A 288,358-nucleotide genomic window follows, 5' to 3' on the forward strand; every position below is an offset into this window, starting at 1 on the left:
CTCTCTATGTGTAAAAATAAAATTTGTGAATGTTGTAGAATTGCCTGTTTTGCTCGCTATTTGTGATTTTACACACACTGAGTAATTAAATGTGTGATTTATTGTTACCAATAAAATAAAGAAATATGGTAATATTTATTGCAAGGAGTTCTAATTTTTAATATTATGTTGTCAACTTTTCAGAATTTAATATATAGACAATATTACAAGCAAAAATAAATAAAATAAAATATTGAGTGGCATTTTATTGTTCAGGTGTCCATGTATAATTTGGCGTCCAAAAACCAGGAAGTTTTTTTTGTGTCCACAAAAGAAAGGCTCAGTCTATATGAAGTTAGTGTTCTTTCATATGACTGATCAGTGCCTGTAGTGTTTAGTGTCCTTTCCAAGCTGAGGATGAAAGCCACTGCTGACTCATACATACACAATGTACATAAATGACAGTGATGTGTTACATAAGTGTGTGAAAACTTTTGACATACCACGTTCATTAAGGAAATTTATTTTACAGACAAAGCAAATGTACGAAGACTATTAAAAATGACCATTTGTAAAGAAAAGTGTTACAATGCCAGTACTAAGTAATTCCACCCATATTATGTATAAATTTACTTCAGATGAATATCTTAATAGGCCTCTGACAATATACACAGTTGAGCACTCAGAACAGGAGTCAAAATCATCATACAAAGAAATGTGTTTACATACACTGTATTGTAACAATGCCAGGAAAAGCCCACAAAAGAATATTTGATGTCTAAAGTGTTTTGAAGCTGGCTTAGTAATACATAGAGAACAGTTAAGGCAATAGTTTTAATTCTTGTGGTGTTTTAAATAGTCCCCCATCCTTGAGTACATCCTGTCAAGGAAACCCTTCTTTTTGGGATATTGTTCAACTTGTGCATCACATTCGCACCTTCTCCTGTCTTGGCAAACTATCTGAGACCCATTCTATACTTTGGTCATTTTTAATAAGGATTCAAAGTGTGCAGAACAAACTTTGCACACACTTTTCTCTTCTTCAGAACATTCTAGAGAATGTCTGAACACTGGATTTAGAGTTGTTGTACCTTTGAGATTTGTGACACAACAGTATTGACACACTATGGTCACACGTCCCCTACTTAACCCTTTTGCAGGCACATTTTTTGTAGCAACTCAGTGAATATAATTTTTTTCCCCTATAAGAAATGTGATCAACTGACTATATTTATCTTTTGATAATTTTATTTTTGTGATTTAGGACCAAAAACTGTGGTGGCGCATATATCTTTGTGCGGTATTAAAACTGGCGGTAAACATATTTCCCACAGTCCTTTTGCATGCTGTTATGTATTGCCCTTACACATAAAAAAAATAAAATAAAATAAAATAAAAAATAAACAGTGTTTTCTGCTTTTATTTTATGTTTCCTTTTACTTTATTTAAAAATACTTGTTACCACTGTTAAAGCTTACTTACCACAATGTGAAAACAATCATCAAAACTTTATCATGCAATAAAGGTATGAGCTGATACAGGTCACAATAATGTATATCGCAGAAGTGAAGCAACGTGTTCTGCCAACAGTAGTGATCCCATGACAAACAGAAACTGATTGTTGTAGCAGTTTTCATATACCTGGTGCAGTGTATTACTGCAAGATGTCAGACATAGATGGAGGCATTAATGCATGCCCAAAAGCTTTGGGATAGTCCTAAGTTGGTGGTAAGTATGCTTCCCGGGGATGACAAATGACAAATTAATTTTGTGGTAATTATACTTCCTAAGCACCCTCCATAAACCACATTGGTGGTGACCATACTTCCCAATAACCATTAAAACACCATTGCTTGATCGGATATATACTTCCTACAGTCCTGAAGGCTATATTTTACAACAAAAAGAAACTACAGCTGGTGCAGTGGACTGCCACCAGATGCCAGGAGCGTACAGAAGTGGTAACACATTTCCCTCAGACACTTTAGTGGGATGTATACCCCAATGGCTCACGAAAGGGTTAACACTGATCGCTCAGCACTGACTGGTCGAATGCCGTCAAGTCATACAGTCACCTCAAAACAGAATCAGTCATGTAAGTTGTAAACTGTGGAACTGCAGATGTTGACTGCATAAAAATGAAGAAACTATCCAGAAATTTGTTGTAATAATAAGGAGACAGACAGGATGGCCACTACAGTTTCTGTGGTGAAATTGCATATATGCCAAGAATAAAATAAGCCTCAGCACTTTTTGAGTGAACAGTATACGTCCTGTGAAATTATAGGACTAAAGTCTCAGTACCTCTCTCTCTCTCTCTCTCTCTCTCTCTCTCTCACACACACACACACACACACACAGTTGAACAGCACTCCTTGCCGGATGGCTGCAGTATTTTTACTGCAGAGCTGGTGGCCATATTGCGCGCTCTTGAGCATATGCGTTCCTGCTCAGGTACGTCCATCGTCATCTGCAGTGACTCCCTGAGCAGCCTCCAGGCCATCGACCGCTGCTATCCCTCTTCTCCTCTGGTATCCTCTCTTCGGGAGTCTGTTTCCACCATTACCCACTCTGGTCGTTCGGTGGTCTTTGTTTGGACGCCAGGTCACGTTGGCATCCCGGGGAACGAACGTGTCGACAGGCTGGCCAAAGGGGCGATCGACGCCCCAGCTTTGGAGATCGGCCTCCCGGCTCGAGATCAGCAGTTGGTGTTGCGCCGTAAGGTGCTTGGGATGTGGGCTGATGAGTGGTGTGGCCTGACATCCCCGAATAAACTGCGGGCTGTTAAGGAGACGACCGATGTGTGGTGGTCCTCCCTGCGGGCTTCTCGCAGGGACTCTGTAATCCTGTGTCGGCTGCGCATCGGCCATACCTACCTGACGCATGGCCATCTTTTGTGTCAGGAGGATCCCCCCATGTGTCGGTGTGGGTCCTGGCTGACGGTCACCCACATTTTGTTGGAGTGTCCCCGACTGCGCACCCTCCAGCAGTCTTTTAATCTCCCGGGCACTTTGCCTTTGGTTTTATGTGACGATGCCTCCATGGGTGACGACGTTTTAAATTTTATCTGTGGTAGTCCTTTTTATGGTTCCATTTAGGGAGGTCCTGCACCTTTCCATTTCTGTGTCTCTTGTCCTCGAGTCTCTCATATTTGGTTGCAGATTTTAGTGTGTAGTAAGATGGTTGACTCTTTCCCTTTTTTTGTTCTCGTGGTCAGTCAACCAGTCTCCGGCCATCTTCTTTTCTTCTGTTTCTTTCTGTCTGGTGTTCATCTGTACTCTTCTTGTCTGTAGTGTTCGTTGCCTAATTTGTGTTCTTTCAGTGCCTGGGGGGGGGGGGGGGGGAGTCTCCTTCCCCTTGGGGTTTTACCTGCTCCGCGAATTTATGTCTCGCCTGTTTTTGGAATGGGGGACTGATGACCTTAGCTGTTTAGTCCCCCTTAAACATCCCAACAACCAACACACACACACACACACACACACACACACACACACACACCACCACCACCTATCTGATATTGATGAGATGTACCCCACAACAGAGGCAGAAAAAGACCTGTCTAGAAAAACTATTTCAACCAGTTCCAGAAAAAATAAGAAAATTGCATCCTTTCTATGCTGCATATGTTATGATACTCCATGGCATCACCAATTGGTCACAATATAATACTCTCCTCATCACTACTTACCATCCATGCTCTTAACAGACTGACGAAGTACTTCAGATGAATTCCATAATTAATGCACTACCCTGACATATACATTATCAAAAAACTTTATCAATGGCTCTACACCAGCCGGACCTGTTCTTTGTTGCACAGTTAGTTTTGGCTTAAAAGGAGATTTTTGAGTGTTTACTTAGAGCAAGGTGCCACGGTAGTATAATTATGCAATGTGGGACTGTCACTGTTTTCAGCATATTTGTGGTTGTGGTATCACACTATGCTCTTTTATCTGATGTCTGGTTCTTAAGTAGTTGCCCCTTTTGGTCGTACCTCCACCACTGATTCATGTGCATTGCTCCACTCATGTTACCTCAGTCCAGTCATGGAAATTTCATTCCACATTATCTGCCCTAGGTCATACAGTCACCTCAAAACAGAATTAGTCACATAAGTTGTAAACTGTGGAGATGCAGATGTTGACTGTATAAAAATGAAGATACTATCCAGAAATTTGTCAAATTAGAAAGGAGGCAGATAGGCTTGTCAATACTTTCAGGAGATACAAATTCTACTCCAACTGATACAAAAACTTGCCTGTTAAAACTACAGGTAGGGAAAGAGGCAAGTCACTCAGATTCCACAGTAACAGGAACTTACAGATAGTGGAGGCAGTGTGGGCCTGCAATGAACCAAAATTTTTAGAAAATATTTATCAGATTCAAAATGCATTACCAAAGGAGCTCCTCGAGATAGCATTACTGTTCCTGATGTGCACAGTCCATCCAGAGACTAATTTTATTCTTGGTGTATAAGCAACTTCAGTGCAATAACTACATTGGCAGCTTGAACAAACAACTTTAAACAACAGATGTGCAATCTAGCAGTCAGTTGTGAGCAGGAAGTGTTAAGTAGTGAATATATAGCTGTAATGTATCAAATTTGTTGTGTCACAGATTGCAATCAAGTAATACCTATAAATATAGTGCTCAAAACATTTTCCAGAATGAAGAGAAACGTGAGTGTAAAGTTTGTCTCCCACATCTTGACTCCTGAACAAAAACAGTTCATCATAAGTGAAAAAAAATTGATTTTATCAATACAAACCTACCACAAAATGACAGTGCAGAAACTAGCATGAAGGGTCAGCATTTTGAAAACAACTAGCATTCGAGCTGTGATGCACGAGTTGAGCAACATTTAAAAGAATGAGATTTCTGACAGTTTTGCATGTTTTTATGAACGATCTGTTTGTTGAGTGGAGGAGACCATGAAGAACACCTGAAGCATTAAAACTATCACCTCAACTTTTCTCTATTTCTTATTATTCCATTCTCAAAACATTTTGGACTGAATGGTTACATCAGTGACTTTCCAGATAATGTAGGGTACAGGCAGAAAAATTCTGTTTGCAGAGGGCAGCAACAATATAATCCATCAGATACTACACAGTTTTCCTCCAATATTGCCCTACAGTGTTTACCCATACTTACCAATCCCTGATGTCATGTACATTCCTTTTCCTCCTCCCTGGCAACATCCCATCCCAAATGGACCCCTGCTCCATTTATCTACATCAGTGCAGAAAAGTATCATATCCCCAGCTAAAACACAGGCCCACATCCTTTTCCTTAAATGCTTCCTGAGCCTTCAGATTCTACCAATCCATATCCCTCATTCACTGTTACTGCACAACCCCAACTATATACACCTTTTCTCATCACTTGAAACCCATGTTCTCTAACATCTGGAAGTGCACTACAAACATCATCTCCAAAAGTTTTCCAATTTATTGACATTTTACTCCCACCTTGGAGTGCCACTACCCATCGATACGTATCCTATACCCCACTGAATGCCCTTGTCAACCCCTCACAGCACCCAAACCCCTCCTTGCTATGTGCACAAAACTCGCAACATTCCTCAAAAGCCAGAACCTAAACAAAATCAAAACACTTTTGTTGACCTATCGCCCGAAACCTCAATCATACAAAAATTTCAGTCTTATCCAAAGGCCTCACCTAGCCCTACAGCGAAGTTCAATCATGCTGGACTCATCAAATACCTTTTCTCGCTCTATCAATTCATACAGTAGAAACACTTTTTGCCGCCAATATCTCCAAACAAATCCCAACATTGAACTTTGCCTCTCCCACTTCATACAATCATCCATCTGTGACCTTCCTCCACTCCCACCTAACCACCCCATGATTACCTTAAGGAATTCTTTACCTCCAACTGGGCCTCACCTTCCTTTCCCAGGAATCAGGAACACAAACCTCTCAAAGGAAGAAAGAACAACCATCCACAACTTTAGGATTTAATCATTCTGCCTATAGTTAAAGGCTCCACCTCTGTTATAAAATGCAATGATTACCTGACAGAAGGCACTTGCCAACTGTCTGATTACTGCACCTATGATCCCAGCTATAGTGACCCCATACCAGAAGTCCAGCATGACCTTCAATCCTTACTCACATCCTTAGCCTGATTCTAGAATGTCTCACCTGATATATCTCTCTCCTCATCCTAATAACCCCCTTCACATCCACCTTCTGCATGCTTCCCAAAATCTATAAACCAGACAGTCCTGGAGGCTTGTTGTAGCTGGTTACTGTGAGCTCACTGAGAGAATCTTGGCTCTCGTTGACCAACACCTCCAACCAAATACCCCCAGCCTAACTTCCCATATTAAAGACACAAGCTACATTCTTCACATTGCCAACTAGAGACCCACTTGTCGCTGTTGATGCCACCTTCTTGTACACCAACGTCCTCCATGCCCATAGCCTCTCCACTATTGAACACTACCTCTCCCCTCATCCTGAACACTCTAAATATGCCAACTGATTCCTTATACATCTAACTAACTACATCCTCACACAGCTGCTGCACATGCGGAGCACATCTTAGAGGCCATACACAGCAGACTGCAGCCTGGATTATTTCTCCGCATGCTCTGCTCGAGTGTCCACACGAGCAGTTTTTTCATGCGGTGTCCTGCCAGTCACACACTCCTGACCAGAACCTTTCAGTGTTCATGTGTAACATTACGTGAACAGTGAGCTGTTAATTCTAGAGTTACAAAAATACCTATGTATTTACAATATGAGTCTAGACCATAAAAACAGGAGCATGGAGGCAGAGTTGTGGCTAGTAATTACCATAGCACTTATTGGGGGAGGGTGGGAGAAAATGGTACAGGAAGAAAGGAATAAAGCTGATAGATACAAAAACTATAAAAAATGTTTTATTTTTTATTTCACCTAAATTTATAGGGAAGCTGTTGTTCATATTTCTGTTAGGGCAGTCACTTAAGATTAATTCCTTAAGGCTGTTTAGCCAAGGCACTGATCCATGAATAGAACATAAAAAGTCTGCAGATTGGTCCCTGACAAATTTTTCACTTGTGTTGCCTCTAGTTCTGCATGCAGACATACTTGTCATGGACATGTCACTTTCTCCTCAAAGTTGTAACTGTCAACAATCCTCACATAATTGTGCAATACACAACATGTTATAATTATGCCAACAGATTCAAAACTCACATCTATCAGCCAGTGCAAAATCCACCCTTTACAAGCTAAAATGCCATATGTACAAAATGCCTTTCTTTTGATAATCTTTATTTTTTTACCTTAGGCATTAAGGTTTTTTTTCTGGAAATTGTTTTAAGATATTTTCATGTAGAGCAAATGACTCATCAACCACAAATACATGTGAAATGGGTATGTTGGTAGGATAGTTTTCAAAAGGTTTCAAGACAAATTTAATGTGTGTGTGTGTGTGTGTAAATTTTTACTCCAGATTAGTTGCTTTGAACAAATTTGAATCTCCTTCCTGGCCGTAGCCTCCCATCTGCCACACCTAAGAGTACAATCAAGAAAAAAATTTCCTGATGCCTCTATTTGTATTATAGATAAGTTTTTAGTATTAATTAACAGGCATTCGATACTACTCAAAAAATAAATTGGGATACTCCTTCAGTTCCTAATGTAGAAGAACAAACTTTCCCTTTATTGACTTACCATTAGGATAGGGCGGATTAACTATTTCCTCTGCTGTCTTCGACTTCAAGGACAATCAGCATGTAATAGACAGTGCGAAAACTGAATTGCTACCCAATAAAACACTGTCCATTGCTGGTATTGACAAGTTTTTTCTCATGTGTACGTACTTGGCAATCTCACTGCCAATGCCCAGCAGTTTTTTTCCACCTGTGTGTGGCTGTGTGTGTGCTGTGTGTGTGCTGAATTCCTGCTGCATTTTTTCCAGCTTGAATCCCAATGGAAAAATCACACATGTGCCTGTAGCCTTAAGGTCAAAATTATACAGATGGTAGAGGAGCCTAGATCAGTATTTTGAGTTAAGGAACTAATGGTCATAAATGAATACTTAGGATTTTTTTTCAGCATAAACAATTTATACCGTATAATAGTAAATTAAGCTCATAGCAGTTGTGCAAATTGGTGATTGATAATCTCAATGCATGTGTTAAACGACACAAAGTTTTGCCACAGTCTCTCAAATATCCTTGTTTGTTATACAATGAGACATGTAGTTAGCACCCTATCAACCACTTCACTTTCACTTTCTATTTGGGTTTCATTTACCGACAACTTTACGTGACCCTTGAGGGAAAAATCTATACAAAAGAAATCTGGCAATCGCCCGGGCCACAGGACCTGTGCTTCTAATCCAATAATGAGAGTATATCTTGTTCAGGTACCCATGGCACTAATACTGAAATGAGATGATGCACCATTATATGTTGAAACCACATCCTCTCACAGACACTAATAGCTACAGTCTCCAATAATTGTGGCAGCACATCTAGAACTAACATCAGGTAAAGTGCAACATCCAAACTGGTTGTAAGTAAATGAGATCCTGTTATAATCTTGTAAAATTACAGCTGTATTTTGCTTAGTAATAAATTGACAGAACTGAGCTCTGAGTTCACAATCGTTTGGCACCACTGTTTGCACACACTGTCTATGACAGCAATGTAATTTGGGCTCCATCATTACTCTCAAGACTATTTTTTTTTTTTTTTTTAAATTGCATTTCGCAGGAAAGTTGACAGGTGCTTACTGATGAATCAACTCCCATGTGATCCAACGTCACTTTCTCAAATTTTGTTGTGCAGCCAATTCCTTCTCTGTGGCTTGAGTGACTGAATTCCTTTAAAATTTCTATCCACAGTGATAAAATTCTTACAATTAGGATTACATCTGCTGCAAAATTTTTCTCTGCTATTTGTTCAGCTTTCTGTACATTATATTCTACTGCATATATTAAATGTTCCAGTAATGAGTTATGCTCTATTTTTGACACCAATTCATGAGCTGAAAATTAATGTAGTGCCATTAACATAAATGTGATAGGCCATTGTTTCTTATGAAACATTAGAAGTTTACAAACAATCCACACATTACTCGACAAGGCAAAGTGGTTTTCTAACCATGTGATCATGTGATGAGGTCATGAGGTACAGTCACATTCCAGTTCAATGTAGTGCATATTGTTACCTAGGAGTGCTAGCCCAAAAAGTGATAGTGGAAAACACCTTCACAGGAAGCTGTGACAACATACGGTTCATGTTAAACTTTTGGTGAGAAAGAGAAAGTTGTTGTAGAGCTGACAGACATGGAGACAGAAGGTGTAAGCAAATAATGTTAACAAGCAAAAGTTAAGTAACTCAATGGTATGCAAATTATGAGAGGAGAGACATGCTACTGAGTGGAGCAGGAGACAGATCTCCGGGCCAGAGCAGTGTTAGTAAAATGCAAACAATAAATATTTCATTGATGATATGGATAAATGTGTTATTAGATAGCAATTTCTGCATTATTATGTGCAATACACAGCTTTTGTCATGAAAGAACATTCTGGCATAAAAAGCATAGCACATTAGGTTTTTTACAGAAAATGAAGCATTGGGATTAAAGTGCTGAGTAGCTTAGTTAGATGAACTGTAGATTCATACACGCTATTGTGATTAAATGTTGCATAGAGTATTGTCAAACAACAGTGCCAGTCAACTTTTCATTGTTGTGAATGCAGAGTTTTGTTTCATGTTCTGTTCTCCTCCATAGCTATAACAGGAAAATGGCAGGCTATCATGTATAAATAGAGAGAAAAAAGTTAAAGATACATAGCAACTAGGAAAACTAAATGTTTGAGATTAATGAAGGAATAATAAAATTAGAAGGAAGGTCAGCAATGGCCATAATTTTGATGATTTATTAACAGCAAAATCGATTTTCTATCACATAATGATCATCTTCAGTGCTTTAGCATACAAATTAAAGCTCATAGGTACTGGTGTCTAGTTATTAGCAGTAACAGAAGCTATGAAACGATCACAATAACTCAAAATTATGGCCAACGCTAACCTTCCTTCTAATTTTATTAATCCAATGGTCGTTGTGCATGCAGCACTCTATGGAGTCGCCAATCAGTCAATGAAGGAGTACCAACCCTCTCCTATTTATACGACTGACAAAATTTTGCAAGAAAATGGTTCCCTTCCTGCTTCCCCTATATAGTCTCGACCTAAATCTTATAGAACTGATCTGGACTCTTGCAAAGAGTTAAGATCGGTAAGCATAATTAATCAAGCATTTCACTCTCTAACCCCAAAAAAATAAAGGCCGATGCATTTGTTACTAATAAATTAATGTCATGTGTTGTTATCTAGTGTGGTACAAGCCTTTAGAGTAAACTGATACCTTGGCGACTTTCACGTCAGTTTTGCCGCTTTTATATTTGAGCAGCTTTTCAGTTGGCATCACAAGGCTGAGAGAACCTCCTTTGAGACCTTTCCACGACAGAAAAAATTAAGGTGGTCACTGGGAATCAAAACCACGACCTTTTATTGTTGTGACATCAGGTTTTAGTGCTATGACATTAGAAAACCAGAAGGTCTGTGTAGCATGCAAAGAAAGGCATGTGATGATTAGGGGAAAAGAAATTCTTTGACAGATGAGAAAACTGAAAATGCAAAAAAATAAGTGGCATAGATTCTAACAAAGAGTTGGCATTATCATCTGTGACTGAAACAGGACAATGAATCGACATACAGACCATTGGAAAGAAGCAACATCACAGGGGAAAGTAGTTTTATGGATACTCCCTGGGAAGTGTCATGAGCAGTCAGAGTAATATATACTGTATGTCCCTTATCTGTTCTAAATGGGCATTTCATTCAGTGGTACATACAATGTGGTCGCACTCCACCTGTAAGAGTACTGAAATGTATGTTGATACTGTCTTCCCTCCCTGCTTCTCAGATGTAAACATGACGGTGTTGCCACCCTGACCACATAATCAGTTCACCTTGCCAGGTAATACATTGCTAATTTGAAATACTGTATTGTCTGAAGCCTTCATTTCAAGGTATTCGTTCATTCTCTCAAAATACTCAGTTTATGCTTGTCTTCTACATGTAGAATTTTGACCCTCCAGGTTTTGAACATACTGTATATTGACTTATTGAAATATTTATGGTGATCATATAAGTTCTACGTGTAAATAGGAATGTGAAAGGCAGAATATGTAGGGATACAGTTTACAGTATTCTGATGTATGACTTTCACTGAATTATATCCCTGCAACAGAGAACTTTTTCGACAGCATTTTGATTCCATTACTTACCTTCTCATAATGTTAATTTCTTACAGTTTGTTTATCCATGTTTATCTGCAATAGCCTCTTCCTTGTTTTTTCACCACTTTTATGTCTCTTCCAGTTTGTAACACTTGTTTCTTTCCCTAATTTCCTTCTATCACTAATATAAAAGCCAACTGCTCATAGTGTTCCCTCCTTGTTCATTCCACTATCTGCTCTTATTTTTTGACTAGTTTTATTCACAATGAATTAATAATGTACTAAAGAATTTGGGACATGTGCAGTCTGATGGATATCATGATCAATTAATCCATGCAGAACACATTTGGTTGAAAGCTTTCCGATATACAAATTTCTGCCACAGAGTGTATTGAGGCAAGATTTCTAGGTTCTTTGTAACCAGAAATACTTCCCACCAACAACATCCTGAAATGTCACTTCACTACTTATTATAAATTAAAGGCTCCAGCCACATTTTTCTGGCTGCATGTGAAGGCTAATATTAGGAACAACTGCACTGATTTTGATACAGTTTTCACTGACAGACAGACTGATGTGAAGGATGGTTTTTATAGATAATTTATTACTGCTACCCTGTAGATACTTGTTGCCACCTGTGTAAAGATATGGTGGGTCGTTAGTTCAGGGTGGTGCACAAAAAACTGGCCTAAGTACAGGCTGCTCGCCACTTATGCATGAACTGTTGCCCGCCGTGAGCAGATACAACAGCATTAGGTTATTTGTTATTTAACTGTTACTTGATAATTACATGTTCATGTATTTTTTCTTGTATCTGCTCATAATAGGCAACAATTCATGTGTAACTGGCAAGCACTCTGTACTCAGGGCCAGTTTTTCATGCACCACCCTGTATTTCCTATGTCAATGTTGTTTCCAAATGCCCACACTGATATGTTGTTATTTTCAGCATATGCAACACTAGGTTCATACACATCTAGCAGAGCACCAAAAATGTTTATCTAACATCAACTTGTTTATAGTAAAAATAGCACAAAAGTTCTTACACAACTGGTATGTGTAAGTCATACAAACACACACACACACACACACACACACACACACACACACACAGAGGGGGGGGGGGGGAATCAAGTGGGTTATTTAGGAGAATAGCTGTCATGCTAAAATAGAATTCATGTGCCACCATTCATTACGAACCAGTCAAATTTTAATATAAAATTCAACAGTATAAAACAAAAAAACAAAAATACAATTCACTTGCTAACTCACATAAAATATTAAAAAACTTTACTATAATCATATACAACACTTAATCTTTCTCTTCTTTGGTATTCATTTTCAGTTCATTCGTGGGTGTCTACATGATATACTCCATTGGGGGCACCAGTTCAACATAGCTAGGTGGTGTCTGATCCCGCTGATGTATTTTTAGGACTACATACATGCCATTTGAGAATACTCTCTCAAATGGGTCTGGATCCCCATGAAACAATTTTGGGCAAACAGGATTCCAAGGCAATTTCTCCTCCACTGTATCCCAAATTTCTAGGATGCTGCATCCTGCCCTGGTAACAGAAAGAATACTAATAAGCAAATGTCAGAACACTACAACATGAGTGCAACAACACCAGATGTCTGAAAAGTTTGGCAAATGTATCTCTGTTGGTATGTTTTCTACAAATTTAATAGCACAATAAATAATCTCTGTCAGTGGTAGTTAATACAGAAATTACATCTGAAATAGTTTCTAAATTATCACGTATTTGGTCCCTTGTGAAGAAACAAAGACGAGTGGCTGCTGCAATTTACGTCTCAAAAATGATCATTTCCAAACACAGAATGTCAATCAGTGCGATGACTATTGTCTCCACAGTACCTTAGTTTTGATACCAATGACAGATTATGAACATCAGCAAGAAAAATGTACATCAGAACATACTGACAATCTATTAGTGAAGTAAAAACTAGCAGAAAGCTTCACTGTATTAGAAAACATGGATGCTACTGCTGGCAATGAAAAAGGAAGATAACATCAGCACCAAAATTGGTTTGCAAAAGAAAGAGCAATCTGCATAATTCTATTAAATGTATCATCAAGGAGGTACAAATTCACTGACACATGCAAATTATAAAGGAAGAATAGGAGAGCATTAATATCTTAATCACACTAACTACCATGACCAAACAGAGGATGCTGCACGAGTCCAAAATGATACTTTTCAACGCATGATGTGGAAATACCACATTTGAATCGGGATTTGACAAAGGGGCAGTAAAGTTTGTTATTGAAATTGCCAAGCTGGGGCTCGAGTAAGCAACATGTATTAAGCATGAAAACAAAACAGTGTAACTGAGCTAATGAATGAGTGATCTGTTGTTACACATAACATACTGGGATAAAAAAAGTAAACATGCCAGAATGGTGCTGGTGGGTACAATTTCACTGAATACATAGTGTGGTTGTTGAGTGTGAGGTGCCAGCCATGTATCAGTGTTCATGCCGGTAGCTTAAGGAAGGTGCAGATGTTCATCAGACTGCTTCCAGGTGGCAGCAAGATGTAGACTGAGGTCTTAAGTGCTGTATCTGATGAACAACTGTTGTTGCCTACATGCATAAGGAACACAAATTATGACCAATTTTGCACAGCATCTGCTAGAACCATCCAGGAATAGTTCATTTGAAGGGATGTGCTATGAGGTAGAGTGTTCTGAAATACAAAACTGCAGTGATGAGTGTCATACTGTGTTTAGGGAGAAGAGAAGGATTTGTCTTTATGTCTGTGATAGTTGCTTCTAACAATAAGTGTGGTCCTGACTAGAAGCCCAATGAAATAACCACTTGCAAGAATGGACAACAAGACCAAGTAGTAAAATCACCCAGGATACCAGGGCACAGACTGCAGTGTAGAATTAGAGGGAAATCAATGTCCAGTGATAGTAACAGGTTGGATTTCAAAACCTGTGAAGCTAAAAGTAAATTTACACTTGCAAAATCAGAAATAACAATACTGGGTGAGAAAAAAGAAACCAAATTAATAGCCTGGTGAAGGAGATCCACAGCCACTCAGCTGTTTGGTTATCAATGATCCTTACAAAATATTTTGAAATAAATGCACTTGAAATGTCTAAAATCTACACTCAAAAAGATAACATCCATAATGAAAATCTCATCAACAACTGTTTTCATTTACGTGGAGTGTGTACTCTAATTACACCCTCATCAAGATGGAAAACAAGAGTTATAGAATTAAGAAATACAAATTACAGAACCACACACACACACACACACACACACACACACACACACACAAAAAGAGTTACTGTATACCGTCACTCAGGCTCAAGGGGCCCAAGCGGCTCTGTGTGTGTGTGTGTGTGTGTGTGTGTGTGTGTGTGTGTGTGGACTTCTTTGTCTAAAAATGTCTAAAAACTAAATGTTTAGCAGTCTTTTCATTGTGTCTGTCTGTGTCTCAACACCTCCTCTATGTGGTGAGTAGCAATTTATCTTTTTCATATTGCTGTTATTCCACCCTGGACTTTCCATTGCTTGAAAATCTATATCAGTAACATGGCAGGGAGAAGGACAAATAGAATCAATGAAATAACAACACTATTATTTGATTCTGACAATGCTCTGATATTTTAAATCATTTAAAAAATATTATTTTCCAAGAAAACATTAGCAACTGACAAGAAAATTGTCTTTTGTATTAGTCTGATCAATTAATTTCACAGTATTAACACAAATACCTTCATTACTCAAGTTGTTCATTCACTAGGAAGTGCATTAGTAAACCAAAAACCAAGTCAAAGCTATAATTAAATTTAGGCAACCACAAACATGAACAAATTATGGTCCCTTCATCACACAAGAAGAAATAAATAAGCAAATTTATACTATCAGCATGACATGATTCTAAATTGAGAAAAGCACAACTTACTGTGTTAGTAATGGCATTGTAGTGAGAGTTGCATGTATTGAATGTGGGGAAACTGAACCTTAATGTGGCATCAACACTTTTAATTATTTTAGTGAAAAATTACTTACTGAAGTATAATAATTTAGTTTTAATAGTTTGTAGTTTTTCAAGAAATAAGATGTTATGCCCAACAAGCAATTAAGTTAATGGAAAGCAGTATCTATTTTCTTCCTTGGAATGACATACGAAACTTAAAAAAACTGAAAATATGTTTGAGAATAATTTTCTTTCCTGCTACTGCATAGATCCATCAAGGTTTTGATATTTACTACTGTGGAGCAAATATATTGTACTAGTAACAGCTTTCATACAATACAAAAACTTTAACCAACCTGCTTTTTGGTAAACACCAGGCCTCTTCTAGGACAACAAAGTCCACGCCCATGTCGGAAAGAACTTCAAACACTTGCCAAGCTGGTCTTCGGCCAAATATCATGTACACCTTCTTTGTACGTTCCCTGAGAAAGATAATGAACGTTTACCTTAGCAAGCCCTAAAGTGTAACATACCTTCATTTCAGTAAACATGAGGAAACTAGTGTAAACAATATCTGAAGAACAATACGTAGCATCACTATTATGCAGACACTGTAACGTGGCAGTTTTACATAGGGGTGTTTTGAACTAAGGTTCTGTAAGATACCAGTACAGGTCAAGACAGAATTACCATGTTTATGACACTGCCTGCCTCAGCAAACAACTGTGCTGCAGGCTTTACTGAATGCTTTGTGTCTTCCGCTTTGCTTTGCTTTGTGTTGTGTTTTGCATTCCTTGTTGTTTTTGTTTCTTATTTTATTTTGAAATGAGTGAAGAGACTAATCTGGGTCTTTGATGGGATTTGAGGATGACCCTAACAACATGAGAAGAGATCGGTGATCTTTACAACCATTACTTCAGTTCTGCTTTCATAGGAGCATAGAACGCAGATGTAAACTGCCAGCCCTGCTGCTAGAGAGCTTGTTCCCCCACTCCATTCCTCTCCCCTTGGGTGTTATAAGTTCTTGTTTGGTTATACTCACAATGACTGCCACATTATAGTTTCTGCAATGTAATGTATTGCGCTAATTACTGACCTGCATTAATATCACCATAATGCAACTGTTACACAGAAGGGCAATGGTCAAGGAAAAATAGTAATTAACAATGTAAAGCCCGTTCTGCTACATGTGGTCAATGGCTAATAAAGAATCTGAAAAATCTGAATCTGGTCTACAGGTAATCAAGCCACTAACATATAACACATTAAACAATAGAATGTATATAGAAAATCTAAATCTGATGACAGAGCTACAACAGTCACTCATGCCAATACAAATTACATCTTCCTATTATCTACCTAATTCCATTTAGTTAATACTGGAGAGCTGAACAACAGACCTGGCTTCTATATCCTCATAATGTGGATGATTCACAATAGGTCTCTTTGTTGATAGTGCAACATTTGCCATCACTGACATGGGGCCAGCAAACACTGCAGACTCAGATGCATGTGTATCTATCCACATCATTAACTGTTCCATTGGTATGTTGCTGTATTCGCCTAAACTCACATAAAATATGATAATGCAATTAATAATGATAATATAATATACAGAAGGAGACAATTTGTAAGAATGTTTGTTAAACTGTTGTGTCAAATTATTGTGAAGCTTTGCGAAAGTCCTGTCATTTCAAATTTATAAATTTGCAACAAAAGAGAAATTATATAACAATGTCGAATGCTATATAAAATAAAAGTAATATGTACAAGTACTAAATTATTGTGCTGAAGTTGTGAAAGATGTCATTGTTGACTGAAACAGGAAAATTACATTCACTTAACCACAGATTACAATATTTATAATGTTAACCACAGTCAACAATATATGTCTGTTTGTGATAAAATATTGTACTACTCTTTAACACAGTTCAATTACGGTGATGGAAATTTTAAGTCATGGTTTAAAAAAAATAATTTTGTAATGCTAAGCAACAATCTCCTAGTTTCTACAGGGGTGGGCAAAAATACAGAAACACTGTGAGAAATGCAAACTTGAACATAAATGCAAATGCTAGCCAAGTCAGCAGGTTGCACTGTTGTATTTGACCACAAATGGCATCTGTGCAATGTCCTCAATATATTGCAAGTGTCGATCATGGTTAGAACAGTGTTCTGTGTAATTGTGAGTGCATTATGTCAGAGCTCAGTGCATTCAAACATGTCATATGGTGGGTGCTTTTTGAACCAAGGTGGCCAAAGTGTTTGTGACACAGGAGATGATGTTTTTTCACTTTCCCTGTATCCAGTATAAATATTCGATACAATACCTGTTGAAACACCAATCAGGATGTAAGTGTTTTACCACTCATCCCTGATGCAAATGCCTGTAACAGGAAAATATGGTGTTGAAGTCATAAAACCTGGGCTACGGAGCAACGGAAGAAAGTCATTCGGCCCAATGAGTCTTGTCGAGTTTACGTTCCAAGAGTAATGCATGGTAGGGGTTCAGAAATGATTTGGGCAGCCATGTTGTGGTACTCAATGGGCCCCATGGCTACTCTGTAAGGATTCTGTGACCATTTTGGCTGATCAGGTCCACCTCATGGTATAATGTTTGCTCTCCAATGGTGATGCTGTGTTCCAAGATGATAGGGCACCTGTTTGCACAGCTCACATTGTCTGGGACTGGTTTTTTGAGCACAAGGCCAAACTACCACACCTCCCCTGGGAACTATAGTCACCATCAGATCTCAATGTTATTGAGCCTTTATGATCTACCTTAGAGAGAAGTGTGAGTGTGTGTGTGTGTGTGTGTGTGTGTGTGTGTGTGTGAGAGAGAGAGAGAGAGAGAGAGAGAGAGAGAGAGAGAGAGAGATTGCTGTTCACATCCATCATCATTATCTGAACTTGCCATTATTTTGCAGGAAGAATGGTATAAGATACCATTGAAAACCATACAGAACCTGTATTTATCAATTCTGGGATGCGTGGAAGCTGTTTTGAATGTCAATGGCTTTCCTATACTGTGTTAGGCATTGTAATGCATTGTGTTTTTGGTGTCTCTTCATATTTTTGTGCATCCCTTGTATGTGTCATCTACTGTGCTTGACTGTGTACAAAGGTAGAGAGCTGAACTTTCACCTCAACCATTGTTTATATTTCACATAGGGCAAGAGTGTACTAGTTTTCATTTATGTATATGTGAGTAGATTATGGGAAAGACATTAAGGAAGCCATAACAAAAAGCATCCCGAATGCTGCAAAAATCAACATATGAACAAGACAGGAACAGAGCCTTTAAAACAAGCAGCAATAATAAAATATAAAAATCAAGATATGAACTTGTGAGTAGTTAGTACATGCTCACGACAATGGTTTAGTAAAACATTACAAATAATGACAAAACAAATAAAGAACCACGAGCAATGTTTGGGTTCAAATAAAGTAGAAATAACTACAGAAAAAACTGAGGAAATAAAAAGGTGCTAAATAGACAACTGAACTGTTAGCATTCCACCTTTACATGCAGCTGCCCTCAGTCAAATTATTTGCATTTACTTCTCTGCAAAACTTACAGCTCCTTCAGTCGAATTTTTGAATGGAACTTCCACACTCATCCCCTTACATCATGAGTCGCATATATGATACCACAGGTGTGCACACATTGGTCAAAACAATTAAGGTGCAGATAAGATAGCCTAATCAACATAAATTAAGCTTTCAATTTACTCTTAGATGAAAGATAAGAGCATATACTTTTAAAGATAGTATTATTTACTCCATAAAGTGATGTGTATTGCAATTCGAATCTATATATTTAAGATGACTGCAGCAGCAAAATAACTCGAAAACTGGTGAAGCAATAATGCATACTGTCTTCTGACATAGCGTGTACTCACAAACATAAATAATTTTAATCTAGCTCAAAAAATGATTGATTCAAAAGCTAGTGAAGTTTACTGCCTTTTTTGTGTGCCTGTCAACAATGCCTCCAAGCTTTTAGTATCTGGTGAATTGTTGCCTTTACTCTTAAATTATTTGCATAGTATGTAGCAACTGTGAATCAAAGAACAGAAGAAAATTTGGGGCTTAATGTCTTACTGACACTGGGTTTATTAGAAGCCCAAGTACTAATCCAGTTGCAAACAAGAAAAGAGATAAAGTTGCTGACCATCACCTTATTGAATAAATCGATACAGTAAAAGTGATTTTGGCAAATCATGAAGACATTATTTAGGATGACTACGCAAGAAGTTTAAACCTATTCTCCCTGAATACAGGTGGTGTTTTGTCTCACCTGCTGGTCCACATGAATGGCACTACTATCGATATGTGAGGTATGAATTCAATGTGCTTATACAACACGATTTAGTGCAAGTTTCCAAAAACTAAACAGTGTGTTATAAGCGGTGGCCTGCTAAACATTTGGGATAGGGTACTTAGGGACTGGAAGACCAAATTAAGAATATACAACTCCCTCAACACTGTTGTTCAGAAGTAATGTACGAAATATTTAGTCAGCTAAATTTCTTGTTCCGCCTGGACTTACAGACATTTACTTGTCCTCCTTAGGTGATGTGTAAATGCCCAATCTCAGGATCCTCCACCACTTTTAAGAGAGCAAGGTGGAACCACCTTACTTGTTCTTATACCACCCCTGACACCAATATTATTTTTTCCCTGTTTGACATATGTTCATTAGTAGTAGATATACGACAGTTACACAAAATAGCTAATTTCTTATACATGCTGTATTTCATTAAAATTTATTATTCACCAGATAGTTTGCAGACTACTGATAATAACAGTACATTTGACTCTAATGGAAACATTTTCATTAAAGGAATATTAGTGATTAATTATACATGCAAATGTGATGAAGGTGAAATTTTCTATGAGCAAATAGTCATTTCTTTCTAAACTGATAATAGTTCATTTGAAGGTCTTCATTCTCCTCTTTCCAAGAAATGTCTTAACTTTTTCCTAAAACTTCATCTTTCAAAAGACATCAGTATTCAAAATTTTCATGTTCCAGAATTTTCCAATCTTAAAATGTATAAGGGGTGTTCAAAAAGAAACAAGCCAGTGGCATAATTACAGAAACCAGTACCTGTATGTTAGAAGTATTGACCCTGGCTGTTGAGACACTTGTCCCACTGTGACACAAGGTGGTGAATGGTTGTCTCGTAAATTCCCGGGGCTGCAATGTTAACCAGTTCCGCACATACAGTTGGACGTCGTCGTCCGAGGCGAATTGTTTGCCCCCTCAGAGCCTTTTTAAGGGAATCAAAAATGGCATAATCACTGGGAGAGAGGTGCAAACTGTATGGAGGGTGGCTGCGAACCTCCCATTTGAATTTCTGCAGGAGTGCTGCAACTGTGTTGGTCATATGAGGCTTTGCATTGTCGTTTTGATCGCTTGGCGAAGCATGATCAAGGTTTGTGAGTAACACTGGGCATTCACTGTTGTCCCATGCTGCAGGAAGTGAATCCGAAGAGGGCCATCTTGGTCAAAGAAGAACATCAGCATAACCTTTCCTGCACTTGTGAGGATGGCCTTGGCTGTTTTTGGTGGTGGAGACACTGGATGCTTCCACTGGAGACTTTGTCGTTTTGATTCTGGTTTGAAGTGATGAACCATGACTAATCTCCAGCAACCACTCGTGCCAGGAACACATTCCCTTCCCGAGCATAGCACTGCAGATGAGCAAGACAGTGGGCCATTCGACATGGTTCCTGGTGTGGTTGAAGACTGTGGGGCACCCATTGGGCTCACAATTTCCACATGTGCAGTCATTCCGTCATGATGGTGTGAACACTTTCGATGCTCAATCCGACCACGGTGGCTATGGCTTTCACTGTCACTCGGCAGTCCTGGGTAATGAGTGCATTCACCAGCTGGACGATGTCATCAGTAATGCAGTGTGGTGCTCCAGACTGTGCATCAACGGCTAACGACATCCTTCCTTCCCTGATGCGCTTGTGCCATGCCTTGACCCTTGCAAGGGGCATGCAGTGTTTGTTGTACACTTGTGACATTTGTCGATGAATTTCTGTCCCTCCTACTCCTTCCGCTGTCAGAAAATGAATAACACCTCTTTGCTCTTCTGTTGACACCTCCATGTCACTGTTTGCAATGCGACTGGCAGCGTTGGACGATTGATGCATAGTCACAATTGATGCATAGTCATGTGACATACACGCATGCACTTTAGCAATGGGCTGTGAACTTCCATGCTCTGGTCGGAATCACACCTCATTACACATGCCACAATATTACCCTCCTGTCACCTGTTTTGCACATTCCAGACTCTGGCTCATTTCTTTTTGAATGCCCCTTATACTTCTTTTCAATATTCAGTACCACAGTTCCATAGCTTTGATTTCTCTGATTCCAAAAGTGCCTGCTTACATTAAAATAACTTATTAGTTTGCTGATTATTCAAATCAGAAAATTTCACTTCCTCAAGATTTTACTAGAAAACTAAGGGAATCCCCTTTTTGTTAATATTGCTCTCCCACAAAACAGTACTGCTACTTTGGCAATTTCCTAATTATACAGCTATTAGTTTAACAAATATATGGCACTATTGTATCTTTATCTCTTTTCATCTTTCTGCTTTTTATGTTATTATTTAACATGTAATAAGCATTATTTTACCATTTTGTGATTCCTGTATTATGCATGCCTATAAATAGGAGCCGCACACAAAGTCTTAGTTTGTGTTCAGCAATCATTACATTAATATCATGTAGTCAGCCAATACCCAACAGTCAATTTGTAACTATCAGTACACACCAAGCTATTAGAATGCACAGTTACTAAGTCAGTGCCTGGGAGAGAAAACATAAACATCATGTAAAATTCAGTACAGTCGCATAAAGTAATGTGTTAGTCTACCACCAGAGAATTTGGTGATATGGTGCTAATTGGTGTAACTTAATATCTGGTTCGAATTTGGAGACTCTTGCATATTACAAAGCTGATCATCACATAAGGAATGTTGTGTGCAAATAACATTATGACAACAAAAATCTATTGCTGGAGTGTGGTACACTTTATTTAACATGTTCAACAAATACATTAATAGCAGGAGGACATTCCATAAGTGTTATGTTGGTAAGCTTACACTGATCACTTAGTAACCTTTATTGTTTACATTTGGAAATTCCTCTTGCTATGTTTTGTTTAGACATTTTGCCAATACTGTATTCTGTTGGTCACACAGTGGCTGAGTTTGATGAAGAGTGCTGTTACATTTTGCATAGGATCCCACCACAAGATAGACAGACTTTACTCCATAAATCCAATGATGCCAGTGGTTACTTCAGCAGCTTGTTGTGTAGACACATTTCCTCTACTTTGAACTATTTATGGCTGAGACTTCATTTACTCACAAAGGTATTACAAACAGCAGGATTAGCCATGTATGGGATCAGCAGAACCCTAACATGTCATATAATATTATAACATTCTGAGCTCAAACCTAATGAGATATCATAAACAGAATGGCCTCCTCCAAGCTAACCAGCACAAATTCAAAAAAAATCTATCATGCCTAATGCAAGTTTCACTTTACTCAGATGTCATCCTGAAAGCGATGGACCAAGGCAATAGAAAAGATGGAATATTTCTTGACTGTCAAAAAGTGTGACTATGAACCATATCAACACTTATTAACATAAGTAAAATCCTATGGGATGTCAAACGAACTTTGTGATTATACTGGTAATTTCTTGGTAAGGAGAATGCAGCATGCTATCTTCGATGGAGATACAGAAGTAACTTTGTTCATGTCTGATGGAAGTACGTTGGGACACTTGTTCATGTTGTATACTGATAACCTAGCAAACAATATTACCAGCAACATTAGATTTTTTGCAGATAATAAAGTTATCTAGGAAAAAACTGCACAAATATTCAGTCAGGTCTTCTAAAATTTCATAGTTGTGCTAAGATAAACAACTTGCTACGTTTTGTTTAGACATTTTGCCAATACTGTATTCTGTTGGTCACACAGTGGCTGAGTTTGATGAAGAGTACTGTTACATTTTGCATAGGATCCCACCACAAGATAGACCAGACTTTACTCCATAAATCCAATGATGCCAGTGGTTACTTCAGCAGCTTGTTGTGTAGACACATTTCCTCTACTAAAAGAAGGAAAGAAGATTGGGGTTAAAGTCCCATCGACAGCAAGGTCATTACAAATGGAGCACAAGCTTGGATTATTTTTGTTAAGAATAGAGAAGGACATCAACTGCACCCTTCCAAAGGAATCATTTTGGTATTTGCCTGAACTGATATAGGGAAATTACAGAAAACCTAAATCTGGACAGTTGGAGGCAGATTTGAACCACCATCCTCCCAAATGAGAGCGCAGTATGCTAACTACTGCACAAACTTGTTCTTTATAAAATGTAGAAACATAAGTATTCCATGACTAGGATATCAGCGAGTCACAACTGGAATCAGTCAACCCATACAAACATCTAGATGTAAAAAATTGGAAGTTATGATGGAATTATCACACAGACTCAACCAGAGGTAAAGCAATGCAAGTGGAAAACTTTTATTCACTAGTAGGATATTGGGAAAAAGTATACAAAGGAGATTGCTTACAAAATATTCATACACCACATCCTAGAATATTGCTCAAGTATGTGGCAACCACATCAATCAGGTCATACAAGGGGTAATGAACATGTATAAAGAAGGGCAGCACTTAATGGTAATCGGTTTCATTGACTCATGGAAGAGCATCACAGAAATGCTGAAAAACCTGACTGGAAAGATGCTTGAAGATTGACACCAACTATTGTGCACAAAATCTACTTACAAAATTTCAGTACCCACATTTAAATGAGGAATCTAGGGCTATAAAAAAGCCCTCTATGTACCATTCCCATGGGGACTCCAAAGACAAGATTAGACTAATTACAGCATGCACAAGGGAAATTAAATAATCATTCTTTATGAGCTCCTGACGCAAATGAAAGGGAAAGAAACCTTAATGTGTGATACTATGGGAAGCATCCTCTGCCAAACACCTCACAGTGGCCGGCTGCGGTGGCTGTGCGGTTCTGGGCACTACAGTCCGGACCCGCGGGACTGCTAAGGTCGCAGGTTCGAATCCTGCCTCGGGCATGGATGTGTGTGATGTCCTTAGGTTAGTTAGGTTTAAGTAGTTCTAAGTTCTAGGGGACTGATGAAGTAAGATGTTAAGTCCCATAGTGCTCAGAGCCATTTGAACCATTTGAACCTCACAGTGGTTTGCAGAGTATGGATGTATATGCAGATAATTCTATCACATGACCAAGCACACTTTATTGTAAATGTCTACAGTGACATTGTATACAACCATCTTATTGAACCTTGTTTTCCACGTCATTGCTTGTATAGTAATGTCAGTCAGTTATTGCAAAATGTTTTAGCTGAGTTGTCACAAGATATATCTTTAGTTGTCTGTGAGAGGATTTGGTTCCAGCACAATAAAGAACTACCTCATGTCAGTGAGGAAGTTCACAGCCGTCTTAGCACAACACTTTTTCATTTACTATATAGAATTCTAATATCATTTATTTGAGACCCCAGTGGATACAGGTAGGTACTTAGTTGACAGGAGTGTTGCTGCCTGTGATGTTATTCAGTATATACTGTTGCAATTTTGAAACAGGCCAGCAGAATATGATATGCTGATGTTGGGCATGCACTGAGATTGGTGGCCATCATTTTGAACAGCTTTTCTAAGCAGTGCAGTAACTGCTAAGAACAATACAACTAATTTACACTGGAAAGTTGAACCTGATTGTTGTATTACAGTGGTGTAAAGTGTAGGTTACTGTAAAGAACATGTACAGTACATTAACATAAATAAAATGTAAACAATAGCAGGGGAACATATATAAATGTTATCAGTCCTACTAGTTTTTGAAATGTATGCATCAATAATGCGATATAAAGAATCAGTGACGCTAGCTGATTCCGGCCATAGCAGAGATTTGTACCACCACCTGGTGTGATTCAATTTAGCTCTACCGTACCAGTTTAGAGCAGAACAAAGGGCCAGAGACTCTTGGCTGTATAACTTTGAAGTGTTAAAAACAATCTGAATCACATGAAGGTCTGTATATCCTACATGCTCAGTACTGACCACACTATCAGGTTCACTACCCCAATATGAGAATACTTTATAAGCAAATGTGGAGTAATTTCACACCCTTTCTCCATAGAAAAACACTTTCACCTTCACAAACAAACCTAAGTTGCAAATTGCCAGAAAACTAAATACGGCTTGATTCTGTGCAGCCATATCTGCAAACTCTCCTCCAACCAATGCATTTTTACACCTTCAATGGTGTGTCTCCTCAACAAAATATCATGAGCCTCTGTGAATAGCAGATATCCTAAAGGAGACAATTTGGATTGATATTATGCAGCCTGTTATTGTTTACAAGGATCGAGACAATTGTGTTGCATTCTGCTGCCTATTACAAAAGGTTGTGAAGAACAGATAACAAACCTGTCTGGCTTTAGTTTCTCATGGATGTGATTGCTCTCTCCTGTGAGTACTCCTAGTTATATGAAATGAGACCATGGTCACAAAACTACACTCCAGGGCACTCAGTGGCATTTGTTACCTAATGGGTCAACAAGTCAGGTTCTACCTTGCTAGTGATGTGTCTGCTGAACTGCAGTTTCAGTGTTGTGTGTTCACTTGGCATAATGTAGCTGCTGTGTGTTTATGTATGTGTATTCTAGCTCATTAAAGGATTCATTTGAAAGCTAACAAAGTCTTCACGCTTCCTTGTGCCTCTACTCTTGTGCTTCTACTATTCAATGAGTTGTCTCCTCTGCCCCTAGTTCTGCTACAATTTTCCTTAGCATGTTACGGACAAAAATTGGTTCTCCAAACTGTACCTTTTCAATGCACCTTGGCTTAAATTACAGTAACTCATTACACGTTACTTCTTCTTATTCTTTTTTGTTTCTTTTTCAGCCTCTCGGAGTATTACATTCAATATAGCTCCCATTGTACTTTATGTTTGTACCTTAATTCTAATTTATTCTCTGTATATTGAATTCCTGCACACATTAAAGTTGGTTAAGAAAAAAACTAAAGTAGGAATAATTGCAAGAATCACATTTACCTCTGATACCTCTCTGGTGTTCCATGTTTGAGACTCCTTTAATGCTCATTAGCCCAACAGCTAGTGCAATAAGAGCACAATGAACTTCTATCCTCAAAGAAGAGAAATACTGAAAATGAAATACATCATTCACATCAAAAATTCATATACAATTACATTATTACATTAAAGAAGATGATTATTATAAGTCACAATTTTCTTCTCGTTATCCTCCAATTTCTGGTCATTTAAGCAGATTTTATAGTGAAGTCCTCCACTAGAAAATTTGACATTCAGATCCAATTGATGAAAATATCACCAATGACACCCACAGCCAAATTCATTCTGTCCCAACCTTGTACTGGAAGAAGAAGGAAAAAACTGAACACTGGATTATCCAGTTGTTTCACTCACAAATTTGTGAGCACTTTGCATACAACTAGTTTCTTTTACATGAACATAATCATGAATTCAGTATTTTGGCCCTCTCTCTGTCATCCTCTGTTTTGGTGCCAGTATGATCGGCGAGTGACTGTACAGAGGATTTTGATGCTCAAGGACTCGTGATGCATGCACACTTCGACATCCCACTGCTGAGACACAATCAATGCCTCCAGGGCCTGCCACCACTTATAAAAGACATGTGCCTGGGGCCGAGTGACGCTGCAGGCCGCCTCATCCCACCAGCCACAACTTTATGTCCTGAGAGTAAGAAATCCTGATGCCTCGCATCCGGTATTCTAAAGTTGAGAAGTATAAAATGGGTGCAGACTCAAAGACCTTGAAAGGCAGGAGAAAAGGGACATGTTTTCAGATGAAGGGATAGAGGAGACAACTGGGTGCCTGCACAGGACATGGGAAGTCAATGTGAAATGGATGATATACAGTTTGCTAAGGGAAAGAACACATGCTTGCTATGCATGCATTCCTTTTATCACCCATGTTTGCTCTCCTGCTGACAGTATAGTGGAAAGAATAGTATAACTGTTGTGACTTGCCGATCTTCCAAAGTGCCGCCGCGCAGTTACGCGTGTCCTCTACATGCGGCGCTGTCTGCCAGCCATGCAGCAGCAGCGCCACCTAAGCGGCCAGCCAGCCAGCGGCCGCTAGACTCGGACTCAGTGATGATTTGACTGTTAAAGTGACACACGTCTTACTCTGTTTACTAGATATGTGACATTCATGTATTGCGTCGTCCTTGAAATATATTTGTTCAACTTGAAGTTATAACAATTGGCGACGAGGTAGTGAATTTTTCTTTTTCATCGTTGACCCACGTGTTTCCCTGGCTACTTTAGAGCAACTATTGCAAGGTCTCATAGAACAGCAAATGCTTCTCACAAATGCGATTCATGATTTCGTCGCGACATCCAATGTGGGGCATCTCTCGTCGTCGTCTCTACCTCCTTTTCCTCCTTACGACGAAACGACGGAAGACTGGCCTGATTACAAAAAACGTCTTCAACAGTACTTCTTGGCATTTCATGTCACAGACGACCAAACATGTAAGTCTCTATTCCTTTCATGGATTTTGCCTCAAATGTATTGGTTGTTGTCGCAATTGGCTCCTTTAAACGATCCTGCGTCTTTGTCCTTTGCTGAAATGTGCTCACTTCTGTCCGTTTATTTTCAAAAGCATATGCATGTGGCAGGCTCTCGTGTTGCCTATTATCGTTGTTAAAAACTACCAAATCAATCCTATCGTGCTTGGGCTGCTGAACTTCACGGCCTCAGTAGAAAGTGTCAATTTCTTACTGACATTCACAAAGAATCCTACGCCGATTCCATGGTACGGGATGCTATTATCCGGTTGGGGTCCGACAAAGAAGTTAGGCAACGTGCCCTTCAGTTGGCAAATCCGACTCTAGATGAAGTCCTATCCATCGCTCAGTCTTTCGAAATTTCTCGCACCGCTGGAGCGCAAATAGAGGCATGGGGTGACGTCGGGGAAATACAACCTCTGTGCGCTGTTGACAAAGCGTGTGGTGTGTCCTCGCTAGCCGACGTGGCTGTAGTACGCTACCAAGCGCAGCCTCGGCATAACCATAAACAAACCTCTAAGAAACTGCAGCAAAACTCAAGGCAACTTCCTTCATGTCCGCGGTGTTTTATGCAACATTCATGAGAGGATTGTCCACAGCGTTGGGCCGTGTGTCACAAATGCAAAAAAAAAGGGTCATGTGTCATCCGTTTGCAAAGCCGACCGCATACATGATGTTCATGAACATGGCGCTGATTCTGATTCTGTGTTGTCTGTCAATTGTACTTCTTCCCTTTCAGGGAAGTTATTCCTCACTGTCCAAATACTTGGTCGAGATGTTCGCATGCAGGTGGATACTGGTTCTGCTGCCACTATCATCAATTCTCAGACGTATCTTCAGTTGGGTTCTCCAACCCTGTCACCTGTCACTATGCAATTACGGACATACAATAAACAGAAGATTTCTCTCTTGGGACAATTTGATGCTGAGGTATCTTACAAATCTGTCGTTCGCATTGTTTCCATATTTGTGGTCGACCATAGTAACGTGGAGAATCTTTTTGGTTTCAATGCCTTTCGCGTTTTTGGGTTCTCCATAGATGACCCTGTCAATATTGTCTCTGATGCTATTCCTTATGCTCAATTGGATTTCTCGTCGACGACATTTTCGTCCCTTTTTTCTCCTCGGTTAGGCCGTGCAAACGACTTTGAAGCTCATATCACTCTCAAACCCACTGATTGGCCTAAGTTTTTTCGGGCTCGGCCCATTCCTGTGGCCCTTCGTGATCATGTCAAACGGGAGCTGGATCGTCGCACTGCTTCAGGGGTCTTGCTTCCTGTCACTTCCAGTGAGTGGCCCTCTCCTGTCATTGTCGTTGCTAAGCCAAATGGTGATACTCGTCTCTGTGGCAATTTCAAAGCCACTGTAAATGCTCAATGCCTTATCGACACTTACCCTATGCCTTGACCTGAAGAATTGTTCACTAAACTTGCTGGAGGCCAGTATTTTTCTAAACCTGACCTGTCAGAAGCTTATCATCAACTTCCTCTCGATGCTGCTTCCTAGCAGTTTCTGGTCCTTAACACACCTTTCGGCCTCTGCTCCAACACTGAAGAACATCTTCAGAATCTCCGCACACTTTTTCATGTCTTACAGACTGCCGGTCTTAAGTATAATCTTCAGAAATCAAAATTTTTTCAGGCATCTATCATGTACTTGGGGTTTCAACTCTCTCGGGATGGTATTCGTCCGCTTCAGCAAACTGTCACAGTGATCGATGCCCTTCCTCACCCTACATCCGATAAGGAACTGCAGGCCTTCTTGGGGAAAATAACATACTATCACAGGTTTTTACCGTCTGCTGCTTCGGTGGCTCAGCCATTGCATTGCCTGTTGCATAAAAATGTGCCTTTTCACAGGTCCGCGTCATGCGATGCGGCTTTCCAGACATTGAAGATTATGCTGAAACAGGCCCCATGCCTGGCTACTTATCGACCTGGCCAACATCTTGTTCTTGCCACGGACGCCTCTCAATACGGGGTTGGTGCAGTCCTTGCGCACCGTTTTTCTGACAGTTCTGAAAAACCCATTGCTTATGCCTCCAAAACACTCATGGATGCCCAACAAAAGTATTCTCAAATTGAAAAAGAAGCTTTGGCCATTATTTATGCTCTTCATAAGGTCGGTGATTTTCTCTATGGATCCAAATTTCATCTTGTTACGGATCACAAACCACTTGTTTCCTTGTTCCATCCATCAACGTCACTTCCCAACAAGGCTGCACATCGCTTCCAGCGTTGGGCTCTTTACTTGTCTCGTTTCAATTATGAGATTCATTTACGGCCGACGGCTCAAGATGTGAATGCTGATGCACTGTCTCGCCTTCCCATGGGTCCTGATCTGGCATTCGATAGGGATGAACTTTTGTGTTTCCACCTGGATGTTGCCGAGCAGTGGGTTGTGGACGGGTTCCCCATCACTGGGACCGGCTGGCGGCTGCTACGGGTTCTGACGCTACCCTCTCCCGGGTTTTACGCTGTATTCAGAAGGGTTGGCCAGATCATCTGTCCGCTAAGACTTCTGATCCGTTGTGGAACTACTACACTTTGCGTAACCGCCTCACAGCTAGGGATGGTGTTATCCTCCTTTGCACCGAAAATGCTTCGCCGCTTGTTGTGGTACCTGCGTCTTTGCGTGCTTCGGTCTTGTGCCTCTTTCACCTTGGCACTGGGGTGTCTCTCGCACAAAATTTCTGGCGCACCGTCATGTGTACTGGCCCGGCATCGATTCTGAAATCGCACACATGGTCACTGCCTGCAGCCCTTGTGAGTCACAGGCCGCCGCTCCGAAGTCATCTTTGTCACCGTGACCTTTGCCTGAGAAGCCCTGGGAGTGTATTCATGCTGACTTCGCAGGATCTTTTTTAGGTACTTATTGGCTTCTCGTTATTGACGCCTACTCAAACTTTCCTTTCATTCTCCGTTGCACGTCGGCTACCACCGCCGCAACCACCAATGCTCTAGCTCGCATTTTCTCTTTGGAAGGCCTTCCCTCTACTCTTGTTACTGATAATGGTCCGCAATTTGCCTCTTCCGATTTTACGGATTTTTGTGCCCGTCACGGCGTCATGCATGTCACGGCCCCTCTGTTACATCCACAGTCAAACGGTGAGGCTGAACGACTGGTCCGCACATTTAAGGCTCAGATGAGGAAACTCCTGACTTCTTCTGCTGCTGACGATGCGCTTCACCAATTTCTTGCTTCTTACCGTTTCACCCCCATGGGTGACCACAGCCCGGCTGAGCTCTTACACAGCCGACAGCCCCGCACGCTACTTCATCCTCTGCGGCCTTCCACCTCACGGCCGCGGGTGCCTTCACTTGGCCGGTTCACCGCCGCCGACCTTGTATGTGTAAGGGGATATGGCAGGCGGCCAAAATGGAGTCCTGGCCGCATCTTACAACACTGTGGCTGACACCTGTATGAAATCCAGACGGACACGGGAGTTGCAGTGAATCATTCGGACCAGCTTCGGCCTCGTGTGCCGGCAACACCTGTTCTCGATGCCGCTACACCACCTTCGGCTCTACCTGATGTTCGGGATCCTGGAATCTCCCATTACTCACAACGCAGTCCTCTCACCATCATATCGGTGCCAGCACAAGAACTGACGCCAACAGGAGACGTGCCCATGCAGGAACTAGATGACCACCAAACTGTTGGAGCAACTCTACTCGCCTCCTTCTCCTACGGACACGGACACATCGCCCATGTCTCCTGTTATAACAACCGGACTTGCCGCAATGGGCAGATTGTTGCATGGGGCCCCAGCAGATTCGACCCCCACGTCTCCTGTCATCTCAACCCGTTATCATCAGGGACACTTCCGTCCGTACGGGAAGCCTCCTCCTCGAGACTTTAAGGCCAGTCAAACAACACCTATGGACGTTAGCAACCTACAGGCCACTTCCATCAAGACCTGTGCAAAAACTTCAAAGGGGGGAAAAGTGTTGTGACTCGCTGATCTTTCAAAGTGCCACCGCGCAGTTACGCGCGTCCTCAAAATGCGGCGCTATCTGCCAGCCATGCAGCAGCAGCGCCACCTAAGCGGCCAGCCAGCCAGCGGTCGCCAGAGTCGGACTCAGTGATGATTTGAATGTTAAAGTGACACACGTCTTACTCTGTTTACTAGATCTGTGACTTTCATGTATTGTGTCGTCCTGAGGTCATCCAGCCATGGGAATCACAGGCTGTACACAATGTTTAACAAGAATGGTGAACAATAATTTGATTGACCAGAAGAGGAACATAAGCTAGCCAGTGAGATGTATGGCCATGCCCAGTGTGATGGTTCTGGAAAATGCAAATAGATTGCTCTGGAGAGGACTTGTTAGAAATACAGGAAAGAGGACACCTGTCATCCTGATGGAAAAGGGGATGCTTCCTGCCGAGAGTCGAGAGATGACACTTGGCTGAAGAGTGTCTTCTGTCGTATCGACAATGTGGTACATCAGATGGAAAAGGGGATGCTTCCTGCCGAGAGTCGAGAGATGACACTTGGCTGAAGAGTGTCTTCTGTCGCATCGACAATGTGGTACATCAGTGCCAGACACACCTTGCCCATTGACTCCATGCCACTACACAGACATGTCACCAGCCATCTGCAGTGCATCTTCTGTCATACTAAAAACAGCCCGACCATCGCCTGACAAAAATGCGTGACAGTACTCTCATCAAAGACTGCCTGCCAGTTCTGTTTGTCTCATAGCAACCATCATTTAAACACTCTGGTAATGACCCCGAGAATCTTGTAATTGATAATGAGTAAATTACTGTCTCATTTTTCATGAGTAAAAGTAATTTGTAAATTGTATTTGAATAACCATGATCCAAAGGCACTTTTATTTCTAAAAATAAATATTTATGACTAATCTCCTTACATTCTTGCAGCTGGAGCTCCTTATTCTTTTACACAATTTGGAAAGGACATCTGCAAGTGCAATTTAAGATACTGCGACCCCTTTTACTTAATATGTGAATGCTGCACTCAGCAGCAGTTTAACATATTTTAATTGCCTAAAACTTTGACCACTACAGACATTACTTCTTACATGCTGTCATTACATTTCACTTTTGAATTACTTCAATGCTTCTAGTATTGCTCATCCTATTCTCATTTTGGCTTCATTCTGCTTTGTTTCCCAACAATGCTTTGATTTCACTTAAATCATTCATTTTAATAACTGTAGTCACTGATGTTGTAACAGCCTTATGGTCACCGATCTGCGTCCCTGCATTAATTGAATCAAAAAGTTTGTCTCTCTTAGTTACTAGGAGATCTAAGCTGTCACCTTCATTAGTTGGTTCTCTAATTAGTCAAGATAATTTTCAGAAAATAAACTGTGAACAGTTTTGCATAAATCCCTTTTTCTGGCACCTGTTTTAATCAAGCGACTTTCACGCTCTATAGCCCATAAGCTGAACTCTTCCCCATCACAACATATTCAGAACATTTAGCCACAATATTCTACAGGTTTTCTCTGCAGACTTCCACCACTATAAATCCTGAGGCATGAAGTCTACAAAATCATATGATTACCATATTTGACCACCTTTGAGGTTTACCTTCACCATGATTATTTCACATTCAGGAGCTCACTAGATACTATAGAGTTCTTTACAGCAAGAACAGTACACCACAGATGTTGGTGTCCAGCCCATTCTTGCAATATAGATTCCAATCTGAATTTCAGATTTTACTATATTCAGTTCTGGTTTATGCCTGCTTCCTGCACCTAGTACTATGTGGACATTAACTGATGATAAGGGACAGTTAACTAACACCACATTAACATTTTCTCTTTTTGGTCTCCAAGAAGAATGAAACTCAAGCTTATCTGGAGTCCTATCAATAGTTGTTCTTGTCACACATCATTTGTAATACAAATACAGAAAAGGAGTAAATCATAGTGGTATCAAAATTTACCTCAACCACACGATAAAAGGTGGCTTGTACAGTGTAGAAGTAGATTGTGAAAATGGTTAAAAGTGCTTAAATGTACTGCTGTCTCTTTTCCCTGGGGGCAAAATATCATAATCTGCGATAAGATATTCTATATCAAATGAAATAATTTTGCTATGGCTTAGGCAGAATCTGTTTTTATAAGGATGAAAGTGTTGGAAGCCTTAGAAATGATTATTACCTCTAATTGTGATTTAATTCAAATCAAAAGATGTACAATTCTCTTAATGTGTAGACCAGGAATAAATTACAGAAAGACAGGCAGCTGACTTAATGAAAAACATAAAATACATACTGATGATGGAAAAGGGTAGTTTCATTGCCTTTCACAATAGCGATATTGGAAAAGCCACTCTTGTTAATTGATGTTAAACAGAGAGGAACACATCCACGGAAAATATATGTTTTCCGATTTTGACAGGATGTACTGAGTTACTACAAATGTTAATCACCTGTTCTGCTTAACAAAGAGAGATGAGATGGTACACAAAGTATCATGCTACAGTGTGGTGGCATATTTTTAAGGGCAATATAACAACAATGTCTTCAGCGCCCCTCTAAACTATTGTGGGATGAATGTGATTAAAATTCATAAAACACACACACACACACACACACACACACACACACACACACACACACACACCATTAAATCAGTCATGTTTTAAAACTCTTCCTCGAAGAAGAAAGCTAAAACATTATATAAGGCAAAGAAAAACATGATGATAAAGTCCAAACACAGTTGTGGACATCAAATCAAACAAAACATGTTGGAAAAGCACCACTGTGGAGCCACAGTCACAAAACCATTGACAGATCAGTGATGAGTGCTTGGAAGTTTGTCCAGAAGCAAAAGTGTTTGGATGTATCCTAGCAGTTCGATTATGTCTGCCTGAGTTGCTGATCATGTGTTGCAGAAAATATGATTTGAGAAAAAGTGTATTTATTTTAATTTTTGTTTTCTTTCTGTCTTAGTTCACACTTTCTCGTCTATCATATGAGGGTGAGCTGAAAAATAATGCCTCCGAATTTTTAATTCTGTTGTCAATATTGGTTGAGGTATTACTTGTCACACATATTACTTCATTGACTTTCCTGCTTTGCTGAAGCAAGATGCAACCCTCTGCCAATAGGGGGCACTGAATTGTACCATGTAACATGGCAGCATGTAACATAACTATGTCGGTGCGTGAGAAACAGCATGCTGTAATCAAGTTTCTAACCAAAGAAAATGTGCCTACAACTGAAATCCGTAGAAGATTGAAAGCTGTGTATGGTGGTGATTTTATTGATAGCAGTAATATGTGACATTGGGTTGTTTGTGCTCATAATGAAGGAAATAATAGTTCTAACCTCAATGTGTGTGACAGAGCTCTGAGCAGACAACTGCGCATGGTAGCGGATGAGACTCATTGGAAACGAGCTGATGAATTCATCAGACAAAACTGTTGGAAAACAGGCCATCATTGCAGAACTGCAGTACAGAAATCTGTGTGCATATCAGGTGACTATAATGCTCACCCCTGACATGAAACAGAGGAGGCTATATACCTATGAACAATTTCTTTTGTGTTTTGAGCATGAGGGTGATGGGTTTCTTAATAACATTGTGACAGGTGATGAAAGCTAGGTTCACCATTTTGATCGCAAAAACAAGACAGAATCAATGCAGTTCCACCACAAAAGATAACCAACATCAAACAAGTTCAACACCATGCCATCAGCAGGGAAAGTCATATTCATACTGTCTTGAATGTTCAAGATGTGGCGCATTTGGAATTCATGCCTAAAGGCACCACCATAAACTCTGGAGGTACTGCGACACCCTCAGGAAACTGAAAGCATAAATTCAAAGAGTTCGTCCACCGTGTTGATCAACATGATGATGTCACACCTCAAAGTCAAACAATTTACAGTGATGGTATCAACAAACTGGTCTCTCACTGGAAGAAATGTTTTCGTTGCAAAGGTGATTAGGTTGAGAAATAAATTTGTAGAGATTAAGAATAAACACGTAGGATGTTAATAAAGCTTGTTTTATTTAAAAAGCTTTAAGGGTTGTTCAAATAAAAGTTCATTCATGTTCTCTACACATTAGCAAAAATTAAAACTTCTCCCATACAGCTTCATATCTCAATGCATTAATAAAATGATGGTATTTTTAGTGTAAGTGATTTAGTCAAGATTCATGCAGTAAACATCACAGAAAATTTGTGTCTACTATGACTAGCCTGGAACAGGAATTTAATGTTTGCCTTCTTTGACTGCTCAGAGGAAATCATTGGGTACTACAGGTAGTAGCTGAGGCAAGTTAATCTAAATGCGCATACTTCAGTGACCTTGTGGCTGATAAGCTGTTGTTTTATAGCCATAGCTCCACAATGGCACATTTCTGACCTATGATTGCCTGAAAAATTTTGTTCCATTCAGTGTACCCTACCTGTTCTGATCTTATTACCAAGCTAAGACCGCAGTTTTTTGTGGCAAAATTCTGAATAAATTGGTTTCTTTGTTACCTGTCAGCATCATGTCCATTTCCAATGCCACTAAGGGTGTAGCCACTGTCTCAGTTAAATTTATTGTAACATATTATTCAGAGCTCAATGGCTTCTTTGACGGCAGAATCCCAGTAGGTAGACACATGTGATTTTAGTTTTATCAAACATAATAGTATGTTTAACAACAATGGAAATTCCTGGATGGATCAATGCACAAAATAAAGGAAAGGTAACCATTCACCTATACTGTATCAATGCATGGAGCACAGAAACATGTAAAAAAACTGCATTACACCAGCTTTTGAGCACTAGCTCTTTTTCTAGCATAAGAACACACATTCCCACACCACAACAACACAGACACCCAAGAGCACACTCTCATGGCCATACATAATAGTATGTTTAACAACAATGGAAATTCCTGGATGGATCAATGCACAAAATAAAGGAAAGGTAACCATTCACCTATACTGTATCAATGCATGGAGCACAGAAACGTGTAAAAAAAACTGCATTACACCAGCTTTTGAGCACTAGCTCTTTTTCTAGCATAAGAACACACATTCCCACACCACAACAACACAGACACCCAAGAGCACACTCTCATGGCCATGGCAAGACTAATTATTGATACCGCAGTATTGAAAGTAGTTGCCTGAGGTGATGGGAGGTGTGGAGGGGGTAGGGAGGGATGCAAGGAGAGGGTTGGGAAGGATGCAAGGAAGGGGTAGCAGGAAAGAGGCAGGTCTTTGTATGGATGAGTCTGTGGCTGCACAACAAGACAAAAAGAGGGCAGTATCATTTTCGTCTCATGCGGCCATGTGTGTGTGTGTGTGTGTGTGTGTGTGTGTGTGTGTGAATGCACGCACATGTGTTTTCCATTTCAGAAGAAGGACTTTTTGTCTGATATCTTAAATGTTTAGCAGTCTTTTCATTGTGCCTGTCTGCAACTCTAATGTCCCCTCTATGTGGTGTGTAGCAATCTATCCTTTTAATTATTTTTATGAATTTTAATCAGATTTGTCTCATAATGGTTTAAAGAGATACTGGAGACATTGGTTTCATGTTCCCTCTAAAAATAGACCAACACTACATTGTGACATGATACATAGGTGTCTCAAACTCATCTATCTCAGGAAAGAAGATACTTTATCAAGTTGTACTTTACTATGATTGATACCTTCCCTTGACAGTAATAAAAACCTATGGTGGCATCCACACTGGGTTGAAAAAAGGAATGGCTCAGCTCACACCTCCACTTTTCTACCTGTCTTGGGTTCACTGACTCTAGATGTGGCAAGAATTAAGCAGCATTCAAATGTGAAAAATGTGTTGGTTTCATGAGTAGCTGGGAATGGCTTTTAACATACCAAGTGGTTATAATTAAGGTGCAGCTACTCCATGGAGTGAAACTTGGCAGATATGCTAATGCATTATTGCGGAACTGATAGATGCTAGTAAAAGAATTAGTTCCAGTGCAGGCGCAAATCTGGAGCTCTACAGAATTTTGTCAATGTGTCCGGTACTCATATTGAACAAATTGTGTAAGCGGCGGTTAATAATAAAATCAACATTATGCCATTTGTCCTTTTCTGCCCACATCACATTCCTAATCTATTAGATATGGAAACATGTCTATATGTCTTCCTTGCATTCACAGTTCCAGATTTTCATCCAGTGTCCAAAATTGGAATTAATATTTTTCCATTGTAACTCACTTCTGCACTAACACATTAGAATATCTACCAAGTTCCATGGCCATTTGATAATTACAATCCACACTGGAGCTCTACGAGTACCTGCACTTTAATTATAACCACCCAGTAAATGACCAGATTCAGTCAAGTATGTTTCAAGAGATTTAATTCAATCAAAATCCAGTATACATTCCAGACTTCCTACATTTATGAATGATATGTCTCGACACTATCTTCTCATCACTCTGCCTACCTTGAAGTTCAGATAATTCCTCAGTAGGCAATGAAATCAAGATCTTTACAATTTGCAACAAAGAATGTCCCAATGTTGTCCCCACACTGGAGACTGGTTCATGCTTGGAGTTTATGGCATTAGGCACTTCTAGTGCTCAACAGATTTCATAAAATTTCCTGAAGATGTCCACAAATCAGCAACAACCAGAACACACCTGTAGTTTGAAGAATGCAGTGGATGCAACAAATATTAACCCCATCCCCACACACAGACACACATCATGACTTGAAGGAAACACGAGTCTTACATGCGACTTATAGTAACCAGAATCAGACATGGCCAGGACACACTGGCCGACTGGCCCGAGGGCACCGAAATGGTGAGTTGCTGAAAACCACATAATAAGGACGAACAATGAAGACAACATGACAGAATGACAAGTCTGGAGAGTGAACTAAATCAACAGCCTAGACGTAGCAAAATCAGGAACAAAGCAATGCTAAGTACACTGAACAATACGAGAGCATAACCTGAACACAACTGACATCTGGGCCCCTGTGCTGCTAGCTTTATATTTGGGTTGTTTGGGGGAAGAGACCAAACAGCGAGGTCATCGGTCTCATCGGATTAGGGAAGGATGGGAAAGGAAGTTGGCCGTGCCCTTTCAAAGGAACCATCCCCGCATTTGCCTGGAGCGATTTATGGAAATCACGGAAAACCTAAATCAGGATGGCTGGATGCAGGATTGAACCGTCGTCCTCTCGAATGCAAGTCCAGTGTGCTAACCACTGTGCCACCTCGTTCGGTGCTAGCTTTATAGTGCAGCTGTGAGCACCGATAGGCTGGCATGGGGGATGTGACCTGTGCCTAGCATTGAGGTGGTGACAGCAGTGCTCACAAATATTAGGAGTGCTGCTTAGCAGCTGTCATCATGGTCCACACATGTACAACAGTATTATGGGATGGCCATTAGAAATAATACAAAGGATTTGTTGAAAATGAAGCAGACAGTATAGGCTACCTTCTTCCACAGACTGTCACTGAAAAACCAGTACACCACCTTTGCCCTCCTGGACCTGATTCATGGTGCAATTACCGCAATGTTCCATACTCAAACAGTTCATACAGCCACAAACATTCCATCCCAGCAGCAGTCATAGATATCATAAAACCTATTTACAGAGGCCTGACAAATCCTGAATTACTGAAGAAGTGTCTGCATGGTCCGACTCAAAATCCTAATGAGTCATTCAATAATCTTATCTGGGCTGGGACACCAGACAACTTCTGATTTCAAGTAGTGGGCAGAGATGACATATGTAATATCTGTGATAAAACTCCTCACTTCCACAACATGTATGATGAATTACACACAAGTACTTCATTATTTGGATCCCTAAATACCACAAGATTGATTTAGCTGGGAATGAGTGATGGCTGTATAGATTTAAAACAAGCAGAACTGAGTTGCAAACTAGGTCAAGCCATAGGTATAACGATGGTACTGGAGCCTGCAGAGTTCTCCCCCTTACAATTTCATAAAAGAGGCAGCAAAAACATCATACACATTAACAGTTAACATTCACACATAAATGTTTCTTGGGGAAAGGTATAAACACTACAGTTTCTACTCAATTTGTCCCTATTTTCAGAGTGAGATGCATGCTGATGAAATTTTATAAGCAGACAAGATTTAAAGTAAGTGCCCACTAGAGACTGCTCTTTTGGGTATTTAAAGGCAATAATGTACTGTCAATTCAGTATAATAAATAACATTTTTCATTGAAGGATCACATTGCTATTTGTTAAGTTGATTGATAACTTAACATTTCCACGTATTAAGTAATAATCAATGCCCATACAGTTATTATCTTGTAGTAGGATAACTACCTAAGTCAGCATAATCTTTCTTCAGCCTTCACAGGGAATGATGTCCTTTCTCCATAAGTAGGAATACCTTACCTTGTATAGAATTTTGTTTAAATGTGTGAGAAGGCATTCTTTCTAATGAAATAACAGTTATAGCTGTCATTTACTTTATCAGAATATTGCACCATGTCACAAGCCAGATTAACAACAAGAAACACCACAAACCACCAAGAACATGGCCTCAAGTAAGTTTGATCTTACAGGTGCCCTGACCATACCAATGGCAAGAAACAAACATAACAAAAATCCTGAAGACACAAAAGTTTCATCTAGAAAACAGAAGTGTATGACAACTTTTTGTGGTTCAGAATTTTCCCACTTCCTCTACTTTCTCATTTCAGTAACAAGATCATCAATCACTCTCCTAGTAACTCTTGGGACCCTACATCTATGGGATGCCTGTCTTCGCTGAAGAAAGTCAGTGTGTGGCTTAAGCAAAAAAGAGTCATCTAAGTTCCCAGACCTGAGGGAAAATAAGATGTGGCAATATATATTTGCCTTTATGCAACAAGTGCCATTTTCCATGTCCTCAATTAATTTTATGCTCTTATTTAAATCTTGACAACCTTTTCGCATATTGGAGCACATCTTTCCAAATGTGCTTCTTTTGTTTCTGAAACAAGATGTGTATTATTAACAACTTAAGGGGAGTTAGAATGGAAATTTTTTTTCACATTTTGGGATTTTTTTGCTTTGACATTGAGCAGTACATACACTCACATGGGAAGTATTTTATTTTTTTTTTTTTAAATAATCTACACTGGTTGAAAATGTTAAATTTTTCATGTGAATAACTTCAAGATCTAATAAAATTTGTAATTTTTTATATAGATTCCTGAGTTATAAAGGTCATGTCCAGAAGAGGATGGGCACCAGGTTGAGGAAGTTGAAACAAAGTTTGAGAGACAAGAAACATTCTGATGGTAAAACCGTAAGAGGCAGGCTGACAGACAAAATGTACAGCAGTATTATGGGATGGCCATTAGAAATAATACAAAGGATTTGTTGAAAATGAAGCAGACAGTATAGGCTACCTTCTTCCACAGACTGTCACTGAAAAACCAGTACACCACCTTTGCCCTCCTGGACCTGATTCATGGTGCAATTACCGCAATGTTCCGTACTCAAACAGTTCATACAGCCACAAACATTCCACCCCAGCAGCAGTCATAGATATCATAAAACCTATTTACAGAGGCCTGACAAATCCTGAATTACTGAAGAAGTGTCTGCATGGTCCGACTCAAAATCCTAATGAGTCATTCAATAATCTTATATGAACTCTCTTACCAAAAAATGTTTTTGTTGGAATGAAGACACTAAAGTGGGGGTTCAGTGATGCTGTCATTGCTTTTAAAGATGGCAACATTGGTAGGGTGAAAGTGCTACAGCATATGGGAATTAACCCTGGAGCAAACTGCATCAGAGAACTTGAACAGATGGACAAGGTTCACATTGATAAAGCAGAGTGTAAAGCACAGTTGGCCACTAAGGAGTCCAGAAATAAGAAAAGAAGAAAATCAAGAGGATGACATACAGTATGGTGCAGGGTGCTTCTGAGTGATGAAAAATAAAACACTAAGCATATATTAAGTGAGTTACAGTCTTTTGAAACTTTAGAAGCCATTCCTGAAAATGTATATTTTCTGTTGAATTTTTCCCTAAATCTCAGAAACCACTTCGAGTAGAGTATTCAAATTTTCAGGGAGTAATAACATACATATCCTGAGTAGACTGAACTAAAAGAAGAACATAGTGTTATGTATAATTAAAATTATTTAGGATAACATACAAAAAAGTACACAAAATTTTAACCATGTAATTAAAAAATTGCATTTCCGAAAGCTGTTTCTGAAATGCAATTATTGTAGTTCAGTAGACTCAGAAAATACAGTTTAATGTCCTGTAAAGTTTCATGTCAATGGCTACAGTGGTTCCTGAAATACAGGGAAACCAAGTCACTAAATTTATCATTGTTGGGATAGGGCATTCCAACTCTCCTTCAGTTGCCCTGTCATTTTTATTATCTTTAATTTTTAGTAATTCAGGGAAGAGTATATTTCAATACACTCAATAATTTCGGCACTTTCTTCCCCCATAAACTTATAACGCTTGAAGGTTCATTGGATTATTGAAAGCAGGTCTTCTGGAGTGTAACTTGCCCATCTAAAATGCATACAACATTCCCAGTTATATCAGTCACATGATTAAAACTACCCATTTCATGGTAGGGTAGTTGTGAGGAGAAAATTGCAAAATGTCATGCACTCAAGTAATGACACAAATAACACTGACACCCATCACCATCACCACCACCACCATCCAGCAATCAGTTGTCATGAAGGCCAACAGCTGACTTAACAAGGTTCCCCAACCTTCTTCGATCTAGCATCTCATCCTTCCAGTCTCCTAAAGCACACAGCTAGGTTAGATAATTTGACAGCTCATCAGTTGATACAATCTTATCCCACAGAAGGGATGCATTGTCTGTGGTTTTTCCATCCATCACAACTCTGGGCAGTGATCTTTCAAATATCCTTGTCACAGGATCCCTCTGGATCAACTTGCTTCTCATAATATTTGTAATCAGATGTGCACTGTGTCAATCACTCTACATTTACTGAGCAAGATGGCGCAGTGGTTAGCATTGTACTGGACTCATGTCCGGGAGGACGATGGTTCAAACCCACATCCAGCCATCCTGATTCAGGTTTTCCGTGAGTTCCCTAAATCACTTCAGGCAAATGTTGGGATGGTTCCTTTGTAAGGGCATGGCTGCCTTCCTTCTCCATCCTTCCCTAATCTGATGAAACCGATGACCTTGTTTGGTCCCCCCACCCCCCGCAATCAACTAACCAACCACTCTATGTTTAATAGGTCTGCAAATCCTTTAAACATTATTTTATAGAAAATGTAAAATTTCTTTCTATCCATATCACCTACTATCAATTTTTTGGAGGCATAAAGTAAACTGAGTAAATGACAGTGTTGTAGAATGTGATCTTTGTTCTGCATGGCAGGTATCAGATCTGGCATATGTTGCCAGTTGACTGTTTGTTACAAAAGCCTGCCTTATTCACAAAATTTTCTGTCTAGACTACACTTTTATTTCTTCTAACTACACGTTTCAGCAGTCTGCAATCATCAGATATGAGCCTCATTGCAAGTTTTCTACCTCTGCAGCCATGACTGTCCAATTATGTCAAAGGATTCATTTACACATTGTAAAAAGCATCCTCAACATACAAGGGGCGTTTAATAAGCAATGCAACACATGTTTTTCTGAAAGGAGGTTGGTTTCATTCAGGATTCATATACACCCCATTATTCTCTGCTCTTTTGGATTCAAAACTCTATTTTTCAACATAATCTCTGTTCACTGCAACAGTCTTATGTCATCTTACGAGGAGGGCTTGTACACCTGCATGGTACTGCTCTACTGCTCAATGTCAAAGCAAACATCTGACTGCATAAATAACTTCCCCATCACCCACGTACTGCTTCCAGTGGAGTACATCCTTCATTGGGACAAAGAGATGGAAGTCGAAAGGTGTGATATCCGGGCCGTAGGGTGGATGAGCAAGAACGGTACAATGGAGTTTTGTAAGCTACTTTCAGGTGCACAGAATTGTGTCAGGCTTTACATTGTCATGGAGAAGGAGATGTTCATTTGCATTTTTGTGGTGATGCATAAGAGTGTCCACACTTTCCAACACTGCAAGAGAGACAGCTGTGTGTGGCTGGCATGCAGGAGATTGAAGAGGTTTGTGCGAACTTGTTGCTATGATGAAAGATGCCTCGCCCAATGATTCGGTATGCTTTTGTTCACTGCCAGGTCTTCATAGCCATTCTGTGATGCTCCGGTTTTCCTACAAAAGAAACTCAATGATGCCTCTCTCCTTGGGATTCACCTCCACTACAATCATTATTGAAGGTTACATGTAGCACTGCCACCTATCGGAAGTCATGAAACTATATGGCTGAAGCAGGACTGTTCCACAATGTCCCACAACAAATGCCATTTTTTTTTAACCGCAACTTGCCAAGAGAAAAAATGTGTTTAATTACTTACTGAACGTCCCTTGTAGTTGGACAGTCATTACTGCGAAGGTATCAAAAGCATGCAATGAGGCTCAGAGCTGATGATGGCAGTCTGCTGAAATGCATAATTAGAAGAAATAAAGGATGATCTAGACAGAAAATTTTGTATATAGGAGAATTATAGTTGCAGGTATCTATAAAGACTTTCTGTCTTCCATTAAAAAGCCTGTCTGATCTTCCTCAAGATGTGCTCTGGAGATTTTTCAAGGCTTGTTGACAAAATCATTTAAAATGTCATAGATATGGTGTTGAGGAGGTACAGGCTTTGGTAGCTGTTGCAGTGTATCCTTTCAACCATTTTTGTGAACTGGACATATAAAAACTTCTTTATGTTCTTTAAAAATTTTGTTGTGTTTCATATCATATTCCAGGTGGAACCACCAGCACCACCCTAATACAGGGTGATGATATACTGTTTTATTCAGTCTAGTGCAAGAATGGATCATCTGCCAAGCTTATAAATGAAAATGGGATGGTGCAGAACTTAACACACATCATCAGTGGTTAACATGGAAATGGGGATGAGATAGTGGTGGTAAATAAAGACAAAGAAAAGATGAAAATGTGGCAGAAGGCATCTGCCAGCAGGCAGATCATGAAATGTAATACTTAACCCATGGTGATGTCAAGGATGCAGGTACAACTACAGGTGCATTATGATCAGTGGAGAATTTCAAATAGCTAGAATATTGGTTTGGGGCACACACACACACACACACACACACACACACACACGCTAACACTGAACAGATTCAGCAATGTGTCAAAAGGTACAGTACCTCTCAGAGAACTACATAAGGCCGGTATTACACTATCAAATTTCTTTGTCCAATATCTTTGTCAAAGATATTTGATAGTGTAATAGGGACTTTGTCAAATGTCGTCCAATATTTGATCAAATCTAGGGCCTCGCTGTATATTTGATCAAAGAAACCGCTTGTCTTCTGTTCACTGCAATGTGACATGTTACCACATGGAGCGCTAGCATCGCTGCAGCGTTCTGTCGTCTGTAGTGTTTTTATAAACATTGCCGGTAAATACAATTGGTGTGTGCCGACAACTACAAAATTAATAGAGATGTCTGAAGCTGATGAGGCGCTTTGCAACATGAGGCACCCTGAATACAAAAATAGATTAAGAAGATTGGAGACCTAACCTGACCTAACATAACCTAACATAACCCTCTCCTGTAGCAAGGAATCGGAGTGTTATAGTGAGCCTGTCTTCTGAAGATGTAGCAGTTCTTAAGTGAATATTGTGCTTTGTGGTATGAGGATACACTTCATTGAGCACATACAGAAATGTATGCTCATCCATTCTTAAGTAATTGATGTACGACTTGACGTCTTCCACTGTAAGCTTACGTAACAAGTTTTGTTGAATGCTTTTATCGTGTCATCGTAAAACCCACGGCTTCACCCAGATTAGATTAGTTTTTCGTTCCATAGATCCGTGCTGAGGAGATCCTCGTGGATGTGGAACATGTCGATTTTTTTTAAGCTGAAATAACAATACTAATAGTATGAATAAATACAATACATCATTTGTTTCTATTAAAAATTTCGCCAATGGAGTAGAAGGAGTTGGCCAGTAGTAAGTCTTTCGGGCTCCTTTTAAACTGATCTTTATTTCTAACTAAATTTTTTGTTTCCTGGCAAATTATTGAAGATGAGTGTTCCTGAGTAGTGGACCCCTTTTTGAACTAAAGTAAGTGCTTTTAAGTCCTTGTGCAGATCATTTTTGTTCCTGGTATTGTATGTATGAACTGAGTTGTTTGTTGGAAAAAGAGATATATTATTTACGACAAATTTCATTAAGAAGTAAATATACTGAGAGGCAGTAGTTAGTATAACCAGTTCTTTGAAGAGGTTTCTGCAGGAGGTCCGTGAATTTACTCCACAAATAATACGTATTACACGCTTTTGGACATTGAAAACTTTTGTTTGAATTCAAGATTTACCCCAAAATATTATCCCATATGACATTATGGAATGAAAGTATGCAAGCTTTTTCATTTTTATGTTGCCTATGTCTGCTAACACTCGAATTGCAAATACAGATTTGTTAAGGCCTTTCTGCAGTTCTGTGGTGTGCTCCTCCCAACTGAATTTATTATCAAGTTGTAATCCCAGGACTTTTAATACTGTCAACCTCGTATGTATGGTTCCATTTTTTCCCCCCACTTCTTTTCCGCATGTGCACACAATGCAATTGGAGTACGTAGAACTGCTGCGGTTAATAACAAGTTGTTGTCAGCCATCTTGAACTTTGACGAAAAATTTGATGACAGTGTAATACCCCTTGTAGCGCTACGTCAAAGATCTTTGACAAATATATTGGACGGAATATTGGATCACATCTTTGATCAAATCTTTGACAAAGAAATTTGATAGTGTAATATCGGCCTAAGCTATAAAAAAGACTAGTCAATGAAATAAATGAAGTAGATAGTGCCACGTTTTTGAGGAAACAGATAGATAACAATCTTAACTGGAACATACATGCCTTAGAATTAATCAGTCACTTTAGTTCAGCTACATTTGCAATATGAATGGTTTGTTACAGCTGATTTAAAAATATAGAAATTAGTTTATTCTGCATATTTACATCCACTAATGTGTTTTGGAATAATTTCTTCAGTGGAAACTCAATGCACAAGTATAGCAAAGGGGTTGGACAGAAATATGGAAATACCACAAGAAATGCATCCTTGAACATAAATGCAGATGCTAGCCAACCTGCAGGTTACGCTGTTGTATCTGACTACAAACGGCACCAGTACAATATCCTCAATAAGTTGCAAGTGTTAGTCATGGTCAGAACAGTGTTCTGTATATTTGTGAGAGCATTATGTTGGGGATGAGTGTCTGTGTCTCAAGAGGATGTATCGATGATTTATATCACATACAGGGAAAGCAGAAAAACATCATCCACTAAGTCACAACATAGACAAAAGTGTGTGTTGAATGACTGTGACAGGCAATCACTGGAGAGGATTTTGACAAAAAATTATGGTATGACAGATGCAAAAGTCACTGCAGAACTGAATGTTGCATTCATGAACCCTGTCAGCACCAAAACAACATGAAGGAAGCTCCAGAAGCAGGAAATTACAGCGTAAGTTGGAATTCTAAAACCACTACTCAGTGACACAAGTGCCGCACAAGGAAAGCCATAAACCTGAGCTATGGACCAATGGAAGAAAGTCATTTGGTCAGATGAGTCTTGCTTCACACTGTTTTCAACTTCTGACCAAGTTCATGTTCCAAGAGTGAAACATGACGGGGTTCGGTGATGATTTGGGCACTCATATCACAGTATTCCATGGTCTCCATTACTACTCTACAAGGTAGCATTACTGTCAAGGATTATGTGACCATTTCGGCTGATCAGGTCCATCAGTGTTGATTCCCCAATGGTGATGCTATGTTCCACTACAATAGGGAACCTGTTTACACAGCTTGCATCATCCAGGATCAGTTTTGTGTGCAGAAGGATGAATTGTCACATCTCCCCTGGACATCACAGTCACTAGATCTCAGTGCTACTGAGCCTCTTTACAGTCTACTTTGGAGAGGAGGGTACATGATCACTATCCATTTCCATCATTGTTAGCTGAAATTGCCACTATATTGCATTAAGAATGGTGTAAGAACCATACAGGATGTGTATTTATCCATTCCAAGCTGAATCGAAGCTGTTTTGAATGTTAACATATTTCCCAGACTGTACTAGGCATGTTAGCGGGTTGTATTTATCATGTTTGCATATTTTATCCACCCTCTGTATTTTAAGAATACTGAAGCACATTATGTGAATTCTATCTGGTGTTGTTCTAGAACAACCTGAGAGATCTCTTCACAAAACTTGGTATTTTTAACAACAGTTTTGCAATACTTATATATTTTAATGTGCTCTGTTGCTATAAAAAAGACAGTACAGAGCATGAGTAAATATTACGACTTAACAACAGTAAAGAATTGGAATGAGGTACAAGTGTACTCATCAACCTGCCACCAGAGCATATTCATGTTTTATGAATAGATGGTGGAGGTTGGAACTGAATTCAAGAAATATGAAGTGCAACTTCCTTTACTCCTATAAAAAGAACTACTATCACAGAAACTCTTGGAATTAATGTTTTAGGCCCTTTTATAATTAATGTTAGCACTTAAACATAATAACATTAAATAATGTTTCATTCTACTGCACTTACATAAAATGAACATCCTTGAGTTGTTTCCAAATCACAGATATCTCTCACTGTAGGATAGAAAGTGATTAATGTAATGTAACCACCATTGCCTGAACACTGTTACCTCTACAAGTGACTATGAAAAAACTGTATGTTTCTTATGCATATTAGATTAGATTATTATTGCCCTTAAAAATATAAGAGTGGCACTTCCAAATGTAGGATTAATCCTGCTCTAGCTGCACAAAAGAAATCACAAAATTTGCAAAAACCATGTTCTTGCTGCAAAATGGCCACATAACAAATTTTGCAATTTCATCAACAGTGAAAGCAACCTGTAATCTAGAAGCAATCTGAGGCGAAGAGAAAATGAACGCGACGTTGAACAACACAATTTTAGTAACACAACACATTGAAACTCCGAAGAAATCGTTTCTCACAAGCAGAAATAGATTACAACAGCTACAAAACCTAGCAGCAATAACAGTAAAATTAACAGAATTAAACGAAATGACAATTCTGCATAGAGAAAAGAAAGGGAGAAAACTTGATGTCTTGGAAGAACTTGAAATTTTCAGGCACACACCAAATAAAGATGACATGTTGAATGAACAAGTACAGTTGAAAAATAGAAATTTCTTTAATGCTTTTAAACCAGTGCTCTCAGTTTTATGATACTTATAATCCACGTTCTCTCCTCCTTTTCAGAAACATTATTACCTCTGTTAAGTTACACTCATTACCAAATGACCTCTGTACCCTAGTTATGCAAGCTTTCTTTTCAAATTTTGTCATATAATGAACTGATGTTCTTCATTACGTATGTAATTCCAGTTGTATTTAACTCTGGTTCTACCTATGCTGCGTAAAACGTAGCGGACTTTGTACTATTTTATCCCGTTTGAAGCTCATTTATAAATGTTACTCAATAATTTGTAAAATTAATTTTTGTTAAAAGCTATATTGGCTATACGTATGATTTACTTCAGAAAATGTGTAACATACAAAATTGTTTTGCTCACATTACTAGTGGCCCGCTTGTGGTGCGCCCTACATTACGTTTACTTGGCAGCGTGACTAGTTGCCACACAGTCAGTCTCCTCACACCACACCGGTGTTACTTATGTTTTAATTTTTGACCTATTGAAGAACATTATGTTTTATGTTTTAATGTATGACTTGAGCAACTCAGCTCTTAAACCACTGTACATCTTTGACAATATGTTCTTCATGTAAGTACTATTTGTTTTACACTCATTTACATTAATGTAACTTTTATTAGGTAAGATATTTAATCCAACATATTAATTTTAGGTAATTACCTTACCTTCTGATGAAGTCACCCTTAGAGGTGACGAAACCTGGTCAAGGTATATAGAAAACCTATGCAACTGGTTGGCTGACTTTTACATATTTTTCAAAAAAGTAAATTTATTATTTTTATTATTATTATTATTATTATTATTATTAGTAGTAGTAGTAGTAGTAGTAGTAGCAGTAGTAGTAGTAATAGTAGAAATTTTTATGGTGGAGGAATGTCTACACTTGGCATAAAGGGTAACATTCAGTGTAACACAAAAAAATTGATTATTTTGTTATTGTCATGTTTTTAGATGCAAAATACCTTTCTTGAAGCAAGTAGTGATGCTGCAATACACAGGTGAGGTGTGAGGAACAGTTTCAGTCTCATTACTAAAACAGCCATAACACCAAATGCTGCCAGCTGGATAAAGGTGTAAACGACATCAGCATCCAAAACACTGACCATCTCATGCCACCTTCTGTAACATTATTTTTAAGGTTTTTTCAAAACTTATACTTGTATTAATTACAGTACCAGTAAATTTACTAAATGATAATCATGATTAAGAAACACAACTACAATTAGAGATTCATCTTACTTTTTGGGTTCTGAATTAGATTTTTCATTCCACTGACTGTACCAACTCCAACATGCAGTTCCTACTGCAATAATAGCTGCAGGTAACAACAGTGTCTGGGACAGATTTTTTATAACTTCTATGGGCATAAAATCAAATTCAGCAGCACAGGTATACAACATTGTGTGAAAATCCTTGTAGGCTGTGAACTTTGCCCTGAAGATGTTAAATACATGAGCCTGAAATTGAAGTAAGTGATTTATGTTATTGTGTACAATAATCAAAAATAAATATCATATGTGTATGAAAAACATCTGTGGAATGAGATTATACAACAGATCACTGTTATAGCTACATTTTAAAACTGAAAGTGAAAAAAAAAAAAAAATCACACAACACTGACAAATTTCTACTCAAATAAGAATAATAGGGCTGAGGGTTGAAGGAACTTTGGGCACAGAGGAAAGGAGGCAGAGGATGAGGAGAGGGGCTGCCTGTGGGAGAGTACAAGGTGAGAAGGGCATAAGGGGTGAAGGGTGCTGGAGGAGAAGGGTGCAGGAGGAGGAGAGCACATGCAAGGTAGAGTGCTGGGGCAGTAGGTTTCTAGGGGTTAGGGTGTTGTGGGGGTTAGCCTGCAAGGGGGGTGGGGTAGGGGAGCAGGATGCAGAGGGGGGATTAGGGCATGTGAGATGAGGGCGTGGGGGGGGGGGGGGATGAGGGCATAAGGGCGCAGAGGAGAAGGGAGTGGGGGAGAAGGGCATGGAGGGGAGAAGAGACAGGGAAGGTGGACATAAGGGAAGATGAAGATATAAGGAAGAGGGATGTATGGTGGGAAGAACAGATGAAGGAAGGATATACGAGGAGGTGGAAGAAGAGACAGGGGGATGAAGAATTTAAGGGGGGGAAGAAGAGCCTCTGGCAGAGTTTCCTCCTTCTGTCAGAACGATGACTTATAATGATGCTGTGCTTCCTTCCCTAAATAATTGGCATTTGCCTGAAGGGTCTTATTAAGCACCAAATGCTGGAGAGCTCTCAATGACCAGCATTCTCTTCTGGCTTGTCTGGATTTTGAAGAAATATTGGCAATGGTCCAAACAGATGATATATCCTATAAGTGTCCAGATGAATTCACAGCAGTGGGCAACATGTACGCAATACTACTGCCATCTGTATATGTGCCTAGCATATCCCATGACTTTTGTCACCTCAATGTAATGCACATTTTTGTGTGATCAATGTTAGTTTATTGCATGTTGATCAACTGTGATCATCTTTTAAAGTTCAATTTGCTTTCTCTACCAGAGTATCATGTAAATGTGTGATTTTAAGTTTCCAAAGGGTATGATTTGGAACTATTCACTCGTCTGTCCTCACTCGAGTGTAACTGGCAGACAGTGGTGGATTCACATACCTCTAGGCAGAAGGCGAATGTTGGAAATGACTGCACAGCTGCCCACTTATGCCTATGCAACAGGTATGCAATATCTGTTTCACTAGAGGCCGATTACCCTGTCAAGCCCAGAAAACACAAGAAGATGAGTACATTTGCTCATATGGAGATGGAAATAACATGCAGATTGGGAAAGAAGGCCAGTGTGCATACAGTATGCTTGTCAAGACATGGAGGAGGTTCTGTTGGCATGTATTGAATACATCCAGCTGCAAATTGCTGTTCATCTCAGCATGAATGACTCTTGTACACGGGTTTCGAGGCAATTCTTTCTTCATTAGATAGCTGGCTGAATTGGCCAAGACAGGCCCACACATGAGGTGGAAGCAAAGTCTTCTATTTACAGCACTGTACCCAGTGTCAATTATGGTTCTCTGGTTTGAAGCTAATTAGTAAGTCTTAACCAGAGGCTCAGATAATTCTTATTCAATCTTTGATGTGAATTTTTCAACCTCTGCTATTGAGTGGAGAAATTTAGGGCCCACCTCAATAGGTCAGGTATATACTACAAAAAGGAAGTGGCTATGTGGCCACCAGGATGTGTGTGGCATGCATGTGCAGCATTCATGATAAGGTTCTAGAATCTTTACTAAAGGTAATAATGCCCACTCTGAAACTGAAAGTGAATATCAGTGAAATCTTAAATACATATTACATATTGTACAGACAGGCTGCATGCCAACAGTTGTGGTATATCGACTGCCATAAGAACTCGATAATATCTAGTGAGGTCATTACAGAATGCTAATGTGAAATAATCTGGGTGAGGATAGGCAATAAAGGCTGATCAAACATGGTAATCTTATGCATTTAAAGACAATATTGGCAGAGTACTTCAGAGAAAACTTAGGGAATACCTCCAGTATGTTTTCCATTATAATATTGCAACAGGGGGAGACTTGGTTTTCCAATTATAGAAATACCCAACATGGTTCAAGAGCAGTGTTTGGAAGTTACTACAAAAGCAAAGAGAGCTGCATACTATTTTGTCAAATACTGACATTTTTATAAAATCGTGGCTGAGTATTCACAATGTAAAGCACACCTTAAATTGCGGCCAGTTCCTGCTGCACTACAGATTTATGCTAAGTCGAAGTGTAGTTGGCAAATAACAGCTGAAAAAATGTACACTGTACATCTGTTCAATAATTTCAGGAATGCCAAAATGACAGATATTGAGATAAGTGATTGTGGAAAAGAAAATCAACTAAAATTGCTAACTAATGGAGAGAATTTGGATTGGATACAATACCTGTTAGATTCCACAGAGATTATGTGAAAGAACATGGTCTTCCCTTCTAGTAGTTGTCTATTATAAATCACTGGAGTGCAAATGTTACCGAGCAATTGGGGAAAAAGTGGTGGTCAACCACATTTTCAAGAAGCTTCATTGGACAGACACAGGTAAAAGTAGGATTACATTGCTGACATCAATCAGTTGTAGAATTATGGAACATATTCTATAGTCACAAATTATGATTTTTTTGGGACTCTCCACTACAAAAACCAATATGGATTCCATAAACTGACATCATGCGAAATTCAGCTCACTCTGTTTATCTGTGAAACCCAGAGCACCACAGACAAATGCACTCAGGTTGATGCAGAGTCAATTGACTTCTGGAAGAAATTATATATAGTTTTTCATTGTCACATTGTAAGTAAAATACAAGCTAAGTATCATACCAGATTTGTAACACGATTCAGAACTTCCTGGCACATAGAATACGACATATCAAATCGACAGATATCAGGAGTTACGAGGGAGTGTTATAAAGCCACTACCGTTTACAATATGTACAAATAACTCAACTTTTCCCTTGGTTTTGCCTGCATATGTGTTCGACACATATACTGAACACACCCTATCCTCCTCCTCTCCTATTCCACCTCATTCTCCTGCCTCTACCCGTCTAACTCCCCTTCCCCATTCTTTATGTCTCTGAATATTCTCCTCCACCTCTCTTTGTCTATTTCCTCCACTCCCTTTCTCTGACCACATCTTCCTGCTCCCTCCCTCTTTCCTTCTCTGACTCCCCCTCTTCCTTTCCCACCCACCCACTACTCCTCTACACCTTCCAGATGCCTCATGCATCTCCCCCAATTCCCTCCGCTCTGTCCATTTTCTCCTCTCCCTTGTTTTGTCAATCCCCTTCTGTATACATCTCAACCCGTCCCCTCCTATGCTCATCAGCATATGTACCCTTTGCAATACAGTTTAATAAAGTAGGCCGATACTACTCCCACAAAACACCTGTAACACAGGGCAGGCTACACATCAGTGGCTTTAACATCATTTATTTGCCCCAGATGTAGGCCGCCACGCAAAAAAGGTTGATGAATCAGCCCAATACTACTCCAACACAACACGCCTGTAATTCAGGGCAGCCTACATGTTGGGGCCTGGAGAGCCATTTCTTGTCCCCGTTGTCCTGCAAAGCAGGTTGATTTGGCAGGCCGATACCGTTCCCACACAACATTTCTATCATGCAGGGCAGGCTATTCACCAGAAGCTGGAAAAAAAAACACATTTTTGCCTGTATCTCCACTCCTATTGGAGCTAGGCGCTTATAAACCCCACTGTTCTGATACTTGTGAGGTCTGCTGTTCCTGTACGATATTTGACATTGTTGTTGTCTGTAGGATGATTGAAACAACAGAAGACAGTAGCAAAATAGAAGAACATCTATGGAAGGTCAATGATTGGTGCTAGGACTGACATTTGAGCCTGAACGTAAATAAATGTCCCATATTGGGCATAAACAGGCAAAGAGATCCAGTACAGTTTAATTACGCTATTGGTGATAAATCATTAGAAACCCTAACTTGCGTAAAATGCCTGGGAGTAACCAAACAGACTGACCTAAAGTGGAACAATCGCTTATTATCAATTGTACGAAGAGCAGACGCCCGACTGAAATTCACTGTAAAAATATTCGCGAATTAAATTCGTCCATGAAAGAAGTATCTTTCACAACACTTGTAAAATTGATTCTTGAGCACTACTCTCCAGTCTGGGACCCTTACCAGGTGGGAGTAATAGAATAAGTAACGCAAATCCAATGAAGAGTTGAACGTTTCCTCACAGGATTATTTAGTAAGTGTGAAAGTGTTACAGAGACGTTCAACAAACTCCAGTAGCAGGTGCTAAAATACAGGCATTGTGCATCACAGAGAAGGTTATTGTTGAAATTCTGTGAGCATATGTTCCAATAACAGTTGAGTAACATCTTACTTCCTCACACGTCCATCTCACAAAATGAACACAATTTCTAAATCAGATAAATTAAAGTGCATATCGAGCTTCATCAACAGCCTTTCTTCCCACAGACCATTTGCAAATGGAAACGGGGAGGACGAAATTATAGTGATACCAGAAACACTGTCTGCCACAGACCATAGGGTGCCTTGTTAAGTTATTATCATGATGTTCTCCAAACCCAACAAGCCTCCATCTGATGCCTCTTCCTATTGTCCTATCTGTCTCACATAGGTGTTCAGCAAGCTCTTGGAATCCATTCTTTCCCGGCGCATCCATCACCACCTCCGCCAAAACCACCTCCTCCCCAACACCCCCAACACCCATTGTGGCTTTCGACCTTCCTTCTCTGCCACCGACCAACTCCTCCGCCTCACTCATCTCCTCTCCCTCCAGCTCAACTCCCGTCGCTCCCCCATTTTTGTCTCCCTCGACCTCGAAAAGGCCTAAGACCATGTCTGGCATCCTGGTCTCCTGTTTAAACTCCAAACCTACGCCCTTCCTGTCAACTACATCCGTTTGATGGCCTCCTTCCTCTCCCACCGCCCCTCCTATGTTACCATCCATAATGCCAATTCCCATACCTTCTACCCTTCTGCAGGTGTGCCCCAGGGCCCTGTCCTCTCCCCTACCTCCTGTACACGGCAGATATGCCCCAACCCCCCCTCCAGTACACCTCTTCCAATATGCCGATGACACCGCATTCCTTGCCCTTGCTCCTACCCTCCAACAGTCCCAACTCCTTCTCCAGAATCACCTTGACCTTTTTGCTGCCTGGTGTAACCAGTGGCTCCTGAAACTCAATCCTTCAAAGACCCAGGCAATCATTGTAGGTTGTACCACTCGCTCCTTCTGGCTCCTGGATTTCTCCCTTACCACCTGCGCCCGTCCTGTCCGCCTCACCCCCACCCTCACCTACCTTGGCCTCACCATTGACCGTCACCTCACCTGGATCCCTCTGGATCTCCGCTCCATCCAATCCAAAGCCCACAACTGCCTCCTCAAACTCCTCTCTGGCCGGACATGGGGGTTGCACACCTCTACCATCCTCCACAACTACAAATCCTTAATCCGTCCCATCATCTGTTATGCCAGTCCTGCCTGGATATCTGCCCCCCCCCCCTCAAATTCTATAAGTCCCTCCAGATCCTTGAGCGTCATGCACTCCGCCTCGCCTTCCGTATACGCCTCCCGTCCCCCACGTGGATCCTCTATGACCTCATTCCTTTCCTCCATCTGCTCCTGTTCCTCGAACATATCCGCATACTCTACACCTCCCGCCGCCTTGATTCCCCTCAGTCCCTGGTTGCTCCTCTCCTCTCCCGTCCCCTGCCACGCCTTCACTGTTGTGTCCCCCCCTACCCCCCATCTCGACACCCTTCATCTCCTTTCCCAAGGTGGTTCCATCAACTCCCCCTCCCAGATGATGCCCTCTCTCCCTCCATCTCTCCCTCCAATCAACTCTGATCCCCACCCCCCCTTTCCTTTCCTCTGTCCTTTCCCTGGGCTCCCTCTTCCCCCCCCTTCCATCCCGTTTTCTCACCCACCAAACCTCTCCCTACCTCCCTTCTCCCCCCCCTTTTGTCCTTTTGTATTCCCCTCCTCTATCTTCCCCACTCCCTGTCGCGTCTGCCCAGCAACCCCCACCCCTCTTATGGGTCCTCATCCTCCATCGGCTACTTTCCCGCCTCCCCCCCCTTCGCTTTTCCTCTCCTTCCCCCCTTTTTTATTTTCCCTTCATCTGTCCAGTTTCCCCTCACCTGTTCTCGGCTGTCGTATGTCACATTTGCCAACTTTTTAGTGCAGTGTTCCAGTGACTGTTCAGTGTTGTTCGTCTTTCTCGTGTTGCAAACAGAAACCAAGCTGTCGCTAGGTGTGAATTTTATGTCTTTTACAAACAGAAACCAGACTGTCGCCGTGTTTTTTTAATTGTCTGTCTATTGTTTTACCTGTCTGCTTCGTATGTATTTTATTAGCATCATCCCTCTGTTCTTTGTTTTAAGTTCCACGATTTTTTTCGCCATGTTACTCTTTAAGTCTCCGATTTTATCGCCTCGTCGTGCAGCCGCGCGTGCAGCAGCATCGAAGATCACACAGAGAGCATGCCTCGCTATAGGAGGAGATTTAGGCGTTCGCGCCTTCCTGTTTATAAAGCAATAGATGATATTGAAATTACTACTACGTCAGGTCTTGGAGGTCAAGTGATCCTTCAGGGCTCGTCTACGTTTTGTGGAGGTGTTTTGAACTTTACTGTTACCAAAAGTACAGCACCACAGCATGGTAATGGCTGGATAACTGTTGCTATTGTACGGTACGATGGTAGTACCATTAAAGGTGTTTCTGGATTGGAGGCTTTCAATAACAGAGATGTTATTGCTTTCGCACATTTCAAGTTTGTGAGGGTTTTAATAGGGACATTGGAACTTCATATTTTACTAGTAACATGGCTTTTGTTTTGAGGACTCGGAATCATCGCAAAATAAATGAACAAGAGGGTGTTTGTCTTTGGGTCAAAGGATCCGGAACTTGTTATGAAATAAAAGTTGTTGGTGATATTGTTTATTATTATAAACATTAAATAAAGTGTGTGTCCTAGAACCTTTTTCCATCAAAAAAAAAGAAAGAAAAAAAAGAAACTACACATAGATCTCGCCAAAAGCCGAGAAGCGATTCTTCTTGGTGTTGTAGCACTCAGGGGCACTGTGGGATGCGGCGTGCCAAATTGACGCGTGCAGCATGTACAGGCAACGGGCGGGCCAAACCCCGGCCTGTCACACGGCGTTGCTCGGTCCTGGTCGAAAGTAACGCACAACGCCACGACGCTTCATTAAGCCTTGCGATGCGCCATTTTTCGGCCGCTAAAACTATCTTGAGTTCGGCGGAATCGCACTGTCAGCGCTGTTTAACTTTCCCAATTTGTTCACGGTGTGAAGGACGTTTACAAATCCTGTGGCTGTTCGCACGAAAACAGGCAGCTAACGAGCGATCTTCGCAATCCTTTAAAACGTAGGAATGACAGAAGAAAGGGATGAGAAGTCTCAGTTCACATAAGTGATAGATACTACATATTCGCTATGAAACAAGATTACAATATCATGGAGAAAGAATTTAGAGATTTAGTTGACAATGAAAGAGCAAAATGTTACAACGACTGGCAGATGGGATTCATTGTTCTGTATATCAAAAATCACTAGTGCCACGTTTGCCGGCCTGTAGCACGGAAGAAATTGGTCGTGCAGATGGATAACGAAGTCGCACGCATTATTCCATTGTCAGATGCAACAGTTTTCAGTGGAACAGAACGAAGGGTATGGATACCTTATACATTACTACAAAGCATGTTGGATAAGTCAGGGGGCATACCTGGAACGGTTTTTAGATTTAAAACTGACTATTGACTAATATATTAAGGTCAAAGGAGAGCAAGAACGAAAATTAGAACATCCACAATGGAGTGTACTCGCATTTTAAGCGGACTTGACTGCACACTGCCCACGGCAAGGTAACTTCTTTCTGATTTCAAAAAAAAAAATCGCATTGTGGAAGGGACGCACTCTGACAAAAGACAGTCCAGTTCCATAAGCTCACTGGCGTTAAAGAAAACGCGGCGTTTGAAGAATTCATTGTGACCTTGAAAGAATTACAAGGATAGTTTTACAAAGATTTTGAACACAGTGTCAATCTCACATCTGTTTCCGAGCTGTTTTTGAGACAGTTCGCCGTTTCAGTTGAAAGTGCCACCGTACATGTGCAGATGTAACTGACTGACCTGCAAGGCAATTCCAGTTTTAACGACACTTCTTTTTACGTTCAAACGTCTACATTGCTTTCCTCATGTAGAGTTTCCAAGTCTCCATAATGAGGTTGTAAAAGTGCTACAATATTTCGAACGACATATTTGCGTGAAATACTTTTATTTTCAATTATGAAACTAAAGAAGTCACGATTACGTGGCAACTTGAGTGAAAAACTGTGTGAAATTGTCTGTGTCTGTCCGTATGACGACAGTTTGTACCAGATAAAAAGTACATTATGTCTTCAGTGTGATAAAAATAATTAACTAATACTAAAAATTTGTTTTGTTTGTGAACCTATGTTGTCGCAAGATATAAAACCAAATAGTATGCAGTGCAACTGTATTCCATGTAAATACGGCGCGTTCGCAATTTTCCCCTCTTCCTCATCCTCGCGCTCAGTCTGGCTTGGCGTTGGGGAAATACGAAGCAAGACCGAGCGCCTTGGCACTCGATCCCGGGCGTAGCCCGCGAGCCGAAATCTTGGGCGTCCCTGTGGTAAATGTTTCACAAAAATTTAACTTTAATTGTGGTATGGCCTGGGTGACACACTCCCCTCCCCCAATTTTCTTGCTAACTGCTCACTGCTGCTCGTACTCCCACACAGTGGCGTGACATCACATGCTTTGAATAACCGAGTGAAATTGCCTGTTGTTGGTTGCTCTCGTCCATTGTTGCCAATATCCCATAGTGGAAGAACAGTACACATCATCTTCAGCACGGGGATACAGCTATCGTTAAATTTCCTACTGTAATTGCTGGGGTGTTGAACAATCTCTATTGTCTCTCTGTATAGCCTTTCATGGTATCCGCTTGTGGCTACCAGTGCTTGAGTCCTATCAAAATGAATATGGTGGATTCCTGTCTACAAAACATGTTCCACGCCAACGGCCTCGCCGTAGTGGTAACACCGGTTCCCGTCAGATCACCGAAGTTAAGCGCTTTCGGGCTGGATGGGTGACCATCGGATCTGCCGAGCGCAATTGGCAAGCGGGGTACACTCAGCCCTTGTGAGGCAAACTGAGGAGCTACTTGATTGATAAGTAGCGTCTCCGGTATCGTAAACTGACACATGGTCGGGAGAGCGGTGTGCTGACCACATGTCCCTCCATATCTGCATCCAGTGACGCCTGTGGGCTGAAGATGGCACGCCGCCCGGTTGGTATCGTTGGGCCTTCCAAGGCACTGTTTGGACAGAGTTAGTTAGTTAAAAACATGTTCCATGACAGCTGATCTCTCAATCTCTCCCTTTCTAAAATCGCCCTCGTGCTCTTCTAGTCGTCATCTGACTGTTCTTTTTGTAGTATCCACATACCCTTTCCCACAACTACATGGAAACCTATACATTTCTGCTTTTTCCAGCGGTTTGTGAGTATCCTTGGCCAATTTTAGGTGATTCTGTATCTTCCAGGTGGGTTTCTAGAGTATCGCAATGTTCCATTTTGTTAAGATTTTTCGTACGTGGTCAGTAATATCCTTAACGAAGGGCCAAGGATGCTCACAAACTGCTGGTAAAAGCAGGAATTTATAGGATTCCATGCAGCTGTGGGGAGGTGTACACGGGTACTACAAAAAGAACGATCAAAAATCGAATAGATGAGCACAGGGACAACTGCAGAAGGGGAGAAACTGACAGATAAGCTGTTGTGGAACATGCTGTGCAGGGGGCAGAAGACCACCACATTCATTTTGATAGGAGACAAATACAGGCAGCCACAAGACGCTACAATGAAAGGCTACACACAGAAGTCATAGAGATTGTTAAACACCCCAGAAATTTCAATAGGAAGGACGATGACTTGAAATTGAATGACATTTGGATCCTGGTGCTAAAAGTGCGTACTAGTTTTCCACCAAGGGGTGATAACAACAGTTGACAACGGCAACCGACAGTGGTCAATTTTGCTCGAGTATTGAAAGCATGTTACGCCGTGCCACTGCAAGGGTGCACATGGAGACAAAATTTTGCAGCAGCCAGTAGCGAGTCAGGGTATCAATCAGACACTCAAAGAAACTGTGATCCCCCTTGGAAATGTCCTCCACAGATGGGAACAAAACATTGGCTTGATAACGGTATAGTAGCCCAGAACATTTTATGAACTGTGCTGCTACATTGTTACTATTATGGATAGAGAGTTACAGTTCAGTCAAAATGTCTGTCTTCTGTGATTTTTGACACCATTTCACTGTAGTACTGAAAAAGACTTATTTACAAACTTTACTAGTTCTTTTGTTTTTCCCTGTATCCTTTTTTCTACAATATTAGGCCACTTTTCTTGTCTTTTGAGCATTAAGTGTTATCATTTGATGACTCTTTTGTGACAAGCCAAGACAGGTGAGATGGTGTGGAGAAGTACTGGAAAGTGGAGAGTATAGGGAAAAGGAGATGGAATGGCAAGGTAATGGAGAGGAGAAGGGAAGTGGAGAGGGGCAGGGAAGTGGAGAGGAGAGGGCAGTGTGAGACAAGCTAGGTAGTTGTTGATAACAATATGGGCAAACCAAAGTAGACCATATAGCATCCACAGTTCTTTCTTCACTCTTTACTTAGATCCCATATGGACAGCTAAAATATTTAATTAACAGTAGACAACTGTAGCACAAAATTAAACTAAACTCTGGCTGAAGAGGCCATGAAGGCCAAACGGTACAGACCGGCCGCCGTGTCATCCTCACCCAACAGGCATCACTGCATGTGGATATGTAATTAAGACTAAAACTGATGCAAATAATAACAAATCCCCTTAACTGAAGGTACTACGTTTCTCTATCCAGCAAATAATCTGCAAAACAAATATATATATATATATATATATATATATATATATATATATATATATATATATATATATATATATAACATTGTATGGAGCTAATTGTAAAACAAATAAGGGTATTCTATAAAGCTCATGCAACATGGATCTCATTAATGTTCCCTACGGCACAAGAATATCCTCAAAAAACTCCAAACAATTACCAGTAAAACCAGTTCTCGAATACGATGGAATGCATAATACACAAAATTGCATGCTTTTATCATCTAATTTTCTTTGCTGGTGTAACTGAAACATTTATAAGAGGGTCGTCCACAAAGTACGTTCCGTTTCTATTTCCATCCGCGGCATCGCTACGATCGCAGTTCCGAGCATGCGCGGCAGTTACTCTGACTCAACGAGAAGAGATGTACGCCATTTTCAGGTCGCTGCTGCTGACATGTGCTTTTTTTAGTGCTTCTTTATAATGTCAGCCGTAATTGAAAATTCCGCCGCGTGTTGAATCAGATCTGTGATTCGTTTTCTAAATGCAAAGAAAGTTAAACCAAAGGAATTTCATCCGCAAATCTGCAAGGTTTACAGGCAAAATGCTACGAGTGATTCAATAGTTAGAAGATGGGTCAGACTGTTCAATGAAGGACGTGATCAAGTGCACGATGAAGAACGAAGTGGACGCCCGTCTGTGGTTACGGATGAACTGGTTCACACAAGTGAAGATAAGATTAAGCACAACCGTAAGTTTACACTTAGTGCCCTTACTTTGGAAGTTCCGCAAATATCGCGATCACTAATTCATGAAAATGTTACTAAAAACTGAAATCTCGAAAACTTTGCTCACGTTGGGTACCCAAAATTCTTACTGAACAACACAAAAAACAACGGACGAGCAGTGCACTTCAGTTTTTCACACACTACAATGAAGAAGGCGATGGTTTTCTTTCTCGGATAGTAACGGGGGATGAAACTTGGGTATCGTACGACACCCCTGAAACAAAACGGCAATCAATGGAATGGAGGCACACTTCATCCCCAACGAAGGTTAAGCCCAAGCAAATCTTGACACCTCGTAAAGTCATGTGCACCGTTTTTTTGGGACATAAAAGGCATTTTGCTGATTGATTTCTTTCCACAAGGCCAAACAATCAATTTACATGGTTACTGCGAGACCATTAAGAAATTGCGCCGCGTAATACAGAACAAACGCCGAGGATTACTGTCAAAAGGTGTTGTTTTTTTCCACGATAATGCCCGACCTCACACTGCAAATGTGACCAAACTCTTACGGGAATTTTATTGGGACGCGTTTGATCATCCTCCGTACAACCCGGACCTCGCTCCTAGCGACTTTCATCTCTTCTTACATCTAAACTCTGTCCTTTGTGGTCAACACTTGAACGATGATGACGAACTGAAAGAACATGTTACCACATGACTGAATACACAGTCGGCAACCTTCTATGGAGAAGGCATACAAAAACTTGTGCCATGCTATGACAAGTGCCTACAAAATTTCAGAAGGTATGTAGAAAAGTAGTTTAACAGTTGTAGATTTTTGTACAATAAATATTTTTTCTGTATCTGTACACGTTCGTTTTATATAACCAAATGGAACTTACTTTGTGGACATAGCTCGTATATGAGGTTATTGAACTTTGTAAATAAAAATAAGCTATTATTGACTGAACAAAACAGTTTCAACGACAACAGATAAACTGAAACACCTGTTTCTCACTTCCTGAAGCAAGCCTTCAGTGCCATAGATCTTAGTAGGTTAAGCTGTGAGCTGTTTCTAGATGGAACTAATTCTTATGAGGTAATAAACTGTGTTCCTTTCCTTACGAAATTAAACCATTATGATTTTCATGGAAATGCCTGCAACTGATTTCTGGAAAGCAAGAAGTTATGTCATAAAAACAGAATAGTTTCTCTTCATACAGGAAACTCAGCTGTGGAATACCACCAAGTCTCTGGATTGGGCTTTTTTGTTTTTATTAACGATTTTCTACAGTATTTGTCAGTATCAGAGGCTGATACCAGCCAAGGACAAAGTCAAAGTATTTCACAGTGAAAATAAATAATAATGGCAAGAAAACCAGCTGAAAGATGGTTTAGTTAAAACAGTAGGAAATAATTATTTGTGTTGTACCACTACAAGTCACTTCATATTTATGTATTACACTATAATTTGAGATAATTACTTCAAAATGGCTCTGAGCACTATGGAACTTAACATCTGTGGTCATCAGTCCTAATTACTTCAAAGCAGTTGTGATATCTACAGGGTGTAAGGCGCCAAAATTATACAGATGGCACATCTCGCAATGCTTGACAAACAAGTGAAGTAACATGTTTGCGTATTTCCTATGGTTGTCCCAGAAAAAAAACAGTTCGTCTCAGGATAATGGTTTTGGAAAAGTAGATACTTAGCTGTGCACGTACGTAAGCAATCGGTTCCTGTTATTGCCCGCTGCGCGTATTGACATCGCTAGCGTAAATCGTAAACACATAGGCAACTGCGGCCTGAGTGGCTGCGTCATTGTAATACACCGAGCGACGACAGTAGGCGAGTAACCTGTGCAGATGTTATTGCAACTCTGTTAACTGTTAGGATGGAAAGGAGATTTACTATAGCTGAACTACGCGATATGCGCTTAATTTATAGCGAGGAAAAAGGTGTTGCGAGGGCAGCTGTACGAATTTATCGAGAACGCTTCCCACAACGACGACTTCCTGCACGAAAGACAATTGCTGCTGTGCACCAAAGGTTTGTGTCATTGTAATTCTGTACTTGTATGCGATTATTATGCATTTACATCTTAATAAAGCACAGTAGTTATCTGCACCTTTGTAAATTTTCGTCCGTATGCGAAACGTATCTTCTGTTCTGATATGCTTTCCGTTTTTGTTACATCATTACAAAATACAACTGACAAGTACGTATTTAATTTCCTTAGATTGAGAGATACTGGCTCTTTACTGTCCCGCGCAGAAGGCAGAGGCCCACAACGCGCCGATCGTACATTGGAAGCTGAGGAAATAATTCTGGACCGCATCCAGGAGGATCCTTCTCGGAGTACTAGAAGCATCGCCCGCCACGTGGGTATATCGCACACTGTCCGTTCATCGCACTGTGCAAGAGGTCGTCTGCGGCCTTACCACTTTTAACGCGTACAAGCATTGGAAGAACAAGATTTCCCTCCACGACGTGAATTCTCAGAGTGGTTTTTGTTACACAGTACGCAGCATGATTTTGTCAACAAAATCCTCGTCACAGATGACGCGTGTTTCACTCGCGACGGAATAACTAATTTCCATAACATGCACACATGGTGTGTAGACAATCCTCGCCATGTAGTGGCAACACATTTTCAGTGACGATTTTCCGTAAATGTGTGGGCGGGTATGCTCGATAATTACATTATTGGGCCCTATGTTTTACCTGCACGTTTGACTGGTAACTATTACCGAACGTTCCTAGAGGAAACATTGTTACCAACGTTGTTAGAAGACATTCCGTTAGGCATACGTCATAACATGTGGTTCCTCCACGATGGTGCTCCACCCTACATTGGTCACAGAGTACGCAGATTTTTGGATAGTCGATGTCCAGGACGATGGATCGGTCGTTCGGGTCCACGTCGATGGCCAGCATGCAGCCCTGATTTAAATCCACTGGATTTTTATTTTTGGGGCCATATAAAGGAACTTGTTTATGCTGAGCCAATAAATAATGTGGACGAATTGACGCAGAAGATTTTAGATGCTGTCAATACCATAAAGGACAATGTGCATGTGTGTGAACGAGTGCGACGAAACTGGGTTCGCCGTAATGAAGCATGTGTAGAAGTGAATGGTGGTCATTTCGAACATTTATTGTAGTATTGGTGTAAGAGGAAACGAAGTAATGGGTTTTCTTTTCGTTTCGATGTTGTTGTTCAGAAGGGAAATAATGTGAATTTAGTATTCGCTATGGCATTGCCGTAAAAAAGTGAAACAGTTGATTGTAATTAATGCACAACTATCTAATTGGTGATTGATTGAATCTGTACTAATGGAAATACATTGTGTTTGATATTAGCTTGTCATTACTAGTACGACCTTCGTTATCGACTTGTTGCGAAACAGACTGGTTGTATTCAATTCACGTAAAGCGAATTACACATTTTTGACAACCCAAAAACCGTTTACATTCCTTTTTTCGGTACCACCTGATTATAACACCACGTCGTTGTACACGTCTAATGATTTCAATCCTCTGGCCGCCCCGTCATTATAGGCAATAAGCTCGGTACGCCGTGTACTGTCGGTTGACTACGTAAACAGAAATGCGTATACTATCTATCCTACGAACATTAGGTTTTAATAATACAAAAATAAAGTACATGATACAAGAAAATGTCATTAGACTCTTTTGTCAACCGCACCGAGATGTACTATCTGTATAATTTTGGCGCCTTATACCGTTTCCACCCTGTATATTGAGCCAATCTTCTCTTCATTAGCAAACACTGTGACTACGCTTGAGGCGTTGCTACCTTTGTGAATCACTACGAGGTGATGATACACGAAGCCTGCGGCATGGACCAGGAGGCGAGTTTGCAGGGTGAGTGAGTTGGCGAGTGCCTTGTGGATGAGCGACTAAAGCTACTCTGGGTAGTGAGCACTTATTGACTACGTTAGAGGCAAGAGCTAGTGTGAGGCTCTGCGACTTGGTTCTGTTTAATGGACTGTCAGTTACCATGTGTGGTCGACGATGCATCTTGCAAAGATATAGCCGTGACAGCTGTAGTGTTTGTTGGCAAATACAGCCCAGTCATACTGATGTTATTTGTATGGCCGATTGGTGCAACTGACGGAGCTGACAGGCCCTTCATTGACTAGCTGCCTGTGGTGGATGCTTCTGATACATGGATGATGGAGTTTAATGCCGAAAATTGATCAAAACTTCGATGCATGAAATGGTGATTTGGTATCCACTTGTAAAGAGATTGAAATTGCATATGAACCAGTGCCTCACTAGTTCGAATGAAACTGTGGTAGATAACTGTCATTTTTAGATTTCCTAGATTTCGAGGACTGGAGGCATCTACTTGTTTAGTAAACTTGTCTATAGGTTAATCTGCTCCTTCAGTGCAATATTTTAGGTTGTTCATGTGTTGGCTCACATCCTTAGTTGATGACAACTTATTCGGTAACTGTGCCTTTAGAGTGATTAAAGCTAAATAGCTTTGATTGGCTTCCATTCAGAGTTTTGGGTAAGCCAAGGATGAGAGTTACATTTTTAATATATATATTGTGTAACTCTAGTCCTTTCCGATTTATGTGAAAGAACATTCCTTATAATTTTTTCTGGTTAAACATTTTTAAATGTTCTTAAAGATTAGGTGCTTCTAGCCACTGTGAGATTTATATGATATTGTTGGTCATTTTTAAGTTCAATTAAGTTTTTTTTAATTGTGGCAATATTCACAGAGCAATTTACTTCCTTAAAATTTTGCTAGTTAAACATTTGAAATTCCTATAGCAGATGGGGCTCTTCTAGCCATTGAGTGCCCCATACTCAGCAGTCGTCCATCATCACTGTGGAAGACACGAGCCATGCCTGGGCATGGGCGTCCATCATCAATCATCAGAGTCATTCTCTGATGATGAGTCATTATTAAATTAATAATTGAAGTACTGAACCATAGCAACACTCGCCGAGCAAGTCTGTTCTTACTAACTGTTATCTCCTTTTAATACTGAAGTGCGACTGATGGCTTTTTTTGTTAGCACCATATGTGTAATTATTTTAAAATGTGTGTCTTAGATTTTCACTGAGGCTTGTTTGTCAATGTTTTTGCGAAGGCAGCTGACAGGAAGACTGTAAGGCACCATTCAGTTGTGAAGGCCACACCATCCTCTATACTAACTACACCAGTGTAATATGAATTTGTTCTTAATAGTGTAATCCAGCATCTGCTGTACATTGTACCTATTTTTGGATTATTGCAATTATTGTTTAAATAAATATGTGTTATTTCTTGTATTGCCTCTCGATTTGTGTCCACGATCCTTCCTATGTTTGAACTAAGTGTAGGTAGCTCATATACTTGGCCACTATGCTCACGATTAATAATCTGAAATGTACAACTGTAAATGAGAAGATAACAGCTTAAGAAACATTCCAATCAAATACAATAACTTTGTAATTGACAGACTGCAGAGATGGAGAAGGGAGGGAGGGGCAGGGTTGTTAGCATGCAACCAATCCTGCTTGACTGACTAGGCACTGCATGTACCTATAAAACAGGAAAAACACAAAGCATGAGACACTCAAGAATGAACAACCACTTGGCTCTCCGAAATTGAGAATATGTTGTTATTGTAGGGCCTGGCTGGCTGAAAGGGGGGGGGGGGGCTGAGTGGTGGGCCGGTGGGGCTAGGGACAGACAAGTAGTTGAAAAGACACTTTATTGCTTTTAATTATAACTTTTCTCCATAATCAATGAGATGGATGGTAGTTGCACTGGTGCCCAGCAATGCTGACGTCAGACCTGGGAAGCAAGCCGGCAGCCTGTCAGTAAGCCAAAGCTCGGACATCAACAGTGCACTCCTTCTTCTTGTTGCATTGACCCTCTGATGATGAACACCCATGCTCAGGGACAGCTCGTGTCTTCCACAGTGATGAGGGAAGACTGCTGTGCACAGGGAATGACGCGCTGCTTCCTGGCAGGAGTCTGGCAGTGGCTGGCATAGAAGGTACGTCTGCTGTGCTATTGTGCCAAGCCCCCAAGGTGGGCTTAGTGCAAGAGGTTGCTGCCCCATCCCCATCTCAAACCCACTAATGCAGCTAGAGGCTTTCAGGTGTATTGTCGTCTCGCGTAGCCCTGGCATCGTGGTAGTACTGCTGGGCACCAAATGCCTCTGCCTCAAAATTCACAGCAATTTATACTACTCTGGGGTGCATCTGTTGCACTGTTGCCTGGCTCCCACTCACATAGCTCATAAAAAAGTACTTGCCCTAGTGTGGTGACACAGTCCTGCCCACTCTGGCCATTACCACTGTGTGGTGCAGGTTTTGCAGAGCAAAGCTAGCCCATCTTGCAATCATTTCACTTCTTACATAGTTGGCTTTGCCCCCTTCACAGGAAAGAGCCAGCCCCTCGGGTGCTGCTCAGAACTGGCTCCCCATCGTGAACTACTACCACCATCAAATTACAAAACAAGTTACACGCTCCCAAGATTATACTATGCTATCAATCTTAAATACTATAAATTTCTTACACTACATTAAATTTCTTGGTTGCTACCTTGTAATTCCTTTAGCACATTCATTCCTTTCTGTATCTGTGTCCGCTACACATTCTCATTACTGTCTCTTTTACAAAAAATATTCTCCATCTCATGTACAGGGGATCCAGTCGACTGGGACCTGGATTACCCGTGGATCTGGTTGCTGGTCAGGTCTCTATCTCAAGTAAATAAAAGCTATGCAAAACAAAATCATAGTCACTATGGTGCTAGGAACTGCAACACTCAAGGCCACTGTCACCCATTGTCTACTGTCCTGGTAGTGTTCAATGTGCTGTATTAGTTACTATGCAGTGATCCATCCCACCTGTGTGGCTGTCATCTGATTCAGAGAATGAACTAGACTTGGTTCCCAGGTATCATTTAGGAAGGTAACGTTGTGTTTAGGAAACATCTCCGAGGGTTTGTCCAGAAAAATACAGCTGCCGTTGTGTCACTTCAAGTGAGTAACTCTTGTCATTGTAGCTGGTAAATGAAACATTGGTCAAGTCATATTGCAGATGGTTCAACAACCCACTGCCTCTTAGCTCCATGCGTCTCACTCCCATGAGCTTCCCTTGTTTGTAACAACTCTCCATTACTATTACATTGTCGTACGCCAGTATACCCATGTAGACCTGCTTGCTGATAGTATTGCTTCAATTTCGTCACCTACTTTTCACATGGCTGACCCTTTGCCTTGCCCTGAATAATTGTGTGGCACATGCGTTTCCTCACATTTGGATCTCGCGAACGGGTGACTACCCTGCTTTGACATTACTGTAAATCTTCTTCTGTCATTACTGCATGTCGGTTCCAGTCTTTGATATTAATAACACACCACTCTTTTTTATCTGCACAAACGTCCCCACTGTTTCTAACCTTACTGGATAGTTGTGCTCTGTGTAACATCTCAACAATACATGTTTGTCCGGGACTTTCATTGACACATAAAACTGTGTACTATGTTTTCTCACCTGCACAGTTGCTCCAAGATAGGAGAAAAGTATGTTTTGACTATTGCGCTCCGCTATTAATTGTAGTTCCGGTGGTAGCTCTTTCCGCACCTTTCTCAATCCCTTCAGACATTGTTCAGGTGACAACAGGAATGGACTCAATTGCCCAAGCATTGCCTGATGAACGGCTTCCTGCAATGCCACTTCACTCTTGCGTCCTAGACACTATCCCCTAGTCATTGCAAAAGTCTTTTTAGCGTTATTCTCGCATCCAACACTTTCATTTCTGTTTAAACTGCCTCTGAATCACGGTTCAGAGTGCTAGCTGATGCGTTGGCATAATTCATTATTTCGCCGGTTATCTTCGAAGCATACATGTGTTGCTGAGCACGCTGCTCTCCAAACTCCTAATCTGTGTGGAATGCCGCTCCATTCCCTCCAACCAACTCTCTTGCACCTTCCGCTGTCCTGTTTAGCTCACTCACGTCGTTTGTATCTACAGTTTCAAATATTATCTTGAGTATCGTTCCTCACGCACCTTTCCATCATTTTTGCCTTTGCTCACTCAATCACCTGTACGCAATGTGTAACTTTTCTTGTTTCTCTAAGACCTCTTTAAATACTCCAATGCTGCTGGATAACTGCCATAAACCTGAGAATACCTCTTCCACTCTCTTTAATTCATTTTGCAGTTCGCATACATTAAATATCAAACCTATTGTCCATCTGAAACTTGATACCAACATATCGTGCTGCTCGATAACTGCCATAACCTGAGAATACCTCTTCCACTCTCTTTAATTCATTTTGCAGTTCGCATACATTAAATATCAAACCTATTGTCCATCTGATACTTGATACCACCACATCGTGCTGCCTGGAAAACGAAACTTTCCCATCCAGGTGATGATCTCACATTGCTTCCACTCCGCCCCAGGAAAAAAGGTACAGCACTGCCTAGGCTAGCATCCTTCCTTCCTTGCCCTTGCTGAAGGGCAACCTGAGGACAAGGACCATTATCACCTCCCCTCTCCACAGAAGCATGCTGACTCTGATCTCTCACACAATATCTAAACATGATCCTTGCCCTAACACATACATACGATCCTACCCTACATTCCTTTAACAACCAACACAAAAATCACACGAAAAACAATGAAGCACAACAAAACGCATCGATTACCATCTTGCCATTAATGGATACGGTATATGAGGTACAGTATTAGATATACAATGAGGTGTCAGAAGTCATGGGATACCCCCTAATAGCATGTCGGATCTCCTTTTGCCTGGTGTAGAGCAGCAACCTGGTGTGACACGGAGTCAACGACTCACTGGGAATCCACTGCAGAAATATTGAGCCATGCTGTCTCTACAGCCCTCTATAAAAGTGTTGCCGCTGCATGATTTTGTGCATGAGCTGACCACTCGATTGTGTCCGATAAATTTTCGATGGAATTCATGTCGCAAGATCTGAGTGGCCAAACCATTTTCTCGAACTGTCCAGAATGTTATTCAAACTGGTAACAAGATGCACTGCTGTCCATAAAAATTCCATCGCTGTTTGGGATCGTGGAGTCCATGACTGATCGTAAATTGTCTCCAAGTTGCCGAAAATAACCATTTCCATTCAATGATCGATTCAGTTGGACCAGTGGACCCAGTCCATTCAATGTAGCGGTCACGCGGTTCCAGACTGAAGCGCCTAAAACCGCACAGCCATACCGGCCGGCTCACTTAACTATCACATCGGAAAGAGTGGACCTAGGTATGTTTAGGAGTGTGGAAATCTCGCATACAGACGTACGACTCAAGTGAAACCCAATCACCTGACCACGTTCGAAGTCCGCGGAGTGCCCCATTCTGCTCTCTCACGATGTCTAGTGACTACTGAGGTCGCTGATATGGAGTACCTGGCAGTAGGTGGCAGCACAATGCACCTAATATGAGAAACGTATGTTTTTGGGGGTGTCTGGATACTTTTGATCACATAGTGTATGTGATGAACTGCGACCATTTTACACTCCAGTGGTCGCGTGTGATCTCTCAGATACAAAGCTACGTATGCTCGGCCCGGTGTGGACCAAGCATCCCCCCCCCCCCGCCGCCCCTCCTCATCCTCTACGTATTTGCGGGTCGAGTGCCACTCGTGCGGGCACGAATCGTTAGCGCTAGGATTTCACCCGGAACAAGTCCAGCCCTCTCACCCCGGTTTCCCCGGTGTTTGTTCGGCGCCTGGGCATCGTTTCAGTTGACCCATGTGGTTTACAGTGTTCGGCTGCACTAGGAGTGAATGTTAAATTAATATCCTGCTAGGTCTTAAATTTTGCCAGATAGTTAAAAGACACGTTACAAAAAACGGGCACAATTGGCCTCAGCTGTGCCAGGTACTTCCACAGCAAACATAAGACAAAACAATTTAGCACTGAATTCTTTAAATACGAGAACTCAGTATTCAGATGAATAGCCTATGAATAAACATACTTCTATGTGAGAAAAAGCGCCCAAAGCTACGAGGTGCATTCAAGTTCTAAGGCCTCCGATTTTTTTTCTAATTAACTACTCACCCGAAATCGATGAAACTGGCGTTACTTCTCGACGTAATCGCCCTGCAGACGTACACATTTTTCACAACGCTGACGCCATGATTCCATGGCAGCGGCGAAGGCTTCTTTAGGAGTCTGTTTTGACCACTGGAAAATTGCTGAGGCAATAGCAGCACGGCTGGTGAATGTGCGGCCACAGAGTGTGTCTTTCATTGTTGGAAAAAGCCAAAAGTCACTAGGAGCCAAGTCAGGTGAGTAGGGAGCATGAGGAATCACTTCAAAGTTGTTATCACGAAGAAACTGTTGCGTAACGTTAGCTCGATGTGCGGGTGCGTTGTCTTGGTGAAACAGCACACGCGCAGCCCTTCCCGGATGTTTTTGTTGCAGAGCAGGAAGGAATTTGTTCTTCAAAACATTTTCGTAGGATGCACCTGTTACCGTAGTGCCCTTTGGAACGCAATGGGTAAGGATTACGCCCTCGTTGTCCCAGAACATGGACACCATCATTTTTTCAGCACTGGCAGTTACCCGAAATGTTTTTGGTGGCGGTGAATCTGTGTGCTTCCATTGAGCTGACTGGCGCTTTGTTTCTGGATTGAAAAATGGCATCCACGTCTCATCCATTGTCACAACCGACGAAAAGAAAGTCACATTCATGCTGTCGTTGCGCGTCAACATTGCTTGGCAACATGCCACACAGGCAGCCATGTGGTCATCCGTCAGCATTTGTGGCACCCACCTGGATGACACTATTCGTATTTTCAGGTCGTCATGCAGGATTGTGTGCACAGAACCCACAGAAATGCCAACTCTGGAGGCGATCTGTTCAACAGTCATTCGGCGATCCCCCAAAACAATTCTCTCCACTTTCTCGATCATGTCGTCAGACCGGCTTGTGCGAGCCCGAGGTTGTTTCGGTTTGTTGTCCCACGATGTTCGGCCTTCATTAAACTGTCACACCCACGAACGCACTTTCGACACATCCATAACTCCATCACCACATGTCTCCTTCAACTGTCGATTAATTTCAATTGGTTTCACACCACGCAAATTCAGAAAACGAATGATTGCACGCTGTTCAAGTAAGGAAAACGTCGCCATTTTAAGTATTTAAAACAGTTCTCATTCTCGCCGCTGGCGGTAAAATTCCATCTGCCGTGCGGTGCTGCCATCTCTGGGACGTATTGACAATGAACACGGCCTCATTTTAAAACAATGCGCATGTTTCTATCTCTTTCCAGTCCAGTGAAAAAAAATCGGAGGCCTTAGAACTTGAATGCACCTCGTACAAAAGGAAAAACCTACGCTCAGATAATAATTTGCTTGGAGAAAGAGGAACCACAGTATACTTGACACTTAAGTTTCAGAACTCAGACAGTATACGTGAAACAAGCACCAATGTTCACTATACTTCCAGATGGCATCAAAATTACTTTGTTTTTGCTAGATCGATCCAAGCTGTTTTTGCGTGTTATTCACTGAATAGTTTTGCTGAAAAGTTTTAGTGGTGGAAGAAGAACTAGCACAGCATGAAGGACGTTTTACAGCCGTGAAACACTGCAGCATTTATTTCCTCCATAACCGCTCTGTGACAAACATACGCCGGCCGGAGTGGCCGAGCGGTTCTAGGCGCTATAGTCTGGAACCTCGCAACCGCTACGGTCGCAGGTTCGAATCCTGCCTCAGGCATGGGTGTGTGTGATGTCCTTAGGTTAGTTAGGTATAAGTAGTTCTAAGTTCTAGGGGACTGATGACCTCAGAAGTTAAGTCCCATAGTGCTCAGAGACATTTGAACCATTTTGAACAAACATACACATCATCATTATTATTTTTAAAAAATGGTTTGAATGACATTTACGAAATTAATAAATCTTTTGGTTAAAAACAGACAGGACAAAGAATAACGACAGATTATTTTCCTGAGACGTTTGCAACAGCACATAGGCCGGCGCGCAGTCCGGAACCGTGCGACTGCTACAGTCGCAGGTTCGAATCCTGCCTCGGGCATGGATGTGTGTGATGTCCTTAGGTTAGTTAGGTTTAAGTAGTTATAAGTTCTAGGGGACTGATGACCACAGCAGTTGAGTCCCACAGTGCTCAGAGCTATTTGAACCATTTTTGAACAGCATATAGGACACTAATCACACAGAAACAGCCACAATTCTTTATAACCTCGTTTATAATCCGCAGGTATGGCATTGGAAGAATTTACAAGTTAAAATTCAGCCATTACCCATGCAAATATTAACGAAATATGGCATATAAGCAAATATCTTACTGCTTTCATTAGGCATTTCTACTTTATGGCATTCTTATATTCTTTAATCGTGAGCTACTATGAGGGCCTACATAAACAAAACGACTTTGACTTATTTCTATATAACGTTGATTTTAGACAACAGAGTGAGTCGACTGCATCCGTGGCTTTATTACCGACATGACAGATTCAAGACCATTGTTTTCGCACTGTATGTTTGCTCTGCTGTTTCCCTCAAATAAACTTATTATAATAAGTGAATCAGTTAATGAAAATTTGTCCTTATTCCCCTTAAATAACATCACGTTATTTTTTGTTTTCTATTGCTGGTGATGCTTTCAATTCTCTATAAATACTTTTATTTATTTAATAATGCACATTCATATTATACAGGGTTATTACAAATGTTTGAAGCGATTTCACAGCTCTACAATAACTTTATTATTTGAGATATTTTCACAACGCTTCGCACACACATACAAAAACTCAAAAAGGTTTTTTAGGCATTCACAAATGTTCCATATGTGCCCCTTTAGTGATTCGGCAGACATCAAGCCGATAGTCAAGTTCCTCCTACACTCGGCGCAGCATGTCCCCATCAATGAGTTCGAAAGCATCGTTGAAGCGAGCTGGCAGTTCTGCCACGTTTCTTGGTAGAGGAGGTTTAAACACTGAATCTTTCACATAACCCCACAGAAAGAAATCGCATGGGGTTAAGTCGGGAGAGTGTGGAGGCCATGACATGAATTGCTGATCATGATCTCCACCACGACCGATCCATCGGTTTTCCAATCTCCTGTTTAAGAAATGCCGAACATCATGATGGAAGCGCGGTGGAGCACCATCCTGTTGAAAGATGAAGTCGGCGCTGTCGGTCTCCAGTTGTGACATGAGCCAATTTTCCAGCATGTCCAGATACACGTGCCCTGTAACGTTTTTTCGCAGAAGAAAAAGGGGCCGTAAACTTTAAACCGTGAGATTGCACAAAACACGTTAACTTTTGGTGAATTGCGAATTTGCTGCACGAATGCGTGAGGATTCTCTACCGCCCAGATTCGCACATTGTGTCTCTTCACTTCACCATTAAGAAAAAATGTTGCTTCATCACTGAAAACAAGTTTCGCACTGAACGCATCCTCTTCCATGAGCTGTTGCAACCGCGTCGAAAATTCAAAGCGTTTGACTTTGTCATCGGGTGTCAGGGCTTGTAGCAATTGTAAACGGTAAGGCTTCTGCTTTAGCCTTTTCCGTAAGATTTTCCAAACCGTCGGCTGAGGTACGTTTAGCTCCCTGCTTGCTTTATTCGTCGACTTCCGCGGGCTACGCGTGAAACTTGCCCGCACGCATTCAACCGTTTCTTCGCTCACTGCACGCCGACCCATTGATTTCCCCTTACAGAGGCATCCAGAAGCTTTAAACTGCGCATACCATCGCCAAATGGAGTTAGCAGTTGGTGGATCTTTGTTGAACTTCGTCCTGAAGTGTCGTTGCACTGTTATGACTGACTGTTGTGAGTGCATTTCAAGCACGACATACGCTTTCTCGGCTCCTGTCGCCATTTTGTCTCACTGCGCTCTCGAGCGCTCTGGCGGCAGAAACCTGAAGTGCGGCTTCAGCCGAACGAAACTTTATGAGTTTTTCTACGTATCTGTAGTGTGTCGTGACCATATGTCAATGCATGGAGCTACAGTGAATTTATGAAATCGCTTCAATAATTTGTAATAGCCCTGTATTACTGTCCAGAAAAACTTGGGGGAGGGCCTTACACTATGGATAGGCGTGGAGGGGGATGAATGGGCGGAACTTGTTCCGGGTGAAATCCTACCGCTAAGGGCACGTGTCGAGTGGTGACCTTGTCTGCTCAGTTTGATGGGTGTGACGCCGTTTTGTATCTCGGAGATACCACGTGACTATATTATCACGGAAATGCATTGTGTCTGCTTTCCGATTTTGATGCTTGATGTAAGTCGTTTACATTGTGATGTCTCTTATTTGTAACCATTTACTCGCCGATAAAATACCGTAACCAAATAAGTATGCATATCTGACAGAAGCAACGCGACTATATATGTGACACGTGATATATGTACTGTCTTTACGGCTATCTGTGAATGTTTCTGGATGATGATATACTATCGTCGACATGTTACAGGTCAATATGGACACTGGACCAAAATATGATCTCAATAATCCTTCTGACATCGACAACATAGACGAACTCCTATTTGACGGATGTGACATGAGTCCTAATAACATTTCGAGTTTCTCGGGTTCCGCACCAGGTCCTTCAGGCCTGGTACCGAGCCTACGGCATACAGTGTGCGATTTACCTGAAGAAGACTGTGACACGGATGCGGAGGAAATAATCGACGAACGTCAGGACAGTTCCGAAACGGAGCAAAGCGACACGAATGTTCCATCTGAGGGCAAAGAGGACGATGAATTCTCTGTTTGCCATAAACAGAAGGGGCAAGAAAGTCATCGACCCATTTCCTGCAGAAAAACTCCTTATCGTTCGTCGAAAAGTGGGAAACATAACCTACTTCGGAAAATCCCAGGCCCGATTGGTAAAGCTCGGGACATGCACATAATTTTAGACACGTGGGCATGTTTATTTGATGGCAACATGTTGGACATCATTGTACGTTCCACAAACCAATATATCGATTCCGTGAAAGATCATTATTCACGGGAAAGAGACGTCAAACCCACTGATCAAACAGAGTTGAAAGCATTTATTGGGCTTTTATATAGGCTACTGCTAGACTCTACAAAGCTCGGAAACTAAACCTCGAGGATTTATGGGCTAGCGACGGATTTGGGATTGAGGTTTTCCTACCCACCATGACTCTCGTGCGGTTCCGTTTCTTACTTCGGGCTTTGAGGTTTGGCAACAGAGAAACAAGAGAACAGCGGAAAGGTCTAGATCGTCTTGCCCCTATTCGGGACATTTTTCATAAATTTGTTCTGAACTGCCAACAATGTTATTGTGTATGAGAAGAAGTTACAATAGACGAAAAGTTAGAGGCCTTAAGAGGCAGGTGTAATTTGATCCAGTATATACCACCCAAGCCCGCCAAACACGTGTTGAAGATACTAGCTACAGTAGACTCTGGTGTATACTACACACGGAACGTGGAAATTTATGCAGGAAGGCAACCCGACAGTCCTTTCCAGGTTAGCAACAAACCCGTAGACGTGGCTGAATGTCTGGTTACTCCTCTAGCTAACTCTGGCCGAAATATCACTGCTGACAACTGGTTTAGCGTCACCACTCTTCTTCACGACTTAGCCACGAAATACAACTTGTCCTATGTGGGAACACTCAAAAAGAATAAAGGGCAAATCCGCATTGAATTGAGAAAGATAAAAAGGAGAGAACCGTTTTCTAGTATGTTTGCATTCCGCAAAGAGGGCACTGTGGTGAGGTATGTGCAGCCCCCCCCCCCCCCACCCCCCAGAAAAAAACAACCTCATTGTGATTTCCAGCATGCATATGGATGGAGCAATTGACGAAGAAACCGGGGTCAAATATAAACCGGAAGTGATTACCTATTATGATCGCCATAAAATAGGTGTGGACGTGGTCGATAAAATGTGTTCTGCGTACAGTGTTCAAAGAGGCACAAGACGTTGGTAAATGGTTATTTTTTACGCGATGTTGAATGTTGCTGGCATAAACAGCCAGATCATATGTCTAGAAGACGGAATCGAAGTGCCGGCTCGCCGAATCTTCCTCCGTAATCTGGAAAAAGAACTAAGAAGAGACCAGGTCCTAAAGCGATCGCTGCTGCCCCGCTTGCCTCGGACCATTTCATTCCGGCTTCGGGAAATTCTTCCCCAAAATGAAACACCAGCGGCACTCAGTAGCACAACTATCGAGTGCACCAAAACGTGAAAGCGATGCCAAATATGTTGGGCGAACAAGACTACAAGACTCACTCAGTACAACTGCAAAGGGTGTGATCAATATTTATGCCTGCAACACTGTGCAATGTTTTGTCCCGGTGGTTGAGACGTTGATGAAGACATCGAAAACGATGGCTGATGATGCATCTTCCGTTTTTATTTTACTTTCTCTGAAAGGGACGTTATTTTGTATTCATTTTCTACCTCTTTCATTACTATATTCTAGATACAAATACTGTATAATGAGCAAAGTTTCTAAATGTTACTACATAAAAGTTCTATTTCTAATTTTCATAAATTAATGTTCTACTGCTAACATTTAATACACACATGGTTTGCTCTGCGTTTTGTTTACTTATTCTCTCCAACATCTGGAGTTAATTGAAGGTAATGGTGCAACGTTGGTCCTGTATCTCGCAGATACAACGCGACCTCCAGTGTTCCTCCTAGTGACGCGACCAGTGGAGTGTTAAACGTCCAACGACATTTGCACTAAAAAAAAACTGCTGAGGTCATCGGCCCCTAGACTAACACACTACTTAAACTAACTTATGCTAACACCACACACACACACACACACACACACACACACACACACACGCCCGAGGGAAGACTCGAACCTCCGTCGGGAGTGGCCGCGCAATACCGCGCCGGTATCGCCAGAACTATATGCTTATATGGATATGGATAGGGTGAGTAGTCTCTTACTAATTCATGCGATAAAGGCTTATTCCAGCTACAGATGCCGTGCGTTTTATTGAAGTACACATCCGTCATAAGATTATTGTGGTACACTGTATTTCATATGTATTAGTACAGTGCATATTTTAATAGCGTTTTCCATTACTTTGTTGAACACAATAGTAAACACATGTCCGAAAGAACAGACACCATATCCATGAAAATATATAGTTCTGGTGATACCGGCCATGACCTCCTCCTCCTGTGCGGATGTCTTCCACGAGTAATGAGTGTGTTGAGGTGGGACACTACGAATGTAGTGTGTGGACATACAAGGTGAGAATGTGAGTCCTCGGGAGGCGTGCGCGAGATAGTCCCTGCAGTCGCACTATCATCTGTGCCCTCGGTGGCTCAGATGGATAGAGCGTCTGTCATGTAAGCAGGAGATCCCGGGTTCGAGTCCCGGTCAGGGCACACATTTACACCTGTCCCCGTTGATCTATATCAACGCCCGTGCGCAGCTGACGGTATTAATATAATTCTAATTTCTTTAGCTCATATCCAGCAGGTTTCTATAGTCGTGGAATAGGTAAACTACCTGAGCACTGCCAGAATTTTCTAGATAATATGAGAGAATATATTGTTGATAATTGATTTCTCTTTAGTGTTTACTGTTGTGTTCAACAAAGTAATGGAAGACGCTATTAAAATATGCACTGTACTAATACATATGAAATACAGTGTACCACAATAACCTTATGACGAATGTGTACTTTAATAAAACGTAAGGCATCTGTAGCTGGAATGAGCCTTTATCGCATGAATTAGTAAGAGATTACTCACCCTGGACTTCAAAACGGTCTATGTGTACTTGCTATCCTGGGTCACTCTCAAGTAGTATGAAAATGTGGCATTTCATAAACAAAAAAATAAGATTCTCAGATTGATTTTCGATCTGGCTGCCTATAACACTGTCACAAAACCACTAAAAATTTGCCATTCACCGAGACTGTACCCAAAAGCCAAAGAAGCCTCCATTTTACAGGCGACCACGTTACTTCAGAGCTAGTGAAGCATTACGCTATTTCCCTCTCCCTTACTGACCCAGTTGTGGCTAGGTTAGCTCAATCGCAATGTAAAAGACAAAATAGTTGCAATTTTCGCGTGGAACAACGTTTCTGGTCTCGCAACCATAAATTGATAATCTTACTTCACATCTTAATCGAAAATCACTCAGATTATTCAACGGAAATGTTACAAATATAAAAGCGACTTTAGCAGAATAGTTCTGTGTCATGCAGGAAGTAATTCGTGGTTCATAGAGCTGCAAACAAATTATGTGTTGTTGCCAAGATTCAGTTATACTACTAGCAGGAATAGTACCAGCCGACATGTTCCTGGAGCGGGTTGGGAAGTGATTATAGTTGGCGTCTCGAAGACGCAGCTGACGAGGTACGAAGTTCTCAAAGGATACGTCACTGAGTCTTATTCGCATTTCAGTGACTAGGTTTAGGGACTAGAGTGTAGCTGCTAGTAATACTCTGATGCACCGACTTCAAACTAAACGTCATAAATCAATAACCGTCGCAATTATTTGTGTTTGTCTGTCTTAAGCCTACTGAAATCTAAGGTGGTGATTCACCAGACGTGATTCACTTTTTTGAAGCATCTTTAGTGGTTATACAGTAAACATTTTGAGAGGGCTACACAACTTAATTATAATTACAGAGTCATTCCCAATCAAGAAAGGAAGGAAATGCTACACAATGACAGAAAATGCGGGCTCAAAATATTGATGAAAATGAAACCAGCGAATGTATGCAGTCCACGTTTGAGTGCAGCGTCTGCTACGAAAGAAGAAGCAGTTGTTATCAGAGTATCAGAACATGGAACAAGAAACACAAAACGCTGACGGTAATTTCTAGAATAAGTCACCCTCAAGCAAAACTGTTATTCAGTACACAAATAGTGAAAGAATGACAATTATCATCAACTCGTTATGAGAACAATATATCCGCTGCTGACGCATTGCCAATAAAAGCGAAAAGCGTACACTTTAAGACACGACGAACCCGAAAGAACAACAGGTTCACCAAGCTAAGCGTGGTGCTGAGATTCGATGCAGAGTATGAGTAGAGTATTATTTATTTAGCCTCTGACGTTTTCATACGAACGACGCCTCTAGGCTACAGCAATATTCATATAACAATTATCGAGCTTTAATGCAACGGCATAGATGGGCAGACGGTTGTAGAATTTGCCCAGACTGTCCTTACGCTGCTGATTCATAATGCCAAGCTACCACTACGTCAGATTATAGCCCAGAGTTATTGCTGCCAGTGAAAGAATTCCACAACAATGGGTGAATAGCATTAACACACCTGCACCCCACATTTGCGAGTAACACAGACCCATTGCATGCCAATTAATCGCAGCAAAATCCTCTATGCTTGTATCTTTCTCCCAAAAACTTAATTTATTTTGCAGCAGACTGTCACACTGCTGTGGAGGCGAGAAACAAGTGCTACGATCTTCTACACCATCGTTCACGCCCGCTCCCTCTCCTAACACACCGAGCGAGGCGGCGCAGTGGTTAGCACACTGGACTCGCATTCGGGAGGACGACGGTTCAATCCCGCGTCCGGCCATCCTGATTTAGGTTTTCCGTGATTTTCCTAAATCTCTCCAGGCCAATGTCGGGATGGTTCCTCCGATGAGACCGAGGACCTCGCTGTTTGGTCTCTTCCCCCAAACAACCCAACCCAACCCAACCCTCTCCCAACACACCAAACCCACTGTGGATGTCTCGTAACTTATGATAGTGAACGGAGATTTATACCTACACGGTGTTTCCATGATGACGGTACAAACTTTCATGCACGAGGGAGAAGAGTAAATGTATCAATTTCAGGTAAGGGTCACTGGACTAGAAACGACTTGGTCGAAAGTTAAGCCTAGTTTACAAGACGACATTGGGTTGCGCCACTCGTTGCGTGGAATGAGTTGCACGCAAATGGTTTCATACACACATGCTCATAAATTAAGGATAATGCTGATACATGGTGAAACAACGCTCTGGTGGGCGGTTTGTGGGTTTAAATCACCTCGGCGTATGACCATGGGGTGCATTTGACCTGCGGTCGTCGCACGGTGACGCTGGCAGCAGTCCACATACGCAGAGGTGTGTTGGTGCATGTCAGAGTACAGTGCAGCGAGTAAGTGTGCAGACGTTTTTAGACGTGCTAATGGTGACTGTGTGTTGAAAATGGCTCAAAGAACACATACTGATGGCGTTATGAGGGATAGAATACTAGGGCGACTGGAGGCTGGTCAAACAAAGCAGGTCGTAGCACGGGCCCTCCGTGTGCCACGAAGTGTGATCTCAAGATTATTGCAATGATTCCAGGAGACAGGAAACGTGTCAAGGCGCTACAGTACGGGACATCCGCAGTATACAACACCACAACAAGACCGATATCTCACCATTAGTGCCCGCAGACGGCGACGGAGTACTGCAGGTAGCCTTGCTCGGGACCGTACCGCAGCCACTGGAACAGTTGTCTCCAGACACACAGTCTGCAGACGACTGAACAGACATGATTTATTCGCCAGGAGGCCTGCAAGGTGCATTCCACTGACCCCTGGACACAGGAGAGCCCGTAAAGCCTGGTGTGATTCACGCCGGGCCGGCCGAAGTAGCCGTGCGGTTAAAGGCGCTGCAGTCTGGAACCGCAAGACCACTACGGTCGCAGGTTCGAATCCTGCCTTGGGCATGGATGTTTGTGATGTCCTTAGGTTAGTTAGGTTTAACTAGTTCTAAGATCTAGGGGACTAATAACCTCAGCAGTTGAGTCCCATAGTGCTCAGAGCCATTTTTTGATTCACGCCGGGTTTTAATCTGGCGTCAACCAGGAACCAGATACCAACCCCTTAATGTCCTTGAAAGGGATCTGTATGGAGGTCGTGGTTTGATGGTGTGGCGTGGGATTATGATTGGTGCACGTACACCCCTGCATGTCTGACAGAGGAACTGTAACAGTTCAGGTGTATCGGGACATCATTTTGCACCATTATTCCGCCTTTTCAGGGGTGCAGTGGGTCCCAACTTCCTCCTGATCGATGATAACGCACGGCCCCACCGAGCTGCCATCGTGGAGGAATACCTTGAAACAGTAGATATCAGGCGAATGGAGTGGCCTGCCTGTTCTCCAGACCTAAACCCCATCGAGCACGTCTGGGATGCTCTCGGTAGACATATCGCTGCACGTCTTAAAAACCCCTAAGACACTTCAGGAGCTTCAACAGGCACTGGTGCAAGAATGGGAGGCTACACCCCAGCAGCTGCTCGACCACCTGTTCCAGAGTATGCCAACCCGTTGTGCGGCCTGTGTACGTGTGAATGGCGATCATATCTCATACTAACGTCGGGGTGCATACGCAGGAAACAGTGGCGTTTTGTAGCACATGTGTTTCGGGACGGTTTTCTCGGATTATCACCAATACCGTGGACATACAAGTCTGTGTCGTGTGTGTTCCGTATGTGCCTACACTATTAGCGCCAGTTCTGTGTAGTGCCACATTGTGTGGCACCACATTCTGCTATTATCTTTAATTTACGAGCATGAGTGTATTTCACTGTAGACACGGCGAAACCAGTACACACTTCAGTTTCGTCGTTTTGTGGGTTCCTGAGTCGTGTCTGAAATGAAAGTTTTGGCAGCTGCACGTCACGCCAGTTGTGATGGAGTTAGAGCTTGTTGCGCGGAATCGCTGCATAAGAAAAAACGTGTTTTGAATAGTGACATGATGAAGAAAAGACGTCAGCTCGCTTGCTTAGCATCCTTGCTGAAGTAATTTATAATGGAAGACCCAAGAAGTTATTTTAATTATCTTAGAATGTCGTACCAGAAATGTTCACGTTTCTTCTAAATAGAGTTAATTATGCGATAAGGAATAAAGATACGTAACGCATGAAGCACTGTCGCTAGAACTGAAATTACACACCGTATCACATTGCATGCATTACAATCGAGAACACTCGGCATGCTATAAGATGCGGTTTGAGTGTGATGACGCTTTTTCATTAACACCAATGATTATTAACATTAACAGTAATAATTATTAACATTAACAGTAGTAATTATTCAAAGCAGGCCGCATTAGGAAGAGAATGGTTTCAAACTACTATCTGTACAGTGGCAATATTTCAAAATTCAAACATATGTGAATGGGGAGCACTGCTGCGACGTTTTAAATAGATGAATATTGAACAAAGAATGCAGCCTCTTGATTTGTGTAGCCTTCCCTCCTGTCAACAAAATTCCTAAAAAGAAGAAGGGCCAACTCGAACTATGGGATTTTAGTCTTGTAGACGAGAGTATTTCCACAGCTAGAATTACATTTGCTTGTATTTTTCTTAATTCAGTTGTATATGCGCTCCTAATTCAATAAATTTTGCCCTACAGCTCAGATATTGTCAAACTATCTATATTCTGATCGCACGTGAAGGTCTCGGGAGCAACAATATGTTGAGGTCTCAGGAACAGTAATATGTTGCTTATTTTTGTAATCAGCATCACTGAAATCCCACAAACACCTATGCAAAGCATAGATATCCAAAAAGCGACCATTATTCTCCGTTCTCCACGTCATCTTTCAGTTTGTCTACACTCTATGAACACTCATAACATCGAAACTCATGCAACTAGTGTCGCCGAAGTTGGAACACGCCGAAAGTGTTAAGTTTCACCGACGAGTTGCACAAACGCCCGGCGCGCATGCGCAGTTGCCGGTAGAACAGTTGCCTGCAACCTAGTGTCGTATAAACTAGGCTTTATAAGCAAAACTCGTTCCGATTCCTCTGACAGTGGATCTCTGCTACTGCAAGCTCTTTGCTTTCCATATTAATGTTAGCATCGGCGAAAATAAGACAAAAATGTCCAGTAAACATGGGTTCTAAGGCCAGCGCTATGAGCACTTTTTCATCTTTGCTACTGTGAAACAAATCTCTTCCATTGAACAGGTGCTCAATAGCTCTTCAGTTATGTATTTTAGGGCCCATCCGTTCATCATAAGAATAAACCTGATGTAAACACTGCATTATGTACTCTTCTGCGTTTACTGGAACCTCATTGGTTTCCATTTCACGTGGGACTGCAGCCAAGCTGTCTCAAGTACGATAATAAGGGTACGTTTTGGGCTGAGAGTTACGCGCGCATCGACTTAACAATAATACGGGACAACAGCTTTACCGGCGAATTTAACTCGGACAGCACTGGCCAGACAGCTCGTACAGCTGGCCTGCAGTGACGTGGCGAGTTGCAGTTCACATGTAAAAAGAGAAGAGCAGAGGAGCAATACAGTTTCCAATGCCATTTAATTTTCAAGCAGAATAAAATAACACACTGCAAATCTCCCACAATACGCTCTTAGACGACTAGACGAAAACCGCAACATGTTATCGTTTTTAGCTAACGTACTAGTGTAATTAAAAATAAGAATGGTGAAAATTCCCGACTTAACCACAGGGTAATTTTTCTGCATAAGTTGTGTGTAACGTAAGAGAGTATTGAAGGATTTCACGGTATAGTTACATATTGATGCCACTGAAGGTGTTACAGCCAGTCGTCTGGTAATCTCTTAGCTCCATCCTTATTCGAATCCTAGAAATACTTTCAGTTCTGGAAGTGTCACCTGCTACGTTGATAACCAGCCTGTCAACAACAGAATCCACGAAGCCAACCAGGCGCAGCATTTTCTCTTCTTTTATGACGAACCGTTCTATATCCCGCCAGCGTTCGGCAGTGACGTGTGGAAAAGATACGTGCGTTAGCTCCAGTACGTCTGACAGCTTAACAGTGTTGTTACTTCTCAGGCCAAACCCTGCAGCTTGGCTCCAGATCAGTTCTGTTGGGTTCATCTTGTAATGGTACAGCAGGAAATATAAAAATACACCATTTGTATGATGTGGTCGATGCTGTAAAAATGATTGTTTTTTATGTTTCTGCGATACTTATCTACTTCTATGGTATAAAACGATTGACACAGTCCAAATAAAGAGGATTTAGTTTTCCATTTTTGCCTTAAAAATTAAATTCTTATGTTTTCTTAATTTAAACAACGTTTATGAACAGCCTTTCATAAAACATCGATAATGAAGAATTTGTATTTGAAATGGAAACAGGATTTTCGCGTCCAATATGTAATTAGAAACACGAAGACGTGCATTATTCATAAAAAATGACGAAGAGTTTGATAATTACGAGAGGTAGATATTTCAAATTGAACGAGAAAAAGTTGACACCTGGGGAGATCTGAATCAACGTACGAGTAACATTTAGTTTTATTCAAAAAGATTTTGGGCTTGCAGCCGGTCGTCGTTAGCTTCCATCCACGATATTTCGACTGGACAACTGCCAGCCATCTTCAGGTGAGCCATCGAAGACTGACGAAGACGCCCTCCGTTCCGACTCGCTGCGCAGTCGTCAGAATCATATGGACAGACGAACCACATCGCCCGCCAGCAGCGCCCTCGCTGGTGGAACTGCAGAACTCAGCCGTCTTCGGCGTTGTCAATTGCCGCGGCCATCGGAGTACTCTGACGTCTTCGTCTGGAGCAGATCTTAGAGATGACGGTGTTCCACGCGTTATCTAGCTGGTAGCCATTGTCACAGTTGATAAGATGGTCTGACATGCGAATTTCCACTGATTCTTTTCTGACGGAGTCCCAAAAGGATGTTGCTGTGGCCAAAATTGTTGTCTTGTCATACTCCATTGAGTGTCCAGTGGAAATGCAATGCTCAGCAATTGCAGACTTGCTAGGTTGCAAAAGGCGAGTACAGCGTTGATGTTCAGTGCAACGTTCTTTTACTGTTCGCAATGTTTGTCCTATATATGACATGCCACACTGACAAGGTATTTTATAAATTCCCGTCTTCCGCAATACCAGATCGTCTTTCACTGATCCCAGCAGGTCGGAAATCTTCGATGGTGGATGGAAACTTACTGTCACTTCGAAACAGTGGAGGATTCTTGCAATTTTGAAGGAAATGTTGCCAACAAAGGGAAGAAAAGCTAAAGATTTAGTAGGCGTGCTCTCTTCTTTCTCCACTCCCTGTTTCTTTGGCTTAATTGCAAGTGCCTTGCTAATTTGCCAGGTAGAATATCCATTCTCTTTGAAAACCCTCTTCAGATGGGCAAGCTCTTCAGGCAAACTATCTGCATGTGACACTACATGATCTCTGTGTACAAGTGTTTTAAGTACACTCATTGTTTGCGATAGGTGATAGCAGCTGGACGAATTTAAATACAAATCAATATGTGTGGGCTTTCGATAAACCGAATGCCCCGTCTGACTAGCACATCCAAGAAAGGGAGGTAACCATTTTTCTCTAATTCCATGGTAAAGCGAATTTTCTCACGAATGGAGTTGAGGTGATCTAAAAACTCCATTAATTTTTCTTCTCCATGAGGCCACACTACGAAAGTGTCATCCACATACCTCCAAAAACAGTTGGTTTGAGGCCTGCTGATTCAAGTGCTCTCTCCTTAAAATCCTCCATAAAAAGGTTGGCCACCAAGGGAGACAAGGGGCTACCCATGGCGACGCCGTCGATCTGTTCAAAATATTCTTGGTTGATCATAAAATATGTTGAGGAGAGAGCGTGGCGAAACAAAGCAGTGATTCCCACCTGAAACTTATTGCCAATCAGTGCCAAGGAGTCTGCAAGAGGCACCTTTGTAAAAAGAGACACCACCTTAAAACTAACTAAAAGATCAGAAGTACTTAGGCGGAGAGTCCCAGTCTGTTGATAAAATCGGCCGAGTTACGTATGTGATGTGGACATTTGCCCACAAATGGCCTCAGCAAGGATGCAAGATGTTTGGCTACATCGTAAGTGGTGGCCCCAATATTGCTCACTATTGGCCGTAAGGGTAGTCCATCTTTGTGTACCTTCGGAGGGCCATACAGTCTTGGAGGTACGCTGACACGAGGTCTTAAGCGCTTGATCGTCTCTGGAGGCAACGAGGAAGAATTCAGGAGTGTAGATGTCTTCCATTGCCCACGTCTTGTAGGATCGTTATCAATTTTCCTGTAGGCATACATCTTATCCACATACAAACTGCGAAGGCGGGAATTTATAAAATACCTTGTCAATGTGGCATGTCATATATAGGACAAACATTGCGAACAGTAAAAGAACGTTGCACTGAACATCAACGCTGTACTCGCCTTTTGCAACCTAGCAAGTCTGCAGTTGCTGAGCATTGCATTTCCACTGGACACTCAATGGAGTATGACAAGACAACAATTTTGGCCACAGCAACATCCTTTTGGGACTCTGTCAGAAAAGAATCAGTGGAAATTCGCATGTCAGATCATCTTATCAACCGTGACAATGGCTACCAGCTAGATAATGCGTGGAACACCGTCAACTCTAAGATCTGCTCCAGACGAAGACGTCGGAGTACTCCGATAGTCGCGGCAATTGACAACGCCGAAGACAGCTGAGTTCTGCAGTCCCACCACCGAGGGCGCTGCTGGCGGGCGGTGTGGTTCGTCTGTCCATATGATTCTGACGCATGCGCGGAATACTCGCTGCACGCTATATATTACGGAACGGAGGGCGTCTTCGTCAGTCTTCGATGGCTCACCTGAGGATGGCTGGCAGTTGTCCAGTCGAAATATCGTGGATGGTAGCTAACGACGACCGGCTGCAAGCCCGAAATCTTTTTGAATATTTAGTTCGCCGGGAAAATTTTAAATTTCACAACATTTAGTTTACATTCCATAACGCTACCGACTGCGATACACGTTTAATGAAGGTTAGGGTGTCAACTTCAGCATATACAACGCTGGGAAAAACTTCAAAGCCGATTATATCCGTAAATTTATATAAAAAAACATTAACAACAGCTGTTTCTCGGCACTTTTTAATTGTGTTTCACGACAGAACATAAAGCAGCCTCAGCCATTTTCATACTGCGTATTAACAGCGCGACAACCAGAGCACAACGCTGCAGAGGCTGTGACTGTTCACGATTTTTGAAATAGAAACTGCGCACCTAAAGCGTGATTAACAGAAACGTTGGTGGCTGTTACTACGTTTGATATCTGAAAGTTTCATTTAACGTAACTTCGTAATAACATATCTAATACATAAGTAGGACCTACTTCCAAGAGCGTAACACCACCAGTGTACGTGTGCTACGGCTTCTAACCCCAGTCATCGCGTTTGTATTTGTTTACACCTGGTTTATTCTTATGGTGAACAGATTATAGACGATTTGTTTTTGTTTCGTCCATACTACCCCCTTCGAAAATATGGAAAGCAAAAAGCCTGCAGTAGAAGAGGTCCAATGTCAGAGGTATCAGACAGATTTTCACTTACAACTTTCCACTCAGTCATTACTAGACCATGGTCCCTTACTTCAAAGCCACATAACCACTTTTCTCCACCATTCCTGAAATTTTGTACCATCATCACGGAATCATGCTGTCGGCATAAAGCTGCTTTCATTGTCATACATTACGAGACATCCATGGTAGATGTGGTGGAGGGGGAGGGAGTGGGCATGAATGACGATGTGGCTAACCTTAACACTTGTTTTTAGCCTCCATTATGAGGTGACAGTCTGCTATGAGAGAAATTAAGTTGTTGGTATAAAGATGCAAACATGGAGCATTTTGCTGTGATCGATTGGCATATAATGGGTCTGTGTTGTGCGTTGGGTGCAGAAGTGTGATACTGTTCGCCCACTGTTGAGCAATTCTTTCACAGGCAGAAATTAAGTCTGGGCTACAATCATACATTGTGGTAGAATGCAATTTTCACTCTGCAGCGGAGTGTGCGCTGATATGAAACTTCCTGTCAGATTAAAACTGTGTGCCAGACTGAGACTTGAACTTGACTGAGATTCGAACTCGGGACTTTTGCCTTTCGCGGGCAAGTACTCTACCAACTGAGCTACCCAAGCACGACTCACGCCCAGAGTGAAAATTTCATTCTGGAAACATCCCCCAGGCTGTGGATAAGCCATGTCTCTGCAATATCCTTTCTTCCAGGAGTGCTAATTCTGCAAGGTTGTAGGAGAGCTTCTGCGAAGTTTGGAAGGTAGGAGACGAGGTACTGGTGGAATTAAAGCTGTGAGGACGGGGCGTGAGTCGTGCTTGGGTAGCTCAGTTGGTAGAGCACTTGCCCGCGAAAGGCAAAGGTCCCACGTTCGAGTCTCGGTCCGGCACACAGTTTTAATATGCCACGGAGTTTCATACATTGTGGTATTTTATTGTTATGAATAAGCTGCATATGGATAATCTCAACAAATTCTACAACCATCTGCCCATCTACACTGTTCCATTACAACTTGATAATTCTCATGTGTATATTGTGGAAGCCTAGAGGCATCATTTTTAACAAAATGTCAATGGCTAAATTAATAACACACTGCGCAGGCACTGCATAGAATCTCAGCACCACGCTCAGCTTGGTGGACTAGTTGTTGATTTGGGTTCTCTCTGTAAGCATACTGGAAGCTGAAAAGTTCAACACTCACACATTTTGTTTTTACTAACAAAGCATCACAAATGGTAATATTGTAATCATTACAAGCAGATAATTTTTCACATACTTTCAGCATTTATAGACTGAATGACGGTTTTGCTTAAGGATGACTTATTTCAGACATTACTGCCAGCATTTAGTGTTCCTTGTTCTACATTCTGGCAACTGCTGTTTCTCCTTTCATGTTAGCTTTTTCAATTTTCTCCAGTCGTGTTGTAGACCACTTTTTCGGACATGGTGCATGGTTACCATGCACAGTAGGTTACTTGGTTTGGACCATTTTGTAATTTATAGCTTACAAAATTTCCCTTTGAATGTTTACATTTTGCAATCAATACTGTGTTATCTTTTACGTTCCTTTCTTCTAGAGCGCCAATGACAGTGTTCTTAAGAAAAATATTTTCAAAGTGTATAATGATCAAAATACATGTGGCCTATTTAATGTATACAGTATAGCCACCGGAATGCTCCAAAAATGTGAATCCTGTCTGGTGAATGAGCTTTTCAGTGTTCAGTGCACATAACACCACAATGTTGTTACAGTCACTTGGTACAGGTCCCAGTATCTTGTCACAAACTTCTTTGTTTTTCCTTTCAGAGTATATGGATTTGACAGCATCACCCTGTACTGAGCTAAAGTTTCTGTGTGCCTCAGTGCCGCCTCCTGCCTCTCCAACACCTTGGTGTTTGCTTTTAGGACCCTCTTCCAAAATTTTCTCACAGCTCTCACAAACTCTTGGACTGACTTTCTGTTCCTGCTCCCTTTCTGCTTCATCATAACAAATGGCGATGGCATCTACTTACCATACACCACCTTGAATGGAGATAATCGCATGCTGGTGTACACTTTCGAATTATACACTCAATACAAGAGATAAGTGCATATTCCAGTTCCTATGGTGGCAACTCGTGTAATAACTGAGTATGCTCCCAATCGTTCATTGAACCAGCTCTCCTTCTGTCTAAATGAGGATGAAGTGGACTAGTTCTTAATTTATTCACTCTCAACAACTGCCATAGCTCCTTCATCAGGTCTGACATGAAGTTCATCCCCTGATCCATTGTTATTGTGTCTGGAACCCAAACTTCAACATCCATCTACTCACCAATGCTTCTGTAACAGTGACTGCCTGCTGGTTTGGCACTGGTACCATCTTGATATAATGAGACGAATGGTCCATTATAGTCGGCACAAAACAATTCCCTACTGGAGTTCAGTAAACGGTCCTAACACATCCTCTCCAATCATCCAAAACAGTTCCATAGGTTCTGGAAATCTCAGCAACAATACTTGTTTTTGACTCAAATCTGCACATTGGACACAATTCTTGATGTACTGAATGACAAAACTTTTTCTTCCTTTCCATCAGTACTACTTTGCCACCATCTGATTCATTGCTCTGCACCCTCCATGGCGAGACAAAATCTGATCATACACCTCTCTAAGCACCTCCTTCCTTTGTTCCACTGATACTACTACTCATGGCCCCAATCTTGCCTCCTTACATAACAGCCCATTAAGACACGCTGAATAGCTGATGTATACTGTATTGCTCAAATTCTCCATCAGCATGCTGCACTGCTTCCCACCCAACAAGGTCTTGACATAGTACTTGTACCATCACTATCTTGCTGTTTAATGTGTCTGTGTCCCCATGTTTCCCCCCCAGTTTCTGGATTACTTCATACTCAAATTCACTGAGTTTTAATGCCTTCAAAAATAATAACCATTTCAAAGCAGCTTGATCGGCCACTCCTTTGAATTTTCTCCCATATAAGTAACAGCGGAAACATGATACTCTGTACACCAGGTTAAGTATCCATGCCTGTATTAGAATAATTTCTCCTGGCTCTGTTCAGTTATCTCGATGCACAAGCAATTGGGTGTTCATCTCCATTTGATCTCCTGGCTCAAAATGCTCCTGAGAGCATTGTTTGATGCATCACATGATAGTATAAACTCCTAAAAATCTGGAACACCAACACTTGACACCACATCAACAGTTCCTTAAGCTCATCAAATTCTTTCTGACACTCCTCAGACAACACAAATTTGATACAATTTCTCAGCAGTTTCACTATATCCCCGAATCTTCTCACAAATTTCCTGTAATAATTCACGAGGCCCAGGAAAGACTGTAATTCTTTGCTTGTCCCTGATGCTGGAGAATCTCATGCAGCCTGTATTAATCTTGGATCAGTCCTCACACCATCCTTACTAATTACATGCACCAAGTAATTCACTTCTTCCAACAAAAAATGGCACTTCTCAGTACTCAGTGTTAATGTGCAATCCAAAAATCTCCTAAACATTTCTCTCAGCCACTGCCTATGCTCTTGCATCTATCTTTAAGAAATACTTATGTTGTCGAAATACACTAAATACTGATGAGGTGTTAATCCCTTCAACACTCCATCTAACACACACTGAAATGTTACTGGTGCATCCTTCAAACCAAACAGAATTCCTTTATACGGATAATGTCTAAAGGCAAGAAAAACACAGTCTTTGGTCTGTCTTCTGGAACTACCTCCAACTGATGGTACCCAAGATTATCAATTTTTTCTGTGATGTTTCAAATGGGTAAGCATCTGCGATTGCCTTACTGTTCAAATGGCAATAGTTGCTGCAAAATTGATACTTCCTTGAACAATCCTTTGATTTTTTTGGGTACGATTACGATTCCTGTGCTCCATGGGCTACTATTTTGTACTATTATCCCATCAGCAAGCTGCTGATAAATTTTTCTGAAACTGGCTGCAGGTACCATGGTATTCTGTATGGCTTCTGGTACATCAACACCTCATTCCCTGTAGTAATCCTATATTGCATCACGGGAGTTGCAGGCAATGGCCTCCGTGGATAAACAAATCCTGAAACTCCAACAAAATTTCTTCCATAATCGCTCTCTTTGTTCCTTTAAAATGCTTAACCTTCTCACACAATGCTCTTAGTGGCATCCTGTGTCCGTTCATAGCTCACGTATTCCGTGCAGCAATCTTCCTTTTCTGGAATCTCTAGCATGGTCGTTAATGTTCCCTTCAATTACTCAACCTTCTTGGCACCAAAATTATTCACATTCACATGTATTACCTTGCCTCCGTCCTTTTCCTGTAAACGTACAACATGTCGTCTTACTAAACAACACCCTCCAGTGGTTTCACTACATGCAACATACTAAGTGGAGCAAGTCAGGCTCCACACTCATCCACAGTGACTTCCCAGCCACTCGACACACAATCATGCAAATTAAGCCTTAACGTCACTGTGCACAGTTTACCTGGATTGCCTGCTACGACAGATGCTCCTTGTGACAAATCAACATTGACGACAGTTACCCATATCCAGAATGTCTTCCCACTACGTTCCACCACCCATCGTGAAAGGTCACTTATGGCATGATGCTGATGCACAAAGTCTAACCGTAGGATCGTGGTGTAGCCCTCCTTACATGAGACATCACTTCTACACACTGCCTATACTTGGTTGCCTCCAACTGAAAATTCAGCATTACCAGCCCCGGTAGTCATATATCATTATCGTACACCCCACACAAACCATAAAGTGGTAAAGTGGTGGGTCCCAGCGCCTCTTACCAATCAAATCTCTTGAGGCCACTGACACATGTGCCCCTGGATCCAAGAGAAACTTACACCTTCTTCTACCTACTACACCCACATCAGCACATTCTGCCTCTGCATTCGTTTTTACAGGGACTGCATTTCGGCAGTCCTGGAGTTCCCTTATGATTTTAACAGGTACTGATTAACATCCTGACTACCCCTACTGATATTCCCGTAATACTGCTGATTGTTCATATCACTCCTACTCCTTCCTGGCTATTGGCATGACCTCTGCACATGCCCCATACACACCCACAGTCTGTTTATCTCTCACACATATTGTAACATTAATCTCCTCAAAATCCACTGCCAGCCTTGCTGCTGCTTGGAGAGTCTTAGGTGCACTAGTGCGTACCCTCCTAGACATTTCTGGTGCCAAACCCCCTTACGAATGCATCGAGTTCCTTTGCTTGGCTTCCTTTAACATCACCTTGTTCACCTCATCACTGTGTTAATTCATAGGTACACATGTGAATTTTCCTAATCCTCTATTGCTTCATTAGATCACTTAGCTGCCCATGAAGAAACTATTTCCAGTAATCCTTGTTTTAGCTGCTCAAAAGTTTCTGCCTTGTTTAGTGCTTCTGTGCATTGTACAAAGGATTTCACTCCTCCTGAAAGGCACGATCTTGCTAATTGCAACAATTGCTCGTCCAACCAACCCCCTATCTCAGCATGTGACAAGATATTCTTCACAAACAATAACACATTCTTGGATGCCCTGTGGGTAAAGGATTAACACTGTTTGCAACATCTGAATCTAATCATAGACTCTGTGATCTTAATAATCCCAACTCATCATTCCTTGCTGTCAGTTCATTAGCAAATGTATTTCCTACTCTTAATTATGCTACTTCATTTACTAATGATTGCACAGCTTCTGGACTGGCAACACCTTGGTATCTCTGATTCCGCTATTGCTCTATCCTCACACTATTGTATAAATGCAATAACAACACCACCACCACCACCCACAACAACAACAACAACAACAACAAAAATCCTTAATTGACAACACTACAATATTTATTCTTTATGTCTAATCAATTAGCCACCTGGACACTCAGCATGTCTTACCCTATGGTCATAATGATGACGAGTAAAACAGACAACTGCCACAGACTCGGCACAGTGGGCATAGTACACAAGGAAATTACACTATGTACATCCCATGTGTTCTAACCACTGATCTTTACAATTACCCCTGCATTGAGAAACATTCACTGGTTCCTTTAGCCATAAAAATGTAACTTTGAAGTTCGCAATAACCCTGAGTTCTCACCACCTCTTCCACACAACACACTCACGCCACAATGAAGATATTGTACACTGTGGCTCATACGTTGCACTACGGGAGGTGGCATACCCTTCGCTGTCCACTGGCAGTGACATCAACTCTTCTGATACCACTCTGTACGACCAGCTGGCAGAAAGTGGTGGTGAGTGGTTAGGTCCAGTGGGACTCAGTGACAGGCTGGTGATTGAAAAGACACTTTATTGATTTTAATTACAACATTTGTCTGAGAGCAATGAGAGGCAGTCATGCCCCCCTCCATACTAGCAGGCTGGTGAAGGTCAGTGTAGGGCTGGCTCCACCCATGGTGGACAGTATTTGCATCGGTGCCCAGAAATGCTGATGTCAGACCTGGAAAGAGAGCCATCAGTAGGCCAAGGCTCCTTCTTGCTGCATCGGCCGTATAATATCGAATGCAGATGCCCTGTCGACTGAGGCACAGCTCATGTCTTCCACGCTGACGAGAGAAGACTGCCATGCATGGGACAAGACCTGCTACCTCTTGGCACGAGTCTGGTATAGACGGAAGAGGCACAAGTCTGGCATAGACACTTAGCAGCGTACTCAGGTAACAATTGTGTCATCCAGTGCTGCCATTACAAAACCAACATTACAGAACTTTTGCCACTGGTCAGTAGAATGTGCCCCCCCCCCCCCCTCTTTGTAGTGCAGCTGTGATTGTATATGCACCACAGCCAAATTCTCACAACCCCTCACATGGTCAAATATGATGCATACGGCAAAAACAGAAAAACCATGTGCATCACATATAATGGACATGGCGGCGAAAGTGTTAACTGAGAAACCAAACCACCTGAAACATGAAGTTATCACAGAGCAGTTAACACTTACCCAATACTCAGACAGTGCGTCAATGCGTACTGCCTGCCAATGGAAAGAGAACTGAGTAGTGGCACTATAGGCCACACTGTTATAAACATGGTATCAGAAGTGCACACCACGGGCTGAAGTATAACTATGATAACGGTCAAAGACACAATTAAAATTGAGAACTGGAACTGGCTATAGATAAACAGGGTCTGTTTCCATAGCCGAGTGGTCAGTGATGATGGCTGCCATGTGGAAGACCTGGATTTGATTTCCGGTTCTGCCAAGGATTTTTCCTTGCTGAGAAGACTGGTATGGATTTCACTCATCCTCTTGATGCTTACTGAGGAGCTACCGGTGTACTGACCACGTGCCCCTCCATACCTCATCCGCATGACGCCTTAAGGCTGAGTATGATGTGGTGTCCAGTAGGCATCCCTTGGGCCTTCACAGCCTGTGTGGGGAACTTGTTTTGTAGATAAACAGCCCAAAGTAATAATGGCACATATGTGAGAGATGTTCACCCGTAAAAAAAATAGTGGATAGTGACCATAGTTAATGAAATACACAGTAAACCTGCACTAAAACTAATAGAACCTCAGAGCACAATTACCCTCACAGCTTAATAATAATGGTGCTCAATGCAAAATCCACACTGAACAGAAATTAGTATGTGCTTAAATTAGCATTACAACAGAAATTAGAGTAAAGAGGCTACTGTCAGGAATAAAATACTTACTTCCAGTTAAAAAAAATACATTGTTAAAAGTAAGAAAACTACAAACCACATGACATAATGAATCCTACACGATCTAGGGGAGAAAGAGAAGTAGTTCATTAGGATTCCCTGTTATAGTAATATTTCAGATAAAGTGGGTAACTAGCTGAGAGACTTAATATTATGCCAGCATTTTTTATTGCTAATAATAATGGACAACATTTTATAGAGAATGAATATAGGAATCCCCAACCACACAATAAAACTGATATTTATTGCATTAAGTGCCCAAATTGTGATTGCAAGTATGTCAGACAAACTGGTAGAAATTTCAGGAAACACTACAATGTTAATAAACGTAAATCCGCAGTGTCTGTGCTTTTAATAGCCCATTACTTTCAGTAGATAATTTCTACTGTTGGCATCTTGTTGGCACCTTACCATAGTCCTGTCACAGTACCTGGACCTAATGTTTTTAATGTGTTTGATTCCTATGCCATCCATTTATTATGTGGTTGTCATGTTTGGGCCCATTTTCTTTTGGTTCTAGACTGTGGCATTGTTATTAATTGCACTGTGGTCTGTTGGTTTTGTCACTGTTAGTTACACTTTTTTTATTTTTTATTTTTTTAAATTAGGTGGTCTAGTGTTTTATTCGTGACAACAGACTCTTTATTGTAGTTTGGATAGTAATGTTAACTTCAGCACATACAAATTTATATTCAATGTGTGTTCTGCATTAAGCAATTGTTTATCATTAGTATTAAGCTGTAAGGGTATTTGTGTTTGTGGTTCTATTATTTTTAATGCAGGTTTATTACATGTTCCATTAACTATGGTCACTGCTCACTGTTTTTCTTCAAGAGTGAACATCTCTTGTACATGTGCCATTATTACTTCGAGTTGTTTATATATTGTTGTGACTCGCCGATCATTCAAAGCGCCACCGCGCAATTAGGCGCGACCTCTACGTGCGGCACTGTCTGCCAGCCATGCAACAGCTGCGCCACCTAAGCAGCCAGCCGAGCAGTGGCCGCTAGACTGGGACTCGGTGCTCATTCGAATGCTAACGTGTACACATGTCTTGCTTGTCAACTGACTCTGTGACTTATATGTGTTCTGTCGTTCTGAAATATATTTTTTAAACTTGACGTTATAACAATTGGCGACGAGGATGGGATTTTTCCTTTTCCCCGTTGACCCACAGGGTTCCATGGCTACTGTCGAGCAACTATTGCAAAATCTCCTTGAACAGCAAACGCTTCTAACCGCGGCGATTCACGATTTCGTCGCGGCGTCAAATGCGGGGCGTTTCTCGTCGTTGGCTGTACCTCCTTTTCCTCCTTACGACGAGACGGCGGAAGACTGGTCTGATTACGAAAAACGTCTTCAACAGCACTTCTTGGCATTTCATGTCACGGACGAACAACCATGTAAGTCTCTGTTCCTTTCCTGGATTTCACCTCAAATGTATCGGTTGAAAAACAAGCTTTGGCCATTATTTATGCTCTTCATAAGTTTGGTGTTTTTCTCTATGGCTCAAAATTTCATCTTGTTACGGATCACAAACCACTTGTTTCCTTGTTTCATCCATCAACGTCACTTCCCGGCAAGGCTGCACACCGCCTCCAGCGTTGGGTTCTTTACTTGTCTCGTTTCAATTATGAGATTCATTTCCAGACAACGGCTCAACATGCAAATGCTGATGCTCTGTCTCGCCTTCCCATGGGTCCTGATCAGGCATTCGATAGGGACGAACTTTTGTGTTTCCACCTGGATGTTGCCGAGCAGCGGATTGTGGACGGGTTCCCCATCACTGGGGACAGGCTGGCGGCTGCTACGGGTTCTGACCCTACCCTCTCCCGGGTTTTACGCTGTGTTCAGAAGGGTTGGCCAGATCGCCCGTCCGCTAAGACTTCTGCTCCGTTGCGGAACTACTACGCTTTGCGCTACCGCCTCATGGCTAGGGATGGTGTTATCCTCTTTTCCACTGACGATGATTCGCCGCGTGTTGTGGTACCTGTGTCTTTGCGTGCTTTGGTCTTGCGCCTCCTTCACCAAGGGCACTGGGGTGTGTCTCGCACAAAATCTCTGGCGCGCCGTCATGTGTACTGGCCTGGCATCGACTCTGAAATAGCACACATGGTTGCTGCCTGCGGCCCTTGTGCGTCACAGTCCGCCGCCCCGAAGTCATCTTTGTCACCGTGGCCTTCGCCTGAGAAGCCCTGGGAGCGCATTCATGCTGACTTTGCGGGGCCCTTTTTTGGTACTTATTGGCTCCTCGTAATTGACGCCTACTCTAACTTTCCTTTCATTGTCCGTTGCACGTCGCCTACCACCGCAGCAACCACCAGTGCTCTCGCCCGCATATTTTCTTTGGAAGGCCTCCCCTCTACTCTTGTTACTGATAATGGTCCGCAATTTGCCTCTTCCGAATTTGCGGATTTTTGTGCTTGGCACGGCGTTATGCATGTCATGGCCCCGCCGTTCCATCCACAATCCAACGGTGAGGCTGAACGACTGGTCAGCACATTTAAGGCTCAGATGCGGAAACTTCCGACTTCTTCTGCTGCTGATGATGATGCGCTTCTCTAGTTTCTGGCGTCTTACCGTCCCCTACATCTCCTGTCATCTCGACCCGTTATCATCGGGGACACTTCCGTCCGTACGGGAAGCCTCCTCCTCGAGACTTTACGGCGAGTCAAACAACGCCTATGGACATTATCCATCTCCAGGGCACCTCCATCAAGACCAGTGCAACAATTTCAAAGGGGGGAAAAGTGTTGTGACTCGCCGAACATTCAAAGCGCCGTCGCGCAATTACACGCGTCCTCTATGTGCGGCGCTGTCTGCCAGCCATGCAGCAGCTGCGCCACCTAAGCGGTCAGCCGAGCAGTGGCCGCTAGACTGGGACTCAGTGCTCATTCGAATGCTAACGTGTTGCTTGTCAACTTACTCTGTGACTTATATGTGTTGTGTCATTCTGAAATATATTTGTTAAACTTGACGTTACAACATATATAGCCAGATCTGATTTCAAATTTTTGTTGTGACTTTGACTCTTATCCTAGTTATGCTTCAGCCAGTGATGTGCACTTCTTATCCTTCGTTTACAATGGTGCAGCCCTTAGTGACAGTGCTCAGTTCTTTTTCCAATGGCGCTCTGTCCGAGTATTTGGCAAGTGTTAGTTGCACCACAACAGTGTTGCGTTTCAGGTGTTTTGGTTTCTCTGTTAATGATACCTGAATAAAGGATTCATTGTTCCACATACATGTTATCTGTGTGCTGCTTTCCAATGACCGAACTACATAAACATTTGACTGGTTAGTCCTTTTGTAAGTGCAACTACATATTACGTAGTTTCTAGCCTGCGGTTTCCAGCTTTCCCTCCCACGTAGTGTCTACTCTGGCTTTATTTCATTTTTTCAGACTCAGTCACCTCTCACCAGCACTTTCAGGATACAGGTGACTTATGTCAGTTACAGTTAAAAGGTGCTAAAGGTGTGGGCATATTTGGGTATTCACTTTGATGAGCCATGTATGGCAGATGTGTTGCCTTGCAAGTTAGCTTTGACATGGACGATTCATTCTACTATTTATGAGTATTGCTCAATGGACTGTATTTATGTCCCAACTTCATTTTTCTCTATTACTGTTAGCTTGTTTATGGTCTTGCAGTTTAGAGATATTGCCTTATTTTAACTTACAAATAGACGTAGAGATGCGGCTAAGACCTGGAAATCTGGCAGTGTTAAGGACATCAGTCAATAAATTACTGTGCAACTGTAGCAGATGTTTTAATCATGACCTGAAAATAATATAATAACCTTTTTTAATATGTTCCAAATATTAACATATTGTTGTTGGAAGAGACTACTTTTTCTTGAAAGTACACATCTTCATATTTTTCTGAGAATTTTACAATACAATTTGTAGTGTGATGCAGTCTTATCATCATCAGCATGCTTTGATGTTAAGTAAAGTCTTCCGTTAATTTTGGATGATTTTCTGATTCAGTTGGAAACTCAGGGGTTATAAGCATTTAATTTACTCAAATGAGGTTTTTTTAAGAACAAGTTTTAAAAGTAGTCCATGACTACATTACAAAATAAACTGTTCACAAAGAGTTTTGCACTGCCAGTCTATCTGCAAACACAGAGTTATTCAATATACACACATCAAAAAAAGTTTTGCATCACCTCAGTTCTGAGAGTTCCAGAACCTGTACAGAAAATTGGAATAGAGATCAACATAAACATCATTTCCACCCTTTTTATTGCTCATGAAAACCACACATTGCATGTTGTACCACCATACAGCGAGACCTTCAGAGGTGGTGGTCCAGATTGCTGTAAACACCGGTACCTCTAATACCCAGCAACACATCCTCTTGCACTGATGCATGACTGTATTCGTCGTAACATACTATCCACAAGTTCATCAAGGCACTTTAGGTCCACATTGTCCCATTCCTCAATGGGGATTTGGCGTATATTCCTCAGAGAGGTTGGTGGGTCACATTGTCCATAAACAGCCCTTTTCAACCTATCCCAGGTGTTGTGACAGTGCCACGAGATTTAAAAGTGCCGCTACATCAGTACGCGAACACAGCGATAGAGGTGCTCCGCAGCTCGGCCGAGCGCGGGAGCGCCACCTGGCTATGAACGGCGCCAGCCGCATGTCACGGCACGGCAGTCGAATGACAGATACGGAGTTAATAGCATGTAACCCGCTATTGTTTCTACTTTTGTAAATCCACGCAATTTATTAGTGATTAAAGGTTATACTATTTGGCGACAAGGTCGGATATTTTTTTTCCTGCGTTGTGGAATTGTGTGTTCGTGTCGGAGCAGACATGGAACAGCTTATGCAAGCGCTCATTGAACAACAAACACAGCTGACGGCTGCTATTCAGGCACAACAAACACAGCTGACGGCTGCTATTCAGGCGTTGTCGACGTCGCTTACTCATCGTCTGTCTTCCTCTTCTCCGCCTCCGTTCCCTCCTTACGACAAGGCCGCTGAAGACTGGGAGGATTATGAGAAGCGTTTGCGGCAACACTTCTTGGCTTTCGGCGTTGTCGACACTCCTATGTGTAAGTCGTTATTTCTATCTTGGATTTCCCCACGGATCTATCAGCTGCTACCTCAGTTAGCCCCTCTGCGGGAACCTGCCTCTCTCTCCTTCCAAGAAATGTGTGAATTATTGTCTAACTATTACCAAAAAAACACCCACGTCGTTGCCGCCCGCATGGCGTTCTACCGGTGTCGTAAACAGCCCCATCAATCTTACCGGGCTTGGGTGGCGGAACTACACGGTCTGAGTAGGAAATGTCAGTTTGTCACGGACACTCATCATGAGTCTTATGCTGATTCAATGGTTCGGGATGCTATTCTACGGCTTGCTCCTGATAAAGAAGTTCGGCAACATGCCTTACAACTGCCAAACCCGTCGTTGTCGGAAGTTCTCAGCATCGCTCAATCTTTTGAAGTGTCTCACGCTGCTGGTGCGCAAATAGACGCGTGGTGTGATGTAGGCGCTGTACAGACCACTTTCGACGTGGACAATTTGCCTGTTTCACAGGGGAACGACGATGTGGCGGCGGTTCACTTGCGTCAACAACGTCGCGTTGGGCCACCACGCTCGCAGCGAAAACAGCAACCACAGAAGCAGGTTCGTTCCGCACTTCCTTCTTGTCCACGTTGTTTCGTACAGCATGACAGGGCCGCGTGTCCAAAACGTTGGGCCACGTGTAATTCATGTAGGAAAAAAGGCCACATTGCTTCTGTGTATCAGTCCCCTAAAGTTCCTGTCGACGAGGACGAGGCATCGGACATGGATGTTAACTGTGTGCTTTCTCAAACATTCTCGCACGTATTTGGAGTTGGGCTCCCCTCCCTTGTCTCCCGTTACGCGAAATCTGCGAACTTATAATAAGCAGAAAATTCCTATCGTTGGCCTGTTTGATGCTTCCACTGCCTACAAGTCTGTTGTTAGGCCCCTCACGTTTTATGTGGTGGATCATGCGGGCACGGAAAACCTGTTTGGTTATGATGCTTTCCAGTTGTTCGGGTTCTCCATTGATGATGATGTGCACCTCATATCTGAGGATATTCCGTATCAACAGCTGGATGGATTGTGTTCTGAATTCTCGTCCGTGTTCTCTGCTGGTCTGGGTCGTGCCACGGATTTTGAAGCCCACATTACTCTTAAACCTACAGCTTGCCCTAAGTTTTTCCGGGCACGCCCTATTCCGATGGCGTTGCATGCACCTGTCAAGGCTGAGATAGACAGGTTAACAGCTTCAGGGATTCTCCTTCCTGTTACCTCCAGCGAATGGGCATCGCCAATCGTGGTGGTTTCTAAACCAAATGGGAGTCTGCGATTGTGTGGTGATTTTAAAGCCACTGTCAACGTTCAGAGCCTCATTGACACTTATCCTCTTCCCCGTCCTGAGGAGTTATTTACCAAGCTCGCTGGGGGCCAGTTCTTTTCCAAACTTGACTTATCGGAGGCGTACCATCAGTTGCCGTTGGATGCGTCTTCCAAGGAATTTCTCATCATCAACACTCCTTGTGGGTTGTATCAGTACCAGCGGTTACCATTTGGCGTCGCTAGCGCGCCGGCCATTTTTCAGCGGTTTTTGGAACAGCTCACGGCTTCCGTTCCCGGCTGCATCAACTACCTGGATGACATTGTTGTCACGGGGGCCTCCACTGAGGAGCACCTTCGCAATTTGCGTTCACTGTTTTGTTGGGTTCTGCATTCGGCTGGGTTGAAGTGCAATCTGGACAAGTCACAGTTCTTCCAACCCTCCATTGTTTATCTTGGTTTCCACTTGTCCCGTGGGGGTATATGTCCTGTACGACAGCACGTTGCGGCCATTACCGCTCTACCCCGGCCGTCTACGGTCAAAGAACTTCAGGCATTTCTAGGCAAGATTGCATATTATCACAAATTCATTCCATCCGGGGCGGCGGTGGCTCATCCTCTGCATCAGCTGTTACGCAAAAACGTTCCTTTCTGTTGGTCCGACGAGTGTGAGCAGGCTTTTGTCCGCCTGAAGGCTCATTTGCAGTCGGCGCCTTGTCTTGCCACGTTCCGTCCGGGTCAGCACTTGGTTCTGGCGACTGACGCGTCACAGTATGGCCTAGGGGCTGTTCTCGCCCATCGGTATGAGCATGGGTCGGAACGACCCATCGCCTACGCTTCCAAGACCCTCAACGATTCCCAACGGCGTTACTCTCAAATCGAAAAGGAGGCGCTCGCTATCATTTATGCTCTAAAAAAGTTCAGCGTTTTTTTTGTATGGTTCTAAGTTTCACCTCATCACCGACCACAAGCCGCTGGTCTCTCTGTTCAGCCCCTCGGCGTCGCTTCCAGATAAGGCAGCTCACCGCCTGCAACGTTGGGCCTTATACTTGTCTCGTTTTCACTATGAGATTCACTATCGCCCCACGGCCCAGCACGCCAACGCTGACGCGTTGTCGCGTTTGCCGATGGGCCCCGACCCGGTTTTCGATCGAGATGAACTCCTCTGTTTCCACATTGATGAGGAAGAACATCGTGCGGTCGAGGGTTTTCCACTTACAGGTTCGCAGGTCGCGTCGGCTACTGCGCGGGACCCGGTCCTGCGTCAGGTGATCGGTTTTGTTCAACGGGGTTGGCCGGACAGGACCAAGGGCCGGGCATCGGATCCCCTTCGCAACTACCATGCCTTGCGCCTTCGTCTGTCTGTTCGTGAGGGTGTTGTTCTTCTGGCCATGAATGGCGCATCTCCACGGGTCGTGGTGCCAGCCTCTCTTCGCAAAGATGTTCTCAAACTATTGCATGAAGGCCATTGGGGGATTTCTCGGACTAAGTCCCTGGCCTGCAGGCACGTTTATTGGCCCAGTATTGATTCGGACATCGCCCACATGGTCGGTGCGTGTGGTCAGTGTGCTCAACAACTGGCTGCACCCCGTACAATGCCCTCTCCGTGGCCTGATCCGGCGCAGCCGTGGGAACGGGTGCACGCAGACTTTGCCGGCCCCTTCCTCGGCACTTATTGGCTACTGTTGATTGACGCCTTCTCGAAGTTTCCGTTTGTTGTTCGATGTCCGTCGCCCACCACTGCGGCGACGACACTGGCTTTGTCCAAAATCTTTGCGCTAGAAGGTCTTCCATCCACGATTGTCACGGACAATGGCCCTCAGTTCTCTTCGCAGGCCTTCCGTGATTTTTGTACTGGACAAGGGATTCATCATGTTACAGCACCGCCCTTCCATCCGCAATCGAATGGGGAGGTCGAGCGCCTTGTCCGCACTTTCAAAAGCCAGATGAAAAAATTCCTTAGTGATTTTTCCACAGATGACGCTCTGTTGCAATTTCTGAGTTCTTATCGCTTCACGCCTCTGGGTGATCGCAGCCCTGCTGAACTCTTGCATGGCTGCCAACCGCGCACTCTACTGCACCTGCTTCACCCTGTCAGGCCTTGTACTGTGTCCCCTAGTGGGGGAAAATACTCGGTGGGCGCCAACGTGTGGGCACGAGGGTATGGATCTCGCCCTAAATGGATTCCAGGGGTGGTCCAGGATCTTTGCGGCCGCCGGCTTTGTGAAATACGTACGGACGACGGCACGGTTGTTCGCCATTACGACCAGATGCGCCCACGAGTGGTGGCCACGCCGGTGCCACCACCCCTTCTTTCGCCTCCACCAGCCCGAGAAGCCAGTCCTGTCGCTGCTGCCGATCTTCTGTGCGTGTTGCTGCAGCCGACGTCGCTACCGCTTCCGAGTACGCCGGAACCGGCCCCAGTCGCGACGCCGCCTTCTCCGGGACCCATCTCGCTGGAGCACACCCCCAGGTCCACGACACCTATGGACGCTGCTCCGGAGTTTTCACCCATCATCTCGTCCAGGAGGCACGTTCCACGCGCAAGCTTCCGCCCTGGACATTTTCGACCATACTCTCGTGTTTCTCCGCGGGATCTTCTCGGGGCCTCCCAAGAGGCCATGAATGTCTCCACACTGTCCGTGTCTCCAACGAAGTGAGTGTTTTTTTTCAAGGGGGGAAAAGTGTTGTGACAGTGCCACGAGATTTAAAAGTGCCGCTACGTCAGTATGCGAACACGGCGATAGAGGCGCTCCGCAGCTCGGCCGAGTGCGGGAGCGCCACCTGGCTATGAACGGCGCTGGCCGCATGTCACGGCACGGCAGTCGAATGACAGATATGGAGTTAATAGCATGTAACCCACTATTGTTTCTACTTTTGTAAATCCACGCAATTTATTAGTGATTAAAGGTTATAACACCAGGTATGTTCGATAGTGTACATGTCTGGAAAACATGCTGGCCACTCTAGTCGAACAATATCATTAGCCTGAAGGAAGTCATTCACAAGATGTGCACAATGGGGGCATGAATTTCATCCATGAAGATGAATGCCTCACCAATATGCTGCCAATATGGTTGCACTATCAGTCGGAGGATGGCATTCACATATTGTACAGCAGTTACAGCGCCTTCCATGACCACCAGCGGCATACATCGGCCCCACATAATGCCACCCCAAAACAGCAGGGAACCTCCACCTTGCTGCACTCACTGGACAGTGTGTCTAAGGCATTCAGCCTGACCGGGTTGCCTCCAAACACGTCTCCGACGATGTCTGGTTGAATGCATATGCGACACTCATCGGTGAAGAGAACATGATGCCAATCCTGAGCGGTCCAATTGGCATGTTGCTGGGCCCATCTGTAGTGTACTGCATGGTGTCTTGGTTGCAAAGATGGATCTCGCCACGGACGCCGGGAGTGAAGTTGTGCATGATGCAGCCTATTGCGCACAGTTTGAGTCGTAACACAACGTCCTGTGCCTACACAAAAAGCATTATTCAACATGGTGGCGTGGCTGTCAGGATTCCTCCGAGCCATAATCTGTAGGTAGCGGTCATCCACTGCAGTAGTAGCCCCTGAGTGGCCTGAGTCAGGCATGTCATCAACAGTTCCTGTCTCTCTGTATCTCCTCCATGTCGGAACAACATCGCTTTCGGTCACTCTGAGATGCCTAGACACTTCCCTTGTCGAGAGCCCTTCCTGGCACAAAGTATCAATGCAGATGCAATCGAACCGCTGTATTGACCATCTAGGCATGGTCGAACTACAGACAACACGAGCCGTGTACCCCTTGCCTTGGAATGACTGGAACTGATCGGCCGTCGGACGCTATCCGTCTAATAGGTGCTGCTCATGCATGATTGTTTACATATTTGGGCAGGTTTAGTGACATCTCTGAACAGTCAAAGGGACTGTGTCTGTGATACAATATTCACAGTCAACGTCTATCTTCAAGAGTTCTGGGAACCGGGATGATGCAAAACATTTTTTGATGTTTGTATTTTATATTCTTTGAAATAGTTGCAAAAAATGTTTGTATTCACATAAGGTATTATATGAGTACACGTATGGATACAGCAATTCGAGAAGTCATTTTTCTTCTTCTTTTCTTTTCTTCCCCCACCCCCCCACCCCCCCCCCCCCCACCCCACCCCCCGTGTTCTCCAGCACGAACTTTCCAGACTAACAAAGAAGGCATTTTGCATAGCTCATACTGCAATTTTAAGAGGACAGTGGTAATTTTATTTTGGAACAGGATGGTGCTCCTCTTCACTTCTACAATGATGTTCATGAGTTCTTGGACACCAGTACCAGTAATAAGCTACTACAGCAATGGATCAGTAGTGCAGCAGCTGGCAAACATGTTCTTCAGACCTGAAACCATATCATTTTTACCTATGCATTACAGCAAAGACACGGTTTTCACACCTCCACTTTCACACAACATTGCCCACTTTTGATGACTATCAGGGCAGCTGTGATCAACATCAATGTGCACACTTTGGGATGAGAATGGGTCGAATTAGACTGTGGACTGGACGTGTGGCTAATGGTTCACATATTAAACATTTGTGAACATGGCACAACAAAATTTTTGAGTTTCTGGTTCCATACATATAATCATATAGTACCCCTAATCTCCCATCGAGTCCTATCCCCAGGATGAAGGTGATTACATGTGGGTACAGTGTACATCTGAATCATCACCTTCAAACAAACAAAAACCCATTCTTGACTATTGACTAAGTTTGAACAATAGGTTAGAGGATCATGTGTTGATACTACACAACTCTCAAATTACCCTCAATCGGAATGAGAGGTCTCTGAGATCCATGCATTCTACCAGTCCAAAACATGACTGACCTGTCTCCTTGCTGAGCCTGTGGGACTATATGCCAGAGATGTTTATTGGTAACTGTCTGCCTCCACGCTCTTCTACAATGATTAACAGGTGTTACACACATACTGATTCCGTTTACATTCCAAATGTTCCCTTGTATGCCTTCTTCATGCAGCACTTTTTGTGTGGGAGAGGAGAGGAGGGGAGGGGAGGGAAATTTGTGCTGTTGTTCATATGCTGTGTGTTGTTTGGGTTGACACACCCTTTCCAGTTATCTCCAAAAATGTAGTGTGCAGTTATGCTGCATTCTCCTCAGGGCATCTACAAGCCATAATTTGATGATAGTGGTCATCATCAGGTTGTGTGAAGCTGGGGTGATCAATATGAGGCAGATTTTCAATGTTTCACGTCCCCCGATAACAGATGAATGTTAGAATGATATGCTTTGTTGTATGCCAGTTTGGCAGACAACTTCAGGTGCTGACAGCCCTTCTTGCTTTAAAGTGACTGCATGCAGATCTTGAAACTGCACTGAGAATACAGATTTTCTTTTACCTCCGAGACACAGGTAGCTGTATGCAATAATTTCCTGTGGTCTAAATAGTAATGAGAAAGGTTTTTTTTAAGGCAAGTTATTGTGGTGTTGCAAAACATCTTTGAGAAGTTTATACCATATTTTTCATTTACACCAGGTGTATTTTGTACACAACTCTAGGCTGTATTTCACAATTTTTTTTTAATTTGTCATTTCCCTTTTCATTTATCATTGAAGTTATTTTCTAGTTTAAGATCTGAGGAACCAGGAATCATAGGATTTATATAATGATTTTGTATTTTTGATGTGTCTAGCAAAATACTGTTAATAGCAGTGCCACTGGTTTCTGGTTTCACATTGTAGGGGTAAGTTAATAGAATTAATCAGAAAACCATAATTGTTGGCTTTCATAATTAGTAATCAGTCACTGGAAACTGCAGTGAGGTAGTCAACATGAAGTATCCACAGGGTGTAATGTTGTTAATGATGGCATGGAAAAGCCACACTTTTTCGTTTTCACTAATATATGAATAACAAGAATGAACTACTGTTACAAAGTAGATCAGTAACTGTAATCTAAGACACTGATGGAAAATAAAACAAAAACACAAGTTTAAACTACTGTTGTTTTTGTAAATCACATTTTCTACTGAAGTGCCCAAATTCTTTTTTCCTGACATAGTGAAACAAATGTTTGGTACATCATCTTAAAAATTCTTGGCGTATAGGAAATGATTTCTTCTGCTATAAAAAATTATTGTGATTAGCTGTTCATCTGTGACTGGAAAATGTAGGCTTCCATAAAACTCCACACAAAACTATCTAGATCATTCTTCGAAGTCACGTTAGGGAACCAATGCCCCCAATCAACCTACGTCAAATATTACCTGAATGTCAGGCTACAGTGCACAAAATACACCATTTAACAACAACCATTGCACAACCCAACATGAGCAACCCAGTCGTCCTCTCACTAAATAAACTTCTACCTGTTCACTGCTGACAGGCTGCAATTTATGGCCACTGCTCCACAAATATGTATTTTTACCTATCAATTATTATTATTGTTATTTTTTACCTATGGTTATTACAAAATTTTGCTCAGTTTAATGACAACTACTGACCTCAATACTAAGAGTCTTTATAAAGAATATTTCTTTTACTCTGTGTTTGGTTTCATCAGTAAAATGAATTTGGAAATGCAAGAATTGGTGAGGTGGTGTGTGAGAAAGTTCACCTTCAAGTACACATCATAATGTAAAAACAAGCCCTGCAATGGGAAGTAAAAGAAGTGAAGTGACTGAAGTGGTGAGAGCAGGATGGTGGTAGTTTGTATGAGAGAAGAATGACATAAATACTGTAAAGTAACTACAGAGTAGTTACACTGATCAGAAGAAAGCATTACGATTATATGCATTGTAACTGGTATGTCCATCTTTGGCATGGATAACAGTGGCAACATGTTGTAGAATGGAAGCAATGAGGCCTGAGTATGTCGCTGTAGGGAGTTGGCATCGCACCTGCACGCACAAGTCACCTAATTCCTGTACATTCCGGGGAGGGGGGCGATGAGCTCTGATGCCATGTTCAACCACATTCCAGATGTGTTCTATTGGGTTCAGATCTGGCGAATTGGGAGGCAGCACATCAACTGGAACTTGCCACTGTGTTCCTCAAAACACTCCATCACACTCCTGGCCTTATGACATGATGCATTATCTTGCTGAAAAATGCCACTGCCATCGGGAAACATGATCGTTATAAAGGGGAGTTCATGGCCTACCAGCAGTGTATGATACTCCTTGCCCATCATGGTGTCTTGCACGAGCTCCACTGGACCCATGGATGCTCACATGAATATTCCCACAGCATAATGGAGCTGCCACCAGCTTGTCTCTGCCCCGGAGTACAGGTGTCAAGGAGCTGTTCCCCTGGAAGACGATGGATTCGCACCCTCTCATCATCATGATGAAAAAGGTATCAGGATTCATCAGGCCATGCAGTGCTCTGCCACTGCACCAACATCCAGCGCCAGAGGTCACGTGCCCATTTCACTAGTAGTTGCTGATGTCGTGGTGTCAACATTGGCACATGCATGGGTCATTGGATGCTGAGGCCCATCATTAGGAGTGTTTGTGCATTGTGAGTTCAGACACACTTGTACTCCACCCAACATTAAAGTCTGATGTTAGTCCCACCACAGCTCACTGCCTTTTCTGTTTTACCAATGTGCCCAGCCTACAACATCTGACATCTGTAATGAGGCATGGCCGCCTCCCACAACATCTGGATGTGACTTCACCTTGGTTTCACCACATGTGGAATGCACTCACCACAACGCTCCTCGAACACCTGACAAGTCGTGCAGTTTCCAAAATGCTTGCGCTGAGCCTCCGGGCCATCACAACCTCGGTGAAAGTCAGATCACACACCTTCCCCATTCTACACATGAGCAGCATGCTTACCAATACTACATGCACTGTTGATGAGTCTGGCTAGCAGTCATTCCTTGCCAGGTGACATTGCTATTTCCTGGATGGGTTTATATTGATAGTAAGTTGGTGATCATAATGTTCTGGCTGATCAGTCTATATTCATTGTAATGTGCTTATAAAATCTTATTTGTACACTGAAATGTCCAATAGTTTTCATGAGATGATAGAAGGTACATAATCACACTGTACTACATCACTAACTGGCATGTGTTTTTTCCCTTGTTTCAATTTATGATTTATCACTGACAGATATATGTCATGGGGTACTCACATTGCAGCAATACAGCCAAATGTGAACACTGTTCAATAGTTTTCAAATGCATTGATATGTCTCAGCTGTTTATTTATTTTCAGCAAAGATTAGTTCACTTATATTAAGGTGATGACATTTCAGTCAAACATGATTTTGAATATCTGATGAACAGGACAATTCATCTCTGAAATTGTGCCAACATTTAAAATTCCACAATCCATCAAGTGAGTTTTGTAATGAAAATACTGCACTGAATATACTGACATCTACTATGAAGAGCACAATGGTTAATAACAACTACTTCATGTCATCTAGTGATGATTAGTTACAACTATCTGAAACAGTTGGCAAGCCACAGTTGTTGATATGAGAGCAGAATTTAAGTTACAAGGAACAAGCAGTGTATTTGATAACAAAAGCTAGGCAAGCAGACTGAGGCATCTAATTTTATGTTCGTAGGACATTTTATCACTGCATACTGGATCCATGTATCACTTTACGCAGGTCAGTTGATGATGGCCACATATTATTTGCATCCCTTGTTGCATCTCACATGTACATAGGGTACATTTTGTTCAATGTTCATTTCCAAGGATTAAAAAGCTTCCGAAATTTTGTAGGCACTTGTCATAGCATGGCACAATTTCTGTATGCCTTCATCATAGAAGGTTGCTGGCTGTGTAATCAACCCATGTGGTAACATGTTCTTTCAGCTTGTCATCATTGTTGAAGTGTTGACCCCCAATGACCTTCCATAGCAAGGGCACTAAGTGTAAACTTACAGTTGTGCTTAATCTTCTCTTCAATTCTGTGAACCAGTTCATCAGTAACCACAGACAGGCGTCCACTTCGTTCTTCATCGTGCACTTGATCACGTCCTTCATTGAACAGTCTGACCCGTCTTCTAACCATTGAATCACTCATAGCATTTTGTCCGTAAACCTCACAGATTTGCCGATGAATTTCCTTTGGTTTAACTTTTTTTGCATTTGGAAAATGAATCACAGATCTGATTCATACGCGGCGGCATTTTCAATTACGGCTGACATTATAAAAAAGCACTACAAAGCACATGTTGGCGATCTGAAAATGGTGTACATGTCTTCTCCTTGAGTCGTAGGAACTGCCACGCATGCTCGGAATTGCAATTGTAGTGCTGCCACGGATAGAAATAGAACTTACTTTGTGGATGACCCTCGTATATTTAGCAATCCAAATAATGATTACTGTATTTATCCCAGAATTTCCATCCATCAAGTTAATGCCACAAAAACAGCTGAGATTCATGATATTTTTTATGTATGACATTAATTTACACAGTTAGTACAATGAAGCTCTGGTATAGTAATTACACATATTACAACAATATTTACATAGAAGACATCATATGTTTATGACAGAGAATACTTGTATCTGTATTTTTCGCCCTTCCCCACTAGCAATTGAGTCATAGATGATGCACACAAAAATTGTTGTTAGTATGCTTCTAAAAGTGTCCCATTCTCTCTATTTATCATTTTTATCTTTGCTCAGTACATAATTTGGGAGGTGATTATGTGTTTTGAGGATAAGCTGTGGATGGCAATGTCTTCTCTCTTGCAGTCAGCTGAGCATCTCTGTGAATCTCTTTTACTTACTGCAGAAAGTCATGAATCACCAATGCGTTCTTCAAAGAATCAGTTTCTTTAGAATTTTTCATGTGATTAAGATCACAGACAGACGAACAATACTCAAAAATGGGTCAAATATATATCTTTCAAACTGTTTTTTGTAGATATTCTCAAAGAATTCAGCAATATTTTGTTCGTGCATGATTGTTAATTTTAGTGACAAAAGTGCCAGAAAGTTAGCTTTGGCCTACTTCACATACTTCTGTCCATTAACATCAAACTGAATAAAATATTATGAATATGACACACTTATACACAATATACACTATCTGGACAAGATACATAATGTGCAATGACCAGATGTCACTAGAGGTGAACCCACCAGCATGAAAGGTGGGTAGCACTGTGTTGTCAGTAGAGAGGGAAAATTGGTTGGTCAGTTGATCTCAGTGACTTCGAATGTGGACGGGTCATTGGATGTCACCTGAGTAACAAATCCATCAGGGCCATTTAAGCCCTTCTAAAGCTCCCCATTTTGACTGTTGATAATGTGAGTGTGTAGTGGACACCTGATGGAACAACCACAGCTAAACCAAGAACAGACAGACCTCATGTACTGACGGACAGTGACTGTCAAGCACTGCGGAGGGTGGCTGTAAAAAATCACAGGAAATCAGTGGAATGAATCACTCATGTGTGACAAAGTGCTTATGTAGAGAAAAAATATTCTGTGGGTTACAGTGCCCTTTATATATTCTCACTCAGTTTCTTGATGGGTCACTGCTGTCTGTTTCTAGGGAACCTTGTAAGAGACAGATCATATATGCAAACAAAGTAATCGAAATGAGGTAACACTCACTCAACAGGTATGCAACACACCTAATGTACAGGTAATGCTGTTATGATCTTAACCGACCAAAGCTACTAGGAAAACTACAATATTCTACCCTGACTTATGATAGCCTACGGTAGTTTTACATCTCTGTAAGTGATGCTTGATGTGGTGTAAAGAGTGAGGCCACTGAACAGAGGACAACTGGAAACAAGTGATTTGGAGTGATGAATCATGCTATACCCTGTGGCAACATAATGGAAGGGTTCAGACTTGGTAAATGTCTAGAGATGTTACCTGCCATCAAGTGCTTAAGGAAACCTTAGATGTGAAAGGATATGAACACACTCTAAGTACTGCAAACTGCATGCAGCACAGGAACAGTTTGGATACAATAATTGATTGTATTAACATGACAAAGCACCCAGTCATATAGCAGCATTTGTAAGGTAATTGTTTGTGGATAACAACATTCCTGAAATGGACTAGCCTGCCTATAGTCCCAACCTGAACCCAATGGTACTCAGCTCCAAACCCCATGCTCCAAACCCCAGCGACCACCATCAGTAACTTCTCTGGTTTCAACTCTTAAGGAAGAATGGGCTGTCATTCCACCACAGATATTCAGACACCTCAGTGAAAGTGTACCGAGCATAGTTCAAGCCAACCAACACCAGACTCACTATACATTTACTCTACTATGAAGTTCATTTTCGGAACTAATCATAATTTGAAAATATAAACACCCATGAATTCAGAGTATTTCTTTCATTTACTGATGTCATTGATGCATTATTTCTAGAGGTGTGGTTAGGTCTTGTGCAGTGCAGGATTAAATTTATTGTGTTTTACCCAAGTTCAGTGACAAACCACATACAGGCACCCAGACACAGTCAACAATTTTTACATGCACACACACACACACACACACACACACACACACATTCTGAAGTGTCAGAGTTACTCCATTCGGCTTGATTTTAATACTTAAGACTTGTACCATCAGCAAAGAACTAGTTCAGATTCCTGGGTATAAAATGTCATATCATTATACAAGGTGAATCACAAAAAACTTGCACCTCAAATACTGCGGAAATGGAAATTGCTATTGATTTGCGGTTTTCACAGGATGGGTTGGCTTATGTTAGCCACAGCACAGATTGTAACAATACTTAGAAAGTATATTTTTTGTGCAAACATGTTGTTGTTGTTGTTGTTGTGGTCTTGAGTCCAGAGACTGGTTTGATGCAGCTCTCCATGCTACTCTATCCTGTGCAAGCTTCTTCATCTCCCAGTACCTACTGCAACCTACACCCTTCTGAATCTGTTTAATGTATTCATCTCTTGGTCTCCCTCTACAATTTTTACCCTCCATGCTGCCCTCCAATACTAAATTGGTGATGCCTTGATGCCTCAGAATATGTCCTACCAACTGATCCCTTCTTCTAGTCAAGTTGTGCCACAAACTTCTCTTATCCCCAATCCTCTTCAACACCTCCTCATTAGTTACGTGATCTACCCATCTAATCTTCAGCATTCTTCTGTAGCACCACATTTCGAAAGCTTCTATTCTCTTCTTGTCCAAACTATTTATCGTCCATGTTTCACTTCCATACATGGCTACACTCCATACAAATACTTTCAGAAACGACTTCCTGACACTTAAATCTATACTCAATGTTAACAAATTTCACTTCTTCAGAAACACTTTCCTTGCCATTGCCAGTCTACATTTTAGAGCCTCTCTACTTCGACCATCATCAGTTATTTTGCTTCCCAAATAGCAAAACTCGTTTACTACTTTAAGCGTCTCATTTCCTAATCTAATACTCTTAGCGTCACCCGATTTAATTCGACTACATTCCATTATCCTCGTTTTGCTTTTTTTTTATGTTCATCTTATATCCTCCTTTCAAGACACTGTCCATTCCATTCAGCTGCTCTTCCAGGTCCTTTGCTGCCTCTGACAGAATTACAATGTCATCGGCAAACGTCAGTTTTTATTTCTTCTCCATGGATTTTAATTCTTACTCCGAATTTTTCTTTTGTTTCCTTTACTGCTTGCTCAATATACAGACTGAATAACATCGGGAACAGGCCACAACCCTGTTTCACTCCCTTCCCAACCATTGCTTCCCATTCATGCCCTCGACTCTTATAACTGCCATCTGGTTTCTGTACAAATTGTAAATAGCCTTTCGCTCTCTGTATTTTACACCTGCCACCTTCATAATTTGAAAGAGAGTAATCTAGTCAACATTGTCAAAAGCTTTCTCTAAGTCTACAAATGCTAGAAACGTAGGTTTGCCTTTCCTTAATCTGTTTTCTAAGATAAGTCGTAGGGTCAGTATTGCTTCACGTGTTCCAACATTTCTACGGAATCCAAACTGATCTTCCCCGAGGTTGGCTTCTACCAGTTTTTCCATTCGTCTGTAAAGAATTTGCATTAGTATTTTGCAGCCATGGCTTATTAAACTGATAGTTTGGTAATTTTCACATCTGTCAACACCTGCTTTCTTTGGGATTGGAATTATTATATTCTTCTTGAAGTCTGAGGGTATTTCACCTGTCTCATACATCTTGCTCACCAAATGGTAGAGTTTTGTCAGGACTGGCTCTCCCAAGGTTGTCAGTAGTTCTAATGCAGGGCTTAACAACTGGCCGGTTTTGAGCACGAGTACTCGCGTGTGCTCAGGCACGTGCTCGCGAGCAGCTGCAAGGTCGCGGAGTACGGAGGGAGGGGAAATGCGCGCGCACGTTTGAATAGGGCCGCAGCGTGCCTATTGAATTCGCGCCGACTGTGTATCGTTTAAAGTACTACCATCAGCTCTTAACAGTCACTTTGCTGGTTAAGAATCATGTGAAGTAGCCGTTGTGTAACCCCAACCATGCTTTCGCAGTTCAACCCTCATTGGGAGGAATTTTATCTGTTTACTGAAAAAGATGGTGTTGCAAAATGTTTAGTATGTCACAAAACGGTGAAGTCTTTTACGAAATTTAATTTGCAGCGACATTATATGTCGTACCACGCGAAAGACTACGGACGTGGAAAATGTGATTGACCAGATCATGCACAGGAAGTTATTAAACATAAAAGGAAGCTATCCGAAGAAGATCTGGACGACGAAGAAAAGTCAACTGAGGCAGCTCTCAGAGTGGGTTACAAAATTGCTTTGCTTTTAGCAAACTCCCTGCGCCCCTTAACTGATGGCGATTTAATAAAAGAATGTTTGGTAGTTGCAGCGGAACATCTGTGTCCATCTCAAGTTGAACAGTTTCGGATTTTGCCATTATCTAACATGACCATTATGCGTCGCATACAGGACATGGCAGACGACGTCCAGAGCCAGCTTGCAAATATCTGTTAAGATTTTATGGCGTATTCTCTAGCTCTGGACGAAAGTGTTGATATCACTGGAACAGCGCAGCTTGTCATATTTATTAGAGGTGTTAACAGAGACCTTTAGGTGAGGGAGGAGCTCCTCGATGTAGTAGCCATGAAGAACACTACAACCGGAGGTGATACTTTAAGTAGTGTTGAAGAAAGTTTTGAAAATATAGGATTGTCGTGGAATTCTTTAGTTTCAGTGTCTACAGATGGTAGAGGCATACACTTAGCTAATAAAATTATGTGGCACGTGTACATTCTCCTTTATTTGTTGCATTTGTCGCAGTAATAATTCGTGAGTGATATCCCTGCAGCTGGCCGCGGATTTACATCGACTGGCGGCAGCTGTTGTGTACCCCACGTCACTCTCCCCACTCTCCGCTCTGGTCCGGTAGTGGGGGTAGCGTGCTCGCACTGCTCCGTGCTCGCACCTTGCTGCTCACAGCTTGCTCCGCGAGCACGTATGTTGTGAAGCCCTGTTCTAATGGAATGTTGTCTACTCCGGGGGCCTTGTTTCGACTCAGGTCTTTCAGTGCTCTATCAAACTCTTCACGCAATATCATATCTCCCATTTCATCTTCATCTACATTCTCTTCCATTTCCATAATATTGTCCTCAAGTACATCGCCCTTGTATAAACCCTATATATACTCCTTCCACCTTTCTGCCTTCCCTTCTTTGCTTAGAACTGGGTTGCCATCTGAGCTCTTGATATTCATACAAGTGGTTCTCTTCTCTCCAAAGGTCTCTTTAATTTTCCTGTAGGCAGTATCTATCTTACCCCTAGTGAGACAAGCCTCTACATCCTTACATTTGTCCTCTAGCCACCCATGCTTAGCCATTTTGCACTTCCTGTCGATCTCATTTTTGAGACGTTTGTATTCCTTTTTGCCTGCTTCATTTACTGCATTTTTGTATTTTCTCCTTTCATCAATTAAATTGAATCTCTCTTCTATTACCCAAGGATTTCTATTAGCCCTCATCACATACACTTGGTTAAATGGAAAAATATCTATTGAAATTAACAAACTAAAAGTAAGGTGAATTAGAATGTCACTGGTGTTTGTTGCAGGTTTCCAGTGTTCACTGCTGCATGGTGCATATGGCAAGATATCCCAACAGATGTCAATCACCTCAGCAATTAGTTATCAACCTCTTCAACAAGTTACATGAAAGTGGTAGTGTAATAGCTAGACAACATAACAGAAGGAAAGAAGTGATGACAGAAGAGATGGAAATTAACATTCTTGCTGCAGTTGGAGTTGATTTGCATATTAGCTCCCACACAATCACAGGAGGAAGTAGCGTGAGTCAGGCAAGTGTGTTACTTATTCTCCACTGACGTAGGTTCCATCCCTGTCATGACTGTCTCCATCAAGAGCTGCATGGAAATGATTATGAGAATTTTGTTAACTTCTGTAAATGTGTGTTAAGACAGGATACTCCAGATGTATCATGTATCTTGTTTAGTGATGAAGCCACATTTACCAATCATGGCCACGTAAACCACTGAAACATGTACTATTGGTCTGTTGATATCCTTGTTGGCTTTGTCAGATGAAACATCAGTATCCATGGAGTGTAACTGTTTAGTGTGGGATAGTGAACCATAGTGGGATAGTCTCCTAACAGACCATCTTCCACAGACACTAGAAGACATTCCTCTGCAGACTAGGAAGAACCTATGGTACCAACATGATGACTGTTCAGTCCATAGTGCATGAAGTACTGCAGCATGTCTTCACAAATTGTTTCCAAATTGCTGGATTTGGTGCAGAGTGCCTGTACCTTGGCCGGCCCATTCCCCAGATCTGACACCTCTGGACTTTTTTCTGTGGGGGAAAGCTGAAAGACATTGTCTACAGGGACATACCAAATACACCCAAGATATGTGATGACATGTTACTGCAGCCCGCTCGGACATCTCCGCTGAAATGCTAGCACAAGTGCAGCAGTCGTTCCATGCCAGACTGGAAGTGCGTATTGCCATTGCCAGTGGTCATTTTGAAACAACCTGGTCAGAATCCACATAACTAGTGTACGCACTGTTCTTTAGTGTATGCTACCACAGGTATTGTACAAGTGTCGGTATTGGGGCTTTCTAAAATTGATATCTTGTAAACAACACACACTAGTATTCTGTAAAAAACAGCACTGGCATTCTAATTTACTCTAATTTTAGTCTGTTATGACAATAGGCATTGTTCCATTTAAAAAGTGTATGTTTGCACAAGAAACACACTTTTCAAGTATGTAATAATACTGTAATAAATCTGTTTATTGGCTATCAATACGAACCCCTGACTACCAATCCATTCTGTGAAAACCACACATTAATAGCACTTTCGACTTCCACAATATTTGTGGAGCAAGCCTTAGGTGATACACCCTGTATATAACAAGAAAAATCATTATCAATCCCTGTGGTACACCTGAAGATGCTATTTAGTTCTGTGCAAAACCTGGATTTCTTAATGTGGCTCTCTGTATTCTGTTAGTTCGATACTGTTGAGGTATAGTGTTACAGGATCCCACTGCATATAGCACCACCTGCCACAGAAGGATACATGAAGATTTGAGTGATAGAATAAATAAAAAATTACAAAAATCACCATGTCATCTTGTATGGATGCTGATGACAGCTGATGGGGGGGCTCCTACTTTTTCTTGAAAAATGTCCTCAGTTGTCCTCTTTAGGCTGAAAAACACTATTCCAGTCCTACTATTGAGGAAACATTCCTGGTAATATTAAGAACTAAACATAGGCACTCCATGTGCCAGTCAGATAAGCTCAGTGGGCACAAGAGAAGGAATTAGCTATGATCTTGGAGGACACAATCTGCCATCCTACCGGTTACAGTAAAACATGAAAACCCTAAATCATGTAGTGAAAGTGAGGATTTGAACCTACTCTTGCCAAATACATGTCAAGACCCTTAATCATAACAGGTAAAAACCTTTGGCATCACTTTAGAAAAGAATTCAATCTTGGTGGAATGCACAAATCGCATACCAAAGCAGATTATCTCCTACTTCTTTATTTTAAACAAAACAAAAAAGCAACATCAGTTATTAAACTGAGCCTTGTGCAGTTTACAGTCTTATTGTACTGTTCCTAATGTGCTATAGTTTGAACAGGCACAGCTAAGAATGCTCAGGACAGTCATTCACAATATTAATATCATACGGACATGACAGTGACATGAAGTAACTAAACTATGCTTTGTCTTCTTTACCACTTTTTCAGCTCACATATCAAATATCCATAATCTTACCTGATTTAGAATACCCAGTACTTGCCAATATTAATCTATAAAAGATAACTTTATGACTGTTATAATCAACAACTGTAATAAAACGTATGCTTAACTTGCAACATATGCTATGCATTGTTATACTTGAGAAGTAACAAAACTAGGCCGTTTTCTATATGATATGAACAGCCACCACCAACCTGTGTAACACATAATTTCAATTCCTACATGATTTTACTCCAGTATTCTTTCCTGCTTCTATAGTTTCTCTGGTATCTTTGCATATTGTTCATGATACACTGTTACTTAGTATTCATCCAACTAAAGCTTTTATCAACATCACATTTAATACTTTCTGGCCATTACATGTTGAATCTACAGATATATAAATTTGGTAGTTCATTAAAAAAATAAAAAAACAAAAGAAGCCACGATAACATGCAAAATCTTGAGGAATGACAAAACATATAGGGTGAAGTATGTCAACCAAGTTTGTAATTTCCTTACTCTTTCAAACCATATCATGTAGAGAGCAATGTTTGCAGGAGAGCTTCTTGACTTTGCAGATTAGGAGAGAAGGCACTACAGGCAAGAATGACCTGGTACTTTATATGGTGAGTGCTGGCAGCACATGTAAATGCTCAAATACCTACTCTCACAGAACAAGCGGCATATGAAACACACGCACATTTGAGTTTCTACAGCAGTAAAAGTGAAAGTGAATGATTTTACAGTCAAAACTAATATTTTGTAACAAATTACAAAATACAAAATACTATTACACAATGCTACAGTGAACAATACTGTTTGCTGACTAGGTTTCACACTTAGTGGAAACAAATCAATACTGACTGATTTCTAGCAATTCCTCTGGTCCCACCGTCCCCTGCGCAATGAGCTAAATTATATTATGTGTACAGTACTTGTAGACCAAAGCTGTGAGATAGGCCACAAAGTTTGCCTGTGTAGTTCAGCTGACATATGCATTGCCCACAAAAGGTAACTTTGAGGATCACGTCCTGGTCCAGTACAATGTCCTAATGTGTCAAAAGTTTTACAGTATTACTTAAAGAAAAAAATATGCTACAGATGAACAACAAATTTTGTTTGTTTCATACTGCACATTGGTGGTGTTATTATTAGATTTTTAATTTTTTGGACAATGATTATTCAATATATCACCAATCTGCAAATAATCAGTACAAGGTTGAATAGGTAAGTGTGTATGACTGCAGTGGATTATAGTTTCCAATTACATACAATGAATGACACAGAAAAATGCATTCTGTACTAGTTTATTTTCTTTGTTACTTAGAGTTGGGACATATTTGACTATAATTTGTAGCATTACATATTCATTGTGTGAGTTTCACTCTAGTCTCAAAATTTTACATAAACTAGCAAAAATGTATACTTTACACTCATTCAAATAATATTGTTAGACATTTGAGACCACCCTATTTTAGGTATCTAACCAGAATGATGAACAATAAATCAAGCAAATATCAGGTCGTATCTTTAAAAATTATAATAGCTGTATTGTTAAGATGTCAATAGTATGTAATGAACACAATGTATTTTTAAAGTAAAAACTTACGAAAGGATAAATCAATCAGCAAATTACTAAATTATGCCATTGCTTTGAGAGCCTAAATTAAATGAACATAACAATGGACATTGTAACAATAAAGATAATTTTGATAAGGGTACTTACATCATCCATTCCAAAGCTAAAATTGACTGCTGTTTTTATCAGCACTGTCCCAGCAAATGGCAGGAGAAACACCAGAAACAACCTTAATAAGGAACCAGTATTTATCAAATGGTCTATATTGACATGCTTAACTGTCAATACCACCGAAATCAATAGGCAGGTTAGCAGTGAACAGATCAGAAATTTATTTCCAAATAAGGAAAGTATAGCAAGGGAGAGACCCAGCTGTGGACAGAACAGAAAATGGCCAGAGTTAACATAACACAACCAAAACACAGAGTGCTAAATTAGGTTCTGTTCAGTTTGAAATTCCTGATAACAACAAACCTATGTCCATGCACACATACAAGTGATTCAATTTTTATATTAAAAAGATAAAAAATTAAAAACAAATTTGTGTAATGCAACTGATAATAACTTAGACTCCTCGCACAACAAATTACATAAATGTTCAGCACTTATCAGCCTACAAAAGCCATGCATTGCCATACTGTGAGTGCAACAATTGTCCTCTAGTATATTCTGCTGGTTTCACAATTAGCCAAAAGTGTGATACAATCATAAACTTTATCACCTATTTAATATTTGTCTTGGTCATCCATGCTATATGTTGAGAATTTTGCCTCAAAATCTTTATAATGAATAAACTATGCATAATTGTGTGGCCCATAAATTTTATTCATTTGTTCAAATTCATGTTTCAAAAAGTTCATTTTGTTTTTCCATGAATCCACTACAGCCCAGTTACCATGGCTGTACAAAACAAAAATACAAATGAGTGTAGTGACATTTTTTATGTGAATTTGGAGCATTCATTATTATTATTAGTCATTTCAGCTTTTAACAGCTACTGGCAAAGTTGGAGAGTATAGCAGCACACAACTATAGCAATTTTTTATTACTGACTGGATTTGTGGGAAAGTTTCAGATGTTTGACAATCTTATGGCAAAGGAAATACATAGTCGGTGCAAGAACTTGCCTTGCAGCTGGTAAGTGTACATATAGATGATTATTATGACAACGAATAGAATGTGATAATATGAAACAGTATCAGCTATAGCAAAGAAAGAGAAATAATAGTGAAAAATATTTGTTTTACTTATTTTCTGCTATTTACATGCAACCTGTGAGCCAGTGGTGAAGCAGTAACAGTAGTAGTAGTAGTAGTAGTACACGTGTGGCTGAAACGCAACTAAAGCAACTGACAAGGTAACCAGTGAAGATGAATCTCATTAAAAGCTTTCCTCCTATCAGATTTGAGGGGGTTCAAACACACAATATAACTTGGCCATTTTGCAGGGGATACTGGGACCATAAGTACACAACAGCTGGTTGGTTGATTTGGGGGAGGGGATCAAACAGTGAGGTCACTGGTTCCAACAGATTATGGAAGGATATGGAAGGAAGTTAGCCATGCCCTTTCAAAAAACCATCCAGGTATTTGTCTGAAGTGATTTAAGGAAATCACGAAAAACCTATATCAGGATGGCAGGACACAGATTTGAAATGTCGTCCTTCTGAATGTGAGTCCAGTGGGTTAACCACTGCCCCACCTCTCTCTGTCATGACAGCTGTCTAGCTTCATGGCTACTGCTGCCTGTTATCACAGGGCACACAGAACACAGTAATCAACATTGCATTCACAACTGTCCTGCCTACTACAATGCTACATAATGTTGTACTGTTTACTAGCTAGAGCTGCCAGTGCAGCGAAACATTCCATATTGCCCAAAGTCATTCAACTTCCATCAATTCCTTCACTCTCAAAAAAGAGCTAAGATAAATTGTGCAAATAGTCATATGTCAAAATTTTGACATTTCTCTTATACTTGCATTCATCCTTCATTTCTGAGTCTGATTAGCTATTTTCTTGTAAAGACCCTTTAATGTATCTCATTTCACGGGTAAAATACTTTATCTTCTTTCCTGAATGGCTGATCTAAATATTCTACCATTTAACACTTTTCTTTGCAATATTGCTTTTCTATCCAATTCCTTCAAAAATCAGAGATTTCCACGAATGCAATTTGCTTTGCTTATATCCTTACCAGTATTTTATGCAAAACATTCTCTTTAGTTAACTGAAGGTATCATATCCTTCCAACACTTTTCTGCTGATCTTTGGATAACACTTTTCTGCTGATCTTTGGATATCTGTAGTCAATCATTGCTCAAAGAAACTTACTTTTTAACATCTCCATGAGCGGGACTATGACTCTCACAACCAAAGATAAGTGATGACAATTAAAGCAGCTGCCAAAGCACTAGTTATTCTTTATTTAAAAAACAGGACCAGAGTCAATCTCATGTAATAGCAGTTTCAAGTAAGACCAATTAAATGTTTATCTGATTGAAGATATACTTAAATAAGGCCAACATGGATCACATTTTCTAAATAAAATATCTTACAACTGCAGGTGCAGCTATTGTGATCAACTTAATTTTGTCACTCTTCATACAGTCTTCAGGTGACCATTCCCCGTACAAGGTCTGATCAAAAAATTCCAGAACTTCGGCCACAAAATTTTTCTACACTTACCATTTACTTATTGTGCATGGTCTCCTTCGGTACACTCTCCTCTAAAATTGATACACTGCTCCCAACACCGTTCCACTTCTGGACGCAGCCTTGGTAGGCCTCTTTCTGGATCACGCGAAGTGCCATCTGCAAATTTTCTTTGATGTCGTATATTGTTGCAAATCTCCAACCTATCAACAAACTTTTTAACTTTGGAAAGAAAAAAGTCTACAGGGGCCAGGTCTGGGGAGTATGGAGGATGAGGCAGTACAGTGATTTCATTTTTTGTGCAACAGTCACACACTAAAATGCATGAATGTGCAGGTGCTATCGTGATCCAATAGCCATGAATTGTTTTGCCACATTTCAGGCCCTTTTCTTCTCAAATTTTCTCATGGGCATTGCAACACATCCTGATAGTACTGTCAATTAACAGTTGGTCCCTGTGGCACGAATTCATGATGAACTAAGCCTTCAACGTCAAAGAAAACTATCATCATGACTTTGAAATTTGACCTGACTGATGAGCGTTTTTTGGTCTTGGAGAACCTTTCCCGACCCACTGTGAAGAATGAACCTTGGTCTCAACATCATAGCCATAGACCCACACCTCATCACCAGTTACTATTCTCTTAAAGAACATCTCGTTCTCATTTACACAATCCAAAAGCTCTTTCACAGATTGCAAGGCGAAAGTCTTTCTGGTCTTGACTCATCAGCTGTAGGGCACACTCGGCGGCAACACGATGCGTTCCAAGATGCTGTGTCAGAATTTCTGATATGATCCAACTGAAATGTTAACATTCTTCTGCAATCTCTCAGACACAGTCTTCAACTGGCATGCACAATTTTGTTGACGTTCCTGATATGAGTGTCGTCGGTAGACGTTGAAGGGAATCCTGAACAAGGGCCATCTTTAACTTCTGTCCCGCCATTTTTAAACCATGTGAACCATTCGTAATACTGAGTATGGCTTAAGCACTCATCACTGTAGGCTTCCTGCATCATTTGGTGTGTCCCTGTAAAGGTTTTCTTGAGTTTTGTGCAAAATGTTATGTAGAGAAATTTGCAAACTGTGCAGCACAAAGTTCTACTCAATACAGCACTAAACAGTAGCTAACTGACATGCAACAATGAAACTTCCGGCAGTTACACATTAAGCACAGGCACGTGCAAGGATGCCAACTGCTTCAACACACCACTGGTGCAAAATTATGAATGATCCAGAATTTTTTGAACAGACCTTGTATTCATGAATTAAGCCTCCTTTGCAAATGTTTCCCTTTGGATCACATTTTCTTGCTGTCTTTACATGATTGTTACATAATTTGCCACATTTATTGAACTATAATCCATTCATCATAAGAATAAACCTGATGTAAACATTGCACTATGTATTCTTCTGTGTTTGCTGAAACCTCATTGGATTTCCGTTTCACGTGGGACTGCAGCCAAGCTGTCTAGACTACTGTTAAATATGATAATAAGGGTATGTTTTGTGTTGTGCTTTATGCGCACATCAACTTAGTGATAATACGGGACACAGCTTTACTGGCACATTTAACTTAGATAGCACTGGCCAGTCACCTGTTACAGCTAGCCTGCAGTGATGTGGTCAGCTGCAGTTCACACGCAAAGAGAGATGAGCAGAGGAGCAATACAGGTTTGAATGTCATTTAATTTTTAAACAGAATGAAATAACACACTGCAAATCTTCCACAATATGCTCCTTAGATGGCCAGATGAAAACTGCAACACGTTATTGTTTTTAGCTAACACACTACTGTAATTAAAAACAAGAATGATGAACATTCCTGACTTAACCATAGCGTAATTTTCCTGCATACGCTGTGTGTAACGTAAGAGAGTATTGAAGGATTTCACGGTATAGTTAAATATTGAAGCCACTGAACGTATTTACTTACAGTCAGTTGTCTGGTAATCTCTTAGCTCCTTCCTTATCCGAATCCGAGCAACACATTTCAGTTCTGGATGTGTCACTTGCTACATTGATAATGAGCCTAACAACAACAGAATCTGCTAAGCCAACCAGGCGCAGCATTTTCTCTTCTTCTTTTATGGCGAGCCATTCTACATCCCGCCAGCACTCGGCAGCGACATGTGAAAAAGCTGCGTGCATTAGTTCCAGTACATATGGCACCTTAACAGTCTTGTTACTTCTCGGGCCAAATCCTGCAGCTTGGCTCCAGATCAGTTCTGTTGGGTTCATATTGTAATGGTACAGCAGCAAATATAAAAATGCACCATTTGTATCGTGTGGTCGATGCTGTGAAAATTATTGTTTTTTATGTTTCTGGGATACTTATCTACCTCTATGGTATAAAACGATTGACACAGTCCAAATAAAGAGGATTTAGTTTTTCATTTTTGCCTTAAAAATTAAATTCTTATGTTTTCTTAATTTAAACAACATTTATAAACAGCCTTTCATAAAACATCGATAATTAAGAATTTGTATTTGAAATGGAAACAGGAATCCCGCATCCAATATGTGATTAGAAACAGGATGACGTGCATTATTCATAAAAAAATAATGATGAGTTTTGTAATTATGAGATGTAGGTATTTCAAATTGAAGGAGAAAAATATATAATGTTGGGGAGATTTGAACCACCGCAACAACAACTGCATCTATATCATTCAATTACGCTACCGAATGCGCTACATGACCAACGTGAGCATGTGTCTCATACTGCAGTATATACAACACTGGGTAAACTTCAAAGCCGATTATCCAATACGGCGGCCAAACCCCCAAGGGGATATTCCGGCCAATAAATGCCACACAATCATTTCATTTTTCCATAAATTTACAAAAAACACTAAGAACTGCCTATTTCTCAGCATGTTCCATGTGCATGTTTCACTACAGAACAGAAAGCAGCCCCAGTCAGTTTTATACTGTGCATTGACAGCACGACAATCAGAGCCAAATGCTGCAGAGGCTGTGACTGTACAAGATTTTTTAAATAAAAGCTATATAGCTAAAGCATGATTAAGAAAAACGTTGATGGCTGTTAATACATTTGAATATCTTAAAATTTCATTTAACGTAACTTAGTAATAAGATATCTAATACAAAAGTAGGACCTACTTCCAAGAGCATAACAACACCAGTGTATGTGTGCTATGGCTTCTGACCAATCATCGTGTTTGTGTTTGTTTACATCAGGTTTATTATTACATTGAACGGATTATAGTTCATAGCCTTCACAGTCTTTCCCAAACGTTATTTTTAATCCCTTCTGTATTGTTCAAAATCAACCCATTTCTGCTTTACTGTTATTATTTAATGCCTGAATTAGCTGCTTAGATATTTTTTAACGTTTCCTCCTTCAGTAAATGCTCTTTTACTTGGTTCTTTTACTGTACAGGACTTTAAACTATCTATTCAGCAGAAGTGTCAATCAACTCATTCCTTTCACATATTTCTCTTAATGGCCTTTATAACATTGTTGGCTATTCCCTGCTTAAATTCATAAGATTCTTCTAATAGCATAGTTATAGCCTTCATAATGCATCCTCAACTTTGGCTAATGTTTCCTTTAAGTTCCTCTAGTGATTTCCTTAATATTTCCAATTTTCACTCAGGTTTATTATACTAATAGCTGACAATTTACTCTTCTGAAATTTTTAGAGATTCTAATACTTGTGGTTTTATTGTTCAGCACATAAAAAACCTTTTTTTTAAAAAAATGATATAATTTTACTATTATTTAGTTATTCACTGGTGCCTAAATAGAGGGCACCACACATCTCTGACATCACATTTTCCTCCTATTTAACCACGTAAACAACGACTTTAGTTCATGTTAGAGTCCTGTATATTCTACATCACCCAATATTGTTTACTACATGATACTTTGGATTAATGTCACCTGTTGTTATATAGTATATAGCTGTCTGGTGCTTGCATTTGCACTAGAGACTTGGTGTCAACTATCTTATATTTGTTCCTGGTTCTCCTGTTATGAAATTCAGCACTGACATGACTATGTAAAAGTCTAGATCTGTTGCAAAAGAATGACAGATTTTGTGATTGATTGTTGTTCATCCCTCCACTGTCTATATTTGACATTGTAAATTTTATAGCTGAATCAACTCCGAAAAGGCATTCTTCGACATTTATTTTAAGCTGGATGAGAATAACTGCTATTGTGTCTTCACCAGTGGCTTCACTCTCTTGTATCTGTATGAGAGAAGTGCAATGACAATTATGAAGATTATTTTTGATATGATAAATCAGGAACAAGATATCCTGGTGTCTGGCTTGTTTTCATTTGCATGCCTGTAATACGATCTTACAGCTATCTTAAGTTATAATTTCAATACTGTTTATAATCTCCCATCCCTTATGTCAGTAGGTAGTCAAATGTTCCTAATAGAAAATCATTTAAGACAGTTTTTACGGCACTTTCATTATGCCCTCAATGAAGAAAGGATGTATGTCCATAGCCCATTATGTGAAATCCAATGTTTTAAAATTGCATGTCAAAGTTATTCCAAACATTTTTCCAAATTTTGCAACAGCTACACTTTTTGCTTGCTCTGAAACTCAACTCAAGTGCCTTAATTATGTACTATTCAATACCATGATACTTCAAGAAAGTAGATGAAAATACAATTTCAAGGCCAATATTGAGTACACATGACAGATAGACTTGACAGACTAATTAATTACATATTTTTTTTATCTTCTTGCTCATATAGAGTTCACAATACTTACAATCAGCCCCCGAAGAATCATGAGAACAGTTTTCCTGTCTGTCAGACCTGCAGTATGCATAAAATAGATTGCTATTGTCTGTGTACAGAGCACAAACTGTGCAAACTGCCAGGTTGTTAGAGAAATCCAAGTCAAAAAGGTTATGAGCCAAACCTAAATGAGTGGAATAAGAAAAATAAATTACTATATGATGAACCAACAATACCAAAATGTGCAAGGACTAGTACATGCTATAAAAAGACTTACAAAATAAGCTAAAACTAATTACGTCTGCCTTAATATCCATTTCTTCCCTTTAGTCATTATTCAAGAATTATATAAATATCAATGAAAACATTTTATCTACATCAACATGGCTACTCTGTAAATCACACTTAAGTGCCTGGATGAGGCTTCATTGTACCACCTTCACAATAATTTGCTGTTATTCCACTCTTGAACAGCCCATGGAAGAAACAAACACCTATATCTTTTTGTGTAAGCTCTGATTTCCCTATTTTATTATGATGAATCATTTCTCCTTATGTAGGTAAGCATATACAATATATTTTTGCATTCAGAGGAGAAAGTTGGTGATTGAAATTTAGTGAAAATATCCTGCTGCAATGAGAAATGCCTTTGTTTTAGTGATGTCCAGCCCAAGGCCTGTATCATGCTCATTACACTTTCTCCCCTATTTCTCAACAATACAAAATGTGCTGCCCTTCTTTGAATTTTCTCGATTTACTTTGTTAATCCTATCTGTTAAGGATCCCACATTGTGCAGCAGTACTCCAACAGAGGGTGGACAAGCATTGTGTAGGCAGTATTGTGTAGGCAGTCTCTTTAGCTCATCTGTTGCATTTTCTAAGTGTTCTGCCAATAAAACACAGTCTTTGGTTTACCTTCCTCACAACATTTTCTATGTGTTCTTTCCAATGTAAGTTGTGAGTAATTGTACTTCCAAGGTATTTAGTTGAATTTACGGCCTTTAGATTTGATTGATCTACCATGTAACAAATTTCCTTTTAGCACTCATGTGGATGACCTCACACTTTCATTATTTAGGGTCAATTGCCAATTTTCACACTGTACAGATATCTTATCTAAATCATTTTGCAATTGGTTTTGACCTGCTGATGACTTCACTAGATGATAAATGACAGTATCATCGGCAAACAACCTAAGATGGCTGCTGAGATTGTCTCCTAAATCATTTATAACTTCTGTTTCACTTGATAACTTTCCATCAATTACTACAAACTGTGATGCTTTGGGTTGACTATGTGTCAACAGACTGTTCTCTTTGAGATAATTCATAATGTTCGAGTACAATATATGTTCCAAAACTCTGTGCATGTCAGCATCAATGATATGGGCCTGTAATTTAGTGGATTACTCCTACTGCATTTCTTGAATACTGATGTGACCTGTGCAACTTTCAAGTCTTTGGGTATGGATCTTTCGTCGAGCGAGTGAACCTAGTTAGTATACAATACGAACTGGAAGTCTTGCTTTTATTAAGTGATGTAAGTTGCTTCACTCCTCTGAGGATATTTACATCTAAATTCTCCCGTTGGCAGTCATTCTTGATTTGAATTTGGGGATATTTACTTTTCTTCTTTGGTGAAGATATTTCAGAAAACCATGTCCAGTAACTTTGCTTTAGTGGCACTATCATCGATAGTATTTCCATTTCTATTGTGCAGAGAAGAAACTAACTGTGTCTTGCCATTAGCATACTTTACATACCACCAGAATCTCTTTGGATTTTCTGCCAGGTTTCAAGACGAAGTTTCATCGTGGAAATTTACATACATGTCGCATTGAAATGTGTGCTATATTTACTTATTTACAGATCTCAAAGTGCAGTATGTCAGTGGCAAGATTTTTATCATTATTAGTGTGTTTCAGCATAGGATTATACAGCCAACTGGTTGCAAATTACTGTTTGGTACACTGATCTATGTTTCAACACCTACTGAAGGTGTCTTGCCATGTGGCACAGGCTGGAATGTTTTATTTTATTTTTGACTTGAGTATAGCTGCTCTAAAATTGGTACATTGCTTTTTTGCAATGTAATTTTACAGTTTATCAATATTTCATTCTGATGAGGACGCGCGTAGTAGGTGCTGAAACCTAGGTCAATGTACCAAACAGTTGCAAACAGTTGCCGGTAGAATCCTATGTTAAAACTAGTATATGGCTGCTGAGTAACAGCCATGTTTAAAATGTATTATTAGAGTGTTATACTGGAATCAAGAATAACTGCAGAGTTGGGGAGAGAGTTGTTTGGTCACAATTAATGGAACAGTTTTGTGTGTCATGTGAATGGGATATCATTAAACCTTGTTTTTGGTTTAGTGTGACACACAAGTGGTAAGATGAGGGGGATCATCACTTCACATCACACTACAAGTGTGGGTGCCTGATGCATGGGACACCTATAAGTCAATGTTGTGCAAGCACTGGATTTTTCACTGGCATTTCAAGGGTGACCCACGAGTACCTCGATTTGGGGGAAATCTATGCTGGCAGTCATCTGCTGAGGGCAGCAATGTAGTGATGAAGAGGCAATGTCTAACGTCATCACGAATTGTTATAGCAAACAGATTGACCACAGCACAACAAATCACTAACCAATTTCGCACTGGATAAAAATATCCCATGAACAACTAGGACCGAGTACATGTGACATCAACACACACATACAAATGAACTAAAGTAAGAAACATAAATAGGACCAATAATTATGAAGAGAAACAGTTCGTCAAAAATGAGTTCCTCAGCTGCAGATTCGCTTATGAAAAACATCAATGTCCCAAACTGTAAAATCAATGTATTATCTCACATCAGGACACATCAGATGAATAAACACCTGAAAAATGAATGGAAGGTAGGAGACGAGGTACTGGCAGAAGTAAAGCTGTGAGAACGAGGCGTGAGTCGTGCTTGGGTAGCTCAGTTGGTAGAGCACTTGCCTGCGAAAGGCAAAGGTCCCGAGTTTGAGTCTCGGTCTGGCACACAGTTTTAATCTGCCAGGAAGTTTCACCTGAAAAATTTTTGGAGTGTCAGACAAAACTCAAAGAAGGTTAGACCAACAGTCCGCCTTGAAATATACAAAGATGTCTATGCATATGGGGACGAATTCTCTTTGGAGCTACTTTAAAAGTGAGACCATGAAATATAAAAACCAGCCAAAAATGTCTATCCCAAATCCAAAATAGTGACAGTGGAATTACGCACAGCAAATCAGTGAGCAAAGCTTATATAGACAGAATAAATGGTTCAAATGGCTCTGAGCACTATGGGACTTAACATCTATGGTCATGAGTCCCCTAGAACTTAGAAATACTTAAACCTAACTAACCTAAGAACGTCACACAACACCCAGTCATCATGAGGTAGAGAAAATCCCTGACCTCGCCGGGAATCGAACCCGGGCACGGGAAGAGAGAACGCTACCGCACGACCACGAGCTGCGGACATAGACAGGATAAATGACTGGGGAACAATGTGATACTTTTGAGGCAGCATTTTTGGATCTTAATAAATTCTTTATGAATAAGTGCCTCGCGTAAAATGTATTGCATTTGGAAAATTTAGGCTTTAAAATTTAATTTGCAGTAAAGTATTGGCAGATGTGTATGCATTTCCTTATTTTTCAACGTAATCTTCGTTCAATGCAAAGGCCTTGTATCACCTTACTGGGAGAGACTACGTGACCACATAGTGCCACTACATCTACATCTACATTTATACTCCGCAAGCCACCCAACGGTGTGTGGCGGAGGGCACTTTACGTGCCACTGTCATTACCTCCCTTTCCTGTTCCAGTCGCGTATGGTTCGCGGGAAGAACGACTGTCTGAAAGCCTCCGTGCGCGCTCTAATCTCTCTAATTTTACATTCGTGATCTCATCGGGAGGTATAAGTAGGGGGAAGCAATATATTCGATACCTCATCCAGAAACGCACCCTCTCGAAACCTGGCGAGCAAGCTACACCGCGATGCAGAGTGCCTCTCTTGCAGAGTCTGCCACATGAGTTTGTTAAACATCTCCGTAACGCTATCGCGGTTACCAAATAACCCTGTGACGAAACACGCCGCTCTTCTTTGGATCTTCTCTATCTCCTTCGTCAACCCGATCTGGTACGGATCCCACACTGATGAGCAATACTCAAGTATAGGTCGAACGAGTGTTTTGTAAGCCACCTCCTTTGTTGATGGACTACATTTTCTAAGGACTCTCCCAATGAATCTCAACCTGGTACCCGCCTTACCAACAATTAATTTTATATGATCATTCCACTTCAAATCGTTCCGCACGCATACTCCCAGATATTTTACAGAAGTAACTGCTACCAGTGTTTGTTCCGCTATCATATAATCATACAATAAAGGATCCTTCTTTCTATGTATTCGCAATACATTACATTTGTCTATGTTAAGGGTCAGTTGCCACTCCCTGCACCAAGTGCCTATCCGCTGCAGATCTTCCTGCATTTCGCTACAATTTTCTAATGCTGCAACTTCTCTGTATACTACAGCATCATCTGCGAAAAGCCGCATGGAACTTCCGACACTATCTACTAGGTCATTTATATATATTGTGAAAAGCAATGGTCCCATAACACTCCCCTGTGGCACGCCAGAGGTTACTTTAACGTCTGTAGACGTCTCTCCATTGATAACAACATGCTGTGTTCTGTTTGCTAAGAACTCTTCAATCCAGCCACACAGCTGGTCTGATATTCCGTAGGCTCTTACTTTGTTTATCAGGCGACAGTGCGGAACTGTATCGAACGCCTTCCAGAAGTCAAGAAAAATAGCATCTACCTGGGAGCCTGTATCTAATATTTTCTGGGTCTCATGAACAAATAAAGCGAGTTGGGTCTCACACGATCGCTGTTTCCTGAATCCATGTTGATTCCTACATAGTAGATTTTGGGTTTCCACAATCGACATGATACTCGAGCAAAAAACATGTTCTAAAATTCTACAACAGATCGACGTCAGAGATATAGGTCTATAGTTTTGCGCATCTTCTCGACGACCCTTCTTGAAGACTGGGACTACCTGTGCTCTTTTCCAGTCATTTGGAACCTTCCGTTCCTCTAGAGACTTGCGGTACACGGCTGTTAGAAGGGGGGCAAGTTCTTTCGCGTATTCTGTGTAGAATCGAATTGGTATCCCGTCAGGTCCAGTGGACTTTCCTCTGTTGAGTGATTCCAGTTGCTTTTCTATTCCTTGGACACTAATTTCGATGTCAGCCATTTTTTCGTTTGTGCGAGGATTTAGAGAAGGAACTGCAGTGCGGTCTTCCTCTGTGAAACAGCTTTGGAAAAAGGTGTTTAGTATTTCAGCTTTGGAAAAAGGTGTTTAGTATTTCAGCTTTACGCGTGTCATCCTCTGTTTCAATGCCATCATCATCCCGGAGTGTCTGGATATGCTGTTTCGAGCCACCTACTGATTTAACGTAAGACCAGAACTTCCGAGGATTTTCTGTCAAGTCGGTACATAGAATTTTACTTTCGAATTCACTGAACGCTTCACGCATAGCCCTCCTTACGCTAACTCTGACATCGTTTAGCTTCTGTTTGTCTGAGAGGTTATGGCTGCGTTTAAACGTGGAGTGAAGCTCTCTTTGCTTTCGCAGTAGTTTCCTAACTTCGTTGTTGTACCACGGTGGGTTTTTCCCGTCCCTCACAGTTTTACTCGGCACGTACCTGTCTAAAACGCATTTTATGATTGCCTTGAACTTTTTCCATAGACACTCAACAATGTCAGTGTCGGAGCAGAAATTTTCATTTTGATCTGTTAGGTAGTCTGAAATCTGCCTCCTATTACTCTTGCTAAACAGATAAACCTTCCTTCCTTTTTTTATATTCCTATTAACTTCCATATTCAGGGATGCTGCAACGGCCTTATGATCACTGATTCCCTGTTCTGCACTTACGGAGTCGAAAAGTTCGGGTCTGTTTGTTATCAGTAGGTCCAAGATGTTATCTCCACGAGTCGGTTCTCTGTTTAATTGCTCGAGGTAATTTTTGGATAGTGCACTCAGTATAATGTCACTCGATGCTCTGTCCCTACCACCCGTCCTAAACATCTGAGTGTCCCAGTCTATATCTGATAAATTGAAATCTCCACCTAAGACTATAACATGCTGAGAAAATTTATGTGAAATGTATTCCAAATTTTCTCTCAGTTGTTCTGCCACTAATGCTGCTGAGTCGGGAGGTCGGTAAAAGGAGCCAATTATTAACCTAGCTCGGTTGTTGAGTGTAACCTCCACCCATAATAATTCACAGGAACTATCCACTTCTACTTCACTACAGGATAAACTACTACTAACAGCGACGAACACTCCACCACCGGTTGCATGCAATCTATCCTTTCTAAACACTGTCTGTACCTTTGTAAAAATTTCGGCAGAATTTATCTCTGGCTTCAGCCAGCTTTCTGTACCTATAACGATTTCAGCTTCGGTGCTTTCTATCAGCGCTTGAAGTTCCGGTACTTTACCAAAGCAGCTTCGACAGTTTACAATTACAATACCGATTGCTGCTTGGTCCCCACATGTCCTGACTTTGCCCCACACCCTTTGAGGCTGTTGCCCTTTCTGTACTTGCCCAAGGCCATCTAACCTAAAAAACCGCCCAACCCACGCCACACAACCCCTGCTACCCGTGTAGCCGCTTGTTGCGTGTAGTGGACTCCTGACCTATCCAGCGGAACCCGAAACCCCACCACCCTATGGCGCAAGTCGAGGAATCTGCAGCCCACACGGAAGCAGAACCGTCTCAGCCTCTGATTCAGACCCTCCACTCGGCTCTGTACCAAAGGTCCGCAGTCAGCCCTGTCGACGATGCTGCAGATGGTGAGCTCTGTTTTCATCCTGCTAGCGAGACTGGCAGTCTTCACCAAATCAGATAGCCGCCGGAAGCCAGAGAGGATTTCCTCCGATCCATAGCGACACACATCATTGGTGCCGACATGAGCGACCACCTGCAGATGGGTGCACTCTACTTGTCAATGTCTTGCTGGATCAATAAACTCCCCATGGAGCACGTACTGCTTTCCACGAAGTGCATCCTTCATTGGGCCAAACAGATGGAAATCAGAAGGTGTGAGATCTGGACTGTAGTGTGGATGAGGAAGAACAGTCCAATGAAGTTTTGTGAGCTCCTCTCAGGTGCACAGACTTGTGTGAGGCCTTGTATTGTCATTGAGAAGTAGTTCATTTGCATTCTGTGGTGATGAATACACAATCATTTCCTTGAATTCTTGAGGGTGTGTGCAGCTGGCCAGCATGTGGGAGAGTGGACAAGTTTGCATGATCTTGTTTCAATGATGACAGACACCTTGCCTAGCGACTTACCGTACTTTTGTTCACTGTCAGGTCTTCGTAGACATCCTGCAAGCACCTATGAATATCTTCGATGACCTGATTTTCTGCCAAAAGAAACTGACAGCTTTCTGCTTGGAACACACCTCTATTACAGATGATGTTTTGAAGGCTATGTATAGCACCACCACCAGCTGGAAATCCATGAAACCACAGGGGCTGAAGCGTGAATATTCCATGACGTACCACAACAAATTCCGCATTTTTTCAACCAAAATTGGCTAAGCAAAAAAAAGGCGTGATTGCATTTCTTATTGAACAACCCTCATACAAATAAGCATACAAAAAATGAACGAGCTCTAGCCCTCAGTTCATTAGGTCACCTACTAGAGAGATTTAATGAGGAATAAGAGTAAGTGGATCCTTATTATATTTCCATCAGAACATTCTGTCCCTAAGGAATAAGTTAACAGAATTTTAACTAATGCTTTCAAAAGAGTTAACTGATACTTCCATACTTTGAATTAGCTCTTGTTAACAGAGGATGCATTAAAAACAGTGACATAAACTATGAATTAGCAGCAACTCCAGTATGGTAAAACTGCATATTTTTCAACAAGGACTAGCTTACAAACATCTAAAACAACTAAAGAAATTAAATAGCGAAAAGGATATTGAAATATCAGCCACAGAATTACGATCAGTCCCAACAGTTGTAGTATGCCTGTACAGATCTCCTTATGGAGGCATAAAAAAAACTTTCTCCAACACATTAATTCAAATGGAATGAAACAAGCAAACTATCCCGATGATCTGTGGTATTTTCGATATAGACTTTAGCAAACCCTATAAAGTAAGACCAGAGTTATTGAATCTCTTAGTCTTTGGTAACTTAAAAATTGCAATACACTGCCCACATGAAAAACTTGTTATACAAAGTTCACACTAGGTCAAATAATACTTAACTCTACTCAACAAAATTACAAAGCAGAAATAGTAAGGACTGAATTTTGAGACCCCTATGGCCAAATCAAATTTTTTCACACTGAAAGTGAAAATGTTACCAAATTGACAAGTATATATTAGAGCAGAACTTACAATAATTAGGAAATCAAAATATTTAGATTTTTTTCAATTTTAAAAGGAGCCACAAGAATAAATTTATGGTACTGAGAATACATATGAGAAATTCAATATCTTCGTTGATACAATTAAATATTATTTTGATGTAGCATTTCGACTTAAAATCAGCAAGTCAAAAATCTCTCACACAAACAAATGGATCACTCCAGGTATTATAAAATAATGTGCACAGAAACAATTCCTGTACAAAATTACTAAAAAGGGTCACACAACACCTGAATTTGATAGGTATTTTAAAAACTATAAAACAAGATTCACAAAGCTAGCAAAAAGTGCAAAAACACTGAAAAATGATAGATGCATAAGAAATACATCCAATAAAAAGAAAGCTGTTTGGAATGCTGCAAAGAAAGAAACAGCAAGCAACAAAATTAAAATTAATAATATACAATTGTAAGAAAATTCGAAACTATCAGCATTTTTTAAATGTAGCAGAAAAACTTATTGTGCAAAATGTCACACATAAGCACCACACACCCTTGACATCAAAAATTGAACACAAGTATACAGGATGTACAGGAAGAAATGAAGTTACTAAAAGCCAAACACTCCACCAAAAATAGGTCATATACCATATTATGTTGTAAAAAATGTGCAGACATAACTTATCTTGTAAACCTGTCCTCCTCCACTGGGAACTTTCCAACATACTTAAAAATTATCAAATTAAAGACCTGTTTCTCTATTGTCTGTATTTTCAAAAATCCTAGCAAAACCATTTTTATAACTGTCTAATTTCTCAAATAAATATAAAATACTAAGAGAATAAGAGCATGGTTTTAGAAAAAAAATCATTCACCTGAAATAGCGACATTTTCTTCTCTGTGTGAAATGCTACAGACAGAAACATACCTAGACAGGCAGAAAGAAACATACCTTGAGCATATTCCTAGATTTATCAAAAGCCTTCAATACCATCAATCATGATAAATTACCTAGTAAGATTCAGAATCAGGGTATTAGTGGAGCAGTGTGTAACTGTTTTAAATTATATCTCTGTAAAGAAAACAGCTCATACAGATAACACATAAAGCTAATGGCACAGTTGGTACCCATTAGTCAGATTTATTAGCAGTAAAAAATGGGGTTCCACACAGTTCTACACTGGGTCCAATTCTTTTTTTGCTATATGTAAATGATTCAGATATAAATAGTAGCAATAGAAAACTATACCAATTTGCAGATGACACCAGAATCTTAATTACAGCAAGTACCAAAGAAACCTCTGAAAAAATGTTAAAGCCGTCACAAAAACATAATAGTCTTTCATGCAACCAATTTGATTACAAATGTGGAAAGAACTGTATCAATGGACTTTTTCACCATCCAAAATAAGATACTTAATCCCAATATTGAAATAAATGGACCAAAATTGGAAACACATTGAGTACAAAGTTTCTCAGTAAATGGACAAAAGAGAGCATGACATGGCACCACACAGATGTAGACTAGATCAACAGAAAACTGGGTAAAATATGTTTCATACTACAAATACTATGAAACATATCATATGATAATCTCAAGACCGTTTATTTTGATTTTGCTCACTCACAAGGGGAGGCCGCCAATTGTGAAATTCAGATTCAATTCATACTGCGCATAAAAAAAGCTCATGGCCAGAGGTGTAATGTGGCAAAGCACCAAGATGCACTTCTCAGCCGTTGTCGAGAAAATCGACAGTTAAAATAAACCGTTGCTGTGAAATACTCTCTACGATTAATAATTTCCTACAGTGTCGTGGCGCAGCGGTAAGCGCTCGGGTTCGTAATCCGAAGGTCCCCGGATCGAATCTCGCGCCATGCAACTTTTTTTCAAATGGTTCAAATGGCTCTGAGCACTATGGGACTCAACTGCTGAGGTCATTAGTCCCCTAGAACTTAGAACTAGTTAAACCTAACTAACCTAAGGACATCACAAACATCCATGCCCGAGGCAGGATTCGAACCTGCGACCGTAGCGGTCTTGCGGTTCCAGACTGCAGCGCCTTTAACCGCACGGCCACTTCGGCCGGCCAACTTTTTTTTTTAAAAGTATTTTTTTGTAATTCAAATGTGTGTGTGTGTGTATATATATATCTAAAAACAAAGATGATGTGACTTACCAAATGAAAGTGCTGGCAGGTCGACAGACACACAAACGAACACAAACATACACACACACACACACAGATATATATATATATATATATATATATATATATATATATATATATATATATATATATATATGTGCAATTCCCGGCAATCAGTTGCAATAATTATGCATATAATAAGTTGTTGAAAGTCGTTTGTCGTGGAAAAACTGGCGACTTCGAACATCATTATGTTTTCCGCAAACAAAGTTGTATTTCACAAATGTTATTAATTGTCTTCATAATGTTAACCACGTATAGTTAACGGAAGACGTAGAAACGATATTCCGAAACGAATACGTATAGCATAAGTCAAAGGTTCAAATTAGAATAGAAACCCCACGAACACAAATTTGCTGTGGCAGGTATGAAATATAAACTCCGTTACTCGCTCGTTACACTTGAAGGACAGACGTTGAATGGGCCGAAACGAGCCGCCGCATAACAGCGTAGTTGCCTGCTAACTTCGAAAGAAAGTAGATGCGGTCCCTAGCGCAACTTATAACATCGCCGAAAATCAGTGCGGACGTGAGAGCTTTGGCACACCCTGTTAAACAAACGGAAAAATGGAGGTGGTACAATTGGAGAGCGATCCGCCTTCACCAACATGCATAAGCAATTCATTAATAGTTTTTATATATATATAAACTATTAATGAATTGTAATTCATATATATATATGAATTACAATGAACTAATACTAAAAAAAAATGTTGCATGGCGCGAGATTCGATCCGGCGACCTTCGGATTACGAACCTGAGCGCGTACCGCTGCGCCACGACGCTGTAGAAAAATAATGATCGTAGAGAGTATTTCATGGCAACGGTTTGTTTAAATGTCGATTTTCTTGACAACGGCTGAGAAGTGCATCTTGGTGCTTTGCCACATTACACCTCTGGCCATGAGCTTTTATTATGCGCAGTACGAATCGAATCTGAATTTCACAATTGGCGGCCTCCCCTTGTCAGTGTAGTATTTTGGAGAAACTGCGAGGCAAGTTAAAGATCATTTAAATTACAAGCATAGAACAAAGACTATCACACAGACAACTATTTAAGAAAAACAGAATACTACCTCTTCCATGCACATACATACTAGGAAATGTAATTATCAAAAAAGAAAAATTGAACAGCAACACTCCATGCATCACCCAAACTAAATCTGTACACAGCTACCACACAAGACAAGTAAGTGCAACCCTAGATAGAAAAACAATTGTGTATAAATGATGTACATGTACAACAGACAAGCAAGTGCTATTACAGACAGGTTTATGTCATCCCAACAACTGTTCACTGAGGCGACACATACATACTAGAAAATGTAATAATTATTATAAAAAAATTAAACAGTAACAGTCCATGCATCACCCAAAATGAATATGTATCCAGCTACCAGACAACATATATAATTGTGACCCCAATAGAAAAAAATTGTGCCTTTTACCCAATATAGTGCAGCAACTTGACGCAGCATAGACTCAACAAGTCATTGGAACTCCCCTGCAGAAATATTGAGCCATGCTGCCTCTATAGTCATCCATAATTGTGACAGTGTTGCTGGTGCAGGATTTTGCGGACAAACTGACATCTTGATTATGTCCCATAAATATGCAATGGGATTAACGTTCGGCAATTTGAGTGACCAAATCATTTGCCTGAATTGCAAAGAATGTTCTTCAAACTAGTTGTGAACAACTGTAGCCTGGTGATATGACTTTGTTTGAGGCATGAAGTCCACAAATGGCTCCAAAAGATCTTCAAGCAGCTGAACATAACCATTTCCAGTCAATGATTGGTTCAGTTGGACCAGAGGACACAGTCCATTTCACGTAAACATAGCCTACAACATTATGGAGCCACCACTGGCTTGCACAGTGTTTTGTTGACAACTTGGATCCATGACTGTGAGGTCTGTGCCACACCAGAACCTTACCAACAGCCCTTACCAGCTGAATTGGGACTCATCTGACCAGGTCACAATTTTCCAGTCATCTAGGGTGCAACAGATATGGTCATGAGCCCAGGACAAATGCTGCATGTGGTGTCGTGCTGTTAGCAGAGACACGTTGGTCATCTGCTGCCATAGCCCATTAATGCTACTTTTTGCTGCACTGTCCTAACAGATACATTTTTCATATGTCCCAAATTGATTTATGCACTTATTTCATGCAGGTGATTTACTGCTTGTTGATTAGTGTGTCCAATAGCACCGCTCTTCCGAGCAAAGTACTGAAATTTCTTCCATTTAAAGATCATTGGACGCACTAGATACAACAGGAGCTGCTTGACATGTCTGAACTAACTACTCATTACAGTGTGGTTACCACCAATGATTTAGTGAGAGAGACATCTTGATGGATGAATGATAAAAATCTGTGTTTAATATCAAGAGAAGATTCTGCATTTGTATCACTGGTTGTCACTTGCAAGTGCAGTGTCACCCAGGAGAGTGGCAACTACAGAACAGTATCAGACAAAACAAACTACAGCCACAGCTTCAGAGGATCAGACAGTTCTTATGATCATTCAGAGAGTTCTTACAACGTCAGAGGGATATGCTCTTTCAGTAGGACAATGCTCACACTCAATTATCTAATTACATAATATACTCTTGATGTTTTCCAACTCCTCTGGACAGCACAATCACCAGATCGGTCCATGAGCATGTCTGGGACATGACTGCACAGCATCTACGCCAGTCTGTATTATCAACAACATCCCTTGATCAACTGCATCGACAGGAGAAAAATATGTGGTATGCCACCTACAGAGATGACATCTAACACCTTTATTATCATTTGTATGTGTGACTTCATGACTGCATTGTAGCTGGAGGAGATGCTCATTGACAGTTTGTCACACTTGTACAACACTGAGATTATGATTGCATACAATGTTCACCCTGTATACCATGAAATAAACTTTAGATACATTCCAACACTTCTACATTTACCACAAATGTGTATTTTACATACCTGCACAGCTGGTGATGGTTTCTCTGCTGCACGCTTGCCACTTATGTTTTTCCATTGGAACAAACTAAGCGCTCTTGTAACTGCTAACATCTGTGCAAGACAAAATGGATATGAAAAGCTCTCCCGCAGTGGTGGCGTCCATTGCACTCGTGTTGCCTAGAAAAGGACAACTTGTAAGTGCCTCTGTGATACAAATAACCACATCAAAATAAACAAGCCCAGTATCTTAAACATAGGAGGAGGAGGAGGAAAAAGAAGAGGAAGAAGAAAGAAAGGAAAGAACTGCAAGTGTGAAACCCGGTACCTACACTAATCATCCAAAACTTATTATAGAAAACAGCCACAAACGTATTCCATCAAATGGCTTCTTTAACACATGTTAACAGTTCCATGACCATTAGCACAACAAAACACAGACTAATTTCTGTTAAACGCAACAGGATCTTGTAAATGAGAGACAAATTCACCTGTACAAATTGCAGGTCATATTGAAGTGCATTATACGTGCATTAAGAACTGTGCAAGGGAATGTGCTTTAATTAATCACTCGATTGTATGAAGCAAAGAGAAAATAAAACAAAGACATAAAAGTGCACTGAGGTGACAAAAATCATGGGATAGCAATGTGCACATATAAAAATGTCAGTAGTATTGTGTACATAAGGAATAAAAGGACAGTGCATTGGCAGAATTGTCATTTGTACTCAGGTGAGTCATGTGAAAAGGTTTTACATGTGGTTATGGCTGCACCATGCAAATTAACAGACTCTGAATGCTGACTATTAGCTGCATGGAACATTCCATTTTGGAAATCCTTACGTAATCCAATATTCCGAGATCCAAAGTACGAAGAGTGCATTACTTCTCACTGCGGACAACCCAGAGATTGATGGCCTGTACTTAATGACCGAGAGCAGCAACGTTTGTGTTGAGTTGTCAGTGCTAATAGACAAGTAACACTGCATGAAATAACCTCAGAAATCAATGTGGGACATATGATGAATTTATCCATCAGGACAGTGTGACAAAATTTGGCATTAATGGGCTATGGCAGCTGACGACTGACACGAGTGTCTTTGCTAACAGCACGACATTGCCTGAAGCACCGCTCCTGGGTAAGTGACCATATCTGTCGCATCCTGGCCCAGGTGAGACGAGTCCTGGTTTCGGCTGGCAAGAGCTGGTGGTAGGGTTCAAGAGTGGCTCACACTGCATGAAGCCATGGACCCAAGTTGTCAACAAAGCACTATGCAAGCTGGTGGTGGCTCCATAATGGTGTGGGCTGTCATGCAATGGACTGGGTCCTATGGTCCAACAGAACCAATCACTGACTGGAAATTGTTATGTTCAGCTACCTGGAGCCCATTTGCATGGACTTCATATTCCCAAAGATGTCACCTGGCCACAGCTGTCCACAATTGGTTTGAAGATCATACTGGACAATTCAAATGAATGCTTTGGCCACCCATATCGCCCGACATGAATCTCATTGAACATTTATAGGACATAACCAAGAGGTCAGTTCATGCAGGAAATCCTGTACCAGCAATAATTTCACAATTATGGAGGGCTATAGAGGAAAAATGGCTCAATATTTCTGCAGGGGACTTCCGACTTACTGAGTCCACGCCATGGACAGTTGCTGCACTATGCTGGGCAAAATGAGGTTCAAGACGATATTAGGGGGTATCCTATGACTTTTGTCAGCTCAGTGTACGTAACAGGCTTTCGGAGACTACTTCAGAGTGTTGCAAATGGGCATCTTTATGGGACTTTTTGCTACACAATGCTGTTTGACATTGTCGTCTATTGTGCATAGTAAATATAGTCTGATAACTTTTTCCATTAATTGTAGTTTTGAGATTTTTTCTAATGTAAAACCACAAGATAAAGTTTATGGAAGTGTCACTACTACATAGGGAAACTGTAGATTAAGACTTTATTGAGTGAAACCACAAAAAGTTAACATTAATTGTAGCTAATTTCAACAAAATTCCATATATACAAGGATGAAAGAGTACACAAAGTTACACACAAAAGATCATAGATCGACAACTTCACTCATAACTTCAGAACAGATGATAAAAAATACATTTATTTCCAATAGAAGCCTTAGAGGGGCACAGAATGTCTGAAACATGACAGTATTAACCTTCACAGTCTGTTTCTGTCATTCATATGCATAAAATTGATCACTTATTTACAAATACACTTCAGTATTACGATGAGCCATAGGATAAAGAGATGTCACTATATTAATTTATTTATCAGATTAAGGTATTTGCAACACAAAATTAGCAGAAGACACATAGAAAAGAACTTTTTTTCAAAACCTTAATACCATTTGTTTAGTACTAGTTCTTTATATTTCCTACAATGCATGTTACACATGTGAGGGAGATGCTAGTAATTTTAGTAAAAGTTGAGTAAATGATCAATTTAAAAACTATATTTTTTGGTGTACAAACCAATTTACGAGAGACATTTACAGACACTTGTCACACCAATTAACAAGCTTGGGAGAGGGAGAAAGTGGTGGAAAGAGGGGGGATAGATGGGTGATTACAATTTTGATGATGATGATGAGTATTATTAATAGTAGTAGTAGGAGGAGGAGGAGGAGGAGGAGGAGGAACAGGGGGAGGGGGAGGGAAAAGGGGATGGAGCGGGTGAGGAGGAGAGAAAGGAGATGTTACAAATTTAGTGTTCGCAGTGAAGTTGTTAGAAATGCAGCAACAGTTCAATAGGAGAAGGATGGAAGATGATATGAGCAATCATTGGGTGTTGGATTGCTGTAAAGTGACTTAAAAATTAAGGCCAGTGTCTGGAATGCAGACATGATGGTCCAGCAGTTCCCACCCAAAGTTATTACACAGGTCTCTCATTACTTTAGCAGAGTGAAGACAAGTACTAATATGAAACAAAATGGCCCCAACTTCAATGGATGACTGTTTCTAAGTTCTTCCATCTGATAGTATAGCGTGTCACAGTCAGGTGCTAAACTGAAGGACTCTCCTACTGCATCAACTAAACCAGGCCTGTTCAGGAGGTGGTTAGGCTAGCACAAGCACTCATGGTCTTTGCCGCCCAAGCAGTGAGCACTCACAATAAAAATGTAGCTGTCAGGCATCATTATGTAGTGTAGGAGAATTGCAAACTGTATGCTGCCTTCAGAGGAATGACAATATGTTAAGTTTGCAGTAGTTTTAAATTCAAGTGTTTCCACTTAATGGCACAGTGCTTAAAGTGGAGAGTAGCTGTTTTAAAATAAATGCAAAACAGCATTATGGCCAGGTTAGGAACTTCAAAGCAAAGATTAGACACACCAGTATCAATTTATAACACCTCAACATTGAACGTCTAGCTACAGTTAGAACTTATAGTTCATCTTCATCAGTACAAAGAAATGTATGTTTCATTTCATTGTCATTTCTCATCAATGCGATAGTTTTAGGAAATAAATTTGCCATGAAAGGCATTAGTTACCCACCACGAAGTAATTCATCTCCATAGAACTGTTAGTGGCTGCAGAATAGACTCATTGACAAAAGTTTCTTGGGTGAACTGCCTCGTTCCGATTCCTCCACCCCTCCCCTATTCTTTCCCTTCCATTACTGGCCATGAACTGGCCTGTTGCTCACTGCCTAGGTGTGAGCGCAAGCCAGCTAGCATGAACAGCTCAGTGAACTGGTGTGAACTAAACTGTAGCTGGACATGATGTTGCAATGATCTGAAAACAAATATCCAGTTTTCTTAACACACTAAAGGTATCAAACCAACCATCTGCTCTGCCATTGTGTTATCTATTATAGTTCCATTTCCCTTTCTCAATTCACTAAATATAATGACGGCAGGCAGTAAAGAGCATAAATCTGTTTATGCGATGTACCCATATAATGCCATGCTCTTTGTTACCATTGTCCTCCAGAGAAATAACACATACAAATGGCCTCTTACTGAAAAATCACACAACATAATCACCCTACACTTTGTACTTATTTCATTTTCCATTTAACTTCTCCTTTGATATTACAGACTAATAAATTAAATACAAATGAATTCAAAGCAAATAGTGAAAGACATTATAGGGCAGCTAAGCGAATACACACAGCAGACAAAAAAATTAATCACCTTCCTCTTAACACTGTACGAGGTTCATTCAAATGAAACCTGATTGGTGCATCTACCTTTGCTTATGCATAAGGTGGCACCACGTAACTGCGGGTATGGTGGTGCCATCTATTGGTAGACTGAGGCGTGCACACCATTTGATGTTGCATAGCACCAGTGTGGTTTCACGCCGAAGAGAATGTGGTCACACAAGTTATTGTCCACTACCAAACATGCAGGTGAGTAAGCAGGAACAACGAGGAGTGATTCAGTTTTTGGCAGCGGAGGGAGTTGGAGGCCATGAAGTGTATCGACGGATGAAGGCTGTGTACGGTGAGTACAGTCAGAGTAGTTCAAGTGTTGTGGAATGGCACAAATGATTCCTTGAGGGGCGCAAATCACTGGAAGATGATGCTCGTCCTGGACAGACTCATTGTGTCATCACACCAGAAATGGTTGCAGAAGTGAATGCTTTGGTCTTGGACAACCGCAGAATCACCGTGGACAAGATTCACTGGTTTCTGGTATTAGCGTGGGCACTGCACACACCACAATGCATCAACACTTGGACTTTCAAAAAATCTGTGCACAGTGGGTTCCTCACCACTGAACAGCGCAACACCCGAATGGCGCTGTCTTTGAGTCATCTGCAACGTTATCATGCTTTGTGGACAGAGATTCGCAACAGACTACAAAGTGTATGACTGGGCCCAGGCCTGGATCTGACAACAGCCTACTAGCTTCTTCAAGGATGGAATTGACCAGCTAGTGTAGCAATGGGATAAATGTGCTAACAGCTTTGGCTACTATTTTGGAGTATGTGTAGTGTATATAACTACATTTTTGAGTTACTAAAATTGTTACCATTACTTTACACTAGTGGTCGGGTTTCATTTGAATTCCCCTTATATAACATACTGTATACATAAGACTGGTTCTGGATGGAGGAGACGTCAATGTCAGCCATTCCTATAAAAACAACCCACACAGATTTGACTTCATAGGCTTTCTTGGCATAATAATTCTTGGCAGTCTCCTCATGTTTGCTTCCAGATCCTAAAATCAACAAGATGTGATATTTTGGCAATCTGTCTGTCCATTATCTCAGTAGAATGCTCCTGCTGCTACTGAGTCCTCCTGAAAACTGATGCCTACGTTGCAAATTGTCATACTACACAGACATCCATTCTGTACACTGTGTATGCACTGCCCACCACCGGTCTTGGGAGCAGCAGCTGTGGTGGGTAGTGCACGTGCCATGTACGATACAGAGTCCTATATAGATCAATGATTTGCAGCCTTGACATCAGTTTTTAGCAGGATGCAGCAGCAGCATTCTCCCTGAGATAGCAGACAAATATATCACCTAAATATTGAGTCACATCAATTTTAGGATATGGCAGTAAATCCCTGACTCACACAGATGGTTTGGTAAATTTCATAGATGGTTCCAGATATATTAAACAAGATTGAACCCACGAATTTCAAGGCCCACTTAAGACATAAGTAGACATATAACAGGGACAATAAGATTCTGGATGCTTGTCATGTCCACCTTTTGCATCCACATTAAAATTTTTCATTACAGTAAACATATTCCTGCAACACACGTCCCACCACCTACAATTTTGTGATAGACAAAATGGAGGTCATTTGTCAAGTCTTACAACAAAATGCAAGCACTGGACAGCAGAGGCAAAATTGAAATATTTAACCTGATAATTATACAACATGCTAAACTAAAGCTGAATGAGCCAGCCACTACGCAACACACTAAAACTGTCAGTCTAAAATAACACAAAAAAACATGTAGAAAGATACATACAGCAACACTCTTAGCATGATAATGATCATTATCAACATTATCGTAATCTAAATGCGCAAGTCCTAATTTAAATTTACTGCCCAGTTCTTATCAGAATATAAAACATACTAAATTAAAATGAGGCATAAAAAAAAACTTACGTGCCATAGGCAGCACAAACAGATAGATCCTCTTAGCTGAGTAAAATATCATGGGTCAGAAAGACAATGACCTATACATAAATGTATTACTACCCCTCCATCGCTTTTACATCTGCATCTGAACATATACTCCGCAAGTCACTGTACGGTGCGTGTTGAAGGGTACCCCTTTACCACAACTAGCTGTTTCCTTTCCTGTTCCTCTCAAAGATAGAGCAAGAGGAAACCGACTGTTTGTATGCCTCTGTATGAACCCTAATTTCTCGTATCTTATCTTTGTGGTCCCCACGCAAAATGTATGTTGGTGGCAGTAGGATTGTTCTGCAGTCAGCTTCAAATGCCAGTTCTCTGAACTTTCTCAGTAGTGTTCTTCAAAATAACATCATCTTTCCTCCAAGGATTCCAACTTCAGCTCTCGAAGCATATCCATAACACTTGCATGCTGACCAAATCTACTCCCAAACACTCAAGCAATACTCAAGAATAGGTGGCAGTAATGTCCTATGTGTGCTCTCCTTTATAGATGAATCACACTTTCCTAAAATTCTCCATATAAACCAAAGTCAACCATTCACCTTCCCTACCACAATCCTCACATGCTCGTTCCATTTCATATTGCTTCGCAGCATTACATCCAGATATTTAAACAATGTGACTGTGTCAAGCAGGGCACTACTAATGCTGTATCTGAACATTACGGGTTGGTTCTTCCATCTCATCAGCATTAACTTACATTTTTCTACATTAAGAGCCTGCTGCCATTCATCATACCAACTAGAAATTTTGTCTGTGTCATCTTGTATCAACCTACATTCACTTATCTTTGACACCTTCCTGTACACCACAGCACCATCAGCGAACAATTGCAGATTCGTCTCCACCCTGTCTGCCAGAACATTGATATATACACTCCTGATGTTACCTCTGTCTCCAATGAACACCCGCTGTTGAGGACATACTGGGTTTTATTACTTAAGAAGTCTTCGAGCCAGTCACATATCTGGTAACCTATTCCATATGCACATACCTTCGTTAACAGTCTGCAGTGGGGTAATGAGTCTAATGCTTTTCAGAAATCTATAGAAGTATGTACTCTGCCTGTTGCCCTTCATCAATAGTTCACAGTATACCATGCGAGAAAAAAGCACGCTGGGTTTTGCATGAGCAATGCTTTCTAAAGCTGTGCTGATTTGTGGACATGAGCTTTTTGGTCTTAGAGAATTTATTGTATTCAAAATCTGAATATGCTCTAGAATTCTGCAGTAAACTGATGTTAAGGAGATTGGTCTGTAATTTTGCAGGTCCGTTCTTTTATCTTCTTACATATGGGGGGGGGGGGGGCACCTGGGTTTTTCCCTGTTGCTTTGCACTTTGCACTGGTTGAGAGTTTTGCAATAAATGCAGACTATGTAAGGAGCCAATGCTGTGGAGTATTCTTTGTAAAACCAAATTGGGTTTCCATCTGGACCTAGTGATCTATTTAATTTCAACTTGTTCAGCTGTTTCTTATGCCAGGGATGCTTGTTACTATGTCTTCCACATGGGAGTATGTGCGATGGTCAAACAATGGTATGTTTGTATGATTTTCTTGCATGAACCATTTCTTAAATGTGGAATTTAAAACTTCAGATTTCCTTTTGCTATCTTCTACTGTCAAATCACACTGGTCAACGAGTGACTGGATGGAAGCCTTAGACACACTTAGAGATTTTACATAGGACCACAATTTTTCCGGGTTCTCCACCAGATCTTTAGCCAAGGTATGACGGTGGTAGCTATTGCATGCTTTGCACATAGATCTTTTCACAGACACACAGTTCTCTACTAATCTTTGTCTGTCATCATTTGCAGATTCTCTTTTGAACTGAGAGTGCAACAGCCTTTTCTTCCTCATCATTTTCCGGACTTTGTTATTAAACTACAGTGGTTTTTTTTCCATCCTTAATCCACTTACTAGGCACATACTTGTCCAGAGCATGATTTACAATCTGTTTAAACTCTGCCCATAATTCCTCTATCGCCATCATCCTGGAACTAAATGATTGCAGTTCTTTGCCTAAGTGAGATGCTAACAATCACCTATCTGCTCTTTCTAGGAGAAAGAATCTTGACTCATTTATTAACTTCGTAACCTTAGTCGCTATGATGATATCATGATCACTTCTCTGATCAGGAAGAGAAATACAGTTTCAAGACAGTAGGTTTTACTGACTACTGCTTCTACTTCCAGTTACTTTGCTATACACTGCAACACGACCTCAAGTCTCAAAAGACTTATGAAGTAGACAGCACATTTTTGTAAAGCATTTTCCAGACAAGTTTTCCAGGCTACTACAGCAGTTTCTTCATTTCCCAGCATTCTGACATGCATTGGTGCTCAACAGAACCATCCTTTTTACTCCATAGTTTTAGCAGGAAAAAGTGTACCCTTTTATCATCTGTTAGATTTTCTATGCTGGGTATATCTGTTGACTTGCTTGAAGGGCATTGAAGGAAACAGAGCATATGAGAAATTCCTCGCTGAATCTTGTGTTGTCTGCTCCAGTCTTTTCTGAACAGCATGCAGCCCTGCAGCTGTGAACTGTATTACATTTGTCAGGCAAATCGTGGAAACATGGACACAATACATTAATGAGCATCAAGGCAGCTTAGAGCCATCTGGGTATACTGTATTAAAATTGTAGTGTTTGTCTAAAATACTGCAAATTAATGTTTTAAAAGCTATCGTGGGAGTACTTTCTTTTCCTGTAGTTGTCAAATCTGAAACAGCTCTGGCCCTCCCAATGCATCAAGGTGGTGATCAGGTCAAACATTAACATAAAACATTGATATTTGCCACACTTATTACTAAAAGAATAATAGGCTCAAATGGTGTGGCCACAGTAAAATAGCACGAGACAGACTTCCAAGAAGAGCACTAGAATGGAAAGAAGCTGAATGAAGACCAATTGGAAGACCACAGACAATATGGAGAGATTAGGTGAAAAATGATGTGAACCAAACAATGGGAGGAGATGCTAAATAACAGACTGTGGGAGAAAAGAGATGCTTGGAAGAGGCTCTGTGAATGACCTGCATAAGCAGAAACATTTCAAGAAGAAGAAGAAGTAGTTTACTAAATGAAAACTCTTAGTGAGTAGCCTAAAGGGCCCTGTTCCTCACAGGCAGAAATGAAAATATTGTCCCATTGGTGGTTGAGGAATGTATGGTGTGTATGAGGCTGAGACACTGAATACATTGTGTGCTCTTATCACAGAATGGAAAGATGTCATCTGATGGAAAATGATGGCTCCCTGGTTTCAGCAGATGCTGGGCATAGATCTGGTACTGCCATAGTGGCTACCCTATTTCGCTCAAGTTGGATTGCAAAGAGTGCCTTTAACCTGTAAACCAAGCAACTACACTCCTGGAAATGGAAAAAAGAACACATTGACACCGGTGTGTCAGACCCACCATACTTGCTCCGGACACTGCGAGAGGGCTGTACAAGCAATGATCACACGCACGGCACAGCGGACACACCAGGAACCGCGGTGTTGGCTGTCGAATGGCGCTAGCTGCGCAGCATTTGTGCACCGCCGCCGTCAGTGTCAGCCAGTTTGCCGTGGCATACGGAGCTCCATCGCAGTCTTTAACACTGGTAGCATGCCGCGACAGCGTGGACGTGAACCGTATGTGCAGTTGACGGACTTTGAGCGAGGGCGTATAGTGGGCATGCGGGAGGCCGGGTGGACGTACCGCCGAATTGCTCAACACGTGGGGCGTGAGGTCTCCACAGTACATCGATGTTGTCGCCAGTGGTCGGCGGAAGGTGCACGTGCCCGTCGACCTGGGACCGGACCGCAGTGACGCACGGATGCACGCCAATACCGTAGGATCCTACGCAGTGCTGTAGGGGACCGCACCGCCACTTCCCAGCAAATTAGGGACACTGTTGCTCCTGGGGTATCGGCGAGGACCATTCGCAACCGTCTCCATGAAGCTGGGCTACGGTCCCGCACACCGTTAGGCCGTCTTCCGCTCACGCCCCAACATCGTGCAGCCCGCCTCCAGTGGTGTCGCGACAGGCGTGAATGGAGGGACGAATGGAGACGTGTCGTCTTCAGCGATGAGAGTCGCTTCTGCCTTGGTGCCAATGATGGTCGTATGCGTGTTTGGCGCCGTGCAGGTGAGCGCCACAATCAGGACTGCATACGACCGAGGCACACAGGGCCAACACCCGGCATCATGGTGTGGGGAGCGATCTCCTACACTGGCCGTACACCACTGGTGATCGTCGAGGGGACACTGAATAGTGCACGGTATATCCAAACCGTCATCGAACCCATCGTTCTACCATTCCTAGACCGGCAAGGGAACTTGCTGTTCCAACAGGACAATGCACGTCCGCATGTATCCCGTGCCACCCAACGTGCTCTAGAAGGTGTAAGTCAACTACCCTGGCCAGCAAGATCTCCGGATCTGTCCCCCATTGAGCATGTTTGGGACTGGATGAAGCGTCGTCTCACGCGGTCTGCACGTCCAGCACGAACGCTGGTCCAACTGAGGCGCCAGGTGGAAATGGCATGGCAAGCCGTTCCACAGGACTACATCCAGCATCTCTACGATCGTCTCCATGGGAGAATAGCAGCCTGCATTGCTGCGAAAGGTGGATATACACTGTACTAGTGCCGACTTTGTGCATGCTCTGTTGCCTGTGTCTATGTGCCTGTGGTTCTGTCAGTGTGATCATGTGATGTATCTGACCCCAGGACTGTGTCAATAAAGTTTCCCCTTCCTGGGACAATGAATTCACGGTGTTCTTATTTCAATTTCCAGGAGTGTATAATGAAGCCAGGATGGTTCACTCACATTTAAAAGAAACTTTACCATATGTCTGCCTTGGAATGCAGCAGTGTGCAGATTTGAGATCTGGATGACACTATCAACAATACAAGCTGCAGTTCTCAGAGGGATTTCTTCACCTATCACATATAAGATAGTGAATTACTAGAGAAAAATGCTGTCATCCTTTCTTTTTAAAATATGTACGATCTAGTGATATTTTCTAGAAGTCAACAAGCAAACCACTGTCGTTAACCTGATCATGTTTAATTGAAAAACAAAAAAGTGACAATGTAGGTTTACTGAATAGTCATTCCGAGACACAAAATGCCCCTTTTTAGATAAAGTCAACTGCTTTGCAAATATTTTATTACATTAGTCAACTTGTTTATTTACTTTTATTTTGGTAGCCCTGTGTGTCTATGGCACATAGTCATAAAACATATCCTAACTAATAAAGAACTGCTTTTAAAAAAAATTGAATTTATAAGTGGATCTATTGCAAAGAGTAAAATACAGGTCATTAATAAGAGAACCTCACTTAACACATATTTTTCACACCTACACACTAAAAAAATAGAAATATTAAGATTTAACACCCCACTGATGACTAGGTCATAAACAGGGATTGGAGAAGGAAATTAGCCATGTCCTTTTAATTGTCACCATACCTAAATCTGGATGACTGGTCAAAGGTCTGAACTATTGTTCTCCCAAATAGAAGTCTAGTGCCCTACTACTGTGTGACCTCAATTGGTGGCATGCACATTGAGTTACTTCTGCATGTGAGGAGCAAAACAATAAATAACAATCCAAATTCCTTGCATATTGCAGTGCTTATGCTGTTCATAAGTATGACACAATGTTCCTTCTGGCATGCATGCACGTCCAAAACAACAGGCTCTGTGATGACTACAGCTGTTATAAAATAAATGAAATGCATTCACAGTCGCAAATATGGACAACCATCAGCTGTATAATGGATTTTGCACTGGAGTGGGACTTGAACCTGGATTTCTCACTTATTGCGAGCATCGCCTTATCATTACGCTATCCGAGCACGACTCTACGCCAGACCCAACTTCCAAATGTCATCAACCATGGGTCTGCAACCTGCGCTCGTACATTCATTATGTACATTTCTGTACATGGGAGAGATTTTAATTGAAAGTTACTTGTCCAGTATTGGTGGATAAATATGATATTGCAGCACTTGTGTTGTTCAGAAGTACGCTACAATGTTCCTTTGAACATGCATGCATGCCCAGGGCATGCATGCATGAATGTCCGAAGGAACACTGGGTTGTACTTCTGAACAACATAGGCACTGTGATATTGTATTTATCCGCTGACACTGGGCAAATGACTTTAAAATGAAATGTCTTCCCTGTACAGGAATATACATAATGAATGAACAAGTGCAGGATGTAGGCTCATTGCTGTTGACATATGAAAGTTTGAGTCTGGCCGTGAGTCATGCTTGGACAGCCTAATGGAAAGGCAAGCATTCGTGATAAGCATGAAATTCAGGTTCGAGGCCCAGTCCGGTACAAATATTCATTGTCTTCACTCTTTTATACAACTGATGGTCATCCACATTCACAACTGCAAATACATTTCATGTATACCAAATTTCTTGTTTTCCAAATTAATTAGTCAGTTAGTTATTGTTATGTTCCATGGATCATTGGTACAATAAATCATAATGAGGTGGAACGAGTTATTTTATATTCACAACACAAATTAGTTTGTAAATGTGGCTACATACTAACCGTTTACAAGCTTTTCCCCTCCTTCCTTTCCTTTTTAAAAATATACACATATGAGTTAGTAATTCCTACCAATGTTTTCCTATTGAATAATTACCGAAAGGAAGTAGTTGCCAAGGAGAAACTTTTTCAGTTTGTTTACAAACCTTACTTTGCTATCAGTCAGATATTTTATATCATTGGGTAAGTAATCAAACATTTTGTCGCAGCATTGTGCGCCCCCTTTTGTGCTAAACACAACCTCAATGTGGAGTAATTAATGTCATTATTTTTCTTCTGGTATTGTAATTATGTACATCATGATATCTTTTGTACTGCAGTGAATTATTTACAACAAACTTCAGGTGGAAATAAATATACTGTGGAGGAAGTCAGAATATCTAATTCCTTAAATAGATGTCTACAAAATTATCATGGATGAGCACTATATATTATTCTTACAGCATGTTTTTGCACAATGAAGACTTTCTTTCTTAAAGATGAGTTCCTCAGTACCTTATTGCACATGACATTATTGAATGAAAATATGTCAAATTACTTGTCTCTCCGCAAGACCTGCAATGATTCTAAGCATAAATGTGGCTGAACTAAGTTGGAGATGTGCTGATCTGAATATATTGTCTTTTTAAAATTGAGGGTGAGAACATTCACAGACATGAAGTCAATGATAGCTTTAAGAACACTGTTTACCATTTTTTTTGTTGCTGTGTGTGTGCTTGGATTGATTAAAATATGTCATCTGCAATAAGAACTAATTCTGCTTGTGGAAGATCATTTATACATATGAGAATCAAGAGTGAACCTTAAGAACTCCATATGTGATTTATCTCCAGTCAGAAGAATTTCCACAGTTTACATTGGTTGAATTATTAAGTACAACATTATGCACTCTTTTGGTTAGATAGCAAATTATCCATTGGCTGGCCGTACCATGAACCCCGTAAAAACTCAGTTTATCTATGAGAATATTGTGATTCACACAGTCAAAAGCCTTAGATAGGTCACATAAAATACCAGCTCATGCTATTCTTTTATTTAATGCTTGGTGAGTGAACTTGTGAATGGCATTCTCGGAGCAACTCTTCTGAAATCCAAACTGTGACCTACTGAAGATATTGTTGCTCAGATGGGGCAATAGCCTAGAATACATCACCTTCTCAAAAATCTTGGCTAATGATGCCGGTAGTGAAACAGGTTGGTAATTACTGATATCTCTCTTATCATCTTTCTTATAGAGGGGTGTTACAATGGCATATTTCAAGCTCTTTGGACAAACACTTTGAACTGGTGACACATTACATATTACAGATATGACAGGGCTTCTTATATAAGAACAGTTCTTTAGTACTCTGTTGGAAACACCATGATATCCTGATGAGCTTTTATTTTTGAGAGAAAATATAATTTTCTTGTAGATTGTATTTCTTTGGTCTTCTTGTCTACAAAAGCAGATTATGCATAAGACATTTGACTAGCCAATGCATACTCATTTAAGATTACATTAACAAACTTCATACATTAAATATTTATATAGTATAATAAATAAATAGTCCCATACTCAAGATATGAGCGTAGGGGAGCAGATGCAGGAATCCAGTGATGCTGCTCATGGCTAGGTCCTAGTGGAGGTGGCTTCCATTGCCTCCCTCTGTCCTGTTATAAAGTGTCAAGTGTGTATCTGCGTAATGGGGATAACTGTGATGAATTTTAGTACACCATAGTGTTGGATTTGTGTTCTTATGGATGAAAGAAAGGGAGAGGGTGAAATCTCGTACCGGCACATAGCCTACTCCTGGCAAATGCCATCAAGTGGACCGCCAAGCTTGACGTCCCCATCCAATGGACAGACCACCATCAACAGCGTCACATACCCTTATTTTATTGGACACTGTGAGACGTTTGGAATTTAATTCACAACAGTGGTGCAAAGACTGGTGATCAGGTACTTAATGCCACCACCTCTCCTCCCCTTGCCAGCCAAATACTGGCAGTAAAAATTTCATCCATCACCAGGATTCGAATCAGGCTACCTCTGAGTCTAGCACTATCACACAAGTTTGCATTAGCGAGCTCACCTACAGAGGCGGGTATTTCTATAGTACACTTCATAAATTTAAATATTCTTAAATTGAGTAAAAACAGTGATGCTGTAAATGTGACTTTAAAGATTTTCCAAATGTTTGACCTCAATAATTGCTTTTATGTTTTCATGGAGTTTGTTATAAAATTTAACTTCCATGTGTAAAGTACTGTTTTGGCACAGGGATGTGCCGATTTGGTTATATGTTTTTATTTTGTGGTTATGAATATCACATGACCCCTTATTTAAGACAAGAATGAAAGCAGGCATTATATGTATTTACTACTGTTTTCTCACTTCAGCAGGATTTTAGCAAGCAAAGTAGGCAGCATGTCTTTCTCAGTTTTGTGTTAAGGCATGTTTATTCCATTTTACATTGCTTTGCAGCATTAGTCTTAAGAATTTAGTTCCTGTACCATTACTGACTGTTTCATCACTGATACAGACACCCTTGTCTGGATCATTGCGAAATTTTAGTGAGGGTTTTTTTAATTACAAGCTGAGTATTCTGTGTCCATTTGCTAAGTTTTGTGACAGTGTTTACTGATTGTTGTAATTCTCTCTTACTTCCCCCTTTTAATACAATCATGATGTCATTTGCAGATATTATCATTTTATGAGCATCCACAATTAAGTTTAGATCATTATGTCCAGAAGAAACAGAATGGGTCCTATTACTGATCCTTGGAGTACACTGTGTTTATGTATTTACTTTGCAGTCTGACAAGTGTAGAGAAACAGTTTTAGATTGACATTTGTGTGCATAATGCACACTCCTTGCTTATGATTGCTCAGGAAGGAATTGATCCAATTGTTGGACAGACCTGGAATACCCTATTTTTAAAGCTCTGACAGCAGAATCTTATAATCCACTATGCCAAAAGATTTCAGTAGGTAAACAAATACTTCTATTAATTTGTGTTTCTTGCCCATCAGGCTTACTATGCAATTGGTGCATTCATAAATGGCAGTTATTGTTGAGCTTTTATTTCTGAATCTTGTGTTGTTCATTACCTAGGTTGTTGTTTTATTTACTAATTTCATAAGTTTGTCATACTCAACTTTTTCTAATATTTTAGAAACACATGAGGAAATTCTGATGGGTCTGTAGTTATTTACATGATCTCTTTCCTTTTGTATGTGTTGGAATAACCTTAAATCAGAGAAAGTGCCTGCTTGAAGTGAGCAATCACATAAGTGGGTAAGTATTTCAATTAGAAGATGGTATAGCAGCCGAGATGATAAAGTGGGGAGGCAACAAAGCAATAGACAACATGACCAACAAAATTCACCAGATCTGGAGAACAAAGAAGTTGCCAGAAGGATGGAAAAATGCACTTGTAGTACCAATACATAAGAAAGGGGACAAGAGACATGCAAACAACTACAGAGGAATATCGCTACTAGAGTTCGGATACAAGGTGCTGTCAAAACTATTGCTCAAGAGAGTAGAACATGTAGAAAATACAGTTGGCGACTACCAAGCAGGATTCAGGAAGGGAAGATGTTGTATAGAACAGTTATTTATCCTGAAGTAACTGATAGAACATACGGCCTTAAAAAACAAAAAGACAGTAATAACCTTCGTGGACTTCACAAAGGCATACGACTCCATCGACAGACAGACTCTTGTTAGGATCCTGAAGAACAGAGGACTTTATGGAACTACACAAGAACTCATAAAAGAAATTCTGGCAGACACAAAAGCAAGGGTGAGATTCAGAGGAGCACTGTCAGAAGAATTTGAGATCAAGACTGGTGTTAAACAGGGAGATGGGTTGTCTCCATTGTTGTTCAATATAGCACTGGACGAAGTGATCAGGCAGTGGACAGCAATAAATGAGGGAATGGGAATACCAAAGACCCATGTGGGGGACGAAAAGGACAACAGGGCTCAAGTGGACTGCCTGGCCTTTGCAGATGACATAGCAATAGTAAGTGAGACGGAAGAAGACGCAAAGACACAACTCGACAACTTAAGTAAGGTAGCCAGAAAGGTGGGACAGAGGGTCGCCTATACCAAGACAAAGGCAGTAAATACCACTGCAGACTGGGAAACACCAGCAGGCACTGTGCAAATGGTGGACAAATTTAAATACCTGGGAGAATTTATAACATGACGGAACAGGAGCAAGAAGGGAATAACAGAGAGGATAAAGAAGATGAGGTCAGCCTTCTGCATGACGAGAGAGATATACAATAAAAAGAATATATCCACGGAGGCAAAGATAAGGCACTACAAGGCAACGGTGAGGAATGCAGTATTATATGCTTCCGAAATGATGACACTAGGAAGAAATGGGGCAGAACAACTAGAGAAGGAAGAGAGAAAAATACTAAGAAAAATACTATGTCCCAAAAGAGGTGGAGAGAGGTGGACGTGAAGACCTAGGGAAGAATTGTACTGGAACATGAGAACAATATCCGCAGAAATCAGACTGAAAAGGGCAAAGTTTGCTAGACATGTAGTTAGGGTGAGTATGGACAGAATGACGAAGGGAGTGTGGGAAACAACAGGGACGACAACAGGTAAGACAGGAACCAAGTGGGTTGTTGAACTTCGGAAGGACTGGTTGGAACTGGGGATCTAGGTCGAAGGAAAGGAAAATTGGAGGAACAAATATACACCGACCAATACGACGGAGATCAATGACAGAGAAGAACACAGGAAAATATTAGTGTGTCATCTGTGGAGAAACGGAAACTGAAGATCTCGGAAGAAGAGCGGGAGAGAAGAAGAGAAAGAATGAAGAGGTTCTGGGAGAATAAGAAGAAAATGCAGTCCATGAAGGGGCTACCCATGGTCCTACAGAGACCGTAACGCAAGAATAAGAATTAGATTTCATGGACTCTTCTTTAAACAACAGATGAGGCAAGAAACTCTAACAATGGGCACAAAAATAAGCAGGAAACGATATTTTCATTGTTGCATGTGTTTCATGGAACAGCTGTTCAATGTAATATTCATCATTCCATGTTCATGAACAAGCAAATTAACTTGGGATCATATTGACCTCAGAGGTACTCAGTGCCAAAACCATGAATAAATTTTAATGTACTGTACACTGACGGAAAAAAATCACAACACCAAAAAATAATTAATGTAGAGTACTGAAATTTTGTGAATACATTTGTCTGGGTAACATATTTAAGTGATTTACATTTCAAGATCCCAGACTAATGTAAGTGCGAGATAAGCCATTGCAAGTGAAATGCTCATACATTAATAATTTGTGTAACCACCAGACTGTTGAATGCAAGCAAGCAAATGTGCATTCATTGTGTTGTACAGGTGCCGGATGTCAGTTTGTGGGATGGAGTTCCATGCCTGTTGTACTTGGTTGGTCAGTACAGGGATGGTTAATGCTGGAGTTAGTTGTCGGATGATGTCCCAAATGTGCACGATTGGAGACAGATCTGGTGATGGAGCAGGCCAACTAATTTCTTTAAGAAAAGTTCAAAATTTACAGATGGTGATTGGCAAATTGTAGCAACAACCAGATGGAACTTAATCATTTAGCAGCTACAATTTCATAGTCCTTTTCGACATTCATTACAGCTAAGTCAGACAGGGTAGTAAAATATAGGTTTTGATTTATACAAATTGTTACCCCACCCTACTTGATGTTACTTCTGCAATAGTAAGAATATAAAATCAATTTTTTCTGTTGAATTAATTTAGGGTTTAGCCTGTGCTGAGAAATGCATCATATTCAGATATCCCTTTGTTCGCCTGTTAATAGTACATTAATTTCATTGATATTATTATGCAGGAATTGTACATTATGCTATTAGTGTACAGCCAGTAACAAATGCTCTCTCTGATCAAGAAGCACAGCTAGTTAGGATAAATCAGATAGTGCCTTACAGAATTGAAACTCCATAGTGGAAATCAGTTACAACAATTAATGACTTCCGAACAGGTATTTTACGAATAGTTTACAACAGATGGCCTGGGATGAAATTTGTAATGAACCAAATTCTGAACTAAAATTTAATCTATCTCATGATAAAGACTCATAGCATTATTTGAAAATAGCTTTTTGTATATGATAATCAGAAAGCACATTAAACAGTCAAGTAAAAAAGCATGGATCACTATAAGGATTAAAGTATCTTGTGAAAGGAAAATGTACCTATTGGCAAGAACAAGAAGAGAAGCTACGGTAGTTGCACACTATCACGACAACTCAAAATTACTAGAAAAAGTATCAGAAAATCAAGAATCATGTGCATTATGTCAGAAAACAGTAATTTCAAAAACAGGCTTAATGCTATAAGGAATGTAGTGAAATGAGAGACAGGAATATTGGCCACAGAACAGGACATCATCACTATTGAATTAAGTGGTTGGTTGGTTGGTTTTGGGGAAGGAGACCAGACAGCGTGGTCATCGGTCTCATCGGATTAGGGAAGGATGGGGAAGGAAGTCGGCCGTGCCCTTTCAGAGGAACCATCCCGGCTATTAAGTGGAAGCACTATAAATGATGAGTTACAGGTAGCAAAGATATTTAATAATCATGTCTTAAATAATAATGGGACAAACAGTTCAAGAGAAAAATCAAAGCAGTATGTTGAAAAAGCAATTCGTATAAAAAATCAATAATATTAACACATCACCAACTTATCTCTCTGAAGTTAAGAGTGTGATGCTTTGAATATTAGTAAGCTGTGCGATAACCTGCACACAATGCATGGAGTGTATTTTCACCGCGAAGGGAAAAGGTTTGTGTTTGATTGTGTCAACAAAATAATAAAAGACAAATTTTCAAAGATTAAAACTATAAGTTTCCTACTGGTGAGAGTGAGGAAAGTAAAATGAACAAGAAAGAAAAGAGGTAATGCAATGCTACTGTCGAGCAAAATATAAACTGAAGGTATGTGATGATGTAAATATGACACCTAACTACCAAGTTGTGAATAAACCTCATTTAAAAATTTATTGCCATATGTAGGATCCCTGGTTAATAAGGTCAGTGAAATTAACATACTATTAACAGGTGAACTAAATGATATCTTTATTTTTTTCTGAGTACTGGCATACCCCCCAAAGTGAATTCAACATACAAAAAATGAATTTATTTATTTTATACTCTTACTATTGCAGAAATAACAGCAGACATGGTGGGGAAGTAACTGACATAACAGAAAATATGATTTTACTGCCCTACTGATATAACTGGAACAAATGTCGAAAACAGCTATGAAATTGTAGTTGTAAATATTATTAAGTTCAACCTGGTTATTCCTACAGTTTACTGATCACCATCTGGAAATTCTGAACTTTTCTTACATAAATTGGAGTCATTGCTAAGCAGAGTAAATAAAATGGATTGTGATTTGACAATATGTGGTAACTTCAACATCCACTTCCTCACAAATAGTAGAAACACACAGAGTTTTGAATCTTGTTACATTCTACAAATTAAGGGTTGAAAGAAAAGCTGCTGTCCAAGTAGCGGTCCCTTCTCATTCCCTCATCATTCTCGAAAATTTCTGAGAAGCTAATGTATTCTAGAATACTGGTAGTATCTCTTAGCAACAATAGTATCCTTTGCAAACCACAGTTTGGGTTTCAGAAGGGTTTCTCTACTGCGAATGCCTTCTACATGTTCACTCACCAGATTTTACAAACATTAAATAATAAAATAGTGCTGGTTGATATTTTCTGTGACCTCTCTAAGACACTTGACTGTGTGAATCACAGTATTCTCCTAGATAAATTGAAGTTTTATGGGACTGATGGTATAGCCAACCAAAGGATAATGTCATATCTAACCAAAGAATGCACAAAGTTGTACTTAGTAATTGAAGCAATGCAGTCCAGCTTCATAGTTCTCACTGGGGAGAAATAACTTATGGGGTTCCCCAAGGCTCAATCTTAGGTGCGCTACTGTTCCTCATTTATGTAAACGGTATTCCATTTTGCACATAACAAGCAGAATTGCTTCTTTTTGCAGATGACACTAGCATCATAATCAAAATAAGCATACATACAGAAAAAGAAGAAATGATACATAAAGTTCTTAAAAGTATCATTGACTGGTTTTCAGTGAGTGGTCTCACCCCAATTTTAAAGACACAACATATTCAGTTCTGCACATCTAGAGGTACTACACCAATTATAAGTGTAACACATGGTGAGGAAATAATAAATAGGGTGGAAACTTCAAAATTCTTAGGGGTCCACACTGATGAGAATTTAAATTGGAAAAAGCACTCTTTGGAACTACTAAAACAAATTCATTCACCCACATTTGCACTTAGCATTATTGCAAATCTTAGGGAGAGATAAATCAGTAAGTTAACATATTTGGCATATTTTCATTCAATAACAACACATGGAATACTGTTCTGTGGTAACTCATCTTTAAGAAAGAAAGTCTTCATTGTGCGAAAACATGCTGTAATAATAATATGTGGTTCTCACTCATGATCATCTCATACGCATCTGTTTAAGGTGTTTTCTGACTACTACTTCACAGTATATTTATTCCCTCTTGAAATATCTTGTAAATAATCTACTACAATTCAAAAGGAACAATGAGGTTCATATTTACAATACCAGAATGAAAAATGGCACTCATTACTCCACGTTAAGGTTGTCTTTAACACAAAAAGAGATGCACAAAGCTACAACAAAAATTTCTGATCACTTACCCAGTGATATAAAATGTCTGACAGACAGCAAAGTAAAATTTGATAACAAACTCAGAAATTTCTACTTGACAAATCTTTCTATTCTGCAGAAGTAATGTGTAAACGGTGGTGGGTAGGAATTACTAATTGTGATGTGAATGTAAAATGATTTGTTCTACATCATCACAATCTATCATGCAAAGTGATCCATGGAATATATAACTAACTAACTAACTAACTTGTGAAACAGCTCTAGATCTGTTTCTAGTCAAGAAGAGTTTACACAGCACTTCACTAAAAAATTTCAGAGCAGGCTTTACTGACCATTATCAATTAGGGTTGGAAAGTTAATTAGTGAGATCAAATTGTAGGACCCAGGTTATTTTTCCTATCCAAATCCTTTAGAAAGTCTGCACTAAAATCAGTACAGACTAGTAACTGCTCGCTGCTGTCTGCGATAGCTTAGTAAGAATACCAGATTTCTTACAAACAGTTCAAAATTTCCCAGTGGGGATCCATATCCATTACAATTAATAGTAAACTATTTTTCAGTATTAATTCACAAGAAAATACTTCTATATGCCGATTGTTACAAAAGCTACTTGTCTCAATGTTTTTGAACTTGTGTTCTGTCTTAATATATGTAATACCTCCCCCTTTTCCCATATTAGTTCTACATGAGTAATATGCTAGTGTGTAATCTTTTATGTTTAACTTCTTTGACCCTGTGGTTATGTGGTGCTCAGAAAGGCACAGTAGGTCTATCTTTTCAAAGCTCTCAAAATTTTCTAAACAAATGAGAAGATTTTCTGCCTTATTACTCAGTCCTCTAATATTCTGCTGAAATTAGCTAACCTTACTTTTCTGTGCATCCTTAAGCATTTTGTCCAGGTCTTCTGTTATTTTAATTTCTTTAATAATAGGGTGCCTGAATCCTGATTCTAACCTAAAAAAGTTACCTCTCTGATACCAGCAGCCACAGGGTCTTGGCTTATGTGATGGTGGTCTCCTATACATTTTCTGCAAGAGGTTCAGCCAATCAGTCTTTCCTTCTGCTATTAAGGTGTAGGCTGTGTCTAGCATATCCTCATCTTGCAATTGTAGCAACAGGCACTAACTACACTCATACAAGATTTCATTTCAGTCAGCACCAGCATGCTTACCTCAGTATTCACACAACCCACAGTAGTGTTAACCCAGGGCTGGTCATGGTGCTGTAGGATGTCCACAAACCTCCTATTGTGTAGTTAATGCTCCAATTTGCTCCAGGTCACCCCTATAACTATAAGTTCTGTATTTAGTCAGACTGTTCCCAGCTCTGCCTACTATGATTGCCTGATCCTCTTTCCCAAAATCTTTACACAAATTTCCTATGTCCTCTGTCATCTTGCTAAGGCTAGCACATGGCTTCACAATACTTGTGATCTGGTATTCTGTTCCTAATTTGTACTGTACCATAGGGTCTACACCCCTGCCATGGCTTCTACCTAGCAGCAAGACTCTTCTTGTTTACATTCTCTCTTTTGATACTGACATACACTTCGTTTCTTTGCTAGATGTTTGCTGCACCCTACTGCTGGACGATCAGCATTAAATTTTCCTTTCATATAATAAATACAGAACAATGCGCAGTCTTTTATATTCACAGATTTATTTATTTATTTATTTATTTATTTATTTATTTTGAGGAAATTACACACCTTGGTTGAAATATGCAAATGATGATAACATGTTTGTTAGATGAATTAATATTTGAAATTTATAAAACTACTTTATTTTTAATTTCATCTGAAGATGAAATGAGATTATATTCATAAGCCCTCAAAAATGATATTTGTTTTACAAACAAGTGCATCATAAAATTGGAAACATACACACGTTTCTGTTGAAAATCTCTCTCTCTCTCTCTCTCTCTCTGTGTCACACACACACACACACACACACACACACACACACTCCTCTCTCTCTCTCTCTCTCTCTCTCTCTCTCTCTCTCTCCCCTGCTACTTCTCAACTTCCGTATGGTAGCTGGGGAATAATAGAATATTGAAAAACCATTCTTGAATAGGGATTATAGAGTGCATCTCTTTATAAGAATGTTACAGTATTTATTACTGCTAAAAGAAGTTTGCACTTAATGAGCTACCTTGAGAGACACTATTATCTTGTTCATGACATTCCGATATCTAAGATTTCCTTATGGGTCCTACACACTTTAGCAATATTCTAGGATGTGTATGTAAGCAAACTCCTTTATAGACTGATTGCATTTTCCTAGTACATCAGTGAACCCAAGTCTGCTACCTCATCTACAACAGAGCCTGTTTAATCATTCTATTTCATATTCCTACACATTGTTGCATGCAGGTATTTTTATCAGACGACTGATTCCAGTTGTGACTTATTCATATTGCAGGCACAGGATGTTACATTTTGTGTTTATAGAAGTGCAAAATTTTACATTTCTGAAGATTTAAATCAAACCATCAAACTATGCTTCACTTTGAAATCCTATCATGATCTGACTTAATATTTGTACACCTTTCTTCAGACAGGACTTCATTAAAGGTAACTGCATCATCTGCAGAAGTCTGAGATTACTACTAACATTGTCTACCAAGTTATTAATACACATCATGAACAGCATGGGTCACAATGCACTTCTCCCAAACATGTATGAAGTTACTTCTACATCAGACAATTGAGAAGTGAGAGGAAATCCCAAAGTTGCTAGACTAGTATAGGGAGCTGGTCAATCCCAACAGTCTGCTACACTTATTACAACAGTATCAGATTCCCAAAAAGAGCAGTCCATCAGTCTGTCAGAGACCATGCCACATTCTACACCAGGAACAGTCAACCTTTTTTTATCTACCACCCACTTTTGTTTCTCTGTTAGAAGTAAAATTTTCTACCATCCTCTTGTTTCACAGTAACAACTACCATAAGAGCCATAAGAGCAGCCAAGCCAATGGCAAATCACCAGTGGCAGTAGACAGGAAAAAAAAGAAAAAATACTGAGGAGAGGGAAGGGGAGTGGGGTGGGAAAGGCCCCTTGGTATGTAATTTTTTGTTTGTTTCATATTTGTTTCTTAGACGATAGTATGTCAGTTGATATGGGGAACGGATACCTCAAAATAAATAAATTAATTAATTGATTAAAAATACCCTTATATAACTTATTTTTTGTTTGTTTGTAGGTACACATCTGCAGTCCTGGTACACAGTGAAATGCCACAGTACTGTAAAATGCCACTACAGCAGTCAAAATAAAATTTCACAGCTTACTGATAAAGTTGGGAAATTTACTTTCAGCTACACCAGCAGCATGATATGGTACTGTGGTGAGGGGTGACATTCCAAACTAAAAAGAAACTTGAGCTAGCTAGTTTGGTTTGAGTGCAGTCACTTGTGCCGAACTGACTCGTTACAGGGGGTTGGACACACATAGAGCCGGAGTGATGCAGCAGTAGCAGGCCCATGTGCTATTGTCAATTCACAAACATATGTACTGATGTCAAAAGTGCCAACATAGTTTGCACAAAGACAATCTTTGTTGGAAACATGTGCACCCATGGATTGTAAAGCACTAAACTTACAGCACAACATGATAAATCACATTATAGAGCTCAATGACAAAGTTCTTTTCATGTATAGATTGACTCTCAAAATGATGTATTTAATTATTTAATCAGAAAGAATTTTAATGACTTTTACACAAACTGTAATAACATTTATACTTATTATGCAACAGAAAAGATCAACTTAGCAAATGAAAGCACTCACTGAGACAAATCAAATGAGGTTCTCAAATGTTTCTTGATGTACTTAATTAGCCAATGAGAGGCATATTATTCAAATGATTAATTAAAGTCTGCATAATTGTTTACACAAGACAGATACATGAGAAGCATTGAAGCACATGTTGGAAAACATAAGCACACATTATGAACAACATTAACATTGTAAATTTTCAGGGTTTAAGTGCCAATTTTCATTAATTAATTAGGTTTCTTTCCAAATTTGTCCATAATTTAAAATTCATTACAGCTACACAAATTTGGAAGGAAAGAAGATTAGGTTGATGTCCCATTGACATCACGGTCATTAGAGGTGGAGCACAAGCTCGGAATGTGTCAAGGGAGGAGGAAGAACACTGGCCTTGCTCTTTCAAAGGGGCCATCACGCCATATGCCTGGAGCAATTTAGAAAAATCATGGAAAACCTAAATCTGGCGCCTACACGGATTTGAACAGTCGCCGTCCTGAATGTGACTCTCTCTCTGCCAGCTGAACACAATGCTGGGATTTTAGTTCAGCAGGTGAACTGTAATCCCAACATTGTGTGTCCAGCCAGCATAATGTAGGTACATGCACTGATGTGTGTGTGTGTGTGTGTGTGTGTGTGTGAGTGCGCATAGCTAGCTCATCAAATTATTTTTTTCTGAAAGCCACCAAAGCATTTATTCTCTTTTGTGTGTGCCTGTTGACAATTCAGCACTTCTACTATTTGGTGAGTGGTCTCCTTACTCCTAGACCAAAGGTTGTAGTTAATAACATGATAGTGTACTTGTGCAATGTTGTTGTATAAAAATTACAGGAAAACCTTGTGATTTCTTTCACTGGCACTTACCTCATTTTTGCCAATAAAAGTATGGCACTTGGCACATTCTACATTTTCCTGTGTAAAGTATTTCTTTTATATACAAATAATAGAACTTTAAAATTGTCATGACTGCCTGTTTGAACAGGGTAAGCTAAAAAACTACTAGACAAATTTCCATGGGATTTTCACAGGTAACTTGAATGTAGCTTGGGTCAATGTATAGGCTTTATTTAACAAAAATCAGAGCATGGAAAAAAAACATCACAATTTAAAATTTTATCTAAACCGTAGTGTCTGTCTGTCCGAATGTGCTAATCTACATAAACTACCACTTGAACTTTCATGGGGTTTTCGCAAGTAACTTGAGTATAGCTTAGAGCAACGTGTAGGCTTCATTTCATCAAAAGCAATGCCCAAAATAAAAACAGATACCTAATTTAAGTTTTTAGGAGTATGCTCAGCTTAATAATGGCATAGCACACCAAAGAACCAGTACTTCAATTACATAAGTGTTTTCAGAAATTTACATCACTTACAAAACTAAGTGCCACAATCTTATCTTTACAAATACAAACCAACACAGAATTTACCTGGCTAGGATATATTGATTTACTGATTTTGCTTTGAGTATTAAAAACTTAATGAAATTTCTTTGTTTCTTTTGATAGGTTTCCTTTATATTGGACTTCTTGTCTAGGAAAAATTAATTTATTGACATGATCCTATGAGGGTTCTGTTTTTTTGAGGTACAGAACACTAAAAAGAAATGGTATGCAAAGGCTATTCTTTAATTTCTGTTGTGAAGCAGGGGCTTATAGCTAGGCATTCATAAGAGGAGGGAAATTAAAATGCTTTTGCCACAGTAATATGAATCTTATCCTAGATGATAACTGAAAAAAGTGCAGGTTTTTTTGTCAAAGAATTTTTAATAAACCAAAGAAAACTGAATAACTAAGAATCAAATTTTTGAGACTTAGCCCATTACTGATGTCCAGTCTTCATGTATATGAATCTGATGATTTTTTTATTGTTCAAGAAATAATGCTGAATTGTAATACAGGGTAACATGGTTGCTGTAGATAACTTTAAAATGGTAATGCCATTGTTATCATCATTCGCCACCATTTGGTGAAGTGCCATGTCATTGCGTTACAACCACAAGTATATGAGACAGTGTCTGTCAGTAACAACATGTTTTGAACTGTTGTCATTGGAATGTAATGTCAGTACTCTTTGACAGTATAAACCCATCGTGTTACAAACTGAACACTTTTCACACTATGATCACTGTTAACTTGAAGCATGGCACTGCATGAAAGTCAACAAAATACTGTATTTTGTGCAGTATAAGATGCACTTTTTTCTTCAAAAAATTGCCTCCAAAAATCAAGTGTATCTTATACTCGAAATTAATATAAAAATTCCCAGTGTTTGATTTAAAATTCCCACCAATCTTAAAAATGGCCATCAATTCGATGCCACAGGAAACATATTTCTATCTGGCATCATTGGATTCAACTGGTAGCATTGTGCAACAATACGATGCAAATGAGTTGCAGGGATTCACAAGCTTGTTAACACTGTCTCTGTCTCCCTCCCACCCCGCCATCTCAAATCCAGAATACTGTCTAGCCTATGTCGTGTCATTGCTTTGTTTTATCGGTAACAGTACAATATTTTTGTTAGTTGCTTCACTGAAGCACCAAAGAAACTGGTACACCTGCCTACTATCGTGTAGGGCCCCCGCAAGCATGAAGAAGTGCCACAACATGACGTGGCATGGACTTCATTAATTTTTGAAGGAGTGCTGGAGGAAATTGACACCATGAATCCTGCAGGGCTGTCTATAAATCTGAAAGAGTACGAGGGGTTGGAGATCTCTTCTGAACAACGCATTGCAAGTCATCCTAGATATGCTCGATAATGTTCAAATCTGGGGAGTTTGGTGGCCAGTGGAAGTGTTTAAACTCAGAAGAGTGTTGGTGGAGCCACTCTGTAGCAATTCTGGACGTGTGTGGTGTCACATTGTCCTGCTGGGCTTGATCAAATCCATCGGAATGCACAATGGACATGAATGGATGCAAGTGATCAGACAGGATGCTTATGTACATGCCACATGTCAGAGTCATACCTAGACATATCAGGGGTCCCATATCACTCCAGCTGCACATGCCCCCTATCATTACAGAGCCTCCACCAACTTAAACAGTCGCCTGCTGACATGCTGGGTCCATAGCTTCACGAGGTTGGCTAGATCCCCGTACATGTCCATTACCTCAATACAATTAGAAACGAGACTCGTCCAACCAGGCAACATGTTTCCAGTCATCAACAATCCAATGTCGGTGTTGACGGGCCCAGGCGAGGCATAAATCTTTCTGTCGTGCAGTCATCAAGGGTACACGAGTGAGCCTTCGCCTCCGAAAACCCATATCGATTATGTTTCATTGAATGGTTCGCATGGTGACACTCGTCGATGGCCCAGCATTGAAATCTGCAGCAATTTGCAGAAGAGTTCACTTCTATCACATTGAATGATTCTCTTTAGTCATCATTGGTCCCGTTCTTGCAATATCTTTTTCCAGCCGCAGCGATGTCGGAGATTTGATGTTATACAGGATTCCTGATATTCACAGTACACTCGTGAAATGGTCGTACAGGAAAATTCCCACTTCATTACTACCTCAGAGAAGCTGTGTCCTATCACTCATGCGCTAACTATAACACCAAGTTCAAACTCACTTAAATCTTGATAACCTGCCATTGTAGCAGCAGTAACCAATCTAACAACTGTGCCAGACACTTGTTGCCTTATGCCAACCGCAGCACCGTATTTTGTCTGTTTACATATCTCTGTACTTGAATACGCATGCCTATACCGGTTTCTTTGGCGCTTCAGTGTTGTTTTGTAATGGGGGAAAAAAAATAAAAATAAAAGGTATTCGTATCATGTGGGCTGAAAATTGAAAGTACAGGGTGTTTCAAAAAGGACTTTACAAGTTCGAAAATTCATACAAATTAATTCATAGTACCTAAAGAGGTGATTGTAGTGTCAATTTGTAGGAAAATACATCAAGTTTTGTCTCGTGTAGCTTGCTAGTGCCGAATCGCACTATAAGGAGCACTAGCAGCAGTTGCATTAAAGATGGTTGCCTTCACTGGACCCGAGTGTGCTAGCTTTGTGTTTTGGTTTGAAGAACTGAAGTCGGCAACAACAGTTCAGCATAATTTCCGTACCAAGTACACTAAAGATCCTCGTAGTAGGCCTAAAATTTATGAGTGGCATAAATGTTTTGTAGAAATAGGGTGCTCAGTAAGACATAGGAAATCATCAGGTCGTCCAAGCACATCTGATGACATCATTGATTGAGTGAGACGTTTTGTCAACAGCCCTACGAAATCGGCCCTGCATGCATCTCACGAACTGCAAATCACACATATGACTGTTTGGCATGTGTTGAGAAACCATTTGCGTTTGAAACCGTACAGATTGACAATCGTCTGATAAAATTGCTTGCAAATATTTCTGTGCGAATATGTTAAATCGATTACATGAGGATGAACATTTCTTGGACAAAATCATCTTTTCTGATGAGTTGACTTTTCACTTAAGTGGCAAGGTTAGCACACATAACTGTAGGATTTGGGGCAGTGAAAGTACACATCAAACATTGCAACATGCTGATAATAGCCCTAAACTGAACGTTTTTCGTGCACTGAGCAAGAAGAACATGTACGGCCCCTTTTTTTTCCATGAGAGAACCATCAACGCGATAGTGTACCTAGATATGTTACAAAAATCTTAATACCACAGATCGATGAGGATGACCAAGAATGAAATGTTTACTTCATGCAAGATGGTGCACTGCCCCACAATCTGGATGACATCTGGGATTTTTTCAGTGACCGTTTTCCAGGTCAATGGATTGGCCTTGATGCGTCAATAGCATGGTCCCCACGTTCCCCAGACCTGAAACCACTCGATTTCCTTTTTATGGGGATTCATCAAGGATATCATGTTTGTACCTCACCCCAGCTTCTCTACCTGAACTTAGAGCAAGAATTTACACCGCCACTGAGCAAGTTACACCTGCAACGCTACAGTGAGCTTGGGAAGAAATTGACTTCTGATGGGATGTGTGCAGGATAACAAACAGAAGCCACATACAGCATCTTTAGTTTAAGGTGAAAAAACTTGAGATGTTTCCCTACAAAATAACACTAAACCTAGCTCTACATCTTCTTTCAACAAATTTATATGAATATTTAAAGTTGTAAAGTTCTTTTTGAAACACCCTTTACTAGAATATGCAGAAGAACATGGAAACAAAGCAACTGAGCAGCATTTCAGCCCTCCACCAACAGAGAAAACCATAGAGGACTGAAGGCAACAGGGCCAAAACTAGAAGATGGTGTATTGCAATTGATTCAAGGACACTGTCGAAATGGCATTGGAATTAATACCAAAATGATTCAAATGCATGCTCATAAGCTAGTGCTACAGTGGAACTTAACAGACTTTAAGGATGGAATTGGGTGATGCTACAGGTTTATGAAGCGTCATGGCCTTAGCGTGCAAACAAAAACCAAAATATCTCAGAAAATGCCACACGAGTATGAAGAGAAAATATTGTTTCCATCATTTCATAACTCAACATCAAAAGAAAACCAGGGTAGAACTAAGCCAAACAGCGAATATGGATGAAACTTCTGTGACATATGATGTCAGACAAAACTGTTGCCTTGAAAGGTGCTAAAACTATAACTACAAAAACAAGTGGACATGAAAAAATGCTCTACATTGTTGTTTTCTGCTGACAGTACTAAACTTAATACAATGATCATTTTCAAGTGCAAAACAATAACAAAACCTTCCCAAATACCACCTGGTGGTGGTGTTCACGTACAGGACAAGGGCTAGGTGGACGAGGCTGGTTTGAAATTATGGAATAACAGTGTGTGGGAGAGAAGGAAAGCTGCTTTATTGAAGAAGAGTTCTCTTCCTGTGCTAGATCAGTTTAGGAGTCATTTGAAAAATTCTGTGAAAGAGAAATTGAGACAGGGAAATACAGAGCTTGCTGTTATTCCAGGAGGACTTATTTCACAATTGCAACCTCTTGATGTCTTGATAAATAAACCATTTACATTTTTATATGAGGGATGAATGGAACAAATGGATGAAACCCAACCTGAATTCATGCCGAAGGGAGCTTTAAAATGACCTACAATCAAACAAGTGTGTCAGTGGATAAAACAGTAATTGTCTAGAGTGAGAGAAGACATTATTGTTAAATCTTTCAAGAAGTGCGGCATAAGTAATGCTCTCGATGACAGAGAAGACCATCTTATATATGAAGAGGACAATGACGACAACAAAGAGGAAGAAGAAGAAGAAAGTTCAGATGACCATTTTCAGGAATTTTTAAAGGTCAGTTTGCTTTTATAAACTAAGAATTGTTTTCAGTCTGGCTTTGCAATCTAATAATAAAAATGGTAAAAATATCTTTTTTTTTTTTTAACTGATTAAAAATTAAGATGCATCTTGTAGTCTGCAGCATCTTATAGTCCATAAAATATGGTACTACTTTGCATTGAGATCGGTAAAAAGAGAGTATTCAGTTCTGATCTACAACACACACACATTCAAATGAAGATCCACATTTATAATCTTAAGACACCTACCTGCAGTTTTGTGCAAATAATGAATTCAAAGCTGTCTGGTGATTTCTCAGGCACATGTTACACTCTGCCGCACTTACAATCATGCAATGAAAAATGGACCTGTATCCTGAGACCTATGGACAACAAAGATTCCTACGGTTGGTGAGCATGCCCCAGGTGGCCATGAGGGCGCAACAAACTTTAAAGCAATTGAATACAATTTTCACCTTTCCTTACACTTCTCCACAACCTGTTGTTTACAGAACAGGATCTCGGTATGGTTTTTTAACAAAATTATTTGGCACATTTCCTTGTTCAGTGAAGAGTTTAACTTTCCTTAGAGTCTCTCAGAATTTCCTGAATCTTTCAGAATTACCCAAGAGTTCACCAACATTCCCATAAAATTCAGTTTCCCTGTGAATTCCCTATTTCCCTTGTTTTCCAGACAAGTTACCACCCTGTAAATGAGGCAGAACTAAAAGAAGACTGAGGAAAAGATGGGCATCACCACAGGCAAATGTCTTAAGTGTAGAAGAAGAAGACGAAGAAGTCACATTTTACTATGTCGTCACACCAATTCCATATGTAGGCATTCAATGGTGCATACAATCTTACCTGCATATACTCTTGTTTCAGTTGCATATACTGAACCTTCATGTATAGGTAGAATTAAATTAAATATTTTATAACACACTTCAGTTATAGACAAATGATTTAATGTGGAACATAATCTCGGCTCATGAGACATTTTCATTGTTTCACATAGTAGTATTTCACATTATACCACACACAGTGGCGGCCCGTACGCATACGAGCTGGGTGTTCAGATAAATATGAGAGTGCGAAATTAATAGCATCTGCAGTATAACCATTACACTTATCAACATATTATGCAACTTCAGCTGATGCCAATAATAACAATAACAATACGCATAACTTGTCTGAAAAAAAGGAAGAATTGTTATTGTGAAATTTTGTTGTTTTTTTACATAATTCAGTACAGTTTATGGCAAGAAGAAATAATGTTTAAGCTTTCATTACTCTCCTTTTCGCATTTTTGTGTAAGTGGGAGTTTTTGTGCTTTTTAATTTTTTTGGACAAATGTGCAAGATCCCAATTTCATATATTACTCAATGAATTAATGTCTGGGTCAAAACTCAGGCATTGTTACATTGCATCCACACAACTACTTACGCTTATTATACACTTCTTTGTTAAGTGTTTGCTTGTAGTCATGTTTATTTGATTTCGTCACTTCCACAGACAACGGATCTGGTCTGGAATGTCCTAGTTTCTTTGTGGCTAACTTTTCATGGTAATTTTCTTTTCTGTTAGCACTTAACACAGGTTCAACAAAGTTCATGTTTACATTCCACAGGAAAGCCAATTCATGCACAGTAGACAACCAACTCCAAACACAAACTGTCATTTGAGTAAATGATTACATTCAAGTAGTACTATCTACCATCAAGGTCACTCGAGTAGAATACAAATGTGGATCTGCGTGCCATACGGGCCAAAAACACACCATCTTTGACCGCCATATTTAAATGAACTACAACATAAAATGTTGTCCGTTCTAATTTTACTACATAGTGAGTGACTTTGCATATCTATGGAGTGTGCTACTGCATAGTGGGATTTGTGCAAGCGAATGTAGATGAAAGTGTGATGCAGTGTGCTACCAACTGGTGGCATTTACGTAAACTTGTAGTTGACTGGTAAGGCCTAACAGTGCATGCAGTGAACCGTGCATATTGTTTACCAAATCCGTATGTATTCAGCTCGTAAGCCAATTACATCACACCCATTGCGCATGCGCAGAAGCTCCTTAAAATGTGCACAAGTGAATGTGTGCTCGCGAACCTGATGCCAAGTTTCACTGAGTCTAGAGGAGTAATTTTAGCACACTGCAGTAGATTTAGTGCTGTGCATTTCAGATTACTGCATCTACATTATGTTTAACAGCACTCAAAGAAAAATAACCAAAATATCCTCAAGGTGTCAAAAGTTAGGGTGTTAACGTGCTCTTGTTCTCTTTCACAGCAGCCGCCACTGACCACACAACATTCATCTCCATTCATGTGATGCACGTGTCCAGCTACAAGATCTGTCCAGGCTTTAAGATGACACTATCATTTATGAATTGCCTTTATATCTTGCTATTGTCTTACAGTTTGGTGAATTTCATACATGGTAGCTGGATTCCCAGTAAAGATATCATTATAGATGGATTTGAATACATTTTATGTATGAGCTGAGAGTATATTGTTTATTGTTCTGAAATGTAGGCAACACTTCCAAGTAAAACTGTACAGTGTAAATAATTCCAGCTTGAGTGGCCACAGGTAGATGTAGACAAGGGTGGGTGAACAGCTGATGCATGGGCAGTAAGGGAGTCACACTGTAGCCTACATAAACATATGCTTCAACCAAGCACCTGTGGGCCCGGATGGACAAGTGGCATATGAACAGGATGTGAATGCAATACAATGGCATCTAGTGAGCAGACTACAACTTAGGCCTGCCACATGGGTGAGCACAAGTGCTACTAGGCACCTGTTCCCCAGGGAAGAGAGCTGTAACAGCTTGGTGTACTATATAGTAAATTAGATGTTAATTTATTCTAGGAGGTGAAAGTCACATGTGCACTTCCAACATGACACTACAACTTACCAAGTATTTTGTCTAACATATATTTGCTTGATTGACAACACAGTTTTGGTCCTTTAATTCTCTAACATGTATTATTGTTCTCATATGAATGAAAGATTTTTATTTTAATAGCATTTTATCTTCTCTTCTACAGATCAGCTAACATAATTTTTGGGAATTCTGTACATAGCATTAACCTTGAACATGAAATGCAGTGTTCAGAAAGCACTGTTATAAATAATGAAATTACACCAATAGTGGTTGTAGAAAGTTATTTCTGTCCATTTATCTATTAAATAAGGACTGCAGACCCACTTGGAGCCATCAAGGTGGTCTTAGTCTTTATAATTACAATGCTTAATACAACAATTTTATGCATAAAATAACTGGATCTAATTAAGTCTTCACATCTAAAATGACAATCACGTGTTACATCTGCATTCCATATGAAACAGATTCTGGGACACAACACTTTGTTTATGAGTCTTTTAAAATTTCTGTGTAATTTGATTAAGTTACTTACCTCACCATGATTGTAATAGAAGCAGAGAGTTGATAATATTCCACCAGCAATGGAATCACTGAAAATTAGTAAACAGTTAATTAAGACTTGTACTAATTGTAATTAATAGAAGTGCAATTTCAGTGTACAAGTGTCACCAACATGTACGTTCCCTCACTCTGTTAGAAGTCGAAAATGGAGTGGCCCATATATGCCTCATGAAAACAATGTGCAGTAATCGTTTTGAACAAAGGAAGGAATGAGTGGAGATATACTGACCCAAATAGGTCCTACCTAGAAGGTAACCACCATCAACTAAAGATAACATTATTTTGGAGCATGTAGCCTTGTGGAGCATGTAGCTTGTGTGTATCCTCGCTCACCAAAGCCACTTTCTGGTGGCTCACAAGATCATAGCTACAGTAAAGAATTTGTCCACTGCTGCCAGTTTTTCATTATTATTATTATTATTATTATTATTTTCATTTTGATAAACATCATAGCATAGAACACAGTTAATGGTTGAAAAACTAGTCCTGCACTTATACAAAATGACAAATAGTTCCTCAGTGATGCAAACAGTCCCATTTATTGCTATTGTGGCAGTATCAAAATAATTACTATATTTATTTAGGAATAAAAGACTATCAACTGACTGTATTTCAGTTTTTCAGGTTTTGATTTCCATTATGTATTTTAAAGCCATTAGCAGGGATTCCAATATTCACTTAAGGCTTCCTTCATGACCTGGTAAAGCACACTACTGAGGAAGGTTATGTTGTTATATAAATGGGAAAAAACATAAAAAAATAAACCAGAGCAGTATAAAACATCTGCATATTCCGAGAACCTGTTTCACTGATGGTCCATGCTAAAACTCATCTAAGATTTGTGGTTTTTATTTCACAAATACAAGGTCTGTTCAAAATCTTCCAGAACTTTGTACACAAAATTTTTCTACATTTACCTTTTACTTATTGTGCAGGGTCTCCTTCAAAATACTCTCCTCCACAATTGATACACCATTACCAACGCCGTTTCCACTTGTTGAAGCAGCCTTTGTACACCTCCTGTGGGATCATGCGAGACGCCATCTGCGAATTTTCTTTTATCTCATCTATCACTGCAAATCTTCATCCTTTCAACAGGATTTACAACTCTGGAAATAAAAAAAAATTGTGTGCAGGGGTAGGTCTGGAGAGTAAGGAGGATGAGGCAGCACAGTGATTTAACTTTTTGTGCAAGAGTCACGCACCAACAGGGATGAATGTGCCAGTGCGTTATAGTGATGCAAGAGCCATGAATTGTCTCATCACATTTCAGGCCGTTTCCTTTTCACATTATCTTGCAGGCATTGCAACACATCCCAATAGTACCATTGATTAACATTTAGTCCCTGTGGCATGAATTCCTGATGAACCAATCAAAGGAAACTATCAGCATGGCTTCGACATTTGACCTGATCTGTTGAGATTCTTTTTGGTCTTGGAGAACTTTTCCCGACCCATTGTGAAGATTGAACCTTTGTCTCAACATCATAACCTCAGGCCCATTCTTATCACTGGTTATGATTCTCTTAAGGAGCATCTTGCTCTCATTTGCGTGATCCAAAAGCTCTTCACAGACTGTGAGGTGAAGGTCTTTCTGGTCTTGAGTCATGGGATGAACCTGGTGGCAGCACGATGCATTCCAAGATGCTGTGTCAGGAATTCATGACATGATCCAACTGAAATGTTACATTCTTCTGCAGTCTCTCAGATAGTCAGTCTCCAGTTGGCACACACAATTTCATTGACGTGTCTGACATGAGCGTCACTGGCAGATTTGAAGGGCACCCTGAACTAGGATCATCTTTAACTTCCATCTGGCCATTTTTAAGCCAGGTGAACCATTCGTAACACCAAGTACAGCTTAACCAGGCATCACCATAGGCTTCCTGCATCATTTTGTGTGTCTCTGTAGATGTTTTCTTGAGTTTCACACAACATTTAATGCAGATGTGTTGCTCCTTTAGCTCTGCCATTTTGAAATTCGCAAACTGTGCGATACAATGTTCTACTCAACACAGTACTGAACAATAACTAACATACATACAACAAGGAAACTTCTGACAGTTATACATTAAACACAGGCATATGAAGGAATGCTGACCGCATTTCGCTCCAACACACCATTGACATGAAATTATGAATGTTCCGGAATTTTTTGAACAGACCTTGTATATTGGTAAGAACCTTAAGTATGAAAACACTGAGAATAAATATTGTGTGTGGCAAAATATATTCACTTAAAGTAGTTTATTCTTTTCTAGAGTAAGTACACTGGATAAAACAGATTGCTGTCAAAGACTAGAATTTTCTTACTATTAGAATTTATGTAAATCATAAGAACCAAGCTAGCAAAGAGTTGAGAGTAGGTGTGGCTTAAGGATGGACTAGGGTCTTGCATATAACGGGTGCATGGCAGAAAACCACAAATCGTTAACGTGCCTATCAATGACTCAGTACCTCAACTGTTCAGTGAGTTTTATCTTTACTCCTTAAATTATACTCACTCTGATATATAAAGGAAGCCTACCAACACCACACAATACTATACACAATACATTATACCATACAAAATAAACACTATCAAATGCCCTAAAGAAAGTAGATTCACTTTACCATAAAACTATAGAAAGGTTGACTCAGTGCTTATATCACACCGTGCTGACAGTAACAAGAGGACACACCATAGTCTGGAATTTGTTAGAAACCTCTCTTACAAAATAACTACCATTTTCAATCAATTCAAAATACACATTAGTTTTTGTACAAAAAATGACTATCACTTCACACACTAAATAAAAGAATAAAACACAAGAAGACTAATACATTCTGGAGTATACAAGATCAACTGCTAAAACTGTACCCATTTGTACGAAGGTCCAAGTGGCATGAATTTTAGAGTAAAGTGGTGTGACATTACAAGCAATAAGTCACATATGTAATGTGTACTCATTATGAATTACAATAGCTTTTTGTTATTGAACATTATTGTTGGTGAATTGGTTATTCAGATACACTTGAGTGAGCAATTAAATATGGTCAATTTTTTCAGGTTAACATTCTGGTGCACTGCACAATGCCATTGGAAGAAGTTAAATATTGCCTCTATATGCTCTCCTTGCTTTGATTGCACAACTATTTCAAATCAAATTTGTTTCACTGTATATAACATTAGCCTCTGCAAGGCCACCATACAATATAACTTGTATTCTTGAGCTAAATAAAACTGAGATTGAATATTAATACCATTATATTAATACCATTGTCAGGGTATGTCCTTGTCCCAACGGATTATTTCTATGTCATGTTGTTTTTGTGTTTTGCTATTAATTTATTGACCATCTTCAGGCTGAGTTTTTACGATTCAAGAGATTTCATTGGGGCACAATACAACAGTGTGTAATCGGAGCCCTAGACTAGTTGTAGAGCCATTAAAATAATTTATGGTTGAGCACTTGCTCTCTGGTGGTTGAAAAGTAACAAATTACTATATCTGACAATTAATTCCATTTCATTTGTATGTTACTATAAACCACCCCAATATGTTGCAGTGTAATGAACATCTTGCAGTGTGTCACCTTCAACAGTCAAATAAATCTAAAGTAACTGCCCACTTACATCCTTTGACACACTTAAGACAATATTTACACCTAGCAAAAAATACAAACAAAAACAAAAACTGGAAATACTGGAACATTTAGAAATTTTTAGCTAAAAAATCATGCCACCAGGTCACATACTTAATGTGAAGACAGGCAGTAGTACAGTTCTTAATACTTTCAATAAACTTTGGCTTAAAGTAAGTATCCCACCCACTATAAGCTCTTTTCTCATCTTACCTTCTTCTGTTCTTTTAAAAGCAACTCATCACAAAAATTAATTTTAAAAACACTCTGTATGTCTTTTCATTGTGATTTAAATAATTTCTCACAGTAAAAAATTAGTCTTTGAAAGTTATTTTGTTTATCCAATCATATCTACAGAGCGGAACTACTTTAAGTGAATATCTTTGGTCAAACGTAATGTTTATTCTCTTAATACATTCATAGCAATGTATGATAATGATATACATGTGAAATGAAGACCAAAACCCTTAAGAGGAATTTCAGCACAGACCAGCCAATGAAGCAGGTTCTTGCAAAATACAGGTATTTTACAGTGCCCTAGTCCTCATATGTTTTTCCATTTATACAGAAATATAACCTCCCTCAGGTGTGTCCGCTTCACCAGGTCATTTTTATACACATTTTTTCTCTCTCTGTGTGTCACTTGTTACAGTTATTAATTTGTTAAAAATACCATACTGTCTCTTATTATGAAGAAGCAATTAAAATTTGCAGTACAGTAAGTAATAGTACACAATTTCGGTAGATTACTGTGAGTAGCTGAATAAACAATGTGTTATATAAATGGTGGGTCAGAAGCAATCAGTACCATCTGTTGAACTGGAGGGAGGTATGTATTACAAGGTCACCAACTTGACCTCCTATTTTAAGGACATACATGCAAGACACCAGCCCCCAAAACTGATTCCATGTAAAAATTTTAACAAAAGTGTTTGTTACTATAACAAATTAAAAATTTTATTTTAGACTTCTAAAAGGGCCTGTGGGAGCTCTTTCAAAGTATCTTTTTGATGCTAAAAAAAGTACACAGTCTGCCAAGAGCTTAACTGAGTAAGTCTAGTCCAAGTGGAATGTAGCTGGTACCACAGAGGCTGCACAGCAACAACTGTTTTATCTTAACAGTTATTCACATGCACAGTGCACTGTTTACATTACAAAGCAACTAGTATGACAAGGCCAAAACTTTATTGATCTCCTTAAGAATTCAAGGTCAGTCCAAAACTCTAAGTGAAAAACATGGGAAGAAGGTTTACTACTTTTGAGTGTCTGGAACAGAAACTAATATGTGCTGGATAATTTGCCAGTCTGATAGAGCCATGATTATGTTTGCCATGGAAGTTATTGTGTAAATAGAGACAAACAGGAAAGAAGTTGATGAATCTCATGATCTCATGAACTGTTTTATAATACAACAGCCATAGAAATATGAGAGCCATCAGAATAACCTGCACCACTAGTACAACAAAAAAGTAAAATGAACTTTCAATTATGCTAATAGGATATGTACACTGTGTACCTACAGAGATCTTCTGACAATTACGTGTGACAAAAACAACTTTTACAACCTTCTAATTGTCATATAATCATTGACACATCCAATTTAATAGCTGGAGATGATTGTATTTTAATGAATGGTTTGTAAGATATGAAATTCTTGTTGGGCAGAAATGAACTAAAGCGAAGTGAAGATGAGCTGTTACAAAAGGGGGAGGGTGGCATGGGAACAGGTGCAGAGATAAGAGTCGGACAGGTTGAGGCCAGGGATAGTTCAGTACCAAGATACACAGTTTGAAGTAGCTGGTTTTGGAAAGCAGGAAGCAGCCATGAGAGCTGAGCAGGTTGTGTTTTCTGTGGAATGCTCTGCCACTGCAGGTTGAACTTTGCTCTTAGCCAGATTAGTGGGAGCTATTCATATGTAATATCCACATAACAGACCATACAGAAGTTGCAACAGAATTGTTATGGAAGATGGCACTTTTTACTGGTGGCCTTGCCACTTTTGGTGTCTATCTTCAATTGTGTCCTGGAATGAGAATATCCTTCCCCAACATTTCCCAACTCTCTCAACCCAGAATTCCATAGTTCACCCAACACATGAAAAATTCTGGTCAATCTGCATGTCACAGCCACTCCCAGTACAATGGAACATGGGTCATATCTTTATGAAAGACTGGGGTGAAAGACTTATCACATGCAGTTATCCAGCACATACTATTCCAGTCCTGCCATAGGCATATCCAACCCACACACATACAGAACTACTTGTGAAAGTTGCCATTACATATATCAATTCTGTTGCAGCTTATGCACAACTTTTTATATGGTTATGACACCCAGTTAAGTGTGATTGCTCTCCCCTGCCCCCTCTCTACCGCTCATGATGACCCTTTCGTTCATTGCATCACTCTACTAAACTACCACCACACTGTTATTTCTGAGTTCTCCATCTACATCTTTCCCAGCCCATTCTTCTGCCCCTCTCCCTCTTCCCTGTAATCCACGTCTCCTATTTCATTGCATACAACAAGCGACTTACACTGTCCACATCACAGTGGCCATACTAGTGTCACTTTTGTATCCTGTTCCCTTGCTACCTCATTCTCCCTAGCCGCCCCCCCCCCCCAACATCCTACCCCCCCCCCCTTTATTGATGCCCTCTACAAGTTAAATAGTATTTTTTCCCCCAGTCTATCATTCAACACCCAAATTACTTGATGGGTGGTTACCTTTTTTCTATCTATTTTTTGTATGCTAACCACTGTACTACCACCTAGACTTCGGGCACCAGCCGAAATCGGAGAAGTCGCATGACTGACACAAATGACGCGACAGTCACTCCATGTCCACTATTGCGAAGTATGACCACCAGGGACAGACACTGAGGCCAAGTGACCACACACCACAGCTGCACAGGCATCTCCCAGTGCCACCTGAAACACACAGTTTCCGTGTGCGATTGCTGCCCAGCTATTGTTCTCAGTCCGCTCTCACTCATCGGGCTGTTTCCTATACTAGCTAGAGCTGTACTGTACCTATTTTGACATATGGCTACAACGTACATTTTATTCATTGTGAACTACTGTCCTGTGAGATCATTAAATTTAACTGTTCTGGAGGTGACATCGTGTTTTTTTTTATGTTGTGAGTTACAACATAATTGGCAACAATCACGGCCATTTTTCATTTGTTACATAACCTTGGACCTGTGCAACAAGCTACATTACTGGGTGCGTTGTTGGAAGCTGTGCGACAGAAATTTCTGCAACAGCAGTTCAAGGGATAGAAACGTCAAGAGGCCTTGCTGTCCGCGTCACTCTCTCAGCAGTCACCTTCAAGTATGCAACCATTTCTGCCTTATGATGAGACAGCAGAAGAGTGGGAAGCATGTGAAAAACGCCTCCAGCCATTATAAAATCGCTTTTCCTATCATGGATTTCAACCAGTTCATACCAGTTTTTATGCAAACTGATTCCTCCCACGGAACTGGCACACCTGATTCTTGATGAAAGTCAACTCTACAATGCCATGTCATTGCTTCCCTTGCAGAGTTTTATCAGTGTCATAAACACTCTAATCAGTCATATTGCACAACGGCAGCTGAATTGCAGGGACTCAGTAGGAAATGCTGTTTTGTGACTCCAGTAAATAAGGAATCGTACGCAGAGGAGATAATTTGGGATGTGATAATTCGAGTGGTTCTGGACAAGGAGGTGCATCAGAAAGCTCTACAATTTGAGGACCCTACTCTAGTGGATATTTTAAAATGGGCCGAATCCTTCTAAGTTTCCCAGACTGCACGCTGGGGCAAGGTGGCGGTTGTCACATCAGAGCCGGGAGAGGGATTCAGCTTTGTCAACACAGCAAATGCAGCAACAGTAGCGCGCAGACACCGCCACACTCCAGTTCTGTCTCACAAACGAGGAAAGAAGTCTCAGCCATCCAACTGGTGCTCTTTTCTGTAGTCCAACACGTGGGCACAGTATGAGGCATGCCAGAAGGAAAGACATCTCATGTTTGTCTGCTGTGCTCTGGACGAAAAACACTCACCTTGACAGGTACTAATGGATATTACTGTGATTTTGTCAGTCACACCACAGTGGTGTCACTTAGGAAATGCTCATCATGCTCACTTTGTGCAATAAACAAATTTAGCTACAAGTTGGCACTGGTGCCCCTGTTAAACACTCAAAGATATCTCCAGCTGGGAGCAGTGCCCCTTCAATCCACAGCTCACCACTTAGTGGCATATAACAAACAACACAATCCACTCTAAGGACAGCTTACAATTATGGCAATGTACAAAGGTGTCACACAATGCCTCACCTTCCTTGTGATTCACAGTGTGGATGCAGAGATTCAATTCGGCCTTCATGCCTTGGTGATTTGTTGGGGTTGGTTGGGTTGTTGTGGGGAAGAAGACCAGACAGCGAGGTCATCGGTCCCATCGGATTAGGGAAGGACGGGGAAGGAAGTCGGCCGTGCCCTTTTGAAAGGAACCATCCCGGCTGGTGATTTGTCTCAGACCACATACAGGTTAGGGAATTGGAAACCCTTGGTAAGGAGTACCTTGACATTTTCTCTGGGGGGTTTGGGAAGAACTTTTCAGCACACACTACATTAAAGAACTCGGCACATCCTCGCTTCTTCCATGCAGGACCTGTGCCCCTCGGACGGAGTGATGCAGTTAAGAATGAGCTAGACAGATTGACAGTTTTGGAACTCACTGAAGCCATGTCTGCAAATGAGTGGGCAACATCTTTGGTTATAACCCAGTAAAGATAGCATTTTGGATTGCAAAAAGTGAAGTAATTTCGATTTTCTGGTATGCTGTATGTATTACCCATCTCATGAAAAATCCAAGTTTTTAGACTGTCTCCCCATTATTCACCATCTCGGAGAAACCGCTAAGAAATGGCACTTGCTTCCAGAATATTTTAGGCAAAAATATGATAGTATCAGTTTTAAAGAGTGTTACATTTCCTGCAAGTTTCACGTATAATACGTTGGAAAATTCAGAACAGCTACTGAGATACAAAGCTATGAAAATCAAGAAATCACAACTGTCAGATATGCCAGTGGTTCCAACTTAAATAACCCTTCATGTACAGTTTTGTGCACAATGCATAATAGCCATTGTTGCAGAGGATTTAATTTCCTTCATGAGTCATGCAAAATATTTGTAATTACTTTCTATACATGCAGAAAAATGTTGCATTAAAAATTTTAGTGAAAGTGGACGTGAAACTGAAAATGCCATCCTCAGTCAAAAATAGTATTCCTGAATGTAATATCGTCTTTAAGCCATTATGTATGTAATATATGATATGTGGTTCACAAGACTCATGTAATTTCTGGGGAATAAGTAAGGACCTTGCCGTTGGTGGGGAGGCTTGCGTGCCTCAGCGATACAGATGGCTGTACCGTAGGTGCAACCACAACGGAGGGGTATCTGTTGAGAGGCCAGACAAACATGTGGTTCCTGAAGAGGAGCAGCAGCCTTTTCAGTAGTTGCAGGGGCAACAGTCTGGATGATTGACTGATCTGGCCTTGTAACATTAACCAAAACGGCCTTGCTGTGCTGGTACTGCGAATGGCTGAAAGCAAGGGGAACCTACAGCCGTAATTTTTCCCGAGGACATGCAGCTTTACTGTATGATTAAATGATGATGGCGTCCTCTTGGGTAAAATATTCCGGAGGTAAAATAGTCCCCCATTCGGATCTCCGGGCGGGGACTACTCAAGAGGACGTCGTTATCAGGAGAAAGAAAGCTGGCGTTCTACGGATCGGAGCGTGGAATGTCAGATCCCTTAATCGGGCAGGTAGGTTAGAAAATTTAAAAAGGGAAATGGATAGGTTAAAGTTAGATATAGTGGGAATTAGTGAAGTTCGGTGGCAGGAGGAACAAGACTTTTGGTCAGGTGAATACAGGGTTATAAATACAAAATCAAATAGGGGTAATGCAGGAGTAGGTTTAATAATGAATAAAAAAATAGGAGTGCGGGTTAGGTACTACAAACAGCATAGTGAACGCATTATTGTGGCCAAGATAGACACAAAGCCCAGGCCTACTACAGTAGTACAAGTTTATATGCCAACTAGCTCTGCAGATGATGAAGAAATAGATGAAATGTATGACGAGATAAAAGAAATTATTCAGGTAGTGAAGGGAGACGAAAATTTAATAGTCATGGGTGACTGGAATTCATCAGTAGGAAAAGGGAGAGAAGGAAACATAGTAGGTGAATATGGATTGGGGGCGAAGAAATGAAAGAGGAAGCCGCCTTGTAGAATTTTGCACAGAGCATGACTTAATCATAGCTAACACTTGGTTCAAGAATCATAAAAGAAGGTTGTATACCTGGAAGAATCCTGGAGACACTAAAAGGTATCAGATAGATTATATAATGGTAAGACAGAGATTTAGGAACCAGGTTTTAAATTGTAAGACATTTCCAGGGGCAGATGTGGATTCTGACCACAATCTATTGGTTATGAACTGCAGATTGAAACTGAAGAAACTGCAAAAAGGTGGGAATTTAAGGAGATGGGACCTCGATAAACTAAAAGAACCAGAGGTTGTACAGAGTTTCAGGGAGAGCATAAGGGAAGAATTGACAGGAATGGGGGAAAGAAATACAGTAGAAGAAGAATGGGTAGCTCTGAGGGATGAAGTAGTGAAGGCAGCAGAGAATCAAGTAGGTAAAAAGACGAGGGCTAATAGAAATCCTTGGGTAACAGAAGAAATATTGAATTTAATTGATGAAAGGAGAAAATATAAAAATGCAGTAAATGAAGCAGGCAAAAAGGAATACAAATGTCTCAAAAATGAGATCGACAGGAAGTGCAAAATGGCTAAGCAGGGATGGCTAGAGGACAAATGTAAGGATGTAGAGGCTTGTCTCACTAGGGGTAAGATAGATACTACCTACAGGAAAATTAAAGAGACCTCTGGAGAGAAGAGAACCACTTGTATGAATATCAAGAGCTCAGATGGCAATCCAGTTCTAAGCAAAGAAGGGAAGGCAGAAAGGTGGAAGGAGTATATAGAGGGTTTATACAAGGGCGATGTTCTTGAGGACAATATTATGGAAATGGAAGAGGATGTAGATGAAGACGAAATGGGAGATAAGATACTGCGTGAAGAGTTTGACAGAGCACTGAAAGACCTGAGTCGAAACAAGGCCCCGGGAGTAGACAACATTCCATTAGAACTACTGATGGCCTTGGGAGAGCCAGTCATGACAAAACTCTACCATCTGGTGAGCAAGATGTATGAGACAGGCGAAATACCCTCAGACTTCAAGAAGAATATAATAATTCCAATCCCAAAGAAAGCAGGTGTTGACAGATGTGAAAATTACCGAACTATCAGTTTAATAAGTCATGGCTGCAAAATACTAACGGGAATTCTTTACAGGCAAATGGAAAAACTGGTAGAAGCGGACCTCGGGGAACATCAGTTTGGATTCCGTAGAAATGTTGGAACACGTGAGGCAATACTAACCTTACGACTTATCTTAGAAGAAAGATTAAGAAAAGGCAAACCTACGTTTCTAGCATTTGTAGGCTTAGAGAAAGATTTTGACAATGTTAACTGGAATACTCTCTTTCAAATTCTGAAGATGGCAGGGGTAAAATACAGGGAGTGAAAGGCTAGTTACAATTTGTACAGAAACCAGGTGGCAGTTATAAGAGTCGAGGGGCATGAAAGGGAAGCAGTGGTTGGGAAAGGAGTGAGACAGGGTTGTAGCCTCTCCCCAATGTTATTCAATCTGTATATTGAGCAAGCAGTAAAGGAAACAAAAGAAAAATTTGGAGTAGGTATTAAAATTCATGGAGAAGAAATAAAAACTTTGAGGTTCGCCGATGACATTGTAATTCTGTCAGAGACAGCACAGGGCTTGGAAGAGCAGTTGAACGGAATGAACAGTTTCTTGAAAGGAGGATATAAGATGAACATCAACAAAAGCAAAACGAGGATAATGGAATGTAGTCAAATTAAATCGAGTGATGCTGAGGGAATTAAATTAGGAAATGAGACACTTAAAGTAGTAAAGGAGTTTTGCTATTTAGGGAGTAAAATAACTGATGATGGTCGAAGTAGAGAGGATATAAAATGTAGACTGGCAATGGCAAGGAAATCGTTTCTGAAGAAGAGAAATTTGTTAACATCGAGTATAGATTTAAGTGTCAGGAAGTCGTTTCTGAAAGTATTTGTATGGAGTGTAGCCATGTATGGAAGTGAAACATGGACGATAACTAGTTTGGACAAGAAGAGAATAGAAGCTTTCGAAATGTGGTGCTACACAAGAATGCTGAAGATAAGGTGGGTAGACCACGTAACTAATGAGGAGCTATTGAATAGGATTGGGGAGAAGAGAAGTTTGTGGCACAACTTGACTAGAAGAAGGGATCGGTTGGTAGGACATGTTTTGAGGCATCAAGGGATCACAAATTTAGCATTGGAGGGCAGCGTGGAGCGTAAAGATCATAGAGGGAGACCAAGAGATGTATACACTAAGCAGATTCAGAAGGATGTAGGTTGCAGTAGGTACTGGGAGATGAAGAAGCTTGCACAGGATAGGTAGGGTAGCATGGAGAGCTGCATCAAATCAGTCTCAGGACTGAAGACCACAACAACAAGTAGTTTTGAAAAAGAAAAACACAAAGTTTTAACACTTTTACAATACTTATATTTCAACAAAATACTGTTTAAAAATAGGCCTTAAATTTTATTTTAATGACATATACAAATTTTTAACTTAAACTTCCATGTTGAATTCAACCTCTGGTGCATTACTGCATGGTTTGAATCCACAATGAACATACACAATGTATCATCGAAGTCCTACTTTTTTGCAGGTGCATTTGTTGCCCCGATTCTTTTTGCACTGGCATGAAATCATGTTTGGTAGATTGGTTTGTAGGGTGAAGGGACTAAACAGCATGGCCATCGGCCCCTTTTGACTTAGCCACACAGGTCTTGGATTAAAACCATACCCCACTAGAATCCTAATGAAATGTGGGGAAGGAACAAAATGCGTAAAACTAAGTGTGTAACCACACTGAAAGAAAAAACAAAAGTAGCAAGCCAAAACTGTAAACATTAACTATAAAGCAAAAAGCGGTATAAGGTGCTAAAACAATATAGCAGACAGCATGGGCTGGCTGATCACAAGAATAAAAAAGGATGACCCAGCCACTCTGCAACACACTAAAATCTCCAGCCTAAAAATACATGGCAAAAGAATCACAGATGGTGAAAACACAAACACCAAGTCAAACAGACAGCGGTGGTGGTGGTTAGTGTTTAACGTCGCGTCAACAACGAGGTCATTAGAGACGGAGCGCAAGCTCGGGTTAGGGAAGGAGTGGGAAGGAAATCGGCCGTGCCCTTTCAAAGGAACCATCCCGGCATTTGCCTGAAACGATTTAGGGAAATCACGGAAAACCTAAATCAGGATGGCCGGAGACGGGATTGAACCGTCGTCCTCCCGAATGCGAGTCCAGTGTGCTAACCACTGCGCCACCTCGCCCGGTCAAACAGACAGCACCAGAGGGAGTGAGGAAGAGTGAAAGTGGAGGTAGAGCAAGGCCTGGGAGAATGGCCACACACCCACCCTTAGAATGAGTGATAAAAACCACCTCCCAAATAAAACTTAAAACTAGATAAGTCAGTAAGGCATCATCACCTAACATTGTAGGTAGTGCATCAGGAAGATGAAAAGTCTGTCTCAGGGTGGCTAAAGTGGGACAGTCCAACAAGACGTGGACCACTGCCAGGCATGAACCACAGCGACAATTAGGTGAGTCCTTGTGACACAGGAGGTGACTGTGAGTCAGCCAAGTATGGCCGACATGGAACCAGCAAAGAACAATGGAGTCCTTGTGAGAGGCTCACATGGAGCACCTCCACACATTCTTCGTTTCCTTTACCATATGTAACTTGTTCAGCAGAGTCAGGGAGTGCCATTCTGTAGTCCAGAGCCCAAACACTTTGCGGCATAATAAAGATCGAAGATCAGACTCCGGTATGCCCGTCTCCAGGTGCAGTTTAAAAGTAGCCTCTTTGGCTATCCTTTTGGCAAGTTTGTTTCCCAGGATTCCCAGTGTCCTAGGGTCCATATGAAGACCACTGACCCTCCACATTGTTTGAGTACGTAAACAGGCTGTTGGATGGCGAGGGTAGCACTGGTTGAGACCTTGTAAGATGCTCAAGAAGTCACTACAAATGAGGAAGGACTCCCCAGCACAGGAATGGATATGCTCAAGTGCACGAGAGATGGCTACTAACTCTACAGTGAAAATGCTGCAGCCATCTGGACAGGAGCACTGTTCAGTATGTTCTGCATGAGCATAAGCGAACCCAACCATCAAGTCATCAGAGTAAACTACCTCTGAACCTTGGAACACATCAAGAATAGAGAGAAACAGGCACCCGAGAGTGGCAGGGTGAACTGAGTGTTCTGGGCTTGTGAGAGGTCCACACAAAACCCGCGGTCGAGTTATACAACATGAAGGTGTACGTGAGTGGACCTGCAGGAGAGGGGGTAGAGGGAATGACTTGAGTTCTGTGAGAAGGGACTAGACACAGATTGCAGTTATAATCTCCAATCTGGGTCGCCATTGTGGGAGATAAATCAAACTCCACAATGGTGTATAGGGCCCAGCATCTGCAATGCTGAGGGGGGTGCTGAACCATATGCGAGGCTCCCATAGTCAGGACAGGACTGGACATAGGCTTTGTACAGCTGCAACAGTGTAGGGCCACCTGCACCCCAGTCAGTGTGACTCAGGCATCGAAGAATGTTAAGGTGCTGCCAGCACTTGTGCTTAAGCTCATGAAGATGGGGAAGCAAGTTAAGCAGGCATCAAAAACCAGTCCTAAAAAGCAAAAAGAGTCCATGACATTAAGGAGAGGGTCATCAAGATAAGTAGTGGGTGTGGGTGAACTGTACAATGGCAATAGAAATGTATGATGCAAGTCTTGGCAGCTGAAAACCGAAAGCCGTGGGTGCACCTTTCATATAAGAAGGGTGATACTGAGGACCTCACGGCTGCTGTGAGACCATTAATGACCACAAAAAAGAGTTGGACACTCAGTGCAGAGCCCTGCAGGACCCCATTTTCTTGGATATGGGTGGGTACTGTGTAAAGCACCAAATCGAACTCTGAAGGTGCGGTGCCGCAAAAAGTTCTGTATAAAAATCGGGAATGGGCCCTGGAGATCCCACTCGTACACAAGTAGCAAGGATGTGGTGTCACTAAGTGATGTCATAGGCTTTAGTCACGTCAAAAAAAGATGGCAATAAGGTGATGATGGTGGAAAAAGGCCGTACAGATGGCAGACTCCAGGTATACCAAGTTGTCAGTGATGAAGTGACCTTGGCATAAACCACCCTGAGATAGAGCCACAAGGCCCTCGAGACTCAAGGAGAAAACAAAACTGCCAGCTCACCACATATTCAAGCAGCTTGCACAGAATGTTGATGAGGCTAATAAGATGATAGCTAATGTTATCTAGTGAGTTCTTATCACAGTTTAGCACTGCAACAATGATACTTCCTTACCACTACGGTGGGAGTTCACCATCACTTCAGATGCGGTTGAGACGGAAAGGAGGTGGTACTGGTAATCCGCTGACAGATGTTTAATCATTTGGTGATGGATGTGCCGTGGCCCAGGGGTTGTGACAGGACAATCTACAAGGGCACTGAGAAATTCCCACTCACTGAACAGAGCATCGTATGGTTCAGGGTGGCATGCAGTAACATCTACATCTACATTTATACTCTGCAAGCCACCCAATGGTGTGTGGCGGAGGGCACTTTACGTGCCACTGTCATTACTTCCCTTTCCTGTTCCACTTGTATGGTTCGCGGGAAGAACGACTGCCGGAAAGCCTCTGTGCACGCTCGAATCTCTCTAATTTTACATTCAAGATCTCCTAGGGAGGTATAAGTTGGGGGAAGCAATATATTCAATACCTTATCCAGAAACGAACCCTCTTGAAACCTGGACAGCAAGCTACACCGCGATGCAGAGTGCCTCTCTTGCAGAGTCTGCCACTTGAGTTTGCTAAACATCTCCGTAACGCAACCACACTTACCAAATAACTTTGTGATGAACCGCGCCGCTCTTCTTTGGATATCCTCTATCTCCTCTGTCAACCCGACCTGGTACAGATCCCACACTGATGAGCAATACTCAAGTACAGGTCGAACAATTGTTTTGTAAGCCACCTCCTTTGTTGATGGACTACATTTTCTAAGGAATCTCCCAATTAATCTCAACCTGGCACCCGCCTTACCAACAATTAATTTTATATGATCATTCCACTTCAAATCATTCTGCACGCATACTCCCAGATATTTTACAGAAGTAACTGCTACCAGTGTTTGTTCCGCTATCATATAATCATACAATAAAGGATCCTTCTTTCTATGTATTCACAATACATTACATTTGTCTATGTTAAGGGTCAGTTGCCACTCCCTGCACCAAGTGCCTATCTGCTGCAGATCTTTCTGCATTTCGCTGCAACTTCTCTGTATACTACAGCATCATCCGCGAAAAGCTGCATGGAACTTCCGACACTATCTAAAAGAGAAGTGTTGTCGTTCCACCTGCTGTTTTAGGGTACAAAAGGTGGGGTGGTAATTCCCAGATGCGCAGAGGTTTGAGCATAATGCTCTGTGATTGCACCTGGGTTGGTATGTACAGCTCCTTGTGTGGAAATCCCAGGTATACCTGCAGGGGCCTGATATCCATAATGGCACCTGGGCTTAGTCCACACCTGGGAAGGAGAGGTTTGTGTTCCAATGGTGGAGACATAATGTTCCCAGCACCCCTGATTCTGTGTTTTGATTAGTTGACAGACCTGGGCACAGAGCCATTTGAAGGCAATGAGGTGCTCCATTGATGAGTACTGCTTATGACATTATAGGGCCCACCTACGATCCTGAATGGCCGCAGTGGTTTCCAGCGACCACCAAGGCACTGTCTTCCACTGGGGGCAACCTGAGGAACAAGGGATTGCCGATTCAGCTGCAGAAACAATGATGGTAGTAACATTATGAATAACCACAATGATGTTACCAAGCAATGGAGATTCAACAATGGTAGCAGAGGTGAAAGCGTCCCAGTCAGCCTGATGCTGGGGGAGGGACAGGAAGAGCAGAAAGTTATCACTACCACACAAGTCATCGTGAGCTCTCCAGAGGATAGAGGGCAGAAGGTCAGGGCCATAACCTGAGAGATTAGTGGCCATTATGTGCCACATGCCACACTGAAATGAGCGGGGGCACCTGTATTTAGATGGCACAGGTTGATTTGAGCTGGTGGAGTCTTGACACCTTTACTACAGCCAGTAATCTTGGTTCCACCCCACAAAGGGTTATGGACATTGAAATCATCCAAAAGTAGGAAAGGTGGGGGGGAGGGGGGGAGTTGAGGAATTAGTGCCGACAATACACATTGTGCTACTTCACCATCTGGAGGAAAATAGATGTTGCAGATGGTAGTTTCCTGCATTGCCCCCATCCTCACAGCTACAACTTCTAAAGATGTTTGAAGGGCACAGGTTCGCTATATACAGAGGTAAGGACATATATACATACTCCACCTGACACCCTGTTATAGTCATTACGATTTTTGTAACACCCCCAATAGCCACTAAGGACAGATGTCGGCATTACTGGAATCCAGGTTTCCTGAAGGGCAACACTAAAAGCAGGTGTACTGCTTAAAGAGTTGTCATAACTCAGCCAGGTGGGGGGGGGGGGGGGGGGGGGGAGGGGAGGAACCTCCACAATTCCACTGGAGGATGACACTTTCTGTAGTCTGAGAAGGCACGAAGGGGCCAAGGAGGCAGTTTACGCCTCAGGGTTACATGCTACCACTTGTTGAGGGCTTGTGGTCTCAGTGACCATTGGTTCTGAGGCTCCAGGTGCATCTGGGTCCTCGGGGGATGCTAGGATCCCCACTTCCTCCTCAGAATTGGAGCCTGACGGAAGTGGCAGTGTGGGGGCCACTGGGATCTCTTTCTTCATTCTGTCCTCTCACTTGTCTTTCAGTTTCTCTGGCTGGGAGGTATACTCAGAGTTTGTCTCATGAACCGATGATTATTGTGAAGCTCTACAACCAACAGCTTATCGCTCCTTCAGCCACTGGCTGCTGTCTGGCTACACAGCAGCAGAAACTTTGGAAGGCTGTGTCCTGAGAGATCCCTTCCTTGTGAGAGGAGCCAGAGGAGATTGTTTCTTCTCTGGCTGAGGGGTGGAGACCAATGTCCCTGATGGCTGGGGGAGTGGGGGCATTGCTCCTGAAGTAGATGTTAGGGGAGGGGAGCAACGGGAGGAGGAGTGCCCCCCCAACCATAAAGGGAGCAGGCGTTGCCTGGCAGCCCTGAGGGCCTACTATACGAGGCACAGCAGGCATGGTTACTGTTGTCTGACAGGGTGACGTCGTCATAGGTACAGTGTATGACAAGATCATGAAGACAGGGTGTAGACAAGCATACTTCTTTTTTGCTTCTGTGTAGGTCAGTCTATTCCATTATTTTCCTCTCTGTCTGAAAAACAGTGTATTCCAGTGAACAGGCGGAGTGGTGCTCTCCACAGTTGACATAAATGGGAGGAGGGGCACAAGAAATGTTTGTGTGTGATGGATGTACATAGTCCCGACACGTGGGGCTAGCGTTACATCAAGAGAACATGTGCCAAAATTTCCAGCATTTGAAACACTACCTAGGGAGAGGAACATAGGGTTTAACGCCACACAACTAGCCCATCACCTTGACCTTCCCAGGCAACAAATCACCTTCAAAGGCCAAGATGAAGGCACTGGTAACAATCTTGTTGTCATTAGGTCCACTACACAACTGACGAAGTGTACTCCTTGAGGCTGAAGATTGGAATGCAACTCATTATTGGACTACAAGAGGAGATCTCTATGGGGTATATTCCCCTGGACCATGTTTAAGCTCTTATGGGGGGGGGGGGGGGGGGAAGTGGGGGGTGATGGAAACCGGGACATCACCCATCTTGTCACAGGCAAGCAATACACGCAACCGGGTAGGGGATAAATTTTTTTATCAATACCAACTCATTCCACATTATGGACATTCCCGCCACTTCCTCGAACTTGTATTGTAAGTTCTACACAAAAAACAGAGGCTTTGTTGTTAAAAAGGATTCCCCATCAGATCTGGCACAAACTAAGTAAGGAGGAGAATATGTCTGTCCTTGATCTTTAGCCCTGCATTCTTCCCCTGGGGTAGCCAGGGAACGGAATGATCTGGGGTCACATCTGTCAGCATTATACTGGCCTTTTCCACGCTTAAGAGACTGTTAGGGCCGTTCAACCACCAGTGTCAGACAACTTCATCTGCTTCATTGTGGGTTATCTGCCCTGATGCTTCCCACTCTGATGATGGGCTCTCCCCACGGAGACCACTCAGCCACACCAAAAGTCACCTGGCACGTTGGCCATTGCCACGAGTCCTGATGGCTCAAGAAGACAAGCATCTACTCCTTGGCGTAAGTGGGGAGTTTGCAGCTCAGGCATAAGCAGTGCGATCCCTGTGTCGTCAGGGGGCTACAACCAAGAGGGCACATGATGACCCCTTCACGACGTCTGGCTACCTTGGTGAATAAAGGCGTGAAAGGATCCATCATTATCATGGGTGCAGAAGAGGACTGCAGACAGGGGATGTAGATGATGCACCCCATAAGGTGTCCTCACCTAAACAGCTGGATTACAGGTGGACTAGCAGAGCCATAACAATAACAGGTGCAGAAGATCTCAGTGCACAATGGATATATGCTGCACCACGTAAGGTGTCCTTCCCCAAATGGCCCACACTTCTGAAAAATATGGAAAGTGTGAAGGTGAAATCCTAAAGGGGGCCATAATACTGACAGTCAAAAAGTAAGAGACTCCTTTTAGTCCCTCTTGAGACAGGCTGGAATACCTGAAGTCTCTTCAAGCTCCCGAACCAGCAGGGGTGAAATCATGTTCAGCGATGTCTATGGAGCTGGTTGATATTCAATGGAAATGGAATTAGACCACCAATATCATTCTTCCAGCCACACTTGAGCTGGTCTTTTTAATATGCCATCCACATTTGAACTTGCGGATAAGTTCTATATGCATGATATTGATCTGCATCCCTTGTTGGCGGCAGGTGCGTCAAGCCAAATGGCTCTGAGCACTATGGGACTTAACATCTGAGGTCATGAGTCCCGCGCCAAGCCAAATTTGGTGTTTATAGCCCCTTTAGAACAGCAAGGATATCGCAACTAATCTACAGAACTGTTCAAGACACCTCCATAAACTGCCACAAGGAAATTTTCTGTTGCTTCCACAATCTTCTCTTTTTCTGCAGCTGATTATTTGAAAATAGAAAAACTTTTATTGGGGAAGCATCACTCTGAAGTGTGGTGCAAAATTTAATTTTCCCCTGCCAAACAGAGCAGAGGTGGTATCAAAACCACTTATCGCATGGAGAAATAGAATATTTTCCACAATATCTTTATATCTGAAGGTTATTTTGAAATACAGTGCATCTCCTTTTTTACCCCTTCCAGATTTGCAAAAGGACACATTATCTGGTGCTAAAGCAGTCACCACACAAAAATATCAATGCCTTCTCCAATAACAACAAAACAGTCATGTTTGGAAGACATGGAAATGACAGTTTTCACAATTAACACATCAGCATCTTCTATTGCCTGCTTGGTGACCATATCTCCTCGCTAAAATTCCTTCTGAAGCATTGAGATGAAGCAGGACATCCCCCCTCCCTCCCCCCCCCCATTTGATAACAATTTGTCCTATGGCACCTGTGGAAACATGGTACCATCGAAGAGAACTTCTACACAAGATCATAGCCTGGAACGACAAGCTCTTTTGGCGCTTTTTTTTTAATTTTTTTCTGTGAGACACCCATCAAAGACTACCACAGAATTTTGTCGATGATATCACTATATCTATGTCACAAATCCTGGTAGAATCCTGAAGTGATGCAGTCCTTCAACAAAGGAAATTGCTTACGATATGTTAGTTCGTCCAGTCTTAGAGTATTGTTCGTCTGTATGGGACCCTTACCTGTTGGGACTCATTCAAGAGATTGAAAAGGTCTAAAGAAGAGTGGCAAGATTTGTGACTGGTACATTTAGCCATCGTGAGAGCATTACAAATCTCATAGAAAGTTTGAAGTGGGATACACTTGCAGATAGACGACGCACTAAACGGAAAGTGCTGCTCACTAAATTCCGAAATCCAATCTTTGCCGATGATGTAGAGCATATATTATTACCACCAACTTTCAAATCGTGCAATGATCACCATTCAAAGATAATGGAAAATAGAGCTTGTACTGAGGCATTCAGACAGTCGTTTTTCCCTCATGCGATCCACAAGGTGGAACAAAGGTGGGGGGGATATGACTTTGGCACGAATTGTGCGCCACACACCGCTTGGTGGCTAGCAGAGTATATATGTAGATGTAGATGTAGACAAATCTTTCAAAATTAGCAGAAAAACATTCGCTCCAATTTCAGTTAACTCTGTATAGTAGGTAACCACCATCTACTACGTCATCTTTCCCCTTTCTATGTCATTTGGTAATGGTGAGAAGGCAGAGTAAAATGTGGATGTTGTCCCTTTTTGAATGCCTTCCTCAGGAAAAAAGACACAATGGAAAGGGAGCAAGTTCATATTCGATGTATTTTTTCAAATTGTCATCAGAGGGCTTTGAGACAATCACCCTGTGGAAAAGCTTGAAAGGCTCCAGAGCTACTTTTCCTTTCTTTTCCTACTTCCTATTTTTAAAGTGTATTTTTTTGAAAGGTAAGTATACATAAAAGTGTTGAAAATTTGCGTTTTCTTTCTTGAAAATACTTATTCCCCAGAGATTATATGACTCTCATGAACCATGAACTACACGTGTGTGTGTGTGTGTGTGTGTGTGTGTGTGTGTGTGTGTGGTGTTAGAGAGAGAGAGAGAGAGAGAGAGAGAGAGAGAGAGAGAGATTTGCTTCAGTGATGTGTGTTTTCCTTTCTTTCCTGAAGAAGGCTTTGGCTGAAGTCTTGAGGTGTAACAGTCTTTCTGTTGTGCCTGTCTGCAACTCAATGTGTCATCTTTACAGTGGGTAACAATCTATCATTTTCATAGTTGTTGAATAAATCTACTCTTAGACTTAAGTGACAGCTTTTTATTAAGTCAACAATTGCAACAGAACATCTCTTTGCTTTTGCCGAGTTTCAGATGCCAAAAGATCAATGATAATTTTAAAGAATGACATGTTTTGTAGCCATTTGGGAGTAATAAATATAACAAACTGCCAAACAAACAAAAAGAATACCTAAAGGATAATTATAAGAATATCTGTAGTGAATGTAGTACATACTGACAAAGTACACACCTTCTTTGTCTGTAGACAGGGGGGAACACACACACACACACACACACACACAATCATTTACATATTACTGAGGCAAATTGGTCTATAAGTACAATCTGTTGCATGTATCAAGAGTCTCAAAATAAGTAACAATAAACAAAAACCTGGAAAGTCAATTACAATTTTAAATAACTTATTTATTTGTCATTCCATTGTTTAATGCTGCTTCCACTTTGTGTGTGTGTGTGTGTGTGTGTGTGTGTTCTCATAATGCTGTTTATAAGTGATAATTGTAAAAATAGAAGTGGTAAGTCTACTTTGAATCAGTGTTACAATGCATGAGGTCTAACACAAAGATGGTAGTGACATTAATGTAATATTGTTTCTGTTATGTTGGTATTTGTTGTGCATCTTCTGCAATAATGTTATGTGAAGCATCCATTTGATTTGGACAGTAGTAGTTTAATCTATTTGGATTCTTTAGTAGCTATTTTGTGTTTCAAAATGGAGAAACAGGGACAGTGTGTAATGGTCAGTTGAATTTAGAGTGGTCAGACATCTCTTGAAGAAAAACACATGGGAGCATCCCAAAATTGCAACCACAGAGGAAACCACTGAGATGTTAATTCAGCAATGGACAGTAACCAATGGAAAGTATATTACAAATAGCAACTACTGCATGAATATCAGACGAAAGAGTGTTGCACACTTGACAGAAGTAATTAGCTATGTGAATGCTTTGTGCAAGATGGGCACTGCATTTGTCGAATACTGATCAAAAGCAAATATAAAAATGACTTCCTCAGAAATTTACTGCTTCAACTAGACCCCCATTGATTTTGTGTGCCACTATCTAACTGGTGATGAGACATAGGTCTCTCACTTGATGCCAAGAACAAAACAGCAAACAAAGCAGTAGGTGGGATATGGTGGCACTACATCAATAAATGAGAAATCAATCTAGCAGCAAAATTATCATTGGAGCTTTCTTTGTCATACAAAAGATTTTCTAAATGATTATTGTGCAAGCAGTGAAACAAGAACTGGTGAATGCAACCCAAGTCGCCTCCACCAAATAAGTGAAAAACTACAGGAAGGCCTTAGACTACAAAACTAAAAATACATGTGTCGTTGCCCCAAAATCAGTTTGAACACCATGGAATTTTACCAGGTGTGGTCCTATTGGGAATGTGGTAGACCCATACCTTACTTCAACCTTTGAACTGACTGACCCAACAACTTATAAGAGTACATACAGCTTAATATGAGCTCCAACCCACAGTTAAAACTGACATTTTCACATTAACAAATTATTGTCAGTAAGTGGCAAGTGATAGAAAAAACCCTTGGACTGACCCGGGATGCAGCTCTACACCTTTCGTTTGTAATCTAGCACTTATTCACTCAACCAAGCCACACTTTGAAACTGAAACATGCCATGTTTAAACATCCACTTTATTCCCCAGAGTTGGTACGCTTTTCCTTCCTACTATTTTGGCTGGGAAAAGCTTTAAGTTCAGTGAAATGGTTATGGTAGTCATCTACTGGTATTTTGTAGATGGAATCTCCTTACTGGAAAAACATTGGACAAAGTGCATTAACCTAAAAGGTAACAATGTCAAAAACAATTTTGAACCAAAAATACTTTCACTTCAGGTCTAAGACCACTTCACCTTGCTCTAATATGTGGTATCTGTTGGTGAAAATATTACTCTTGTGGACAACTTTGCAGTGCAGGAGTATCTCCTACATGAAAAAAAGAGTGATACCTCCTAGAACAGCAGTGGAGAAGCAGTGCCACTAACCTACACAATTTAAGTCACTTTATCCCTCCTGCATTAAACTGTAACCTTAACAGACAGAACAGAAATGAAATTTCCTGGATTGCTGTTAATTGTTTGATTTCCAAGAAATGTGGATGGTAGAGGTGTCCAGTGTGTGTTAGTCATCCTAATTTCAGCTTACTTAGCCTAATAGGTGGGCCACAAATCCTTCACTTATTTTGCTATTTATTTTAGACTGAAGAAGCAATGCTGTTGAAATGGAATCATTACTCCCCAATTTGTCATTTTTTATTTTAATGTAAGAATTAATATAAATTAGTATTTGGAACATCTACATGTTCATCTTCCTAAGCAACAATTTGCCATTGTATTAATGAGACCAGACATGAGAGAAACACTATTGAAAAAGAAAGTTGTTCACAAAGACTGCATCCTTGAGATCAAATTGGCAATGGTTTATATATTCTTGCTATAGAAACTTTGGGCTGAAAAGTTCTGCAGCTTTTGACAGTGCACTTCCTAGTTTCTCAACCATGAATTCTGCCCAAAATGAAAGAAAATTTCCACTGGAGGTGGTAAAGTTGTATTTAATTTAATAATTGTTGACAAAATTTGGCTGCACCAATTCAGCCATAAATCAAAACAGCAGAGAAGCATTTGGAGGAGGAGGAGGAGATCAGTGTTTAACGTCCCGTTGACAACGAGGTCATTAGAGACGGAGCTCAAGCTCGGGTGAGGGAAGGATGGAGAAGGAAATCGGCCATGCCCTTTCAAAGGAACCATCCCGGCATTTGCCTGAAGCGATTTAGGGAAATCACGGAAAACCTAAATCAGGATGGCCGGAGACGGGATTGAACCGTCGTCCTCCCGAATGCGAGTCCAGTGTGCTAACCACTGCGCCACCTCGCTCGGTGAGAGAAGCAATTGGTCTCCCCACTCAGTGAAAGAAAAATGCGCATGAGAAGTGAGAAAGCAAACATTGTGAACATTCTTAGCCAGAAGTTACTTCATTGCTTTCAATGTTGTGGATAAAGGTAACTTGAGGTTTCAGGAATAGATGTTTGAAATCAGGTCCATGTGGAACCCAGCTCTATCATGACAATGTTCCAGCTTTCTGTGTGATGAAAACAAAGTCTCTGATGGAGGAGTCTCAGGCCCACACATCCATCTTATAGCCCTGATTAAGCTCCAGGCAATGTCATCCTATTCCATATAGCAACAAAAATCACCTGCAGTAAACCAATCTAAGCTCCATATGCAGCTGTCAGTGTCCTTAAAAAGACCTCCCAAGAAATCTACCATGAAGTCATCAACAAGTGTTTTGAGCTGATGCATTGGTACATAGGAAACCATGAATAGCACTTTGAGAAGATGGACAGGCGTGAATTTCAAAAAGATAGTTACTATGTTAGAAGTGTAAAAACTTTTGAATGTCCATTGTATGTAAGAAGACTTTTAATGCAAGAGTATTTGCAGATCCACAAAGCACGATTAGACTACTGTATGTTGATTATCACTTTTTGGCAGCACTTCATTAGGATGAAGATGGCAGGGTCGATCAAATGGTCAAATGGATCAATATTAAAGTTAACCAGCACAGTGAACCCAATATAAAGTCACTTTCACTTCAAAGATTCAGGCTGTTTGAGAATCTGCAGTATCATAGAGGCCAGGGAGAAACTGCAGTTAGCACAAGAATGTCCAAATATGGACTTACTTTGAGTAGTCATAACTTTAATTTCACATACAATGAGGCTACCACAGAAGCAAACAGGTTTTTAAATGAAGACTTTGTACAGAAATGCATACGAAAAGCTTGGCAGTGTTATTTTTCACAGCTGTGGCATGCAAATAATTTTCTCTTTGGCTGGAAAGTTCAACAAAAAGTGCTGATTTGTACATCAGTGTAATCACAGCTGCAAACCAATAAACTGTTGAAATTTACTGAGTGTACAGCAAAATGTCCCACTGTGTGAGACTAAGACAAAATTTCAGGCAGCCAGTGCCCTGGAAGTTGCATTGCGACACTCCTCAACCTCCAGATGTTGCAGCTCACCTTCTCAAAATGCATTAGAAACATGGAAAGTGTGTAACTAGGATTGAATACCCAAACAAAACTGTGACTACTATTGAATGTGCAACAGCACTTGCTTTTCATTTCACTCATTATAGCTACCTGGTGTTTTTGAAAACAAAAAGAGACAAAAAACAAAAACAAAAAAGGAACTCTACAATCCAAGGACCACACGATGCTGACCAGGCACCATGTTACTCTCTGCTGAAGACATCATCTGGACGACGTAAAGAGTGGCACGGGGTACGGACACCATTTTCCCAGCCATTGTCAGCTATCCATACCTTGGACATGTTCCTTTCCACTCAAACAGCCCATCAATCATCCTCATGCAGTACCACAAACTGAACCCAGATCGTCTATATGACAGTCAGATGCACTGACTGCTCAGCTATGGTGGCAGACATACTTCTCTTGTACGTCCCCATAAATTAAATAACTCACACATTCCCTAACATACACTTTTAACCAATCCCCATTACTTCAGAATAGATCTTTACATACTTCAGAGTGTAAATCCTTTTTAGTAATATCCTTAGTGACATGTCTTTAATACCATTCATGACACTTCAACAGCAGTGCAATTTATACTGTTATTAGTGACCATACAAATAAATTTCTTTTGCAGGGACTTTTTATCAGCATTTTACACGAATAATGTAGTAAGCTAACAATGAATCAGGTATCAAAAGCCATACATTAAAAAAAAAAAAACATGCTGAGTTACATTTAACATACCTTATAGTATATCCAAAAAGGAATATTACAGTCACAGTGAGGCCAGCACAAAGCCACACAAAGTTTAAGTAGAAATATGTTGGCTCCCCCATTCCTTCACAGCTATTAACAGGAGGCAGATCATTACCTCTATCAATAGGCCAACATTGCTCCCCAGGCAAGGACCACTCTTCCATTCCCACTCGGTATAAACGGTACAGTGCCCCAATAACAAGCTGTTCAGCATGAAAAGACACATTTAAGTAGAGAGCACCTAATGATATATATGTGGTTACATTAAAATAACATTCCACAATTCTGCATCACTTCTCTCTCTCTCTCTCTCTCTCTCTCTCTCTCTCTCTCTCTCTCTCTCTCACACACACACACACACACACACACACACACACACACACACACACACAAATTAGTTTTATAACAATGATTTGCAAGTTTTTCACATACCAACCACCCAAGGAAACCACGGTGGCATTATGTTTTAATAATCATAAGTACCATAATCAGGTATCCATTAGTGACATCCCTCAGATCCTGCCCCCCCAATTCTACATTACCTACTATGACAATTCAGGTTAATTATTGGCCCCACCTATAAATAAAGGCCATTCAACTGACTTATGAACATACAAAAGTGCACACCAAGTTACCAAAGAGAAGGATACTACACAGAAAAAAGTTACTGTTTTATTGTTATTGTCTGTCTGAACAGGATATCTCCTCCATCAAGCTTTGAAAGCTATCTGTTCCTTTGGTAGAAAGGAGGAAAGAAGAAAAAAGTTAAGCTACACATATTTTCACAACAAGGGCATTACTGACAGACAACAAGCTCAGACTGGACACTGATAAAACAGGAAATTAGCTGTAGTCTTTTCATAGAAATAGTCCTGCATTTGCTTCACGTGAAACTTGTCTACGCTAACTGCAGAAAACCGTATCTGTAGAGCCAGACGAGAATTTCAACTCCGTTCCTCTTGATTATTAGCCCCCTAAACCACATTCACTCAATCCTTCAAGGAACCACCTGTTATTTTACACTGTTAATACATCATATCAACCAAAGCAGCTAACTTCTCCACATATACAGGTTTTTATCATTGAGGAACATGCCAGCAAGTGTTGGCAGATTTTGTCATCAAAATTATATAGCTAAGGTACTTTTCCTGAATTCCAAAATAATTTGCTATAAAGCCATTCTAGAAGTTAAACAGTAACATCAACTTACTTTTTATTGTTTAATGTGAAGGCATTATAAATGCGTCAGTTCTATGAGGTTTAAATTTTTCCAGTATCCATTTTCAGCTTTATAACAGGAGTAGATATTTTCCATTAAAATTTCTTGCCTACTTGTCCTATGGCACCAATAACAAACATATGTCTTTCACAGAGATTAATTCTAATTAAAATCAATAAAGTACTGTTAGTTGTTGTGCTTCAGTCATTGTTACAGAGGGAGACATACAGGACATTCTTCCTACACTGAATGATATTACATATAGCAGTTTACTTTGCACTTCAACAATCAAGTTCCAAGACAATAAATAACTGTAGGAATTATTGTGAAATTTACAAGCTACTAACTGACACTACCCAGCACAAATGATGGGTGCTCTGAAGACCTCAAACCACGGCATCCATATCGTCTCAGATGCCGAGAGTCTGCAAACAGAAATGGGACACCTGTAATCTGTGTTCCTGGACAATGGATAATTCATCTCTGCAAGTACAGAGAGCACTACAGATGTACAGACGACAGCACAAAGAGGAGAATGAGGACTTCAAAACAACTGCTTGTCTACCATATACTGGAATCAGGCAGAATATTAAGAAGATATAAAGCTAAATTAATCTTTCACCCCTGAATTTTATCACGCGAAGACAAGTGAATCGGTATCAATGTGGCTAGCTTTCATCACAGAGGGCGTGCAGTGCAGCACACAGACTTGTAGCAGAAGTGCATGCACAACACCAACCACATAAAACCAGACATGTGCTGACAGGGTCATTGAAATGTGAACTCAGAGAATTTTCATCAGCATTCACCTGAAGATGGCCAGAAGACTCCATTCCAAAATATCATGGCAGGAAGTTGCAGATATTTGGCAGTTCTCTGAAAATTTTGTGGGGCAAGTGTACAAATTTATTGGCAAAGACTGTTCACGTCATATCATTTCCCTTGGAATTCTGGCAACCATTTCTTTTAGTTTTATTATTTATTAACAATGCACCGAGGTTTGGCATGGGTACTAAGTATCTACAGCTGGACTTGTCTGATGTAGTGATAATAAATTATACACTCAAACTTTCCTCATGAAGCAGTCTGCCTATTAATGAAAATCATATCGAATCCCTACAGTAGTGCCTGAGAGATTAGCCTTCACACACAGACAATAAAACCTGGTGGGGGTCTTTAATTTCTTCTTTATTGACTTCACTACCGGTTCTGAGGCACTGGGAAATGGCTGAAACTGGTAGTGGAATCCTTGAAGTTCTCAACAGCGACTGGAGCAGTTTTCATCAATTAAATTAACAGTTACAAAATCAGCACACCCTACAAACATGGATAAATAATTTATAAGATGTATAGCTAGCTCAGTGTGAACTTCATGGACAATTCACTGGTACAGCTCATCAGCCTACCAGAACAGATATAGGCTTTTCTAAAGGGAAAAAATCAGGAGAAGCAGTATTTCCATGATTATGTCTCAATACTCAACACACTGCCTCTGATATTCTGAACATGATTTGCATCACATCACCCCTAAACCATAAATTACATCAAGAGGCACTGTAAAATTGTATTCACTATGGGAAAAATAGTATATGTCAATCATACTGCTGCTAGTTTCATATGCTGTCTGCAGAAATTTGCTTCATACAAACATACTGTTTGCATTTGTATCTCTGCACGTCACTAGGAATGGCACGGTGGAAAAGACTGATTAATAGATTATGTATGGGCCATTCTACACCCCCACTGCCCAACAGAAAAGAAGCCCTGAAAGTACTATGAGTATCACACTTGAAACCACAAACCGGAAACACCATGGCAGATCCAAAAGCCTTTAAGAACATTCTGGGCTGAGTCATCTCCTTTAAATACTGTTTTCTTTCCTAGCCAAGAAAAAATAAACAATGAACTGCCCTAGCATCAAATACCATTCACTTCAGGACAAATTAATTTAAATATAGCTGAACATCAATTAATGACACGTCATGCTCTTAACGTCAATTTGCTAACTCCAAATCAGGAATGAATGGGGTATTCACCGTATGGAAACAAGATCATTAACTAGATACCTGACAATGTAGGCATCTCAATAGCCTACACAAAAATTTACACATTATGAATCTCTGTACATAATGGGTACTGCAATTACTCTCTTTTGATCACAAATGCACATTAATTGATATTTCAAAGTAACACATATTTGCCAGTCCTTCATGACTGAAAATTAAACATTGCTGAGGATAACAGGATAGCTGGAACACAACAAACACATATGTGATGCTGAAGGAGGACACAAAAGAAAAAATGAAAACCTCTCTCAACACATTCCTTCTAGCACTTTTTTTTAAAATAAAAGTACCATTATATTAGAGATTATGTGAAAATTGTTGAAACTGCCCTAAGTCTGGATCAAAAACTTTTTTAAAAAATGCTCCTTTAAAATTGGTTAAGACAATGGGCTCTAATTCACAAGACATGTGGTTCAAAAAACCACAGTCCAGGCCTCAACATTCAGATGTCTCATGGTTTCCCTAAATCCATTAAAATAAATGATGGGATGGTTCCTTTCAAAATGACAGCCAAATTCCCTACCTATACTTGTCCTGTCTGGGCTTGTCTTCATCTCTGGTGACCTTATTCTCAATACAATGTCAAATATTAATTTTCCTTCACCTTTATGTATACTGGATAGCTATGTGTAACAACAGTGCTCATATTATATACAATGATGATAAAATCAATCAGAATAAGATGCCATGTTGTCAGCTGCAATCTAGGAAACTTAATAGATCAGGGCAGAGAAAGGAAGGGGAAGAGAGCAGAAAGAGAGTGGTGAGATGGGGAGGCAAAGGGAAAGGGTTGAAGGAAGTGGGGGGAGCTGTAAGAGAGAAAGAAGAGAGGAGGGGCAGAAGTGTAGGGGGGTAGAGGGTGAAGGAGAGAGGGAGGAGGTTAGAGGGATGGAGAGAGGTTTCATAAAGAGGGAGGGGAAGAGGAGGGCGAGTTAGAGGTAGAGATGGAGGGGAGAGGGGGAGTGAAGGAGGAAGAAAGAGAGAGAGAGGGAGGGAGAGTAAAAGAGAGGAGGATGAAGGGAGAGGAGGAGGAAGGAGAAAGGGAGAGGTAGAAGGGAAGAATGGGAGGTGGGAGAGGTGAGAGGGGAGGGGGAGGGAGAGTGGGTTGGGAAATTTGGTGGAGGGGAGATTGGGGGATGTGGAGCCTGGGGGAGAGGGAGAGAGAGGAAGGGGGGGGGAGAGAGAGAGAGAGAGAGAGAGAGAGAGAGAGAGAGAGAGAGAGAGAGAGAGGGGGGGGGGGGGGGGAAGAGTGACGGGGAGACAATGGGAGCAGATGAGAAGGGAAGGGTCGAGGGGGAGTTGGTTGAGGGAGAGGGGGAGGGGAGAGGGGGGGAAGGGAGAGAGGTAGAGGATAGAGATGAGGATGTCGAGAGCAGGGAGAAGGGTAGGGGGAGAGCAAGAGGAGAGAGAAGGGTAGGCAGAGAGTGATAGGGAGAGCAGGGAAGGGGGAAGGAAGGAAAGGGATATATGGGTTGGGAGAGAGAGATGGGGTGGGAGAGATAGATGGAGAGGGAGAGAGATGTAAGGGGATGATGGGGAGGGCAGAGAGGTAGAGGTGCTGGTAGGAGAGGGGTGGAGTGGGAGGAGAGAGAAGATGTGGATGAAGGAGAGGGATGGAGTGGGAGGAGAGAGAAGATGTGGATGAAGGAGAGGGATGGAGTGGGAGGAGAGAGACGATGTGGATGAAGGAGAGGGATGGAGTGGGAGGAGAGAGAAGATGTGGATGAAGGAGAGGGATGGAGGGGGAGGGAGAAAGAGGGGGAGGGAGGCAAGGAGGTGGAAGGGGTGGGATATGGAGAGGAAGGTGAGGAGGAGTAGAAGGGAGAGAGACACAAGGGGGGAGAGTGAATGGGACAACGAGAGGATGGGAGAGTGAAAGGGTTGACGAGGGGGGAGGAGAGACAAAAGGAGACGAGGGAGGGAAAGGGAGGAAGGAGAGAAGGGGAGGGGGAGGGGGAGGGATGAAGGGGGATAAGAGGAGGGAAAAGAGAGAATGGAAGCCCCAATTTGACTATTTACACATTTGCTTTATACAGCTTCACACATCAGAAAACAATACTCACAAACTTACCTCAGGGTAAATGTTGAACCTTTTAATTGCATTTAAGCAATCTGGGTACTCAATTAAATTGTCATTCATTATATAAAAGAGACCATCTATCAGTCTTGGTGCCTCGATAATTCTCTTATAGTACGAAAAATATAGACCCTGTTATAGAAAAAAGACACACACGTCAAATAAAATTATAAAATACAAAACAACCTTTGCAGCAAACAAACATCCAACTGTAAAATATCTGACTTATTTTACTAGCCAAGATCAAATTCAATCATTTTCACAAGTACAACTGGTCTGACTGAAACAGACCATTGTTTTATTCACACAGTTGTAGAAGTCATATTTGTAATGTACACCTTTCATGTGATACTTTTCATATAGTGTGGTAAGTTCTGGCAGAATGTACATAATTTAGTACAAACAATCCTGTCGAATGAACATCCACAACTGAGCATTATGGCAGAGGTTGAAAATACTGCTTCGGTTGTAAGGTTCTTTTTATTTAAGACACGACCGGTTTGAGCTCTTATATGCTCATCATCAGGTGTTATATAGAAAATAAACAAGAGACCAGAGCTAATAATAGTTTTTACATGCAGTAGTACACATAAAAAAGCAAACAATTAAAAATGTGCACGCCACTTGTGGAAAAGGAAAAATTTTCGTGTTTTACAGTTTATACATAAATTTTATGTTGCTGGCTTCCAGTTAGTTTTACTACAGTTCTGTGCTGCATCTGTTCAATACATTCCTTCACCACTCATAATGTACTTTTAACACTTTTCACGTAACTTTCTATAAAATGGTTTTCGTTATTTTGAATGTAAATCACTAATTCAAATTGTGACTGGCTGGTCTAGTTGCCTCCACATTCTTCTTCCCATCAACAGATGGCAGTACTTTTGCCACTCTGGTTTACCAGTTTACTTCCCCCTTCATGTATGCTACTCTGTGGTCTGCACTCACTGGTGGTACAATGCATCCTGTACTCGTCCACTACCGCGATCGGGGTCACAGCACAAAGTGTAAATGTCATATTTCTATATGTCATATTTCTATACCCAGGCAGTCATCTGTAGTATTGTCTGGTGTCACTTTGCCATTGACTTAGGTTTTACTGCACCTAGCCAGACCACTGGTTTCTAAAATGTTACATGGAACTTCTTTTTCGCTTTCTTTATGTGTACTGATGCATGTAAAAACTATTATTATCTCCAGTCTCTTGTTTATTTTAGTATAACACATGATGATGGGCATATAAAGGCCCAAAACTAGTCATGATTAAAATAAAAAAAAAAAAACCTTACAACTGAAGCGATATTTTCAACCTCTACTAAATAATTTAGGAGTAACAAGTCACTGTTTAGCATATGTACTGAGTCGGTAGGCACACAGTCGATGAGGTAATATTTCTACTATTTGGTGAGTTGTTATCTTTGGTCCTAATGATGCTTTTTCCTTAGGCATACTACAGCAAACTTACCACATCCTTCAACAAAATTGGTGCCAATAAAAAATTATACATATTGCTCTGTTTCACAACTTCCACCATTCTCTTTCGAACTTTGGAGTATGCTCTGAAGTATAATTGAGCATTTCTGAACAAATAAGAGGTTGAGATAACCACAATTTAGATCCCAGATGTGGTTTCTCACTGTACAAACTACGTGATAAAATATTTAAATAAAAAAAATCAACTAACCTCACTTCTCTGCTACTGCATGCATTTTATTGTTTGAATCATATCACTTTTGAGTTCACTGAAAATTTATGGCACTCATAGCAAAACTTATTACTGTTTTACATTACGTTCAGCTAATAAGAATAAATAATGATCACCACACCATAACGTTCACTACTGATTCAACTCCTTGATATTTATAGAAGGGCACTCTCATATTTTCCTCTTAATGTAGAAACAGTTCTTTTAGGTGATTCCAGTGGTGGTTTCCCGTTGCCTTCCACTGATGATGATAAAATGATAATGAGGACAGCACAACACCCAGCCCCTGAGCGGAGAAAATCTCCAACCCAGCCGGGAATCGAACCCGGGCCCCTTGGCGTGGCAGACTGCCACGCTGACCACTCAGCTATCACGGCAGACGCAACAGCGACAGAAACAGTAAATATACACTCCTGGAAATTGAAATAAGAACACCGTGAATTCATTGTCCCAGGAAGGGGAAACTTTATTGACACATTCCTGGGGTCAGATACATCACATGATCACACTGACAGAACCACAGGCACATAGACACAGGCAACAGAGCATGCACATTGTCGGCACTAGTACAGTGTACATCCACCTTTCGCAGAAATGCAGGCTGCTATTCTCCCATGGAGACGATCGTAGAGATGCTGGATGTAGTCCTGTGGAACAGCTTGCCATGCCATTTCCACCTGGCGCCTCAGTTGGACCAGCGTTCGTGCTGGACGTGCAGACCGCGTGAGACGACGCTTCATCCAGTCCCAAACATGCTCAATGGGGGACAGATCCGGAGATCTTGCTGGCCAGGGTAGTTGACTTACACCTTCTAGAGCACGTTGGGTGGCACGGGATACATGCGGACGTGCATTGTCCTGTTGGAACAGCAAGTTCCCTTGCCGGTCTAGGAATGGTAGAACGATGGGTTCGATGACGGTTTGGATATACCGTGCACTATTCAGTGTCCCCTCGACGATCACCAGTGGTGTACGGCCAGTGTAGGAGATCGCTCCCCACACCATGATGCCGGGTGTTGGCCCTGTGTGCCTCGGTCGTATGCAGTCCTGATTGTGGCGCTCACCTGCACGGCGCCAAACACGCATACGACCATCATTGGCACCAAGGCAGAAGCGACTCTCATCGCTGAAGACGACACGTCTCCATTCGTCCCTCCATTCACGCCTGTCGCGACACCACTGGAGGCGGGCTGCACGATGTTGGGGCGTGAGCGGAAGACGGCCTAACGGTGTGCGGGACCGTAGCCCAGCTTCATGGAGACGGTTGCGAATGGTCCTCGCCGATACCCCAGGAGCAACAGTGTCCCTAATTTGCTGGGAAGTGGCGGTGCGGTCCCCTACGGCACTGCGTAGGATCCTACGGTCTTGGCGTGCATCCGTGCGTCGCTGCGGTCCGGTCCCAGGTCAACGGGCACGTGCACCTTCCGCCGACCACTGGCGACAACATCGATGTACTGTGGAGACCTCACGCCCCACGTGTTGAGCAATTCGGCGGTACGTCCACCCGGCCTCCCGCATGCCCACTATACGCCCTCGCTCAAAGTCCGTCAACTGCACATACGGTTCATGTCCACGCTGTTGCGGCATGCTACCAGTGTTAAAGACTGCGATGGAGCTCCGTATGCCACGGCAAACTGGCTGACACTGACGGCGGCGGTGCACAAATGCTGCGCAGCTAGCGCCATTCGACGGCCAACACCGCGGTTCCTGGTGTGTCCGCTGTGCCGTGCGTGTGATCATTGCTTGTACAGCCCTCTCGCAGTGTCCGGAGCAAGTATGGTGGGTCTGACACACCGGTGTCAATGTGTTCTTTTTTCCATTTCCAGGAGTGTAGTTTTTTAAAAAATAAAATAAAATAAAAATAAAAAAGAAAGTTACTAAATGGCTTTCTACAAATCGAGTATTACGTACAAACCTAAAGTAATCATCAATACACAGGTTTGCTTTAACATCACAGTGCTCTACTGGGCACACTCCTATTAGAGGTAGTATGCTGTCACTTCCTTTGAATATCAGAAACAGCTCTCTCGGCCTGTTACAGGTGCCCCTTACTTTTATACCAAACCAAAACACAGAGAACCTATATATTTTTCATACAAACAGAACACTGCCAGCTTCACTGTCTCTGAAGTACAAACACATGCAACAGGAATAGAAAACTGGTCTCAACAGCCCCAGCCTAATAAATCTGAGCTTCTCAAATTTAAATCCAATGCCAAAGTGCTGATCATTTGGCACAAGTCAGGGCCTAGGTGAGCTATGAACACAAACATCATCCATCAGAGACAGAGACAGACAGACAGAGAGAGAGAGAGAGAGAGAGAGAGAGAGAGAGAGAGGAAGGAGTGAAGATGTTTGTGTATACAACTGGTCATGTAATGTGCAAACCACTATGAAGTATCAGCCACAGAGTTGGAGGCCATTCTGTTTCATGTTAACTGTTTCCATTTTCACATACCTCTCAGTCATAGGAAGCATACAGAACAGATTTACTGTGGAATATAGTTGTAGAAAAATGTCAGAGTTACGAGAATGGGGAAACAATTAATGTCACAAAGTACCACACAATGTGCCATGTTCAGCAGCAGTTCTGTAGTTCACTCATTCAACATCAATATTAAACAGCAGTTTTACATCTTTACAATTTTATAATTTTTGGCTATTGCATACAATTGTATTATTTCCTGTGTATGACCACTAAACCGCCGAAAGAATTTAGAGTTAGCTATTATATTTTCTTGCTAAAAATAAATATTAGGAACTGTTTCTTTTGAATTTCTGTAATATTTTAACTGTTGAACTTGCTTATAAAATTATACATACCTGTTTACTAAGTGGATGGACAAAGAAAATATTATACCCTAAAATACTAATCATAAAGGCATCAATAGGTCTTTTAATCAAGCAGAAAAATGATTAAGTTTCCGGCAAATAAAAAAGTTCTATACACTGTTGCAGTTGCCAAATCTGTACTACTATATACAGAAAAATTGTTTAACATTGTTGCCAAAAATCTCAAAAAGTCCAAATTTTAGATGATACTCTATTAACAATAACAATAAATGAGGCTCAGGGTCAGAGAGAGGAGGGGAGGCAGAAAAGGTCAGGGGAGGGTGGGGAGAAAGGAAATGGACTTAGATGGGGAGGAGATGGGCAGGGAGAGGGGAGAGGAGGTGATGGACAGGGAGGAGGTGATGGACAGGGAGAGGGGGCAGGATGTGTTTGGCGGAGGAGGGGGGGTGGGTGGGGAGATTAGGACATATATTCGATCTCCATACAGATAAGCAAATATATACGTTCCACAAACTAGCAGCTGTAATTCAGTCACAAGGAAACTAAGACACGTGGATGGGTCATGCAGATAAAACATGCACACTTGCCCTTCTGTTTTAAGATAAGACTGAGACTTACTACTACTAATTTATCAACGTACCTCATGATGACTATATAGCAGTTTTATGCAGAAGTGTAATCATTGAACATGTGTTGAGTTGCAAAATAGTGCTCTGCAACCAGTGGCTAAAGAATGTTCAAACAAGAACATATGATCATAAGAAATATGCTGAGTCACTATGTGAACATACAGATAGCTGGGAAACACTTCCACCATTTACAGTAACTGCATAAAATTTGAAGGGTCAAGAAAGTACAGGACACACACACTATGAGTACAGGCATAGACACAAGATTCACTGCCTCTTCATATAGGTAACGTAAAACATTGTGTAAAGTTGCTGCAAAGTGGGTGCCTCATGCACTAAGTGAAGTGGGAAAGTGGACACATTACGAAATTTGTCATGTGCATCTAGCATGTTATGAGGAGTGAGACAATATGCTTGTGAGAATCATCGCCATAGATGAATTTTGGGCCAGGGCCTGTGTGCCAGAACTGAAATGCCAGTCCACAGAATGGCATCATCTAGGTTCACCACGCATGCAGAAATTTCGTCGCAATCCCTCCCCCATCAAGTCAATGGTCATCATAGCCTATGGTATTAGAGGAGTGATTTCACGCCATGTCATCCCACATGGACAAACTGTTAATGCACACTACTACTGTTGCACTTTCCTGCAACAACACCTGCAACAGGCTATTCAGGAGTAATGTCCTGAATGTCTACATGATGCATTAATACTTCAGGAGAATGCAAGATGCCATGCAGCAGTGTGCATGCAGAATCTGCTTGTGACAAGGGGATGGGAAGTACTGGAGCATCCACCACAGTCGCCAGACATGTCACCTTCCGATTATGAGCTCATACCAAAACTGAAAGAGCAAGTGCATGGTCTACACTTTCGAACATGTGAAGACATTGTCACAGCAATGCCACATGAGATCCGATGATTCGCTCATGGTGAGACCATGGGTATTCCGCATCTTCCACAGCAACAGCAGTGTGTGTGAGATTCGTCAGTAGACTATTTTGAGGGCCTCTAACATGTCACAGGTCCTTATTCCTACCCTGTGCTGTTGCAACTGACAGTAAAACACATGTGGAATAACACAATTTGTTTCATCTTTTTTCTTGTACTGTATCTTCTTGGTGGTGTGTGTTCATCCATCTCCCTACATGTAATGTTTACATATGGACTAAAGTTCCATTTGCATATTTTTGAATTTTTTTAATTCGTTACCATTTGTGAGACAAAAAATAGTTGCCATGACTTTTGCAATAAACATCATATTTATATATTACATATATTTAAAAATATACAGCCAGTCTCTATCTGAATGTTTATTAGAACATGGTGTAAAAATCAGAATTAAGCTGGTCAAGAACTTTTCGAGATTTTTGCTAACAATGTTTTCCCTTTATATATTACATAAACACTTATTTACAATATACATTTAAACAAATATGTAGCCTATGTCCGTCCCAATGTTTATCTGGGTATCATGTACAGATTGATGTAAATCGGTCAAAAACTATTTGAGATTTCTGGTAACAAAGTTTAACAATGAATTATTTTGGTATAGTAGTACAGGAACGTTTTGAGATTTTCGCTAACTGCATTTCCCCTTATAGAATATATATTTATGTACCATCTATATTTAAAATTATGTAGCCTATGTCTCTCTGAATGTATATTAGTAAATCGGTCAAGAACTTTTGGAGAATTTTTCAAACAACAGTTCTCTTACACACACACACACACACACACACACACACACACACACACAAAAACAGGGAAGCACAAAAAAAGCTGGTATAGACATGCATATTCAGATACAGAGATGTGTAAACAGGCAGAATACGGCACTGCAGTCAGCAGTGCCTATATAAGACAACAAGTGTGTGGTGCAGTTATTAGACTGGTTATGCTGCTACAACGGCAGATTATCAAGCTTTAAGTGAGTTTGAACTTGGTGTTATAGTTGGCGCATGAGCATCTCCAAGGTAGCGATGAAGTGGGGATTTTCCCATACGACCATTTCACGAGTGTACTGTGAATATCAGGAATCGGATACAACATCAAATCTCAGACATCGCTGCAGCAGGAAAAACATCCTGCAAGAATGGGACCAACTATGACTGAAGAGAATCATTCAACATGAAGAAACAACATGGATATGGGCTTTCAGAGCTGAAGGCCCACTCGTGTACCTTTAATGACTGCACGACACAAAGCTTTATGCCTTACTTGGGCCTGTCAACACCAACATTGGACTGTTGATGACTAGAAACATGTTGCCTGGTCAGACGAGTCTCATTTCAAATTATATTGAATGGATGGACATGTAAGGGTATGGAGACAACCTCATGAATCCACGCACCCTACAAGTCAGCAGGGGACTGTTCAAGCTGCTGGAGGCTCTGTAATGGTGTGTGGCATGTGCAGTTGGGGTGATATGGAACACCTGATATGTCTAGATATGACTCGAACAGGTGACACGTACATTAGCATCCTGTCTGATCACCTGCATTGATTCATGTCCTTTGTGCATTCTGACAGACTTCGGCAATTCCAGCAGGAGAATGCGACACCCCACATGTCCAATATTGCTATAGAGTGGCTTCAGGAACACTGTTCTGAGTTTAAACATTTCCGCTGGCCACAAAACTCCCTAGACATGAACATTATTGAGCATATCTGGGATGCCTTGCAACATGCTGTTCATAAGAGATCTCCACCCCTGCATACTCTTACAAATTTATGGCAACCCTGCAGAATTTATGGTGTCAATTTCCTCCAGCACTACTTCAGACATTAGTCGTGTCCATGCCATGTCGTGTTGTGGCACTTCTGCATGCTCGGTGGGTGGCCTATACAATATTAGACAGCTATATCAGTTTCTTTGGCTCTTCAATATATACCAACAGCCTTGCCGCAGTGGTGACACCGGCTCCCATCAGATCACCAAAGTTAAGCACTATCGAGCTGGGTGACCATCTAGTCTGCTGAGTGCTGTTGGCTAGCGGGGTGCACTCAGCCCTTGTGAAGCAAACTGAGGAGCTACTTGATTGAGAAGAAAACTGACATACTGCCAGGAAAGCAGTGTGCTGACCACATGTCCCTCCACATCTGCATCCAGTGACACCTTTAGGCTGGGGATGACACAGCGGCCTGTCGGTACCGTTGGGCCTTCATGGCCTGTTCGGGCGGAATTATAGTAATTCGCACGTTTATGACATTATTGTGTAAAAATGTGAAGCAATTTGGTGAAGAACATTTCGATATTTTTGCTAACAATCTTTCATACTTATATAGTGCACATGTACTTATATACTGTATTCATTTAAAAATTGTGTGGCCCACGTCCGTCTGAACATTTATTAGAGTTTTGTGTACGAATTTGAATTAAATCGGTCACGAACTTTTCAAGATTTTGAGTAACAATGTTAAACTACATTGTGTCTTTGTGCTAAGTGATATGATTAAAAACAATGAATGCAATGCTTATACACTCTTCAATGTGTTTAATCCCTACTTCCACACCACTTGTTGCATAATGTACGCATCGAGTACAAAGTATAGCTACTTCAATAACATGATGCATACATTTGCGCTCCTGCCCATGGTCCTTTGTATGCAATGATTGGCAGCAACACTGCCCATATGGTGCATTGGGACAGCTTGTGAGGGGGGATAGCAGGGTGCACATCATGAACCATGTGTATCTGAACAGGCAGACACATGAGGGCAGCTGATGTTATTGCATGAATAGTACTTTCTTTGTCACACACTCATCATAACAAAACTACTGACATGCGAGTGCAGCTGCAGGTAATGTCTAGTTAATTATAATACTGTGTTTATGCTGATGTTCTTGAGTTGGCAATAGTGGTAAATCCCTTTCTAGAGTCTTGAATAGATTAGAATTTAATGTTACACACTGGTCACTTTGTTCATGAAATGTGTTGTACTATTGTTGTTAAATATACTCCAAAGCATCACTGCCAAGTATGTCACGCATTCTACGAATCTTATGTGATTGCACATATGACAATGTGAAAGTACCTAAGTATTTATTTAGTGATATGAAGCACTTTTATAATTAAGCATTACTTACCATCTCTGTCCTAAACGACATTTCCCGCTCCAAAGAAGATAAATGTGAAAAATGCCTGTAATTTTCATGCATCGATGATACGTGGTAAATGCTGAAACCACCTGACAGAAGCGCTGAAACAGTATTTCATAAATTCTGTAACATGTGTCATTAATAGGCACAGCTATTGCTATGCAACATAAGCTTCCTCTGACCACATTTTTCTGAAATAATTTTACTTTAGTGTGGAAAATATAGCACAATTTGCAGTAGTTTGTATGTCATCTAAACATTTAGGTTCCCTGTAAGTTTTAATGTGCCTATCATGTCAATAACAAAAGTAGTCAACATCTCTAATTCACTGTTGTAGTGTTGGACAAACTTTAAAATATCACAAACAAAACTGAAATTAGCAGACAACAACTCTAACAAATGTGTCCTCCCACTGAACTTAAAAGGAAAACATTATGATATGGCAAGAAGTCAGATGAGTGCAACAAGAATGTTAACTTGACATTCAGTTTATCTGGATATCTGGAAGCTAAGGTAATTAGTAAACCAGCTGACAAAGTTGTGGATATTTGTACAAACTCAGGTAAAGAAACATGTCGCCACAACCCAACATGCTATAAACTCTACTGATGCTGACAACAAGTTCAGTATCCATTCACTTCTAATTGTTTTTGTAAATAGTGATCAAATTTGCTCAGAACATCATAAACGTGTAACCACACTGAAGTCCAAATTCAAAACCAGTCATCAATGAAATACAACACTTACTACAGAAAGCACATTTATCATTAGCAGTAACATACAGCTAGAATAGAACTTAAATCCTGGATGGAACGGGCAGTTATTTATATGAACACTAAATATTTCAGAGTGTAGGTATTTAGGGTATATAAACATCAAATATTCCATAATGTACAACAATTGCAAACATAAGGTTTTCAAGAACCTTGCAGAAATGATAAATACATAACAACAAATAGCTGTTGGTGGTCAGATTTGAACTAGCAACCTGCAGCACGCCCAACAGTGGCACTAACCACACTAACACACTGTGCACCACATTTCGCAGCACTGCTCTCCCTCCTGAAGAAACAGCAACTCACTGTATCAGAAGTTCTCGAGCCGGCTATAGCACTCTGGGTCTAGATCTTGTTAATGGTTCTCTGTATGGGGCACTGGTGAATCTTCATGTTCTGGTCATGTTGTTACATCCTCTTCACTATGATGAGCACTGAAAGTAGGCCCTCCTGTCAAAGCTTTGCAGTTTCCTTGAACCTCCCATCATCGAACTGTATCTCTGGGATGTAGTAGGGCATCACACGGAGGAGGACGTGGACAATGTCTGTGCACTTTTGTCTTCTTGAGGAAAGGTGATAATTCTTGACTTCATATGTGACATTTGAAAAGTAATGAAAGATACAGTACAGCCCAAAGCAGGACTTTAGTAGCTTTTCTGATAGTCCTACTTTCTGCACAGGTGTAAAAATCCATTTCAAATCTCCCAGGCTGTATCCCACTGGCCGATGCTTGTTGTGATAGCACTCTTGGTCTTTACACTGGGAATCCAGGGTCCATATGCGATCCAGCCGCCTTGCTTCTTCAGTCCTGGTGATGAGGTGTTTAACACAGTCATCCTGATTATCGTCTGGCTGAAATGGTAACAGTGAATCCATTGTTGTTTCGGCCTCGCGACCATGGAGCAGGAAGAGCAGTGTGTTGCTTTGCTGTGTTGTATGCAAATGTCATGACAGCCAGTATTGTATGCCACTCTCTCTCTCTCTCTCTCTCTCTCTCTCTCTCTCTCTCTCTCTCTGTTCCACATCAACATATGTGTAGAGCTTATCTGCCAACATCTGATTAAAACATTCTATGAGGACATTTGTCTGTGGATGGTAGGCAAGTGTCATCCTATGAGTAATGTTGCAGTGTGAAATGATCTCTGATAATAATCTTCACTGAAAAACTTTTCCACAATCACAGATCATCACGGGGGATCCTCTTTGCTTCAAAATGATGTCTTTTGCAATGAACATGGCAATTTCAGAGCTTTGACAGTCAATACAACTTTAATGATTGCACAGCAGGTGAGGTAATCAGTGCAGATTACTAACCTTCTCCTGTTCATTGACTTCAAGAAGCTCCCCAAGAGATTGATTCCAATTCAGTGGCATGGCACTGCTGCTGGTGGGATCAGTAGCAGTTGCCCTGGAGGTAATTTTGCCACATTCTTACATCATTCTTACATGACTAGAACATGAAGATTCACCAGCGCCCCATACAGAGGACCATTAACAAGATCTAGACCCAGAGTGCTATAGCTGGCTCGAGAACTTCTGAAACAGTGGGTTGCTGTTTCTTCAGGAGAGAGAGCAGTGCTGCAAAATGTGGTGCACACAGTGTGTTAGTGTGGTTAGTGCCACTGTTGGGCGTGCTGCGTGTTGCTAGTTCAAATCTGACCACCAACAGCTATTTGTTGTTATGTATTTATCATTTCTGAAAGGTTCTTGAAAACCTTATGTTTGCAATTGTTGTACATTATGGAATATTTGATGTTTACATACCCTAAATACCTACATTCTGAAATATTTAGTGTTCATATAAATAACTGCCCGCTCCATCCAGGAGTTAAGTTCTATTCTAGCTGTACATTACTGCTAATTGTTTTTGTAACTAGTGATCAAATTTGCTCAGCCTGAGTGGCTGACTAGAGGGATAAGAATATCCTGTAGAACAAAGTGGCAATTATATCAAAACGTTAGAAACAGTCAAAATCTAAATGCAGCAGCCCATTACAAACAGTACTGTAAGGTGCTTAAAAAAGTTATTAATGAGGCAAAAAGTATGTGGTATGCAGATAGAATAGCTAAGTCTCAGGATAAAATTAAAACCATATGGTCAGTCATAAACGAAGTGGCTGGTCTGCAGAGTCAGGTCGAGGATATAGAATCAGTGCGTAGTGGGAATGTCCGTGTTACTGATAAGTCACATATTTGTACAGTATTTAATAAACACTTTCTGAATATAGCAGGTGAACTAAATAGAAACCTAGTTCCAACAGGAAATCATATAGCGCTCGTAGAAAAAAGTGTTCCGAGACTGTTACCTGAAATGCTCCTCCATGATACTGACAAGAGGGAGATTGAGTTAATAATTAAATCACTAAAGACCAAGAACTCTCATGGATATGACGGGGTATCTAGCAGAATACTGAAGTATTATTCTATGTATGTTAGCCCAGTACTTAGCCATATCTGTAACTTTTCCTTTAGGAGTGGTCGGTTTCCTGACCGATTAAAATACTTGGTAGTGAAGCCACTTTATAAAAAGGGAGACAGGGATAATGTTGACAATTATAGACCTATTTCTATGCCATCGGTGTTTGCTAAAGTTATCGAGAAGGTTGTATACACAAGGTTACTGGAGCATTTAAATTCACATAATTTGCTGTCAAATGTACAGTTTGGTTTTAGAAATGGTTTAACAACTGAAAATGCTGTATTCTCTTTTCTCTGTGAGGTTTTGGACGGATTAAATAAAAGGTTGCAAACACTAGGTGTTTTCTTTGATTTAACGAAGGCTTTTGACTGTGTTGACCACAAAATATTACTGCAGAAGTTGGACCATTATGGAGTAAGGAGAGTAGCTTACAATTGGTTCGCCTCTTACTTTGGGAACAGAAAGCAGAAGGTAATTCTCCGCATTATTGAGAGTGGTAGTGATGTTCAGTCCCAATGGGGCACTGTTAAGTGGGGCGTTCCCCAAGGGTCAGTGCTGGGGCCAAGGCTGTTTCTTATTTATATAAATGATACGCCTTCTAGTATTACAGGTGATTCAAAAATATTTCTGTTTGCTGATGACACCAACTTGGTAGTGAAGGATCTTGTGTGTAATATTGAAACATTATCAAATAATGTAGTTCATGAAATAAGTTCGTGGTGTGTGGAAAATAATTTGATGCTAAATCACAGTAAGACTCAGTTTTTACAGTTTCTAACTCACAATTCAACAAGAACTGATATTTTGATCAGACAGAATGGGCATATTATAAGCGAGATGGAACAGTTCAAGTTCCTAGAGGTTCGAATAGATAGTAAGCTATTGTGGAAAGCCCATGTTCAGGATCTTGTTCAGAAACTAAATGCTGCTTTACTTACCATTAGATCAGTATCTGAAATAAGTGACAGTTCAACACGAAAAGTAGTCTACTTCGAATATTTTCATACGCTTATGTCATATGGTATTATTTTTTGGGGTAATTCTTCTGATTCAAAAAGGGCATTTTTGGCTCAAAAACGGGCTGTTCGAGCTATATGTGGTGTAAGTTCGAGAACCTCTTGTCGACCCCTATTCCATAGTCTGGAAATTCTGACATTGCCCTCACAGTATATATTTTCTTTAATGTCGTTTGTTGTTAGCAATATTAGCTTATTCCCAAGAGTTAGCAGCTTTCACTCAGTTAATACTAGGCAGAAATCAAATCTGCATGTGGAATGCACTTCCTTGACTCTTGTGCAGGAAGGAGTGCACTATTCTGCTGCATCCATTTTCAATAAGCTACCACAAGAACTCAAAAATCTTAGCAGCAGCCCAAACGCTTTTAAGTCTAAATTGAAGAGTTTCCTCATGGCTCACTCCTTCTATTCTGTCGAGGAGCTCCTGGAAGCGCTGAAAAATTAAGTAAATTCCAGTGTTACATTGTTGATTTTCTTTACTTAAACTTACAAATTGTCGCCTGAATACGTTTCTTGTATTTCATTTTATCTGTTTCTACTATCGTGTTATAATTTCATGTATTGACTCGTTCCATGACCACGGAGACTTCTCCTTAATTTGGTCCCACGGAACAATAAATAAATAAAATAAATAAATGCACCAGATGCCCCAAATTTTTTTCTCTGGATTGGAACAAAACTCCATTTCCATTCACCAGATGCCCCATTTTTTTTTTATTTCTTCGGCAGAGAAGAGGCACTTTTTCTAATTGAGGCTAGAGCCTGCAGTCTGAACACACTGCAGCACGATTATCAGGCAGCTTATATGATCTTGAAATATCTTCTAAGAATGACTATGTCACCCAGACAGCAAAGATTCGTCAACCATTTAAGGTGTCAAAGCATGTTTCCCATCCTATGTTTGAAGGTGGTTAGAACCCTACAAGTACAAAATGTCATAGCTTTAAGCTCACACAAAAACCATCAGGAGTTATAAAGGCAGCCTTTTTCCAGTTAGTCTCAATCTGCCAGTAGCCTTTGTACAAGTCCATTGTTGGGAAGTATACTACTGGCCATTAAAATTGCTACACCAAGAAGAAATGCAGATGACAAATGGGTATTCATTGGACAAATATATTATACTAGAACTTATATGTGATTACATTTTCACGCAATTTGGGTGCATAGATCCTAAGAAATCAGTACCCAGAACAACCACCTCTGGCCGTAATAAGGGCCTTGATACCCCTGAGCATTGAGTCTAACAGAGCTTGGATGGCGTGTACAGGTACAGCTGCCCATGCAGCTTCAACACGATACAATAGTTCATCAAGAGTAGTGACTGGCATATTGTGACGAGCCAGTTTCTCGGCCACCATTGACCAGACGTTTTCAATTGGTGAGAGATCTGGAGAATGTGCTGGCCAGGGCAGCAGTCGAACATTTTCTGTATCCAGAAAGGCCCGTACAGGGCCTGCAACATGCGGTTGTGCATTATCCTGCTGAAATGTAGGGTTTTGCAGGGATCGAATGAAGGGTAAAGCCACGAGTCGTAACACATCTGAAATGTAACGTCCTCTGTTCAAAGTGCCGTCAATGCGAACAAGACTTGACTGGGACGTGTAACCAATGCCACCCCATACCATCACGCCGGATGATACGCCAGTATGGTGATGACAAATACATGCTTCCAATGTGCATTCACAGCATTGTCGCCAAACACGGATGCGACCATCATGATGCTGTAAACAGAACCTGGATTCATCTGAAGAAATGACGTTTTGCCATTCGTGCACCCAGGTTCATCGTTGAGTACACCATCGCAAGCCCTCCTGTCTGTGATGCAGCATCAAGGGTAACTGCAGCCATGGTCTCCGAGCTGATAGTCCGTGCTGCTGCAAACGTCATCGAACTGTTCGTCCAGATGGTTGTTGTCTTGTAAACGTTCCCATCTGTTGACTCAGGGATCAAGACGTGGCTGAACGATCCGTTACAGCCATGCGGATAAGATGCCTGTCATCTCGACTGCTAGTGATACGAGGCTGTTGGGATCCAGCACGGCGTTCCGTATTACCCTCTTGAACCCACCGATTCTATATTCTGCTAACAGTCATTGGATCTCGACCAACACGAGCAGCAATGTCGTGATACGATAAACTGCAATCGTGATAGGCTACAATCCGACCTTTATCAAAGTCGGAAACGTGATGGTACACATTTCTCCTCCTTACACGAGGCATCACAACAACGTTTCACCAGGCAATGCCGGTCAACTGCTGTTTGTGTATGAGAAATCAGTTGGAAACTTTCCTCACGTCAGCATGTTGTAGGTGTCACCACCAGCGCCAACCTTGTGTGAATGCTCTGAAAAGCTAATCGTTTGCATATCACAGCATCTTCTTCCTGCCGGTTAAATTTCGTGTCTGTACAACGTCATCTTCGTGGTGTAGCAATTTTAATGGCCAGAAGTGTAGTTTGCTCTTTGCAAGCAGGCTAGTGTCTCATCAATGTGCAGAAATGGATAGACATCATTAGTTGACGCAGAAATGCTATGTGCCATCCTTCTTCACAAGGACCACAGGAGAGAACCAAGGATGTTCTGAAAGTTCAATGCCACCACCTTGCAGCATCTTCTCCATTTCCTCCCGGATAGCAGTCGTTCAGATGGCAGCACACTATATGAGTGCTAGCTAACTCATGGATGATCCTCAATGTTGGTATGGTATTTTACCATGAGCTGCTTGATCTATCTTTCTCCACTATGGATCTGAAAGGATCCAAAAATTGATACAAAATGGCTATCAATTGCTGAGGTTGGTTCCTCAGTCAGGCCAGGTTCTTTTGAAAGTTTGATAGTAGCTTCTTCCCCTGCATTTCCTGTAGTGGTAGTGAAGTACAATTCTTCATCGGCGACATTAAGCTGCTGTTCCTGGACTGGTTTGGCTGCCCCTACACCTACTGCTTTAGGGACGAGTTGTGGCTACTCTTGACAGTGATTTAAAGTTTTCCTTGAGCACCTACCACACTTATTATCACTGCTGGTATGTAGATTTCTTTTGTGAGTGTGAGTAGCTTTATCAACAAAAGTTTCACAGTTTAAAACTGAACATCTTGACTGATGACTGGTACACGTCTCGTTGATGATGGTGGAATAATAATGTTTTCAATAGCAACCAAATGTCTCAGGATGGTGATAGATGTGTAAGTCTACTATGGAACTGCTTCTTGTAAAGGCTTATTGCACCTTACAGTTCTGCAAGTGCAGGATTTTGTGTCAGTATTTGCTGTCATTTGGGAACCAATATCATTCTTCAGAGTAGCCCACTTCAGGATTGCCCAAAATTCCATTATAAAGCTTAGGGCTGGACGATCTACAATAAATACATCTCAGTATGTGGTATACAGGGCACAACCATGAAATATATGGAACCCAAACTCTTGGATGGACAAGAATGGGACTGCATCCCAGCATTCATCCTTAATCATTTAGGGAATCTACAGCAGCCCTAAATCTTTACATCTGGACAAGTACGTGGGCAACAATCCTCCCATATTTGAGTCCTGTGTTTAAACCACCATTTCATCTCACTAGGTGGAAGGAAGATTTGTCTAATATTCATTAGCAGCCACTGAAATACTATGCTTGTGTACAGTCGCAGCACTGGACATTGTTAAGTCCCATAGTGCTTAGAGCCATTTGAACACTTGGGCATTGCATCTACATGTCAAGCTGCGGGCAGCCAGTGGGAAGACAGTATGGGGTAACCAATGATCAGCCACTAGCCAGATGACTTTCTCATATCACAAAATATGAAGTATTTACCTTGGGTGGACAATTCTCACTTCACAGACTGCTTCGGCCACAGACTGACATTTCTGTTATTGATACATGGTAGTAGGGCTATATGTATTATTGATACATAGTAATAGGGCTATATGTAATGTTGAAATAGTTGTTAATGAATTCATCTGGATCTTGGTTGTGATGACTGACTGATCTGTGGCATAGCTCAAACTCCACATAGCCTGGATCTATGTTACATTGGAAGGTGATAGACTGACAGAGTTGGCAAAGCCAACGAATTTGAATAAAGAATCGAATGTTAATGTTAAGCCTTGATTTTGGTGAAGGCTGTCCTTTAAATCACTTGCTATACAAATCAGCTGATCCACCACCATAACTTACACTTTGTTGACAACAGAGATTCCAAGGAAACAGCATGCACAGGCCTTCCAAACATAAAGGTTTAACAGACAGTCAACAACAAGGTCAGTAAGAACAGAGTACAAACATGGATGGAACAAGGAAATGGAAGGATTTTTGTCATATGCTTGACGAAAGAAATACCTCAACATGTGCCATAACTGGTTTAAGGAAACTGTGGAATGGGTAAATCTTGGTTGATGAATGGGGATTTGAACCTTATTCCTCCTGAATGAGAGTTCAGCATTCCTACTACTACTTCACCTTGTTCAGTCACTTGCTGCAGTGGAATGAACTGCAGTAACTGGTAAGTTGAAAGAGAGTTTAAAACAGCAGTCTTCTCAAGCTCGTAAATCACTCTTTTCATGATTTTTCTATCATCATGCAGATCGAATTGCAGTTTTTTGTTTGTTTGCATCCCTATGTTTGACATCAATGTAGACAACAATCCTTACCCTTTTAACTTAAAGTGCTACATAAAACAAAAATTATGGCAGTTTACTCTACTATCTGGGTATTAAATAAGCTTATTTGTTTAGCCAGCTCTCAGTGTTTTAACCTGGAGTATACCTTTCCATAACCTTGTAAATGGTTCTGCAAGTTTGACTACACTTAAGTTTTGCAAATCCTTCTGAAGTGCTATGATTTATATAAATATTCTGCTAGCCACAGGATATGTTTTGTTCTATTATTTTCTGATACAAACATTTTCCAAGACCGAGCCAGTCACAGTACTTAATGTGCACTCATATAAGGAGAAGTAGATTCCTACCATTCCCACAACCCAATCACATTTGACGTAACTCAGTCTACTTTTTAACTTCATAGAACTTAATTTCAAACAGTAATTTAAACCTTTGCACTCTGTAATGCAAATATAGGTCATCTTTGTGCACTCTCATTTAAACTACACCACAGACAATTGCACGAGTCTCTCTGTGGAAACAATGAGGTCACCGACCAACAAGCAGGGTGTACATTAAAATGGTAAGTGTGCTTGCATTCAAATAAGCATTACAATACAAAACCTTTCATTGTGTGATTTTTTAACTCATGATAAGACTGTTTCAATCATCATTTCACTCTGTTTACAAATTAATGACTGTCATCAAAATCATTATCACCCTCATTTACATTTAGTCATTCCTCTAAAAGCTCTACAATCTCTTCCTCAGAAAAGGCTGTGGGTGACGAGCTAGTCATTTTGTGCCTACTAACTTGAACATAATAATTACAACCTTTCTCTCAACACAACTGCTACAGTTTGACACTGAGTTAATGCAGATTTTCCTAGGTGGCAGTACTATGTAGCATTGATACCTAGTACTGTCAGATTCAAGGATGGAGTATGTGCGGTATACAAAAAAATTGTGTCGAATGAGGTGTGGCATTAGAGTGGAAAACAAAATTTGCAATATTGAGCACCATTTGCCATTGGAGTGAAACAGCATAAAAGGCTGAAAGTGATCCTTCCCATTCCACCATTCATATACATAAAGTGAGAAGCACACTTGTAAAAATCAAGCTAGCTATATGAAGCAGCATATCCCATGTTATCTGCACAGGAGCATTGAGCATATTAGGAAGGATATTTAATAATAATATCACAGGATACACTATAGATTGACTTGTGTAGTAGAAAAGTAGTAGACATGCACATACAAATCCGGCCATTTAAAATAATCTAGTTGTTGTTAATAACAAACACGTAAATAGTCATTTACCTCTGTGTACTCAAAAAGTTAACCAACGGAAACTAGAATTTTTCATAAAATACCCAAATATGAATAATTATTGGGTAATATCATTTATCACAAAGTAAGAAACAAATCTAGTAACATAATGACAATAGTGATAATTGTTTATGAAAAAGCTGTGCAGGTTTTTCTTACAAAATCCATTTTTTCCTTACAAGGATTCTTAGAAATCACCAATGCAAGTATAACTTTGTAAAAAATATATTTTCATTAAACTTCACATTAAAAAGACTTAATAAGTATACTTATGAAGTCTACTACATGTGCATATGCTAAACTACTGATAAAGAATCTGATACTATTTTACATTTATTCAGTGTCAGTCACTGTAAATTAAATGCAACATAAAATGACTACTCCATATGAAGCAAATAACTATCCTACAATTAACCTTTTTATGGTTTATGGAACACATAAGTTCCACAAAAGTAATAGTTAGTTTGTTACATGTTACATGGATCAATTTGTACAACAGATCGTAATGATGTGGAATGAGTCATTTTACATTCACATTGCAAATTAATTTGTACATATGATTACATTCTGAACACTTTCAAGTTTTTTCCTTACAAAAAGAAAAAAATACACACAGATGTCTGGTAGTAACTCCTGCCCAACACCTTTCACACATTGCGGTAATAGAAATTATTTTGTGGAATAGCAGGAGCTGTCAAGGAGAAACTTTCTACGTTTGTTTTCATATTTTGCTTTGCTGCCTGTCAGACATTTTATATCACTGGGTAAGTGATAAAAAATTTTAGTTGCAGCACTGTGCACAACCTTCATGTGGAGCAATGAATGCCATTTTTCATTCTGTTATTGTAATTATACAAATAATCATTTCATTTGAACTGAGTCTATTATTTACAAAAAAGAAGCTTCATGAGAGAATAAATATAATATGATGCAGTAGTCAGAATGCCCAATTCCTTAAACAGAAGACTACAAGATGATCATGGGTGAACACCACATATTATTCTTACAGCACGTTTTTGTGCAATGAAAACTTTCATTCTTAAAGATGAGTTACCCCAGAACATTACTGCATATGACATTATTGAATGAAAATCTGCAAAATCTGTCAACTTACTGATTTGTCTCTCCCCAAGATTTGCAATGTTGCTAAGTGCAAATAAGGCTGAATTAAATTGTTTTAGGAGTTCCAAAATGTGCTTTTTCCAATTTAAATTCTCAACAGTATGGGCCACTAAGAATTTTTAAGTTTCCACTTGATTTATTAATTCCTTGTTGTTACTCTTATCATTGGTGCAGTACCCATAGATGTGCAGAACTGAATGTGTTGCATCTTTTTTTGAGGGTACTACGTGGTCGCTTCGGGGCTGCGGCTTTGACGAGCCTCCTGTACGGCCAAACCAACTTCGAATATTTTCAGGGCGCCACAATTCGCCCGTTACCTCACAACTACTAATCAATTGCACTTGTTTTTCTATTCCAAGAGCGGTTATCTCAATATCTGCCATTTCAAGGTTCATACTCAGATTGAAGGAAGGGACAGTGTTATAATCTTCCGTGGTGAAACAATTTCGGAAGACTGAATTCAGTATTTTGGCCCTCTGTCTGTTATCTTCCGTTTAGGTGCTAGTACGGTCAGTGAGTGACATTCACCCTGTATAGTCCGAACACATGTGTATACAGATTACAAAGATAATTTTCACTGTATCTGTGTTTGTGTACAATTCACAGAAACCTTGTCAATGATACTTTTAAAAACTTTGTTTACAATTTCTTCTGTTTCTGCATGTATGCTTGGATTGATTACAATACTAGTGTCAACTGTAAAAACTAATTCTGTTTGCTATGTATTCGAGGGAAGATTGTTTACATATATGACGATCAATAATGGACCTGAGATTGAGTTTGTGGAACCCCATACATACTTTCTCCCCAGTCAGAACTATGTCCACAAACTATATTGGTTAAATTACAAAATACAACTACCTGCATTCATTTGGTTAAATGTGACATTATCCACTGATTGGCTATATCATCAATCCCATAAAACATCAATTTATCTAGGAGAATACTGTGATTCACACAGTCAAATGACAGATAGGTTGCAGAAAATACCAACCGGTGCTGCTTTATTATTTATTGCTTGTAAAATCTGGTGAGTGAACATGTAAATGGTATTCCCAGAAGAGAAACCTTTTTGAAACCCTAACTGTGGTTTGCTGAGGATATTATTGTTGCTATGGTAAGATACTATTCTACAAAGCATCATCTTTTCAAAAATTTTGGAAAATGATATCAAGAGTGGAAAAGGTCAGTAGTTATTGACATGTCTCTTATCACCTTTCTTAATGAGGGCTTTAACATTGGTATACTTCAGTCTTTCTGGAAAAATTCCTTGAGTTAGATGATGCATTACATATTTTGGATAAGTCCAAGCTTATTATATGGGGGGAAAATCTTTTGTACTCTATTGGAAACACTACTGGAAGCTTTTATTTTTGAGAGAATGTATAATTTTCTTAATTTCTGCAGGAGAAGTTGTTATTCATATGATTGAATTTCCTGAGAATTACTTTTTCGACATACTGCTGGGATTTTTCTCTTGAACTGTTTGTCCCGATGCTTTCCACCATATTTAAGAAATGATTATTAAATACATTTTCTACCTAAGACTCATCATTTACAGCCCTTTCACTCAGCTCAATTGCGATGTTATCTTGTTTTGTGGCTGGCTCTCCTACCCCTCGTTTCACTACGTTCCATATAGCCTTAAGTCTGTTGTCAGGATTACTGCTTTCTGGCATTATGTATACATTTCTTGTTTTTTAATAATCTTTCTTAGCAACATTTGGGTAGTTTTTGTAGTGTGCAACTACTGCAGGATTCTTACATGTTCTTGCCAAAAAGATACATTTCCCTTTTCCTTTCACAAGATACTTTAATCTCAATAATAATATATGGTCTTTTACATGGTTGTTTTGTGTCCTTCCTGATTAGCTTGCGCAGATATCTATTTTCAAATAATTATGTGAATTTATCATTGAATAGATTAAATTTGGTTCATTATAAATTTCATTCCAGGTCATCACCTGTAAATGTCCTGGAGTCATTAATTATTCTCACTAATTTCCACTGAGGAGTATCATTACTGCAAGGCACTATTTTAATTGCCCTAACTAACTGTGTGTCATGATCAGACAGACATTTGTTAGTGCATAACAGTTATTTTCTTGCTTTGAGCTCCACCAAATAAAACATTATCAATTAGGGTCCTGTTTAACTAAACAATAATAAAATAAACTTTCATTGTACCATTTTGTTGCCATGTCCAAGTGTTACCCCACAGTAATGACACACTTTCAGCATTATACAGTGCAGCTGTTACGGATCCCACCCAAACACTTATTCATTTACTAATTATCTCGTGCACAACTGCCTCAATGTGGTATTGTGGTGCTGGCTCAGATTCTGTGGCATTTTGTTGCACAGATTGTAAATTTTTTCTCACCTAGCCCCCTGTTTATCGTACTGCTGTTCATTTAGAAGGATGACATCACAATTAATTGCTGTGTTAATTAATGCAATAATCAGGTAATAGGTATGGGCTCGCAAAATTACAACAACAATGGACCTGTACAAGACACTGTTATCTACTTGTCTCAATGTTTTTGAACTTGGGTTTTGTCTTAATACATGGGACACCTACACTGACCAGCCACAACATTATGACCACCTACCTACTATCGATATAACCCATCCAGGTGATAGCAGCGTACCTGGCAAGGAATGACTGCTGGTCAGACACATGCACAATCCATGTAGTATCAGTGAGTGTGTAAGGGGATGGCACACAAACTGTCTGAGTTTGAATGAGGGCAGATTTTGGTGGCCCGGAGGCTTGGTACGAGCTTTTCACAAACTGCATGACTTCGCAGGTGTTCAAGGAGTGCTGGGTGAGTGTCTCCAACTCATGGCAAAACCAAGTTGAAACTACATCCAAATGATGTGGGTGTGGGGGGCCACCCCTCATTAGAGATGTCGGACACCGTATGCTGGGCAGACAGGTAAAACAGGACAGAGACAAACTGTGGTGGAACTAACATAAGGCTTTAATGCTGGGCAGAGTAAAAGCATGCCTGAACACAAAGTGCTTCGAAAACTCATAATAGTGGGTCTCCGCAGCCAACAACCCATGCATGTGCCAATGTTAAGATATCAGAAATTATGACTGAAATGGAGCACATGACCACCAGCACTGGAAGCTGACGCAGTGGCAGAGCAGTGCACGGTCTGATGAATCCTGATACATTCTCCATCATGCTGATGGGAGGGCACAAATCCGTCATCTTCCAAGGGAACAGCACCTTGACACGTTCTGCGTAATAGAGAGAAGCTGGCCGCGGCTCCTTTATGCTCTGCTGAACATTCACATGGGTGTCCATTGGTCCAGTGGAGCTTGTGTAAGGCACCATGATAGCCAAGAAGTATCGTAAACTGGTTGCGGACCACGTACACCCTGTCATGACTGTCATAACGATCATGTTTTCCTATGGGAGTGGTATTTTTCAACAAGATAGTGCGCCATGTCGCAGGGTCAGGAGTGAGATTATCAGTTTGAGGAACACGGTGGCAAGTTCCAATTGATGTGCCGGCCCCCAAATTTGCCAGATCTGAACCATAATGGTCTTGTATATGTATTGTGCTAGCATGTAGTGAGATGCCTTTGTAACTCAGAGAAAAATAATATGGACCATGGGGTAGATATACAGAAGCCTGTGAGCAATAAAATTATGCTCTGCTTGTTTCATGAAAATCAGTGAATCACTATCTCATATAGTCCATGAATGTCTAAAGTGGCTAACAGCGTTTTCTTATAAATCACAGACATTGCTTTGAAACGTTACTACACACCTCAGTAATTCTGCTGGTTCGACCATAATCTGTATTTACTGGGACATATGTGACCCAGAAAACTTCACAAAACATGAAACCATTGGTGTGTGGTATGTCAAAACCATCATCAAATGTTATATTAAAAGCTTGTGTGTTATATTTCACATTTTTCAGTGTCAGGAGAATGAACGTGATTTGATACTGATTTGTTACACTTTTTTTCCACAATACCATCCAGATAAAATCATCCTGAAATTAGAAATTTAAATCTGGAAAGCCTAGGTTCCCATGTAAATATTGATCAAGTTAGGTTTTGGGACACATGCCCGCCAACTTCACCAATTTTCAAAATCAGTTAGCCAAAAATTCTGATAGTGGAAGTGTATTATTTATAACAAAGAAAGACAGTTTTTTTACATTTTATTTTTTAAATAGGCTATATACAAAATAAATTTTACCCCTGAAAGGGTTAACATCAAGAAGAAAATCATCTAAGAAAGGATAGGGAAAAAGGTAGTGCAGAGGCATATGTGTCAAATTGTGTGTTTGTCTTACATTTACATGCATTTGCTTCTACTAGGCGTAAAAATATAGTACATAAAAATACTCCAACTAAACTTAAGGGACAAACACTTGCTCACAGTACTGTGACTCCACAGTTAATCTTTTATATTGACACTAATAGAAGTTTGTGGTATTTTCATTCCACTCAACATGTGTGACAAAAGTCATATAAAGTGTTGTAAAACATTATAAACTCACTGAATTATATCAAAACAAAATAAATTATGCAACTGTTAAACAGAAATTTTCAAATAAATTCAAGTCAAATAGCCATGAAACAATGAACATACAATACAAGGGTTTACTTCATTTCACAAATCTTAATAGCAGGTAATCAAAGGGGAAGATGTGACCCACAAATTGTTATTAGAGCCATCTGGCATTCTCAAAGAATGAGTTTGGAAAACACTATTCAAGTTGGCTGGATCACATAAACAAGCTGAAATATGTAGTTTGCCTCCAAAAAAGATATTTTAGCAAAGACTTGGCAAAAAATACAATTTAATAGAAACCCACATATCTCGATAAACTATTCAAATATAGAAACTAGGGCGTCAAACAGCTGGAGAGTTTGCTACATTCTTCACAATACATTTATACTGTACACTGATATTTTGTACGTTAAAGTCTATCCTGGTTAAAGAAATACAATAAAAGTAGGTAGCCCTACTATATTCTTTATAACTGGAATACAAAATGTATCAACTGTGTTGTCTGCAAGTACTAGAGGTAATACAGTATATTGATGCAAACAGTTTGATTATAACTCCAGAAGAAACTGTTCCAATGAACTTATTATCCAACCACAACAGGATCACAAGCTAATCCTCATACTGAAATACATGGACAAACAATGGGAAAAATAGGTAATACAACGTTCCTCAGTACATGGATCCAATGGAAAATGAAATACGATATCTTTGTAGACTACATAAACAGAAAACTAAGCAAAACATGTTTCATCATACCAAAACTAAGAAACTGTAAATCATATGATAATCTCAGGACCATAGCCTATATTTTGCTTCTGTTCACTCAGTGCTGAAATATGGTGTGGTATTTTGGGGAAACTGTGGAGCAAGTTGAAACACTTTAGCATACAGAAAAAGTTTATTTTACTAATGGAAGTGGTAGGGCAAAGATCGACCTGTAGACAAATATTTAGTAACGACAAAATACTACCATTTCCATGTATTCACGTACTTGAAAATGTAATTATTATGAATCTGACACAGCAAATACATGACGTACAGGTGCAGCAGACAAATACAGACAACTACAGAAAGGCATTCGTCATATCAACATCAAAGTATATAATGCATTATTTAAATCCACAGAAACAATTTCGAATCAGCCGTGAAGGATTGCCTGGTCAAGGACTGCTTCTATACAGTAAGGGTGTTTGTAGAAAATCAAGACCGTAGCATCAATTACGACTGTATTTGTACGGTGTATAGAATGACAAAATATTATGTAGGCTAATATTACTCTTTGCAAAAATTGTGTGTGTAAACAATTTCAAGAAATTGTGTATAGTAACTGAGGAGTGGTCTGAAATCTTTTGTACACTGTCAAGTCCTTGATTCACAGGACCAATAAATAAATACTAGAAAAATAACTCACCCAGAACTATGACAAAAAATTTTGGTTTCGTTTCAGTTTTGTGTATGTGCGATACTTGTTTTGTTGGCACTTCCTTCTCTTTGCCTCTTCGTTTCCTCGACCTGTTATGCTTTCCACTATTTACATTTAGTTCCTTCATCTTATTAAATAAACCCACTTGCAAGCAGTATACAACTTTTCCCTTAGTTCTAAACGCACTACTGCCATTCGCGGGCAAGGAATTTAAAAACTCGCAAAGACAAATTCAAAGACCTCCAGCTGTAGCGCGGAGAGCGTCGTAACGTCGATGACTATCAACCCGAATGATAGTAAACACCGCGAATTTGTACTAGGCATGTTCCCACGGGAGCTGGAATTCCGCTAGTAAGATCTAGCATTCGTCGCTGAGACACGGACCTATCAACACAATTGTGAGCCTAGTGTGCGGCAGTAAAAATGGCTCTAAGCACTATGGGACTTTACGTTTGAGATCATCAGTCTCCTAGACTTATAACTACTTAAGACTAACTAACCTAAGGACATCACACACATCCACGCCCGAGGCAGGATTCGAACCTGTTACCGTAACAGCAGCGCGGTTCCGGACTGAAGCGCCTAGAACCGCTCGGTCACAGCTGCCGGCTGGACGGCAGTATGCTTTTCCTCGTGTATCAGCAGTATGTTTTTCTGTGGTGTATCTAGATTCACGTATCTATGCCATGTTTGTTCTTGATGCTCAAAAATCGTTCGTAACGATTAATTCCGCAATTCTCTGGGAAATAACGCTCAGTAGCTATAGTTAAAATGGTAACTAATGTCGTGATCCCGCCCGATACCAGTCAGTGGTCGTCATGGACGTGCGTACGTGCCCACCAAGCCAGTCATGACGCATTTTCCGTCAACAATGTAAATTACAGACCCGAGTCAGTTGGGTAAAACTGAAATGTGTTCTCAGAATTATCAGGAAGGAGTGAAACTTCATTGTTCGCATACATTTGGCTCGTCGCACTCTACAATGCACAGCACCTAGCTACCTTGGCACAACACACTGAGACAACAGTCAAGACAGTTCACCATCATAACAGCAAATACCAATTTCAGACGCAAACGCGCCAAAAAAGGTATAGCCAAGTGGCACACATTGCAGTAATGTTGTAGTGGTTGTTGATGTGGTGAGCTTGCAAATGTCGCCTACAATGTGGACAATGTAGCAGAAGACAGTAACTTGTGTGCCAATTGTGTAAATGGCCATTACAAGGGGCAGCGTATTCCACAACAGTTGGGAAGTAAGGGCATGAATAGATCACAGCGGTCACTCCTGTAGGAAGCAACTCATTCCCTAGCCTAACAACAGGAAATATGCTAGGGGGGATAATACACTCCTGGAAATGGAAAAAAGAACACATTGACGCCGGTGTGTCAGACCCACCATACTTGCTCCGGACACTGCGAGAGGGCTGTACAAGCAATGATCACACACACGGCACAGCGGACACACCAGGAACCGCGGTGTTGGCCGTCGAATGGCGCTAGCTGCGCAGCATTTGTGCACCGCCGCCGTCAGTGTCAGCCAGTTTGCCGTGGCATACGGAGCTCCATCGCAGTCTTTAACACTGGTAGCATGCCGCGACAGCGTGGACGTGAACCGTATGTGCAGTTGACGGACTTTGAGCGAGGGCGTATAGTGGGCATGCGGGAGGCCGGGTGGACGTACCGCCGAATTGCTCAACACGTGGGGCGTGAGGTCTCCACAGTACATCGATGTTGTCGCCAGTGGTCGGCGGAAGGTGCACGTGCCCGTCGACCTGGGACCGGACCGCAGCGATGCACGGATGCACGCCAAGACCGTAGGATCCTACGCAGTGCCGTAGGGGACCGCACCGCCACTTCCCAGCAAATTGGGGACACTGTTGCTCCTGGGGTATCGGCGAGGACCATTCGCAACCGTCTCCATGAAGCTGGGCTACGGTCCCGCACACCGTTAGGCCGTCTTCCGCTCACGCCCCAACATCGTGCAGCCCGCCTCCAGTGGTGTCGCGACAGGCGTGAATGGAGGGACGAATGGAGACGTGTCGTCTTCAGCGATGAGAGTCGCTTCTGCCTTGGTGCCAATGATGGTCGTATGCGTGTTTGGCGCCGTGCAGGTGAGCGCCACAATCAGGACTGCATACGACCGAGGCACACAGGGCCAACACCCGGCATCATGGTGTGGGGAGCGATCTCCTACACTGGCCGTACACCACTGGTGATCGTCGAGGGGACACTGAATAGTGCACGGTACATCCAAACCGTCATCGAACCCATCGTTCTACCATTCCTAGACCGGCAAGGGAACTTGCTGTTCCAACAGGACAATGCACGTCCGCATGTATCCCGTGCCACCCAACGTGCTCTAGAAGGTGTAAGTCAACTACCCTGGCCAGCAAGATCTCCGGATCTGTCCCCCATTGAGCATGTTTGGGACTGGATGAAGCGTCGTCTCACGCGGTCTGCATGTCCAGCACGAACGCTGGTCCAACTGAGGCGCCAGGTGGAAATGGCATGGCAAGCCGTTCCACAGGACTACATCCAGCATCTCTACGATCGTCTCCATGGGAGAATAGCAGCCTGCATTGCTGCGAAAGGTGGATGTACACTGTACTAGTGCCGACAATGTGCATGCTCTGTTGCCTGTGTCTATGTGCCTGTGGTTCTGTCAGTGTGATCATGTGATGTATCTGACCCCAGGAATGTGTCAATAAAGTTTCCCCTTCCTGGGACAATGAATTCACGGTGTTCTTATTTCAATTTCCAGGAGTGTACATGCCAATCTTTAGGTATGGGTTCATATGTTGTATTTATAGAAGGCGAAAATGGTAATGTGGGAAAGCTGCACTCGATGACTCTAACCAGAATGTTGTTTAAAGAACATTTTGAGACATGAAATTCTTCATATCCCCGCCATTGGCAGAAACAGGTATAAAATTGAAACTAAATACGGGCAGTTTGCAAATAAGTTACAGTTACTGCATGTCTCTTGGCAGAAAGGTGCGGAGGCCTAAATCACTAAATTTCTCACAAAGAAGTCGAGCATTATTCGAGATGTTGATATTGCATTATCTGATAAAGACATTCTTGCAGAAATAAAGTCTGAATTTTTAGTCACTGATGAGAGAAGATTTCCCAAGAAAGTTGCTGAAGATAGAGAGGTGGAGTACCTTCCCACACAAAAGTGTGTCTTAGCATTTAAACATCAACAACATCCCCAATATGTATATTTCAGCAGTATCCATTGTCCAGTTGCGCCATACGTCCATTCAGTGCCGTAATTCCCTTTGATATTTCCATTTACAGGGTGGCAATTATTGGACTATATATAAAAAAATTAGTTACAAACTATGGCGTGCACACACTTTATTCAACATGTAAATATCAACACATATATTTGAATTTAGGTTATGTAATGTTCGATATGCCTGCCATCATTGGTGATGATGTGGCGCTGACGAATAGCGAAATTCTGCATGATGTGCTGAAGTGTCAAATCATCGATGCTGTCGATGACCTTCTGAATAGCTATTTTCAGTTCAGCAATGATTTTGGGGTTTTTGCTGTGCACCTTGTCTTTATATAGCCCCACTAAAAGGAGTCACGTGTGCTCAGATCCAGACAATATGCCAGCCAATCGAGACCTATTCCAGCGGCATTTGGGATCTCCAGAGACAGAATGCAGATCTCAAAGTGCTCGACCAGGACGTCAAACACTCTCCTGCTTCGATGGATTCGAGCTCCGTCTTGCATGAATCACGTCTTGTCGAAATCAGGGTCACTTTGGATAACTGGGATGAAATCATCTTCCAAAACCTTCATGTACTGTTCTGTAGTCACTGTACCATCAAGGAATATCGCACAGATTATTTCGTGACTCGACATTGCACACCACACAGTCACCTGTTTTTATAATGGAGGGCTTCGTCGCTAATGCAAACCATACTAATTCCGATCATGCCCCGCGCCCAACCGCGCAGTTTGAACTTCCTAACGCAAGCGGTTCAGAAGTTATGACGATTTTGTTTCACATAGTTCAATAACTGTCACCCTGTAAGTACACAATGTCGTAGTAGCACTCATTGTTCTAAACACACGGAAGCCTACGAGACTTTTCGTTTATAGCTTTTCTTACACGTTTGATATTCCATGGTTGGCAATGTCTGTATTGTTCAGTGTCTGTATAGTCGAATGCTATGTTCCTCATACATGCATGCATGTTTGAAGGAACAGACACTGTCAACGATCTACAGCCATATTAAATTAATGAAATGTATTAGAAAATGAGTGAGGCACCAGCTACTGGCCAAGCAACATCGTAAATAGGAAAGTAACCAATTTTGTGACATTTTACGAGTTCCTAACCAGGGGCGAATTATCTAGTTTCATGTGTGTGCTTTGATAATTTAGTTTCTGAATTTCTGCATATTAATTTAATATTTGCTAGACACAGTTCAAGCGTTTTCGTTAGTATCTACAACAGAGTTCCGCAATGTGTATCGCTAGTCGTTTCTTTGTGTAGTGTAATTTTCCACCGTCTTTAGTATGGATAGGGACTGCGACTGCTGTGTGCAGATGCGAGTTGAGTTGGTGACTCTTTGCTTTTAGCCCCAGGTCGTGTGGCTTGGGGGCTGTGGTAGACGGGTATCACAGTTGAGGACCGACTTTGGGGATCCAACGGACGTCCAGTACGACCCAGGAGTCCGCTGGTCTCTCCACGCCCGTGGCCAGCCTACTTACTACTTGCATTGAGGTAGATCCCTCACCTGTGAGTGAGCAGGACGTCACCTCAAAGCGTGGAGAGCTGTGAAAGATTTCCCAGGAGGCCGAACATAAGGCAAACAGGTTACAGGTGGTATCTGTGGCTGACAATGTCCTTCAGCCAGATGCAGTCGCTTATCCTGTTTCAGAGGAAACCACTCAGCCTGCAAGATATGGGCAGCCACAGAGGATGGGATTATTGGTAGTTGGTAGCTCCAGTATTAGGTACATTATGAAGCCCTTTTGAGACATGGCTGCCAAGGAGGAGAAGAAAGTCAGTGTGCATTCTGTGTGCATACTGAGTGTAGTCATTCCAGAGGTGGAACAGGTCCTTCCAGATGCCATGAAAAGGACAGTGTGCAGCCAACTGCAGGTGGTAGCTCACGTCGGTAGCAATGATGTGTGTCAATTTAGATGGGAAGAAATTCTTTCTGGTTTAGAGCAGCTATCTCAAGTGTTAAAGGCCGCCAGTCATGCTTTCGAGATGAAAGAAGAGCTGAACATTTGCAGCATAGTCGACAGGACCGATGGCATATCCCTGGTACAGATCCAAGTGGAGGCTCTGAATTAAAGGCTCAGATGGTCTGCGATAATTTAGGATGCAGATTGCTCCATTTGCGCCATAGTGTGGTGAAGTTTCAGGTTCTACTAAATAGATCAGGAGTCCGTTACACACAGGTGGTAACTATATGAGTAGTGTGGCGTGGACTGGACGATTTTTTAGGTTTCAAGGTAACACTAAAAGGGGTTCAGTTCAAAGGGTGCTGGTTGAACATGGGAAGAACATAGATCTAGGAACCATCGGCATAACAGTGCTAAATTGTCATAGCTGTGTAGAGAAAGTAGTAGAGCTCCAAGTGCTAATAGAAAGCACTGATGCTCGATTCGTTACAGGCACTGACAGCTGGCTAAGCTGGATATCAGTGCAGCTGAAATTTTTGCGATTGACATAATGGTGTTCAGAAAGGATACGCTAAATACAGTTGGTGATGGCGTGTTTGTTGCTGTTGGAAGTAATTTATCTCGTAACGAATTTGAAGCAGATGGTTCCTATGAGTTAGTACACTCAAATGTGTGTTTTAATATTTCCTCACCAGTCTTAAAATGAAACTTCAGTTTATGATTGTCACATATCCTTATTTGAAGATCACTTAACTGACTGAGGTATGGTGTTAAATCTGCCTTTGAAAAATAATCTGTAAAAGCTTTTTCAATCTCCTTTTTGTAAAGTAGTTATTCAGTTGTGTTAGAATACTCATATATTCGGATTTTGCAACGTATTCTTTTTCTAAGTATTTTTGATAACTGCATCATAACTACTTATTCGTTATTTCATATCTGCTAGTCCTGTACCTTTAAAATCAATATATCCTTCACTTACTTTAAAAATAGTATGTAATTCTTAATGAAATTATTTGATTAAATTTTCTATTTTTGGATCAGTTTCATTTTGTTTATTTGTCCATTATTTTAGGCTGCAACTTATTTCCAAAAAGCCCATATACTAGATTCAATATTTATTTAAGCTTATAATTATCTGACATCAGTTTTAAAACAAATATACGCAAATGCCCACAAATTTCTCCATTGAAATTGTATGTTCATTGTCTATTATAGTACAACGCACCTGAGCCAAGATATTTAACCAATTCTTCAAGAATATTCCCTCCAAATGAATCAAATACAATTTTTTTATCTTCATTCTTAAAATAACAGGTTCAACGTGTGGCAGTATGATCAGATGTATCTAAATTTACTACTGCAGACTCATATTCTCTAGGATAATTAGGTTACTCATTAGTCATAAAAATCCCATGAAAGTGTTTAGTATGATATGTTTAACAAGTTTTTCTATATATCAGAATTACTTAATACATTAGGATATCTATCAATTACTTTTTGGATTTTTGTTGTTTCGTTTCCTTTCTTCTCCATTGCTAAGTTATGTCTTTTTGTTCTTCTAATTGTGCATCATCTTTTTTCTTGTCCATTACAGCTATTTCAGTACCAGCTGCTCCACCAGCTAGCAACCAATAGTTACTAGATATGCTAACGCTGCCAAAAGTAATGGAAGAAAACCACCTTTATGTTTTTTTAGTCCTGAACCCTTGTTCCTTTTTGTTAGCTATTCAGTAATTTTTACTGCAGGAATATCTAATGTTATGAGTAAATTAGCATCAGTTTTTTATCTTTATTGATTTTTTGTACATCAGTTAAAAATGATCAGTACTATGTAACTGTTCACTATTGATTTCAATTTTAATTGATTTTGGTTTAGCTTTGTCTCTAGGTAGCAAAGTATAATCAATGCTGAAGCTATTCATTTATATAGATAAAATTTCTGTAAGGAGTAATATTTTTATAAACCCCAATCATTTTCATCAGTACCCATGCCCAATTTTCGTTTTCCATGCATTATTCCTCTAACTGTTGCTGCTGCTAATTTTTTGCCAAGTGATGCCTCTTTAAAATACATTCTCTCTTTTACAATTAACTGAAGTTCTTTACCAGCATGACCTCTAGATTCTGAATCTTTATTATCTCTATAGGCAACATCAGCTTTTTACAAGCTTCATCTAGTGGATTTGTAACTTTATCACCACATCCTAGTCCTTCTTCTAGTTCAGAAAAACGTTCACAGTGCGAAAATCCTGGTAGGTGCATCTCTGACAATAGTAAATGATTTAAAGCGCAATTCACTAAGCCTGTCCCATGTTTTTCACTTTTCCAAAACGTGTGCTGTAAATTACTCAAAATTCTGATTGAATATGGAATTCCTTTTGGATTATTGATAATGAAATCATTAAATGTATTTGTTAACATTTGCATTATTCCAACTTTTTCATTATCAAATATTTTTCCAGCTAATTCTTCACCATGAATTACTGCTAATCTACAAATCAGTTCAAGCACATCACTCATCCATATATATTCAGCTGGATTTGCTTTATATCTTTTACTAAACCTTCACATTTTTTCTCATCTACATTTGAGTCTAAATATGCAACTAATTTTAGGAAATAGACATCAACAATTTCTTTTGTCAGTTCATTATATTTAACACTTCAATTTAATTTTAGTTTGTTTGGGTTGTTTTGAGAATATGATTCTCCTGAACACTACAAAATATCTGCATAATTTGATAAATTAACAGCATCAAGTTTTGTCTTCATATCTTCCATAGTTATCTGATTTTTAGTTAAAAGATTCATCAGTCCATTTGAACTTTCATATGTGCTATCACCAACTATTAATTTATCTCCATCAAATTTTACTGGTAATTTAGCTACAAATTTAAATGTACCAGCAGGTGTTAATCCAAAAACTTGTTCTTTACCATGGTTGATATATTCTAGCGTACTTTCACTTCTAGATTTTTTTTTGACATTAGCCTCGTTTATTTTTTTAATAGCACCCAGAGATTTTCTAACTTTGATGTCTTCTTCATATTTCGTAAATACATCTTGTATTTATGATTTATATAGTGTACAGCTACACCGTGGACTTTCATGTTATTTAATTGTTGGTATGTCATCAGATTCATCAAAACTGTGGTGGCATTGACAAGAAACCATCTGGTTTTCAACCTCTCTGTTTTCGTCAATAGCTTTAAAAACTTCATCCCCTACTCCTCCCATTGTGCCAATAACAGGTTAATCCTCTTTCTTATATTTTCCATTCTCTGTTCTAGATTGTCTCTCCCATTTTTATAGTCTTCTTTCAATTGTTCCTTTATATTTCTACTTTGTCTAGCATTTTTAATAACCCCTGGGTAACATTTTGCAAACCTTTATAAAAGATAAAAGCATGAATAATAACAATTTTACTAAGTTAAGACATTTATTATCTTATGTCTGTACTTTTCTTCTTTAGGCTTCTTAGTCATGTCTATTGTAAAAAGGTCGAATTGGTCCTCATTCCAACATTTATTACATTTATCTTTAAAATCATCAAATTTTAAATCACCACCAACAAAATCATGATGTGTGTGACTTAAATTTGTATCATCTTGACTAAAAATATGTTAAAAATTAGGTATCCCTTATATGAGTCTCTTATTTCAGTTGAGTAATAAGTCATCTGTTCTCAAAAAAAAAAGATTGACTTTACCTATATGAGAAATTTATAGTAATGTTCCATTACTTGGGTTTTATAAAACTTTATTAACTCCAGATACACATCGAAAAATGATAAATTATGCTGTGATGGAGAAACAATAGAAATTCTTGTGCAACAATATAGTTTGAAAAACTTGGAAAAATTTGTTCATACAAAAATGCCTTATATTTACATTAAAGCAGATGAAATTTTAAATAGAGTTATTATTGAGAGCTATGTTAAATTTTATACTATTAAAGATAGTATTGGAAGTGTGTTGGATTTAGTGGTCAAACTGCTGAAGCTAATACAAAAGCTGTTGCCTAATTTATTCCACTGGAAGTAACTAATATAAAATTTAGTTAGCTGATCGAATGTTTGTAAAGCATACTGATCACATTCATCCAGAAAATAATAATATTGCTTCATTCAAGCCTAACACAAGGAATGGTGGACCATTAGTTCATGAACCACATTCTCTTGTATATATTCCAGTGTACAGTAACATTCAGGCCTTGGAAATAAGGTAACTGATGAAAATGATAATTTGATTGACTTCAGTGGTGCATTTTAAAACTATACTATGAAATTGCATTCCCTCTTAAGAAAATTAAAATAAAAAGCAAGCCTAATACTTGGGTAACACAGGGGATACGGAAATCTGGAGAGCGACTTAGAAAGCTAAGTAAATCAGCGAGGCTAAATCCAGCTCTGAAACAGTATGTCAATTGCTACAGAAAGCTGTGCAGGAAAGTTATTAATGCAGCAAAAAAGTTACATAATGACTAATACATCAGTAGAAGCAAGGGTAACAAGAAAATGAAATCAGTTTGGACTGTGATAAATACAACTGTAGGCAGAAGTAAAGTAAGAGACAGCAGCTTTGTTATTGAAAGTGAGGGCAAAACTATAAGTATTGCCAATATATTCAACCTTCATTTTGCAAGTGTTGTACAAAGCCTCATAAAAACCCAAAGACAAACAAAGATTAAATATAACATCTCCACAAACCCTAAAACTATGTTCTTATACCCTATAAGTGTACAAGAAGTACAGAATGCAATCAACAAACTAAAAAATAAATTTTCTTGTTGCACTGATGGCATTCCAGATAAAGTACTTAAAAACAGCATAAATATTGCTCGTCACCTTGTAGACATAATTAATGCCTCTTTCAGCACTGGCACTTTCCCTAAAAAACTGAAGCTGTCAATAATAAAACCATTATATAAAAATAGTGATCCTCATTATGTAAAAAACTTCAGACCCATATCCTTGATATCCTGCTTCTCAAAATGTATTGAAAGAATAATGCATGAAAGACTCTCCGCTTTCCTGATCACAAGTAGAATATTAGTCAGTGAGCAAAATGGCTTCAGAAAAATAGGTCAACTGAAACAGCTGTGATTTCCTAAAACTTCTCCTGATGTCTATAGATGACAATGAAGTAAACTGTGTGGTGTTTTTAGATTTATCAAAGGCATTTGATGTGATTGATCATGAATTATTGCTTGAGAAACTATGTTGCTATGGTGTATGTGGAACTGTTCACAGCTGGTTTAAATCATACCTGTCAGACAGATACCAGAAAGTTGAAATAGTTCACGAAGGAACCTCTTACTTTTCAGAATATAAGAAAGTTATTAATGGAGTGCCACAAGGTTCTGTGCTGGAACCCCTCTCGTTCTTGATTTTCATAAATGACCCACCAAACTGTTTAATACTAGCTAACGCTGTATTGTATGCGGACGATACAAGTATTTTTATTAAAGCTCAAAATGAGACTGACTTGCAACACAAAGTAGAAATAACAAAAGAAGAAGCAGGAAAATGGTTTAGAGATAACTGTTTATTTGTGAATGAGAAAAAAACAGTATGGATGAATTTCAGCCATGTATCGAATAAAGTAAAGCCCAATATTTGGTGAGCAGAAGATTTTACAAACTTCAAACACAAAATTTTTAGGTATCTGGCTAGACGAGCATCTAAAGTGGGATAAACATATTGAAATGCTCAATAAAAAGCTAACTAAATGCTGCTACATACTCAGAATGCTGAAAAACTGCTGCAGTGAAAAAACAGTAATATGTGCTTATTATACTCTTATGCATAGTCTATTGCGGTATGGTGTCTTATTTTGGGGTAATTCAGGCCTGGCAAACTAGTCATTCATTATTAAAAAAACGAGCATTAAGAATAATGAAAGGGGCTGCAGGGAAATTTTCAAAGAATTTCAAATATTGTCGCCTCCATCTCTATATATCTACGAAAGTATCTGCTTTTTCAAATCTCACCCCAATTTTCTTCTTTAAATAGTGAGTGCCATGACTACCCAACAAGACACGGGAATGATTTCCACAGAGAAACACACAAAACAGCCCAATATCACAAAAGTGCAATATATCACACCAAAATCCTCTTTACTGCTCTTCCCTTAAGCATCAAAAAGATAGAAAAGTTGTACATTTTTAAAAATGAGCTTAAAAATGTTATTAAGTGAATGTTTTTACAGTGTTACAGAGTACATGGATTTTCAGAACATAGTGACATAGTGGTCAATGATAATGATAATTCATATTTGAACAAATGTATGAAAATAGTCTGCCTGTACACACTATAATTAATTAATTATTGCACGTTCTGTTATTCATAGTGGTCAATGATAATAACTGTATTTGAACAAATGTATGAAAATAGTATGCCTGGACACACTATAATTAATTAATTATTGTTTGTTCTGTTACTCTCTACTATAGTGGTAAATGATAATGATAAGTCATATATGAAAAACAAATGTATGAAAATAATATGCACTATAAATAATTAATTATTGTTTGTTTTGTTATTCTCTACTATACGCTGCATGAAATATATATTTATATATGTTTTACCACCGTAGGCCTATGTTATTAATTTACTGTATAATTACAAACTCATATAATGTAATATGACAACTCCTATATCATTGTATATGATAAAATGGATGCTTAGTAAATAACATTAACAATAGTAAAAATGAATTAGTCAGTTTTTACCATTAATAAATAATTAACAAAATAGAGAGCTATCAGTTTTAACCATACCCCATGAATGAGGGGTCTAAAAGTAACCTAAATCTTCTCAACAAGACCACAGAGATTAATATAAACATTGGAGATAATCATTCTCATATGTACAACATGTACATGAATGGACCAAGATAATGATTTAGGTGGGATGTGACCATCTGCGTTTGATGCAATGGCTGGAGTTTATTTGCCCATCTCCTACTACTAAGGCATATAGGAAGATATAAACTGATGCACTGCAGGAAGCTACTGCAGCTAGTCTGAGGAGCACCTTGCTCAGTAGGAGGAGCAGAAAAACACATCTAGTCGGCACGAGAGCTGGCGGACAATATGTCGTCCACATGACCATTCCCAGTCCTCTGATATGCTGGCAGAGTGTCGTTCCATCAGCTACACTTTGTAATGGCATTCCCTGTCGGCAGTATCCGGTATGGGAATGCTAATCACACAGACAGAGAGTGGGTAGATGCGGTATCTACAAACATCTGCTGGCACATCAGCCCAGATACGTTCACAGGTCGACTGTACAACATATATGACCAGAAATCCAAAGAAAAATTAATTCCACTAAAACTTTCCACTCAGTATGCCTGCTCACCACGCGCTCGTGCATCTTCCACAGGAGCTGGAGCCAATTACTGGTCCCAGATGGACTTAATATCGACAATTGGTAGAAAAGATTGAAGCGCTGCCTTGGATAGGTTGTGCCAACATTTAACCAGGGTCTTACTCCGCAGCAGGATGATTTTAAAATGGAATTTTTTAAAATGGCTCAAGGGATACAGTTTTTGGTATTGTTGGTTGTCTTTTAAAAAGATATTTACGTGAATTATATTTAAGGTTGGCCGCGTTGATATACATTGCTGGAAAAAGAAATTAGTACATCTGGAACGACGACATCAATTATGACCCAATGATGGCGTATACCTCCTGGTAGATAGCAGATGTAATGATTATGGTTCCAACCTCGTCTGCCAACAGATAGCGTAGTGGCACAGCTACCAGAGTCATCTGTGACTACCCCTTAACAGGAAATCCTCACAGCCAGAAGGCTCAGTGTGGTGCAAATGTGTGAAGCAAGTAGGCAACCAAGCCACGAAGACGCACCTATTCTTCCTACAGTCAACTAAATGAGTTTGATAGAGGTCAAATTGTGGCCTTCTGTGTGACAGAATTGTCCTTTTGGAGAATAACCACATAAGTTGGAAGTGCTACGTCTGTTGTGCAACAGTGCTGGTATCAGTGGTCACGTGAACATTCTCTCATCCATAGACAAGGTTCTGAACGTCCACACAGCACAGACGCCCGCCAGAATCGTCCTGTCGTAAGGGCAGCAGAGTCACATCGTACAAGTACCGCAGCACAGATAAGAGAGCTTGTGAGCCCATACATGCCAACACCAACTGTTGCGAGTTGGTTATTAGCAGTGGGACTATTGGCACACACACTTCTAGCCTATCTTCCACTCACACCACAGCAGCGACGTGCAAAGCTCGACTGATGCCGTCAGAGGATCACTTGGAAGATGGAGTGGCATGTGGTGATCTCCAGTGATGAAAGCAGATTCTGCCTGCACTTTAACTCCAGGGCTGTCGAGGGGCACCAGCTGGGCAGGGGTTAGGCTGTCGTGGGGGCAATGCCTTGGCTCAGCAAAGGTAGGCTGTGACTGGAACCAACAGTAATGGCATTACCAAAGGAAGGTCAGCAGGTGCGGGGACCAGATCTCGTAGGTTATGGGATACTGCAACATTCCATCAAGGGGGTTCATCAGCGTTATTCGTGAAATAACCTTTACAAATTGATGGTATCGCCATAAAATTAGTAAGAGCAGTCAGCGGCATCTACAAGTGTACCATATGAATTTTCTAGTGGCATATAAAATTCATTAAAATATTATTGACTCCCAGAAAATTGACCAAGTATGAAGTGCTCTACATAGTGTTATATTCACATCATTCTTTAATAAATAGAATGCCATAGTATATTGTACATAAAATATTTAAATATCTCAGTTAAAAGAAAACAACTAGTGTGGATGAATACTTAGTCTCTTAACCTTAACCTAGGAGGGGGGGGGGGGGCAACTAAGTACTTAGGGATAGATCACATAGGTAATGTTGTGGGTAGTACTAAACAGAATTCATACGCCATACTTGTCCTCTCTCTTCTGGAGTATTGCTGTGTAGTACGGGATCCGCATCAGATGGGACTGACAGAGGACATCGAAAAAGTTCAAAGAAGAGCAGCTCGTTTTGTATTATCGCGAAACAAGGAAGAGAGTACCACAGACACGATACTTGAATTGGGGAGGCAATCATTAAAGCAAAGGAGTGTTTCGTTGTGGCTGCGTATTCTCGTGAAATTTCAATCACCAATTTTCTCCTCTGATAGCGAAACAATTCTGTTGGCACCCACCTAGATAGGAAGAAATGATCATTATGATAAAATAAGAGAAATCAGAGCTCGCACAGAAGAATTTGAGTGCTCGTTTTACACACGTGCCATCTGAGAGTGGAATGGTAGAGAAATAGCTTAAAGATAGTTCCAAGAACCCTCTGCCAGGCACTTCACTGTGAATTGCAGAGTAAGCATGTAGATGTAGATGCCTGAAATATACCCTACACCAAAGTGTCTAGCCATGGCATTCACCTGATAGCTGCTGCTGAGGTACTGCTATCTGCAGTGACTTAAAGCGTTTCTATAGAACCCATATAACAAGACAGACAATAAACATAGTTAAAGGAACAGATGTAACACTAGGAATAATTTTTCTGTGTATTTAGTCTTTACCATTACATTCAACAACGTGTGTGGCAGCACAGTCAAGGGTGATCTGACGTCGTTCTTGAACCAATAAATCATTGCTAGATTGCAAGAGGTGGGCCTTGGTGTTGTTTCGCATTGTAGGCAGGCTGTCATAATGAGCTAACACGAAGAGGGGGGGGGGGGAGCTTTAGGCAGGTACAGTATAAAAGATTCCAAGCTAGTGTTGTGTGCATATTTTCATAGGCAGCATTTTCAATGGCTGCGACTGTCACAGGAAGAATTGTTAAATAGAAATCCACTATCAGACAAAGTAAAGCTACTACTGTAGGCTGTAGTATGGAGTACAGTAAGCTGTTCCCATCAGGGACAAACCGGGGTTCGTGTATCGTAACAACTGTATGAGGAAAAGGAGGCGTCCCAGATTCCTCCAGGAACAGTGCGACTTCACGGTCCCTCACCCTTGTGCTAAACGATAGGGTAGAACACATAAAATAATTGATATGGGTGCAGGATTGAAAAGTATGAAGCGGCTTGGTGGAGTGTAATTGGTAATTTTTACTAGCAGTTACGTGGAGCATTCAATAAGTAATGCAATATATTTTTTCTCTTCTTTTCCGATTGAAAAAAACGCGGAATTTGTTGTGGGACATCGTGGAATATTCCCCTGTAGTTTCATAAAGTTCCAATAGGTAGCAGCATTATACATAGCTTTCGAAATGGCGTCTATAACGAAGGTGCGTTCCACGCAGAGAACTGTCACTGAGTTCCTTTGGGCGGCTAACCAGAGCAGTGCAGATATTCATAGATGCTTACAGAATATCTACGGAAACCTGGCAGTGAACAAAAGCACAGTGAGTCGTATGGTGAGACGTTTGTCATCATCGCAGCTAGGTCTTGCAAACCTGTCCGACCTCCTACATGCCGGATAGCTGCACACAGCTGTGACTCCTGCAATGTTGGAACATGTGGACACTCTCATTCGAGGTGATCGACAAATCAGAATCAAACAGTTCGCTGCACAACTGAATGTCTCTATTGGTAGTGCTGACACACTCGTCCAAGAGTTGGGGTGCTCAAAGCTGTGTGCGCATTGGGCTCCTCGCCACCTGACAGAAGACTATGAAATGAAATAAGCGTTTGCCCCTTACGGGGCAGGTCCGGCCGCCTTGGTGCAGGTCTTATGACATTCGACGCCACATTGGGCGACCTGCGCGCCGGATAGGGATGAAATGATGATGAATACAACACAACACCCAGTCCCTGAGCGGAGAAAATCCCCGACCCAGCCGGGAATCAAACCCGGGCCCCTGAGGAAGACAGTCCGTCACACTGACCATTCAACTATCGGGGCGGACACAGAAGTCTGTAAAGAGCAACGAAGGACCATCTGTGCAGAGTTGCTTGCGCATTACGAGGCTGATCGTGACAATTTGCTGTCGAAGATCGTCACAGGCGATGAAACATGGGTTCATCACTTCGAAACGGAAACAAAACGGCAGTCCATGGAGTGGCGCCACGTCATCTCTCCTCTGAAAAAAAAAAGTTCAAATCCGCACCCTCAACTGGTAAGACCATGGCGACAGTCTTGTGGGACTCTGAAGGGGGTTATTCTGTTTGATGCCCTCCATCTTGGTGTAACGATCAACGATGAAGTGTATTGTGCTACCTTCAGGATACTGCAGAAACTTCAGCGAGTTCGTCGGCATGAAGGTGCAAACGAAGTTCTCCTTCTCCATGACAACGCAAGACCTCACAAAAGTCTGCATACTCGAATGGAGCTCACAAAACTTCACTGGACTGTGCTTTCTCAAGCACTCTGCATCCAGGATTTCGCACCTACTGACTTCCACCTGTTTGGCACAATGAAGGATGCACTCCAAAGGAAGCAGTTCATGGATGATGGGGATGTTATTGATGCAGCGAGACGCTGGCTCTTACTTTGGCCAGTAAAGTAGTACCATAGGGGCATACAGCCCTCCCAGTAAGGTGACGTAGGCCGTCACATTAAACGGAGATTATGTTCCAAAATCGGGTTCTGAAGCCAAATTTGTGGGGAATAGTATAGTGCGCTAGAATACTGAATAAAACCAATTTGCTTTCAGAAAAATATGTGTTTCATTACTTACTGAAAACCCCTTGTAGAACACACCTTGTTTGCCAGATCATGTGTTTCAGGGCAGCTGCCCATGCAACTAGAAAAAGGTGAAGGCTGCAACATTCGAAATCACAATTTACAGAAGCGACAGGTAATGATATATGTACACGCAGCGTACCTAGAGATCGTGACCGTTGCTCCTTGTGTTGTAATGTCGCAGAGTCGATTCCCACATGGGGTAGAGAATTTGCATGGGTGCCGATAAATGAAATGAAATGTTTGTTAACGACTGCAGGAAGGCTTCAGCAGGTAATAGGTTAGGACTGAGCCTCTGTTGCAAACGTAACTGAATGGTGGTATGCAGGTCCTTGTCGTGCAGCTGAGTTGCATGCGAGCTATACAGGAAAATTTGTAACTCCTTGGTAACTTCTAAAGTAGCAGTTCTGTTCGACAGTTCAAGGTGTATACTGACTCATTCACTTTGAACTGAATTCCTAGGTTCTTCATACTGTTGTGCTAGCTCAGTGGCTACATAATGAATTTGCCTACTAGCAACCAGGTTATCTTTGATGTGTGCGGGTCACACATGCTGACGTGCAAGAATTTCATGACATTGAGTAGCAAAGGATGTGGCTTTATTCCAGCTGTCAGCATTAGACGATCAGGGATACTAAATAGTGTTTTTAGCACGGCGCTGCCCGCTTTAAACAAAGCTCCCTTAGTACAGAAGGATAGTACAGCATCCAAAATACTTTGTGGTTGTTCTTGGGTAGTGGAAAGCGCCTGTTTTGGAACTTAAATAGTACGAAGCAGCCCACTCTGTCCAGATCTTCTCAAGAGCGGTTCATGTGCTATCAAGCGACTGGTAATCCGCTGCAACGCTACTTCATCTTCCTTTAGTAGGGTTAAGTCCATGTCAACTATTATTATGATCCAATGAGGTGTGTACAGCAAATTGTCCAACCATTCAAACATTGTACCAGAGGACGAGAGAAGGTCCTGAAATGGTGAATTACCCACAAAACTAACAGACAGAGCAAATACGAGTGCAATACAGCACCTCGTTTTAAGTACAACATTTCGGCATGCGCCAACGAGTATAAATATCACCAGTTTGCCATATGCCAGTGGTGTCACTAGCTAATACTACCTAAAAAACATCAACACTATGTGTTGCAATGGGCAAATCCTATAATCGTTCAGTAATCGGTATTTGTTAAAATGACGTAAAGATATGTTCCTCACAAGCTGGTAGATAGAAAGTTAATATGGCTCAAATGGCTCTGAGCACTATGGGACTTAACATCTATGGTCATCAGTCCCCTAGAACTTAGAACTACTTAAACCTAACTAACCTAAGGACATCACACAACACCCAGCCATCAGGAGGCAGAGAAAATCCCTGACCCCGCCGGGAATCGAACCCGGGAACCCGGGCGTGGGAAGCGAGAACGCTACCGCACGACCACGAGATGCGGGCAGAAAGTTAATAGTTATGCGTGAGTTGGTGATTGAACTGATAAAGTAGCGGTGCTCCACAGGGTGCTGCCGTGGTACGCGACGAACTCGAGTAATGGCAGGATGTGTACGAGTCGTCCAATGTTCGTAACATAATGGTGGGGAACTGAATCAGCCCTTAAAAGAGGTAGGAGAGGCAGGAGGCATTCGTCTTGAATGCTTACAAATCACTACAGTCAGCACTCGCGTGGAGATCGACATTACAAGACCCCATGAATTTGCTTGTCTTTCGATCGAGGTGATTGGTCAGTGACATCGACCAGAAATGGATGGACATTGGCAGCCTTGACTTCTAACACGTGTCAGCATGTCCGCAAGGAAATCCTGAAATCACAGCATAGGCTTCCGCATGCTTAGAATCGAATAATGAGAAAGCCAGACTCCTAATTACTAGCAAAGGCAGTGGAGCATACAGCACTAAGCGAGTGTAGCTTTCAACAAGGAGAGACTTCTCTGGATGGTCTCCAGAGAACATCACATACCTTACAAGGATGGGGCAGGGAAGATAGGTAGATAGGCAAAGCAGACAGAACACTGGGAATGGACTGTACTATTCGGGCTTTTCTCGGCAATGATAGAAAGGCTAAAGCAAGCACAGGTTTGGAAATGAGTAACAGAAATGTAAAATTGATAGTAAAGATGAAGGTACTGAAACAAGTAGTAGTGGTAGCCATGTATCCAAATTGTAACACAGAATACAAGAATTGGCAATGGAAGGTAGGGAGGACTAAAAACAGTGGCCCACAATTGCAGACAGCATTCTGGTGGTTGATCTCAATCCATCCTTTATGTGAAAGACCCATGAAACTATAATACAATAGCAGTGTATATTTGAGAAAAGGTAAACATAGGGTGAAGTATCCTCATTGGTGTGTTGTGTCACAAAGCATGTGGTGGATACCCTTTTCAAAGCATGCTGACAGACATCGGAAAAAGTTGCAGGATCTTGGTAGGCACCAGCCACATTATCAATACGGGTTTGTGGTATGATATGGTGCTGATGATAAGTAGTAAGATGTCAAATCCCTTTCTGGTCAGATAACGACCTTACCACATCTGGTGTCGTGTTACACATCCAGTGTCAGGTTACCCACTTAGGCGACTTATATTCAGGGCCACCCTCACTCCCTCTCCGCCAGAGAACCACTGGGAATTGATCAAGGAAACTCAGGAGAACCAACTGTGCGAGTTACATTCAAAGTCATGACGTAGCTCTGCAGTAGTCCTGTGACATAAAATTGGCGGAAACTCCTCTAGCCAATGGGGGTACGATAAAACCCAATAGCCCGATATGATTTGAGCTCCCCTCCTCCTCCCCTTATCACAAATCACATAGAAAAAACATTTGTCTTGATTTGTTGCAATGTTTTGAAGCTCAGGGGGCGCATTCTTGTCCCGGGTTGTGACAGATGATGAAACCTGCCTTCACCATTTTGAACCCGAAACAAAACGACAGTCGATGGAAAGGCGCTATTCACAATCTGCACAGAAAAAAAACTCAAAGCAGCTGCTTCCGCCGGAACGTCATAGTCACCGTGTTCCGGGACTGTGTTCTCACTGATGTGATGCCAAGAAGCGTACCATTAATTCAGAAGCATATGTCAACACATAACCAAAACTCAAGGCGCGCTTCCGGCGACTTTGGCGACATAGCAACCCAGGAGATGTTTTGCTGCAACACGATAACGCTCGGCCCCACACTACTTGAGAACTGCTGAACACATCGCAAAACAGGGTTGGACAGTGTTACCCCATCCACTCTACAGCCCTGACCTAGCCCCCTCAGACTTCCACTTGTTTGGGCCATTAAAGGATACCATTCACAGAAGACATTCTTAGAACAATGAGGAGATGATTCACACAGTGAAGCACTGGTTCCGCCCCAACGGGACATACACGTCCTTGTTTCGCACTGGAAGAAGGCCATAGAATGGGATGGAGATTACTTGGAAAAACAGGGTGTGTAGATATAATACAATTCTTTCGTGTGTGTAATTCTCATTATGTTCAATAAAGAATTGTTGAAGAAAAAAATGTGGTCATTACTTTTATGGCAACCCTTATACTATAGATGACTGCATGTATTTCCTTTTGTAATTACGCATGATACTTAATGTGCTTCCTCCTTCTGTCTGTGTAAGTGACATGGATGAGATGGAGACTTGCACCTGCAGCAGCTTACACGACTATGATGCTTTCATCGTCCCAGCCCAGTTCGTCGATGATGTGGTCGCCTTGCCTGCAGATACTGCTGCCACCAAGTGCATCATCATCATCAATGTGGCACGGGCAGATAACACCTGCTAGTTTGCCAATGCAGCCATGCACTGGACTCTCTCACCATCATCATTATGAACCTACATGGCATCACATATCGTCTCATCATCACTCTGGATCTAATAGCAGTAGTACCCCTGCCTTCACTGTTATGGATCGCCAAGTCCCACAGTCGCATTGGATTACTCCACAGTTGCTGGGTCTTTTGGCGACAGGATCTCACTTGCCTGCATCGATAAGTCGAATGTGGGCTAACGAGATCCTAACACTTTTCTCGATGCCTGTCACAGCATTTTGGAAATTATGTTTCCCAAAATCGTCAGTTATCCACAGTACCCTGCCATTAAGTGGAAGAAACTTCTGTACTGTGAGATCATGCACCCCACAAAATAGGACAGTGATGCTAGCGAGGAAGAGAGAATCATCCAAATTTGGGGGAGAACTGGCGGGATATTGTGGGGCTATTCAATTGCAGAGTGGTTGAGAACTTTTGTCAAGGGTATCATACTTGGCCATTTTTCCAAGTTGCAGAGAAAGAGGGTTGGATAAGGCACTCAGCCATGTACTCCACCTTCATATTTACTCATATACTCATGTCCACAATTCACTTGATTGGGGGGGGGGGGGTCGAGTTCCATCCGTCTTCCGAAACATATTGCCGCTAAACATGCATCTATTAATGTCCAGAGCCTAAATGACAAGCATGTATATTGTTTTGCATGTACGCTTCTGTCTAGTGATAGAAATTATTGTGTTCATCCTGAGTTTACAACTTGAGAGGCAGAACCCTGATTATTTAATTCACGTTTATGCTTTGGGCGTTGTTAATTCAGAAGATGATGAACAAAGAAATCAAACATAAAGTAGTTGGATCCCTCTGCGTTTCCCCACTAGTCAATAAACGCCCCAAACATGTAGACCAGTCGCTTATCTCTGAGCGTGATGCGCATCACCAAGTGTGGATGAAAAATATGTCCCACCTACTTACCTCCCAACGTCCAAGCAATGCGGTACACAACGTTTTTGACGTAGATGTCTCAACTCGTATCTTGTAGGGTACCTCACTGATTGCTTGCATCAGGAACCAGTATATGTGGAAATGCCTATGGAGGCATAAAGTTCTTAAACTTTTAAGAATGCCCACCACGTGCAGCAATGTTCCTTCGTCGTGTATGTCGATTTCGAGTGCTCCCTAGCTCCTGTGTCATGACGTGACAGCGACCCCTCTGCCTCCCATACCACCTTCACAGAACGGAACACACTGTATGTGTCTGCCTATCAAGTAGTCTGCATGTATGATTCTATTCACAACAAACGCGTATCTTACCTCGGAGATAATTCTGTGAGATGGTTGCTCGGTGAATTCGCATAACTTGCATGGAAAGTTGACTGAATTTATCGTGAAAATATCCCCATTACCAATTTTGAGGAGAATGATGCATTGCGCAAGAGGGCAGTTGAGTGTCATATTCGTGGGCTGCCTTTGGAGAGAGATGCAGAAACTCCCTGTGCAGATCACTGTCTATGATGGGGAAGTTCTGCAACACTGCTCACAATGTGTGCAACTTGAAGTAGCAACTGCCATGACACATAACTGTCTTATATCACAACTTCAGCCGTCATGCACACTTTCTACTTCAGCACTTAGTTGATTTCGGATTGAATGACAATAAGATTAGTGTCATTCCTGACACCATAGAGAAGTACTTTTGGTTCAAATGGCTTTGAGCACTATGGGGCTTAACTTCTGAGGTCACCAGTCCCCTAGAACTTAGAACTACTTAAACCTAAGTAACCTAAGGACATCACACACATCCATGCCTGAGGCAGGACTCGAAACTGCAACAGTAGCGGTCGCGCGGTTCCAAGCTGTAGCGCCTAGAACCGCTCGGAGACTCTGGCCAGCAGAAGTACTTTTGGTTTTCAAAGAGAATCACACCAAGAATAACGATCCGATTCGTGGATTCCCTGCACTTCATGCACGCATCTCTTCAGAAACTGAGACGATGCTTAAGGAGTATACACATAGCTCCAGAGCCACATATCCTGACGATGCTATGTTTCATCTTGTGATGAAGAATGGAATCTTTCCATATGAATACCTCAATTAAATGGAGAGATTTAGCGAAACCACATTGCCCAACATAACTGCGTTCTCCAGTAAATAACAATCACTGATATAATGAATGCAGAGTGTGAGCATGTGGTGAAAGTTTGTCAGGAGTTTGGTATCTCTGATTTAGGCGAATATGCTAGATTATACATGCACACAAATGTACATGTGGTCATGGGCATCTTAGAGAAGTTCTGGAGTGTATGTCTTCGCACAGACTTTCTGGATCCTGCCTTCTATATATCACCGCACCTGTGCTTTCATGGGACGCAATGTTAAGGAAGACATACGTCCGAAATTATGATGAAGGTGGACATCTTGCTCTTCTTCGGATATGGGATTCGAGGAGGGGAGACGGATTTCGCGAGTGCATGCACAGGTATGCAAAGGCGAATAACCTGTGAATGGGTTGGGGGGGGGGGGGTACAGGGCCTCTCACGATTTAAGTTACATCTTTACCTTGATGTAAACAACTTCTACAGATACGCCATGCAACACGTTCTACAATCTGGAGGATTCTGGTGGATGTTGAAAGGGATATGTGCCGGTTTGAAGGAAAAGATCCATGATGTGGCGGAGGATGCCGGTGAGGGATATGTTCTGTAGGTAGATCTGGAATATCTCACCCATTTGCATGATGAGCACAAAGACTTGTAACAGTTGTTAATAAACAAAAGGAGTATAAATAATAAACTGAAAAAGGAAAATGTTGATAATAAACTATTAGTTAATTTGTTATATCAGTATGAAGTGAGTTCTCGCAATGTTTATGCTATTGCGGGAGCAGTGGCGCCACCATTGAAGACACTGACACCATCTGCGGCAGGATTATGCAACAACTTACCAATCTGAAGCTGTCTATGGGCTATATAAGGCCACCACATCAACAGTTTTGACAGTCAGTTTCTCCTGACGAAGACGATGGAGGTAACTGTTGTCAGTAGGCTGTTTACGTTTTTGTATTGGTAACGCCACGTAGCGCTCTGTATGAAAATCACTGCCTGTGCTGTGTGCAGTCTGTGGCTGGTTGGCATTGTTGAAATACTCTCTATTGTAGTGGGCAGTTGGATGTGAACAGCGCATAGCGTTGCGCAGCTGGAGGTGAGCCGCCAGCAGTGGTGGATGTGGGGAGTGAGATGGCGGAGTTTTGAGAGCGGATGATCTGGACGTGTGTCCATCAGAGACAGTAAATTTGTAAGACTGGATGTCATGAACTGCTATATATATTATGACTTTTGAACACTATTAAGGTAAATACATTGTTTGTTCTCTATCAAAATCTTTCATTTGCTAACTATGCCTATCAGTAGTTAGTGCCTTCAGTAGTTTGAATCTTTTATTTAGCTGGCAGTAGTGGTGCTCGCTGTATTGCAGTAGTTTGAGTAACGAAGATTTTTGTGAGTTAAGTGATTCATGAAAGGTATAGGTTATTGTTAGTCAGGGCCATTCTTTTGTAGAGATTTTTAAAAGTCAGACTGCGTTGCGCTAAAAATATTGTGTGTCAGTTTAGTGATGATCAGAATAAGTAAAGAGAGAAATGTCTGAGTACGTTTTTCTAAGAAAGAACGTTTAACTAGTATCGACGTTCATTATTCGAACAGAATACACCGATAAACAAGAAGCACAACGCTATGAAACATTATAAGCCATGCACCAAATACGCACTTGCTATGTCCTCCCTGGATTATTAGCGTGTAACATAATAATAGCGAGTCACAGAAACATCTACAAAAATCTCCTGACCATGGCTGTCGCCTGCTTCTGCTCTGTCTAGTGTTGCATAGTAGCATGGCTGCATGCCCTGCTGTACTAGTTGGTGCACCACTGTCTCTCCCCACCATAGTATAGGCTAGGAAACGGTGGAGGAAATACAATTTTTTTAATTAAAACCTACATGTGTCACAGTAAGCAGCGACCTCACACGATTGGTCGGGTAACTAACTGGACAAAGACTTGCACGCCAAAGCTGTAATCTCCATCTGAGGACCCTGCTCTTTCTCCTTCCCCTCCAATACTCTCTGTGCGCTGGTTGTGGAGTGATAATCATGCAAGCAGGATATCTCCGAGAAGCAACAAGCAGCAGTTGTATTAAACATTACCAGTTTACTATTAAAAAGCGTCACTATTTCTTGAGGAAGTTTCTGATGCTCACCCATCGATTTTGCTCTACAGTCATGCAAAGATGTAGACGTGTGGCGCCAGCCCAGAGGGCGCGCATCGTGGTCGTTGATGTGATTTTCTACTTGTGACCGCGTGGATAACAGTGGTCGCTTGATGGTCAACAGAGTGGACACTACGAAGCTCCAGCATAGCTATCACTTGTTGTGTACACGCCCATAACGACAGGACAGCGTGAACATGGACGGGTGGCCACTGCCAACGGAAGTTTATGTGGTAGACAGCTGAAGTCTGTTGTTGATGGGCTTGTGGCCATGGCACTGGGTTTGGTGGTGCGATTTGGCTTTGATTACCCCTTGTCTGTAGAACTACAGTGAGCATTTCCGAACTTTATAAACGAGTTCCTTGATTTTCACCCAGCCCGCCGTAACCTTGCCCTGCGCCTTAGACTCAAAAGTCCGTTCTGGGCTGTGGGCCAAGTGTGAAGGCCACTGTGACCTCGATTTTCCCACACTTGAGTTAACTGTTGAAATTTTGAGAGACACTGACTTGACTGGGAGCTTCTGTGTCAAACACAGTTCTGTACCGAGTGTCATTCGCTCAGGTCGTCTCGTGGCAATTATGTGACGTAATTTGTGAGGTACCTAAATGCATTTCTGTGTCTGTTATAGTGTTCTGTGTGATTAGACCATCTCTTGAAATTACCTGGAACAGTGTGCTGAGGCATTGACAGCTGCAATATCTGTGTCTCTTATTTGCATCGAGAGCTCACTTCCATGCACCGCTAAGATTTTTGATACATTCTCTTCATTGTGTTTTCTAGTTTTTGTTTCTGTGTCTTTGCAAATTACATGTTGGGATATCTCTAATCTAGTCTAGCAGTGGTTCACTCTAGGAAAGGAGGTATATAAACAACTGCTAATGGGCTGTGTCGAAAATGACCATTTCATTCTTTCTATTTGTTACTTTACATTAATATGCAGTCACTTAGGGGTAATTAAGAATATGTGAGATTCTAGTATCGTTACAATAGTGTGTACACTGCAACCTGTATCAAGCTGCTGTATATGACGTTACAGACTTTCTAATATTACCAGAGTTAGCAGTCTTACTGAACCACTATTATAATGAGTACACAGGGTGATCCAGCTGCCCCTACTTATAGCTTTTATGCAACCCACAGTGCCTATAAAAGCCATGCACGAGATTTTCATAAACTCTCGCTCACTACACACAAACTATTAGTCTTATAGGAAAAATGAACAGGACATTTTGTAGGAAATTTAATGTAGTCAAATTTTGTACTGGGATATGTTTTCGCTGGAGGCCACCATTTAAGAGTTATTCAAGAAAACGTGTTTCATTGTCACCTTTCTACGTTTTTCATGAATAATTCGAAAACTAAGGCCTCTAGCTAAAATGTATATCATTACAAAATTTAGCCATATGAAATGTCAATGTTGCGTGACAGAGACTACATTGTTCCACTACCCATCGTTTCTCCTCCTGTTATGATCGCAGATAGTATGAGGGAAAAACGACTACCTAGCAGATAGTATGAGGGAAAAACGACTACCTAAATGCCTCCATATGAGTCCTAATATCTCTTATCTTTGGTGTCATTACGTGAAATGTTTGTTGGTGGCAATAGTATCTTTGTGCAGACAGCTTCAAATGCTGGTTCTCTAAATTTTTTCAATAGCATTTCGTGAAAAGAATGCCAGCTTCCCTACAGGGATTCCACTTTGAGGTCCCAAAGCATCTCTGTAACACTCCCATGTTCTATTAACCAACTGGTTATAAAACAAGTAGCTCTCCCCCTGAATTGTTTCATTGTCTTCCTTTGATCCAACCTCATGTGGATCCCAGACACTCAATCAGTACTCAAGAATAGGTCGCACTAGCCTCCTACATGAGGAGGCATATTATACCGTTTCTAGTACAGTTTAGCACAAAATATAAACTTTTTGAAACTCAAGGACAAACAACGAAAAAAATCATGAAATTTCAAGCAAGAAGCACAGTTTTGCCGAAAACTCGGTTTTATTAACAAAAAAAGTCAAATCTTCCTGAACAAAGAACGATCGTCCTTTTTTAAAGCATGTCAACCCATTTTTCGTGTTTTTCAAACATTTTCATCTTGTTTTCAAGTGTTTTCACCAATAATTTCGAACGTTTGCATCAATTATCAAAAGGTTTTGCAAATATGTTTCAAATATTTCAATGAAAAAAATTCTCATTGTTTGTCTCTCCCTTTATGTGTCAGTATAATTTTTTCATCATCAAGAACAGAAAATCCCATCCACTTATTACTTTCAGATATTCGTTTTGCACCGAAGGTTTAAATTCATTATTGAACGCCACACAAAATTTTTCTCCACATTTTATATTTAGATAAGTATGTACATTATGTTATCTGAAACATCTATTTCTAGCTCATTAATTTTCTTCTTTTGCATCTTTTACAAGGAAGTGAGAATCATATTCTGTTAAACTATGTAAATAAAAAGGATACAACATTTGGATGTTTTGATTGTAAATTACAATTATTACACATGGATTTATATATTTTCCAGTTAAATAAACATGAGAATAAACATTTTTTTTGATAGAGACATTTACATAATTAACATGATTTCATTTTACAATGTCTTGATTGTTCCTCATTTGTTAGTGGTTTCATTTCTTAAGTTTCAGGACATATTTTTCCAATTTTTTCAACTTCTCTTCTCACACAATTCGATAATTTTTTATAACAATTCGGTCCTCAATATACAACTAGATTTTTATAATCTCCATTCATAGAATTTAATGTTTTAACAAAAGCCACTTGGTTCATGTTTGTGAAATTTCATTTTTCAGCGATTTAATAGTGTGCAGTTCCACTTTTGAAACACAATGCAAGAGAGATTCTACATGGCATGGATTCTAAAAATACAGGACATGATTCCAGAGGTATGTGACATCAGATGTCTACGCACAGGTCAAGCAATTCCTGCAAATTACGAGATGATTGTTTATGGACACATAGATGCCGTCGGATATGTTTTTCAATTGGTACAGATTGGGCACATTATCTGGCCAAAACGTCAACGTGAGTTCATTGTAATGCCTCTCAAACCACTGTAACACGATGCTTACGGTGCAACTTGTACAGTTATCCTGCTGGAAGATACCATCGCCGTAGGGGAAGACTTCAAGCATGAAGCAATGAAGGTGGTACACAATAATGTTCACTTTGCTCACTACTGACATTATGCCTTCGATTACCACCACAGATCCCCTAGAAGCCCAACTCACTTAACCCATAGCGTGATTCAACCTGCACCAGCCTGCGTCTCAGACACGGAGCATTTTTCGTACAGCCATTCACCTGGATGGTGGCGTGTAAGGACCCACCCATCGACCTGGTGTAAAAAATAAACTCATTCATTCGACAAGCGACATGTTTTTTATTGCTGTAACAAAATGAAACGGCTACAGCCATCCTTATGATCTTATTCATTGTGCAGCTACCAGTTTTGGCACTTCAGTGCGCCATCTTAAGGCCGTAATTGATGGTGAAGGCTTTATCATGATCCATATGTACGCAGCATCGGTGGCCAACATAACTGGCTTATGCAGACTCTCTGTAACTGTGATGTCAGCACTCCAATCGTCAACTGCCATGTAACTAGATTAACATTCAAAATTGAAGCGCCAAAACTGGTAACTGCACAATAAATTAGATCATAGGGTCGGCTGTATGTGTTTCATTTTCTTACAATAATGAATGGCCATGCTCCCCAAGACCTCCAGTCAAAATGATGGACATACAAAAATTTGTTTCTTATTGATCCACACGGAAAACTCCTTGAGCTGTACCCACTGCAGTCATAACTGTTGATGTTGTTGGGTAACGGAAGAACACATAGGGATCATCTGATCTGGAGCTCCAAGTGCTGTGAAACACTTGTGCCTGTACCAGCATTGTACTCTTATCACATCTTCCACAGATCGTTGTCTATTTTGTATAACACAATGGAGGATCCCTGCAACTTTTTCGTATTCTGATGAGACATAGTTGTCCATTAACATATAATCTACTAGTTATCACAACATCTTTCAACAAATCAGTTTATGTGCCCACAACATCATACGGAGGCATACAGTCTCTCAATGGGCATATGGTTTCTGTGGATCAAGTTGACAATTATCCATTTTTAAATGCAAACTTTCAAAATCATCATAATTGACAAATGGAACTTTCCTTCTACATTGAAAACTTTAAAACTTGTCTACGAATTTTTATTTCATTATTTAATTTATAATTGATTCTCAACTGAATATTTTCGAATATCTTTATGCAACTTTTCTTTATCACTTAAATGTGGTGAACATATATCCCAAATAAACTTTGAATTTTCATTCCTTGTAATTCTGTTTGAATTAAGTTGAAATAAATTTTAAATTCAGCAATAATGTAATTTTAATCTTGAAAATATAATAGATTAACATGTTTATCTTGTTAATGTTTAGTAATTTTCAATCGATGTACAAGAAATTTTTCATCAAATGAATAAGATTAATCGATACAATAACGTCAACCTCAATTTTTGGAATATTGTAAAAATCAATTGGAAATTCAAACTCTTTTTGATTAGTACAGACTCCAACGTTTTTGTATTGATTAATTCTTCAAGGATTTTTATCAATAATCCTATAGATAAATACTACGCTGACTTTACAAAATTGTTAAGGCTTTCGTTGCCACTTGTTGACGAACTGCCTATTGGCTTCTGTTTTGCGTTCTTCGGCTGATGTTCATCTAATGATTTTACTGATGTTTCGCCAGTACGAGTGGCTTGCATTGTCAAAGCTTCACCCTCCATTGCTGGTGTCAGTAAAATCATTAAATGAACGTTTGCCGAAGAACCTGATACAGAAGCCAGTAGGCAGCATGCTGACTTTATTGACCACAAAACATTTTTCGTCATTATTTTTAACATTATCTAACTTTTTTTATTATTTCTGGCAAATCGTTGTAAGATGCACCTCTTAATGGGTTATATTCATTAATTGATAACTACAATCCAATAATTTGAGCTAGACTTCAACCAGGTACTCTAGGTTGAAATTGAGCCATTTGTGATAGAATTGCTTCCTTCTTCATTTCTTTAATATTTAATCTAACCTCTTTCATTGATGATTGTATAATTATGTATTTGAAATTTAAATTCCACTCTAGATTATTTCACATTTGCTTTTTCAGAATCAAGGGATGTCATCTTTTGGTCACAAAAAGGTACAAAATTTATTTTAGATCCAATATGTAATGATAAATTTTGTTCCACTAATTCCATAATTTCTCGTTTTCATTCATTTTAAAAGAAATTTGGATCAAACACTTTTGGATTGCTCTGAAAATTCCTAGTTTGTAATCTGTTTCCATAGACTTTATTAACTACATATTGATTAACTGCTTTTCTAATGTTTGTTTTCTAAATAGAGTAATAGAAAATGTTTCTTTCTTTTGTTTAGTTTAATCACTTTTAAAACTTCATCATCAATCTCAATTTCAAAATAAGGTTGCTGAGTATAAGAATTTGTCTTCAGTTTATGATGTTTAATTATAAATGTAATTAAATCATTTTCTCTCAATCTACTATATTCAGTTAAATTATTTCTTTTTCAAGAATCACTAAGTTGAGCAACTGTGATCTCTCTCGATTTTTTTCTGCATTTATAGAAAGAAAAATTTTATTAGAAAAATTAAAAATAACAGAATTAAAAAATACGGAAATTATTAAATAAGAATTAAATATAAGAAAAATAGAAATTGAAATGATAAAATATTATTATAAATTAACTAACTATAAGATAAAGGTAAATTTAATTGACATCAAGATAAAAATAAATTTTGTCAAGATTTTAAATAATCATCAATAGGGTTCAAGCTGACTTTCTACGACCTCATTTCTTTATTATTTATAAGAGAAAAAATTTATTTGAATCGTAAATAAGGGAATTACAGATTTTTAAAATTTTTAAAAATAAATTTAATTGAGTTCAACTGATTTCTATTATAATGCTTCTTTTTTTTTATATACGCTAGAGTACAATTTTTACATTTACTTGATATTTGCCGTTAGATGATGCATTAAAGCAAAAACAATAAAGAATTTTAATTTCTTGACAGTTGATGCATTTAGTAGTTAACTGTGATGAAATTGAATTTAATTCTCATAATACTACTTCCTTTTTCTGTTATACTCTCAAACACCATTTTCACATATCCTAATATATTTGTCTTTAAATGATGGATTTGATTAGAAACAATGAAAATCTTTAATTTCTTGCAATTTAGCACTTTCCTTTGTTTTTTGTCACACTCAATTTGTTCGTAATTTTCTATCGATAATAACCTCTGTGAGTTATTGTCGTTGGAAATATTTATAAATGTACTTTGTTGTAACATTTAGTAATATATTTTCCACATTCACACAAGATACATACAATGATTCATCGTTCCTTAAGATAGTCTTTAAAACACTGTCTACAAACCGTCCAAAGGCCATCTTCTGTATAATTCTGTTTCATATTTGGTCTGACACAGTGAGAAGATTGCTTCTCTACTTTATTGATCACTTCCATTTAATACCCAAAACTTTTATAAAACAGATAAAAAATCCGAATTGAATCTCTGCAAATATAGGAGTATAAAATGAAATGGTAAATCATTTATATTTATCAATGTATCTGGATTATACAGCATCGTTTTACTGTCTAAAAAATAAGCTGAAAATTATTAACATTTTTTCCTAATAAATGGCGTCATTCATAGACATAACCAAAAACAACAAACTTGCCTTAATAATAAAATGCATTTTTCTGTTAGTTGGTGAAAATATATATTCCTTATATTTTTTTAATTATTTTTTTATCAATCTTTGATTTAAAATTTTGATTCCACATTCCAAAAACATTCATTTATTGCTTAAAAATGTCATTAAATTTATGTGAACACAGATGAACATTAATTAACTCATCATACTCAAATATTCTCTCAACATTGTAGATTAAATAATATTATAGTTAATATAGATCAAATAAGAACAAAATGCTTTTGGAAACATTTTACAAGTAAATGAATAATTTTGTATTTGGAAAAACGATAGAAAATATTGGAAACAGAGAGCATATAAAAATAGTATAAATGCAAGAGAAATTTGAAAAATTTATAGCAAAACCTAATTTCAAAGGAAGAACAATATTTAATGAAAATCTTGCAGCTATTCACATGCATAAAACAAAAATGATGTTCAAGAAACCGATTTACTGTAGAATGAGCATACTTCATTTCTGGAAATAATTTATGTATAGTTTTCACTCTAATGTTATGGAACCAAAATGTGGAGAAAACTCAATTTTGTCATCAAGATTCTGACAGTTACATTTATAATATAGAAATAGAGGATTTTCATGAAGATATGAAGCAAATTTCTGATAAATTTCATAAAAGTGGTAATCCAAAAGACAATACTTACTATGTTCCTCAAGTAAATAACAAAGTAATTGGTAAAATGAAAGATGAATGTAATGAAAGAATTTTGTGGTTTAAGGTCAAAAATGTATTCTTGTAAAATATGTGATACTGAGAAGAATAATTCAAAAGGAGTTAAGGAATACATTGTTGAAAATAAAAAATCTTATAAGATTACAAAGATTGTTTTTTAATAATATTGAACAATATAGTACAATGAATTTAATTCTATGAGAACACACGAAGTCCACATAATGATAAAAGATGTGTTTTGAACAATAAAGTAGATGCACTACCATATGGACATTCTAAAATTGTACAATTACATAAAATTAACATTTGATATAATTTTAATTTTTATAAAATTCACATTTAGTATATTTATGTTATCCATACAGAATAAATCAATTTTAAGTTCTTTGATAGATAAGCTATATTTCCAGCCATCGTAATAATTCTTTAAACTTATGACACCAATCATTTTTCCATCGTAATTTTCAATACAGAATGTGTGTGTGATATTAAACATTTCCATAGATTTATCAGATAACACCTCTGACGTATCTTTTAGAATACATTTAATGTAAAAATTTTCAAAGTCTTCCAGTACATTGAAGAGAATCATTTATAATGAAAAAATATTGCAATAAATTTTTTAGGAAAGAAATGAGTTACAGAAGTGAAAAATTTATTACATGTTTAATTGAGTTTTCCATTTTCTTATTAACAAAACAAGAATTGGAAACAAGGAATTGATTTGAAAATTTTATACTTATATTTAATGCTTGAAATTCTATGATTTTTTCTTTGAAATATTTGGAACATATATGAAGAATCTTGGGACAAATGACACAAACATTATTATTGGTGAAAATACATGAAAAATATCATGAAAATGTTTAAAAACACGAAAAACTGTTTAATGATTGAAAAGCGATTGTTATCCATTTGCACTGATTTGAGTGGTTTTTGTTACTGAAACTGACTTTTTGGCAGACTTTTGTTTCCGGTTTGAGATTTCGTGATTTTTTTGTGGTTTTTCCTTCAGTTCTAAAAAATTACATTTCGTGTTAAATTGTGCTAGATACATTATAATATATTTACTTATATGTGCTCTTCTTTAAATATGAAGCAAACTTTCCTAAGATTCACTCAATAAACTGAAGTCCATTATTCACCTTCTCTACTACAATCCTCAGATGCTCATACTGATTCATATCGCTTTGCACCATAGCACCCAGATACTTAAATGAAGTGTCTATGCAGTACGGCACTACTAATGCTGTATTTGAACATTGTGGGTTTTTACCTACTTATCCATGTCAACATGCATTTTTTTGCATTTAGATCCAGCTGCCATTCATCACACCAGCTACAAATTTTATCTAAGTCATCTAGTATCATCCTACAGCGACTCATCTTCGACACATTCCCATACACCACAGCATCATCAGTGAACAACTGCAGATTACTGCCCACGATGTTCAATGTATCATTATGTCTATAGAAAACAATGATGGTCTTGTCACACTTCCATGCAGTACTCCTGATGATACCCTTGTCTCTCAGGAACACTCACTGTCAATGACAACATACTGGGTTCTGTTACTTAAAAAGTCTTCCAGCCACTCATATACCTAAGAACCTGGTCTTTATGCTTGTATTTTCGTTAACAGTCTGCTGTGGGGCACTGTGTCTAAAAATATGGAACCTGTCTGTTGCTCTTAATCCGCAGTTCAAAATATATCATGCGACAAAAGGGAAGCTGTATTTCACATGAGCTGTGCTTCCTAAAACTGTGCTGATTCGTGAAAATAAGCTTCTAAGCCTCAAGAAAATTTGTTACATTCCAACAGAGGGTATGTTCAAGGACTCTGCAGCAAACTGATGTTAAAGATATTGATCTGTAATTCTTTCCCTTCTTCTATACAGGAGTCACCTGCACATTTTCCTAGTCGCTTGGGACTTTGCATTAGGCTAGAGATTCGCTATAAATGCAAGCTAAGTAAGAGACAAATTCCATGAAGTACGCTTTGTACAACGGAACTGGGATTCTATTCGGTCTTGGTGACTTATTTGTTTTGAACTCTTTGTTATTTCCCTATACCAGAGACGTTTATTACTATGTCGCCGATACAGGACTCTGTGAAATGGTCAGGCGATGGTATGTTTGTATGTTTCTACTGGTTGGACGATTTCTTAAACGTGAAATTTAAAACTTTTGCATCCGTTTCACTATCTTCGCCTGCCACACCAGCAGATAAACTAGTGACTAGTTGGAAACTTTAGACCTGCTTAGCGATTTTACATAGCATCAGAATTTTCTCTGGTTCTTGGCCAGATCTTTTGCTAAGGTATGACAGTGTCCTGTTCATCTTTTCTGTAGGACTAACAGCTTGCATGCAGCAAGGGAGAGAATATGAAAATTTTGCTCATGGTATTTGAAGGTGTTGTGGCTTTCTTAGAACACCAAGACAGAGGCAGCTGAATCACCCTGTATATGCTTCTCAAAACTGTAGTCACCAGAACTCTCAACAATTTCTCCACATATGTTTCAAGTCAAAAAGTAAGTCATTGCCTACAGATGAAGAGAAGGCTGCCAGTATATCACTTTATTTATTACTAGAGTGCAGTGTGTCCTTATTTTTTAAATTTCTAACCGAAAAGGTTAGATTAACAGGTTGAATCTTGCACGTTCACTGCATGTAACTTGCCTTCAACATGGGTTACTTACATTTTCTTGAAACCCAGCATCAGCTTATCACAAGTTAGTACAACCACAGAATCCATTCAGATGTTCGTTTATCGATGCTATTATTTTGTAGCACAAAACAGACTATACCCCTTCTTCAGCATTTTCCATTCCGTTAATGGTAGTCAGAGAGTGTTATAATACCATGCATTTTGTCCTGCCATGTTTAAGGATAAGCACTTGTTTGTAATCCAAAAGTTTAATAGGGAGTTGATAGCTTACACCTGGCTTTACCATGCCTGGATACTGAATTTTTGTACTTCTGATTATGCATGTGTAGGCACACTTTTCTGCATAATTAATATAATTTAATATTTTTGAGGTTAGTGTAAATGTACTCATGAGTGAGTACTGTGTAATTCACACTCAGTGAATATTTGTCGTTTGATTGCATTGTACCTGTTAAATATCTATTGGAATATATTTTGTGTAGTCTACTTGTGCCTGTCTGGCTCCAAATATAATTATTTCATGACAGGCTCTGCTGCAAATTTCTGATTTTGTTACATTTTTTTATGAGCAATGTGTGAGCCTGTTCAGTGTAATCAAAGATATGAAACCTTTTTATGTTTTCAATTACTAGTGGAAGTACTATATGTTTTCTTATCAGAATTTTATAAGATAATTGTTTTGTACAAATGAATTATCTTTTGATCATAAAGTGGTGAATTTGTGTGGAATCGTTAACATTCTTGCAAGTGTTATATTGGCTAGATATTGATGCTGTTTCTACTAAATGGTTATTACTAATTCCTTCATTTCTGCATTAATACCAGATAATACATATACCTTGAAACATACTCAAGTGAGTAACTGTTAGATCCATTCTTCTCAGTTCTATATTTTCAAAAATTTTTATGCTAACAATTTGCTTCTTGTGCCGTGTTATTTATGAAAGACTGACATAACAATTGATATGTATACCTATCTTGCTATTTATATACTGTTTTTGGATCCTGTTTAGTACATGTTGAGGGCAATGCTACACTCATATATGGGTCGGTGGAATTATATAGCTTATGGCCAAACTAATGTCGTTCTATTCTTTTGGGAGATATTTTTTATGTGAAGAGATATTATTATTTGTGAGTGCTTGCATAATAATATGTTGGAGCGATATGATGAAAAACAGGTTTGTGTGTAGTAACAATGAAGTGGCAATCTTTTTCTGAATATTTTTACCCTTGTTTCATGTTTTTAATTGAGTTTAGTAAATTTTCATGTGCTTCCCTGCACAATCAACTTCCAGTTGCACTGAGTGGTCAGATGTGAGTTAGAGATTCTGTGATTCATGTTGAGGTTCTTTGCCAGTGTGGTGAGATTCAAGGTACTTGTGAATACTTCTAAGGGGTGTCATACTTTGGTATAGTGAATAGTTTAAGGAATTTGTCAAGATTTGCAATGATAAGTGATTTTCGAACACATGTAAGGGTTGATCAAAATGTTTCTGTTCGAATGCTGTGCATTCCAGCATCAATATGGCAATCAGGGAAAATCGTCACCAGCATTGAGGCAATCATCCCATTGACACATAAAGTTGAAGACGCCAATTTCATAAAACAACATATCCTGCTGTGTGAAGACGTCTGTAACTCTCTGCTGCATGTCCTTGCCCGAAAGGAATCGTCAATCCTTGGAGGCCTACTATTTTTCTCCTGTATACCGAAAACTATTGGAGATTTCAAAAAGTTACACGAGAAAAATTAACTGGCAGTGGAAACCTGTGTCCGAAACCATCATCCACCAAGGCAACAGGGCATTGCATTCATAGCAGACAACACCTTTCTACACAGCTGCTGGCTCGTTTTTTCGACGCTCCGTAGTGTCATGGGATGTCGTCTCTGGACACAGGTTCCTATCATTAATTTGTTCCTCGAGACACCCACTAGAGCCCCTCGAAGTTGTCGCAACAGTTCTGGAACATACTGTATCTATGTTTTTTTTTTGGATGTATCAGATGGATAGAACTCATGTCAATGTGCTGCATGCTACTTCAGTCTCTAAGTTGTCTTTCTTTAAATGTTTGTTTAGAAAATTTCTAGATTTCACTGGAGGAGATGCTCCTGTATTAGAAAACACACTGCAGATATCCTTAAGGAAGCAACAGAACTAAATGAGAGGACATGCTGAAAAGTAATGCCACCGAATTCTTTATGTGACAATTCAATGTTTTTTTTAAAAAAGCAAACTTTACTAACGTGCTCGATCTTTATTCTTTGTGTCTACATATTTGCAACTCTCAGCCACTAGAAGGCTCCGCATTGTAGCTTGTCACATGGCAGTGTGTAGTGTAATTATGTCGGCCTATGAAAAACAGCGTGCTCTAATCGAGTTTCGAATTCTAAGAGTTCCTCCACACATGGGGCGCCCTCTCCTTCAGCATAGCAATGCCAGACGACACAAGAGTGCAGTGATATCTGCAACAATTCGACATCTTGCGTTTACTGTTGTCGATCATCCTCCATACAGTCGCGACTTGGCCCCTACATCTGTTTACAGAGTGTAGAAAACACCTTCGAGGACTTCACTTTGATAGTGATGAAGCGATGCAAGCAGTGGTGAGGTTGTAGCTCCATCAACAAAGCCAAACATTCTGCAGTGGTGGTATCAATAAACAGGTCTCTTGTAGGGAGAAATGTGTTCGTCGCCAAAGTAACTATGTTGACAAATATGTGGACATGAAAAATAAAGATGAAGAATATTAATAACATTTGGTTCATTAAAAAGAATTAAGAGTTTTCACAAAAAAAATGGGAGCAGTGCTCTTCATTACACCCATGTAGATTACCAGAAATTGAGAAGGCTAATCTCAAGCAATTAAAACTGTTAAGTGAAAGAAGGATAGTGTTTGTGGAAGAAGGGAGCAATTTGAGCTGGGGGAGTGGGTAGATACTGTTCAAAAACAGGAAGTACTGAGCTAGATTAAAGAGCAAGTGACTAGTCATGCAACAATTTTGCGAAGTCTTGAGCAGAGAATTGAAGAATTAAACGTCAATGCGGAAAGAGAGATTTCAGGAAACAGAAACGATGTGAAAAATGCTTTGCAAAGGTTGAAGAACTTGCTACAGATGTGGCATGATAACTGTTAATACCAAGCATATCACAACAGTGTAGTGCCATACATTGCTTGTGGTATAGTGGTAGTCACAACTGTTCAGGAGGATCCTGTAGCTGAATTTGTTGATCAAACAGTGGGTTTTAGGCAATAATCGACAGATGGATCAAAGTTAAGGTTATTTATAGAAAATAAATAACGAGACATAGGTTTTAATGTGATTGTGGAGGACCATTGTAAAACAGATGTGGAATCCACCAGGGACATTGTTGAAAATATAGGATTAGTAAGTAAATTTTAGTGAGGCAAAGTGAGTTCACAACTACAGAGGTTCTTTTTCTTGAGAATGAGATTGACTTTGTGAATGCTGTGCTAACGAGGGCTAAAGGTTCAAAATGTAATTCCTTGTCTGCTAATTAAAATGTATTTGTTTCTGTTGCCAGATGTGTACGAGACAGTGTCTGATTTGAATTATTGTGGTGACACCAAGGGAACTTGAATTCTTAAGAGTTTTGGAGTTTTTGAATTTGATGTAAAAGGATTCCAGAATCCCCTGCCGCATGAATCCATTCATGAGAATTTGTACCGCGTCATAAGGGGGCCTTAGTGTCAGGAAGTGCGGAAATGACATGTTCCCTGACGTTCATTTACCCACTGTGAATGGTTTGCTGCTTTTTTTATTTAGTCGTTAATAGTTTCTTGTGTGCTCTGCCAACTTCCATGTGTTCTATGGTTCATGTGTTAAGATACTTTTATTAATAAGACGTCAGTCATCCAACAATGATAGTTTTTTTCAATGTGAATAGTAATACATAATTAGGATCTTATCTGCAGTGCAGCTATACCTTTTATTGCAATATGAATGAGACACATCCGTGAACACCCCTTTGCTTTTCAATGCACTTGGTCCCTTGTTCCACAAGCTTCCGGATACCCTCAGAAATAAAGGTTTTCGGCCGAGCAGCGTGCCACACACGCACTGTGTCCTTTACTCCTCGATCGAAGGTGAATCGACGGCCCCTTAATGTCTCTTTGAGTGGACCAAACAAGTAGTAGTCAGAAGAGGCAAGATCAGGACTTTACATAGTATGATCCAATACTTCGAAGTTGAATTCCTGGAGCCTTTCAGCAGTGCAGACAGCAGTATGTGGAGAGGCAATTTCGTGCAACAACACACCATTTGACAGTAGTCCTCAATATTTGCTTCAAATTACAGGTCTTAGCCTATCTACATCATTCTGCGCAAGGCACCTAATAGTGTGTGGCGGAGGGTACTTTTTGTACCACTAACTGAATCCTCGAACCCTATTCCACTCGCGAATAACGCTTGGGAAGTATGATTGTCGGTAAGCGTCTGTATTGGCTCTAATTTCCCGAATTTTCTCCTCATGGTCATTATGGAAGACGTTTGTAGGAGGCGCCGGCTAAACGTGCCGCTTTTCGATGGATCTTTTCTATCTGTTCAATCAGTCCTATCTGGAAGGGATCCCAGATAGAATAACAATATTCAAGAATTGGTCGAACAAGCGCCTTATAAGCCACTTCCTTTGTGGATGAGTTACATTTTTTTAAGATTCTTCCTATGAATCTGAGTCTGGCATCCGCTTTTCCCACAATTTGTTTTATATGGTCATTTCACTTAAGGTCGCTCCAGATAGGTACTCTTAGATATTTTACGGCAGATAGTGACTGTTTCCAGTAGTTTGTCATCAATAGTGTAGCTACACAGTAGTGGATTTCTTTTCCTATGTACGCGCAATATCTTACATTTATTTACGTTCAGGACCAACTGCCAGAGCCTGCACCATTCATTAATTCTCTGGAAGTCATTCTGCAAATACACTCCTGGAAATTGAAATACGAACACCGTGAATTCATTGTCCCAGGAAGGGGAAACTTTATTGACACATTCCTGGGGTCAGATACATCACATGATCACACTGACAGAACCACAGGCACATAGACACAGGCAACAGAGCATGCACAATGTCGGCACTAGTACAGTGTATATCCACCTTTCGCAGCAATGCAGGCTGCTATTCTCCCATGGAGACGATCGTAGAGATGCTGGATGTAGTCCTGTGGAACGGCTTGCCATGCCATTTCCACCTGGCCCCTCAGTTGGACCAGCGTTCGTGCTGGACGTGCAGACCGCGTGAGACGACGCTTCATCCAGTCCCAAACATGCTCAATGGGGGACAGATCCGGAGATCTTGCTGGCCAGGGTAGTTGACTTACACCTTCTAGAGCACGTTCGGTGGCACGGGATACATGCGGACGTGCATTGTCCTGTTGGAACAGCAAGTTCCCTTGCCGGTCTAGGAATGGTAGAACGATGGGTTCGATGACGGTTGGGATGTACCGTGCACTATTCAGTGTCCCCTCGACGATCACCAGTGGTGTACGGCCAGTGTAGGAGATCGCTCCCCACACCATGATGCCGGGTGTTGGCCCTGTGTGCCTCGGTCGTATGCAGTCCTGATTGTGGCGCTCACCTGCACGGCGCCAAACACGCATACGACCATCATTGGCACCAAGGCAGAAGCGACTCTCATCGCTGAAGACGACACGTCTCCATTCGTCCCTCCATTCACGCCTGTCGCGACACCACTGGAGGCGGGCTGCACGATGTTGGGGCGTGAGCGGAAGACGGCCTAACGGTGTGCGGGACCGTAGCCCAGCTTCATGGAGACGGTTGCGAATGGTCCTCGCCGATACCCCAGGAGCAACAGTGTCCCTAATTTGCTGGGAAGTGGCGGTGCGGTCCCCTACGGCACTGCGTAGGATCCTACGGTCTTGGCGTGCATCCGTGCGTCGCTGCGGTCCGGTCCCAGGTCGACGGGCACGTGCACCTTCCGCCGACCACTGGCGACAACATCGATGTACCGTGGAGACCTCACGCCCCACGTGTTGTGCAATTCGGCGGTACGTCCACCCGGCCTCCCGCATGCCCACTATACGCCCTCGCTCAAAGTCCGTCAACTGCACATACGGTTCACGTCCACGCTGTCGCGGCATGCTACCAGTGTTAAAGACTGCGATGGAGCTCCGTATGCCACGGCAAACTGGCTGACACTGACGGCGGCGGTGCACAAATGCTGCGCAGCTAGCGCCATTCGACGGCCAACACCGCGGTTCCTGGTGTGTCCGCTGTGCCGTGCGTGTGATCATTGCTTGTACAGCCCTCTCGCAGTGTCCGGAGCAAGTATGGTGGGTCTGACACACCGGTGTCAATGTGTTCTTTTTTCCATTTTCAGGAGTGTACCTTTACATCTGTCGTATTTGTGTTGCGTTATGTCTGCAAGGAAGGCTTGAATCCAGTCGCAAATGTGCTCCGATACTCGATGAGCTCTTTTTTTTTTTGGTCATTAAACGGCAGTGCAGGACGCTGTCAAATGCCTTCCTGAAGTCAAGGAACACGGCATCAACCTGAGCATCATTGTCTACGTCACTGCGGATCACATGGAGGAACAGAGCGTGCTGAGTTTCGCAGGATCTCTGTTTGCGGAATTCATGTAAATTTTTGCAGAGTAGACTTCCTTTCTCCAAGAAGGTCATAATTATTGAGCATAAAGTGTGTTCCATGATTCTACAACAGACTGACTTCAAAGGTATAGGTCTACAGGGTGTTACAAAAAGGTATGGCCAAACTTTCAGGAAACATTCCTCACACACAAAGAAAGAAATATGTTATGTGGACATGTGTTCGGAAACGCTTACCTTTCATGTTAGAGCTCATTTTATTACTTCTCTTCAAATCACATTAATCATGGAATGGAAACACACAGCATCAGAACGCACCAGCATGACTTCAAACACTTTGTTACAGGAAATGTTCAAAATGTCCTACGTTAGCGAGGATACATGCATCCACCCTCCGTCGCATGGAATCCCTGATGCGCTGATGCAGCCCTGGAGAATGGCGTATTGTATCACAGCCGTCCACAATACGAGCACGAAGAGTCTCTACATTCGGTACCGGGGTTGCGTAGACAAGAGCTTTCAAATGCCCCCATAAATGAAAGTCAAGAGGGTTGAGGTCAGGAGAGCGTGGAGGCCATGGAATTGGTCCGCCTCTACCAATCCATCGGTCACCGAATCTGTTGTTGAGAAGCGTACGAACACTTCGACTGAAATGTGCAGGAGCTCCATCGTGTATGAACCACATGTTGTGTCGTACTTGTAAAGGCACATGTTCTAGCAGCACAGGTAGAGAGTATCCCGTATGAAATCATGATAACGTGCTTCATTGAGCGTAGGTGGAAGAACATGGGGCCCAATCAAGACATCACCAACAATGCCTGCCCAAACGTTCACAGGAAATCTGTGTTGATGACGTGATTGCACAATTGCGTGCGGATTCTCGTCAGCCCACACATGTTGATTGTGAAAATTTACAATTTGAACACGTTGGAATGAAGCCTCATCCGTAAAGAGAACATTTGCACTGAAATGAGGATTGACACATTGTTGGATGAACCATTCGCAGAAGTGTACCCGTGGAGGCCAATCAGCTGCTGATAGTGCCTGCACACGCTGTACATGGTACGGAAACAACTGGTTCTCCCGTAGCGCTCTCCATACAGTGACGTGGTCAACGTTACCTTGTACAGCAGCAACTTCTCTGACGCTGACATTAGGGTTATCGTCAACTGCACGAAGAATTGCCTGGTCCATTGCAGGTGTCCTCGTCGTTCTAGGTCTTCCCCAGTCGCGAGTCATAGGCTGGAATGTTCCGTGCTCCATAAGACGCCGATCAATTGCTTCGAACGTCTGAACGTACCGCGCCACGGCTATTGCCCCGTGTTAATCCATACATCAAATGGGCATCTGCCAACTCCGCATTTGTAAACATTGCACTGACTGCAAAACCACGTTCGTGATGAACACTAACCTGTTGATGCTACGTACTGATGTGCTTGATGCTAGTACTGTAGAGCAATGAGTCGCCTGTCAACACAAGCACCGAAGTCAACATTACCTTCCTTCAATTGGGCCAACTGGCGGTGAATCGAGGAAGTACAGTACATACTGACGAAACTAAAATGGGCTCTAACATGGAAATTAAGCGTTTCCGGACACATGTCCACATAACATCTTTTCTTTATTTCTCTGTGAGGAATGTTTCCTGAAAGTTTGGCCGTACCTTTTTGTAACACCCTGTATAATTGTGTGCATCTGTTCTACGGCCCTTCTTAAAAGCCGGAATGACCCGCACTGTCTTCCAGTCACTAGTTACCTTTCGTTGCTCAAGCGATCTAGGATAAATTACTGCTGGAAGGGAAGCAAGGTTTTCGCATAATATTTGTAGAATCTTATAGATATCTTATCTGTTCCTGACGCCTTTCCACTACTAAGCGATTGTAGTTGTTTATCTATTGCGCGATCGGGTATCTCAATATCTGCCATTTTGACGTTTGTACGACAATTGAGGGGAGGGACCATGTTACGATCTTCCGTGGTGAAGCAATTTTGGAAGAATGAATTCAGTATTTAGGCCTTCTCTCTGTAATTTTCCGTTTCGGCGACAGTGTGGTCACTGAGTGAATAAAAAGATAATTTTGATCCACTTAGTGATTTTACATATGAGCAAAACCTCTTAGGGTTTTTACTCTGATCGGTTGACAAAACTTTGCTTTTAATGAAATGATAATTAAATCGACACCCTAGCTGCAAACAGGCGTTGATATATATAATTGGGGATCTCCTGCTTACATGGCAGATGCTCTATCCATCTGAACCACCGAGAGCACAGAGGATACTGCACCTGCAGGGACTTATCCCTTGCACGCTCCCTGTGAAACCCACTTTCCCAACATGTCCACACCACTACAACGGAGTGCGCCTAATAGATATTTTCCTATCACACTCATTACTCATGGCAGATTAATCTACCAAGTCGACATGTTGGGAAAGTGGGTCTCACTGGAGGCGTGCAAGGGATAAGTCCGTGCAGGTGCCCTTCCTCTGTGGCTCAGATGCATAGAGCGTCTGCCATGTAAGTGGGTGATCCTGGGTTCGAGTCCCGGTTGGGTCACACATATTCAACATGTCCCCAATGATGTATATCAACTCCTGTTTGCACTTAGGATGTCGATTTAACTATCATTTCATTCTAGAGAAGCTGCACGGTCATTAATGGTGTCTATTCTTTTGGTAAAAGATACTACCTTCATATATATTTTACTTTTAAAGTCATTGAATGCTTCTCTCATTGCTCTCCTTATACTCATATTTGCCTCGTGCAGCTTTTGTTTGTCAGCTAGGTTTTTACTTCTTTGCAATCTGAGGTGAAGTTCTCTTTGTTTATGTAGCAGTTTTCTAACATGGCTATTATACCATGGTGGGTCTTTCCCATCCCTTAAGAATTCGTCAGTAGGAAAAGGGAGAGAAGGAAACATAGTAGGTGAATATGGATTGGGGGGAAGAAATGAAAGAGGAAGCCGCCTTGTAGAATTTTGCACAGAGCATAACTTAATCATAGCTAACACTTGGTTCAAGAATCATAAAAGAAGGTTGTATACCTGGAAGAATCCTGGAGACACTAATAGGTATCAGATAGATTATATAATGGTAAGACAGAGATTTAGGAACCAGGTTTTAAATTGTAAGACATTTCCAGGGGCAGATATGGATTCTGACCACAATCTATTGGTTATGAACTGCAGATTGAAACTGAAGAAACTGCAAAAAGGTGGGAATTTAAGGAGATGGGACTTGGATAAACTGACTAAACCAGAGGTTGTAGAGAGTTTCAGGGAGAGCATAAGGGAACAATTGACAGGAATGGGGGAAAGAAATACAGTAGAAGAAGAATGGGTAGCTCTGAGGGATGAAGTAGTGAAGGCAGCAGAGGATCAAGTAGGTAAAAAGACGAGGGCTAATAGAAATCCTTGGGTAACAGAAGAAATATTGAATTTAATTGATGAAAGGAGAAAATATAAAAATGCAGTAAATGAAGCAGGCAAAAGGGAATACAAACGTCTCAAAAATGAGATCGACAGAAAGTGCAAAATGGCTAAGCAGGGATGGCTAGAGGACAAATGTAAGGATGTAGAGGCTTGTCTCACTAGGGGTAAGATAGATACTGCCTACAGGAAAATTAAAGAGACCTTTGGAGAGAAGAGAACCACTTGTATGAATATCAAGAGCTCAGATGGCAACCCAGTTCTAAGCAAAGAAGGGAAGGCAGAAAGGTGGAAGGAGTATATAGAGGGTTTATACAAGGACGATGTACTTGAGGACAATATTATGGAAATGGAAGAGGATGTAGATGAAGATGAAATGGGAGATAAGATACTGTGTGAAGAGTTTGACAGAGCACTGAAAGACCTGAGTCGAAACAAGGCCCCGGGAGTAGACAACATTCCATTAGAACTACTGATGGCCTTGGGAGAGCCAGTCATGACAAAACTCTACCATCTGGTGAGCAAGATGTATGAGACAGGCGAAATACCCTCAGACTTCAAGAAGAATATAATAATTCCAATACCAAAGAAAGCAGGTGTTGACAGATGTGAAAATTACCGAACTATCAGTTTAATAAGTCACAGCTGCAAAATACTAACGCGAATTCTTTGCAGACGAATGGAAAAACTGGTAGAAGCGGACCTCGGGGAAGATCAGTTTGGATTCCGTAGAAATGTTGGAACACGTGAGGCAATACTAACCTTACGACTTATCTTAGAAGAAAGATTGAGAAAAGGCAAACCTACGTTTCTAGCATTTGTAGACTTAGAGAAAGCTTTTGACAACGTTAACTGGAATACTCTCTTTCAAATTCTGAAGGTGGCAGGGGTAAAATACAGGGAGCGAAAGGCTATTTACAATTTGTACAGAAAGCGGATGGCAGTTACGAGTCGAGGGGTATGAAAGGGAAGCAGTGGTTGGGAAGGGAGTGAGACAGGGTTGTAGCCTATCCCCGATGTTATTCAATCTGTATATTGAGCAAGCAGTAAAGGAAACAAAAGAAAAATTCGGAGTAGGTATTAAAATTCATGGAGAAGAAGTAAAAACTTTGAGGTTCGCCGATGACATTGTAATTCTGTCAGAGACAGCAAAGGACTTGGAAGAGCAGTTGAACGGAATGGACAGTGTCTTGAAAGGAGGATATAAGATGAACATCAACAAAAGCAAAACGAGGATAATGGAATGTAGTCAAATTAAATCGGGTGATGCTGAGGGGATTAGATTAGGAAATGAGACACTTAAAGTAGTAACGGAGTTTTGCTATTTAGGGAGTAAAATAACTGTTGATGGTCGAAGTAGAGAGGATATAAAATGTAGACTGGCAATGGCAAGGAAATCGTTTCTGAAGAAGAGAAATTTGTTAACATCGAGTATAGATTTAAGTGTCAGGAAGTCGTTTCTGAAAGTATTTGTATGGAGTGTAGCCATGTATGGAAGTGAAACATGGACGATAACCAGTTTGGACAAGAAGAGAATAGCAGCTTTCGAAATGTGGTGCTACAGAAGAATGCTGAAGATAAGGTGGGTAGATCACGTAACTAATGAGGAGGTATTGAATAGGATTGGGGAGAAGAGAAGTTTGTGGCACAACTTGACTAGAAGAAGGGATCGGTTGGTAGGACGTGTTTTGAGGCATCAAGGGATCACAAATTTAGCATTGGAGGGCAGCGTGGATCACTAAGCAGATTCAGATGGATGTAGGTTGCAGTAGGTACTGGGAGATGAAGAAGCTTGCACAGGATAGAGTAGCATGGAGAGCTGCATCAAACCAGTCTCAGGACTGAAGACCACAACAACAACAACAACAACAAGACTTTACTCGGAATATATTTGTTTAGGTCATATTGCACGATTCCTTTGAATTTTTTCCATTTGTTCTCCACATCTTCGTCCTTATTACCGAATATTTCATTCTTCCAGTCCATATGTGGCATAACAACAAACCAGTGCTTAACAGTATATTGTTAAAAACAGTCTTGTTTGCAATTTTAGTTTTTTATTTTTCAACGACGCGTTTCGCCTTATTTAGGCATCTTCTGGCTCACGACGCTGTGGCACATTATGCTACCTGAAACCCCATCTTACTGTTACTCGCTCCTGTGAACGGTAACGCATTATGCAGATCTTGGTGCCTCTCGCGTCCATCTAGAAAAGATAACCAGAAGATGCCTAAATAAGGCGAAACGCGTCGTTGAAAAATAAAAAAAACTAAAATTGCAACCAAGACTGTTTTTAACAATATACGAATATTTCATTCTAACTGCTCAGATACTCTGAAATTCGCATCCTGTCACTCTTGCTATGCAAAAATATCTTCCTACCTTTCTTAATGTTCGTTATCAGACCCGTTGCCGTAGAAGGTATCACAGTCTTATGGGCTCTGATACCTTTGTCTATGGTATCTGCTTCGATAAGTTCAGGTCTGTTTGTTGCCAGAAGGTCTAAGATGTAATCCTCACGAGTTGGTTCTCTAACTATTTGCTCAAACTAATTTCCGGACAAGACATCCAGAACAATGTCACGCAAATCCTTGTCTTTGGCACCAGTCTTCCCAACGTATACCTGGAAAGTTGAAGTCACCCGCTACTACAATGGCATGATCAGGAAAATTACAGACGATATTCTGAAAGTTCTGTCCGAACAGCTCTACAACTAGAGCTCGTAACACAGGCGGTCTATAAAAGCACCTGATTACCATTTTTGAACGATATTCGATACTTTACTTCACCCACATATATTCACTATCGGAACCCGTGATAACGTCGCTAGATTTTATCGCATTCTCTACTACATTAAACACGCCGCCACCTTTGACGACTAACCTATCCTTAGGACAATTATTTCAAACTGATCTTAGGATTTCGTTGGTACTAACATCCGGCTTCAACCAACTTTCTTTTCCCAGTACTATCTGTGTTTTATAACCTCCAGTAAGCAATACTAATTCTGGAACCTTTCCTTGGATGCTCCTGCAGTTAACTAAAATCATATTAACCTTTTATATCTCTGATTTGCGACGACGAACTTTTTGGCTAAATTATCAGACAAATCGTCTTTGATCCCAAGGTAGGGTTTCTCTAAACTAAAAAGGCCTCATGTGCATAGTGTTGCCAACAGTTGAAGTGAGCTGCCCACCAGTTTCAAGTGCAAAAACCAATAACAAAAATGCGCCTACTCTCATAATCACTAAAATTCCCACTAATTTTTTAAAATTATTGTGAAGGAGAACAGTATATATATTAGCAAATAGTTTCCTTTATTATTAAGTAATAAAATATTCACAATCATTGAATGAACATACAATACATAAATCAGTAAGACATCAGGAACATAGCCAAAATGATTTAATTGAATTAATCTTCTTCAGATGAATCATATTCGTCTGTATCATTATCGTCGGTTTCAGATTGATATGATTCTTTGGTACCGATTTGTTTTACAACATTTCTTGGTATTTCATATTCGTTGCAGCATATACCTTCCAACATCACACTGCAGCGTATTCTTAATATAGCACTTAAAATATTTATTTTCATTCTATTCCTCTGCTTGTTTTATATTACACTCGTACTGTTAAATAGTCTCTCAACATCAGCATTGAAATGAAGTAGTATTAGGTGAGTAATCGCAAAAGTCGCTAATGATTCAAATCTGTATTCCCTTGAGCGTCTTTGAAATTCTATACCTCATTTTACTTTTTTTTGTGTCTTTGGTCTCATTCCAGTTCGACAAGTGAATTTGTCGCCACTGATCACCCACTCTTGCTATAAATTCAACACTTTAATCGAACTGAGCCGTTATAACAATTAGATTTTCTGTTTTGTGGTTAAGTGCTAGTTCAACACTTATTCTGGACCTTTTTTCATCAGTGTCAAATTTTCTTGTAACCTGTTTTTTATTTCTTCAATCAAACTGACTATAAATGTTATGCACCAATTACGCAACATCTCTTCATCTTCCCATGGTAATCCTTTTTCTCCCATTTCAAGCAACTGCTTTTCAAAGCGGAATCCCAGACAACATCTATGATCGAAAAAATTACTGTTATTTTAAGTAAAAATATTAACTTTATTTGCAGGTAACGTAAGTTTGCTGACAGGCATATCTATCAGGTTGGTCAACTCATCAAAGAGTTTGGTGTGATCTGTATATTTCAACTCGAACATTTTATTGACTCTATTTATTTCAATTAATATTGGATGTTTTTGTTGTTGTGGTCTTCAGTCCTGAGACTGGTTTGATGCAGCTCACCATGCTACTCTATCCTGTGCAAGCTTCTTCATCTCCCAGTACCTACTGCAACCTACGTTTTTCTGAATCTGTTTAGTGTATTCATCTCTTGGTCTCCCTCTACGATTTTTACCCTCCACACTGCCATCCAATACTAAATTGATGATCTCTTGATGCCTCAGAGTATGCCCTACCAACCGATCCCTTCTTCTAGTCAAGTTGTGCCACAAATTTCTCTTCTCTCCAGTTCTATTCAATACGTCCTCATTAGTTATGTGATCTACCCATCCAATCTTCAGCATTCTTCTGTAGCACCACATTTCGAAAGCTTCTATTCTCTTCTTGTCTAAACTATTTATCATCCATGTTTCACTTCCATTCATGGCTACACTCCATACAAATACTTTCAGAAACGACTTCCTGACACTTAAATCTATACTCGATGTTAACAAATTCCCCTTCTTCAGAAACGCTTTCCTTGTCATTGCCAGTCTACATTTTATATCGTCTCTACTTCGACCATATAAAAATTAAATACATGCATAATTAACACTTTAGCTGCTTGTAAAGAGAATGTCAGGAAGAGGAGCGATTAAACCAATTATATGTCTCTTAAAATTAAAAACTCCAAATTTCTCGGTAAAAATTCCTTTGCAGCAGCTGAAAGAGCCAGTTGCAAGGAATGGCACAATCAATGAAGTTAAATCATGAGTGATACCTCTTCTTTCAATTTCGTCAATACTCCATTATTTACTCCATCCAAGACAGAGGCATTATCTGTACCAATGCCATTCAATTTCCAAGTCATAAAACGAATCATTGGAGTGTCTTCTTTATAGCAGAGACAATAGCTTTAGGATTACACTCGTGCAGTTCAGCAAGATCAAGATATGTAGGTGCTATTTTTTTATGTAATTTACTGTAATAAACTAAATAGTTGATCTTTGCAATCTTGTTAGAGAACGTCAGTGAAATGCAGCGCTAAGATATTTTTATAACTGAGGTGCACTCAGCTCGGTGCAGCTGAACTTTTTCGATGTCTTTTTCGTGACTGTGATTAATCATCCATCGCAAATGATCGACTACAGATATGCTAGTATGCATAGCTGTGAATAATGTAAGTCTTGCTTCTTCCTTTTTTTTTATTGCCAATGGACTCTGACTTAAAAGCAAAAGTTACAAACTGCAACAATTTACTTAGTCAAAGGGTGGTCAAAGGTGTAAAACCGATCAATGAATGACTAATCAATTTAAAAAAAATACGTTGCTTACTTTTTTATTTTGTAGATGCTTCTTTAACATCCCAAGGTACTTCAGATGTCTACGGTTGCTGTACATAAAATTGTACTACAAAATTTGCACTTCATTACCTGACCTGTAATACTTTCAATGACTTAAATGTGGGTCTTGAAGCCAAGAATCCCGAAACTTTTGAGTATATTGTGGTTTTGTCATAGTTATACTCGTATGAAGTCGTGAAATAATACCATAAACTGAGAATCACAATTGTATAGTGCACACCACGAACGACGACAGTCGAATTACTTTTTCTGCACATCTTACATGACATACTCAGTGGTTGTTCGAAGGGACAATAAAAGAAGTGCGCGGCCATCGTTTCAAAGCGGTTGCTGCAGCCCTGCACCTGCACAAGCCGCCTTTGCTCGTGAAACGAACTATTAGCTAAGTGCTACTAAATACTGTTCATTCCACAGGGAATCCCCGCATGTAGTCTATGGAGTGTGATGGTTCGTTTGATGTCACATTGTAATGCATCAGTGTTGTCTTCACAGTGACAGTTAAATACTCCTGGAATCAAATAAAGTGGAAATAACATATTTTGAAACATATAAATAGATTAGTGTTTGAGAGATCGCATTTTCAGCAACTGAAACTGAATTCTACTAAACAATTATAAAATCCACCAGCCACTAGAGGCGATATTTCGCCACTAAAAGGAGGGTATAAATCACCAGTTTTAGTGGAAAATCCTCTAAGTTGGCAACACTACATGTGCATGCCACATGTACTCCGCTACCTTAGTAGCAGCTTCCTGCGTGCAGTGCACGCCTGACCTATTAAGGGTAAAACGAACCAGGTCCAGAATCCCAGCTCCAACATCAAATCTAACGTAACTTCTCATACCAGCTCCATTCACCAAATCTAACGTAGCAATCCCATAAATTCAGGTTTAACATAGTACAGCTGATCGTACCATGTTTTACATTTTTGGAGGTGATAACTTCGCTGCAGAAAGTCCTGGGCCACTA

General features: G+C 40.6%; 2 protein-coding genes and 1 non-coding gene across 8 annotated transcripts in view; 1 reads left to right on the top strand and 2 right to left on the bottom strand.

The window, feature by feature from the left end:
- LOC126248622 (protein O-linked-mannose beta-1,2-N-acetylglucosaminyltransferase 1-like) overlaps nucleotides 1-138 on the top strand; it is a 2,277,756-nt gene extending 2,277,618 nt beyond the window's left edge. For all 6 annotated transcript variants that reach the window (XM_049949790.1, XM_049949788.1, XM_049949787.1 and 3 more), the window contains one exon: nucleotides 1-138. This exon is cut by the window's left edge and continues 410 nt beyond it. The gene's annotated coding sequence lies outside the window, so the exon portion shown is untranslated.
- Nucleotides 139-12,443: 12,305 nt separating this feature from the next.
- LOC126248623 (probable C-mannosyltransferase DPY19L1) lies at nucleotides 12,444-236,984 on the bottom strand. The gene is made up of 14 exons (XM_049949793.1): nucleotides 236,741-236,984; nucleotides 219,525-219,637; nucleotides 210,302-210,439; nucleotides 204,934-205,148; nucleotides 178,278-178,335; nucleotides 143,448-143,603; nucleotides 129,867-130,019; nucleotides 122,601-122,825; nucleotides 50,403-50,620; nucleotides 50,126-50,282; nucleotides 26,365-26,473; nucleotides 16,611-16,773; nucleotides 15,567-15,692; nucleotides 12,444-12,819 (listed from the first exon to the last, which is right to left on the bottom strand). The coding sequence occupies exons 1-14, from the start codon at nucleotides 236,877-236,879 to the stop codon at nucleotides 12,612-12,614; spliced, it is 2,178 nt and encodes a 725-aa protein (XP_049805750.1). The 5' UTR covers nucleotides 236,880-236,984; the 3' UTR covers nucleotides 12,444-12,611.
- Nucleotides 191,394-191,466, bottom strand: Trnaa-cgc (transfer RNA alanine (anticodon CGC)). Its single transcript has one exon. It is a non-coding gene; the product is annotated as a tRNA-Ala (tRNA).
- Nucleotides 236,985-288,358: the final 51,374 nt, after the last annotated feature.

Source organism: Schistocerca nitens, chromosome 3 (assembly GCF_023898315.1).
Source record: "Schistocerca nitens isolate TAMUIC-IGC-003100 chromosome 3, iqSchNite1.1, whole genome shotgun sequence".
NCBI lineage: Eukaryota > Metazoa > Arthropoda > Insecta > Orthoptera > Acrididae > Schistocerca > Schistocerca nitens.

Coding starts and splice junctions, on each gene's coding strand:
- LOC126248623 (XM_049949793.1), bottom strand. CDS start 236,879: ATGAAGGAACTAAATGTAAATAGTGGAAAGCATAACAGGTCGAGGAAA. Junction 210,440..219,524: donor TGTCGTTTAGGACAGAGATG/GTAAGTAATGCT, acceptor TTTCTATAACAG/GGTCTATATTTTTCGTACTA. Junction 143,604..178,277: donor TCTATTACAATCATGGTGAG/GTAAGTAACTTA, acceptor GTCCTTTTCTAG/GCAACACGAGTGCAATGGAC.